The sequence below is a fragment of the Paroedura picta genome, chromosome 8 (assembly GCF_049243985.1).
Source record: "Paroedura picta isolate Pp20150507F chromosome 8, Ppicta_v3.0, whole genome shotgun sequence".
NCBI classification, from domain to species: domain Eukaryota; kingdom Metazoa; phylum Chordata; class Lepidosauria; order Squamata; family Gekkonidae; genus Paroedura; species Paroedura picta.
The window spans coordinates 27,903,571-28,191,928 of record NC_135376.1 but is presented as its reverse complement, the minus strand read 5'-3'; the positions used below and the strand labels follow the sequence as shown (position 1 = coordinate 28,191,928).

Here is a 288,358-nt window from a genome sequence, read left to right as displayed (position 1 = left end):
ATATTAGTTGAAATACTAAGACAGCTGAAGTATATTTATCTCACACACAAAATAGGTATCTCAGCAGCTTCAACAATTTCTTTCCTAAAGCCATCATTAATTATAATGGATAAATCAGGGGGGGGCAGAAGTTGTAGAATGTCTTGGAACCCAGGATATGCATGGAATTTAAGAATTACAAGCCAATTTGCATAATTCCTAATCAATAGCTGTAATTAGTCTTTTCTTGACATTATAGATTTCTTCAAAGGATATAGCATTTTGAATGGATTCAGCTTGTGTTTAACAATCACCATCCATATAGTAAATCCAGTTATGTACAAATTAGACTGAGCCATGTGGACCAGTCTATGAGTAAACCAATAGCAGGATTTCGATAACACAACAAAATGGACAAAAGCCTGAAGGTGTTCAGGGAGATGACAATTCCTCCCCTGTTTTTGGTCATGCTTATGTCTATTGTCAGAAGCAACATATTTAAAGAAAATCTGAATTTTTCCAGTAATAGTGCCAGTCAATAGAACAACATGTAGTAGACATGGAATGATACTATTATGCTAACAGAACTGAGCCAACCACTATATTTTAGCACCGTGAAAATGAGTCAAATTATCATTAAATATTTTAAGAGACTGACAAATAGAATTGAAACATAGGGCCTCTTTGCACGGGGATCTTTGTTGCAAATTGTTTGCGGAATGAAAAATCGCCATTTAAAATAGTGGAATTCGTCGTTATGCATACCTGCCTTTGTAGTGGAATCAGTTGCGTTTTTTAGCGTTTCCCACAGGCTTCCGGTCTCGGCAGAAATTGCTAGAAAGGAAGCGCTATTGCCAAGCTCGTCCCGCCCCTGGCCGTCAAGCAGCCAATGGGCAGCCGTTAGCATGCTCCCAAACAGCCCCTTTCCCTTTAAGGAAGGTTTAAAAAAAAAAAAAAACAGACCCATTGTAACGAATCTGGGTAGATTCGTTGCAACGGAGAGACCCATCCAGCTGCCTGGGGTGTTTGAGCTGTCGTTTGATCGGTTGATCGTTAACACGCTGCCTCAGAGTGAAAAAAAAAAATCCCCCCCCCCTCTCACGGGCCCGATTTTCGGCTGAATGGAATGTGTGAAATGTGTGTGTGAAATGTGTGTGTGAAATGTGTGTGCTTAGTGACTGAAGGGGAGGGACTGAAGCCGGGAAGCCTCTGTTTGAGCTGTCATTTGATCGTGGCCACGCTGCCTCCGAGTGGGAAACCCCCCCCCCTCACGGGCGCGATTTTCAGCCGAAACAGTGTGAAAAATAAAGGGAAAATACATCAGCAAACGGGCTTCTGCGGGCTTCTTGTGACTGTAAACAGCTCTGAGGAGGGACTGCAGCCTGGGAAGCCTCACTGGCTAAACGGAGGCTCGCCGGTGCGTTGATCTCCACTCGCTCGGGGGAAAAAAATGGCGATCGCTTCGCCGGAAGTTTGGAGGACAGGCTCAGGAGGAGGGACTTTGAAGAAACCGCAACAATGGGAACGCACAGGTCTTTTTCGCTACTGTTGCAGATTGGTTGCAGGAGTGTATCGCTTTCCGGAGGGTGAATCCACTTCTTGGGATTCCCCTAAAAGCGCTACAACCATTGTGCTATTTTGAAGCCGTGCAAAAAGCCCCATAGACTTGACAAATGGGAAATTGGTCATTTTTGTTGGACTTTAAGAAAATCCTGATTTATTTCTGGCTTGCGGTTCAGGCAAGAAATGTGTTAAATGCTGAAGCTACAATATAGTTCAGTAAAAAAATTGAGAATAGTTTCCATAATGTCTGGAACTTTCTGAAAGTTCTATTAACCAATTGGTCAGCATGCATGTAACAAGTTGGCCTTGGAAATATTACATAGTGATCTTCACAGAAAGCCTGGAGGAGAGAAACACAGTTGATGCAAGATGATTTTTTCCACCTGCTTATGAGATTTTTGCTAATATGAGACTTTCATTTACAGCGCATATAATCAATTGTATGTCATCTTGTCAATGCAAAAAGAACACAGAAACAACAAAAAGCATAAAGTTTTATCACAGTAGCACAGGAAAGTCTTTAATTCTGAATTTCTCCAGAAAGGATTCTACACTACTTTGTATACTATGTACTGTCTACTCTTGGGACTATGAGCCTGCTATGAAGTTTTTGCATTATTATGTCAAAGTGATAATTTACTTCAGATTTCTGTATGCTTTCAGAATTCTGCAATCCAGAGTTGGATGGTGGGCTTTTGTTCATAAAGTCTTCATGAGTCAGAAATGACTTTATGGAACCTAACAACAACAGGACTTCAAGTACATTTACTTTGGACCCAACCTAGGTATGGTTTTCAATGTCAAAAACAGTACTTTATACTGATGTGATCCGTATAATTTGTTCCCGTTGTACATACCACCTTCCCCAACAACTAACCAAATGTCCAGATAAGTCCCTCCTGACTGTACAGACATTGGGATGATCATGCTGTGCAGTTCCCCACATGTGCTTATTTATTTGCTTTTGAGCAGAGCTCAACACTGGAAATTAATAAGTAAGGAAATTAAGAGCAAAGGGAAAACTCTTCTAATAGACAGAGGAACAGTGACCTTTAAGAAAATAAGATAAATGGACACTTTCATTAGTACATTATTTTTATATATGTACAGTTCCCCAGCTATAGGGATACATTCTTATCTGAATGCACAGGATCTTGCAGTCATAACTCTGCTAAATGGAACAGCTATACTCTTGAGAATTCTCTTAAATTTATGCATGAAGCACAATTATGACCGAGCCCTGACCTTTATGGGAATACAAGGACATAGCCTAGATTCTGTTTTGATAAATATTGAAGCTTTGAAATAAAACTGGATGCAACATTGGTATATAGTAGAAGCTTTATCTTTGTAAATGAAAAAAAATACATATACAAACCATTTTCTTTGTCCTTTGAAGGTGAAAGCCTTCTTGTAAAATAAATTGGCTTAGAACAGATCCCTCCATCCTGCATTTCTGAAGGTAACTTTCATGAATACCTGTAGGATTTTGTTCCAATTTAGCAGCTAGTGAGCATTAAAAAAACTAGGCCTGCTGGGAAGTACAGTCATTTAAAACATGCTATATCCAAAGCCATCATCAATTGGATTCTGACTTCCGTTAAGAAGGCCAGTGTGGTTATGTTAGACTAAAGTCTATAAAACTTGGGTTCAAATCCCTACTTTGCCATGATACTCACTGGGTGACCCTAGGCCAGTCAGTCTCAGCCTACCCTGGTAATGTGGTTGTGATAAAAATTAGCCAGGTAGAATCATGCATGTTTTCATAAATGCCTCAGAGGGTGAGATAAACATGTACCACAGTAAAAATATTAGGCTTCTGCCATCACCGACCACCTCTTCCTATCACTGGTGTACTCCGTTAGAAGATTGCTTAATAAAGGAATGGATTCAAATAAGGAATTCTTGCACTTAACCAGAAGGTTTACCATGCATTTTCTGAGATAGCTCAGAAAAATAAACCTTATGACAGGATGAGCCATGAGGACCTGGCCAATCATTTACCCCTCACTTTACAGCATAAAAGTGGGCCCTGCTCAGGATTGCAGCTTTCAATGAACTGAAGTTTCATTTCCAAGTGTGGCTGTTCTTGATTTAAATGCAATATCTTCAGGAAAATATATTGTGTCCATACCAACATATTGTCCTTCTAGATATAAGAAGAATAGGGTAAATGAAGGATGATCTCTCTCTTTCTCTTTCTCTGATGTTTGCAATAAACTGCCAAATATTTCAACCTAAAATATTTTTGTGTTAAAGTATGTGACTAAGATACAGAATTCAGATTCAGGATTACTTATATGAAAGCAATTTACGCAGTAGCTAAAGCTTTAAATGAAATACAATCTTTAAGTATATTATGGAATGCAGAGTAGTTTTTTTTTAAAACCAAAAACATTCAACAGGAAAAGAGAGCAGCTGAATGATCAAAGCATGAACAATTGGCAGTGTTCTTTCAGTATATCAACTGCTGACATTGACACCCCACCCCCATTTCCAGGGCTATCTAAAAGTATGCAGAGGCATTATCAAATAAATGTGGCAGTGAAAGTCCTTGTAAAAACTGGCCTTCTTTCATACAAAAGCACGAAACTTAACAACCTGGGGGTTTCCCTTTCTATTCATTCACTCTTTTCCCATTTTAAGAAAGGAATTGTATATAACTTCTTTTAATAACAGAGCTTGCAAATACTGAATAAACTTCAGCTGCAGTTGAACAGCTGGAACCAATCAAGATCATATGGGGATTTTAATAAGAAAATAATATTTAGCGAGGAAGTTAGAGTAAAACGGAGACTAATACATTTTATATTTATTTTTAAAGCTGCTTTTCAGACTATCAACTTTTATTACAAACAGTTGCCATAACCCTTTTTGCAGTAAGCAGCAAAGGTCCAAAGCACACAAAATGTAATTATCAGCTCTCTTTCAGTGGAGAAGATAAGTCTATAGCAGATGTGTCATCTGGAACTACCTTATCTACTGAAATGAGTGGAGCAGTTCTGCATCCACAGTAAGTATTAAGTATACATAGGGATTTGGGTTCTCTTTTAAATATTAAAAAGGAAACTTGGGCCCAGTGGAATGAACTACTGAGGAACAAATGTATATAAAGATAATTCCACAACCAACAGTTTAGTTCTAATTTAATCCACAAATACATACATAAATCTAAACCACAGCTTCCAGAAACACTATACCCAGTCAGGACAGATTAGAGCAATTAGTGTAAACTTACCTTATCTTATATTTCTCTTTGTATTTGCAAGTGGAAACCTCAAGGTCACTACAAACCTCAGGTGGCAATCGACAGATTCCATTCCACTGAGGAGTCAATTGGTGTTTATTAGCTCCATTTCTGTCATCCTTTACTGAAAAATCCATCGCTGGACCTGCAGGACCAAGCGAACTACCACCCAGTTTCGCATCTTGCATTTCTGGGCAAGGTAGTTGAAAAGGGTGTGGCAGACCAGCTCCTGGCATACTTGGAAGAAGTTTCAGTGCTTGATCCATACCAGTCAGGCTTCTGTCCTGGCCATAGGATAGAGATGATGCTGGTCACCTTGGTGGATGATCTCTGGCACCAGCTGGATTGGGGTGCTTTGGCCATCCTTGTGATGCTCAGTCTGTCAGCCATGTTTGATGTGGTCAACCATGAGTTGTTGGCCCACTGCCTTGCCAGGATCCGGAGGCCAGCCCTTCAATGGCTGTGCCCTTTTCTCTGGTACCAGTGGGTGACAGTGGGGAATTATCATGCCCTTACTGACTCCCTTGGAGGGGCCCACACAGGGCGTTACTCTCCTCTACATAATTTAACATATTTATATGCCCTCTGGCATAGCTGGTCCGGAGTTAGCTGGTCCGGAGTGTCACCACTATAGAGACCCTGCTCTATTGCCTCATGGATGGCTGCCTGGACTCCTTCCCAGATACATTTGCCAGTTGTTTGGAAGCCATTGCTGGATTGTTAGAGCAGTTGCCTGAAATTCAACCCCTCCAAGACAGAGGTCCTATAGCTGGACAGAAAGGCAGAAGACCAGGAATTGCACCTGCCCACCCTGGCTGGGGTGCAACTTAACATCTCGTCCTCTGCCAGGAATCTGGGGATGATTCTGGATATGCCCCTCTCTTTGGAGGCCCCGGTCACCAGGGTAGCCTGCATGGCATTTTACCACATTCACTAGATGAGGCTATTAGCGCCCTTTCTTCCCCGGACGGTCTAGCCACAGTGACCAATGCAATGGTCACATATAGGCTGGATTTCTGTAACTTGCTCAGTGCAGGCCTAACTTTGTCCTTGACCTGGTAACTCCAGCTGGTGCAGAATGCAGCTGCTAGGGTCCTCACCGGCACACCTTGGCAGCTGGATTGGTTGCCTATGTTGGCATGGATCAGGTTCAAGGTTTTGGTGTTAACCTTTAAGGCCATTTGCAGCTTGGGCCCTGCCTGAGGAACCGCTTGTATCCTTATGCCACCCACAAAGCAAAGCAGCTAATCTACTGGGGATCCCTGGCCCCAAAGATGCATGTCTGGCCTTGACCCCGGCTAGGGTCTTTTCGATCCTGGCCCTGAACTGGTGAAATGAGCTGCTTGTAGTTTTTTGTAAAGTTAATTAAAATTAGGAAACTAAATTATATGCCACTCTCTTCTAGAGCATCTTTGTGAATTAGCTCTTTTTAATTGAAAAAGGCATGTTAAATTGAAGCATTGTATTCCAAGCAAAACAGAAACACACATAAATCATGGAGTCTAAAATTATTTATTTTTAATTCAAACTTTTTTTTATTAAAGTATGAATGCCTTTATGTTGCAGGAATTGTTTACATACACTTGGAAAGCAATAAGCATATTTTCAAGAGGCGTGAGTCCCCCATGATCAATCTACATGCTTTAACACTAATCACACATACTCATACACACACACTCACATACAAAAACACGCGTGATACATATCCACACAGAACAGACTTCTATAGCTATCTGCTTTGATTAGCTCTCTTTTAAGGCTTCTGTAAGGTGCCCTAGTGCCCCTAACATGACCACATTTTATGAACAAGACTGTATAAACGAGCAGCATTACCTGCGAACTATCAATTAGCACTTGGCCTTAAAAAAAAGTTTAAAACTCTTAATTTTTGAATCCTTTCATCTGTGATTAGGAAAGGGTTTAGGAAATATTAGGATGAATTTTACATCAGAACAAGCCATTTGCTTTCAAACTGATCCCAAATAATCCTTGACTTTTCTCTGTTAGATATCCTGTGATCATAATGGTCACTCAACACTGACCCTTGAGAACAAGTGATATCAGGTAACCAAGCCCATAAAGAAGTGATTGCCAACATGATTGCTGTGAAACAAGTACTCTCTCTCGCCACGCCGGGCCTGAGGCCGAACAAGAATCACAGTCCAAATGGAACTAGTCAGAGCCTTTACAAGATCTCTCTCTCTCTCTCTCTCCCAATTAAATTTCCATTTCCCATAGGGGATGCAAAGGTAGTAGGTTCACAACTGGATTTCCATCCCCTCCCTTTTGGTATTCCTGCAGTTTGTATTAAAAACAAACAAACTATGGGTGCTAAGTGGGACATGAATGGCTGCAGGTACATTAAAAAGGTAAATGAATAAAATAAAATAAAGCATATGATTATAATGTGTAAATATAAGCATCTTTAAATATTCAAACTGTGAAATGTGACTTAAGTGGAGACTGTCAGGCTGTTAAATCTAAAAGGCGGCATAGCCATTTCAGCCTGAAGGTGGTCAACAGGATTAGCAGTAGGCCACCAAATCATATTTTCTCTCCAGCAACTGATCTGGATTGCTACTCGGCATCAGCAGTAAACCCTAGCAACAAATCTTAGAGGATGTTATCATTAGAATTACGCAGATGTATTTCAACAGGCAAAAAGAAATAATGATCTCATCTTCAAAATACGAACCTGAATACAAAGGGCCAAAATGGAACTGGGAGGTGAGCAGGAAAGGAGAATAAAATTTAAGAAAAGGAAAAGCTCTCTCACACACATTTTAAAACAGCAGCTTTCACTGTAATGATTCTTTAAAAATATGGATTTGTAGGAGTTTGCTGAGTTGCTCTTTTTTATTTTGAAAAGCTGGATCAGTCAAGTGCTGGGAAGACCTCTCATCCCAAACTGTTGCTTATATATGCTTCTATTCCCATGGCCATTTCTGCTTTTGCTTAATCGTTAATGAGTTCAAATCAGCCATCATCAGATTCTAATTCTTGAGACATTTCCTCGGATGAGCTATTCCGATGGATCCGGCCATCACTCTTCATGCTATGGAAAGTCTTCTTAAAGGCCTCCATCATGGCATGTGCCAACTTCTTGGCCTCTAGCTTGCTCTCACACTCTACAGCATGGCAGTCCATTTGGTAGGACAAGTCATCGTTGATCTCTCGGTATACCCAAGCAAAGATGTTTGGGCTGACATTGTGGTCGGCAGTGCAGTAAGCAATACGTGCAACCTGAAAGGTGTCCATGTGGACAGTAGCTTCTCCTTTGAGGTCCAGATGATGAAGCCAAACTTGGAAGGGGCGGATTTCCAGGAGAGCATTAGCTGGGAAGACGTCCTCTCTGGCAAGTGTGTGTTTCTTCCACAACTCAATGACTGGTTTTTCTGTGCAACCTGATAAAAATTGCATCCCTGTCGTAGAAACTTTACCCAAATATGTAACCTGAAAAGAGAACAAAAGGGGGGAAAGCTTGTCAACTAATACTAGTATTTCAGTTTCAAAATGTGTGATTCATCCACAAAGTATTTTATTTTTATTTAAAACATCTTTATGCTGCCTTTCCCCCCAGTTTAGGGTCCCCAAGGTCACAAACAAACAAAACATTAAAACAAAAATTTAAAAGCTTATATTTGAAACGATAAAAACAATTCAATAAAACACAGTTATTACATACACATAGGCACACACAAGGAGAATTACTGAAAGAATGCTAAACGAAACAGAAAAGTCTTCACCTGCTGGCAGAAGACATTGATAAAGTGGAACCAATGAATCTCCCTGAAAACCATCAATAATTCTTAAAAGCTTCTATAATTTTCAGTAATTATTTTTAGTTAAAGATTTTCCCAAAAACTGTGAATTATTCTTTCAAATTCCAACAGGCTCAAATGTGTCAATCACTGCATCTCAAAATAATTCACACATAGCCCCAAGGCACATCTGTATTAATTTTGAAACAATACATTGACTTTGTTTTAGCTTTCAATTTGACTTATGTACAAATCATACAAGAGTACAAGTCAGAAGCAGCATTGCCTCAAGGCATAATGCATTTTCCAAATTGAAAATATACCTTCTTACTTCCGCTGATTACTTTTATATTATCAACAAAAAAACAATCACTTCTTTACTTGTTAAGTACCTCATTTAACCTCTCCTTTAACTATGCTAAAATAGGATGCCTCAGAAATGCTACATGGTATATTAAAGCATGGGAGCCTAGTGTAGCAAAGAGACTAAAGAAACAAAAAATAAGGAAATCCTCAGTTATTTTCTCTGTTGGCTATAGAAGTACCAACTCTTCTTCGGCTCATCTTCTGCAATAAGAGGATTACAAAATCAATCTAGTTAACAGGGTTTGTGGATACATGCATGTATATATGTCCAAGAGTAGTGCTCCTATGGAAGAGGTGTGTGCTTGTATGAAACAGCTGTCATTTACCTCTCCTTGCTGAAAGTCTGAAATGCCATTGTTTTGTTATGGTTTTGTCAGGAATCAGCCTGAGCCCAGCCTGCAGAGTCCATGTAAAAGACACATCTGTGATCCAACAGTCAGTTGAAATCCAAAGAGAGCTTTATTTAACAGAGTCTACAGAAATGCTAAAGCGAGCCAAGATCTTCCTAAGCAAAAGATCTTGATAGTAACGGCGAACAATAGTCAGTTCAGAATAGTTATAGTGTTCTCTCAATAAGGGAGGGTACATAGGCATTTTGGCAGGAAAGCAAGAGGGCACCTAAGGTGCTAAGGTTCACAGGATTGCCAGATGGCCGGAATCTAATCTCTACAGTTACAGCTTTGTTGAGACTAGGCTGTCCCAGCAAGGTCGCTAAAGGGAGATTGATAACGTAACGGAAGAAAATTTTGAGCCTGAGGACAGATTTACAGATTTACAACCCTTGACCTTGCCAGCCTTCAAGAAACGAAACTAAATGGGCATGAATCGAAGTTCATGACAGGTTTAAACAGAGAACTATTTTCAAATAAAGTGAGTGAGGACATACAAAGTAGACTTGTAGCTCCTGAATACTGCTTGACAGGATACATAAATATTTAGCTTTTGCATTCTTCTTCTTGGATCTATTCTTAAGATGTCCATGTTCTGGTCATGGACAATTGTTGCAGCAAATTATTCTAGATGCCAGGGCATACACTACATGGGCAAGATCTCCCCCTCCAAGAAAAGCTGCAGGTGGCTCACCAACCAAAGCTATTGAAAGACTCTTGCCCACCACTGTCATATGTTATTCAACATGAGGCAGGGATCCAGCAACACCACCAAGCTACACACCTGCTCCTTTAAAAGAAGTAAAAACCCGTATAGAACAAGAGATATTTGCTCAAACTCCGTTAGGGATATTTTAACTCCCTTTGAAGTTCCAAATTCCATTTTGAGTCTCGATATCAGTTGGTTATATTCTATCCATTGCAATGGAATTCCTCCTTCATTCAGAGTTTGAAGGTCTTTTAGTCTGCCTGTGTTAGTTAAGATGTCTATATACTTCAGACAGGATATCCTTGTTTGCTGTTGAGCGGTGAAATAAGCCTCAATTGGTGATTTTATTAGTGAGCATGTTGCCGATAATCTACCCTTATATCTTAGCCAAATCTTCAAGGCACCATCAAACCATAGGCTGTTCTTTATATTCTTCTTTTTGCTTTTTGTTTTCTGACTTGAAGAGAGCCAAAGAGTTTCATGCAAGCTTGATCCCAGTCCAGCCTTATCTAACGCTAAATCTTTGAACATTGGGTTAATCATCCAATCCGCTAGCATAACTAACATCGCAGCATGTGCATATAGTTTAAAACCCCTTAAAAAAAACAAATTTATAAAAAACTCTTGCAATATGAGACTGAAACAGAGTCTATTAAGAACTGCATGATTAAATGGATGATGAACCTCAAAACTCAAATCTCTTTAGAAACTTGGGAAGGGATATGGAATAAGATACCAAAGCTAACTAGGAGTCAGGCTGTTAGGGAGAATTGGTATAAAATGTTTTATCGTTGGTACCTAACAACAAAAGCTTTAGTAAGGATGTCCAATAGGGGTAATAACAAATGTTGGAAGTGTCAGGAGGAGGTGGGATCATTTTTTCACATGTGGTGGAGGTGTCATAGGGTGTATAAGTATTGGTCCAAGGTTCACTTGGAGCTAGAAAAGATGCTAAAAATTAAGTTTGTAATGAAACCTGAGTATTGATTACTAAGTTTCTTTCCGGACAATCTGCCAGTACAGGCAAGAGTATTATTTTTTTATGCTACAACTGCGGCCAGAATACTGTTGGCTAAAAATTGGAAAGTGAAGACGATACCCACGACAGAACTTTGGTTAGAAAAGCTATCTGACTTTGCTAAATTGGCGAGACTGATAGTATTAGTCAATAGCTGACCGGAAAATGAATTCCAGAAGCAATGGAAGCTCTTCGAGGACTATCAAACTAACCAATGACTGAATGGAAGTGAGGGAGGGGGGATGAATCTCTCAAGAGAACCAATTAATCAATGACAATCATATGTGTGTGTATATATATAATCAATAAATATTAACTAAAGAAAGAAAAAGAAAAAAAAACAAGAGATATTCCAGTTTCATTATCAGCAGTAACTTGTTAGCCCTCATCCATCCCAAAACTGCCTCCAGGCACCTATTCAAGTTTTTCATAGCATTCCTGGGATCTTATGAAAGTGCAAGAGGATGATGAGATGCATATTTAGTCCAAATCTCTGTATGGCCCCTCTCAGCAGTTCATGTTAATATTAAAAAGCATGAGGGACCTTAAAGGACCCTGCAGGACAGAGGGGAAGAGCCAAGCATCACTCCCCCAGCACCATACTTTGAAACCAGCTTTCAAGGTAGGCCCTCCACAAAATGGTGTCTCCTAGTTCTATCTCCAAAAGGTGGTCCAGGAGAATACTTTGATGAATGGCATAAAGATCTGATTAGAGGGTCAAGAGAATTAACAGGATCATACACCCCTTTCCTTCTCCCAGCATGGGCCGTCTATCAAGGTGAAGAAGGCCATTTCAGTCCCATAGCCTGGCCGGAAAGCAAACTGGAATGAATCCAAACAATCTGCTTCATTCAGGAATCCCTGAAGCTGTACAGCCAATTCAGAGATGAGAATACAATATAATGGGAAGAGAGGAATATAATCATAATTCCCACTATTCCTGAAACAGTTGTAGGTTTTGTTTAAGTGACACAAACAGTGATCCAAAGGCAGCTATAATTAAAGAATAAACTTACAAGACTATTAGAAATAGATTGTGGTTTATTCTTGCCAGCCAAAAGCAATAAAACTTCCAAATAATGAGTCCCAGTTTATAAATATTCACAGTATGTATAGGGAATATTACAATTCCCGAAGAACGTCATATTTGGTAGAATACTAGGAATCACAACAGACTCATAGTCTTTTATTTCATTTCACTAGACCAGAGATATCAATCTCTACCTTGCTTAAAAGCAGGACTTCACTCTAGCAGACCATTATGCAAATTGGGTTCACATTCATGTTATTCCTTCCCTGTTTTCAAAATTTTCACCTGAACACATACATTGTGTGAACCAAATTAGCTGAACCATACATTAGCTGAACCAAATCAGTGATTCACTGAGGTCAATATTGTCTATTCAGAATGGTAGTGGCTCCCCAGGATACTAGGTGGAGATCTTTCAAATCACTACCTGTGATCCTTTCAACTGAAGATACCAAGGACTGAACTTGGGACTCTCCCCATGTCAAGCAAATGCTCTACCACTGAGCTATAGTTCTCAACAACTACAGTCCACCCAAAACACGGTAAACATAAGCAGTGACTTCAGTAAAATCTTCCGCTAATTTTCTACTGAAGAATTCTAGAGTATTTCAAAAATTCATGCTGGTTATCGAAAAGAAATACAAGCTACAAAAATCCTTCTCTGGAGGAAATAACTTAGCTGACCAATAGCATAGGAGATTCAGCTCTAAGAGATTTTCTATATATATTTTGAAAACATTTATATTTGTAAGTGTGATGAATTAATTTTAAAAGCCAAGTTGGAGTGATCCTGCTGGGAGAAAGACACTTTGATGATGGATTGATGCATTAGCTACCCTTGCTGAGAAGAAACCTGCGCAGAATATAACTGAGCCCCTGGAATAGAACAGTGATGATAAAACAATATTGTCAGGAATATTATTGGGCAGGACGCTGGGTCTAAAATGGTCTCCTAATTCTTTCTGACTCCAACATTTTAACATCCAGCCTGATTAACAGTTTCAGACAACTTGAGAGCATGGGCACTGGTTTATGCCATATAGCTGATCTTAATAAAAGGTATAATGTGTATTTAGTTGTTGGAAAATGATATCTATCTATTAAAAATATTTCCCTTACGATTGCACTATCCTAACAAGAAAAGGAAAATAAAGAAAGTTGCATGGCAGAGAAGGCACCTATGTTGGTTTGAAATTGGAAATGGCTTTTTATGATTACTTTAAGTGAGATCCCCTCTAGGCATTTTCTTTCTTGTGTACAGCAAAGGGTAAAAAAGTGCTTATAGGTGGAGATCAGATGTTGGTATGGAAGAGGAACTACAGTTTTGTTGCCACATAGGAACACTTTCTTATATACCAGGATGTGCATGCAAATCCAACTGAAAGTAAAGCAGAAAGAGGAATAACACTAACTGGCTCTCCAAAATAACTCCAAAATGGTATTACTGTAAAAGGAATGCATATACCAGTTAGTGAAAGCTTTGCCCTTCCTTTTTTGCCATGCAGTAGCCAGAACTGGAGGGATAAGGGTTATATAGGAGCAACAAATATACCGTGGATAAAACAGTGGGTATTACGATGATTTTTATATGTGCTCTGAAAGTCAACTTGTCATAATAAAAATTGAGCTGTGTTTCTCAATGCTACATAGTGACCCATCCCAAAAGCTTTTCACAAGTTAAGGTTACCCTCCAAGTATTGATGTCTGAGGATGGAAAGAGCAAACAGTCCACTACTTAGAACCTATTCAAAATCTTTTTCTTAGATGAGTTTTGGCAAGAGTCCCTTGAGGCCCTGATGAAGGCCTACAATCAAAGCCTATGCTCACTTATCTATTGTGACATCTTGGAAGAAATATACAACAGCAAAACCAGACTCCTTTAGTCCTCAATGCTTCAACCTTTATGAACAAAGACACGACTCAATCTGATTTTTTTGGCTCCACCCTTTCCCAATACACTTTCCTAGATGATTTGCTTTGCACATTAGCCAATATCCTTGATGTGTGAGAATGGGTCTACAAAGGTGATGCTTTGATTGATCACTCTATAATATTGCCATTGAAATCAGCTCCATGATATAATTTTAAAAGATAACAAGGATGGCATTAACATCTTTATGATTTGAAACAATGCCATCAGCTATGTTTTTTGGGCATTATTCTCAAGCACTTTTGGCTCAATGCCATTGGATATGTGGGAATTCAGATCTGGAAGATCTCCCTCACTTTGTTTGAGCCCAGGGATGGCCAGTTCCTATGAGCCCCTGCCAGAACCTGGAGAGGCACAGTTTGGCCACCCAAATTTTAGCCTGTCCTTTGTCTTCAGAACCTAGAGATTCTAATTCTGACAAATTAACTTATCAGATAAGTTTTCACATAGGAGGGCACTTTTTTGCTTTGGCTGCCAGAAAGATCTGAAGTACTTTTAATGAGAATCACCAATATGAAATGTTGATCTTATACATTTTACAGTGATACATTTTGTTTAAATTTGCTGATTTGATATATATTATCCTGAGGCAGACTCTGTTTTAATTCTTGTACTTTTATTAATTAATAATTGTTTTGTATGGGCCCTTGGATACATACAATACATACAGTATCAATACTATTCTATAGTGTGTTTCAAACATTAGTACATTAAGAAAACAGTCATACAAAGTATTAATTCCCATGTTACAGATGTAGTACTGAAGCTCACCTAAGGCCAGTGCTCACCTAAAAGACATGGGTAGGAGCTAGAGACTTACTTTTAAAAAATGAAAGCTAGGAATTCAAATGAATTTTTATACCTATTAATACAGTGATATGATAGAACAAGGGAGATAAAATGGATACCACAGGGACACGGTAAGGAAAAATGGCTGTCATGTTGGCCAGAAAATCTGAATCCTCACTACTACACATAGGAGCTATCCAGATTTTATTGTGATCTATACTAAAACTTTAAAGCAACGTGGGTTTGAAAAAGTTCAGGGAAACCAACGAAGGAAAATGAATGCACGATGATGCTACAGGGCAACAGCAATGAACTTAGGGCAACAACAACGAAGAATTTGGGGCAGATAACTGGTTTGGAAGACACATTGGACATCTGACTCAATAACATCTACTTCTACCCAGGCTATGGGTAGCCAGCTTCCTTTTATGGATCCCACTCAATTCTCACACAGTAAAAGCCACCCTCACTTGAATCTGGCAGGGGATAGTGGGTGGTGGCTGTGATTCTGAGGCTCCATCCTGAACTTTTGCCCTGCTGAGATATTTGAATCAGGGACCGTTCCAAGTCTCTATACAATTATTCTAGCAAAACGTTCATGCAAACTGCAGAAATGCTCTGCTGTAGTTCATACAATCTTCTACACCATACGCTCTGCGAGGGAAAATATATTGGTTGTTCCTGGCCCTAGGGAACCGCACCTAGCCTCAACCAGGGCCATGGCTTTCTCTGTCCTAGCCCCTAACTGGTGGAATTAGCTCCCAGGTGAGCTGCGGGCCCTGCGGGATCTGTTAGCTTTCCGCAGGGCCTGTAAAACAGAGCTCTTTCAGCAGGTCTATGGTTGAGGCTGGGGTCTGCGAAGTAGATTGTTGCCCCCTCTGAGGTCCGAAGTGCACACTGCTCCTTCTCCATTTTTTCCATCGCCTTGGTGGGTGTAGCGGGTGGGTGTAGGATTTTTCTCCGCCATGTTGGGAATTTTTAAAGTCTTTAATGGGAGTGTTAATTGAGTTTTTAAGACTATTGTTACCCGCCACAAGCCAGTATAGTGAGTGGCGGGAAATAAATAAATATAATAATAATAAAAATCATCATCATCATCCCTTCTGGGACACCAAAGTCAGAATATAAAAATACTGAGATTGGCAAAGATAATTCTATAAAAGAACTTTAGATTTAAACTATTTCTGGTTGGTGACCAAAAGTATTTTCAGATGCATTTAAAGAAAAACTATCATTTACTTCAGTTCTAATCTAATCAGTTTCATTTCCATAATTGTTAGGAAGCAATCGCTGAAAAGCTGCGAAACTCTAATGTTCAAGAAAGATCCTGTGGGACAGAAGTCATCAATGCATCTTTTTATAAATTGCCTCTGCTCTGGCTCAGCACTTTATAAGGTAAAGGTAAAGGTATCCCCTGTGCAAGCACCGAGTCATGTCTGACCCTTGGGGTGACGCCCTCTAGCATTTTCTTGGCAGACTCAATACAGGGTGGTTTGTCATCCTCTTCCCCAGTCATTACCGTTTTACCCCCAGCAAGCTGGGTATTCATTTTACCGACTTCAGAAGGATGGAAGGCTGAGTCAACCTTGAGCTGGCTGCTAGGAGAAAACTCCCAGCCTCATGGTCAGAGCTTCAGACAGCATATCGGCTGCCTTACCACCCTGTGCCACAAGAGGCTCCTTCAGCACTCTATATATTATTAAATACACAATATTTAGATCACTGAACTCTGGTATGTAAAAGAACTTTCATCCACAGGTCTATTTCACCAGGGCAAGTGAAATAAAGTCCAGAGCATGAGGAGCATTAAAAGACATAATCAGAACCTTGAAATAAACTTGGAAACAAACTAGCAGCCAATGTAGCTATTTCAAATTGGGGCAGATATGTTCCCAACAGTTAGTCACTGGCAACAGTCAGGCTGCCGGATTCTGGATCAGCTGCCGTTTCCAAGATGTCTTCAAGGGCAGCCCTATGCACCTGTTCAGAATACAGATGGACACATCTGGAGGTTTGAGTAATGAAATGTTGGGTGTTCTATTGATCTAAAGTCAGGTCTCTTCATTCTAGCCCAGCCTTTTTAAACCTTGAGAAACCCCTGAAACATTCTTCAGGCTTCGGGAAACACCAAAAGTGATACAGTCATGCAGAATATGGTTGGTAAGTACAAGCACATCCATGCCCCTCCCCTTACCACCCCCTCCAGGCCCATCACTGGGCATTTGAGGAGGTGGAAAGCTACTCATAGAACTTGTTATAATAGTCTTTGGTTTGCTGCATGGTATTCAGATTAAAAACCATATGTATCAGATTTTCTGCTAAGAAACAGTCTAAATTGAAGTTGCCAGTAGAAAACAATTGGAAATTGATGTCCCTTGATAAAGCTATGCAGTGAAATGCATGGGGATCTATTTAGAATTCTGAATATTAAAAAATCAACTGAAGCTTGAAGACTCCCTAGAAATCTATTTACTATATTGAAATATTTGATGACCCTATTATGTTCCTGGAAGTGACATGTCACCAGACATGACATGTTAACAGTCAGGCCATGTTAACAGTCAGGCTTGAGAAGGACTGGGGGGGAGGAGAGAGGAGGCTGTTTAAGGCAGGAGTAGTTGTGCAGGCTCCACCCCTTTCCAGGTGCAGAAACCATGAGAGAACACACTCATGCTCAGGAAGGGGTAGGGGAGCAATAGAAGGTACCACTTCCCTAGCTTGTGGGTGAGTCCATTAAGGCAACGGGGGAAAGGCTGCGGGCCCCTCTCAAGAGCTCCCATGGACCACTGGTTGGGAATCCCTGCCTTAGACCAAGATGAGATACACAGATAGCAACTGCCAAAAGACATAATCATTACTGAATATTACACATTAGTCGGGGGGGCAGCTTCACATTTACACAAAGGAACTACATTATTGTTTTGAAATATAGCAGAGGCAACGGGGGGGGGAGAAGAATAGTTTTGCTCTGCAATATTTTAAACAGAAAGCATTATGAATATATTCCCAGTGGTGGAAACTCCCGGGTATATTACAGAATATATTCCAGACTTGCAAGGAGAAGCCCCTGGGTGCATTCCCCAAAGCTTTCTATGTGCCAAAGTCGCAGCAGCACAACAGAGACCTGAGACCAGGGAAAGGAAACCTTAGAACCTCTTAGCAAAATTACTAGAAAATATGCTGGACTTCTCTTTGCATGCCATTAAGGCAGCAGTAATGACAGCTCCCAAGAGTACTGAATTTGTCAGTGATGCTTCTCTCCATGGGCCAGGTGATGCTATGTTGTGAGGCATAATCCAAACGTTGAAATGAACTTGGAAACTAATTGTGCACTGTGAAGCTCAACTCACTGGGCCATTTCGCACAGAGCTCAAAGTTGCTATTTGGTTGCCGTTTGTGAAAGCGCTACTTCAAGTAGCGAAATGTAACTAGCCGTGCCCGTAACGCACAGCTGCGGTTTTTGCGGAATTTGGCACTTTCACTTCTCGCCACTTTCGTAACCCACAGGCTTCCGGTTCTCCGTCTTATCGCTACAAAGGAGGTCCCTTTTTAGCGCTTCTGGCCTCCCGTGCCCGTCAATCAAACTGCAGGCACACCTTTGACCTCGACCCTGAAGCCGAACTTGTCGGGGTTCCCTTTTTTTTTAAAAAACCCAGGAAACCCCGTAGCAACGCGTTATCGTCCAATCATTGGCGCCCTTGGAACGTGTTTTCTATTGTTTTCTAGGAACCAGATGCATTGACATGTTTGATTGGTTAATCCCCGCCCACAGTACACGCCCACAGGTTACCTGCTTATATGCACCTGGGCAGACACGCGGTCGGCCTCACTCTTTTGTTTGCGTAGCCTACTGCCCGCAGCACAGGTCAACGTTGCAATGGAGAGGCTTATTTTTCAATTGCTGGCTTACATGCTCGCGGTGGTCCAGCGCATGAATATCGCCTTGTCGCGTCGGACGTCTGCTATCGCGGAGTACCGAGAACGGGTGGCCGGAACGCTGACCAGCAGCAGAAGACGTTCTGTAAGGGTAACCATGGCGGCCAAGAAACGCTGGCAAGCTCTGGCAGAGGTCCGGTTCCCCAGACAGTTCTGGGTGGACGAACGATCCTCTGACTGGTGGGAGAATTTTGTGTGGACTCGCTGGGATGATGACCACTGGATTGCCAACTTCAGGATGTCGAGGGGGACATTTTTTGAACTCGTGGAGGCTCTACGTGGACGCATGGAGAGGCAAGTCACTGGCATGCGGCGCCCCGTTCCAGTTGAAAAAAGGGTGGCTGCCGCATTGTGGTACTTGGCCACCCCTCAGTACTTCCGGACAGTAGCCCAGCAATTCGGACTCGGAGTCACTACGGTTGGCGATATCCTTAAGGAGTTCTGCCTCGCCATGGAGGCGGAATTGTTCAGCAAAGTCGTGTGCCTCGGAGACCGGCTTGGAGCGGTGAGTGTCATTCTATCCCCTTTGCCCTTTAAATTTTTTTTCTTGTTTGACAGGTCAGCAACGAAGACGCGATACACCCCACGCTGACATGCCATGGCTTATATTCTTTTCTTTCCCTTATTCCAGAGTATGGACGGGTTTGCCAGGCTTGGATTCCCGCATTGTTTTGCGGCCGTCGATGGAAGCCACATCCCTATCCGTGCCCCCGGGGGAAGCATAAAAGAGTACGGGAACAGGAAGGACTTTTGCTCTGTTCTCCTGCAAGGAACAGTGGACTTCTCCGGCCGGTTTATCGATGCCGAGGTGGGGTGGAGTGGCAGGAGGCATGATGCCCTTGTTTTCAGGGAATCCAACCTCAGGAAAGCCATGGACGAAGGGGTCTTTGTTCCAGGAAACCCCACCGCCACCATTGAGGGCGTGCGTGTGCCGGCGTTGGTCCTCGGGGACGGAGCCTACCCATTACGACGCTGGCTCATGACTCCCTACAAGCGGCCAAGGACGGACGTGCAGAGCCACTACAACCTCAGTCACTCCCGGGCAAGGAATGTAGTGGAGCGTGCCTTTGGACGTTTGAAGTCACGGTTCCGTTGTTTAATGTCACGACTCCATGTACATATTGACAATGTGACTCCGCTGATAATCGCATGTGTGATTTTGCACAACATATGCGAGGACAAGGGACATAACATCCCCTTCCCTGAGGACGAACCTGAACCTGTAGTCCTTCAGGATACACAGGACATCCCTGAAGCAAGGAGAAAAAGGATATATGCTGAGGGGTGCAAGGTTCGGGACGCCATAGCCACCCACATCTACAGAAACAGGAGGCGTGTTTAATTGTTTTTCCTACTCTGTTGTTGAATAAAGTTTTGTGTTCTTTGTTTAACCTTGTCTTGTGCGGTTTGTGTACTTTGCCAGCAAAAAAACGGGGATTCTCTGGTCCAAAAGCACTTTGACAGCCCTAAATGCTAACTCCCCACTGAAATTGACAAACACAATACGGAAGCGCTGAATGGGGAAAGTTCGGGGAGGCGGGTAGCCAGGAAGTATTGGCGACCCCTGTCAAACCGGAGGATCAATCCACTCATGTTCCAAGGAATAATTTTATTGGTGGGCAGCTTTGATACATTTAAAAAACGGGGTGGTCGATCGGAGCAACGCACGTTCGTTCCCTAACCGTCATTCCGAAGATGCCGAAGCCACGGAAGGGCTCCTTCTGGCAGCGCGCCGAGGCTGAGGCACTTCTGGAGCTTGTGCTACAATCAAAAAGTGTTGGCCGCCTAATGGCCAGCACCCATTGCCACACCAAGGGTGCCTACCTGGTGTTGGCTTCAAAGCTGAGGGAGAGGGGCTATGTCCGGACCTGGGAGCAGGTCCGGACAAAATTCAAGCGCCTTAAGCTGGACTTCCTAAACAGTCTGGAACAGTGGGGGGGGATCCCGCAGCCAAGTGGGAGGACGGTCTTCCACGACCAGATGGTGAAAATATGGGAGAAGGCTGGGAAGCCCCCCCTGGACATGAGGAGGCATATGGGTGAGTGCTGCCCTCGTTGTGTTTTGCCCTTAAACATGCATGGAATGACTAGCTGCCTCTTTCCCCTACTGTCCCCAATGAAATTCGAGAAAGTATTTAGATGCTGTCAACCCCCTCAGACTTAGCCAGCCAGTACTGTAGAACCACTTTGGTTATGCGCTTAGACTCTAACTGTGGTGTGTCCACCAGCTGTGTTTCATCTCTGTTTTGTGTGCTTTTAATTATGATTTGTCTTTTTCTTTGCCCAGCCACACAATCACCATCCAAGCTGGCAACAGCACCTGAGCGTGAGGAGGGGGAGGAAGAGGGACCTTCCACCTCGGGACAGGCTGCAGGTGAGAGTTTTATGTCTGTGAGGGAGACCCATGTGTGTGTACCCACACGGAGCCATATGGGAGCCTGATGTGATGCTTCCTTTTGGAGTGTGATCAAATTCTTTGTTTGATTTCTATAGCTGAAACTGTGGAGGCAAGGCTGCGTGCCATGGAGGCCAGAGTTACTTCCCTGGAGGCTCAAGTGGCGGAGCTGAAAGGGGAGATTGAGCAGCACAGGCAACAGAGGGAGGCGGAAGAGCGTAGGTTATGTTCCCCACTGCCCAACTCTTCTCACACTGTGGCTAAGGCCACTTAAAAGTGTATGCATGTAAACTAAAGAAATTTGAAAATATGTGTGGTACTAATGTGTACTTTTTCTCCCTCCCCACAGTTAAGAAGAAGGAGGACGAAGAGCTCTTCCGGCGCAAAGTTAGGGGGACCGTGGGACGGCTGTGCAGGAGAGTTAGGGCGATGGAAGGGGCTGGGGAGGGGAGCGGTGGGACCTGAGTTTTGTTTCCTGTTTGTGTTTTGGGGTAGGGGTTGGGGGGGGGGCTCCAAGTTTCATTCCCTAATGTTTTTCCCCTGTTAAATGTATACTTTTGTTAAAAAAAATTGGTTTTCCAGGGGGGTGGGGGGTGGTGGTGCTGGTGGGGCTCCAAGTTTCATTCCCTAATGTTTTTCCCCTGTTAAAATGTTTTTTAAAATAAAATGTTATTGCAAATTTTATAACAAGACTCCAGTGTGACTTCTTAAACTCGCACATATTTAACCCCACACCACACTCCTAAAACTCCTTGAACTAACACCCCTCCAACCTCCAACCCACACAGCAGTACCACAATATACACAATCACTAGAGAGGCCGCTTTCAGCCTTGCAGATTCTACAGTAGGGTACACAGAGACAGAGTCAAAAATATAAACTTTATTCAACAAACAACAAAACACAGATAACATGAAATAGAAAAAGTGGGCAAAACTAGGAGGGGGAGTACTTGTCTGCTGGTTTTATTTTTCTCTTTCCGAGAATAGTCCTCCTTCTTGTTTGGGTGGAGGCATTCTGAGAGGGAGTCGGTGGGGTGGGTGCTGGAAGTGGTGGTGTTGGTGTGGGTGGTGGTGGGGGGGCGATTTGTGGAGGGTAGGCCCTTTCCATGACCGCTACAGCCCTCTCCATGAGTCTCCTTATCAGACGCACCTCCTCCACGCCTTCGCGTAGGATTTGGTTTGTCTCTCTAAGGACTGCCCTCAATTTTCTCCCCTCCTGGGCAATGAGTGTGAGCATGGCTTGGTCAGCGGCCGCGGCACGCCGTGACTCCTCATAGCAGTGCTCAAGGAGCCTCTCTCCCACGCTTGTCAAGACGGAGACGCGCCTCAGCCTGCCGCGTTCCCTCGTAAGCCTCTCCTCTGCTGGGAGCGCACCTCTAGGTGGTGGGCTGCCTGGAGCCAGGGGTGGTTCCTCCTCCTCATCTGAAAGAAGCTCTGTTGGCAAAAAATGAGAAACAAAACTGTTAGTAACATCAAAAAAGTCAAAACACACCATGGTGGACATGGTGTTCTTTTTTGTCCCCGTGTTTTCCTGCCAAGAATTTAAACAATCCCCGGCGAGCACATGGCTATTGTTTGTTTGCCCATGGTGTGCTTTTACTTTTGCCTACTTTCACAGCAGGACTCTCAACAATTAAAAGGGAGCACATGGTTAGTGCCTAGCGACATTGTCCTGCAGCTATGGCTCGAAAGGAACAGGTCATGCACGCTCACCATCTTGAATCTGTATCCGCCTGCGCCGGGCAGGAGGTCCAAGCACCCTAGGCTGTTCCTCCTCCTGTGTTCCGGGTATGAAATCTGCAAAAAAAGGAAAAAAAACAGATCTAGGACCAAAGGGTGGCAAAGCCAGCTTCAAAGCCTACACCAGCAACGCAGAGGGACTCTCTTCTTTCTCTTAGCAGTGCTGCTGCCCTGCACAAACAGAAAAGCACAAAGCAGTTAAAACAGCCCCCCCCCCCTATTTTTACTAATACTTACCAATGTTAGTTGATGCCCCCGAATCACTATCCACGTCAGGTGCTGCTGGAGACTCTAGGGGCCCCGTCCCTGGCAACTGTGTCTCTGTGGACAAGAGCAGAAAATAGTGAAAAACGAGCAAGCATACACCATGAACCACAAAGCAAGCTCCCAAAGTTGTGAGCCAAAGTACTGCAGAAGGCCTATGGGCGAGGCATGCTGCAAATATTTTGGGGCTGTTGGTTAAACATGACCGTTTCAAATACTAACCACATCAAGCACTCCACAGCCAACCATCTTAATAAATCTTTTAAAAATTAAATTATAAAATTATAAAATTAAAACCGTTTCAAATAGTAACCACAGCAAGCACTCCACAGCCTACCTTCTTTTAAAATCTTTTAAAAATTAAATTATAAAATTATAAAATTAAAACCGTTTCAAATAGTAACCACAGCAAGCACTCCACAGCCTACCGTCTTATGCGTTGCAACGAGCACACGAGAAAACGATGCCCAAACGTCAGAACACACATTTGCTCAAAAGGAAATATAAAATAAAAAGAAAATCACTTACCGGAGGCAAGGGGCGTTTGCTCAGGAGCCTCCTCTGGCTCCCCAGGAGCGATGGCGATCAGGTCCAGCGTTACCGATTCCGCGGCTCGTTGCTGGACGGGGGGTGGAGGGCGAAAGCTGGAGGAGGTTCCCTCGCCGGGATCCTCCTCAGCGGGTGGTTCCTCGACCGGGGCAGCCGGCTTCCGAACCACCTTAAGGCTCCGGCCGACGCGCTTCGGCCTGCCGGATCCTTCCCCGTCCCCGTACAGCTGGCGCTGCTCCTCGAAGTAGGGGCAGGTTACCTTTTCGTTGCCGGAACCCTTATTATGGTTCACGGCACGCATGTACTCTGCCCTCATTGTCTTGGTCTTCGACCGGCATTCAAGGCCGGTCCTGTTGTGGCCCAGGGCGCGCATCTTAATAGCCACTTGTTCAAAAACCTCCCTATTCCTGTGGGAGGACTGGAACGCGTCCTGGATTTTCTCCTCCGAGAAAATCCCGATCAGGTCCCTGATCTCCGCGTCCCTCCAAGTTGGGCCACGGCCGGTTGCAGGGACGGACGAGGCTTGAGAAGACGATTCCATGTTGCTTTTGCTAGTAGCTGAGCAAAATGGTGGTGGGAGGTGCAGGGTGCAACGGATCATATACCTTCCCGCACACAAAGACAAAGGGACTAGCCGGCTCCTGATTGGTGGAGGGCAGCAGGGGACACGCACATTGGCCACATCAGGTCACATGTCACGTTCAAAACTCCTCGCGCGGGAACAGGATCTGCTCCTAATGGCCAGATTGGCGCCCTTGTTGTTTGACTTAACGCATGCGCGTATTCGTTTACACGCGAGAAGAGCAGTTTGAACATGCAGCGGGAGCCATTTTAGGAAAATGTCCGCCATTACACAAACGCATGCCGGTGTTCAACCGAGAGCAAGTGCGGCAGTACTCGGCAGTTCCCCAATAATATTCACCAGCCACAGCATAAATCAACCAAACATGACATGTAACTGGCGTACGTTCGTTGGCACGCTCAGAGGAATGTTTTTTAAAATGAACGGGGGACGGCGACTCCGCTTGCCGGAGGTCTAGCCGCCAATGGAAGGGGTTGTCCGCACCCAAGCACAAGCACGCACTGGGAACCACACAAAGACCCACTACACATAAGCCGCCCCTCATGATATCACCTCGAATCATGTCTATTGAACCCCTGTAAGCTAAGCAGGAGACTGCGAGCGGCGACCGTTCGTTGGCACGCTCAGAGGAAAATTTTTTAAAATGAACGGGGGACGGCAACTCCGCTTGCCGGAGGTCTAGCCGCCAATGGAAGGGGTTGTCCGCACCCAAGCACAAGCACGCACTGGGAACCACACAAAGACCCACTACACATAAGCCGCCCCTCATGAAATCACCACGAATCATGTCTATTGAACCCCTCTAAGCTAAGCAGGAGACTGCGAGCGGCGAATGTTCGTTGGCACGCTCAGAGGAAAATTTTTTAAAATGCTCCCTGTACGTTGACTCCGCTAGGACTGGCCGATGGTAGACGGGGTTTTAAGCTTTGGGCAAATTTTGGGAACGTGACGGTGTGTGCCACTGTGCTTGTGAAAAACTCTTGTGGTGTCCGGGCAGAATTTCCGAAAGTGATCGTGCTTGAAAGCCAGTCGCTGTCCCGTTGCCTCGTAGATCCCCGCTCGCTCGGAGAAAAAAAAAATGGCGAACAGTTCGCCGGAAGTTTGGAGGACAGGCTCGGGAGGAGGGACTTTGAAGAACCCGCAACAATGGTAACGCACAGGTCTTTAGCGCTACTGTTGCAGATTGGTTGCAGGAGTGTATCGCTATCCGGAGGGTGAATCCAGTTTTCTGGATTCCCCTAGAAGCGCTACAACGAAGCGCTTTTTGCGGGTCGGTTTCAGGATTGTTGCAGATTGTTTACGACGTCGTGCGTTATGGCAAATTAGTAGCGTTTTCAATCAGCAACCATTGTGCTATTTTTAAGCCGTGGGAAATGCCCCACTGATTTCCATATCTTAGGCACAGCTCTTTCTGCACAGGAAAAGGCTGTGAGCATAGCAGCACCTAGAGGTTATTTCCAGCGTTGGGTCTGGAAAGAGAAACAACAAAGAATGTTTTGCAGCATTTGAGACTGGGTTGCACAGCACAGACTGGAATTACAACATGTAGGGCTGCAAGATGTGTCTGACAATCCCTGGGAGGAACATTACAGGAGTGCTGGGATTGTCACTTGCAGAGAAAACGAAAAGTGACATCATTTACCTGGGAGCAATGCTCTATGAGTCACCCAAACTCACCTCTGCCCCATTGTTCCTGCCTGCATATCTCTTGGCATGTTTACTCAGAAGTGCAACTGCAGCACAAGCCTATGTATGTTTATCCACAACTAAGACCCACTTTATTCAATGGGTCTTACTCCCAGTTAAGTATGAACAAAAGTGCAGCCTGTAATGGTCCCTGCACTTCCCTCGTCTGTGAGTATCTGAGAAGCTGTGGGTGAATGTGTGTATGAGAGAGCTTGGGCTCTCCCTAGCCCTTCCCTCTTGCTATCATTCCACCATTTAAACGCTATTAGCAGTTAGTGCCCTGTGTGTTTATGTGTGTATTCGCTGCTATAGACTGCCTTCTTTAGAAGGAGAAGAATAAATTTATGAACATGTTTCCCTAACTCAAGAGTCTTCCAAGCAGGTGAACAAATGGCTCTCAACCCTGCCTGTCCCCTAAAGGAAAACCATCTCCTCTCACACTGAAATCCAAGGAGTTCATTGCTTTGCTTCCAAGAAAGAAGGTGACCTGTCCAGCAGACAGTGTCTCTTGTATACCTGTATTTCCTTAGCACAGCACAGGCTAGTCTACCACCCTGTGTGCACATACTTGGGCATGTGTCCTACTGAATACAGTGTGACTTGCTGTTGAATAAAGATGCTTAGGCGTGCACTGAAAAACTTCTAGAATTGAACATGTTTTGCTGCAGTGGATAATGTTTATTTGGGTAAAAAATTTGTTTGTTTATATTTTGTGTGCTTCATTCTATAGCTAGCGGGTGTTCCTAGTCAGCTCCAAACAGAGCTGGACTGATCCAAAAAAGACTAGCTGATCTATTCAAGTAGGTCTCAGACCTATGCCAATGATCACAGTACTGTTCCTCCAGTGCGGTAAAACTTTGCCTCTGCATTTGTGCTATCAAGAAGAGCCAAAACTGCTAATTTCCTATTACAACGCTTTTTGAAATCCTGTGGCCAGGGAAATGATACTGAATATTTTGTTTTGTTTTGTTTTCTTCTTCTCTTTTCTTCTTTTATAAAGAGATAATTTTGCACATTTGGTCTAGGAGGAAAACGGATGCTCCTAATGTAAAATGCTGCAGTTTTCTATTTATTATTGTTAGATCTATTAAATCCAACATTTTCCTCCAAGGAGCTGGCATACATTATTCTCCCCTCCTCCATTACATTCTCGAAAACAAACCAAACTAAACACTGTGAGATAGGGAATTAATGTTTTCGAGCAGGGATTCCCAACCGGTGGTCCGTGGAGTCCTGAAGGGGGTCCATGGGAGCTCTGGTGTGGTATGGGGGGGTCAGGTTGTCTTTCCAGCTCCTACTCTTCTTTCTGGCTTACATAAGGCAGAGTAAAGGCAGGGGGGGAGAGAAAAAGGAGGGCTAAGGGTGCAGGTACTGATGTCAATTCTGAGGGTGTGGCAGTGGGCACGGCCAGTTGACATCACATCCAGGGCTCCTCACAGTCTGAAAAATTATTTCAGGGGCTCCTCCACAGTCACAAGGTTGAAAAAGGCTGGTTTATAGTAATGAATTCAAAGTTGCTTACAAAAAAAGTTTGAAGCTTTCCCACAATTTAAGAGGGTTTTCTGTTGAAGGATTACTCCTTCAGCTGGAGAGGACCTGAATCCATGCCACTAACACACTTAGTCTAGGTTAGTATAAAGTTTGACTGTGTCAGGTAACATTGTTATTGTTGGAATTGGACTTAACAGAATAGTTGAAAATAATGGTTGGTTACAACGTGCTGTTTATGGACTCTTAAGAAATGGGCAGGTCAGTGTACAATTAGCATTGATGCGAAACGTGGGAAGCTACAAGTTCGGGACCATTCCTTTAGTAAGACTGCCAGCACTGACTTAGCAAATGCCAAAAGACTTCGACAGTGGTGCCTGGGGAAGTAGGAGTTTAGTGAAGACTTGACTTCAGTTCTGGAGTGACATTCAAGATGCATGGGGAAATTCCTAGAGAATCACTATGGAGACCATTTTATGGCCGTATTTTCTCCCCTTTCTCACTTTCTCAAGCACATCAAGATGGGAACTCTTGGTCTACTACTTGATGATACTGGGTGGCCTTAACTAAGAGAAGCACGCATCCCTGTTGATTTTCCTGAAACTCTGTTAAATGTTATGCCATTGCATATAATATCTTTCTGAGATACTTTGCATAGTTGGTATTGAGATGCACCACTTAGTAGGTGCTCCAGTTCTTCCTGGAGAGTAAATCCCAGAAGGCAGTGCTAAGGGAGAATTTCTTTGTTTAGCATACTATACTAATAAGAGCTTCATAAAACTACTGGAAGAGAACATCTTAGTATTAAATAACAATGTCATCAATATGTTGATGACACTCTGCTCTATCTTTCTCATCTGTTTCAAATCAAGCAGCAGTAGTTATGAACAGATGCCTAAAGCTCATTATGAAGGAATGAAAACAAATAAACAAATGGAGGTATGGGATACAGTGGATTGGTTAGCCTATTATAAATGAAATCATGTACTGTGCTTGAAATATCAGTTTTATAGTCTGGAGATTTAAATATGATTCTGGCATCCCATGTAGCGAGCTGTAACTAGAAATGCTATTTAGATTGATATGACAGATTAAATCAATAAATTGAATGGTGCTAAAGTTCCCATAATATATGCCATAGCCCAGGGGTAGTCAGACTGCGGCCCTCCAGATGTCCATGGACTACAATTCTCATGAGCCCCTGCCAGCAAACGCTGGCAGGGGCTCATGGGAATTGTAGTCCATGGACATCTGGAGGGCCACAGTGACTACCCCTGGCATAGCCCATCATTAAATGAGACCTGCCCCCTCCCATTTTATACATATTTTGCAAAAGCCTGATTTTTGATATAGCATGTACTAAAAGTGAAAATCCTTGTGTTGCCCCCCTTCATATAACAATATGTGGCTGCACATTTTGAGATTTACCACAGTTGCCAGCATATCAGAACATGTGGACCTTAACATCTGAAAAGAGCTAACATAAAATATTACAATACAGCAAGACTAGCAGAGTTTTTACAGGTTGGTTTAATGTAGCAAGAAATTAATAACTTATTATTCATATATATCATAGTTACAGTGTTTTACAGACTTTCAGAGGGTAGCCCTATTGGTCTGCATAGGGATGTGTGGTCAAGTATAACCAGATGAAAATGTATCCCCCAATTATTTTTGGATCTTTCAGGATACAAAAAAAAAAAGTTCCTAAAAAGTTCTGTAAATATTTGGGATTAACCGGGAGTATAAAGAGCAGGCATCTGCAAGCTCCCAGTACTGGTCCCCACCCCACACACCCCGTTTTCTAACCTGTGTTTCCATGTCTCCCAAGGCTTGGTATTGTCATGCTATGCTGTTTTAGGTAAGGTTCTGTTGTTCTACGTTCTTTGCTGGAGTTCATTTTTATGTGTCAGTATGTGTGTGGATTCACGTATTTGACCTAAATTGAGATTCATACATTTTACATAGGTGTTCCGTAGTTCCATTTTCTCAACTTTTAAATAGGCTTATCATAGCGAGAGCTTTAATAGCACGTGGAGTTTCTTGAATTTTATGTTTTTCACAGGCATTTGCAGAAAACAGTGGAGGATGCCTGGGGGCACTGTATTCAAAGGCCCCTACAATTGGACCCCTTGTGATTTGAGGGTTTGTTAAAGAAAGGTTTTTAAAGGTATTGGCAATTTTGGTGCCAGTGCCTTTAAAAATACACCATAGTCCCCTAGAAATATTCCCCATAGGGAATAATGGATCCAAATAATATCAGAAACCTACAGGAAAAAGCAGATCCAAGTACCATACCAGTATTTGGAACGTGGGAAGCTAAGCATACTGATATTTGTCACTTTCAATATATCTGTGTCTGAAAAAGACCAATTTTATTAATTAGTCTGTTTATGTTGCTGCACACCCCTGGGGCTGCAGTAGAATAGCTAGATTCAAGTCCAGTAGCACCTTAGAGCCTAACAAAATGTTTAGGGTATTTGAGAGTTAAAGCTCCCTCTGTCAGTGTTATAGGTAAAGGTAAAGGTATCCCCTGTGCAAGCACCGAGTCATGTCTGACCCTTGGGGTGACGCCCTCTAGCGTTTTCATGGCAGACTCAATACGGGGTGGTTTGCCAGTGCCTTCCCCAGTCATGACCGTTTACCCCCCAGCAAGCTGGGTACTCATTTTACCGACCTCGGAAGGATGGAAGGCTGAGTCAACCTTGAGCCGGCTGCTGGGATTGAACTCCCAGCCTTATGGGCAAAGCTTTCAGACGGCTGCCTTACCACTCTGCGCCACAAGAGGCTCTTGATACAAGTGTTATACACTGCTTTTATTAAGGCATTTCATCTTTGCAAGAACATTAAGGAAGATAAAGCAATACAATGGTGGTTGGTTCAAGTTTTCTCCAGTATGAACTGGAGGAGATTTGAACCCACACTTCTCCAAGTCCAGAAATCTAGCCATAAGCTGGTTTTCTGACCTTTTAGTCTATGGATAATCTATAAGCATGGTATATATTTACAATGCAGGTGCGTTGTGGGGGTTTTTCATGCAGTTAATACATCTATAATTAATTTAGAGATAATGGAATTCCCAGGAGCAGATTATAAATTGATCTATCACAGAAGGTCTGATTTATGAAGTAAATAGTTCTACAAAATTGTACTGTAGGTATATTGCCATTAACTTTTAGTATATACTGGGGATTTCAGGGTCTGCAAAGGAGCAGGAAAGGAGGAGTTGTTGAAAAACGATCTATTTGTTTGATGACCAGACTTTAAATTGACACTCCTGGGGGAAAGCTATTATGCTCTCGGGCACCTAAATCTTATGCTATATTTCACATGACAGCTTAGCTTTGGTTGATGTGGAAGAGGTGAGTTATGGCCTTGCAAGTATATGTTTTTCCTGACCTTGTTCCTTGAAATTTAATAGTGACCATGCACAAGTTCTGATACTCTCTTACTTTTGTTTCTCAACAACGAAACAACAACACATGTCAAATCAACCATTATCTTGCTCAATGTTCTCATGGAACTCCTTTTGCTTCAGTAACTTCCATTTACAGGCCCTTGTGATACTTTCTTTGAAGTGTTTTAAACAGATGTTGAGGGTAAGTAATTTTATTATTTAGAGGTACTAATTTTGAGTGTCTGAATTATAACACGTTTCTGAATTTTTAATGAAATGTGTGAATGCTGTTGACTTGAACCAATCATAAGTAGGGTACCATTGTCTTAAAATAAACAAACCGCACAGATACCCATAACAATGTCCCCAGCTGCTCTTATTTTTCTCAGCAGAGCAAAATACCAAGTCAAGATTATGCTCTCATATGTAGGGTCAGATATCAGAAAATATTTATTTGGGGGAGGGCAAAGAGTACTGTGGTGGGGAGCCCATCATTATTTTATTTACTAACTTTCTAGTTGATATTCAAAGTGGATTGCATGGCATAAAACCATGAAATCAAATAACATGAGAGATGTAATAAGCAATTAGGGCTACAAAAGTGCAAAAAAGTAATAGACATGCTATGTCAAGCAATGCAAAAAACAGAACTCCAAACATATTAAAACCATGCTATTAGCAGTTCTGAGTCTGCCACAACACCATTTTTATACATTCATGCCTTAAATCTTTTTGCTCTGCTTTACTATAACATGATGTTACCCTCCTCTGCCCCCAAGGCTTTTAAAATCAGGACTTTTCAGCCTTGCTAACTATAAATTCATCAATATTATTATTATTAGATTAATAGACCTCAGCAAGCAGGCTCCAGCCAGTTTACAAAATATTTAAAACATTCATGGTCAAATTTTTAAATATCCTACAATTAAAACCCTGAACCCAACCCCCCTCTCACCTCACCCATCCAACTCTGCCCCAACCATCTTCGATCTGGTCTACATATTGGCTATTGGCCAGGAATATATGTCCAGCCAAAATAAACAAGAGGAAGCTGGAGAAGAGAGGTAGAAGGCCCACATGATGTTAAGCTGCTCTGGCCTCAGCCATAGGCCTGGTGGAAGAGTGGCATCGTACAGATCCTGGGGAACTGCAATAGCTCCATCAGGGCCCTAATCTCATCAGGGCCCTAATTCAACTCTATACAACTGCATAGAGAATTCACCTTGGGAGTTGACATGATTCATACTTTTACTTCAACTCCTTCCTTTCATATATAGACTTTACACTTGAAAGCAGGGCTGGATACTGGCCTCTGTAAGCCCTGCGGATGAAAAGCTATAATCAGGCCTCCTTTCTCCTTTGGTACAATCCCTTTCTTTTCTATTCACACCCCTTCCAGTTGGCTCCTGCCCTTTGATTCCCTTTGATTCTAAAAAGAGCCTCTTGTGGCTCAGGGTGGTAAGGCAGCCGACATGCTGTCTGAAGCTCTGACCATGAGGGTGGGAGTATGGTCCTAGCAGCCGGCTCAAGGTTGACTCAGCCTTCCATCCTTCCGAGGTCGATAAAATGAGTACCCAACTTGTTGGGGGGTAAACGGTAATGACTGGGGAAAGGAATGGCAAACCACCCCGTATTGAGTCTGCCAAGAAAACGCTAGAGGGCGTCACCCCAAGGATCAGACATGACTTGGTGCTTGCACAGGGGATACCTTTACCTTTTACCTTTATCTTGTGTAAAATTATATAAGATGTAACATTGGAATAACATATTTCTTTTCCCATAACAATATTCCTTTAAATATGAATTACACATGCTATCTGCAAATGAAACTGAAAACCAAATCTTGTAAGTGGCCACGCAGTGGTGCATGTAGAGACGTGAAGGCTTGGGAATTGCCTAGAAAGTTACAAATCTAGGCAGCTTGCTTTTTCAGCAGGAAAATTGTGACTCACTTTTAAACTTTACATATTCTGCTTCATTTGATTCAATTGACAGGACTGCTAAAGCATTCAGTTGATCTTGGGACATTTCTGACATGAGATAATTCTTAATTAACTTCCAGCTTGCTAAAGCTCCTTTCAGCTGACGGAACTGAAACAGGAATTGTCAGAAACAACTTCAAAGCAGCAACCGTATATGGGAATGCAAGGCTCAAGATATGATGAAGCACAAATGCTTTACAATGGATCATTCTACCAAGAAGGTTAAATGATAGTCTATTTTGTTTAAAACCAAATATCCTGTCTTTTACTAGAACAGAGTCTAGTAAATGCATAAAGATCCACCACCAAAAATATGATTTGTCCCAATTCCACTTTCCTGGGTTGCAGTGTGCCAAGTGAGATTCCCCTCATCAATATTTAATCTTAAAAGTGCATTGTGTGGTGTGGCTCTGCTCATAGAAGAAAGAGTATTTTCTTGAATGGATGGCCCTTTTGATTCACAACACCATCTTCCACTGAAATCATCCCCCCACCAAAAACCTGATCAGCATCGGCACTGGGCCAGGGCTACCCCAGGCCTGGCCCACCTCAAGGCCTCAGTTGCCTCAGGGCAAGTGAACACAGATATATCTGTGTTCCCTTTTTTGCCCCAGGTGGCAACGGGGCCTATGTCAGGCCTGGGCTGCCTGGAAGGGAAGAGTTGGGCTGTCCTGGCCTGGCTCCTCTCCACCCGCAGTTGTGGGTATGATGTCCCAAAAGGGACACAAAATGCCCCAGGCAGCTCCACCTGGGGCATTTTTTGATTTTTAAGAATCCCATGTGGGAGCACAAATCTGGAGTGGACAAGGTACACAATGTCAACTGCTCTCCTGTGTGAGACTGGAAAGAGATGGATAACCTGCCTTGGCACAAGCATGAGGAGGTATCCCGGTGAGGAGCCTCCCCATACAGTAAAGGTCTGACAGGTGTCTTACTCTCACCAGGAGTAACTGTCCACTCCATTTATTTCCAGCAGTCCTCCTGAGGATTGGCTGGTGCTCAACAGCAATACTATTTGCACCATCCCAAACAGTTTTCTTCCGGAAGTGCTTCCATTTTATGGGCCACTTCTGGGTCATGGGAACAGAGTAGTGTTTTTCAATAAATATCATGCTTAAAATGGATTTTGAAGTTAATTTCTTTCTTTGCTCTTGACTTACTAGTAACTGACATTCTGAGGCACAGTTTGCAAGCATCAAATAAGTGCAAAACAGTTAAGGAAAATATGAACTACCAATAGAAATAAAATTATGAGCACAATCCCACAAAGCTGATGGATAAATGTATGCTTCTTTGATACCGTACCAATTAATTCTGCTTTTATCATTTAGCAGAAGGACATTTGTTTCCTACAGATAATAATTAATTACAGTCAGTCCAGTTTCATTTGTAATTTTAATCTTGTATTCTGCTGATACTTAGAATTGATTTCAGCACCCCTTGATATTTCTGTGGCTTTGGTCTACTTGCCCTGGGAAAGGTTTAGAGTAAATAACTTACACTCCAATCTTAAAAACAATTCCTGGGAGTAAGCCCCATTGAATACACTTAGTGGGGCTGTGGGCAGACCTGCTAGCACTGCTTGCTTGGATTTAAAAATGGTTGCTAAGAGGCCTGGGGGGGGGAATACCCCATTCTTTTAACAGAGGCTTAATGTATAGAAATGGGCAGCTGAAACTTTTCATGGTATAGAGGTAAATAACATCCCATTAAGCCTCTATTAAAGGACAGAATGTTTTTTCTCCAGGCAATTGGCAATTCTAGACAGAAACAAATTCTCTTAAAGAGTAAACATAGCTGTGGTTTATATTTTAGTGTTTATTCTACAACCACAGAATATGGTAGGAAATACTTCTATTTTGCAGATAAAGGGATACAGTAAAAGATAAAATCTGTCGTATTTTCCAGAAGTTCAAAACTAATTTACCAACAACTGACCTCTGCAATAATGACACCCCCCCCCAGCAGAATCACTAAATGAAGCTCTTAAAAATCACTAAATGAAGCTCTTAAAAATATTTTGGTTTCTGGAGCAATGATGCTCCATTGATCTGGCATCCATGAAGCCCTATCCTTAAGAAATTTTTGGAAGCATCCAGTAGATTTTGTAATCACATTTAATCACAAAATCACATTTAATCACAAAAGCCATTGTCTCTTTCTCCCTGAACTCTCAGCCCACAATCTTCATAGAGTTTCAATAATTTTTTTTAAAAAGGATCTCAAACTGATTCTCGGATTTATACAAGGCTGATGGTTGTCTCTTGATTAAGTATTTTAGGCTTAATATAAAACAGATTTTTATGCTGGATTTCAGAGAATAAGCAATAGTGATTTCAGGAGTCAAGTATTATGTATACTTCAGTGAAGATTTCTGATCCCAGAGCAGCTCACTTTTCAGGAGGTAGTTCCAAGCAACATTAAGAAATGCATTGGCTTCTATGGCATTTCAAAACCTTAAAGTGAGCCATGCAATTTCCTGTTGTTTAAAAGGCTGCTACCGGTTTGCTTGTTTTCGAAATGATTTGAGGGACATTTTAAAATAAACCATTTTCCCCATAGAAACCTACAGAGGTGTTGGAAGTCCCCTCCTCTCCACTGTGGTCTTATTAAATGGCTCTAGCACATAATTTGCCATGCCAACCAGATTTCTGATGTGTGAAGACTGTGGATATCATGGCTGTCACTGATGAAGCAGAAAGTGATTTATTTGCGAGGCATTCAAGTGTGACTCAGGAGACAAAGGCACTTTATAAAAGTGACACCACAGTAATATCCAGGTATTCTCCTTTTGACTCGGTTGCCAAATTTGTCTGGCTTCAAGTCAAAACAGAAAGGGCTGCTGCACCCACAGCACAGAAACAATTCAACTTGTGACATTTATATCTTCTTGGTGATATGAATACAAAATTCTGTCAGAAATATCAACACATTTGTAAAATGTTTTCCATTGCTAGACTTTTCAGAAACAGCAATATATTGGTGATAAAACAGCTTTTGTCAAAGAACCCATATGGCAGCCTAATGACTCGATATTTACTCATTATTTCTTCCCTGTGTTGAAACAAATGCATATACTAGAAATAACTTATGTTTTAAAATTTCAATAGGTAAAACATTAAAAGGCAGAACTGTATATGTTCTTCATACCTGCTAGCACAGTAGTTTCATTTGACACTATCCTGGGTTCTTTTGGAACATGAATATACAAAGAATCACGTGAATACACATAGAATCCCATTTTGCACATTAACATTAAACTATTTCCCATTATAATTAATGGCTTTTGCTGCACTCAGATCCAAAAGGAACCTCAGAAGGTAGGCTGATCACTGAGCACGCAAACAATTACATACAAGGCCAGTATTATGACATCACACAGAAAACACGTTATCCTTACAGTGGCCTTATATGGAAGGGAGAGAATGATCCAAGGTCATTCAACAATCTTTATGGCTGAGTGGGGATTTGAACCCACAAGCTTGTCTACCAATTCTGGCAAAAGGACTGTCATTAATAACATTAAATATCAAGTAATTAGGCTAGCATAAAATAAGCAAAGAATTTGATAGTAATGTTTATGCAAGGCAACAGACATGCAATATTATAGTAGTTTTGGAAAAATGTGCTCGGTTTTTAGCAACATACATTGAGTAGTAAGTAGCTAACAAACCAAAGAAACTGCTAATTATATGGAGTGTTATGTTTTTCTTACAAAAATATTAATCCACTGGCATAAATGTTAGCAGTCCTAGTTTCTGCATTTTACTACTAGGCTTGTATTTAGCTCTGTTCAGTTCTTCATAGCAATTGACAATGTCACTAATTAAGAGAATTTCATGTATCAAATAAGATCAAAATGCAAATAAACTATCAAAAACATGCAGCATTCTAAGGCACATTGTCTAAGACCCAAGGTTGAGCAAGAGAAGAAAGCTGGCTTTAATCTGTTCCAGAAATCCTATATGTACATACCAAGGGATCACTCCTCTTTTGAGCTAACTCCCTTTTCTCTGGGCAGGGATTACTTCTCTTAACTAGGAGTAATTTCCTTTTTTGGCTTGAATGGGAATCATTGTTGATCCACTCATTCTTTTGCCTCCTTCCCAGTTTTCGGTCAGTGCTAAACTGTCTTTTCTTCAACAATCAGTTCCCAACTATTGTTTCTTAACTGACACTCTCCACAGAATTCCAATTTAACAGCCTATCACTCAATGGTTCTCAGATTCTGTTAGAATATTGACCCTTAACAATCTGTCAGAGACTTCACAATTCCTTGTCCTGAAGGTTTGGGACCACACCATTGTGTGGGCTTAAATTGGGGGTGGGGGCTTTCAGATAGCTCTTACTAAACTTTGTTACATCCAGGGACTGGACAAAACACCAATGACATTTTGAGGGGCAGCTAGGAATGCTAGCCTCCAGGTGGAACATGGGGATTTCCTGGAATTTCAGTTCATCTCCATACTACAGAGATTAGTTCCCCTAGAGAAAGTAGATGCTTTGGAGAGTAGACTCAATGGCAATGTTCTCCCTAGACTTCATCAAGTCTCCAGGAGTCTCTCGACCTGAAGCTGGCTACCATACCCCACCCCCCATGGGATAACCTGGCAATCCTAGAGGCAGCCAAGATCATGAGCTAGAAGAGAACCCATGGAAACATACAAGGCATTTTTCCCTCTGAGAATGTTTGTAAAATGAAGTTGATTTTGACTCACGGGGAGGGGATTTATTTGTCATTAATTTCACTGCATCGTACACCACTTTCTAAAAGATTTCTTAATAGTAATTCAGCAGCAGTTGCATTGTATTGAAAATCTGCTCACAGTTAAGAACTTAGCCCTTTCAGAAAATTATTTTAAGGACAAGTTCTTGCTTTTGAAAATGCTATGATTCATCTATTACCCTGCAAGGAACTTGATTCAAAAATAATTGTTTGAAGACTGTTCTGCTTGTACAATCTTAACTATCATGTTTTTTTATGTTGAATTGTGATGGCATATAAGATTTAATGAAACAGAACAAAATGCATTTGGGGTTTATTTAACCCCTCTGCCCATGCAGAGGGTGTCCAGGGTGTCCCCTCTGCCCATGCAAAGGTGTCCAGTGGCTTCAGCTGACATGAGTGATCTGTCCAGCTATTTCTCATATGAATATGCTGGGAACCATGCCTCGGCATTACAAAAGAGACTTGTGCAGATAATGTTCCCAGTAGATGGTGTGTTGTGTTTTAATTTTTTCAAACAGTAAAGGCCAAGAAACCAGACGGTAAATGCATGACAAATGGCACTCATTTGAAACTCGTTAATACCAACAACCTAGGACTGATTGCTTGAAAATTAGTCAGTAACACAGTTTTATAGTTTCAGGTGGCAGCAGTGCCGGTCTGCAGCAGAATAGCTAGATAAGGGTCCAGGAGCACCATAGATATCAACACATTTTTGAGTTATAAGCATTGACTTCTGAAAGCTAATACCCCATCAAAAATTCTCGGTGGTCTCTAAGTCACTAGCAGTTTTATAGTTGCAACCCTGTCAGTATTGGGAGGTATAAGGAGGGAAACACACACAGTGCTTTGTATGTAACAGGCTAAACTAGAAGCATTCTCTCCCAAAATACATTGTCCGGACCAGTGTGTAACTGTGATGGTTCCATTGCTTAGAGAACAATGGTACTTCAAAGAATATCGGCACACAGAAATGTGTTTCTTTAAGGGAAATGAATGCCAGTTCAGCAGAGAGGTGACTGAGAATTATGAGGGACAAAGTAGTTACCAAAAGCCAAAAGATGAGAGAAGGCTTTTGGAGAAAGCAAAGGAATTTTGTCTACTGAAATAGAGCTCTTTTCGTATGCTGTAACTTTAGACTGTACTGGAGACATCTAGTATAAAACCTGGGTACATGAATAGGAAATCAGCTGTTTTAAAACTGTTTTTTGTTGATACTCACAGCAGGCTGTTATGGATAATGTAAGGGGTGAGTAGGGAATGGATTTAAGAGCCTCAAGGCAAAGACAATACCATATCCTTACACTTCAAACTCTGGAGAATTTGTTCATGTAACACAGTGGTCCCCAACCTTTATTAGGCTGGGGACCGGCAGGGCATTGGGTCGCGCCCGCAGGGACCGCGCCCGCGCGGGCCACGCCCATGCTTCGGGCCGCGCCCGCGAGCCGCGCCCGGCCGCGCCCGCGGGCCGCACCCGCGGATCGGGCCGCGCCCGCGAGCCGCGCCCAGCCGCGCCCGCGGATCGGGCCGCACCCGCGAGCCGCGCCCGGCCGCGCCCGCGGGCCGCACCCACGGATCGGGCCGCACCCGCGGGCCGCGCCCGCGGATCGGGCCGAGCGGGCGCGGCCTGCACGGGCGCGGCCCGGCCCTGATTCCCTCCCCGCCCTCCCGCAGTAAGTAGCTTCCCGGGCCGCAAGCTTGCGGCCTGGGAAGTTTTTTACTGAGGGGGGGGCGGGGAGAGGGAGCCGCGGCCCGGCGCCATGGCCTTTGCGGCCCGGCGCCGGGCCGCGGCCCGCAGGTTGGGGACCACTGATGTAACACACTGGCTGTAACAGCCAACATTATACTGAGCTAATTAAATCAAGGCTACAAAGTGCTTTAAGCAGTTTTGGCAGAAAAGTACTTGTATGCCTAGGAAAAAAGCAGAGGAAAACCAACTGGTTAGGCCAATGCTGGATAAATGCAGTCAATAAAGTAGTTTGGACCAATTTGCTTTGGAGAGTAGTTAGTATGGGTAGTTCAATTATCATCCTCTGCTTGAAGAAGTTCCTTAAGAAGAAGAGTTGGTTTTTCTACCCCACTTTTCACTACCTGAAGGAGTCTGAAATCGGTTTACCCTTCCTCTCCCCACAACAGGCACCTGCTTGAGAGAGTTTTGAGCGAACTGTGACTGTGCCTGGGACCGGGTACCTGATGGACTGCCTTCACCCGTTCTGTCCATCACTCCAGTTAAGATTTGCCCCACAAGCCCTGCACTCTGTGCGCTGGCCTTCAGAAGTGAGGAAGGTGACAACCAGATACTGGTTTTTTTTTCAGTAGTGCTATCTTGCTGTGGAATGCTCTGAACCCTAAGGCTCACCCGATGCCTATGTTACTCTCTTTTAATCAGTCGGCACAAATGTTTCTGTTTAACCAGAATTTTTAATTAAGGGGTCCTGCTTAAGATCCCCCCAAAGAAATTAAATTGGCCTGGTGGAATACTCTGCCCAGTGAGATTAGGTCCCTCTGGGACCTTCAGCAATTCTGCAGGGCATGTAAGGCAAAGCTGATCTGCAGAGCCTATGGTTGAGACTTGGAGTAGCATCAGAGGTTTAGCTGCCTAAATCCACCTAATTAATCCTCATTTGAGGAACGATATTCTTACATACTGTTTCTCTTCTCTTTCTTGATAAGGATGTAGCATCAGGCATTAGCACTTTTAAATTCTTTTAGAAAACTGTATTTTTAGGTAATGTATTTTCAGTAATTTTAAAGTTTTAATTTTCAAAATATTTTACATTTGTAAAATTGTAATTGTGAGCTTTACAACTGTAATTGTAATTGTAACCTTCCCTGAGCTTCTGGGGAAGGGTGGGATAGAAATATGATAAATAAAACACCCTATTAATTAGAAATCAAAACAAACAACGGTCTATATCCAATCACACTGTTCTGAAGGTTTAAGGCTAATTTTCTTAAAACAGGGTAGCAATTTACACTGATACCCACCCCACCCCTGCCTTCTGCAATCCACTGATTTCTCCCCTCCAATTTTGTTCCCGGGGCATCAGATCCTTTGGGAAAGCACAGGGGATAAAGTGGAGGTCTGGTGTGGGGCGGGGAACCAGCAGATATCACTACTACTTCTAAAGAAAGCTTAAGTGCCCTTAATGTCTTCAGCAGGGTACATGCTAATGACCATAGTAAACCAAAAAGAAACTTGCTATGTGCTAGTGGAAGCCATTCCATAATTTTAATCACTAGATCCTTTTAAAATCTACTTCCTTTAATCTTTTGCTATACCTATTTGATAACTTTAAAGAAGGCTGGAAAAAAAAGCTTAAGGAATCTTAGCAATATCTAGAAACTTACAAAACAAAGTATTTTGTCTGCAAAAATTGGATTTAGGACAAATTACCACATGCATGATCCTCCATCTATATAGAAGCCAACATGCTGTATCCACCATGCTGCGGTGCCATATGGCACAAAATAAGCAGAGCCAGAGTAAATACATTTGCTTGTCATTAACTCAGCTGTAACAGCTGAATCATCATGCCAGATATATAAAAGGAGAAGATACTCAACATCTCATTCACATGATTTTTAAAACACTCTGGCATGATAGAAGCCTAGCTGGGAAATACAGAAAGAAACAATATTTTTGTTTAATTAAATTCATTTGAAAAGTTGTCACTTGAAGGAGGGTAGGGAATGGTTCCTATTGTCAGTGGAGGATAGGACCCACAGTCATGAGCTTAAACTATATGTATAATGGTACAAATGAGGTATCAGGAAAAAATTCACAGTAGTTCAGTAATCAACATGAACAGTTCCACAGGGCCTCCAAAAATGAGCTCCTCCACCAGGCATTTGGTTGAGGTCGACCTGTACCATCACTTCCCAAGGGCCCTCTTACTCACCCCCCTCCTATGGCACCCACCATAATTCCACCCAACTCACTGGGCTATCAGTATGAGTTAATTTAATATTTCCCACAATTTTTTTCTGTTCCATGTTGCTTATTGTTTAACTTCATTCATTATTGTTAATCTAAGTTACCAGTATTGTTTCTGTTCTGTTTTATGTGAACCGCCCTAAGGAGGTGGTGAGTTTCTCCTTACTGGCATACTTTAAGCAGCAGCTGGACAAATACTTATCATGGATGCTTTAGGCAGATCAGGCATTGAGCAGGGGATTGAGCTAGATGGCTTGTATGGCTCCTTCCAACTCTGATTCTCTGAATTGAATATGATAACTGACCTTTATACAGGAGATATATTCAGAGTAAAAGTCCAGATGGTCAATGGAAAAGGAGGAAGACAAACTGTATCTGATGTAGTAAGACAGGCAGTTAAGACAGGTAGCAGTGGCAATGGTTATGTGTGCTTCTGGTACCCTTTTGTTTATTTGTGTAAGACTTATTGAGAAGTTCTCTCCCTTAAAAGGGACAAAATTGCTAAATGTCACCCAGGTCAAGCATTTCCTGTCATGAGACTCATACAATGGGTCATTCCATCCTATGTTCCTAGCACTGGAGGTCTCTCATAGAAGAAACACTGATTCCCAAAACATGCCATGAGTTACTCTTAAATAATCTATTACCTGATATGGATGCAGAGCATTGTTAACATCATTAAACCGCTAGGGGAGCTGTATAAATAATTGGTTAAGGGCTAAGTGTGTGGGGAGTGGGCAGGGCCTGTCTGGGTGAGGGCCCAATCGGAAGGCGCAAAGCGCCTTCCGATTGGGCCTTCACCAGGACAGGACAGAGTTCCAGCCAGGTACAACAGCGTGAGTACAGAGGGAAGTCTTCCCCCTGGGCCCAGAAGCACACTCAGGGCCTCGAAAAGGCCTCAGTGTGCTTCTGGGCCCAGCGTGAAGGCTCCGCAATAGCTGGGGGGGGGAGGGACCCGGGGGGAAGGCTATGCCACTGCCAGGGCTGGGTGGGGACAAGGAGCCCTCTCAAACCCTTATCTTTCTCTTTCTTTTGTGCCCTCACTCCTCTCCATCTGCTGCTACCTTCCTCCCCTCTCTTCTCCATTCACTCTTCAACTTGGCCACCTCTGGCCCACCTCCTTACCCTACACCTGCCTTCCACCCCCTCTGCATTCTTCACTTCTTTTCTCCCTCCTTGCAGATCTGTCTTCTTCATTCACACAACTCTCTCCTCCCATCCACCCTTTCTAGCACTCCTTGTATTTACAAGTACAATGGGCTTTAAATCTAGTTTTATAATAAATCAGCTGTTCACTGAACAGTCACTGAACTGATGAAGGGGAAGCTACTAAGCTCTTAGTAAACACCATGGTGACAGATGCTAATCCACATCAATGGGGGATTGGAACCATTTTATATCACATCATCATTAGTAAAAACAAGCTCAGGGAACGCAAGTAATACCAATATCCCATTGTGGGACTTTTCAGTTGCAAATGTAAAAACAAACACAGACCAGCCAGCCATCAATTTAACAGAACAGAATCAAATATCATTTGATAGATGCTATCTGCTTCACACAGTAATTTTGTTATGAGCTGGAAAACATTCCTTGTAATGAAAAATAGCTGTTTGCAGCCTGATTCATAGAGTGTGATTGATGATATGTGGTTTAAACATGATTTGACTTTGTGGGCCAAAATGAAGCACAGTGTAAATCTTTATTAGAACTATTATCTAGGAAAGGATATATGTTTTCCCCCATTTCATAGACGTCTGGTTTGAACCAGGGGGAGGGCAGGAGGCAATTTCATACATAAGCCTAAAAGACACATGGCAAAATCCTATATGTGGCTGTAGCAGCATAGAATCATAGAATTGGAAGGGACCATACAGGCCATCTAGTCCAACCCCCTGCTCTATGCAGGATCAGCCCTAAGCATCCTAAAGCAAGAAAAGTATGCATCCAACCTTTGCTTGAAGACTGCCAGTGATCTAGGGTTTACTGGATGGCACATCTGCCCTTGACTCATTTCAGCCTGGTTTCAGGCTTGTGTTTGGTGCCAAGACACAAAGAGTCTCTATGACAGGTAGGATTTATTTAGATCTATTATTTCACCCATGCTCTTTAATATGTATGTATATATAGAAAGCTGCTGAATAAGATTGTTTGGAGCTTTAGGGTTGGCTCTATGTTTCATTATCCCTGCCTCCACTTTGGTTCTATTTGGTGCTTTGAAGCTGTGGCTAGGTGGCTAAAGCAAAACAATCTGAAACTGAATGCAGACAAGACAGGGATAATGCTGGTTGGGAAGGCTGATATTATAGAGGGACTGAATCCACTTCTCCTAGATGGTGTGACAATAGCTTTTTTGCAGTAGGTTAAGAGTTTGGGGATGCTCACAGACCCTGCATTACAGCTTGAAAGCACGTTGCATAGTGGCCAGGAGCACCTTCTACCAGTTGCACTGGATTTGCCAACTCTCTTGTTACCTAAACTCAACTAATTTGGCCACGCTGATTCATGCTTCTGTAACCTCACCATTGCAGAATTTCAACATATGTCTGCAAAGCACTTTGTGTGGCATTGCCCTTGAAAATTGAAATGACAATGGGTTCTAAATGCAGCAGCCTGACTATTGTCAGGGACTAGTCCCCGGGAAGATATGTTGCTGATTTTGAAGAGCCTCTTGTGGCGCAGAGTGGTAAGGCAGCAGTCTGAAAGCTCTGCCCATGAGGCTGGGAGTTCAATCCCAGCAGCCGGCTCAAGGTTGACTCAGCCTTCCATCCTTCCGAGGTCGGTAAAATGAGTACCCAGCTTGCTGGGGGGTAAACGGTAATGACTGGGGAAGGCACTGGCAAACCACCCCGTATTGAGTCTGCCATGAAAATGCTGGAGGGCGTCACCTCAAGGGTCAGACATGACCTGGTGCTTGCACAGGGGATACCTTTACCTTTACCTTAACATAAACAAATACAGCAAAAATAGGAAATTTGTCGAGGAAAATAAATAAGCAAAAAATGATTTTCAAGCAGGTAATGGCAAATAACAGTTTATTCCACTGTAAAACAATTTCTCAAACTCTTTAACTTTTATTAATCAAGTCTCTTTAAATGAATTCTTATCAATGATGAACATGTATCAGAAGAATATACTGTATATACTTGCATGTAAGCCAAGTTTTTCAGAGCTCTGAAAGGACTGCTCAGTCAGAACACCACCATGCGGGTTGTGACGAACCCAAGGTCACCCAGCTGGCTGCATGTGGAAAGGTGGATAGTCAAACCTGGTTCATCAGATTAGAAGCTGATTTGCCAGATTAGAAATTATCGCTTCCAGAGATTAGCTGATTAGGACTCTGGAATTTGTAATCCTTATTCTGAAGCAGAAAAAAATTAATGGAAGAATGGGAGTAGGACATCTCCTGAACTATTGTCTGATTCTGTTCCAGACTAGTGAAGGACACCGGATAATTTGGCAAGTTTGAGATTGTAGCACAGCTACTGCTCAAAGCTCCAAGTAGTAGTCAAAAGAAAACCATTGATATGGTTGGATACTTACAGAGTCAGTGTACATGGCAACTCTCTTCCTCAGGTAAAAGTTCAGAGAATTTATTAAATTAACTGTAGAAGTTTTTTGTGACCCTGAACAACTCTCAACATGTACTTGGAAAAATTCAAGGACTTTTTTGCCACCTAAATTATTTAGACATCTTAGTGTTAAGGAGGTGCTCAATACAATGAGTTTCATAATCAGCTTCAAAGTACTCATTAGGCTGAAATGCACTTTGATCAAGTGAAGAAGTATCAGATAATGGGAAAATACCACAAGGCACATGGAGCAATGAGAAACAATATGGAGAAACAAATGCCATGGAGTGATTAAATCCTTTGCTTGTCTGGATTACAGAAACTCTATTCAACCTTCAATTATGTAAAGTAGCCTGATGTTGATTTAGAGCATATGAAAGATCTTATGCATGAAGTACCTGATGCTACACACCATCTAAAAATGTCAGTTCTGTCATGACAAGCATAACAACACATAGAAACAATGTATGTTGTCATAGAATCATAGAGTTAGAAGGGGCCATACAGGCCATCTAGTCCAACCCCCTGCTCAACGCAGAATCATACCAAACAAAATAGAAGCCATTAATGTATTAAGAGGGATGCCATGACACCTTACCATCCACTTCCTGCTCTCAGAGGTAAAATTTTTCCTCCATTTCCCTCTCCCTCTACTGACTAAGCTGCCCTAATAATGTATTTTCTTCTGATGAACTCTGGCTTTCCCAAACTATCACAGTACAATATTTTGGCTGTTGGCTCAGCTTCTAGCATACTTGAAGGATGCATCAGCACTTGATCCATTCCAGTTTGACTTCTGACCTGGCCATGGGGTGGAGACAGTGTTGGTTGCCCTGACAGATGATCTCTGCTGCCAGCTGGACAGAGGCAGTTCGATGCTTCTCATTTTGCTCGATCTGTCAGCTGCATTTGATATGCTGGCCCACTGCCTACGATATGCTGGCCCACTGCCTCACTGATATGAGGATTCAGGAGACAGCCCATAAATTGCTGGTCTCCTTTCTTCAGCACCAGCAACACAGTGGGTAGAAGTGGGGGAGGAACAATCACATTCTTACAATCTTCCTTGCAGTGTCCCACAGGGCGCAATACTCCCCCCCCACATTATTTAATATCTATATTCCCTATGACTTACCTGGTCCAGAACTATGGGATGGGTTGCCATCAGTATGCTGATGACACCCAATTCTCTTGGTGGACAGCCATCCTGATCTCCCCCCCCCCCTGAGTTATTTGCCAGTTGTTTGGAAGCAGGGACGGTATGGCTCAAGTATAGCCAGCTGAAACCCAACCCTTCCAAGACATAGGTCCTGTAGCTGGCTAGGAAGCGCTGGAGGAAGAAGAGTGCTTGCCCTGCCTGGACAGTGTGCAATTATAGGTCTTACACACAGCCAGGAATCTGGGCATGTTCTTGGATACCTCCTTGTTTATGGGGACCCAGGTTACAAAAGTAGCTCAGCTAGCATTCTTCCATCTACGCCAAGCAGAGCTACTACCTTTCTGGCCCCAGAACACCTGGCTGCAGCGTGATGGTCATCTCCAGGCTAGATTTCTGTAACTTGCTCTATATGGGCCTTCTCTTGTCCTTGACCCAGAAACAACTACAGCTAGTGCAAAATACAGATGTTAGTGTTCTCACCAGAACACTGTGCAGGGTTTCCAGAAGAGCTATGGGCCTTGCAGGAACTAAGGCAGTTTCACAGGGCCTGTAAGACAGAGCTCTTCCGTCAGGCCTTTGATTGAGGCCAGGCTGGAGAGAAATCACTGCCCCTACTCTTTGGAAGCCCCTCATATTCTATCCATCTAGGTAACATCTCCTGATGGACATCTGGGTGACATCCTCTTCTGTTAGGTGTTGGTAGTGGGGGGATTAATTGGGGGGGAGGGTGTAATTTTATTGTTTTAACATATTATGCCTGTTTTTAAACCTGTATTCAAACCATAATGTCAGTTACCACAAGCCAGTTGTGCCAGGAGTGGTAGATTATAAATATAATGAAATAAATAAATAAACAACTTAAACAGCACTAATGGCGTTCTGAAATTCAAAAATAACAAAATATTTTATTTAACATGGAGGGGGAAGTCAGTTGAAATCAGGGGTGGAAAACTTCTGAGGTAACTCAACTTAGATAACTCTGAGGTAAAATCAGTATATGCACAGACTTTAGTTCTTATGGTTCAGGTTAATGAGAGTTAAACTGTTTCACATTGACTGAAATCTTTATGTTGAAAAGCTTTTGTTCCAATGTTTTCCCCAAACACTCTAGTACACTCTGACTCTTTTGGTTTCCAGAAGACTGATACACTTTTTCCAGTTCACAAACTCCTCCTCTGGAAATAACAGTACACATCTTGAGTTTTTAACTAACTCTTGAGGTGTCTAACCACAACAGACCAGAGATCCAGTCATTTTTTAAAGCTAAATCCCTGTTTGACTGGGCATGGAAATTTTCTTCTCACTTCAAGATCAATTCCCTTTCTTTTGCCCAAAAGGAAGTCTTCGCCTACTTTCCAGACTTCCTTGCCAACTTACCCAGTTTTCCCATTGGTGTTATATTTCCATCAGGACTGAATTCCAAAACTGTAAGTACTTGATTTTTCTTAGCTAGGGCTGAAATCAGACTAAACAATCAGCATCCAGTTCAGAAGTCTTTTTCTGCTTAGCTGATGGTAATCAATCAGATCCCTCGGAACAGCCTGCCACTCAAAGCTCTCTGAAGAATTAACTCTTCACAGTTCTTTATCTGTTTACAAACATACTATATCAGACCAAAGGACCTTCTAGTCAAGCATCTTGTTTCTGGCACTCTTACATTATAAGAAGCCCTCAAGTGGAACATAGACAACAAGTATTCCCTGACCATTCTGCAACGAGGGCTAAAACTGAGTAGCCTCCTGCTTGCAAATGCAGGATGGTAAACCACGCATTTGCAGCCCTCCTCACAGGGAGATCTCTCCCACGTTTTCCTTCTGCCCCATCATGGCTTTTTGCCTTCCAATGAGGCGGCAAGAGAAAATAAGCTGAACTTCTCCCCCACAACCTGGCTCCTTGGCTGGTCAATCACAGCAAGCCACCATTCACAGCACAGCAGATACCTTGAGGACTGACCCCCCCCCCCCGTCCCTGAAATTAATTTTTTGAAGGTACTTCCGCATTTCTATGTGGTAATGCCACAGCAGATGCATTTTTAATAATAAACACTCTCATGTTGTTGTGGGGAAACGCCAGAACAATACAGCATTCACCCCCCCCCCCATTTTGGGATTTGTATTTTTGGGGACTCTATTTAGGTCTGGAAGGATTCTTGAGAGGTTGCACATGAGAAACTGGAGCCCAAAAATTCATTTTGTGTAAACAGAAGGCTTTAAAATAAGGGGCATGCATTCCTGGATGATCAGGAGAAAGCTGCTTGATCATCCCCCCTTCCTCTTTCATCCCCCAGCTCAAACCCCCCCCCCCAAAATGGGACTGTGTTTTGCTTGACTGGTCCCAAGAAGACTGTGGACACTTTAAAGATTTTATTTTGACAATGTAGCTTTGCAGTCAGTATGGACCATGCCATTAAAAAAATACTGGGAGCAGGAAATAGAGAGGGGAGGGTGAGTGCGAGGGTGGGACAATGCTGCAGAGATCTCCATAGGGGTTTGTCCCTGGTTGCTCACTGATGGGATGCGAGGTAAAAGTGGTAAATCCACTTTTTGCGATTTCCCTCATCCTGAGGCAAATCTGAGCCAAACTCGAGCAAGCCCCTGGACAGCCTCAGGATGAGGCAATGCCATGTGGAGGGGGCTCTAGAATCCGCCAGCAACCACAGACTGTCCAGGGGCAGATTCCTTGTGTGGAAATGGGAGTTTGTGGCTAACCATCACTGATAACCCTACCCTCCAGTAAATTCACCTAATCTCCATACAAAGGTATATGGGCATTCAAAATCCATACATTAACTGTGTGAAGAACTTTATCTGTTCTTAATCTACTGCCAATCAAGTTCATACAGTCATTAATATTATGGGAAAGAGAGACAGAAGGGAATCCTTGCTATCTACCTTCCGCGTAATATGCATAATTCTATAAACTGTAGTATTTCCCCCAAAAGCTAATCCCCCTCCCCTAAATGTTCAGTTTTTCTTTGTAGGTAAATTACTCAAACACCTTGATTTAATTTTCTGTACATTTACAGCTCAAGGATATATTTTGATGTGGGCTGATCAGGTCTGGATGCAATATTCCTAGGTGACAAGACCATAAAGGCTTTACAATGGTAGCAGTTTTATTTTATTTTCATACCCTGTGCAGCTGTTTGAGAGAAAACAAAACAGCCACCATGTAGCTGAAGTTATTCCGCACTGGCTTCCAGGATGAAGCTTCGTTCTCTTCTAGACAGTATAACCATCTGGGCACAGAGTCAGAAGCAATATTTTGGCATGTCTGCCAAGACTGCACTGTAGAAATGTCAGTCAATGAACTATATTTATTATTACAACAAAGCGTCTCCAACTGCTGGCCAGATTTCTAATTCCATTTCCATAATTTTATTATCTCCAGGAGAACAGTTTTCTCTTGAGGGTAATTCAGCAGATAGCAACATCTGATAAACAACTCCAAATAAATATGACTGCATGCCTTAATCCTGGTCATATTAAAATAATTGTGCTTTCCACTCTGTGACCCTCTACAATTGTGCCTCTTGACCAAGTTTCAAGAACTGACTATCTTGGACCCAATAAGGTAACAGCATCTAATCACAAGTAATTCAACACTACAATATCTCATCACTTACACAATCCAGTTTCCTCATTAATAGGAATTAGGAATGTGCAATTCCTTTTACTGGTATTTTTTGGCTCTGGTCTATTAGACCCGGAAAAACACTGGGATTCCCAAAAAATCCTAATACAAGTATGGTTTTTAGATGTGGAATTTTCCAGAAATATTGATATATTTCAAGTCCAAAAGAACCAAATCGAAAAATGTGGATAAAAAAATACAAGTCCAGTTCTGGGGCTGCAGTCCAGTTTGGCTTCTCCTGCAGCCCAGTTTAAACTGAGCTTCAGGAGAAGGCAGTGTAGAGATGTGCTAGCAGGGAACAACTCACGCGCCGCAAACAGAGCTAAGCTGCCCTCTCTTGCTGCCCAATTTAAACTGGACAGCAAAAGAAGGCAACACACAGCTGCACCTGCAGGGAGGTATTGGCTCCCTGTAGACACAGTGAAGAAGGCAATGCAGAGCTTTAAAGTGACTGCATAAACCTGACAATTAACACAGGAAACCAAGATATGTTTCTCCCATGGGAAGTGAGCAAAATTCTCAAAGCATAGCACAAGACTTCAGCTCTCCAGTGCTTTCTTTTCTAATTTCACATAAGCTTTTAAGTTGAAGAACCTACAATAACACTAAGTATAAGATGCGTTTAATGACAGATTACAAACAAAAGGTTCTTGAAATAGCCTATCATCCAACAGGGATCTCTAAATATTTACAATATATGCTGGTGGACACAGTTCAAGTTTTTATTGCGGTTGCTGCTCTAACGAAGCTCACTGTATTGCCCACACACAATGTGTTGCTTTATTTTTTTGCCTTCCCCTGGCCAAATTTAAGATAAAGACTGACACAGTCAAGTCCAAAAGAACCAAATCGAAAAATGTGGATAAAAAAATACAAGTCCAGTTCTGGGGCTGCAGTCCAGTTTGGCTTCTCCTGCAGCCCAGTCAAGCTCCTACCTACAGTAATCTTGTGATATTTACTAATGCATTCCCCCCCCCCCAAAAAAAAATCCATATGGCAGCAATTTTCCAAGGCAAAAACTGCAAACGAGAATTTCAGTGTGACAACTACTGGTCCAAGCTGCTGCACCAAAAGAAGGAATGAGATTATCTTGCAGCTGAGCAAATGCACGTGCAAATATTGTTTCGCCTCTGGAGACTATTTACAGAGAAGTTTTGTTAGGAGAAGAACAGGAGCCCTGGTAAATTTCTCTAGCACCTTCATCTACACCTAATACTTATACAGCAAAAGTCCTTTGGGTATCAACAAACCATTTCTGAGAAGATCTTACAACTACATATTTTATTAGCTTTATTTTTCTTGAGCAGGTTCTTTCCAGCAGCTTTTATGACACCAAAAACATAATTATTAGGCATCATTTGCCTTTTCTCTCCCATTTCAGAGACTTATGGTGCAATCCCAAGTAGAGCTAAACTCTTCTGACTTCCTTGTGCCAATAATCTTTTGGTATAATCCAGCCACTTTCTAAAAGTATCATCCATACTTACTGCTATTACCCAGTTATGTTGGGATAACGAGGGGGCATTTCCTTAATTTGCTGGGGATAAATGATTCAATACATTCAAAATATATTCGTTCAGCTTCTATACCACGCCTCACTTGGAACTGAACAATTTATTGCTTTACAGAGCTAGTCCAATCTAAATCAATTTAATGAAATTAAGAGCCAGTTTGGTGTAGTGGTTAGGAGTGCGGACTTCTAATCTGGCATGCTGGGTTCGATTCTGCGCTCCCCCACATGCAGCCAGCTGGGTGACCTTGGGCTCGCCATGGCACTGATAAAACTGTTCTGACCGGGCAGTGATATCAGGGCTCTCTCAGCCTCACCCACCCCACAGGGTGTCTGTTGTGGGGAGAGGAATGGGAAGGCGACTGTAAGCCGCTTTGAGCCTCCTTCGGGTAGGGAAATGCAGCATATAAGAACCAACTCTTCTTCTTCTTCTTCTTCTTCTTCTTCTAATGAGCTAGACTTAGATAATATTCTGAAAAGATCAGTGGGTTTTTAAAAAAGGAAAACAAAGAATATAGCTAAATATTCTATCCTTTTTTTTTTTTTTACAAAAAACAATAGTGAATAGTGGATCCTGCCTAGAATTTCTGTGGGTGCAAGTGGAGTGATTTTTTTTTTGCCACTTCTTCCCCCTGTGGGAGACTTCTGATTCACCCTAAAGCTACTGCTGGAGATGCATATGGGAGGCCTGCCAGGAGAAGTGGAAATAGGTGAAAATATCTTCCCTGGTGCCTCCCACACTTCTAGATGGGATCAGGCCCAAGATCTTTTAGCTAGCTAACATGGGACTACAACTTAAACATCTTCTTAAATTTTTACTTTAAAAATTGATGTGTGTGTGTCTGTGTGCACCCAAGAAAGGCGGACACTCCAAAACAGAGAAAAACCAAAGGCAACACAGAGACCGTTTATACACTGGGAACTTCACTGCCCCAGCTCCCATGCAGGAGCTCAAATTGGGTGTGGATGAGATACATGGGGCCAAGTGCTCCCCCATGTGGGTGCAGGAAGAGGTAGGGCAACTTGCCACGACTAAAACTCCAGCCTGCAGCCTGGCATGAAACCTCCAGTGCGTAAACGGTCTAAGAAGCACAATTAGCACTTTTTTTTAAATTTAGAAGTAAAATAAAAACATTTCGAATACATTGATAGATCCATTGCAAGAAAAGCTGCCACTCCAAAACACCAGAGAAGAAGCCAAAGGCAAAGCTAACACATCCTTCTCCAGGGGAATTATGCCTCCTGCTGCTCTTTCTACAGCACTAAAAAAAAATTAGAAGTAACCCGTGATTTAATATATCTCTGAATACTTCAACCCATTTTTTGTAACTCATGTCATGGAGTCAGCAGCTTTTAAGGATTCTCCAGGCCTCCTCTTCATCATGCACAGATTCTGCTAGCAATAATGAAATCATTTCCCAAAACAATGTAACCTTGTGATTATCAGATTACTTCATAGCCTTGCAAACGTATTTGAAATGCAACTTGATTTATACTGACAAAAACGAACTGACGATAGCCTTAAAACAGTTCTGAAATTCAACTACCACTTAGAAGTACCATTTTTAGTTTTTCCCGTTTTCATTTATACATAATTTGCTATTTTTCTACTAAACTTTGATTGAGCATTCCATTGCAATAAACTGAGACTACGGATTTTAACAAACTGGTTCCATGCAGACATAACACTGAACCATAATTAAAGGAATCTTAACTAGTATTAGTGGAATTTTTGATTTAACAAAGCATGGCTTGTAATAACTAAAAACAGAATTGAAAACCTTGATCTGAAATGGCTTTGCAAACATGCTTTGTTGTTATTGAAATAGACGCAGTGTCTGGACTGACATATCATAGTTTTAACTGTTCCTCCCTCTCTGGATGTCACTGCCTGGATGACAGGAGTCTCCAGCTGACAAAGAAAGCAGAGAAGCAATGTTAAATAATGGTTACTCTATGAAGATGAAATTATGGTTTTGATTTGAAACATATTGTTCCAAAAGAGATGGATCTTTATGATTTTCAGCTTCCTTGATAGCCCTGCAAATATCATTCAAATGGAACTAGATTTATATTTTTTGGAAGTGATGCAAAACCATTTTATGTGGGTTGGCTAGTTAAGTCAGAAGGCATTTATTCTGAGGTCATATTACATACATTTTTGGTTGTCAGTTATGTAGGGAAGTGTCTAAATTTGCAAATAAATAAATCATCTTTTAGACATGTCACTTGCCCCAGATTCTCAGTATAGGCTACGAAGTTGTTTAAAAGTCAACACATACATTTACATAAAGATGAGGCACTTTCTGTATAGGGAGGCTTTGTACTCTCTTGCCATATGAAACAAAGAAAAAGGGTTGCCTGCAGGCAAAGTAAAAGGGTTGCACACTTTCACTTAGCAAAAATAGGAAGCATGTGTTTTATTGGAGTAGAGACATTTGCAGATCCAGCTCCCAAGTACATTTTGGAACTCTTTAAGCACAGCTTCTAATTTAAAATCCAAGAGGTATTGTTTTCCACCAGAAAGCCATTTGGTTGACATGTTATGAATAAATACATAAGCATCATATGAACAGAGAAAACACATATGAAACACTTCATAAAGCCAAAGAACTCTTAATATCAACTGTGAAAATAGTTGCTTGAATGACCCACAGACACACAAAAGATATCCAAGATCAAGTCAAACATAATACATAAGGGGATAAATGATATTTTGGAAGAAATGCCAATTAGCACAGTTTATGTTTCAGTGACGCTTGTCCAGTTACCATGTAGTAGAAAGAGGAGGAGGAGGAGTTCTTATATGCTGCTTTCCTCTACCAGGAAAGGGGCTTACAGTTGCCTTCCCTTTCCTCTCCCCATAACAGACATCCTTGTAAGGTAGGTGAGGCTGAGAGAGCCCTGATATCACTGCTCGTCAGAACAGCTTTATCAGTGCTGTGGTGAGCCCAAGGTCACCCAACTGGCTGCATGTGGGGGATCAGGGAATCAAACCCAGCTCGCTGGATTAGAAGTTCGCGCTCCTAACCGCTACACCAAGCTGGCTGTCAGACTCCCAAAGGTTATGATTATCCATATTAGATTACCCATAACCATACATGAGTAAATTATCTACTTCTATATTCAAAATTCATGCTTTCTCCCAATCTCATTGTGTTTGGAATAGCCTTCCTCCTGGTCCAAATAACTGCTACTTCCTATTTAATTCTCTTTTTAGAAGTAACCACAAAAATCAAGGATTTTTTTTTTCTCTTTACCTTTGTTCTTTTTGAATTACTCACACAGTAAGATCCATGAGGCAGGACCATGCCTTTTCAGTACTGCAGTCAGCAGGCAGAACACCTTTTGTACCAAAAACATTTTAATTTTTAAAGTCCTCACCACAGCATTCTACAACAGTACTAAACTGTTCTTAAAAGAGCATGAAATGGATGACAGAGCTTTAAAATGTGAGAAAGTGACAGCACTAGAGGGAGTCCATTACAGAAACCCCACATTCAGTACAAATTGTCCCATGAGGAAAAATTCATGAATTTCCAAAAGGGTCAGAATAAGAAAAGGCAAATTATTGATGAACATGAAACGTAAAAATCAGAGTTCAATACTAGTTTACATTTTATGTAGGAAACTGATACTGGCAAAAACCCTAGCGCTTATCAAATGAAATCATTAAAAGGTTTATTCTCTTGTTATTCAGCAGGCATCCCAATCTTATTCATACTTACTTGGAAGTATTTGATCTTACTTCCAAGTGAGTGTGCTTTGAGTTGCAGGCTAAGTCGGAGAAAGGAAATTAAATATGAAGTAAGCCTTTCAAAACCATAATAATTTAAACCTTTCTGGGGCCCCTAAACTCCTAGAGATTTCTGTGGCCAAAGATCCCTACTGCTACAGCACAAACGTGAGGAATGAAAAAATCTTCACAGGCAGGACCACATTGTTCCTATTTTACAGTCTTTATATTGGTGGTCTGCATGTTTCTGGATTCAATTCAAGAGGCTGTTGCCCACCAAGTTGCCAACCTCCATATGTTGACTGGAGATATTCTGAGATTACAACTGATCTCCAGGTGTCAGAGATAAGTTCCTCTGAAGAAAATGGCTGCTTTGGAAGGTAGACTCAATGGTCCCTTCCCTCCCCAAACTCCATCTCCAAAATATTCAGGTATAAAGAAAAATCTCCACCTCCAGAATCTCCAACCCTGAACTCACAACCCTACTGTAAAGCCTTTAACAACCTGGACTTCACGTATCTGAAGCATCGTCTCCTGGTATGAGTCCAGAAGGCAACTTTAATCAGTGCAACAACATTAATTGGTTATTCCATTCCCTTTGATGGTACATTCTGCTGCTGTCTGGCACAAGGCATTATAGGAGCTGCAATAGCTCTTATGAATGGCACCCCAAAGGAATTGAGGAAATCAACTTTTATAAGGAAATGTAAACCTGAGCCCATGAAAACGAACTGTATATAAATACAAAAATATAAATAGATAGACAGATAAAAAGCATGTGGAATTTATTGATAATGAGAATATTTGAGGATTCACTGCCTTCTGGGACTTCTTGTATCATCAGTACAAATAAATAAAGACCCTGTGGTCTTTTCCAGAGTAACAAAACATCAATTACCAAGATATATTTGTTTCTTCTTACTTTACCTAAAAGGGAGACTTGTTTCCAGGTGTACCAACAATAAAAAGAGGGAGTCAACTTACATTTACATGCATTCTACGTGTATTTTAAAAACCTATGAAACCTTGTATATAGCATTGGGGAGGGTCATTCAACATTCATTTATCCTTTTGGGTAAATAGTAATTCTTATTAAATTAGTATCAAACAAGCAACAAGCACAAATGTAACACTGGAAGCAAAACATAAAACAATTCAATCTTTTAAAATGAAAAACTGGGACAACTGATGAATACATAAAATGGGAAAATTGGTAAAATAAAATTAATAAAGTAAGTGCCCTACCACTATATGGAACATACTGAGAGGTTGTGCTATAATGACTTTAATATCAAAGATTAAAGTTCGAAGAAGAAGAGTTGGTTCTTATATGCCACTTTTCTCTACCCGAAGGAGCCTCAAAGCAGCTTACAATCGCCTTTCCTTTCCTCTCCCCACAACAGACACCATGTGAGGCGGGTGAGGCTGAGAGAGCCCTGATATCACTGCTCGGTCAGAACAGTTTTATCAGTTTTATATGCAAGAGTTCATTGGGTCCTCTATGATAATATTAAGTTATTTTGTTTGTTTGTTTTTGGGGTGGGGGAAATGGATTAGCAAAAGTATTTGAAAAAAAATGCTGAAATATTAATTTGAATAAAAATAATTTTCAGCAATAGAATTCCATGCAGATCCCATCAAACATTTTACTCCCACAGCAATAAATTGAATATATGAGATATCTACTTCCTATTAATCAATATCAATCAATCAGGTCATTCAGACCAAAATTAAAGTACCAATTTGATTAATAGGAAGTTAATCAAGACTATCTATTTCCTATTAATCAAATTAGTACTTGAAAACCCCTTTTCCTTCTGTTGCTCATTCACATAACTGTTGGGGTTTTAAAGAACTATTTTCTTTCTCTACATTTTCTTGTACATTATCCTCCATCAAACCACATGCATAAAAGATTCAAAAGATTGTTGTTGGTTTTTTTTTGCAAGCTTGCCCACTACACTGCTAGCATGTCACACACTTCTAGCAGCTTTTCCTCCTCTTTCCTTTCCCAATGCTGTGTCCCTTCTGCCTTTACACTTCACAGCATTCTGGTTACTGGGGCCTTGGGCCTGGGGCTGAGGAAGGAGAGAAGAAAGAAGATTTTTGTCTTATGCAGTTTGTACTGAAGAAAGAAGACTAAAGACAGCTCCATTATATAACTGTTAATGTTCTAGGTCTCTGGAATATAAATGAACCCTAGATACAACTGGCAAGATCCAAAGTTCTTTGCATTTGATGCAGGACATTCAAATCCATTTGACAGTCTTGAAACTAGGTGAATTATTTTAAGAAAAGCACTACTGTGGTCAGAGATCAAATGATATTTATATTTGATGTGGCTTTCCTTCTCTTTCAAAGCTTTGTACCTTAACACTCTAACCTGCTATGTTCCAAAGCACTTTAAGTGCCTTCCAGAAAAGGAATAAATCTACAGTTTGTTACTAAGTGTTGAGCACCACTTTTCAGCCATGTTTAGACTCACCACTTTATTTCCAGGTACATGGTCTCCAATCAGATCCCCATATTAAACACACATACACCCCAAATTCCCAAAAGCCTGTTCTCAATAGTAACTCCTCTGAAAATATAATACATTCTTCTTGCCTAGTAAGAGAATGCAAGGTGACATGCATCAGAAATGATGACAATAGAAACCAATTTTACTTGTGTTTAATTGCCCTTTTTCATGGGTTCTTGTTTTCCTGTGCATTTTAATTTCTTAAAACATTTTTTTCCTGGATTATGTAGATTAACAAATCTGGGTAAAGGTTATAATAATTAGAAGAAACATAATACTGAGTCTCTTATAACATTTTCATTGGTCTTTCTCCATCCTTCCTTCAAGACCTAAATGGAATCACATCACTGGCAATATCCACCATTTTCACTACTGAACTAGATAGATTCAAATGGGTAGCCGGTCTGAAGTAGCACAATAAAATCAGAGTCCAGTAGCACCTTTCAGACCAACAAAGATTTATTCAGGGCATGAGCTTTTGAGTGCAAGCACTCTTTGTCAGACTATGATCTCCTTACATGACAGGGAATGTGTCATTTAAGGAGTTCATAGTCTGAGGAAGAGTGCTTGCACTCGAAAGCTCATGCCCTGAATAAATCTTTGTTGGTCTGAAAGGTGCTACTGGACTCTGATTTTACTGAACTAGATAAACACTCAACCAAATTCCTTGTATATGATAATCATAAAATCTATACAGACATCTTTACATACAATGACTTTTGGCAGCATTGTACATAACACCTGCTCCTTCATACGGATAAGTTTAAAGAATGGAACTTCTGAAATAAATGCTCTTTAGCAATAATCTAGGATAGCGATCCCCAACCTGTGGGCTGCGGAGCACATGTGGTCCTTCGACTAATTGGAGGTGGGCCCCAAAGGACACCTTCTCCCCCCCCCAGCCCTTTACTTCATCCTCCCCCAGCCCTTTACAACACACTTCATTGTTGTGGCGTGTCTGTATCTTATTTTGAAGGGATGTTCAAACATTACCATAACGATCAGAGAGCATTAGGGCAGTGGTTGCGAGTAGAGGAGTAAACTACCCCCCCCACACCGGGTCTCAGTAAAAGGCATTGAGTGGTCCCCGGTGATAAAAAGGTTGGGGACCACTGATCTAGGAGATCTTAATGACAGACACTAATCTAGTACAAAGTAACAGTGGGAAACTGTCTTTCAGAATTAAAGAACCAAGATTGAATAACCCAGATTTCACAATTACAGCACACTGAATTACAGACAACTTAGTACATCCTGTAAGTAATAATGCAGTATAAAAGAATTTAACAGGCAATTAAAACTTTATTACCTATATAGAAAGTACCCTCTTAGTGAACTCCACTTTACTACATCCCTATTCCCTACAAACAAATGCCCTCTTGAATAGTTTGATTTTTCACATCCTGCAAAATGAAAGAGTAGTGAGAACCTTTCTTGCCACAATAGGCCAGACATTCCAAAAGATGGAGGCCACCACAGAGAAAGTCACAGTGTAGTATGTAGTTGTTGTTACTATTTTGCAGGGTGGCACTTTCAGCTGAGTGAAGCTATCTTGGTGAAACAGTCCTATAGATAGGTGAGTGAAAGGCTTGATAGGTAATATGGCTTCATGGGTAATATCTAGCAACTTGAACTGAATTCAGAAGAAAACTGGAAACCAGTGGAGTAACTGCCATAGGTATAAATATAAATACTCCACCTGACAATAATAAATGAGCCAAGACATTCTGCACCACCTGTGATTTCTGAGTTGACATTAAGGGCAGACCCAAGTATAGCATGTTACAATTGTCTAGAGCCTTAAGGTTACCATGGCATAGATCAATTGGGTCAAGGAAAGGAGCTATCAGCTGGGTTAAGTGAATATAGAGGGAAGCTTTTCTTTTTCTTTTTTCTTTTTTGGACAACAGAGTAATTTTGTCCAGCAATAATGATAAAGAAACCTCAGACTCTTGAGTCAGAAAGGGACAGCTGAGCTCCATCAAATGTCAGAAACCAGACTTCAGCCTTCCATACACATCTAACATCTGTTTTGTCATGACTCAGTTGAACTTGTTCATCTTTCATTATTTAACTACAGTAGCTACACAGTGGCTCAGGACAGCTGAGTGTTGTCAGTGATGGCACACAGTTTCAAAACCACAACTGATCTCTCCCAAATAATTTATATGCAGATTGAACAGCATTGGAGACAAAACTTAGCCTTGTGGGATTCTCACAGGGCTAACCACAGGTCTCCAACAGCAAGTCCCATCTGTAAGAAACAATTTAAACCTGTTCAGAACACAGCCCTTGAAGAGCTGTGAACCCTGCCAGAGCTAATGCAATTTTGCAGGGCCTGTAAGATGGAGCTCTTCCACCAAGATTTGGGTTGAGGCCAGGTTGACATTTAAGGAAGATCATGGGTTCCTCCTCTGTTACTCTCCAATTAAACCACCATGTCCTCAGTTGCCAGTTGCTGGTGGGTATGGGGGGGTTGCTGTTTTAAGTTAAATTTGTAATCAATCTTGTTGTGAGCTGCTGCAAGCTGACTGTGCCAAAAACGGAGGCATACAAATATATAATAAATAAATAATCAACATCTGCTTCCATACAACTTAGAATGACACAGTCCACCATAATACATAGTTACCTTACCAAATTCTAGGCGGCATCCAGCCTGCAATGACGGCATATCTCCAAACCACAAGTTTTTGGGTCTCAGGAAAAGGTTTAATTTATTACTATTCTGTCACACGGAGATTAGTTTGGAGTTTACTTGCTTTTTAAAAGACTAAGTCCTGGAATTACAAAAGTGCTGGCATATGAATATTGAACTTCAAAGCATTTCCCCATTTCAGAGGAGGGAATTTCAATTACATGCATGCATTGCTATGCCTATACCATGTATATGACAGCAAGAAATATCATACGTGCAAGTTACTACTCACAGCACAGATGGTAACATCCAAGCCAAATAGAAGTAACGCTATGGAACAAATGCCAGCATACCAAGTTAAGGTTTGACTATATCCTAGCCTAACTCATCCTAAACCTGAAATGCCAAACCTGAAACAATTAAATAGTTCAGACTTAACTCCAAACCATAGTTTGGCACTGTGTGAAATAGTTTCCTCCATTCACTCACTGAGATTCTGTCCTCTTCATTTTTCTCAGCAAGCCACAGTTATATGCAAGCAGATACAATCTGTACAAACTTTTCTCTTTCATCTGGTGAGCCTATACTGCCCCTCTTTTTTGTTTGTTTTTAATTGTTAATTTTACTCATATGTACTGTGTGTAAATGTTGATTTGTATTCTTTTTCACCACCTCAAGGGCCCAAATTGGGTGAAAGGCAATGTTTAAGCCTTTTTAACAAATAAAGTCAGCATGATATAGTGGTTAAGAGTGGTGGTCTCTAATATGGAGAACTGGATTTGATTCTCCTTCACGTGAAACCAGTTGGGTGACCTTGGATCAGTCACAGTTCTCTTAGAGCTCTCTCTGCCCCATCTACTTCACAGGGTGTCTGTTGTGGGAAGAAGAAAGGAAGGCAATTGTAAGCTGCTTTGACACTCCTTTGGGTAGTAAGAAGCAGGGTTTAAAAGCCCACTCTTATTCTTCTTCTAAATAAGGGGTTTAGGCAACCCAGTTTTGTCTACTTTGCTTAGCAATACAATGCCTCAAACACAGCCAGGCCAGTAATTTCCTGATTTGTGGCCATAACCTGATGACAGGTTTGGAGGCTTGGTATATACTATTTCAAGGAAATTCCGCAAGCATTTCCTATGTGGAGATATTCATGTGAATATTTCACAATGGCCATGTGATGCAGTAAATGTTTTACGAGACAGACATGACAGATTAAAATTAAAAACAGGTTCTCTGTCTGGACTCAGAAGAATAATGACCAGGAAAGAGACACACAGAGACAGAAACCAAGGATTAGTGATAAAAACAGGGTTGGAGGTTAAAGAATCTTCTCTGAAAAACAAATGCTTTTGCTGCTTGAACAGTCAACATTTGAAAATGCAGCTTAACATACATTTTATTAGCATGTGTTTGCCTTAGGCTATTTTATTTTATAATTGCAGCATGAACTACAAATAGAATTCAATTTGCTAATAAAACATCTCTATCTTTAACTTTTAATGTTCTGAATTTAAATATTCCTATCACATGAAAGCAGGCTACAATTCCATACATACAACTCTGGTTTTCTTTATCTATAGTATATTATCATGTACTTAAGCAATGATTCACTATTGTCTTTGAACTTTTGCTTATCAAGTAATGTCAGAACATAGCCTGAAGTTATATTAAAAGGATTACTGGCAGCAGGCTAAGCACATCAATACATACCATCCTTCTTCCTCCCAGGATTGTCTTATAGTGATAGCTTTCAGTTATCAAGAAACTGTGGGAACAGGATAACCTGAAAAAAACAGCATCTACAACTTGGTCACAGTGGCCAGCCAATTACTCTTGAAGGTCAACAACAGGATATATGGGCCAAAGCTTTCCCTGCTGTTGCACCCTGGCCACCAGTATTCAGAGGATTGCTGCCTCTGAATGTGGAGGTTCCCCTTAATCATCATGGCTAGCAGCCAATAATGAATTAGTCATCCACTAATCAGTCTAATCCCATTTTAAAGCTCTCTATGCCTGTGGACATTATATACTCTGGCAGTGAATTCCACATTCTAATTACCCATTCTGTAAATAAGTATTCTCTCTTGTTCATCTTGAATCTACTGGGTATCAACTTCATGGTTATCTCTGTTAGTTCACTTTTTCAAAGAACTAAAAAACAACAACAACAACGGTGAGCAAGGACTTCCCTTTCCAGAGGCCATGCTTATTTACCCTCCCATGCATAATTTTATAGACTTCTATCATGCACTCCAGCTTTATTAGTGATCTTCTCTAAACTGAAAAGTCCCAGACTATCAAAAATGCCATTGCCAAGCTGGAAAAAGTACAGATGACAAGGTGATTAACAAATTGGACCACTTGGTAGACATTCTATACTTGGACTTTCTAAAGACTTTGAAGGTACCTCACCAAAGACTCCTGAGTAAGCTTAGCAGTCTTGGGAAAAAAGGGAAAGTTCTCTTATCAATTAAAAATTGGTTAATGACAGAAAGCAAAGAGTAGGAATCAATGGATAATTCTCACAACAGATGGAATTAAGCAGCAGGGCCCCAAGACTATCAATATTTGGGCCAGTTTGGTGTAGTGGTTAGGACTGCGGACTTCTAATCTGGCATGCTAGGTTTGATCCTGCACTCCCCCACATGCAACCAGCTGGGTGACTTTGGGCTCGCCACTGCACTGATAAAACTATTCTGACCGAGTAATATCAGGGCTCTCTCAACCCCACCCACCTCATAGGGTGTCTGTTGTGGGGAGAGGAAAGGGAAGGTGACTGTAAGCCACTTTGAGCCTCCTTTGGGTAGAGAAAAGCGGCATATAAGAACAAATTCTTCCTCTCTTCTTCTGTTCTATTTCCTTCCTTCATAAATAATCTGAAACTAGGGGTGAGCAGGATATTGAATTGTTTGCAGATGATACAAAATTATTCAAGATGGTAAAAATCAAGGCTGATTGTGAAGAGCTCCAGGATAATCTGTGGAAAATGAAGTTCAGCGTAGGTAAGTACAAGGTAATATACATTGGAAGAAAACAAATCCGAACTTTAAATACATATTAATAGGGTCTGAATATATCGAGTTCTAAAATTGTTGAGCGTGAAAGAGACCTTGGTGTCATAGGGGATAATACAGTGAAAGCATCAACCTAGCATGCTGCAGCAATGAGTAGGGCAAATTCTATGCTGGTCATTATTAGAAAAAGGATTGAAAACAGAATGTAATGCCCCTGTATAAATCTATGGTGTTGCCTCATTTGGAATATTGTATGTAGTCACCAGATAGTCACCATATCTCAATCTCCACGAAAGCAGAAGAACTGTCAGCCCAGAAATTTGAACATTTCATTCAGAAATCTCCCTCTGTTTCTCTAGGTCAGAAGCATTTGCCTATTATTATTATATTTATAATTTAATTACTTCTTGCAGACACACTCTCTATGGTTACTACACAGAATAAACCAAGTATCTGTTTACAGTAATTGCCTTTGTTGGCCAAGTAAAATGAGACCTTTCATTTTACACATCTGTTAGCCATTCTGATTTCATTGGCATGGGAGGCAATAATTCTACAAAGACGTTGGCCAGAGATTTATTGACCCCCAAGTTCAACCTATGTACCCAGTTTCAGGAGAGCCAGGAATCAGCAAGTTATTATAAACACTATGCATTACAATTGTGTTCAAACACCTAAAGGGCACTCCCCCCACACTGAAATACAGAACAATTCACCAGTGTACACAACTATTCAGGCTTTTCCTCCGTATGTGGAAGATGGACTGATTTCATTAAAGGCCATTTGAATCATGATTTAAACCACCGAGAAAAAAGGTCTATTTAAATCGAAATTCCTGTTTTGGAACTTAAATGTGTTTCTTAAAACATTTATAATAACTAATGAATTGTTGCAATAATCCAAATAGTTTACAACTCGGTAGAGCATGAACATAACTTAGGATCATCAATCCAAATCTTCAGCCATGAAAACCTCATGCACCATGAAATTATGCCTGTTTAAAAAGTATTATATTAGTTGTTTTTCTCTTTATACATGTACTAAGTACCAACTGAAGCGCCCAGAACAATTTCTCAAAATAGAAACTAATTTTATAATTAAAGTGTGTGTGTGTGTGTGTGGGGGGGGTATTTTTAAATTCCTCCCAGTATTAATCAGATGATATGCAGTATGATTAGGGTTGCCAAACCAGAGTGTTGGGTGAATCTTAGGCCAATTCCACACAGGGGAAATAGTTGGGCGGGTGCTCCCAGGGCAGCGAGGCTAATCCCAACTTCCACATGATGTCACAGCTAGTGCAGCCCCCTCCCAGGCTTGGAAGAGCCAGGCCTTCCACGTCCAGCTTCTCTCTGCCCACTGCATGCCAGTAGGGACAAAAAATGCCCCAGTTGGGTCCATGGTGTTTTGCGATGGCAAATGGGACATTTTTTTTATTTGCAGAAACGTGGAATTGTGTTGTTACATAATCCCACCCTCCTGCAAATACCTCCCCCCCCCCGCACACAGCAGAACCTTTCTGCCCCGGCTGCGTCATCGGGACACAGAAATCTAGGGTGGACCAGGTTTGCTGTGGTAGCACCACAGGACCAGGTTTGCTGTGCTGGGACACAGGAAGCGGTGGAACATACTGTCCCACTGCAACACACCAGTGGCTGCCCAGAGCAGTGCCACTAGTGTGGAATTGGTCACTTCTCATTTGTTGCTGAACATGTCAGTGCCTCTTAATAGAGGTCACCACTGGCCTCTTAAGTAGTGGCTCTTAAAATGTATATATATAATGGAAGACTTAGACCTCCTGAATGAATCCTGTGAATTTTTACACTGAAGTAAACCCTATTTTCAAAGAGGTTTCTGCCCATAAATATGCCATAAGTAAGCATAGGATTGCAAATCATATTTGTTACTGTAATTATAAGATGCAAACACAACCAAATCCATGTTTGCTAATTAGTTTTCTATGTAGATGTTCTCTGGCTGCTGTACAACTACAAACAGTATGAAGCATATAAAATTACATGGCATAAATTTGCTCACCACACTGCCTTCATCCACAGCTTGCTCAAAAAGCCAAGCATGACATCCTTCTGTGATATGTTCCTTAAGTAGCTTTTGTTCAAAACCACCAAAAACATATTTATATTCTTAGTGTAGTGGTTAAGAATGGTGGCCTCCAATCTAGCAAGCCAGGTTTGATTCCCTGCTCCTCCACATGCAGCCAGCTTGGTGACCTTGGGCTAGTCACAGTCCTATTAGAGCTGTTGCTACAAAGCAGTGCCTCTCAGAGCTCTCTCAGTCCCAACCAGTTCACAGAGTATCTGTTGTAGTGAGAGGATGGGAAGGTGATTGTAAGCCTCTCAAAGACTCCTTTGGGTTGAAAAAAGTGGGGCATAAAAACAACTCTTCTTCATCTTTATACAGCTGTCACTGTATAAACATAAAAGGCTAATGGGGTAAGTGGGTGGAGAGTGGGCGGGGCCCTCACCAGGACAGACAACAGTTTTAGCCAGTCGGGTGAGGGCCCAATCGGCAGCAGTGCCTTCCGATTGGGACCTCACCAGCACAAGCCAGAGCTCTGGCCAGAAGCCAAACCGACTGCCGTTAAGTATGCAGTCACTCTGGCTGCTCGCCTCGGGGAAGCCGCGGTCTCACCAGAGTGGGGGGACTGGGGATGGCTTCCCTGGGGCCCGCCGAGCACACCCACTGCCTCGCTGGCCCACCAGGTGTGCTCGCCGGTCACAGGGGGGGGGGCCTTCAAAGCCCGTTCTTAGGAACGGGATTGAATTCTAGTCTTAACATATTAAGTATAATATACTGGATATACTGGACCTTGTTAGATCTTGGAAGCCAGGCTTGGTTAATATTTGGATATGTATATTTGGATACGTATACTTAGCCCTCCCACATAACTTTAACTATATCCACTAGACACATTTTAAACATACTTTTTCATTTTGTAATCAGCTTTCTATGCACCAAACATTCATACTTGCAATATGCTGCCATCCTTGTCAGCTCGAATATAGAGAAATATACAATAGATAGCAACATAATGATTGCAAGGAATTTGTTTTCAAGATCATGTTACAGAAAAATTGGTTTTACAAAAGTTATTAAGTATTTACCCATCTTTCTAACTGTAATCGGATAAGGCTGTTTGGAGAAAGTCCAGAACAGTGCTCACAAAAGGGAGGCTGTAATACAGTCCTTTGCTAAGTAAGAAGTCTCATCTCACTAGACAAGAGCAAAGCCCCAAACTACTACCTTCAATGCAACAAATATCACTAGGACCTTAATTAACACAATAACATTTATGCAGCATTTTGAATACAGGTGCTTCACTAGGGCCTGCCAGGACATGTTCGTAGATTACCTTTGGCTGCACAGGGGACATCAGGGGATGTACAAGTTCTCTGAATTACTGGCAAAAACCTTTGCTGAATCTTTTTCCGAAAAATTGAATATTTCACCACTACCATTGCTGTGCAATGGTATAGTAACTTTGTAGTTTCACTACTGGCATATGCTTTACACAAAGCTGTCTCTGCAAAAGCCATGGAAGTTGTAGCTGGTATACAATATGGCATGGTAAGGGAAACTAGGTAGCACTACTTTGGCTGCTCTCATTTTGACATCAAGGAAAAACATCCAACCCATATGGTACATCCCAGTCCTTCCAACGTGTATAAATGCAATCTTGAGGAACTGAAGCAAATCTAAGTATCATTCTAGCTCTCAGCATGATGCGGTCAGTATCTAACTTGAGTAATATTTTATGTTCTTCTCTGCGACAGCCAGAATAAGGAATGCTACATACTTGCTGGATAGCAGACATGTGAAAAGTGGTTGCAATACAGCAAGTTGTCTCTTTCTAAAAGGAAACAGCAACACCCTAGAGTAGTGGTCCCCAACCTTTTTCGGGCTAGGGACCGGGGGAGAGGGAGGCCCGGGGACTGGGAGGGGGAGGTGTGGGCGCGGCGAGAGGTGAAGGCACAAACACAAAGGTGGGAGGCGTGGGCGCAAACGCACAGTCGCAAAGCTGCTGCACCTGCACATTGGCGCCCACTCCTCCCCTCTCAGTGCGGCATTCGCCAGCAGGCGTAAATGCGCAGGTGTGGAGCTGCCGCACCTGCAGGTTTGTGCCCGTGCCTCTCCCTGCGCCGCGGGCGGTAGGTGTGCCGGCGCCTCCCCCCCCCGCTGTGGCCCAGTACCGAGGGCCTCACACCTCAGTACTGGGCCGCGGCCCAGGAGTTGGGGAACACGGCCCTAGAGAAGGTAAAGTAAAACGGGCGATACTACATTTTATAAATGGCCACAACAAGATTTGAAAGGTGTCTAGAAACCATTATTAGATATCAATAGTAAAGAATTATGCTGTACCATAGCCCCATCTACTTTTCTCCATTAAACTACATCTCTTTCATTTATTTATTTATTTATTTTTATTTTTTAATTAATTAATTTATTTGTTTATTTATTAGATTTTACTTCTCTCAAAACTAGGATTTCAAAGGTTCTCTGCAATCCTAACACAAACCACAATCTACAGTTTCCGTTATAAGAGTAAACTGTGGCTTGCATTTGAACAGCAATTGTTAATAGGGGATGGCAGAGGAACATGCACAAAGAAGGTCTCATTCATACAGTAGCAGACTGGCAGTTTATGCTCTATTTGAACCAACTCTCTGTTTGTGAAAGACGGGGTATAAGACAATACATCTGTTTGCCTTTGAAGGTGCCACAGAACCATCTCCCCCAGCAAAAAACAAACCCCACAGACTAATGCTGGCATTTTTCCATAATATATTTGTTTACTCTTCCTCAAATGAGGATCCAAAGCAGCTCAAATTGTTCTCCTTTCCTCCATTTTATCTTCAGATCAGTCCTGCAAGGCTGAGTTAAGTCGAGTATGTTTGATTGGCTGAAAGTTACCAAGCCAGCTTCCATGGCAGAGCAGGGAATTGAATGTGGGTCTCCCACTGCTCCTAGTTACTATAAAATTTTGCCAGGATTAAAATACTAAGGAAATATACACAAGGAAGCATGGTACAAAAAACAGGATTACCTTTTAAATTCTGCCAGTTTCTGGTACACAGTTCATTCAGACATAGCCATAAACATTAGCTTTGAAGTTCAAGTCCAGTCTTTTACCCTATATACACTAATTTTTTTTTCTAAAAACAAGAATGGCTAAAAGCACAGACAGACTGCAAGTAAATTTTAACCTTTAGGCAGAGTAGAGATCTGGCAAGCTGAAACCTGGCCTAGTTTCACTGCAAGCAAAAATATTTAGAAAACACAGTTTAAACTAGTTTTCCACAGATGCAGTAAGCAAATCCTTTCTCTGAAGTAATTTGGCTGCAAAAGGTTCAAACCCTGTCTTCTTTAGGATACTCAGGAACAAGTATCCAGCAACTTGCTCAATACTTGGAATAGTTCCACTTGCTTGTGTTTGCCATTAAGAGCTGGAAACATTTTCACTTCCATCTGCCTAACAGATGCTCCAACTAGCATCCTTCAACACAACATTTCATACCAAAACATCTTCAAGATATTTAGCAGGCATCCCAGTCATTAAGTCTGAGAAGGCTACATGGCAAGAAAAAAAAATTCAGACTATATAGGAAAAAACTTGAACAAAGCTGAAGTGTGTCTGTAAACTGCCACTCTCCCTAAAACAGCAGAGAGGCAGCTCAGTTGGGGTTCTTTTGGGACATCCCTTTACACCAAACTGCCCAAAAGAGCTTGCAAAGCCGCTGAAATTGGACAGCCTGGTTTAAACTGTCCAACGGAACCCACCAAGCAGCTAGTCCTGTAAGGAGACTTCCCTCCTTAGGCTCCACTGGGGCTCTCTTCAGCATTTTGGTTGAACAGCCCAAAAGAGCCCCAATAAAGCCAGCGAGGAGAGTATCCCCTGCCTTGGATGCTTTTTGGGCTGTCTTCTGCAGTCCCTTTAGACATCCAGTTTAAAGAGACTGTAGAAGAAAGCCCCAAAACAGCTGAGCAGTGGAAGCAATCTGCTCCAGCTCTTCAACTGTTGTTCAGGTTTGCTGATAATTTCCAAATGTATCTGTGATTTTGAGAAGGATTTTTTTTCAGTTCTCCCAAAAATCCTGGATACATTGGGATACTGAAATATATGCAAAAATAAGTGATAGTATTTTACAGATACCTTTTTAATTCAGATAGACCCAAACCGACACCAATACAGTACAATAATTTGTCATGTATTTACAAGTCTTAATTGTTTGGACATTGTAATTTGGACTTGTGCGTGACTCTTGTATGTCCCAGGCCAAAATTGGCTTAACTAGATGCAAACCATGGTTTGCTGTTACATAAATGAGTCTGGAAGGTTCTCTCACACAGAGACACACAATCCTCCCAACACAAATGACCAGATATTTTTTCTTCTATTCTTAACTAAAATTAAGTTTTACATATGCATTAAGATTAACTGAGCTTCCTCTTAGCAAAGATGTGAAACCAAGATTTGAATCAGTCCCACTTTCTCATTCCAGTCCCTTAACAGTAGTAACCCAAAAGGGCTTGTGGGTTGAATTTCCCTCTCCTGCCCTATCTCTTCTTTTCCTTCCCTGAAAACCCCAACAGCCTCTCCCCCATAGCCTCTCTACGACTACAAGGACATTTGGGGGGTTATAGGATACCAAGCATTTTTTTAAGTTCATCCTTTTTTCTTTTTAAAAAAAATAGGGCATTTTTCAAATTTGTCAAAAGATTCATTTTGGTTTTTCATGATTCCCATCTTTGAATTTAAATACCCTCAGATTTAGACAGCTTGGCTATTAGACTATACAAGTGACAATCCATGATACTCATGGAGGGAGAATCCCCCCCCCCCCAACATGCCAGTTCCATCCTTTGAACTCAGTGGAGAGGATGAGAGACTTGCAGGGGGAAATCCCATTCCCCAATGCTGAGCCTGGCAAGTCTCTAGACCCCACCACTTACCATGGAGCTCAGAACAGTACAAAAACATCATCTCCAAAATATTTGAAAATCCTGACAGCAAACAAGGATTTTTCTTCATCGTAGAAAAATCAGAGGCAGCACTAACTTAGCATGGCCAACCTCAAGATGTGGTGTGGTGGACATCTCCCAAATTACAATTGAAATATCTCAACCTGGAGTTGACAACTCTAAGGGGCTTTACGCACCGGGATCTTTGTTGCAAATTGGTCACTGAATGAAAAATCGCCATTTAAAATAGTGGAATTCGTCGTTATGCATACCTGCCTTTGTAGTGGTATCCAGTTGCGTTTTGTAGCGTTTCCCACAGGCTTCCGGTCTCGGCAGAAATCGCTAGAAAGGAAGTGCTATTGCCGAGCTCATCCCGCCCCTGGCCGTCAAGCAGCCAATGGGCAGCCGTTAGCATGCTCCCAAACAGCCCCTTTCCCTTTAAGAAAGGTTTTTTTAAAAAAAAAAAAAACACACACCCAATGTAACGAATCTGTGTAGATTCGTTGCAACGGAGAGACCCATCCAGCTGCCTGGGGTGTTTGAGCTGTCGTTTGATCGTGGCCACGCTGCCTCCGAGTGAAAAAAAAATCCCCCCTCCCCCCCCTCTCACGGGCCCGATTTTCGGCTGAATGACTGTGTTAAATGTGTGTGCTTAGTGACTGAAGGGGAGGGACTGAAGCCGGGGAAGCCTCTGTTTGAGCTGTCATTTGATCGTGGCCACGCTGCCTCCGAGTGGAAAAAAAAATCCCCCCTCCCCCCCTCTCACGGGCCCGATTTTCAGCTGAATGACTGTGTTAAATGTGTGTGCTTAGTGACTGAAGGGGAGGGACTGAAGCCGGGGAAGCCTCTGTTTGAGCTGTCATTTGATCGTGGCCACGCTGCCTCCGAGTGGAAAAAAAAATCCCCCCTCCCCCCCCCTCTCACGGGCCCGATTTTCGGCTGAATGACTGTGTTAAATGTGTGTGCTTAGTGACTGAAGGGGAGGGACTGAAGCCAGGGAAGCCTCTGTTTGAGCTGTCATTTGATCGTGGCCACGCTGCCTCCGAGTGGAAAAAAAAATCCCCCCCTCCCCCCCTCTCACGGGCCCGATTTTCGGCTGAATGACTGTGTTAAATGTGTGTGCTTAGTGACTGAAGGGGAGGGACTGAAGCCAGGGAAGCCTCTAAACCAAAAGAGGCTCGCTGGTGCGTTTATCCCCGCTCGCTCGGAGAAAAAAAAATGGTGATCGCTTCGCCGGAAGTTTGGAGGACAGGCTCAGGAGGAGGGACTTTGAAGAAACCGCAACAATGTTAATGCACAGGTCTTTTTCGCTAGTGTTGCAGATTGGTTGCAAGAGTGTAGCGCTTTCCGGAGGGTGAATCCACTTTTTGGGATTCCCCTGAAAGCGCTACAAGGAAGCGCTTTTTGCAGATTGGTTTCAGGTGTGTGGCAGATTGTCTACGACGTCGTGCGTTAAGGCAAATCAATAGCGTTTCCAATTGGCAACCATTGTGCGATTTTGAAGGCGTGCAAAAAGCCCCTAAATTTCCTTACTAAATTGCACTAAAAACACAAAAACAATGATATTCAGATCCCTTCAGGGCAACCTCCTGGACCAATTCCATGTTTTGGGAAAATTTATTTTTGAATTCATCTCTAAATGCTAACAAGTCTGAATGTAACAAGTTTATTGAACAAAAGTGGAATGTCAGTGGAATACTGCAAAAACAAGTGGAATACTGCAAAAAACAAACAAACAACCCAGTTCTTAAGATGAAACAATTAGGCAGCTAAAATTTCTTAACATTCTCACTTCTAGCACAGGATCAGCCTGTACAATATTTATTTTGGGAAAGAGACACCTAAACTTTTTTTGCTTCCCTTATTTATGCAGTATAGTATCTGGGGGGGGGCATTTAATTTAAAGATTGTGTTACAGAAAAATGTTATAAATGAGGTGGAAGACAGGGACAAAAATCATGGCTTATACCAAATCAAGCAGTACATTTGTAGAATGGCACATATTAAGGTTTTAAAATTTCCAAGTTCACATTTATGAAGTTCAGACTATCAGGATAGGCTGAGTCATAGCAGGCAAGGTTGGCTTCAGCAAGTATAGAAGGAGAATTGAAACCTAACACCAGCCCTTGCCACACAATTTAAAAAGCAGATTTTCAGTTAGAAATTGCTATGCTCCCGCCCTTGTTTGTCTAGGGAGGGCGGGGGGGGGGGAGAAAAACAAAATACTGTTGCTTGATCAGCTAGCTGCAGCATGACCTGAAGGCAGCATGCTGTCAAGTACAGATGGGAACACCCACAGTAAATCCTCAGTGTTAATGGCACCTCCCAGTGTCCTTCAGCACACCCATGAGCTACTGGCAGATATAGCTTTTGTCTTAGCTGCAGAAACCTCCCAGTTTTTGTGTTGACATAAATTGTACATATGCTGAAATTAAGTTCCCCCTTTTTCTCTCTATCCTGTTCCTCTTATGTGAATAGGGAGGAGTTACCAAACACAGACACCTCATATCAGTGAGCAACAAAAATGTTCTTTGGTTTATTTGATAGTGCAAATGGGCTTTAATGATGAATGAGTCTCTTTTTAAATCTCTAAGTTAAGCTATGGAAATAATTAAATAAATTGCTATACTGCATAAATAAAAAAAGCAGAAAGCATTTGAAAGTAAATGTTGGGTTTAAAGATTGCAATAACAAATGTTAAAACTGATCTGAATGCTATAGACCAGGGGTAGTCAACCTGTGGTCCTCCAGATGTCCATGGACTACAATTCCTATGAGTCCCTGCCAGTGTTTGCTATAGACATCTGGCCCTAGCTAGCCCAATCTTATTAGATCTCAAAAGCTAAACATGGTCAGAGCCCTGGTCAATATTTCTATGGGAGGCCACCAAGGAAATCCAGGGTCTCTCTACTCTATTAGTCTCTTGCCTTGAAAACCATACAGGGGATGCCATAAATTGGCTGTGATTTGATGGCACCACAAACACACACACGCACTATAGAAATCAGTCTCTAGCTAAGCATGGTAAATCACCACGGATTACTGTGAAACAGTATCCTTCACAGACATAAGCAGCACCATCCATCCAGTTCTGAAGGATGTAAATACTATTAGTCTATTCCTGCATCAAGAACATGCTATTTAAAAGCTGATGACACAGACCATTTCCACAATGGGGACCTCGCTGTTTTGGCTCCTGTGCAGGAGCACAAATCCGGGGCGGATGCGGTGCACCGGGCCAAATGCTCCCCCATGCAGCAGCAGGAAGAGCCAGGGCAAGCTGTCCCGGCTCAAACTCCAGCCTGCAGCGCAAAGCCTCTGGTGCAGAAACAGTCACACTCACACACATGTAAAGGACTACAAATTTACCAGAAAGCCAGAGTGGTATGGCAGTTGGAGTTCTGGACAAGGACCCACACAATCCATTATTAAATCAGCATTCTTCTCTGAAGCACCCGCAGCCACGTCTGGCCAGTTGGGAATGGGAGAAGAAGGTGCTGACAGTAGTGTCAGCCTGGCAGGCAGAGATGGTGGTGGGGCTGCAGAATGGTGGGCGGGTGGGCTGTCTGGAGAGCGAGAGGGCAAGCAGACGGACATAGTGCTGGGGAGGGTGACAAACAACATAGCTGGTGAACCCATAATAATGAGACAGTGCTGAAGGGGAAGAAAACAAGAGAATGGGGAAGGGAGTGAAAAAGGATGGAAAGAGTCAGGAAAGGACTGAGAGCAGGGAAAGCAAAAGGAAAGCAGGCGGCTTCTGGTAATCAAGGATTTTTTTTGCCTAAATATGAAGGGCACATACTCAGGATTATTTAGATTGATGATTTATTAGAGATGTATTTTTTTTATTTGCACTTTCCAACACAATCCAAGTTAATGCACTCTTGTGGGTAAAAATCATTTTTTAATGCTGATGCTGAAGAAGCTTTACACCCTAAGATAGAACACAGTGTATATGGTGTGCACAAAGTATTAACACAGTACACAGAAAATGAGGCATTCAATTAGAAATCTGTCGATAACTGAGGCTGCTTTGTTAATTATTCCTGGGCGTTTCCTAAATTAGGATCGTTATGTATTCAATTATGTATACTCTGATGATGATCACCTGAAACTAAATTAACTTCTTTTCTCTATTTAAGTTTACTCTGAAGAAAGTGTGCTCTTCAATTTTCTGTCAGTATGAATGATGCAATAAAATTTATTGCAGGGGTTATTTAATGCTTTCAGACCTTCAGAATGATAAACAACATGTAAAAGAGTTGATCTCATCTGGTGTATTCTAGCACATTTGTTTAATTAGACCGTTCTCTCAGTTATCGGGAACCCTGCATGATTTATCATGCTCTAGGGCAGGGGTAGTCAAACTGCGGCCCTCCAGATGTCCACGGACTACAATTCCCACGAGCCCCTGCCAGTGAATGCTGGCAGGGGCTTGTGGGAATTGTAGTCCATGGACATCTGGAGGGCCGCAGTTTGACTACCCCTGCTCTAGGGTCCAAATGCTCAGCAGACTGTATAGCCACAGAGCTGAAACCAAAGATAGTGGCATATGACAAAGAAAGAATCTTGTGGCATCCTGAAGACTAATATTTACTCCTGCATAAGCTTTCAAGAATTTGTACTGTGACAGATCTCTTAATTTAAAAAAAAAAAATCATACGGCTCTTTGCTGTAACACACTGGTATGATTACATCTTTGGAATGTAAACATAACAGCAAAGGCTCCATAATGCAATCATCTGAACTGAGTCTAGAATATGGTTTCCATGGGCCCTCCATCACAGGCAGATTACTAAAGTAATTCCCCAAAGACAGAATTTCGTATTTGGTCTGAGATGCAGATTTCAGCCACTAAAAAGTAGAGCCATCATAGCTCCTTCTGATAGACAGATCCTTTGAAGTTCTCATGACTTACAGACTTAGGGATTCCAGCCCTACGCAGGCAAATGCCAGGAGATTTGGTGGGTGGTGTCTGGGGAGGGCTGAGTTTCGCGGGATGTGACTTCATATTTATTTATATTAGGATTTATCCATCGCCACTCCTGAAACCAGCCTGGCTCATGGCGGTTTACACAAAAAGAATAAAAACCCATAAAACAGGAATGACAATAATCTTCAATGGTGGGTAAAACAAATCTATATCCCTCCCCTACCCAGCCGGTCCTCCGTCAGGGCCCTCAGCCCTTCCAGGAGCTCATTCTACCAGGTTGGGGCCAGGATTGAAAAAGCCCTGGCCCTGTTCAAGGCTAGTTATGCCTTCTGGGGACAGCCAGCAAATTCATACCTGCAGAGTGAACAGCCCTGTGGGGGGCATAAGGAGCCAAGTGGTCCCTCAGATATGCAGGGCCCAGACTGTTGATGGGCTTAATAGTAAGAACCAGAACCTTGAATCTGATCCAGATCATACCCTCTGTGACCCTTTAGGAATTTCCCTTATCTCTATGAGACTACAGTTTCACACAGGATATGATGCCACTCCGAGGTAGAAGCTTGGAGGATGTGATACTACCCGACTAATGTTCTAGGAATTCCTACAATCTCCATGGTCTGCTAAATATGCTCCGCTAAATATGTTCCTGACAGGGATCACATACAAAATATTTTTACAATATGAGATTTTGAGGACTGTGTCTCAGATCTTATGTAACCAAAGGGTCGATTCTAAATGCAATGATCCTATACCTGGCATTTCTTTGTAAGCTTCAGGGAGACCTTCATCATAAGTTTCTGATACTTCCAAAGCTGGAGGGGAAATTGACCTCACTGAATAAAACCTTTTTTCCTTCTGTCCAGTTAGAGACTTCCTTCTACCACAACCAGAACTAGACTATAACTTTTGTATAGAAATGCAATCTTCTAGGGTTTAGTTGAAAATGTAAGGAGTGGTCAGGCATGTAACTTTCCCTCCTACATCCTTTAGGAAAGTCCTCACTCCTTCAACCAGACCCTCATCAGTATCATATTCCAATAATTTTATACTATGGACACCTTCTGTCAATCAGCCTAAGGTTGCTGGCCCATCCATGGAGATCCCCCTTCTTTATTTCCAAATGTACGTAGCAGCCTTTGCTTTCTTTGTGTGTGTTTTTTAAATTTAAAAATGTTTTATTCAGCTTTGTTTATGTTTACAGTGTAAACTACTTTGTAAAATGTTTCCAGAATGCCCTTCAATCTTTAATAAGATTATCTAATCAGATGTACAACCAAAATTACCCCCTCCCACCAATAAGTACAAATAGTAAAGCCATCATGACCAAAGCAGTATACTAATCCAGTGCAGAGCTTTACACAACAGACTTTGGGGATGTCCAACTCAGAGATTCTGATAAACCTGTAATTCTGACATTTCAGTGGCCACCTTGCAGGAAGGGTCATCCCCTTCCTCGACTGTCAGTTGGAAATCGACTGTCAGTTGGAAATCGACTGTCAGTTGGAAATAATTACAAAGCCTGAAGGAGCACAGACATGATGGATCCAATTCCAGCAGTTTCCATTTCATGAATATCAACTTCAGCACAAGGTCCTGACAGCTATCAACAGCTGATGATTCATTCTTAGATTTATCATACTCCATGTGACCCCTAAGCTTGCTTTGTAGCACTTCTATTTTATGTATGATATATACCTTCTACTACATATAAATATATCTAAATGCAATGCCATTACAAATACTACACAAGGTTATCTAATAAATAAGCCTTCTTATTTATTTCACAAGGGACCAATGTTTTAAAGGATCTGTGAACTATAAGGGGCAACCGTGTTAAATCCACTTTGCAAGAGAAATAAAGGATGGTCCATCTACTAGAGGCAATTCAAATCAAAAGATGCAGTGTCTGTAATAATTATCTGAGAAAACCAATGGACTGCTAGATATGCAGTAACCATAGCAACACAGCTGAGCTATCACTCACAGAAACAACATCCAAGAAGTAACCATCCTCAAGCAGAAGTGGTCACAAAAAGGTGAAAACAATTTTCAAGGACATACAGAAAGCCAATTGGCAAAACCTGCCTACAGTAAACCACCACAATAAATTTCAATTTCGCTGTGTCATCTCGTGCCACAAGTTATTAAGTGGAGGTGATTTTGGACCCTGTCTATTATGCATAGCCTTAATAATAAAAGTCCCAGGTATGTGTTATACACAAACAATTAAACACTGGGAAACCTAATGCCATGTGACTTGCAAATAGTGTCTTCAGGGAAGTCTTCAGCGAAATTCTAACAGTTTGTTTAAGATGTTGCGAAGGTATGAAAATAATTCCTTTTTTATAATTCCATTAAATTCCTTTTTTAATTTCTTCATTGTGCAGCAACATACACAATGCACAATTAATTCCAAATGAAATATGAAGTATTTTGGACAAATCATAGTTTGCCACTATAATTAGCTCTAAGAGATTCAGGTTTGCTCAAATTCTATTGTTTCCTCACCATGGAAAAATAATAATCAAATCACAGGGTTTGCCATTACATCTGGATCTTTTATGTATTAACACTGGCAAGCAAACAAAACAGAACTGTATTTAGTTATTTTCATATTCAATGGTCAGACAAGACAGACAAGTTGTGATGGTCTGACAAACAGTGGGGAGGGAAGCAGATAGGATTCTTTCCATTCTTACCAACCACCTGCCCAAGGAGGCTCTTGTTGAGATTCTATGAGCTAATCCACACATGCTGCAAAATCATGCAAAGGATCTTTTGATAAGACTACACCATTTTAGATTTCAGGTGCAAGTTCTCATGTTTGAAAGGTTTGCAAAAAGACACACATGCGCTATCAAAAAAAATAACATTGTTAGGGAGACATCTGCATTGACATTTTTATTTCTCTGCCGATTTCATGATTTCCAAGGAGTTAAATACAAATTATGCATGTTTGGTGTTAAAAGCTGCAGCAATAATATTACTGAATAATGTAATATGGCCAGCCTAATATATGCCATATATGCCATTAGACATAAATTGTATTTTGATTAAATATGCAAATTAGCAGATGCTCTCTAGCAGAAATAGTTCTCCATATTCAAAGATCTCACAGCATGAGGCTTAATTATAATTCTCAGCCAGCTTACACAGGTCTAAAATGACTCTAATAGCCCTATTTTAGTCTGAGGTTGTAAAACTTGAATCAGTTGTTTCAGAAATGACAAACTCTCCATTGCTAAGTAAAGTTTTATGAGAAAGGTTTTAATTGGGGTTTGTTGGATAATGAAATCTTTCACTACAAAACAACTGCCTACTTTTAAAGCTTTTTGAAGAAATTAAAGATGTATCAAGCTTCCAAGTAAAATTTCATCCATGTGTTTTGTTTTGATACCAAACTCACAGACAATCACCAGATGGCTCTCTTCTACATGCCCCAAAATTTGGTGAGGATTGGATTTACAAGGTCCAAGTTACAGCTACCATGCTGCCAAGAAACTACTTTCTGGAGAAATGACAGGTTATTTTGAACAGATCCTGTGCAAGCCAAAGACATGTCTTTGGATTCTGTTCTGCCTGCCCTCCAAGTTTGGTATGGATTGGATTTAAGGGCTCCATATTATGCAGCCCCAAAGAAGGTGCCCCTAAGGTTAAACTAGATAAATCTTTCAGTAGAAACTGAATGTAAGGGGCATTTTTTCAAGCCAAGCAGAACCAGTTCTATGTACTTAGAAAAAATAATAGTACTGCATATTCAACAGGACTAAGCCAGGAAAGTATTTTTGAAGGAAATGTCAGACACAGGTTCAAAAGTATAATGGAGCCCCTGCAAGTTATACATACCAAATGCACAGGGAATCTAACTTTGCCACCTGCTCCTCTACAATTTTTCAAAGTTGGGGGCAGATTAAATTTCTGGAGTTATGCCCTCCCCCCCCCAAAAAATAGAGGTCTCCCCACTGCTCTCTCTGAAAAAGAACTACATAACAGGAGTCTATGGAATGACTCAGGAACAAGCCAGTGACACATAACCATGAAGATTTGTGTGAATGTTTTTGCTACTGGTTTTTTAAGGTGAGCATTCAAGTAGAAATTTATTTTTCCCCAGAAGATTGTAATGAGTGTTTAGATAATCCAATCCAGAACTCTATGCATGCTGATACACATAATGAACTATCATACAGCATGCAGAAGTATTCAGTTCAATTAAAGGAATATATGTGTTTTTCAAAAAAGAAAAACCCACCAGATATGCTCCCTTTACTAAACGCATATAAATAGTCTTCTAAAGGGTGTGTGTAGATTTATTTAAGTTTTCAAGTTCATGTCATAATGCTGAATGGGACAATCTTGTATAGCAGTGGTCCCCAACCCCCGGTCCAGGGTGGTGGGAAGTCAGGAGCACCGGCTGGAAAGCAAGTGGAGCATGGGCTCAGGTGGCAGTGGCAACATCCCTCAGCAAACCCCCCCCCGGGCCTCAGTAAAATTGTCAAGCGTTGACCGGTCCCCGGTGATAAAAAGGTTGTGGATCACTGCTGTATAGCACTGAGGTTTCCTTATGCAAGATAAGAATGAGGTCAGGGGCAACAACATTCAAGCTTGCACTTTTCTCAATCACTTTATTAAGCACTGAAGAAGCTGAGGTTTATTCCCTGAAGGCTAATGATCAGTGACCTCAATCTCTAATCAAGTTCTCCTTTCTCCAGTCTACTGTACATACCTATCTTATCATTCATTCATAAAAATAATTTCCATTGGTTTCACTGAACAGTCTAAGCATGCAGAGAGTAAATGAACATGTAATACAGCTCTCTCTGGAGAGAACACCCAGCTATTATGCTGCATTCAGCATGAGAGCTATCTACTTGGCTGTTCTCCAACTGATGATTCATCTTCATTCCCGAGCCATGCTCGTTACCGTGCACATCCTAAATGCTAAACTCTGCTGGCTTTTCTAAAGACATAAACACTTAGAGCAGCTAATCATCTAACACAGAGACATCCCCCTTTCTTGAAAAAAAAATGTTTATGCCATTTGCCCTTAAGTACTATGTACTCATCACACCTTAATATCTAGCACATGATCTGGTTAATTGGATCAGTATCTTTATCAAGCCTTGTACTTTCCCCCCTTTTATTGTACTTCAGCAGACCAAATCACATATCAGTATTTTGAGATTTTTTTATATATTCCTGAACCTGCTATCACCAGGAAATTGCAACGATTTTCTTAAAATCTCCACTAGACCTTTAAGAATCATAGATTGTCAGTAGACGATTTGTGTTCTTGGTTCATTCAGCACCATTCAGGACAGTCAGTCTAATCAAATCTCCTGCTGCATAATAGCAAGCCGGGATCTTGTTCTCTTCTAAAAATCCTCATAATGATTGTTTATATGAAAGAGAAGAAGGTCTGTTTCATGATAAGGCCATATACTTTGTTGAAGAAGTTAAGGCTAAAATATTGAAGACACTTTCCTAAGATGAAGCCTCACTGAATAACATGGGACTTACTTCTAAGTAAATCTGCTTAAGAGTAAACCTGAAGTAATGTTTGCCATTCATTTGCCATTCATTGTGTTTTAAAATTGAATGAAAATCTAGGCTTATTGGGTTGGTCATCTCCCTCTCTCTGATGAATCTAATTTGAATACATCTTGGATATTGATGTCAATACCATTTTTATTTTAGAAAACACAAACACTGCAGGAAGCACCCCAGCAGGCTAAATTGTCAATTGGCAATAGTTTTTTAAATGAGCAAGATTTAATAGTGAATGATAGCCCCCTTAATGAAACACACACACATACACACACACAAAAAACACATCCTAATAAAATGTAGCATAGAAGAAAAATAGATATTCAGTGATGATGTTTTTCACATATTGTTTGGGAATATTCCTAAGCTCTTTAACTATGGACAAAGTGGTAGAGTTCAAAGTACCACTATGCAAAATGGCAAAGGGTCTTGAACTAGCTAGCTCCCCCCACTATTTCTACCAAGATTTTAGTCATATTCTAGGAACCAAGGCTCAAGATAAAGTAGAAGATTTTATGTACAGCAATTCATTTTTTTAATTTAATTATTTTTAAGTTAATTGCACTTCACTTTTCAGTTGTAAAAAATTTACATTACCTTATAATTCTTTAATATGCCATCAAAATATAATGAAAGCAACAATAAAAATGCAATGTATAAAAAATCAGTAGTAGGAAAGGCAATAAAAGTCAACTGCTATTAATGGCTCACAACAAACAATACAACACCCGAATGACAGTAAGGAAGATGGCAAGCTATCCCTATGGACAGAATTAAAAGAAATGACAGAATTTATTGCCTTTTCTCCATTAACCAACATCTGAAGATAGATGGAGAATACCCTTGAAAGATCTTCATTTACGGGTGTGCAATTCTTTTACCAGTTTTTTCTGGTTTGGGTTTATTGGACTGAGAAAAGAAATCCGGATTTCTGATTCCAATGCCAGTATTGTATTTGGAGTCAGATTTTTTCCGAAATCCCAGATTTGGGGGAGAGGGGTTTTTAACAGACCCAAGAAGAAAAATGGGAGGGGGGGGGAGAGAAGTAGTGCCAAAGCCATATAAAAAACAGCTGACAAGCAAAGCCAATTGTTATTCCAGCAACCGTTTTGGGGCTTCCCTTTAAACAGGGAACACTCTGCTTCCTTGTGACTCAACTGATCCTCAGACTGGCTTCTGCAGTCCCTTTCAACTTTAAAAGAACTTAAGTAGAAAGCCTGACCAACAACTGAAAGGTGACAGCAATGTGCTCCAGCCTTTCAGCTTTTTTTCAGATCTATCCTGATTTTCTTTTTCAGTTTTCCAGGAAAATCTCAGATATCTTTGGGATGCTGAAATATACTCAACTATTGCTAGAGTATTTTGGAGTGTATATAAATATAATAAGAAATACATAAATGTTTGGCTTAGGTAGATCTGAATGTGCACACCTATCTTCACTCACAAGCAAAGCAGATACCGTAACTGAAGACTATTTAGGGGTTGATAAATCTGAAACACCATCTTCAGGAAGCTATTTGGCTTTCCTGTTCTGGAGGTCTAGTGTATTACCAAAATAGTAAATTAGATATTCTGTGCTCAGGCAAGCAAAAAATATTTAATTTAGCAGTCTTCCAAATGAAACATCACACAGTGAATTTGCAAATGCCATTTCACAAACATATACATGGCCATTTACCTACCAGTTTGTCACTAAGAAAGATCAAATAACACACATTTGAAGCACTGAAAGCGCCCTTTGAATAATCAAAATCCTTCTTCTGCTACTGAAAACCTATGCAGGTATCTGTCCCCGTACAAATGAATATGTCAGTCCATGTGTTGGAAATAAGACAAACACCACTTGTTGTTTTGTGAAGGATAACTACATAAGTTGATTTAAACAAGAACTGATTCTTGTCTCTGACCATACAGCACTGGCTTCACTTTGAGGGATTAATAGAAATGTTCAACTTGTGACATAACCTCATAAATTACAGCCAACCTTCTTAATTTCCCTGCTTCTCCATTCTAGCAATGAGTGGTTCGAAATAGCAACATAATAAGACTTATTTATAAAGCTTCTTTAGTAGTGCCTTCAAATACCATAGTCCTGGATCCATCATGTATCCTCCCTAATATTGAAAGGGGAAGTGATTCAGCAAGCTGAAAAGGCTTTCAGCCCTTTTGGCCTGACAGTGGGGCCCATGGACCTCTTGGCTGTCAGGAATAGCTGCAAATGGTTTATTATAACTGTGTTAGTCAGCTCAGAAGCAAGGTCGTGTATTTTCTCTTCCCTGTCCCCCATGCCTCTCTTCTTGAGCCATTAGATCCATTCCTAAAACCAGTAACCGGCCGCAGTTTCACCATCACATTAAAACCACAGAACCAGAATGGGAAACCACAATAAAATTATGTATTTTATATTCTAACTAGCAAGAAAACCCATTGCAAGCAGGAATGCAATGCAGACTGGGAGGTGCAGATCTGTCTCTGTCTCTGTCTCTGTCTCTGTCTCTGTCTCTGTCTCTGTCTCTGTCTCCCTCTCCCTCTCCCTGTGTGTCTTGGTGTGCCTAGCAGGTAATCAGGGCTGGTTTGTAGGAGGGAAGGAGGGCTGGTGAGCAGTTTGGGGCAGCTTTCTCTGTCTGTCTCTCTCTCCATCCATCGCAGCAGGTGCATCTGTCTCTCTGTCAGCAGCTTGGGGCAGCTCTCTCTGTGTCTCTCTCTGCCTCCTTCGCAGCAGGAGTGATGGGAGGGAATGTTGGGTCTGGCAGGGCTCTGTGTGTCTCTCTCTGTCTCTGGTGCGTCTGAGAGGAACCTGGCTAGTGTCCAGGGAGGGAGGGCAGGATCTGTAGGGGCAGAGCCAATCAGGGTGCAGCCAGTGTTGCTGGATGCACCCTGATAGGCCCTATTCCAACTCAGACAGCCGGACACGTTCCACCCCCCAGGCTATTTCACAAATATACAGAGGAACCATAGATAAGGATGTGCATGATTCAGATACAATTCCAGACTGCGGTTTGCCAAAAAAAGCAATGTAGGAAGCCTTTGGAGTACATGATAGGAAGAGAAAGTGAGAACTCAAGACCTCCTTATGTAATCGCAAACCATGGTATGAAGCAAAATTTGAATTGGCCGGCCATGTGTCCAAGTATTAATTTAGCACAAATGAGTCATTGCGATTAGCAGTTTTTCAGGTGCCCAGGCAAGAAGAGCCTTTTGTTACCATTTTACCCCAGAATGTTAACTGGTGATAGCAGAAATGAAACCGGGGAGTCTCATAATTGCTAGGTGTCTTATATACCTATAGCCACATTCTTATGCATAAACTAATCACTTGAGTTTCTTAAAGTACCTTACATTCTATGCTGTAAAAGTGAAATGAGGTTTCCTATGAAATTTTGAAAATACAAGAAGTACATAGAATTTGGAAGGTCCAGCCTCTTCATCAGAGAAATAAGCCGCATAAAGATTTTTTAAAAACTTTCAAATATGAACATTTCTATTACTCCAGGATTAAAATGAAATATTCAGTTCTCTTAAAGGCAAAATGTTCGTGAAAGGTTTATATCCAGTCAATAATAATATGTGGTACAGGGATTAAAAATTGTAGCTTTCTAAACTATTATTCATAAGGTATTTGGATAAGGTATTTGGATTTTCCATTTCCTTCCAACTGTTTCTTTATTAAAGTGCAAAGATCCCGAAGCTGACACAAATGTTGAATTATTACACACCTTGCACCCAGTGTGCGCCCGTGTCTTCATTAACGGAGTTGTGGTGCACAGCTCAATGGCTTCTGGCTCATGGAAGATCACAGTAGGGAGAGGCTCCTTCCGAAGGGTTAAGACATTTAGCTTAGTCTTCAACATGGTCTGAAAGTGCTAAATGAGAAAAGTGAAAGATCATTAATTTTTCCCTCCTGCAAAAGGTGTGCATTTGAAATTATACCACGAAGGTCAATATTGCTAACTGACATATTCTAATAATTTATGCAGTGACATGGAAATATGACTGGAGGCAATGAAACTGCTTTAGAAGAAAGCAACATACGAAAACAGAGGCCTGGAGTACTCCCAGAATTACAATTGATCTCCAGACCACAGAGATAAATTTCCTAGGAGGGAACTTTACTTTGGACTCTATGGCATGCCATCCTCACTTAGCTCCCTCTTCTTCTCAAACTTCACCCTTCAGGGCTCTGCACACATTTCCAGAAACTTCCCAAGGTAGAATAGGCAGTTCTAGAAACTAAAAGGTGAGAAGAGGTATGCAATTTGGACTTCATTTTTAAACATGTACTCATACACGCAAGTCCTGTTAAACAATTAAACAAGGGTCTTTCTTCAATAATTTAAACTCCATCAGAGTGACCATCAAATTAAACTTTCTGCTTTTCTAACACTGAAAATAAAATTTTCAGTTTTAGAATAAGGGAAGGTGATATGATGTTCCATTCTGAATAAAAGTATCTTGTCAGAATACAGTGAACTATTTCATTTTTCTTATGAGTATTTATTTTACATGATATCCCGCCTTTCAGAAGTGCCACCAAGGCAGCTAACGATGTAAACATACATAATAAAATCACATTTTATAAGTATTATAAAATCAACCTTCTACCTTCCTTCACAAGGATTAATATATTACCCACTGAATGATTTCAACTCACAGGCATCCATAATTGGTGCCTAGTCTTAGCTGACTCCCTAATCATCTCAATGTCAGTTGTCTTGGTTAATTGCTATGTGAGAAACTTGGGCATTTGTGTTGGGAGGGGGAATGAGTTAAAGATAATGTTCTAGTGGCTTCTATCATTAATGGCATCTGGCCAAAAAGATAAAACCTAGGACTAGAGATGACAGCTTCCAGGTGGAAGAGATGCTCAGGAGAAAGGCAAGCATGTAAGTATTTAACATAAGATTTAAAAGTTAATCAAATTTCAGTAGAACCAAGAAAAAATACAGCATGAAACAACAAACTGATGGGGCAGGATAGATCATAAGTGTCCAGTTCATTAGTCCTGTTTAACAACAGATCTCTAATTCAAATTGTAGTTATTCTACTGCATAGGTAAATAAAACTAAGCAGAAATGATTCTGCAAGATTTAGGAAATTTGTCAGGCATTGACACTGGAGCAAAATGTTGCAACTATTCTGGATCTTTTATCAAGAACTCAGAGGGTGGTGGAGGGATGACTGAAGCATAGCATCTAATTCCAGTTGACACAATCTCTCACATAGTTACAAAGCAGGGAATCACATCTTGACACCCAAGATCTGCCTTGCCCATAATACAACATCTACAGTTTATTAATAATTTATCATGTAGGCTTTGTTTTAATTTCTGAGTAGCAAATATGCACCAAGGCACAATAAAGGACACCATCTGTAACAGATGCTGTACAGGGGCTACGGATTGCAAAAGTAGTTAATTTTTAAATGCATGCACAGAGAGTAGTGTTTCATACCAAGCTACTGGCTAGGAGCTTTGTATACTGGCAAATCAAAATGATGGATTCCAAAGCAATGGAATCTTAAAGTCTGTGAGGATTGCACCATAGACACCAAAAAGAACACTTGATTTGTAGAAATGTGAGAGATATGTGGAATTCTTCCCATGTATTTTACAAATGCCAATCTCTTTAGTATCTTTTTCTTTTTATTTAAGGCCCAAGAGTACTGTAAATATCTTTCATCCTAAGCAACTATATTCGTAGTCTGTTTTCAGACAAAAAAGTACTTCTTCTGGTTATCATGATTATAAGCTTACTAGCAAGAAAGCCCATTGCAACCAGGAATGCAATGGGCGCTAGGACTCAGGGGACACTGACAGCCACAGAACTCTCTCTCCCCCCCTCGCATTAGGAGCCATAGGAGGTAATCAGGGCTGTTTGTAGCAGGGAATGATGGTTCGTTTGGGCAGCTTTCTCTGTCTCTGGCGTAAACTGCACAGAGCTTTTATTCCAACCCCAGGTCGATTCAGCCTCTGCCCTCGACACAGAATGCGATTTCCGTTTGGATTTGGGGCGATTTAAAATTTCCTTCTGCAGCAAGAAGGATTGATCCGGAGTGACCCTACCTTTATTGTGCAATATCTTGGAGTGCTTTTAATGCTCAATATATTTTTAAATCACATTGTTTTGAATCTGGGCTCTCCTCCGTGATAGAGGACCTGTGATTGGCTACAGGTGGTCATGTGACAAGCATGCCTTAAAGGAGAAGCCCCTAATTTCTCTCAACTTCTGTCGGCCTTGGATTTTTTTGTGCCTTCTTCGTTCCCCCCCACCTTCAAGAAAAGAAAGGATTTTTTCCTCCCTCCTCTGACTTCTTTGATCTTCTCCCCCCCTTCAAGAAAACAAAGAAAGAGTCTCCATTTGCCTCTCCCCCCTCTTCTGAGCCTCCCTACATGCAGAACACTTTCCTGTGTCAAGGGGGGGGGGGAAGAGGAAGACCCGAGTTCAAAGCGATCTGAATTCAACAGGATTGACAATGGAATAAACAAAGTAAGTGCAGACTCTGCCTCTGTCTCTCTCTCCCTTGCAGCAGGAGCCATAGCAGGTAAGCAGGGCTGGTTTGCAGTTTGGCAGGGCTCTCTGTGTTGTCTGAGAGCAAAGTGGTTAGTGTCCAGGGACGGAGGACGGGAGCTGTAGGTGCACGGCCAATCAGGGTGTGAGCAGCTTTGCTGGCTGTACCCTGATTGTCCCTATTCCAACTTGGACAGCCAGGACACTCTCCACACCCAGGGCTGTTTCACAAATATTAAGAATAACAATGGATAAGGATTATGGTAGATACAAAACACTTTTAAAAAGTGATTTCTTAAATCAATTCCTGCCAGTTATCATAATGCAGAAATATGACATTTTTCAGATATTAGAATACTGAAAAATATAAAATATCAGTGTATGGAAATCAAATGTGACTTTTACTTAAATATTATGTTCTTTCTGAAGTATGCCAAACCAACTTTGTACGATAACACAATAGTACTATTTTTACAGTTTGAAGACTAAGTATCACTTGTTAAGTATTATCTTCCATAGACAAAGACCATTTATTCAGAGTAAAAATCTTGGACTCTGATATTTCATGAAGTACAAAGAATGTCAGCACCAAATCTGTCTGAAAAACTAAGCAGAAAGACCTGGGTGCATAATTACTGATGTGATAATTGACATGTTTAATCAGTTAAGTGAACCATCACTTAGTTGACCATGATGATCAAGTAACAATAAAAAAAAACATTCTGCTGTGGAGAATTTGGTACCACAGTTGTACTTGTAGGATAGAAACATAATTTTTTGGTTTTCTACTGTATAGGTGACAATGTCTCCAGCCATTCAATATCTACAGTTCACTTTCTAGGGAGGAGGGGGGAATACTCAGGGTCAGAAAAATTCAGAAATGTACTTTAGCATGAAAGCCAGGGAGGTGTATTAGACTAATAAAATCCACAACTTTGATCATCCACAGAACCATTTTAAGTGCTCTTAAAAAGACAAAACCCACTGTTCCTGACAACTTGGAGAATGTTTACCTCACACCAGTTTTGTGGGGTAGAAAAAAAATCCCAAAGTACATACATTGGTAATTATTGATTTTAGATGTTTTCTTTTACAATGTATGAAACTTCGTTTGGTTGTGTAATGCCTTAGATACTAAAAATATTATCAGATTTTGTTGTTTCGTTACTTTTAAAAGACAACTTTCTAAAGAAAACTTTCTAAAAAGTCTTTCAATATGCAAAAAGGGAAGGATTAATATATTCAGTTTAAAAATTACACTGTGATTTAAAGCCAAATTTTTTCTGCTTAATCTGAGTATGTTTGGCTTTCTATTAGGATTGGCAGATTCCTACTGGGGGGATAAAACGTCCTCAGGTACCATCACCCACTGCCACTCAACAAGGTGATCCAATGGAATGTCTAGCCAAATGGATTTAGCATTACCAGGATGATGATAGCACAACCTGGAACTAGTGTCATCATACCAGGTGACACTGTAGCATTCTCCTATAGTTAAACTTGAGTTTTGGGCAAAGCTAGAATGGCTCCCTTTCACACATAATGATGTCACTTCCAATATGCACCACAAGTAATGCTATTGAGCTGGGGATGTCAAATCACCCCCTCAGTAGAAGTCTCCACCTCTTTCACAGGTCAAGCCTAGGAACTCTACAAGTTCCTATGGATTTTACCTATTATAAAGGCTGCAAGAGGCTGAAATTAATCTTTACTCCACAACTGAAGCATGAACAACCCCTCTAGTGCTTAACTTTAATTCAGATGAGATATACACATTTGTTTTTGAAAAGTCATATTGTGGGTTGGGGTGTTCGGCCTTCCAAATATATACCAAAAGGCAGCTTTATATATGCTCAGAGAAATATGATCACAAGTCTTTGGCAAGTGCAGCCCATCTAAGAAGCCATAAGGAACCACAAGCAAGCATCTTAGGAGACTGCAAGGACACCCATGAACTCAGGGATGTGCCCAACAACACTGGGGGTATGAATTAACATTACCAGGTAGGAATATTAATTGGGGCAAATATGGTTTTTGTACTCATGGTAAGGTAAAGGTAAAGGTATCCCCTGTGCAAGCACCAAGTCATGTCTGACCCTTGGGGTGACGGTCTCTAGTGTTTCCTTGGCAGACTCAATACAGGGTGGTTTGCCAGTGCCTTCCCCAGTCATGGTAGAACATTTAAAAAAAACAAAAGGCACACAAAACAACTTATCTGCAAAACTATGCAAATGTACTCATGTAGGATCTGCCAGGAAGTGAGACCCATCCTTTATAATTACAGTGAGTATAGAGGGGGAGGAGGTTAGAAGAATCATATAATCTTTGTGGCAGGTGATAAATAATTGACTCAACACTCATATTCTTCTGCCGAAGGAATTATATTCAAGAAAAATCCAGTAGTAAGGAAGAAAATATCCAGAAATTTAAAATGAACTGGAAATGACTACTCTCTTAGCTTGGTTGTCATCTTTTATTTATTTCAAGTATTGTGCCATGAGGTCTCTTGAACATTATGAAGTTTTATTTCGAAAACGTTATGCTGCCTTTCCAGGCAGCAGCCCAGGGTAGCTTACAAAATAAAGCAGAATAAAAGGTATAAACCCTTAAATGTTGTTCATTAAAACGCAGCATTAAAAGACTGGGTAAACAGAAACATTTTGGCCTGCTGCATTGCTTGCTTAAAATAGAGAGTAGTGTACGTGCCAGGTGAACCTCAAGGACTGCCAGCTCTGCGTTGGAAAATTCCTGAAGATTTGATTGTGGAGGCTTAGAGAGTTATTATAATACCAAAAAGTACACCCTCCAGAGTAGCCATTTTCTCTTCTGGAGCCATATCAGTCTTCTGGAGATCAGCTCTAATTAAAGGAGATCTCCAGGCTTAACACTGCATCTGTGTTAAAGTGTACTATTAATTAATGTTTATTTTTTTTGGATTCAAGTGGGTAGCTGTGTTGGTCTGAAGCAGCAGAACTCATTTAGAGTCCAGTAGCACCTTTAAGACCAACTAAGTTTTATTCAAGGTATGAGCTTTTGTATGCATGCAAACTTCCTTAGACATTGTATCTGAGAAAGTGTGCATGCACACGAAAGTTCATACCTTGATTAAAACTTTATTGGTCTTAAAGGTGCCACTGGACTCTAAATTTGTTCTGTTTATTCATAAGCATTGCACCACACTGGGCTCTGATCCACAAAAGCTTATGCCACAATATTTAATATTTGTCTTATTGAAGAAAGAAATAGCAGAACGGATCATATAATGCAAGGAGGCTGTCCTGACACCTTTAAGAATGGAAGGCAGCCAATATAACACCTTTCTTTCCAAAAGGATTGGGGTGAGTAGGGAGGGGAACCAAGAAGTTATAGACCTAACAGCCTGATTAAGCTGATGGAAAGCATTTTTATGATTAGACCTTTATATACTGTACATGATCTGCTGCCAAGTTCTGCATATGAAACTTTTGTATTATAGGAACAGTAGGGAATTACTGAATAGGCTGAGTAAAAACTGTTGCTCATTAATATTATACACTTTACTTTTAACTAGTAAAATAATAAAAGATCTGCAAACCCACAACTACAATGGACTTCAAGGTTTCCTTGGCTGGCTATTTATTGGAGGGCGTGTGCTTGCTTGAAATAGACCTTAATGCCAATTTAGCACAGTAATTCTTAGCATCCTATATAGAATTTGTTTATCAAAATAATTTCTTGTTGCACCAGCAATTGATCTTACAACCTTCAGCATTTGCTGAAACTGTAACAGATTTATTTTTCATCCTCAAATATTATTGACTAGCCTCCTTTAAAAACACAGTAAAGTCAACTGACAGCCTCCCATGCACTGCAACAGATTTTAATACTGCCTGATCTCAAAACTGCCTGAGTAGAATCTCGAGTAGACGGGACAGTTTGATGCCTCTGGATAGTGGCCTGCTCAAATATAGTGAATGTATTAAAACTGGCTCCAGAATGTCTCGTCTTTGGCACTAAAAGAAGAAACTATTTCACAGTTAGCCAATTTACTTCAGAGGACTGCCTGTGCATCTAATATCATTACCCCATGCTCTAATCTAGGCTGCGGAAATGATGTCTAGGTGGTATGCCAAAATTATACATATTTGAAAGCCATTCAAATCTGGACAAATTCCAGGAAACCCTCAGCATAGTGAATACAGAATATTTACAGAACAACTGTCTAGAAAAACAAGATGTACTTTAATTTCATATCTGTATGTAACAAAACCAGTCCAGGACGGAGAAATGCATCTGCTATAGCCATCTATGGACAAGAGAGTTGAATCTTTCTCTGAAGAACCCCAGCACTTTCTCAATGAGGTTGACTTTACATCAAGAGTTACAGCTGCAATAGTGTTTCATGATTATGCCAACCGCATAAGAGGTTTTCTGCATACATTGCTGAAATTACCAATTTCCTGGAATGTGCTGCCCCCATCACTCACTGGCTCACATAACTATGGCTCCCTGAAGAAGGAGAATAATCCTACTTGGGAGACTTCCAAGTTGTTTTAATGAGATTTGCAGTTCATAATCTTTTTAAAAGTTTATGATCATTTATAGTTAATAAACTTGAAAGCAGATATATTTGCCATGATTCTGTGGTGCTGTTGCATTACCAGACTGTAACTAGGCTTCCAGAATTTTAATGTACAGTTTTTGACACTGTTTTAATCGTATGTGTTATGTCAGGGTAGATGTTCAAAGCCAACCCTTCTGGACTTAAGAAATGAATAAAAGAAAACCTGTGCGTCATATGTGAACAGCAGGAACTTAATTTGGATAGATCGTGTAAGAATGGCTGTTTATTAAAATCATAAACTTTGCAGCAACTAGTTCTGAACACCACGCACACACTCACAGACACCCTATGCAGCTTACTTAGTTCAGAGATTCTCTGTTCTGCTTATACTGTCCGTTCAGCAATTCTGCCAGAAACTGGTTTCGCAACAGTACAGGCTTTTTTATTCATAAACAAATCATTAACATTCTTGACATAAATCCATAGTTTGTAGCAATTCCCAGCTATGATAATGTTTTACTAAATTTGTTTGACCTATCACAAATGGCAGTTCCGTCTCATATAGACCCATCATCAAACAATCAGGCCACAAATTAGGCACTGTGAGAAACTGGTTGGTGCGAAGTGCTTACACAAACAACAGCCTCATTATGAAGGGTGCAATCCAATAAGAAGCTCTCCTGCTTAGGCTACCACTTTCCATATCCCCAAGCATGAATTTAAAAATGGGGTCACTTGAGAACTACCAGGTGAATAATAGCCCAGGTGAATAACAGCTGCACACTGATCGACTACCATTCAGTTAGTAAACCCACAAGTGTATATTATGTCATTAAAATGAAGTTGCATTCTTGATTTAACAATCTTTTTCCACAAAGAAGATTGTAGTACGCAGATTTCTTCATTTTTGGAAAAATTACAGCCTGATTTTTGAACAGTTAGCAACAAATGTATTTCAGTAATTATTACTGTTAAATGGAACAGACTAAGACTGACAACCTGAATAACTTCCCCACCCCCCAAAAAAGCACCATGCTAAGATAATGTACTTTTCGCATATCCTAGTTATGGCAATGCCAAGTTTTCAGGATTTATGTTGAAAGTCCATTTCTCAATTAGTTTCTTTTTAAAGCCCTGAACGGTGTTTGTTTTAGAATGCAAGACAAATATACCAAGTAGTTAGATTGCATATTTCAGAACACGGACAATTCTTTGTTGCAATTCTTTGCTGGACATTCTACAAGTTTAAGCCATCTTGGTATAGTAGTTACGAGTACAGCTTCTAATCCAGGGAACCGGGTTTGATTCCCCACTCCTCCACATGCAACCAGCAGGCTGACCTTGCAGCCAGTCTCAGATCTAAGAGCTCTCTCGGCCCCACCTACGTCACAGGGTGCCTGCTTGGGGAGAGGAAGAGAAGGCAATTTTAAGCTGCTTTGAGATTACTTTGGGTAGTGAAAAGTGGGGTATAAAAAACAACTCTTCTAAATTTAGCTCATATCAACAAAATATTATTTGGATTTTATAAAAGCTCTATATGTTAAGTCAGGCTTATTTATTTATGAGGATGAGCTGGAGAAGATGCTGCATGGGTCTCCATTGCATGTTTAGTCTACCTCTACAGGTTTATGGCACTGGGATAGTGTATTTTTAAAAGGCTTTTGGCAAATGCCTCTGTTTGTTCTGTTTGTCTAGCCTACTTGGCCAATTAATCAGCTGCATTTAATTAATTAATCAGCTGTTCCCCTTTAACCGCTATTTTTTTAATGACTTTGGGTTGATATTGTTTATAACTCTTCTATGTTACCCTGGATGTACAGTTTGTGTGGAAGGGTACAATATGAGTTTCAGATAAATAAGTCAATCAAAAACAATTCTTAACTTTAAATTTCTAAGCCTGTTCACCCCCTTCTAAGCCTGTACACCCCTTTATTGGAAAAAGTGTACTTGGATGCTTGAATTCACTGTGTGACTTTGGGAGATGCATTGTGCAAGCGTACAATTTTGGTTCCTAATTGCTCTTTAGGGCAGGGGTAGTCAACCTGTGCTCCTCCATTTGCTGGCAGGGGCTCATGGGAATTGTAGTCCATGAACATCTGGAGGACCACAGGTTGACTACCCCTGCTTTAGGGTTTCGAAAGTGCATGTTGTAATGACACCCAATTCTCTGTTTCTTTAAATAACTCTCCAGGTATTTCCACTCATATAAGAGACAGAGAGAGATTCCTCCAGATTCTCCCCTCATCACAGACAAATGGAGGGGCAGAAGACTGCTGCGGAAGGGGATGGGGGCAGGAAAGTCATAATATATGCATAGGTTCCAACTCCAGGCTTTTAACAAAGGAATTACGGCACAGCTTGTCTGCTTATTCTTTTAACAAATGATAATATATAAAAATTAACTAGTGCGAGGAAAATACCTTGCAAATATTATTTTTCTTCACAGATATATTGATACAAATCTTCAAAAGAAATGGAATGCCAACTCGTCAGTACAAAAATTCTGACTGACTATAGCAGTTTGAAATTAAGTTCGGAAGTACCAGACGTTTGTACAGCAGAAGCCACTTTCACATCTTCTACATTCCTAACATCTGTCACACTAAAAGTAACTAAACAGCACACAGTAACAAAAGCTTGCCAAAGATCATCATCATCATCATCATATTACATAATGTTATAGAGTGAAGAGCTAGTAGAGGTGTATTTTCTTCTTTTAAAAGCAAGAACTGGGTTCTTTGCTTTCAATGCATCTCCTTTCCAATGTATCTCTCCAATGAGCCTCAAACCTAATTCTAGTCATAAATCATTTAAAAAATGATATACATAAACTACAGTTTCTAAATGCATAAGGTGATCCTCAAAATACAAAGTTAAGATGCTATATTCAAGAAGCAACAAAAAATCAAGCAAGTTGCCTTCTTCCTTAATATTTCTGAGCAGTGCGATTCTAAGTATAGCTACCCACTGAAATCAACAAGCTTAGAATGAACCAACTTTGCTTAGTACAGCACTGTAAATTATTTTATACAGCAACACTTTTAAAATGATATATCTGAAAGCACTATAAACCCAAAGCTATTAATTACTATTAAGAGCTTGAGCTACTTGTCACTGTCATCCAACAATGAATGATGGACCTTTAAAGCCAGTCCCAGTTTTCTACATAGATCACAGCATTAATAAGTGCTGGCTAAATAAAACTGTCCATGACTGTCCATCAACTTATACAGCTGGGTGATATCTGTATATTGATTTTGCAGTCAAGAGCCAAGTGAACGGCCCATTTTCTCATGTGCTATACCTATTACGTTGCATTTTCTCTAATTCTTTCTACTGTTCTTAATTAAGAAAAATCCTAATTATTCCCAACAAATGGCATCACAATCTGACTGAGCAATGCAACCATCTTTGAAATTGTGGCAGAAAACAGTATGTACAAGCTCACTGGAAAAGAATGGAAGCATACAGGATCTGAGAAAAGAGGGAATTAATTTACACTCAGAAGTCAGCCAACCCTCCAGTAGCCTGAACAATAGCATACTTGAGAGTACTCTTAAATTCAGGAAATTAAGACCATGTTGTTATTTATATTTGGATTTATTCACCACCACTCCCAAACTCTGCCGGCTCATGGCAGTTTACGTTAAAATGATAAAAACCTAAAAAACAGCAACTTATCCAGTTAAAAAAAAAGAAAAAAAAGATGACTGCTGCTTTACCTATATGCTTCTCTTGCAGACATCTGTTCTGGAACAAAACTCTAATTATTTATATCTGATGATAGAAATAAAGACTAAATTGTTCCATTTATATCCTATCTTAAAATCTATGGGTCGGATACAAATACACTGTTCTGCTAATATAAGTGGAAAGCATGACAGAAGTATTTTCTCTTTAAAAATAAAGGCACTTTTTAAAAACAAAAAATACAGACAGGTGCATGTGTCTGCTTTGGTCTGTTATACATAATACCATGAATCCTATTTAGCCCATTAGGCCAAGCCAGGTGGGCATAAATAGAAGCAAAAATTCCCAGGCACTCACAACTAATGCAGCAATTAGTGGACCTTCAGGAATAGCATGGGAAGAATTGGAAACCTGAAGTGGGAGGTGAAGAATGCATTAATAAGAATTGCCTGCTCACCCCACCACCACTACCACACCATCCTGACCTTAGGCAAGCAAACATGCTTTCTACCATTAAAAAGCAGTTAGGTATCCTGATTAGTATCCTCCTCTGAGTTCCACTTGCCAAATTCTGCTCACATCTGCCTTAAGAGCTCGTTTGACTTATCAATAACTAGTTCAAAACATTTTGAAACAAAGTGTTTCCATTATTCTGTCCAATCTACTCGCTGCCATATCAACCCATTTGCCATACCTTGATATTCCATCCACAGTTCCAAATGCACACAGTTTTCTTTAGTTAAACTGAAAAAGCTTCTTGTTGATATTCTTCTGTGTATCTCTACTGACTTTACACGGTCACTGTTGTTTTCCACCACAAGCAAATCTGAAGTTTCTTCAATATCTTGCCTCACATCTATTTTCCTGGCAAAAGAGTCACCAGTACAGATGCATTCTCTGTTTGTTCCAACACCGTTCTATTTATCTCCACTAGATTCTAGATACTTGTTTTCTATTGAAGCACAAACCCCTTTGGCTACAACAACAACTTTATGCAGACCAGACTTTTCTTCCATATTTCTGTTTCTTATATCATGTCCAACTTCTGTCCTGGCTATCTTTGCTTCAAGCGCTGAATATTTTTGTCCTTGGCTATTTGTAACACACCACCATTGCTGCTTCAGTCTCGGGAACAACAATATTTAATGAATATATTTTCAGATATATTGCTTGGGATTTCTCATGGAGAAAAATAACCCCCTCCTTCCAGGTTCTGTCTTGAAATGCAAAGCATCACAGCTCCTATAATCCAGCTCAATACAAGATTTCTATGCTAACTGATCCTGAAGAGAATCAACACTTTATTTCTGTGCCAAGTGCCTTTTAACTGGCTTCTTACTTCCAGGGCAGTCTGGCTAGCCTCCTGTACAAACACCCTCTTCTGTTTCCACAGATAAAGCCTTTCTTTCTCCAGTCTCAGAGGGCATTAGTGTGATCTTCCTTCCCCTTCAAAACCTCCTCCAGTGCTATCAACAAAAGCTGGAAAGAGGTAGCTTTAGGTCCTTAGCTCTTTGAGTAAATCACTGTAAGGAACAAAAATTGCAATGTGCCAATTTTGCTTTCTCTCAATACAATACATAGGGTCAATCAACAATTAGAGTTAATAAATTCCTCAGGGAAATCTATATATAAAAATGATGGTCAATTTGGTTGCTTTGAAACAACACTCTCCTGTTGCTACCCTATACTTGCATTTTCTTTTCTTTTTTAAAGTATATTCACTTATCTGAAGCCTTCTGTTTCCAAGCACAGGGTGCAATGAAACGTGTAAAGTGTCAAAAATCATGCCTGAAGGCTTGCTAGAGGGATGCCAAAGCAAGGAGGGATCATAGTCGAGAATGAGTTTTCAAGTAAAGAGGAACCACGTTACAAATTATAGAGTCAAACAGGTGGTATCTATTCTGTACTCATGGTCTTCAATTAGAGTTCCCTGGTAATAGTGCCAGAAACAGGTTTGGCATAATAAATATCCATTTATCCATGAAAGCAGAAATGAATTTCTTCCTAGTGGAACTTGACACAGCATAGATGTAGAACTCAAACAGTTAGGTAGGACAGAAGAGGAATGCAGAAGAGGCGCAGCATTCAAACAGGTAGGGCAGAAGAGGAATTTATGTGGATGGCACCCAGCTCTATCGTCTGATGGACAGCAAGCCAGACTTCCCACCGGAAACATTTGCCAGATGTTTGGAAGTAGTTTCTGGATGGCTCAAGCAGAGTCGCCTGAAACTCAATCCCTCTAAAACAGAGGTCCTGTGGCTGGGTAGAAGGGGGCAGGACCAGGAAGCGCATTTACCCATCCTGGATGGGGTACAGCTTACAGCTGTACCTACCACCAGGAACTTAGGGGTGATCCATGCAATGGTCACTTCCAGATTAGACTTCTGTAACTCGCTTGACGTGGGCCTGTCCTTATCTCTGACCCAGAAATTGCAAAGTCCAAAATGTGGCTATCAGGGTCCACACAACGTCATCCTGGAGGGCACATATTCAACCTGTGCTGAGACAGCTGCACTGGTTTCCAGTTAGCTTCTGGATCAAGTTTTGGTTCTTAACTTTAAGGTTATCCACAGCCTGGGCCTGGCTTATCTGAGAGACTGCTTGATTTTTTAATGCTCTGTATCGGTTGGTTGTTCCTGGTCCCACAGAGGCATGCCTGGCCTTGACCAGGGCCTTTTCAGTCCTGGCAGCAACCTGGTGGAATGAACTCTCGGAAGAGCTGAGGGCCCTGACAGAGCTATCACAGTTCTGCAGGGCCTGCAAGACGGAGCTCTTCAACCAGGTGTTCAGTTAAGGCCAGGCCAGGAAGATCTGGTCCTTCCCTTGCATGCGCCTTTTGTGTTGGACATCTGGGCAGGAGTACCCCCTTGGGGTAGTGGCTGGAACGGTACTAGCTGTTGTTGCCGGGTATGGATGGAGGGATGTAAAGAGGATTTCACTGCCAGTATTATATTAAATTGTATTTTTATTGTATTCTGTTCGGTTTTTATAACAATGTAAACCGCCATGAGCTGGTTGACCCGGGAGCAGCAGTTAATAAAAACTAGTATAAATAAATACAGGTAAGCCATATCACCAGATGGCTTTGCCTTGCTCCAATATGACACACGTAAATATGGGGGATGGAAACTAGTTGAGAAACAACTTCTGATGCCCCCACATGGAATTTCCACGCTGTATCCCAGAGGATGACAGAAGGTATATGGGGAGACTCAGAACACAGCCAGCTGAAAGAACACATGACAGACTACATATTGACCACTCCCCCCTGAAAGTGTTTCCCTGTATCCCTGCTGTAGAAAACATAAATTTCTTACTGTCATTAAGACCAGGAAGCCACGTCAGCTGAGAGCTGGCACTGACGTAAGAAATGAGAGGAGAGTTGGGAACCCTCACACCAGGAGACTGATCTGCATCAGTCCAAATGGAACTGAGAAAACGGTATGGGGCTTGAGAAAAGACGGGGCAGGCAGGAGTGAATCCTGCATCATGATCCTGATCCAAATCAGCCCTTTGTGGTACCACCAAATGGAGCTGCTGGGCATTCATAGCTGAGTTATGGCAAGTCCTTGTGCCATGCCTGTGTAAAAGGAAACATGCAGTTTCAACTACTTGCACCCTGTTAGCAATCTTCCAGGCTACAAGAAAGACTTGGGACATACCATATACTCGTGAACTATCCTCTCCTATTTCTCCATTTCCTGATTTTCTCAAACATAATTTGCTATGACATCCCAATCAGATACTCTACAGTTGGCATTAGCACTATTCAGGAATCCTCCAATCATAGCTTGCAATCCTGCTAAATGGGCCTTAGATGTAGTTTGGTTACGGCCAATCACAGTTTGCCCAGTTTAAATAAACAGGCAAATGGGTAAAGAAAAGACTGGGGAAATGCACAGGTCCACAGCAGGTACTTAGACCTAAAGACCATGGACTGGAAAATCACTAACAAGATCTCTCTTTCAAGACAAGGCCTCTGCACCTAACTTTGGTTTGCCAACCTTTCACGCCTGCAAAAGAGCAGTACCAACTAATCCCTGGTAAGGCTATTTTTAAAAGGCTAACTCAGCACCAATAAATATAATAAGATAGGTAAACATCAAGCAAGCATTCATAGCAATATGACAGGATGAAAACTGAGGACTGACATAAATAACTAACTTGTATTTAACTAACAGGCTTTGAGAAATTAAAGACTCATTTATAATACACAAATGTATGCGAACAATAGTTATATCATTTAGGAGCAACCCTAAGCAGATACACACAAAATTCTACTCAAGTCTATCCAATAGGGTTTCCTCCCAAGATGTTTTTTTAATGTATTTATTAGAATTGCAATATTAATAGGCTATAGATACAACCCAATCAACTCCATTTGAAACCCACAGACTCCTATGAACGTAAAGTAAAACAATGTGGTATCGTGAACCATGAACTAGGCCAAGCTTTTTTTTTTTCAATCAAAACATTTTTAAAGCAGCAAAGTGTCCTCTGGGATATCATGTTGTCTCACACGTACGTAAGCAAAACTAACAGAACAAACTCCAAATTCTCAGACTTTGGATATTATTTCAACATCAGCTCTAGCAAATATTGGGCTTCTGCTTGAAGTACCAATACCTTTACTATTAGTTCAATGTGACTCTACTCAAACAGAGTGCCTACCATCCTTAGCAACCTCTCTCAGGATCAAGGGCAGGAAGTCACATTTGCTACCCTTCTTGTCTCCTTTTAAAATATACAGAGAACCATGACCATTTCAGCCTTCTCTTTCACTCCCAGAGATATCTACAGACAGGGTAGCCCCTTTAATAACAAAGCCTCACACACATTGGAGTTGGGGTACAAACTCCATTCCATTCACACAATGCCAATGTTCATTCACATCCTATTCCATAAAATGTGTACAGACCAAGATATTGTGTCTGTGTGCTTCATTCCCTTGGACATGCAGCTCACAGGGCTAACCCAAAATAAGTTAACTTTTATTTAGGGTATGAATATAGCACAGAAGAAAGTAGGGTGTAAATAACTATTTCTTCAACTGGGATCCTTTAGTTGCATTAGGATTATTTTCAGCCTGCTCTAAGCAGCTCTTCTAGAGAGATCCATTCATCCAGACATTTGTCTCTCCCAACATTCTAGTAGCTCTCATTCCCTGAACTAAGGAGAGGCAGAACCTACCCCTTCTGTCACAACCAATTATAAAGCACAAGCCATGCTCAAAGGCTTTCAAAAGTCACATATACAATAAATCTTGTACATATCCAACCTTAGAAAAAACATGCATGATGAAAGAACAAACTCCCATGATGCACAAAGTCTCACCTTGTACAAGAGGAGTATATGTACTAATGCAAGTGGTCATTTGGAATTTCACTTCTTTGATTCTCAAACTGAGTTATGTGCAGCAAATGGCACCTAGACAAACTGCCTGAGCCCCCTTAGTACCCCAGCCCAGCCCAGCTGTTTTCCCCAACCATGTAACTGCAAAGATGACATCTTAAATTCATACCCTGAGAGAACAGTTGTGTGTCCAGCTATACAGAAGGCTTCTAGTTCTAACAATCAGCTCTATGACCACAGAGTTACAGAAGCCAGGTCACTGTGTACTTGAATCTTCCAGCCATGCTCTATTCAGCTCTCTTGGGACGTTGTGTGATAGGACAAAAACATACAAGTGCTCTAGTAAATGTCATGGTTCACTTTTGCAAGAATAGCTTGTCAGACCCAATATGGTTCTTACCTTTGAAACACATCCATTGTTCCTTTTCAAAACAGGGACAAAAAAGGGGGGGAATTCTATTCTTCCATTTACTGTTCAAATGGGAAGAGGAACATATTCCAACTTATTTGAACGGCAGATTACTGCAGAGTTATGACCACATATATAGCCTCATCCTATGCATACTGATTCAGAAAGCAGTACCATCATGTTAACCAAGGCCCACTCTTCAGTGGATGTACATATGCCTCCTAGAATGACACCTGATCTCCTAGAGTTATACCTGATCTCCGGACTACAGAGATCAATTCCCCTGGGAAAAATGGCAGCTTTGGAAGGTAACGTTATACTCCATGATCTCCCTCCCGTCCCCAAACCCCACCCTGGCATGTTCCACCCCTAAATCCCCAAGAATTTCTCAACCAATAGTCAGTAACCCCAGACTACAGTCAGAGACTGAACAGCACAGATTTGGAAAATGGCACAAAACCTTGCTTTCTGTGATCAAAATATTTTCTCACAGACATAAAAACAAGAAAATGAAAGAAAAGTTACCCAAAGTTCAAGTAATGGGGGGATATGCCTTGCTTCAACAACCTACTAACATTTTCCCTTTCTATTGCCTAGTAACATTTCTCAGCACAAACTTGCCATATTTTATTACTTTCATGAATACCACTTGGTTTGTGCACAGTAAGGAAGTTCTTCAGAAAATTTCATGAGAGATTATTATTATAGTCTTAGACAAAATTCACCATACCATGTAACTGCAAAGATGGCATCTTAACTTTTATTGGAAGCAGGTATTTCTTAGAGGCAGACCTAATGTACTGCTTTTCAGCCCTCTCTGTATACATGTGATACCTATTAAAGAGTTTATAAGAAAATAGAGCATGCTGGGAGAAAGCCTTTCCCCTTAGATTTTGTATAGTAGCAGACAACCACCCTAGAGCAATTGAGCAAAAGACATTCCTCAGCAATTTTCATTGCTCGTTATATGGTTCTCTCTCATTGCACACAAGCTATCTTCTGGATAAAATTTCATCCACTAAAAGCAAGGCGGGACTTCTTGTCATGTTTCTGAAAATCATGAGGTTTTTAAAAATGTCTTGTAGCTTTCATAAAGCACAGAGTTTGTTAGAAAAAATGACTACCTAATTATAAACCTAGAGAATAAGATGGAGGGTAGGCAGCACTGGCCTCCCACATATTTGACACATCTACAGTAAACACAGCCAACAAGGGCTGCACTATAGAATATTTTACCCCACTGCAGAATATTTTAACATTTTGAAGGTGGCTGTTGATATAATACCCGAAGCCCGATTGTAATACAAGCTAAAACTAACATCTATTAACAAGAGACTGTTGGCTTTGGTTGAGAGTTTGTATTTTCATCCCATTGCCAAAGTCTACTATGGGTTTTGGACAACTTTCCAACAGAATTTCCCTACAACAGGACATGTGTGCTGGCCTCTTCATTTCTGCTGTCTCTGCTCAGGACTGTTATTCTCCATCCATTGCTAAAGTTAAAGTTTCTATCCTACTTTTTGCTGATGATGCAGTTCTGTTATCAGGAACATCAGAACAGACCTCTCTGATTGAGGCTTTTGTCTCTTATTGTCTGGATGAATGCCTGATAGGGTAACTATTAAGGATTCAAGAAATCTCATGTGCACCAGTAGTTGAAAATTCGTGGTAATTTTCAGGAGTTTGAGCAAAGATGAACTTGGTCAGTGCAAGCTGCTGATGTTAAAAGATTGGCTACAAAGGTATCAGATATTATCTGTCATTTCTTTTATTCATCTGAGTCTCAGTAGATCTCAGCCACCATCAAACTGTTTAACATCAAAGTGGCCTTACAAAGTTTATATAGGGCTGGTATATGGTTTGACAAAATAGGGAAGTCCTTCAATTCAACTCTTCCTAAATTTTCTATGTTCTATCTGTGGAATTCCAAACTGAGCAGTGGGGGTAGCCCTCTGATCTGAATTGGGACATCCATCACTTGAAGCTCAGGCTTGGTTGAAGGCTTTCTCCCTAAATGCTAAAATTATATACGATGTCCAAGAAAGCTACTATAGCTTAGTCAGAGAGAACTCTTATGTTTTCTATTGGGATAAACTTGTCAAGCAACAACTACAGTTGCTCAATCTTTCTTTGGACTCCCTTTACTAAGTTACAAGACAACATAATAATGATTAAGAAACATTTATTTAAATATGATTATAATAGAACAATCTGTAGAGCACAATGCGTTTGTTATACTCAATTTGTTTGTATTCTTCCACCTGGAGACATCCCTGATTACTGCTTATATTTGACTGTTCCTCACTGTAGGTGTACTGTTATGCCTTAATGTTCTACCATCTAAATCAAAGCAAGAACAACAGAAGAACTTGGAATCTGCTGCTGCTGAAATTGTATCCGTATTTCTTAGAAAAATGTACCTGAGTTATGCAGTGACACAGGATTAATGCTGTCCTGGAAAAGCCCTCTTTTAAAATATCTGATGCAATGAAAGTCTAACTGGAAGTCCATGAAACTGTTTAAATCAAGGTGAGTCAGGACCAAAAAGTAGATCATGACTTCATAAGTGGGCTGTAAGTAGGACATGGGGGTGGAGAGGTGTATTACAATCTTTGTTGCCATACATGGGCATCACTTCTAATGTGACCTGTCACACTAAGTTGCTGCTCTTACCCTGAAAGGTTTCCATAGAATTTCTGGCCGAGTGCTAGAACATTGCTTCAGTGCAATGCCAAAACTTCCACATCATGGTGGAAGTAATGTCATTGTGTGGTGATAAAAACTGCCACTCCCATTTTGCCAACCTGCTTTCACCCACCAATCAGATGAGCACTGGTGGACATCAGAAAGAATAACTAGGCATTTGCCTGCTATTAATAGACACCTGGAAAGCTTAGTTGTAAGAGAAGTAGGGGCAGTAGAAACAGGATGAGCTGCAGAAGATGCTGCATGGAGCTCGGCTGCACGTTTAGTCTACCTCTACAGGTTTATGGCACTAGGATAATTTGAATGGTATCATATTATTATTTATTTATTAGATTTTTATATCACTGCTCCCAGCAAGCTGGCTTGTGGCGGTTCACAATATTGTTTTTATATTTTACATTTATTTTACATTTATTTTACATTTTAATTGCAAGCCAATATATATTCTTAATGAAAAATATTTAAACATTTTCTGTGTTAACTGATGAGAGATTGGGTTGTTTTATATGCTAGAGAGTTATATGCTACAAAAGTAGCATGCTTTCCAAGTGGATCCTCAAAAAGATACAGCAAGTAGGAGGTTTGAAAACCACTAGTTTAGATAGAACAACCCCTGACACCAGCCTTTATTTCAGTGAAGTCACATGAATTTACCCCGGGGTAACCAACGTTAAGATTTGAACTGTTCATATGTACACAAGGCTAAAGCATCCCTGAGTGATCACAACATCTTCTATAACTCAGATAACATTTTAATTCAGACAGTAATTGCCTCGGATAGCCTAGTTCCATTCAACATCAGCTCTTCCAATGCCAAACCACAATCAGTCAGTTTATCTTGGAAAGGTTCACATATACCAAAAGCCGCAAACCATAACGGAGAAACAAAAGGTCAGTCTATTACTGTCCAAATAAACAGAACAAACTTTAAAGCAAGTGCAGTTAGAGATTTGCGTGTGTAGCATTGTCTATTATATAGCAAGGTATACTTTCATCCACCCCCACATACCTGTTGGACATAAACAAAGGACAATCTGTATTTGATAAGACAGCTTGCTATGACCTTATCAGAAACCATTTAACTGTTTATTCCATTTTGCAATCTAGCTTTCTCACTCAAGATCTCTGCATGAAAAAAATGTGAAACTTTGCATGTCAATAACACCATATCATCATATCATGCCACATGAAGTGTCAGGTATTAACTGACAACATGCCGGCCCTCTGATTGACCTTCAATAGGAGGGCCAATCAGAAGCTCTTCACTGCCCATCTTCCACCTCCTTTCTACTCTCTTCCATCAATTATAATGTTTAATCTCCATTCTTAAATGTGCACCCTGGAATACCTGCTTCCTAACAAGGTGCACCATCTTGGGGCTGAGCCTTCACCCACAAACAGCACATGTGCCAAACAGTCCATCCCTCCTGACTGGACTCAGTCCTTGTGTGGGTCAGTTGGCCACCAGAGGACCACGCAGAGGAGCCCACACACTGGCAGGGGCTCACCATTGCCCATGAACCCCACCCTGGGGCAAGAACATCACGCAGAACCCAATACTCTGCCCCTGCTGACTAGCCCTGGTCCTTGCCTAGGTCACCTAAGTGCTAGTGGAGCAGGCAGACTAGACTGCAGACCAGCAGAAACTTGCCACTGTCTGCATGCACTGCTCTGGACCTGAGGCCCAATACTCCACACCTGTTTGACTACCCCTGGCATAAGCTTTCTACTTCATCTCAGGAAAAGACAGAAACAGCAGTAGAAAGACTGAATAGCATTTCAAGAACCCTTGAGGATTGATATGGAAATATATGCATCCAACCTTCTTTCCCACACCAAAGTGAGGCCTAAAGCAGGTGATAACATAAGTTAACAATAATGTATTAGAAACACAATATTGAGAAGGGCCATGACTCGGTGACAGAGGATCTGCTTGGAGTGCAGACAGTCCCAGGTTGAATACTAGCCTCTTTAGTTAAAAAGATCAGGCAAACTTCAGCTTGAGACTGTAGAGAGCTATTACCAGTCTACATAGAGTAGACGATACTGACCTTGATGGGCCAAAATGGTCTGATTTAGCACATGGCAGCTTCAAGTGTTCCAGGCCCAACATTGGTCACTCGGGAGGTCAATATGACCATATATAGTCATATTACCCGATAAATGTTTAACACATTTAAACAACATATTAAAAATTATTTAACTCCCACCCATTATGGAAGCCCTTCTAGGGCTGTAAAAAAAGAAAAGAAAAAAACAGGGCTTCACAAAACCTTGGTTTAGAAAGCCTGCTGTAGATCCCCCACCTTCATATTGTCCCACTTCTGCTTTCCTGGGGTGCAGAGGGCAAAATGGGAATCCCCAAAACCAATGTATCACCATAAAAGTATATTTTTCTTCCCCAGAGCATGACATAAGGCCTTACTATCACAAAAAGGTTCATTTTTGGGGGATGGATGGTCCCTTTGATTGACAACACTGTCTTCCACTGAACTTTCCCCCCCCCAAAAGCCACAAACCCTGTTCTGGTTTGGCTCCGCATAACTTGCTATAGGGTCCTAAGGATAGCTATAGACACTCAGACCTGAATGTAATAGGATGCCAATCTTCAAATGGTGCTTGGATATCTCCCAGAATTACAAGTGATCACCAGATTAGCAAGAGAAAATGGCTACTTCAGAGGATAGAATCTACTCAATATATTACCCTAGATTCTATCCTCTGAAGTAGCCATTTGTCCCACTCCCAACTTCCCCAAGTTCTATCCCCAAAATCTCTAGGAATTTCCCAACATGGAATTGGCAACTAAGCAAGAAAGGAAGGAGTTCAGGAAATCTGACAGGACATGCAATGCTCATGCATTATGTTTAAAAAGATGGGGGAGGGACACACAAGATGGCTGCTCTTGGCAGGATATTCAAGAGACACTATTCATTGACCCATTATATGTAAAGAAAACAATCAGTATATAACTCAAAATATAAAATAGCATGACTGCTTAGGATACTAAAAGTACCATCACAAATGCCATTATTAACAGGCAGAACTGGTTTAATTTACAAAAGTGCCATCAATCATTCAACATTAGTAATCCACCCAATAAGCATTCTATTGACCCTAATAGGATTCAGCTTTCATTCAAAATTGAAGCCACATTTAAGAGTGTTACAAAATTTCTACAGATTTGGATCATGTATTCCGAAGGCCACACATAATATTTAATTAAAAAGAAAACCAAAACAATCTATCAGTTTGAGGCCTGTCTCTCCAAAGAGAAGTCAAGGGCTCCATAATTAAAAGAAAAAAATACATCACATTTGGCAAACATCCATGGCAATAGCTACCCACAGTCTGCTTTTGACAGAGCTCAATTAGGACTTTTTAAGAACTAGAACAAAATGAAAATTGGAATACATACAAACATGCTGGGTATGAATATCTCTATATGGGAGGAGAAAGAATAGCAGCTTTCCTCTTAATTTTCTGGTAAAAACAAAATGCTACACACACAAAATGAAGATGAATACTACGTATGCAAGCAAAGAACTGAATATGTTCATGTTTTTAAAGCAGAACTCTTTATAATGGAATGCTGTGATAAGGTTTATACAATGTTGCTAAAATTAAAAGTGTTGCTAAAATCCTTCTGTATAACCCTTAAGGTTATACGGTGGTGCTGCTAACTTTTAATCAGTGCTGCTAACTTTTAATCAGTTCTTCTGTTAGGGAAACAAAGCTACACATAAGTGTACACAAATAAGGGTAGCACATTGTCATTCACACATGGACAACTTGGAGCTAGTGTAAGGTGACCAGACTGTCCCACTTTTGGAGGGATATCTGGGGGTACCTGGCAAATTGTACTTATGTTGAAATTAAAGGATATATATTACAATACTATTTTTGCATTCTATGTGTTCTATGCAACTTTTTGTTGCTCCATATAGACCAAATTTTTAATCAAGAACCCCCCCCCCCCCCCGGTCAATGGTGTCTTGCTTTACCAATGTTAAAATCTGGTCACCATAAGCTAGTGATCCAACTCAATTTATGTAATTTGAAATAACTTCAAGCAAGGCTGGAAAGGGCAAATGTTCAATCTGCATACTGTCAAGCTTTGGGTAAAAAAGACAACTACAAAACAAATGACAACTAGACAAAGAGCCCATACATGACCCAGAGGATGGAAGATCAGATACTAGCTCTATTAAAGAGCCTATGGTAGGTGACCAATGTAAATCTCACTCTTGAATTAAGCCAGTAGAAGCCTCTCAGTATTATGAAATGGAAAAAGATGGGTGTGGTGTCAATCTTAGGGATTGACCAGTATAATGGAAACAAGTATGAATTTATTTTTGAAGATCATTGTGTCAATTAGTTCTTCCTCTAACAATTCCATGTATCCTTTTCATCTGAATTTACATGCATAAAGTACATGCTTGGCTACAATAAATGTACTAGCCTTTAGTATGCCACAGCACTTTTTTGTTCAATTTTGCTACACAAGACCAAAACGGTTACTTAAAAAAATGGAGGACACTTGTGGACATTTATGTCCTGGCTGTTTAAAGTATCGAGCCTACCTGGAAATCAACAGTCTGCTTCTTCATAGCAACAATTCTTATTTTTGTAAGCATGAGGACACCTGGATTTAGGATCCCAGAACCCCCACCTTGGACCCAAGTTGGAACAATGCTAACAATTAAAACTCAGAGGTTGCTGAAGAGAAAAAGGAAGATTTCCAGCTGTGAAGAGACCTGCTTGACTTAAAGTAATTTGCTAAATTACGACTAAGAACTAGACCAGGGGTAGTCAAACTGCAGCCCTCCAGATGTCCATGGACTACAATTCCCAGGAGCCCCTGCCAGCATTCGCTGGCAGGGGCTCCTGGGAATTGTAGTTCATGAACATCTGGAGGGCCGCAGTTTGACTACCCCTGAACTAGACAGAGCAGTTACTGAAAGACCCAACGTATGATTGAGATCTCTCAAAGATGGGCAGAATATTTAAAGTAATCCATAATCCATCACATCAGGAATAAAGACTATGATTAATATTTTTTGTCTGAAGGCTAAAGCAAAAGTATGTCTGGGATAATGGAAATATGTCTTTCCAGATCTCTCCATCATGGTAATATTCACATTTTTCCACAGATTTATTAGCTGTTTATGTGCTGCTGCTTCCACACTGCTTTCCCCCTTCAAATTAGTGCCTCTTTCTGGATATGTCACATGGGCTATCTCAGCCATTCAGGGATTACACGGTAAATTGAATGAAGTCATGTTAGCAAGTCACATCTGGCTGTCTGACAACATAATTGAAGGTAAATTCTGCATCTCTCAATTGGCTTCAAAAAAAGGTAGCCAATTAATTGGCAAACATTTTTATGGGCACTGCAAAAAAAAAAAAAAGACACTAAAGGAAAGGACACTTTTCTGTGCTATCAACACTGCACTTCCAGTTCATCCCTCGTGATGATTTAGATACAACTTCATGGAAGAACAATTGTACACTGTACTGGAACAATTCTAAATATACACAGATCCACATGGAAATCACAAGCTCCAAGCAAATGGACTGGGTAGAATCAAGCACTCTTTAAAGCATTTCCAATATTTCACAACTATCAGTTTCTCTCCCTCTCTCAGGAAGATACAAAACTGAATTCAGAATAATCCCTTTCAATACGATTAAAGAGGCCCAAATCCCTAATCAAATGCATACCATTCTATAGAGTTCACAATTATATAGACTCTACTTAAGTATTCCAAAGTAAAGACTTCAGCATCTCTAGTTTTGTTAAGAGGTCTGATCAAATTTATGGGTTCTCTACATCTGCCAGAAATTTCTCTGAAATAAAGGTAACATACACATATGGATTCAATGTCAAATAACTCTAATTATGGATGAAATATGAAGTAATGCAAACCACATTACTTTCCAGTAATAACATGTTGTCTATTTTTATGTATACAAGCTTGATTGGTTACTGGCACACCCATTTCACATCACAATTCCCTGGTTAAAATCTGTTATCCCTCCTGCCCCCAAATCTGAACACACTATCAGAAACAAGTTATTTGTTTTTGTATATGTATCTACTCATGTATTTACAGAAGAACAATGCAAGATAGCAAAAACAAATGTACCTCATAGAATAGACCACTCACTAAGCTAGAAAATTCCAGAAGGCTTCACGGAATGCCAGAAAAAATTGAATAAGGAACATTCTTGGAGAAACATACTAGAATGGAATAAACACATGCAAGCTAAAAGGATGATGGTTATGCTGAGATATATAAAGTCATTTCCCCTGACATCCCAGGTTTCTGCAGCACTTCACATTTTTCCTTTAAAGTGGTCTTTCTCAACCTCTTTACCATAAAAAATCCCCTGAAACATTATTCAGGCTTCAAGAAACCCCAGGAGTGATGTCAGCAGGCCACACCCTCCCTGCCATGCCCCCCCAAAAGTCACATATCACCAGAAGTGACATCACCTCTCACCAAATGTGACATCACGCTCCGCTGCCCCTCATCCACACGCCTGATGCCAGGAATGGTCCAGCAGCCTACACCACTGGGCAGGAAACAGGGCTGAGGCAGGCCTCCATGGCCTATCCACTTCCAATAAGGCTAACAGGCTGCTGTCTCTGGGGTGGCCGCCTTGGGCTTGGCACTTGCCTCCCTGTCTTCCCCCTTTACCAAGTTGGCTGGCTCATGTGGGATCACCTTGACCCATTATGCACGGGGGTTTTAGCGCACATTCGGGGTGGAATGGCGGCGACTAAAATCACCGATAACGCACGGAGCCGGCTGCAACCGGCCGCAGCTTCGGTGCATGCCGCCGAAAAAGCCGCGTCAGTGAAACGCGGAAGAAAGCGCAGCTTCCGGGTGAAAGGGGCGCAACCAGAAGCGGCGCCCGGATCGCCGCGTGCATAATCGGTTAATCTGGGTTTTGCCGCCATCGCGCCCCGCCCCGTACATAACCGGTATGCGTCGCGTCTTCCCCCTCCGCGTTTTCCATGTGACCCGAAATCGCCGTTTCGGCGGCCGTGCATAATGGGCCCTTGAGCCAGTGCTCTGTTTCCCTTGGTTTGCCCGGAGTAGCCAGCCCCGACCTGGAGAGAAAAGTAGAAATAGGGCTGCAGGGATTGGGATTTGGGCCTCCTTTCTCACACGTTGCGGGGGGGGCAAAGCCACAGTGATCCCCCCCCCATGCAGCCACATATGTGCTGCCCATGCTTCCCTTTCCTCCCCCACAGCAAATGAAGAAAAAAGTAGGATTATGCTTCACAAATAAAAGTTGGCTGGGCTCATCTCAAACAACTTCCCACCTCTGCATGGCTCTTCATTCTTTTAAAATGCAGCCTTGCAATGGGTTGCCTGGGCACACAGTGAGGGCACACAACTCACCTGTCAATCCCTTCCCCTCCTGCAGCTATGCCAGGAAGGAAGCAGCTGCAGTGCTTCCCCTTTAATTCCCCAAAGCAGCTAGAAGAGGCCAGGATTGCACCCAAGAAGGCACAGCACACCTGTCTGTCCTCACCCAAAAGTGGAGCATCTGCAGAGTGGGAGGGGCCAGTGGGAGAGAGTGTTCTGCTTCCCCCCCCCGTACCAGAATGAACTCCCATTCAGAAAGCCAACTTGGTATGGGTGAAATGTCCTGACTGATTTGCCTCTGCCATTAACCAACTTCAATCTTGTTTCTGTCCTATGTTTGCTAATAGGGCTACATCTACACCCCAGGACTTTGTGACAGGTAAATGATGAGTTAACTTTATAGGAATCTTTGTTAACTTCAGCAAAATGATTGAAAGAAGTCAGTTCATTGCTACTTCTAGCTATCTTCCATTTCATTGGCATATTCAACCCTCTAGCTTTCTACCATGAAATTCCTAAACACAATTTGGTCATATTCTTCCCAAAAATCAGGATCTTAAACTCAGTAATGTTGTTCATATTCTTCCTCCTGACCTACTACTTTAGAAATTAAACATACCTATTTTCATGTCCACACTATAAAAGCAACAGGGGTGCTAAGTATGTTCCTTCTTTAACTTACGAGCAGGAAACAGTTAATTTATTTTATTTATTTGCATTTGCAGTTAACATCAATAGCTCTTGCTTTTTTATGATGCCTCTATTTCTCTATGTTCATATTGTCCCAACACATGAAGTCCATTGCATTTGTTTACAATGACACTGCATTGCCCCTGAAATTTACTATGTGAAAGGAAAAACATTGCTTCATAAATCTTGCCAGATCAAACTTCTGGATTTCCTTAGTTACACATTAAATTCTAAATGGACTGTTTGATATTTGATTCTAATGTCAAATGTTTTCCCACAGGATGAAAAAAAAACAGAAAAGTACAAACTTTAAAATTCGGTACTCAAAAAAATATTCACCCATTGACTTTTATAACTAGACAGATCATTAGGTTAGTAAACTAGCATGCTAAAATGGTGTCTAATTTGTCCTCTAGAAGGCTCTTACAAAAGGACCTCTTGACTTTTGTCTTCTTTGATCACATGGTTTGCCCCAAAGTAGCACTTTTTCAGAGCTGTTCAATTTTCGTACAGTATAAACAAGGAAAAATGAACTGCCCAGATTTAAGCATTGCCAGATGAGCCACTCTGAACTCCCAAGATCTTTGTTTTTAAGATTCCTATCCAATTGTAACAAAAAGAGCAAAAGTAGTCTAGGAAATCGGGAAGGTATGCAATAGTAAAATATATCCAGTAAATAGGAATATTGTGTTTTTTTCCCGCATACCAATTTTTAAAGAGCTAATCTTTACCTTGTAATTAGAAAACATTAAGCATTATGAAACTGATATTTACAGTGCACATTGGTATGTGTCATGTGCCATAATTAAAGTTCAGACATCTCACCTGTTTGTACCCACAACAATAACAGAAGTATTGCTCACTCTGACTTCCAGATGGCACAAAACTAGCTATGGCATTGATTCACTGACTACTATCTGACAATGCACCAATACCGCAAACATACTGGAAGTATTGAGTGGATTGGGAAGTTGTGGAAAACAGCAATACTGCCCCAAGAATGTCCCTGGCAGAAAAAAGAACACCAGGTCAGGAATGTGCCAGGGAGCAGGTGATATAAGCACACATGTTGTGGCTTTCCTGATGATGAAGAAGATGAAGAGGAAAAGAGCTGGAAGGAGAATCACAGCAGCTTACAACTGTCTTCCCTTCCTCTCCCCACAACAGACACCCTATGTAGTAGGTGGGACCGAGAGTGCTCTGACAGAACTGTGACTAGCCCATGGTCAGTTGACTGGCTGCATGGGGAGGAGTGGGGACTCAAACCCAGTTCTTCAGATTCCAGCTGCCACTCTTAACCACTGTACCACACTAGCTTTCCAGATAAAGCTCTGACAGAAATGACTACTTCAAAAAGGAAGGTAATATTTTCTCTCACCTAGTTGACAAGTTTGAGGGCACTGTGATTGCTCTCTTGGGCTGATTCTGCACGGCGGTGGCCATGCCAGGCCACTGGTGGTGCAGTGCTGCAAAGCATCAAGCTTATTTGCTGGTTTGCTCTGGTTTGCTGGCCTTGGGGGCACTGTTTGATTCTCCTGCCAGAGCTATTCTCACAGAGCTCTCTCGCCGTGTCCGGCATCAAGAGAGTAAGGGAAAGCAATTGTAACCCACTTTGAGACTCCTTCGGTTAGTGAAAAGCGGGGTACAAAATCCAGCAGCCATTCATCCTCTTGAGTTTTATTTATTTATTTATTATATATTTATATACCGCCCTCCCCTAAGGCTCAGGGCGGTTCACATAAAACAGAACAGAAACCATACAGATAACTTATATTAACAATAATGATTTTTTATGTATTTGTCGGGGGGGGGAGGCTGGATGGGAGAGCCTGTGATGATGGAGCATTTCCCACCCTCGGCTTATATGTGAGTAAATAAGTTTTCCCATATTTTGTGGTGGAATTATGTGCCTCGGCTTATATGCAAGTATATAGGGTTGCTTGCATTTACTACATTTATTTGAGTAAACCTGAGTATGAAAATACTAGAGATGTTATATACTTCTTTCCCTATGTCTGAATGGGCTTTTTAATTGATATAAAACATTAATCTAAGTAAAATTTTAACTGAATAAAATGCATTGCCTGTGTATAGATAGTGACAGAAAAAGTAAATTTTTATATGCTCATGATACATATCTAGAATGAATAAGACTGATGAATTAGCCTTGGATGAGTAAGATCTGAACATCAGCAAGCAGATAGCTGATGTCAGGTGACAGTTTCTCCATGGCTGAACAGATCTGATAACCAATACAAGAATAATCTTCTTGAAGCCAATTAGAGTATGCTGCAGTAAATAATTAGAGGATTGCCACAAACAAATCCCATTATGCCTGCCATTAGTAATTTCTCTCTCTCTCTCTCTCTCTCTCTCTCTCTCTCTCTCTCTCTCTCTCTCTCTCTCATAATGGAAAGCAGAGGAATGTGTAAAACATTTGACACCACTTAGTTAGAAGATGCTTAAAAAGTTAAATTCTTCTATATTTCAAAAATGGAACTTTTCAACAAGTATGTCAAAATCTCAACACCTACTGTCATGATAGTAACAGATCAAATTCTAGCATCTGTTAGCTTTGAATACTCAACCATCTGCTCAAAAGAAAAATGCAAGAAAATGCAGTTAATGTTTATTGTAACATGTGTTTATTTCAACCATTTCCATTCCAATTCTACTGTATCAATTCAAGATATCATAGAACTATTAGGAACTTGTTTCTAAATAGAGGAAATTGATAGTGAACTACTATTATGAATAACTAGGGATCAAGCCAGTTGTACTTGTAAATACAACGGGCGCTAGGTGTGCTTTTGGGGCCGGAGGAAGACTTCCCCCCCAGCAGTGGTGCAGCCTTTCCCCCGGACCCAGAAGCACACCTGTAGCCTCCTCGAAGGCTGGACTCTGAGGCATTGTACGATTTTGAAATCCCGCCTCCAAAACTCGAGGAATATTTCCAACCCAGGGGTAGCCAACCTCCAGGTGGGGCCTGGAGAGCTCTTGGAATTACAACTAACCTGCAGAATATAAATATCAGCCCCCCAGGCAGAAAGGGCTACTTTGCAGGGTTGTTGAAGAGAAGAAACATTTAAGGCCTCCCATACAGGTTGTTGTTGAATTGAAAGACTTGAGGCCTACTGCACAGGGTTGTTGTGCAGATGAAACAGGAGACAAATGAACCTCCGCAACAGCATCCAGTTTTGTCTGCATAATAACGCTGTGCAGTAGGTCTCAAATCTGCAGAGAGTTGCAAAGAAGAAATACACATGGCTTGGCTGTGTCTAACCCCCAGCCAGAGCAGTATTTTAAGTGAGAAGGGACTTTTCTGTGGCCTCCCTGTCAGCTGTTTGGCAGAAGGAGAAATCCCTCCCAAAGGAATGCCCACCCCCATGCCCTGAGGCTCCCCTGCATTGCTCTCGGAAACACCTCAGTCAGGGGCTGTTAAAGGCTCCTTCGCAGCAGGCCTGAAGGGAGGGGGAGGGAGGGAGCGGACTCACCAGCCTCCTGCCAGCTCTGTCAGTGTTCTGAGGCAATTTACAGTTGGACATGGCAGTTAGGACAGCCTTGGGGTGAAAAGGGCTGGCGCATCCTGTCGAAGCCTCTGTTCTCATCCCACTTGGCAGCCCTACTGACCTCCTCTCCCTACAGTGGTCAGGAGCAGACTGGCAGCAATGTCTCCAGATTGCCCGTGGCTGGGCTGACTGGATGGAACTCTGGGTCTGTCCTGGTGAGGGCCCAATCGGAAGGCGCCTTCGTGCCTTCCGATTGGCCCCTCCAATTGTCAATCCGGGGCCAAGGGGCCAATGGCCCGTTTCCTATCCTGCTCAGCCTACTCCCCTTAGCCTTAGTGAATTATTTATACTGCTCCTTGAGCGGTTTACAGATGGCCAGCCTTGTTTCAGTCTCAAGCATTAAGGTTACAAATTCTGCAAATTACTAGTTCTGCAAATTACTAGCACCTGATCACCCAGCACAGTTTCAGCTTCAGAAATACATTGATTTCTGGCCCAAACACTAAGTACCGAAAACCAACAGTAATAAGAAGATACTAACAATGTAACAATGAAGTGTTACACCCTTCTAAATCCACTCAAATCAAACCGGTTTCAGATTGCATGGTTTGAGTAATACACCACCACCATTAACGAGCTACTCACTGTACAAGAGAGCTCAAGAAGAAAACTATCACAGTAGGTTCAAAGCAAGAATGCACCTTTATCTTGTACTACATGATTAGTATTGGCATAACCATCTCCAATTGACATCTGCACATTCTATTGTTATTGGTGTTTCTGATAGTTTTCTTGAGGAAAGGCTGTCAGGAGGAGGGAAAGAAGGATAGCTGAAGATGGGCAGGCAAACGCAGATTGATTGCTGGATGGAAAAGAGAGAGACTACAGGGGCTTTCAGGAAAGTTAAAGAGAACATCATGGTGGAGATGGAACTGAGATGTCCCTCCAAGCCCTTGTGAGTCCCTCATTTGCATTCTTTAAAAAGCCCATGACAAGCACTTTACCTTTAAGGCTTCATATTTAGCTTTCTTCTTATTTACAGGTTGTGCAAGTTAAAAGAAAATATGCTGTGTTATCTTATCACTTACATTTACACATATTTTGCATTACTCTAGCAAAACATTTCTCACTGCAAGCTAAGAGCTGGATAAATATAAATGGCTATCATAGTAGCATCAACTGATTTATTCGAAGACAACATCCACCACATTTCCTGTGAAGACTACAAACATAGCAATACCTGTACCCATTTTAATAAGATACTGAAACTACTTTCACTACTACAGGGACCAGAAGCTGGCTGATTATCAAGTATAATAGCTAGCTGCACTGTTTAGAATAAATCAATGGCCTCACACAAACTTTACACCTTTATTTTTCATCAGAGGACAACAACAAGTATGTCCTCTGGATGCAATGCAACTATTCTGTGTACCTTTATAGACCACAAATTTTTGTACAACAGTGAAGACATTATTACATCTCTTGGCATTGCTGAGCATGGAGGTGAGTATGCAGGCAGAGTACTGCAGCTGATTAATACTGAGAAATATAGAAGTTCTATCTATAATGGTTCATGTACACACACAAGCAATCTAGTGATTGATATGTTCAAGCAAAACAGTTCTATCAATCTGCAGAAGCATCTCTATGCTACAATGTGGATACATGACTAATGCGTGTCTCAGCTCCATTCATGTCATATTTGGCACATTTGCTTGTTGTATCTTGTTTCAATTAGTATTTTTTACACATGTTGACTTCAGTCCAAAGCTCCCGGTTTTGTGTGTATGTTGACAACAATATTTGCAGTGAGACATTGCCCAACTACAGACCCCCCCTCCCCAATATGCTACAACACAAGCAGTCTTCTCTAACTTGATGGACTTAACTAAACTTCCTATGACAAACAAGAAATAATCCATGTTTAAAACAAGTTGCTTTATAAGTCCATCTGACCATATCAGAAGTCAGTAGGTTATTCCTCCACCCCCAAAAAAATTTGGTTGCTTAACTTTATTCTTACATTCAGGCTTGGTGTCAAAACAGGTTTTCTTTGGTCAATTGTCAACTAATGAAAGCTGCCAGGAAGCCCACTCCCAATTGCAACTTCTTCCAATGAAAATGCAAGTCTCCTTCCAACTCCTTCCCTTTCTTTGCTAATGAGAGATTGAGCCTAAGGTGACCAGATTGTCCCACTTTTGGAGGGACATCTGGGGGCACCTGGCAAATTGTACGTATGTTGCAAGTAAATATCTGTACACCACTAAATAAAACTGTAAGCCCTCCTGGGGTGGGCTGTGTCCGGGATGAGGAAGGGTCCGGATTGGACCCTTCCACATGACAGACAATCGGAGGGACCAATTGGCAGGCGCGAAGGGAGCCCCGAGGGAGCCCCCGGTGGCGCACAGGATGGCTGGCGGAGGCTCCCTGCCCGGCGGTCTGACGCGGCGAGAGGCGCGAAGTGCCTCCCGCCGCATCAGGCCGCCGGGCAGGGAGCCCCCGCCAGCCGCCCTGCGTGTCGCCGGCAGGGACTCCCGTGACTGCCGAAAACGGACCTCGAAACGGGAGTCCCGGCAGGAGTCGGTAGGGACTCTGGTAGGGACTCCCGTGACTGCCGAAAACGGACCGCCAAAAACGGACTGCCCAAAACCCCGCCTGGATCGAAGATCCGTGCAGCTGAGGATGCCCCGCCGCCACTGCCCGCCCTCTCTAAGGTAAGCTTCCTTGCTGCGCGCTGCCCTGTCCCTCCCTATCCCCAACATTCTAGCGCCCATTGTATTTTGTTTACAATGGGCTCTTTTACTAGTATATCTATATTACAATACTATTTTTGCGTTCTATGCATTCTATGTAACTTTTTGTTGCTCCATATAGACCAAATTTTTAATCAAGACACCCCCCCCCAGTCAATGGTGTCCCGCTTTACCAATGTTAAAATCTGGTCACCTTATTTGAGCCTCCCTTCCCAGCTTTCCCTTTGCAGTTTGCTTGGTACATAAAGCTCCTGGATGCTTTGAAGCATGTGACCATGACCTTTTTGCACATTAGCCCACTATCTTATGTCAAACAGCCAATAGTTCTTCTCAGCAGCAGCTGAGGCAGAACAACAGGCATACAAGGTGGAATGACAATGTAAGAAAACAAAATTAAAGTTTTTCCCTTCTTCTATCAGTAGAGCTAGTGCCCTTCCTTCTCCTCACTGCAGTCCCCAGCTTATATGATTGTTAGTCTATTAAGATCCCATGATCCTAGGAATCAACACTCCTTGGGTTGGAAGGGAGTACGGGGTGGGGTGTGGAGATGCAGCAAAATAAAAATGTTACTAGTTGGGTGGAAGAGGTAGTTATCTAAAATGAGGCTAGAGTGGTCAAGAGACACCTCCAATAATCATTCATTCACTCACATTCTTCATGCATTTGTTTCAATCTGGGTCTTCCACACATCTAGTTTTCCACATCAATGCTATCAGATCTCCAGATAATTATCAGAATTATGTGTTTTTTGCTGAAAGTTGACAGGAGACACTAATTAAAATTCATAGAACAAATCAAACTTGGCTAAATTAAAACAGCTTGGATATCCACATTTGCCCATCCCCCTTGTTTAAATCCATTGCTTGTTTCCAACTGCAGAAATAATAAAACCTCCAAGGAGCAATATCTGCTAGAGACCAATAACTATGTTTAATATATTCAGCTTTTTCTTTCTAGATATTTGCTTTGGGAACTTTATGAAGTTGATACAGCAAAACTGCACAGTAAGCTTTATTTTGCTTTATTTTTTGTGCATCTCAGGTTGCCATGCATATTTATTTATATTAAAATGTGAATAAAGTATGTGGGGGAGAGACCAGCTCAGAGAAGTAGCCAAAATTAGATCCACTGCAAATTTGATTTGCAGAAGTGTAAACAGACACAATTCTTCCTGTCTAAATCCTTTGCTCTTTTTTCTGATAGCACTTTTTTAAAATGTGTTTGGTTAAGACACAACACATTCCATGACTGACACCACATGGATGAGTCTGAAACAAAACTCACATGTCCCTTTGGTGACTTCCATTCTTCCTCATTCATCTTCTATTAATGTATTGCTATGTTTTCCCTTGGTGTATGGGACAAGAGGCTGTCTTGCCCCTGAGAGGTAAAACAAGCACACAGCTGTTTTGCCACTCAAGCCTATGAGAGTGCTGCTCTAGCAGCTAACCTTTTTCCAGAGAATGATGCAGACAGGAGAAGAATTTGTCTTAGCAAGAGAGTAGATAATTTCATGCACAATTCTGCCTGTTAATATGGCAGAATAGTGTAACTCTACCTCTGGGAGAGGACAGAATTGTAAGGTCTGGGTGATAAGCACACCGGGTAACTACAAGCTTTGAAGAGAATGCACCACATAACGTGTATATAAATGAATCTTCTCCACTGTTCTATTAGACATCCTGCTTCACTGATACCTATCCAATTCTGGCGCAATCCAAAATTTACCTCACAGCAGCAACAGTATTGCGATGTTGCTACTGTAAGAACAACTGTAAGAACATCTTGTAACTTGAAGGGAAGGTTTGAATCTCAAAACTAACTCGTTCCCTCAAAGTCATCAGGAAAGGCACTGTAGGTCCCCTCAGTTTCAAAAACAGAGGCAAACCACACCATGGTAAACCACAGTCTGCAATGTCATCCAAGTCAACAAACCTGAATCTGCCACAAACCAGTGAGGGAAGGAAATGTGACATGCAAGGAAATGCACAAGCCCACACATCATTTCCAGGCTTACTCACAGATTGTCACTGCACCTAAACCAAACTTTCATGTTCTGGAATGCTCCCATGTCTTATAGATTTGAACCAAATATGATTAACTGATCAAGAATTTTAATATGACCAATTGTATGTACCTGTTAACGAATCAGAAAAATCATACAATATTTCAGAACCAAGTGACTTTCTGATGTAGTTTATGTAGCTTATGAACAATATTTGCACACAGAAAGTTCCAGGTTCAGCCTCCATTATAACCACAGCTTAGCAAAGAAATCAAAGACCACCTTTATTGTTTAAAGAAAGAAGAAGAAGAGGAGTTGGTTCTTATATGCCGCTTTTCTCTACCCAAAGGAGGCTCAAAGTGGCTTATAGTCGCCTTCCCTTTCCTCTCCCCACAACAGACACCCTGTGGGGTGGGTGAGGCTGAGAGAGTCCTGATATCACTGCTCGGTCAGAGCAGTTTTCTCAGTGCTGTGGCGAGCCCAAGGTCACCCAGCTGGCTGCATGTGGGGGAGCACAGATTCAAACCTGTATCAGTTCCTAATGCGAGAACGATATGCATTTATTCTGGTGCAAGTGGCACATGCCAATGTAATTCTTTTGACATGAACATTCAATTAAATAGGCAGTTTTCTTGGTGTCACAATTATTTAAATGTCTATAATTGACTTTCACATCCAATTCTGGAGCTGCATACATTGTCATATATACTGTGTATATTTGCAGACACTGCAACTAAGGCATCTGTAATGGCCAACACTATACCAAATGCTAGAAGGAACACATAGATCTGATCTGGTGAGGATGTTTTGAAGTGTTTGTGTCCTTTTAAAACCTTTTAATACATTTAATGCTTTTAAAAATCACATTAAATAATGGACTAACTGTTCCACCTTATTTTTTTCTTTGCTCTGATGTAGTCCTTCTTGTGGAAAAGACTGCGCTCTACATCTAGCTTTCCTGACAATCCTACTGGGATATCTATGGACCATGATTGTGCAACATGTCAGAAGCCTGTAGGTAGTCTCCTGTACTGGAAGAATTTCTCTCTAAGTGCATATGGAACATGGTTTCTTAAAAGGGGAGAGTGAAAAGACCTATAGTGTGATATAAAGTTTCAATTCGATTTTTAAATACAATTTCAACCTTAGAAAATGATCATGTTCTCCATAAACCTCAGTGTCAAGAAAACGCACATTACTAGTGCTGACTTGAACTGTGAACTTAATATGATTCAGTCCAAGAATATTTCAGTATTTCTAATATCGTCAAACGCAAAACAAAGGTAATCAATATGGAGCTTGAACCATATGATGCTCTCAAATACAGAGTTAATCCTCTCATTCAAAAGGTACAAATTCAAACATGATTTCAATGAACTGCAACAAAAAAAGAAGTGGGTGGAAATGGTTCTGATCTGGATTCAAGCATGTCACTGAGAATCTGTCTTACTTCCTCCAGGAGCATCCTCTCGGTTCCACTACATCCAGCCAAAGGATTCAGGTAGTGGGGCTAGAAAAAACCTCTGGTCCTGTCCTGAAACCAGTGCCAGCTAAAAGGATGACAGGATACTAGACAAACTATTCAATATTTAAGTGATGGTGGCAAATGCCATCAAGTCACAGCCTATTTATGGCAACCCCATAGGGCTTTCAAGGCAAGAGACGTTCGGGGATAGTTTGCCATGGTCTGCCTGGCCTTTCTTGGTGGTCCCCCATCTAAATATCCAACCATGCTAAGCCCACAAGGATTTGCGTAAAGAATACAGAAAGCTAAGGCAGATTGACTGCATGTAATACGTAGGGAAATCAACAGTATTAAAACCATGAGACACATCTAAAAGAGTTCACAATATTAATGCAATTGTTACATTATCATAACTGACAGGCAACTATCAACATGTTTAAAATCACAGTACCAGGCAGTCCTACAGCCATAAACTACCAACTCCAATCCAATCTTGGACTGGAGTAAATGGTTTGAAGATTCAGCTGAGAAGGGAAAATATCATTTTGACAGCATGTTTCGCCATAGTGGGGAAAAAAATAATTCCTTTCCTTAAAAAAAGAAAAGAAATTCTTCCAACTGTTGCTCATATCTTTAGTGTGCCAGGAGTTTTACATAACAACCTGACTTCAGAAAACAACATTGCTACAATGACAGTGTACAAAACAGGAGGAACCACAGCCAGGACTGTAATGACTGAACACAGACCTGAAATGTCTTATCTGGAAATACTACAATGATGAACACGTTAGAATTCCTCACCGCATATTAGATAAAGCATGCTGTGCTTGATGAGGTCTATCTGCGCACATGCACACACGTGTGCGCGCACACACATTCACAGGGACACCATGGTCACCCCACAAAGCAAGTCCACTAAGAAATCACTGCTAATGCGATAGGACCTTTCAAAAGACTTTCTCTTGAAGTATCTTCAGCAAGTCAAGATCAGTTTGCACTAGGCTAAAACAAATTAGGATCAAAATACTGAAGCACCTTGCTTGAGCATCATTAAGTTGGCAGTAGTCTTAAGTCCACACTGGGGCCCATAAACTACTAGACCATGGCTTGCGGCCAGTATCAGCCAGCACCTCCCACTCAATAGGGCAGGGGTAGTCAAACTGTGGCCCTCCAGATGTCCATGGACTACAATTCCCAGGAGCCCCTGCCAGCATTCGCTGGCAGGGGCTCCTGGGAATTGTAGTCCATGAACATCTGGAGGGCCACAGTTTGACTACCCCTGCAATAGGGGGTGATGACACATGGCTGCTGACCTCTGTCCTGTTGGCCCTTACAAATCAGGAGTCTGCCTTAGCATCCATGCCTTCCAGAGCGTTTTGTTTCACGGCTTAGAAGTTCTTCAGAGTTTACTCTGAGATTGAATGCAGCTCTGGCCTGCCAAGAAGTTTGTCTGAGGAATTCTGTAAATTTATCTGGCAGCCTTTCTGGCTGACCATCTGGAGAATATTTCAGACTATATATGAGCGGGAGAGAGACCTGCAAAACGAGCGCCCGTGCCCTCCCCTCGCCGACCCCGGAGACCTGGCTACGTGTGGTTAATGATGACTCCTCCGGCGAGCACCAGCCGGCCAGCGGCGTCTGAAATTGAGCAACAGCCCCCCCCCCCCCGTCTAGTCGGGACCGCAAGAGTTTGCAGGCTAGCCGTCAATGACAACTACGCAGCCACCACCTCTCTCCCCTCAGCGCGCTTGAACGGGGCGGGGGGGGGGGGAGGACGGACAAGAAGCGCCGAAACATTTGTCAGCCTCTGCTTTGAGCGAAGCCCCCCTTCCGCGCAAAGCAGAAGACCCGGAGCCCCTGCCCAAGATCTGCAAGTCATCTGCTCTCCCCCCGCCCGGCGCGCGCCTCCTCCGAGAGAGCACATCTGGAGGCAAGATCCCCCCGGCCCGGGATGGAATGCGACTGGAGCCAGAGGAAAGTTGCGAGCAGAGCCTCCCCAGGCCAAGCAGGCGGGAAGGACAGGCAAGTTGATCGCGCCTCCCCCCCCCCCGACACCAATCTTGCAGTCACATGACAGGCATCCTCCTCTCCGCCCCCCCTCCCCCGGCCGCTGCCCCAGCGCTCACCCCTCTTACCTGCAGTCTCTCCGTTGCCGGCTGCCACATATTTCTCCCCCTGGGACCTGGCGGGAAGGAGCGGGACACAGTTGCTGACGAGCGGGGCGGCTGCGCGGCTCTGGCCAGGCTCGCTCACATCTGCGCGGCGTGTGTCGGGTCCGGGCGAGGCGCCAGCGGGCAAACGGGGCGAGAGGCGAGCGCCGCCCAGCCGCCGCGGAGAGAAGCCCGCGAGCCAGACGCTGGAACTTCCTCGCGGGCTCCTGCCCGAGGCGAGCTCCGCCGTCCTTTTGCGCTAGTCTCCACCTAAGGCCCCCGAGCGCGGCAGGAGAGGAGGCGGCCCAGTGTCAAGGCCCGCCTCGTCGGCGCCGGCCCCGCCCTCCAGCCCGCCCCCTCCCTCAAGCTCCGCCTCAGCCGACCCTCCCTCGCACAAGTCGCCCCCTGCGCGCCGAAGGCCGGCTCGGCCGCGCTGCGCAGCTTCCAGCCTTGCGCAATCGCCGGAGCGGCGGCGGATGCTGCGCCCGGCGCGTAATGCCTGCGGACCTCCTGCTTGACAACCCGGCGCGTGAGCGGCGACCCAGGATCGTGTGGCTTGGCTGTGCAGACACGTCGCCATACAACGCCAAGCGCCCATCTCGAGACACCAGGCACGTCGGCCTGTGAGGCGCTTGCTTCGCTCTGCCGATGGAGAACATCGCCGGAGAGGACGGATCGGACGCGGCACGTTGCCTTCGCCTCCCTCCGCGCGCGCTCGGAGACGGCCGCTGTTGGCGAAAGCGCGCGCGGCAAACGCAAGCCGTGGCCGAGGCGTCAGGCTGAGTGGCTTTTCGGTGGGGAGGGAGCTTGGCAGGAGTCGAGACGTTTCACTCTCATCATTCTGAGCTGCCTCCTGGCCTGTGGCGATCTAATACTGGATCGATGCTCTGTGTGCCCCCCCTTCTCTCTCGGATGCCCCGCAGAAGCGTTTGATAGTTGTTTCTTAGCCCTCTCAGCCACCCCCCCCCCCCAAAGTTCTCAGACCGTGGTTGGATGTAAAGCATCTCCTGCTTTGATATACCTGACTCTTTCACCTCTTGGTAGCAAAGGATTTATAGGACCATCTTGTTTGTTGACCTGTGTGTGTTTTTACCCCTTTTCCTTTTTTTTCCCTCTAAGGCCATGGTTTCATCTTTGTTTTCTTTTGGCAGAAAAAGTACTTCAGGGATGTTTTACGTTTTAAATTTCATTTTATAAGTGGAAAGTTTCCCCTTGCCATTTATAAAATGAAACTGAGGGTACTTGTAGTGCATTACTTCAAGACTTGGAGCATTTGGATATGGCATATTTTTTACGACTAATTTTCTCATCGTGTTTGTGGTGCCCTGGATTTTGACAGAATTCACCCTCCTAGAATAGCACTTCACATCACTCATATGCATCCTTTTAGAAAGGCAAACAGAAACAAGTAGCTTTCAGATGCCCAAGGAACAACATAATGCCTTTTCTCTCCTCCATTACACAATTTTTTCTAGTAGGTGAGAGTAACAGAGACATCTGCTGGTAAGTGATGCAGAATCTTTTCCTACTTGGAAGGGGTTTAGCCCAGATCCTAAAATGCAACATTTTCCCCAGACCAGTTTCATAACACCCCTGTATAAATCTATGGTGTGACTTCACTTGGAATACTGTGTGCCATTCTTGGCACTGCACCTCAAAAAAGATATTATAGCATTGGAAAAGGCACAGAAATGGGCACCTAAAAGATTAAGGGGGTGGAAGAACTTTCCTAGGAAGAAAGATGAAAGGAGATAGGGTTCATTAGCTTGGTGAAATGATGACTAAAGGGGGAAATCACAGCTTTACAAAATAGTGCATGGAATAGAGAAGGTAGAAAAATAAGTCCTTTTCTCCCTTTATCACAATTCAAGAACATGTAGACACTCAATGAAATCACTGAGCAGTAGGATTAGAGCAGATAAAAGGAAGTACTTCACTCAAAGAGTAATTAACCGTGCAATTTACTGGCACAAGAAATAGTGCCAGTTAGAAGCACAGACAGCATCAAGAGGGGACTGGATAAACATGAAGTATAAGTCCATTGGTAGTTATTAACCACAAGGTATAAAGGGAGCACTATGGTACAGTGATGCTTTGTATTCTTGGGTGCAACAGTGGGGGTGCTTCTGAAGTTCTGGTTCCACTGATGGACCTCCTGATAGCACTTGGGCTTTGGCCACTGTGTGACAAAATATTGGAGTGGATAGGCCATTGGTCTGATCCAACATGGTATCATGTTCGTATTGTTTCGTATTTCATCCCATGTATGAAACTGCTCTAACAATTGTGATATAGTCACAAACCCATTTTGTGTGTGTCCTGTTGGCTTAAAAATAGTTCTATTTCTTCTTTTAGCCAATAAGAAACTATCTCCATCTGTGTCTATTGAATGGTATCCTGGCTGTCATTTTCTACACAATTACTAGTAACAAAAATGCTCACCGTCTATCATTCATTCTTTGGAATGCCTGTATCAGGCTTTCTCAACCGGGGTTTTATGAAACTCAGGTTTCTTGCTGGGTTTAACCGATGATGTGACAATATACGGTCATGTTTGACCTGTCCCCCCCCCTCCCAAAATGACCAAAGATGGGCCTGGAGGGGGTGGGAAAGGGAGGGACCCTGGGTAGGCAGGTATATAGCTATGCTTCCCAACCATATTCTGCATGGTCACGCCACTTCTGGGGTTTCTTAAAGCCTGAAGAATGTTTAGGAGTTTCTCAATGGTAAAAAAGTTGTATAGTGAGACCTTTCATCTTTCACTATTGCACTCCACTCATTTCAACTTTATTTCCATTTGCAAAACAAGACTGTAGACAACAGACCAAATTATTATTACTTCTTTCATACCATCTGAATTCATTACATGCTAGAGCAGTGGTCCCCAACCTTTCTGAGGCTGGGGACCGGCAGGGCATCGGGCCGCGCTTGCGGGCCATGCCCGCGCATCAGGCCGCGCCCGCACATTGTGCATGCGTGAATGCGCCATGCGCAATGCGCGGGTGCGGCCTGGCCCTGATTCCCTCTCCCCGCCCTCCCGCAGTAAGAAGCTTCCCGGGCCGCAAGCTTGCGGCCTGGGAAGTTTTTTACTACGGGGGGGGGCGGGGAGAGGGAGCCGTGGCCCGGCGCCATGGCCTTCGTGGCCTGGCACCGGGCCGCGGTCCGCAGGTTGGGGACCACTGTGCTAGAGTGTTAACATACAAGAAGATCCCCCCCCAGTAGTTTAGAGTCTGAAACAGCTTATAGGCAGAGATGTTAGGCAGATTGTGAGTGGGTGGGCAGGAAGGAATGTGCCAGTGTTTGTCTCTTGTGGCCCTTCCTTGCATACCTGATTGCCACTGTGGGATGGTAGGTGAATTTCCTCCAGGCCAAGCTGGATTCCGGAGATTTTGGGTGGGTAGATCACTTTGACATGAAATTGGGGTCACTATGACTGGACAGGTAGTTGTGAGTCCCTGCATTGTGCAAGGGGTTGGACTAGATGACCTTAGAGATCTCTTCCAACTATGATTCTATAATAAATTGGATAGCAGGAAATAAACAAGCATGGCAGAAAGAAACAAACATGGGCAGATGAGTTATCCACTGCCCTAAACAAATTTAGAATAAATAATACATAATTTCTTCCATCACCAGTCATTGATTTGTCTCCACTGGTTCCAGCTGCTTAAGACACTGGGGGAGGAGTGCCAGTTTGGTGTAGTGGTTAGGAGTGCGGACTTCTAATCTGGCGAGCCGGGTTCGATTCTGCGCTCCCCCACATGCAGCCAGCTGGGTGACCTTGGGCTCGCCACGGCACTGATAAAATTGTTCTGACCGAGCAGTGATATCAGGGCTCTCTCAGCCTCACCCACCCCACAGGGTGTCTGTTGTGGGGAGAGGAATGTGAAGGCGACTGTAAGCCGCTTTGAGCCTCCTTCGGGTAGGGAAAAGCGGCATATAAGAACCAACTCTTCTTCTTCTTCTTCTTTTGGGTTTTAATTGCCATTTTGATTCTATATATTTTGGGGGGAATTGTTTGCTGTAATATTATGATGTTTTAAATTTTGATTGAGGTTTTATGTAAGGACTAACAAGAAAGCCCATTGCAAGCAGGAAGACAATGAGCGCTAGGACCCAAGGGACACCAGGAGGTGCAGATCTCTCTCTCTGTGTGTCTCTCTCTCCCTCTCACTGCATGTCTCTGTGTGCCTGCAGCAGAAGGAATAGCAGGTAATTAGGGCTAGTTTGTAGGAGAGAAGGAGGGCTGGTGTACAGTTTGGGGCAGCTCTCAGTCTGTCTCTCTCTCTCTCTGTCACAGCAGGGGCGGATCTCTCTGCTGGGTCAGTTCTCTCTGTGTCTCTACCTCCCTCACAGCAGGAGCGATAGGAGGGAATGAGGGCTCGTGTTTGGTCTGGCAGGGTGCTGTGTGTGTGTGTGTGTCTCTGGCGCATCTGAGAGGAACATGGCTAGCGTCCAGGAAGGGAGGGCAGGAGCAGTAGGGGCAGGGCCAATCAGGGTACAGCCAGCATTGCTGGTTACACGCTGATTGGCCCTATTCCAACTTGGACATCCAGACACATTCCACCCCCCAGGCTGTTTCACAAATATATAGAGGAATCATGGATGGATGGATGTTTTATCATATGTGTATTGTGAACCACTGTAAGCCAGCTGTGCTGGTAGCAGTGGTATAAAAATATAATAAATAAATAAATAAATAATTCATAATGTATTTTGGAAAGTAGAATGAATACAAATGCCAGATGATATTAAGATGCAAATGACAATAGCAGATGAATGACAATAGAGGGCATAGATTGGTTGAGGTGTGATATGAGGTGAAGTAGGCATCTGAAGTCACTCTGCTCTCCAAAATATAGGACAGATAAGATCACATTCTAGCTGTATCTGAAGAAGGAAGCAGTGACACAAAAGTCCATACTCAGCCACAATTTTTTTTAGTCTCTAAGGTGCTACTGGACTCTTGCTCTTTTTTACTGCTACAAACAGAAATAAATGGCTCCCCATGTTTATTTATCATAATATATGTTTATATATTTTATTGAACTATTTTATAGCCACAAGTACCATTTTTAATTGTTCAAATGCTTTAACATTTTCATGCTCTCCTCCTTGGGGGCCCTGACTGGGTGGAAAGGCAGCATTAAAATAATTTTTATATATAGTAAAATAAAATAATAATGAAATGTAGCCCAAATTCTATGTAATAAAAATTCTATAGTATAAAAATCTGGATTCTGCCACCTTATAACTTACAGAAATTTTATTATTAATAAAAAAGTAGGTATGCTACGTATCTAGGCCTTAAAGGCAATAGGCTGTTTGACCAGAAAAACACAGCAGTATATCACAATATAATAACAACTATGACTGGACTAGGCCTCTTGTGGCGCAGAGTGGTAAGGCAGCCGTCTGACAGCTTTGCCCATAAGGCTGGGAGTTCAATCCCAGCAGCCGGCTCAAGGTTGACTCAGCCTTCCATCCTTCCGAGGTCGGTAAAATGAGTACCCAGCTTGCTGCTGGGGGGTAAACGGTAATGACTGGGGAAGGCACTGGCAAACCACCCCGTATTGAGTCTGCCAAGAAAACGCTAGAGGGCGTCACCCCAAGGGTCAGACATGACTCGGTGCTTGCACAGGGGATACCTTTACCTTTACCTTTACCTATGACTGGACTTCGTAGATTGTGTTGGGATAGTTTGTTTCCGCCATCTTGTGAGTCTCTATATGTACTGTTACTGTTTTAATGGGGTTTTTATGGGGTAATTGTTTATGGTTTTAATTGTTAGCCGCCTCGAGGCGGCAGAAGTCATGAGAGGCAGGATATAAATGCAAGAATGAATGAATGCAAGAATGAATGAATGAATGAATGAATGAGTTATTATTCAATATTTTTAAAAGAAATGTGTTTAATTGCAACAACTATATATTTACACACATCTAATGTTATACCAAAATCTAGGTTCACTAGCAGAGCCATGAAATGATAGTTGGAAGACTGAACAAGCTTCCTATTAAGATGAGGATCCAGAAATTTTCCTCTCAGATCCAGATAGATCCTCTCAGATCAAAATAGATTACACAGAATAGAAGGATTGCTCAATAGATCATCCATGTAAGACAGTGAGTAGAAGTTAATTCATTCTTGGGGGAAAATCTTCAATAGTATCACAGTGCAATACTATAGAAATAATATGATTATTAGTAGGGATGTAGGAATACATATTTTTTCACTTCTGTTCATTTCTGTACATTCTCAAGCCACTTTTGACTTATTTATTTTCTTTCAACATGTGACAAGCAAAAAATGATTTTCAAGCTGGCAATGGCAAATAACATTTTATTCCACTGTAAAACAATTTCTCAAACTTCCAAATCATCAAAACATACTCCTAGGTATTTTTTCGTTTTCAATATTTTTGTCAGTGATATAAGATACTCTAAAGAGCATTTACACTTTGTGATGCTAATACTTGTAGACCTCTGTATATTGGATACTATAGAACTATTTGGAAAGTGAACCATATACCGTATTTGCCGGCGTATAAGATGACTGGGCATATAAGACGACCCTCCAACATTTCCACTAAAAATATAGAGTTTGTTACATTACATTACAGTACTATAGGCCACTATGGGCAGCTATGTCTATCCTAACCGAAGTGCACCCGGCATATAGGACGACCCCCCTCACTTGGAGGCATGTTTTTCAGGGGGGAAAAGTAGTCTAATACGCCAACAAATACTGTACATATCGCCATAGGATAAGCCGACCCGCATATAAGCTGAGGCACCTAATTACACCACAAAATGCTGGAAAAACTTATTGACTCACATATAAGCCAAGGGTGGTGTTTGAATAGTGGCCTTTTCTCCTTTTCTCCCCTCCCCCATTTTGGGAAGGATTTTTTCCCTTTTCTTCCCACCCTCCTCCTCCTCCCACTTTCCCTCTGACTCCTCTTGCCTTTATTCCTATCTCTAGAGCCATTTCCTCCTTCTGCTCTCTGTTCTCCCTGTGAGGCAGAGGCTTTAGAGCTTCCTGCAACACGTGCTAGCCTCATTAAGGCAGTGAGGGAGAGAGGTGGAGACTGCTCTTTCCCTCTCAGGCTTGCTGCGTCTCTGCTGTTCCTGCGTTTGCTTCTTCAGGCAAGTATACTTGTCTCCCACCCCCACCCTCTAGTCTTATCTGGAAGCTGTTTTTTTAATACTCGCATATAAGCTGAGGAGGACTTTTTCAGCTTTAAAAAAGGGCAGAAAAACTTGGCTTATATGCAAGTATATACAGTATATTCTTCTGATACATGTTCATCATTGATAAGAATTCATTAAAAGAGACTTGATTAATAAAAGTTAAAGAATATGAGAAATTGTTTTACAGTGGAATAAACTGTTATTTGCCATTAACTGCTTGAAAATCATTTTTTGCTTATTTATTTTCCCCTGCAAATTTCCTATTTTTGCTGTATTTGTTTATGTTACATTCCATTTTTCTGCCATCTATACACAACTTAGCCAATAAAGGGGCCAATTTAATGGGAGCATTTAAATGGAAAAGGACAGCAATAGATTCAACCAAAGTGTAATGAGTGTAATGTTCATCTATATTTGTCTGTTTTCCAGTCACCTGGCACAGAAGCTGATTTTAGTCACATATTTTTTAGTAGATCAATAATTTCACATTTGAATTCTTTAAGATTCCTTAGGTGTAATCCTTATGGACCTGCCGAATTATTAATTTCAGTTAGCCTAGCAGTCTTAGACCTTCATTTGTTGTCATCTGGCATAGTCCTTCAGACACCTTTCAGAAAAAAAAAACTGCAGTCAAAACAGATACAACAGATTCAGTTAGGCTGGGTGAGAAAGGGCATGCAAAAAGCCACTTGTACTACATAGATATTAACCAATATAGTGAAACAACCTAACAAACAGCTGCAAACAAATGATGCTATCATCAAACAATCTGATCTCTTTTAGCAACCAGTGAATAAGACATGACTTGAACCAGTGGGTGTTCAAGCATCCCTAATGCAGTGTTTGCATGGCAATGTGTCATTACAACGGCTTACAGTGATTGTATAGATGAGGTGAGACAGAAACTGGATGGAACACTGTCTGGTTATATTTTTACTTACCTACCTAGAGTCACATTTAAACTGGATCAGAATCTTTGAAGTAGAAAAGTGCTTGTTACAGACCTGAAGAATTGTTTGTGATTTGCAAAACTGAAATAGAGCTGCATATCCCAACTATGGAGACATATTTCTGTAGGGTTTGGACAGAATATGCTGTAGAAAGACTGTGGAAGATAGCAGAGTCCTAGTTTGCTCTTATTTCCCAAGAAGATCATAGGCTGAGTTACCATGGTAACCAGGTATCCCTTAATGACCTTTTGTGGTGCCAGAAGAGTTTACATTAGACTATCCATTCAGTTGGAACCATTTTACTGTCTCCAGGAATGCCAGAGGGGTAACTACATTTTAGTTCTCCTGTGAAGTAACCTTGTGAAGCCGAATTCCAGAGCGAGCCAAGCAAAGCTGCAGAACTATACATACTTCCTTAGATATGAATAAATATAAATTGTAGGGACTTATTTAAGGCTGTATATAAATTCTTGGAAGGATTTTTGCATGTTTTGTATGCTGTACTAAGTTTCTCATTAGTATAGAATACTCATTTTCCTTCTGCTGTAATACTGAAATTCATGGGTAACCAATGAAATTGATGGACAATAGGTTCAGGACAGTAGAGTCACTGAAAAGATTATTAGATTAGGAAATCTGCTGTTGGTGATGCCCACTATTTTAGGTGGCTGATTATGCACATTCATATTAAAGGCTAGTCTCAATGAATAAGTGGAACTTCTACATTCAGAGACAGTATTGTTAATGCCACTGCTAGGAGCAACAGCATCCTGAACTGGATGGCCCAGACCAGCCCAATCTTATCAGATTACCAGGGTTGCTCTGCAGAGGCAGGAACGGGCAAACCACCTCTGTTCATCTCTTGCCTTGTAAATCTTACAGGGTCACCATAAGTGGGCTGCAGCTTGATGGCACTTTCCACCAACAGGAACAGGAGGAGGAGGACTTAATATCAGCCTTTCACCGATATCTGGTTGGACACTGTATGGAACCATGTAAACCGGATGCTCAGCTAAGCGGACTGTTGGTCTAAACCAGTTCAGCTGTTCTATGTTCCTAGCACTCAACTCTGAAAACGTTATAATGAAAAAGTACTTGAAATAAGGTTTCCTTTCAGCTGTGCTAGATTAAACTTTTTGGATTCAGCTGTGAGACCAAATCCAATTTTACTAGGCAATATAACAGCATTACCGCAGTAATGAGATTGAAAATCATTCCATAAGCAATGTCCAGCATTGCATGAGCAATTGTAGATACACGTATTACATAGAACAATGGCTTTGAAATAATTTTCTTCTGAAGCAATTAGGATTTTCAAATGAAAAAGGCCTAGAATTTCACTTCATTTTTTGTAGCGATGTCACACGTTGCGAAAGGCCAACTTTAACCACTCAACAATGATATATTCAGTCCTGTATATCTTCTGCAATACTGGCCAGTACTGAAGAACTATGTTTGAAGAAATGAGCATATACTGTTAACCCACACTGGACTCCAGCTTTAGGGCCTCTTTGCCCGACATAATTTGTAACTGTGCATAAATAGGGGGAGTTGCATTTGGTTGCAGTAGGTGAGGCCGAGAGAGTTCTGACAGAATAGATCTGAGAGAACTGCTCTAACAGGACTGTTACTAGGTCCAAAGTCACCCAGCTGGCTGCATGTGGAGGAGTGTGGAATTAAACCTGGCTCCCCAGATTAGAGGCTGCCGCTCTTTACCACTACTGGCTCTGTGATGCTGTGGAGAAGCAGGCAAATCTGAATTGAAATAGTCCTTTTTCAGGGTCTGTGCAATGGGCCTATTAGTGGGTGCTAAATAGGGATTGGGCTTGGGGGTTTGTTTTTTACCCACAGTATCAGCCATGGCTACAATTCATTGGGAAACAGAAAATATTTATTTCCAGAGTTTGACAAGGAACGGGCCTTACCTAATGTTTGTGTAGAAACCAGGGTTATGATATTTTCGCTGTTGGAAGGTAGGAAGCTCCCTTTATGGATCCCGCATAGCCTTCTCCTATAGGCAATTTACTGTACTAACTAGTTGGATCAATTAATCTTGATAGAAAGGAAGCACTGCCTATATTGCATATGATGGTATCAGTAGTGATACTGATGAGATTAAGGGTAATTTGGAGTAAACAGTAGGGTTTATAGGGTTACTTAAGATTCCATCATATTTATATTTATATGCTGCTGCTCCTGGCCTGCCATCTCACAGCATCTAACAATAAAATTACAATAAAAACATACAAAATGCCAATCTACAACCTCTTCCAGAAACTACTCTCCCCCCTCCGGTTTGCCAGCCCATCAATCAAATCTCAAATCAGATCCCGAGTCCCCAGGGGTGAGAGCAATCATTGTCTCACATGTTATATAACAAGTCACTGGGGGGGGGGAATCATGTGAGGATTCAATGTGATGTATGATAAATTAGAGAATAATATATTCTCTCTCTCTCTCTCTCTCCCTCTCTTCTTTCTAACTAAATCTATGGAGACAGTAGAAGTACTGAGGCCATTACCACAAAGATCAGTGACCAGCAAATGATATTGTCTGTAAGAGAGAGGAAAAACTGATGCAGTTCAGAAGCTACATCAAAACAAAAACAACCTGGTCAGGAAAATCCTTCTGATCCCACAGTGGCCATTCTTCCCCCCATGAGCAGCTTTCATGTGTGTTTGTTTTTTAATGATGCTTTGGCCGGAGCGACCACCACAGCACAAAGATCTTCAGTGTGTGGCTGGAGGTAAGCTGCTGCAGGAACAACTGTGGGCTGTTCCCACCATGCAGTGTAAGAATTACAAAGGTGCCTACAGGCTCAAAAGTGTTGGGGATTCCTGCTGTAGCCCTTTCTGCTGCAGAAGGATAAGAGGAAAGTTATTATCTCTGCAATAGAAGGAGCTAGAGACTTAAGTTTTAAAACAATGAAAGCTGGGATTTCACCGATTCTTTTACACTTGTTATAAAAGTAGATCTATCCAATGATATGAACTTGTCAATTTAGGAAATATTGAAAACGCCCACGAGGTTGAGGGAGGAAGGATGGTGCTACTGGGTAAACTGCAGGGAAACCACCATATAGAAAACCCATTGCTGTTGCTGAACTGTGAAGGCAGCTGCAACAGGGGAACTACACAGGACTGGTTCCATGCAGAATTCACCTAAAACGGTGTGCTCAGTTCATGAAAGAACTACTAGTTCACGACTAGCAATTCCATTTTTATTTTATGGGGTTATTTCCCACCTGGATTAAGCTCACCATCTGGAGACGTTCATGGATGATAAGAGATTTCCAGCAGTTTGGGCTGGCTCACCAGTTGCACCTTTTTTTTAAAAATGGAAGCTGCTCAACTCAGTGGTCACATGTCCTTCTTAGCAATCAAGACTAACAGGTAATTGCAATGTGATGATCATGGGGCTGCCTTAAAGTTGGTTCAGAAACTGATACAGAACGTGACTGCTGAAGTCCTGGATGTGATCTACCATCACATTGGAGCAGAACAAGACCCCATAGCAATACCTTCTGGAATCTACTATCTTAAAACCATCAAAATAATTAATGTTTGCCAGTGCAGTTTAGCAAAATTTAAAGCGTCAGCTTAGTTGCCTGGGCAACAGGGATGTTTTCCCTCTCCTTCACAATGAGGACAGTCGGGGTTTTTGCTGGTCCTTAAACGACATAGTCACACAGCCACAGCCACCTGACTATGAGGTACTGTTTCATTGTGATGACTACATGATCCTTGGCAATGAAGACGTTTGTTTTTTAAAAGGGAGGAGCAGGATGGCCAGCAAACGGCTATGATCATGTTGGGGGTGGGGGAATGTGTAAAAGAGCAGAAGTTAAGGTTTTTGTAAACGTTTTGTTCTCCCTACTCCAAAATAGTAACTTTTGCAGGGAAAAAGGAGCTTCATGTAAAGACTGAGTACAGCAGGAGAATAATTGCATTATGAGCCATGAACTCATGTCTTTTGCGTAGAGGTGATTTTTGCAGCAGCCTGAAAGCTGCATCTTCACATCATTCTCAAAGCTGAAAGAAACAGGAGAGAAGAAAGGCAAGATGGAACTTCAGGGTTTGTTTATTCTGCAACAGAATTCACAGGCTGTCTGGCTGCTGTGATATCAAGGATTCTGTTCTTGCTGTGAAAAGAAAAATGCACAATGAAAAAAAGCTACTAATCGCCTTCCAGCTCAGAAAACCAAGAGGATAAAAAGATCTGTCTGAGAACAGCTTTGATCCTGCTCTGAACACATCTAGCTTTTCCAGGATCACAGAAAAACAAGACAATTTCTTACAGAATATTACTGGCCTGCTTTTGAAGCATAGAACCATCCAGATTTTTTCACCTAAATGATGTACATGGGCTGCCTGTTCTGCTCATGTTTTCAAACATCAAAATGTAACCAGATTTCTCATTCTTAGGTTCCCACTGCACATTACATTTTCTTCCATTGTTTTAATCCCCCCCCCCAGTTCAGCTAGGGGGCAAAAGGGATGCCACAGAAGGCGAGAGCCTTTTAACTATGTTTTGACAACTTGGAATCAGGTCATTGTGAAGCAGACTATCTTACGGGCTTGGTGTAAAGCGACTTGCCTGGGAAGAGCCAGAGCCTACAGCAAAAACAATATTTCTCTTCAGTGGGCATTAAGTATTAAGAAATGGTTTTGTGCAAGCAATCTTCTGGGCTTGGAAAGGGTGCCCTCACTGAATAAATGGGCCAGATGCTTATTAAAAAACCCAGCTGTTTTGATTCTGGAAGACACTAAGAGAAAAACAGGTACCACCATGAATTGATTGCAGCATGGATGGCACAGTGTCTGGCATAGGATGTAGGTAGTCAATCTGCTGCCCTTTGGGATATCACCTGTGCCTCTACCTGTGTTCTCCAGTGCTCTCTCTTTCAAAGAAGGATAAGCACTGCTGCAAGAACGTCTCAGGAGAACCCCTGCCCTTTTCCTACTGAAAAAAATCCACCCTTGAATGCTTTTACCCTAGTTAAGACATCCATAAAAAGCTCAGGCGCTTTAGTAGGATAACAGGAGGAAAGGGTTAAAAGCCCCTATCGTCAAAAAGCAATACAAAAAGCTCTTTAAGCTGCCCCCCCCCCAACTTAGCTATACATGGCTATAAATATGGTTTTAAAGTATTTGTTTCAATTCTTACCTGTAATTGTTATGTAATTTCATCTTTTTTAACTGGGAGATTTTTTCCTAGATGGGTGAATTCTCCTCTTGGGTTGCTGTCCAGGTTGTGGTAAGTGTTAAACCTTTAATTTTCTGAGAGATGAATTAGGATCAGATAAAGATTTGGAAGGTCATTTAACATAGGTAATATAAAAGTCTTCGCTAGAAAGCTGAGAAATGGCTGGAGTGCTGGTTTTAATTTAGGAAGATACCATTCTAATGGAGAATGCTCATTTGTATACTTCTAGCAGCTGTAGTAGAATATTGTGACATATTAAAAGAGTTACACTTTGCCTTTGAGTTGTGGACTTTAATCACATGCTTGACTAAACCTCATATAAATGGTATGCTTGAGGTTTTCACTCATTGACTGACTAATGGATGGTGGGACACAGATTCTAGTATACAACAGATTGCATATGGAATCATAAGTAGCTGAGCTTACTCCACTCCCCTCTCCCCCCCCCCCCCCAAACACCTTACCAGCATTTTCTGGATATTTTTCAGCCAGTTCAAGGTTGTTGTTATGTGCGAAGTCGTGTCCGACCCATCGCGACTCCATGGACAATGATCCTCCAGGCCTTCCTGTCCTCTACCATTCCCCCAGTTCAAGGTAGCAAATATTTATTTGGCTAAGCAAAATTGTTGAGCCCCAAAAATGCCCAAACTATTTGAGATTTTTCAGAACTGTCATCTAGCTGCAATTAGAGTCACAAATTGTTCAGAAATGCCAAATTGGGGGATGGGGGTGGTCCAATAAACCTGAATAGAAAAATATGGGATTAAAAACTGTACACCCCTAATATTAAGAAAGGATATTTTCAATATTCTTATTTGAATTTTCCCCTCAAATTTTGGCATTTCTACACAAAGTGTTTTGTTCCAGGACATATAATACCTTGTAAATCTTTTTATAACCATATTCTGGTTTACTGTAGGCTACATTCAGACATCACAAGAAAGCTTTAATTAAACTGTGACTTAATGATGCACACACAGACACACGGTTGGATCCTGTAATCTGTCAGCAAAAGGTGATGATGGTGACACAATTTTTTCTGAATTTCCTTCCTTCTTGACCTCCCAGACTGTTGATTCCTGGATCTGCAAGACCACATAAACTAATAGCCATGAGGAGGGGAAGAGGGTAAGGTATGGAGAAGAAAGGGGATAAATTTCTCCTCTTGCTTTGTCTGTCAGTTTGGTCATAGCATTGAGAGCAACCACTCAGACTTCCACTCCTATCTGTAATATCACTGAATATCACTTGTAAGGATTACCAGATAGTATTTGGGCAAATCAGTACAGTGTTCCTTCTCATTCAAGCACTCCAATACCTCTGTTAGAGATGAACAGACATTATTTTTATCAGATGTAAAAAGTGTTCCAAGTGTGTGAAGGTCAGTGCAGTGCTATGGGATTCAGTGATGTCAATGCTGTTTCACATGATGCCCCTTAGACACATGGCTTGGAGTCAAGTGAACTCATGGGCAAGCAAATATTTATTCCCCATCTTCTTATTTCATCTAATCACAAAGCAAGATCTCCTACTACCTTGAACTGATCACATTTATTCAATATTCTCTGAAATAAGCAAGAATTTAGAAGTACATAAGCAATCACCAGGGCGGGGGGAGACATACACACATAAATAAGATGCACAATGGGAAATACACAATATTGAAGCAAAATAATACTATATATAAACATTTGGGAGACAAATAGTTCAAAGTATAATTTTTTAAACTCACACTTAAAAAAACCCTTGACTTTTGATATATATCTCCAATATTAAGGCCTGATCCTAAACACCATGAAATCAATGGAAATATAATCCATTTACATCAAAGTCAGCAGGATCCACCCGCTCCCCTTGTCTGCCTGAATAGGCACTTCAATTATGTATTAATTTACAAATCTTACCTTGAATACTATTACAAAAATGTCAAACATCAACTCAAGAGTATGTTTCAGCAGGAACATAACAGAGAAGTAGGTTAGTTATCCATGCACAAAATAGGGAGAAAGCTAATTCATTCAGTTTAGGAATAATAAATTTTACTAGATTCCTTTCACAACACAAACATTTCAGACTTCATTTTCTGTAATGGATAAGATTTACATTTTTTCCTAAATCTACTGAGAATGCTGGCACTGTTATGTCAAAGAGAAACTTGTCATTGCTTAACACTTTGCATTCTGTTTGTAACAACCACAGAAGCTCATCTGAGTTTGGTAGAAGTACACACTGTTGTTAAGATTAGAATTTCTAAAGCTGAAAGTACATTAAAAGGTAAACCATGAACTTCACAAATTCGGTTTTTTAAAATATTTTTCCCAAACTAAAAGCTGCATAAGATTTGTTCTTAAATAATCTACAGAAAATTCTGGAGCAGCTGGCAATTTAATTTCTTACACTTTCTTTATCTTAAAAATATTTGAATTAATTCAGTAGCCCATTACTTTTGAAAAATAATCCCCCCAAACCCCAAACACCTGAAGTGGTTACAAATCTTTTGTTTTAATCAGTGTGACCAAAGGTTTGTCATCGGGGCTGTAATCTTCATAAGTTATTGGGGTGGCATCATACATCGCAGGCCGAGATTTCTTTCCAAACCTGAAGACAAAAACAAAAAAGGATATTTTGAACAAAACAGGAAACTCATAGTGACCCACTTACTTGCTGTTATCTCATGACAAATGAACAGTAAAACCAACACCCCTATCAGACATTGTTTCAATGGCTAAAATTGCCACTCCCCGTATCTACTTACATAATAGTAGTTTTGGTGAAAAGGGGGCAGCTGTTGGAGGACAGAAAGCTTTGATTGTGATGTGTGTGTGTGTGTTTTTTTTTTTTTACAAAAGGTGGGTAATGAGTTTGAGATTTGGTAAAGGAGATCCATTGAACACCTAGTGCAGAGTAGTGGTGATGGTGTCTCCCAAGCCCAATCCCCAGAACTTCGCCAAAGAAGGGCAGACGTTTAAAAAAGAATATCAAGGGAAGGGTAAACTGAATCAAAAGAAGAGGGACTGTATATGTCTTTTCTAAACGAGCGAGTCCTTGGTGCCAGAGTAGCTCACTGGCATCTCATTGGGGAAAAGGAGTGTATATTTTTTTTCAAGGTGATTATCTCTCACTCCCTTACTCTAGAGTAGGCACCTCTTTATCACCTGCACCTGGGGCGGACCACTTATCACCCTCCCCTTGGTACATCACTGCATATATTGGTGATTCCCAGCCCACGGGAAAGTCACACCTGGCCTTGACTAGGGTCAGGGCCTTCTCAGCCTTGACCTGATGAAACAAGTTCCCAGAAGAGTTGAGGGCCCTGCAGGAGCTTCCACAGTTCCGCAGGGCCTGCAAGATGGAGCGCTTCTGCAAAGTCTTTGGTTGAGGCCAGGGTGCAGAAGATCTGGGTCCCCCTCTACCTTATTCTATACTTCGATTGTTGGTACCCTGAGAGTGATCCCTGATGTGCTGGAGGGAAGAAGAGAGGAGGTTGGATTTCTTACTATTTATTCTTGCTGTTGGATTATGTTAGTGTTTTAATGTTTTATCTGTGGGGGATCTTTTATGTTGTAACCTACCACGAGCCAAGTAGCTTGATAGTGGGTAATAAATCAAATAATAATAATAATAATATTCCCTGACTTGCACTGATATTGAAAAAGAATCAACACAGGACATATTCCCATGTCTCTACTAGCAAACCTGTATTTTGAGGCCACCATTTTACTCTATAGGTGTAGGCTCACATGAGATCAAACTATTCCATTAAAAACATCTTTTTACATACAAAATTAGAAGTTGAGAATAAGAGGTCAATTACTCCTTCCCGAAATGCTGATTTTCTAAGAGCAGGGAACCTTTTTGGTGGGGAAACTTTCTGTTAAGTGAGCCTTCACCCAGATAATCTACTGGGACAGTGAAAATATACATTTTATTATTTGCCGTTTTTAAGAAGTATACTTAATACCTTCCCCCCTTCCTCTTTACACCAACTGACCTGGCATGTCGGATAGAGGCGATGGCACTACTGAATTCACTGTCAATGCTCCGGCAGTTGTAGAATTCCTCATATGCCGGCCTAGAAGAACCCTGATATTCAATTCGGCTGATGCGACAGATTCCCACAATTAGGATGATCAGCATCAGGACAAATGCTACACACAAAGCTCCAATTATGATGTACAGTGAATGCCGTGGCATGTTTGTCAAGCTCTCTGCCATGTGCCCAGACTTCCACTGGAGATCTAAAAGGAAGGGGGAAAACATTTGTATTCATTATTTTTAAGCATTCTCACTTCCAGCATTCCTGATTGTCCTTTTGGTGGAGCTGCATTCAGCAGAAAACCAGAAGGCATACTACTGCAAAACAAATGCATCTTTGTTCCCTTTTATACTACTAAACTTCTTATTTGAATCCTAATAGTAAAGAGAAGGGTAAATTAAGGGCCACCTTGTCATATTTCCCCCACAATGAAGAGTAGCACCTCCTCCTAGGCTTTCTCCCACTTCTGGTGCCCAGCCCCTGGTCCAGCTATACTGCTTATATCCAGGTAAGTTAGGAACCCAAAGGTTGAGCTGCAAAATAATTTTTAACATTTTCAAATTTTCAAATATTTATTACATATTAAAAACAGTCATAATTTTTAAACCCCACATTTCTAACTACACATGGAATAGACCAACACAGAATGACTAAATGTGTTTTGACCCTGAGGGGTCTTCCTCAGTAAGTATTCTTAGATATAGTTATGAGTCTCATAGATAATTGTATCTAAGAATACTCAAAATGCTGGAGAAGAAGGGGGGCTTCCATATTGATTTGGAGAGGCTCAGTACTAGGGATGAGAACAAACCAAAAAATTCCAGTTCAATTTGAGGTTTGGGGTGTTCCCAAATTGAACCCCTGAACCCAACCAAACCAAAGGCTCTGAAATGAGCCTGCCAATTCAGGCTGGCCCATTTTGCTTCTCCCCACTAAGAAGCTGGGGGAAGCAAAGTGGACCACCGACATGGCTGCCAGTCATTTCAGGCTAACAGCAAACAGGAGCATCTGCCCTACTGTAAGGTTAGAATGACTGCAAACAACTTCAGTGTTTTGCTTCCCCGAGACTTTTAAACCTAATAGCTGACTGATGTACCCATCAAGCCATTAGATTTAAATTGCTGACAGTCTGTTTCGTTTCCCCCCGGTTTAAATGGCCTGAACCAGACTAAAGCTCCAGGAAATGTTTGGGGGTGCATGAATTGGCCAAATTTGTGAGGAACTTATGGTTTTGAACTGGTTCATGCGCATCCCTCATCATTACTGTTACTCAGCAATTTATCTTTGCTAGATCATAACTATTTCCTGGCTGTCTGGGAAAATGTTCCATGATCGGAAACACTTGCACATAAACTGGTATCTAATGGTTATATTCTTAGCATAGACTTCAATGTTCTTGTTTTACTTTTAAACCTCAATAATACCTTTATTTTGCTAAAATGACAATTTGTCTTTTAATTTCTTTGCTGCAGTCCCCTTCTGCAGTGATCTTGGAGCGATCACTATCCATAAAACGCACTTATTTTCCACTTTTTCTTGATAAAAAAAATCTTGCCAGAAATCCCCCAGTAGAACAAGGGAAGAAACATCATGCCCCACAGAAAACAGTCTAGCAAATTATCATGACCAGTATGCTAAAATGTCAATAAAACTCCAATACGTACGTATTTCACAATTTGCTCCGGCCCAACCACGTGGGCAATGGCAAGTATACCCATTGGGCTGGTCTATACACATTCCACCGTGATGACAGGGGTTACTTTCACAGTCATTTATATTGACATCACATTCATCACCTTAAAAAAACATGAAGGTAGTTTTATATTCCACAAATAGAATTCTAAGAGCAACTTTCATCCCTTTCTATTTCAGGCATCAAATAATCTATATGCTATTAGCAACACAATGAAACTAAAATCACTAAAGCACATTAGCACTCATATTACCCATACAGCAGATAATCAGCACACATAAAGACCAACATATATTATTCTGGAAGCTGCTGCTGCTGCTACAACATGTAATTCTTATTTGTTTTATAGAAGAATGAAAAAAAGGCATCCAAGGTTTGCATATGAGTGAAACTGTATGTCAAAGGTACCAGAGAACAAAGTGTGTGTGGGGGGGCATGTTTAGATTGCATGGTATGTATGATTAGACTTTATAGTGCTTGTTTTGTTTTATCTATTAACTTCATTTAGATCCTGCCTGCCTCCTCAATGGGTCTGTTTGGACTGTATTTTACAATTTTTTGTAAGTCACTTTGGGCACCCATTAGAGAGAAAAGCAGGGTAAAAATGTCTAAATGAAATAAATACAGTCTGATGTAAGAAAACCTAACTGTGCTACAAAGCCATCACATTTTGATGACTGAAAAGGAGCCTGGAGGAAAAAAAACAGCCCCCGGACAAAGTCAACAGAACTTAAATGTTTTCCATTTAAACTTTGTGATATATTCTACTAAGGTTTCTAAGGCTGTTACCACATCTGGGCCTTTTTCAGGTCAAGTGGGGCTCATGCAATCAATCATAGCAGGGCAACAATATACCTTGTACTGAACAATCATGCAAACATTTTTCAAGTTTAAGAACATTTCTTAAGGATGACACTCTGATGGGATTTTGCACTGTGACATTCAATCTGCCTCTCCATCCCAAATAGCAACTGGTATTCTAGTTCAGGGGTAGTCAATCTGTGGCCCTCCAGATGTTCATGGACTACAATTCCCATGAGCCCCTGCCAGCATTCGCTGGCAGGGGCTCATGGGAATTGTAGTCCATGAACATCTGGAGGACCACAGATTGACTACCCCTGTTCTAGTTTATGGCTTCCATGAACTAGAATTATCAATTTGTTATTAAGCTTTGCAAGAGCAGTGGTTCCCACTTGCCAATGCTTTGGTCATTTTTTAACTATAACGATTGTGTGAGCAACTAGAATTCATTCAGAAACATGATGTTCAGTCATCTAAATATAAATTTATATTTTAAAAGAGAAGCAAAATCAGAACAGTGTGGGAGAGAAATGGGTCAGATAGAAGCCACTCTTGCTGTACTCTTTAAAATATGTTAACTACAATAATATAGTTGTGATTGTGGAAAATTCACAGGAGTCTTCATCTGCAATAAAAATCACATATAATACAAAACAAAAGATGAAAAGCATTGATTTTATAGGAGGAAAAGAGCAGGGAATTGTATACATTATACATTCATCACAAAGACAACATGAATGAGAGGTTATAGGAAAGCTTCCTAATCTGTACTGAGAAATCATAAGGCATTCTTTAGCCCATAACACATCTAATTCTTTAGCCCATAATGCATCTAATTCACCATGGTAGTAAAAGTATCACAGTACAGGATTTATTCCTTATTATTGAATCTAGATGAAGAATTTATGATATGGACATTCATATCCTATTGTACTCTGCAATACATTTAGAATCTTTTAAAATAATAGTAAGATGTAATATACAAAGAACTGTACTACTACTACTACTACTACCACCACTACCACCACCAAGATTTATACACCTTACTAGGCTTGGGGCAGTGACTGGTAGTGATTGGTAGCAATTGTTTTCCATTATTTCTCTATGATTTTTTCTGTGTTTAAACCCTGCAGGTCCTGTTCTTAGCATGTTATGCTGTAAGCCATACACTGTGGCTTATTCTTTCTTCCTCATTAAAACTAACCCTCAAGGAGAAAAATGGTAAAGGGTTTGAAAAACCATTATGTTAAGATCCTATTATGTTATCTTCTGATAATAATATTGAACAATATGTTTTCAGACACCACTTTAGGGCTTCTATGCTTTAGTCGCCTTTATTAACTCAGGGCTAAGGATACCCCATGGATGTCTTTCTTCATATTAGTATGCTTTCCTATTTGGAAAGAGTTTCCTCTTACTGAAGAGCCAAACTAGCTAACTTTGGGTCAAAGTTACATTACTATTTTAAAGGACTTGGCTCTGGGCTTCCCAAATCGAACTTATGTTCCGCACAGCCATAGAGCAACTGTGGAAACTGCCTTCTTAAAATAATAAATCAGTGACAGCCTGACTCTCACAAGGTATGTGGAACACCTGCTCAGGGGCTCCTTGGTCCCTCCCTCCATTCTCTCAGACACACATGCACAAACTACTTTCTCCCCCCCCCATTCCTTCCTGTCCTTGCCCCCATTTCCTCACTTGCCCAGACCCCCTCCCTGGCTCCTCCCCCTCTCTAAGACACATACACAGACACACACAAACTCCTTATCCCCATTCATTCCACACCTTCACCACCCCCCTCCCCCTCTCTAAGACACATACACAGACACACACAAACTCCTTATCCCCACTCATTCACCACCTTTACCTCTGGCTTACCTGACCTTCTTCCTGATCCCTCACTCCTTCCTCAGACACATATCCAGACTCCCTTCTCCCTCCCACCTCACCCCAGCCAGACCCCCTCCTCCCCCACCCAGATTCCCTCCTCCCTCCAAGCTCCTCCCCAGACTCACCTTTGCAGCAGCACTGGCTTTGGGCAGCCTCCACACTGCCCTGTGACTGCCCAGGTCTTGGGAGGGGCCAGCGCCAGCCTGGGAGGCCTCCGCGCTTCCCCATGACCATACAGGCCTTGGGCAGGACCAGCACCAGGCTGCCAGGTCTACATGTTGACCTGTGACCACCCAGGCCTTGGGTGGGGCCAGCGCTGGCCTGCCAGGCCTCTGCACTGCCCTATGACAACTCAGGCCTCAAGCAGTGCCAGCGCTGGCCTGGGCAGCCTCTGCGCTGGCCTGTGACTGCACAAGCCTCAAGTAGGTCCAGCGCAGGGCAACCAGGCCTCCACACTACCCCACAACTGCACAGGCCTCAGGCGACACCAGTGCTAATCCACCAGGCCTCTGTGCAGCCCAGCAACTGCACTTGCCTCAGGTGGGGCCAGCACTGGCCTGGGCAGCCTCCACACTGCGACGCAACATGCAAGCCTTGGGTGGGACCAGTGCTGGGCCACCAGGCCTCTGCGCTGCTGTGCAACCATCCAGGCCTCTTCAGGCAGCACCGCAGTGGCACAGCCTCCTCCCCACGATGGGTCACTCTGCTCCAGCCAGATTCCTGCCATGCCACCCAGCAGCTGTCTCAATCTCTTCTGCCACACTCCCTGGGGTGGGACTATGGATGTCACGCCCATAGTGATATCCATTTCAGGTGGGACACTAGAAGATGTGTTACACATCAAAAATCAAATCCCCAGTGTTTCAATAGATACACCCAGTCATTTTTCCATGCAAGAACCAGTGCTGCATGGAGTCATTTCCATGATTTTGCTGCTCCATGTGCACAGATTCTCTATATGGAGAAGCAAAATTGGTGAAATAACCTCCTGTCCCATCACAGTTTTTGTGCAAGAAAATGGCTTGGTGAAGGCAGGAGCCCTCTCCCCACATCAGACACCCTGTGAGGTGGGTGAGGCTGAGAGAGCCTTGATAGCACTGCTTGGTCAGAGCAGTTTTCTCAGTGCTGTGGCGAGCCCAAAGTCACCCAGCTGGCTGCATGTGCGGGAGTGCAGAATCAAACCTGGTTCTCCAGATTAGAAGTCTGCGCTCCTAACCACTACACCAAACTAGTATGGGCCTTTGAGAGTGTATTGACTAAGTGGCTCAGAGTCTGGATATCCTTCTGGTTGGACTAGATGACCCATGAGGTCCCTTCCAACTCTATTACTCTATGATTCTGGCCCAGTCAATTCACATAGCTGGTAGGTCTTCCTCCCTTTGAAAAGAAGCAATTATCCCACAGAATGTAGTTATCATTACTTGTCTTCATTCCAGAAGGTGACTTTCTCATCATATGAGAAATCAGTGTCATGCAAATATTTATTTTCTGCTTTCAACAAAGTTGCTTATTTGCACTTATCTTGTTCCTGCTGCAAATTAAGTTGCATTCTTGATGTGACAGCCGCCACCCTTAAATTCCAAATTCCTTTCCCTTAGAAGCATGGCTTCTCCCAGAAGAGAAGAGAAGGCATATTGCTTGTAAAGGCTTTTGTGGGAACAAATATTTGGACTTTTTGATGAATATTATGGACTAGATTAGGTATTACCCAAACACAGGCATTTAAAAATGAATAACTATTTAAGTAATTTGTTATGAACAAGAAGCTCTAGTAGCAGTACATTTGTTCAGTCAAGCATCACTTCTAGAAGACAGAACATTTTCTATGTGCATCTACTATAGTAAACTATTCAACCAAAAAAAATTAATGTGGATACTGATAGTATGACTCATTTGATAAAACACTTTTAACTGCTTTGTACTATACTTATTAGAACTAAAACAAACATCATTTGTACCATTTTTTAAATTTAGAATGAAATATCTCATACAAAAATTACTCCGTTCTTCAGTTACTCAGTACACTGTGCAGGTAAAGGTAAAGGTAAAGGTATCCCCTGTGCAAGCACCGAGTCATGTCTGACCCTTGGGGTGACGCCCTCTAGCGTTTTCATGGCAGACTCAATACGGGGTGGTTTGCCAGTGCCTTCCCCAGTCGTGACCGTTTACCCCCCAGCAAGCTGGGTACTCATTTTACCGACCTCGGAAGGATGGAAGGCTGAGTCAACCTTGAGCCGGCTGCTGGGATTGAACTCCCAACCTCATGGGCAAAGCTTTCAGACAGCTGCCTTACCACTCTGCGCCACAAGAGGCTCACTGTGCAGGTAGAATTGCATATACTTGACAACGGGGTTTTTGTTTGTTTGTTTTGGTATACTCAGGTGAATAACTATCCATATTACAGCAGTTAAAAATTACTTGCCTGTAAATCCAGGGGCACAGATACATGTAGCATTTAGCCCTTCGTTGTCACAAGTACCACCATTCTGACAGCTGATGTTCACACAAGGATCTTTGTACAATTCACAATGCCTGCCTGAGAATGGTAAGAGAAAACAGATATTGTTGACATTGGCCTTTCACGCATGGGTGTTTTTTCATACTTTTGCAATGCATATCTATCATTTTTTTCCTGTTATGCATTTTCCGTTGCACCTCCATCGGGTTTTATTTTTTGCTTTGCATTGATTTTCCTCCCTTCAGCACTCAGTTCACTTCCCGGTTGTAGCTTCCCTGGGGTTTCCAAGTGCTTTTGTAGCAGTTTTCCCCTTACTTCTCTCTCAAGCTGAATTTAACTCAAAAGCATAAAGATTTCATTGGACTTCCCCTCTGCCCTTTTGAACCCCTTGGAGATCACTCTTCCACCACCCACGTTGAGGTTGTTCCTCGCACTCCACAACTTCTGCTATTCTTCCTCCCTTCATCATCATCATTGGTAATAAAGCTTGACTGTTGCCTATCCATTTAAATGTTGTGAGTCACCCTGGGAAGGGCAGAATAGAAATGTGATAGACAATTTTTTAAATGTAAATGAGATTAGTCTAGTGACACTATTCTTTTTTTTGCTGAACTTAGGCTGCTGGGAAAAAATTAGTGAGAAGGAAAGATTTAAACATGAAAGTGCTATTTAAAGTTAAAGAAGACTCATGCCCTCAGAAGGAGCTGGGGTGGTCAGCTAGCAAGTGCCTCTAGCTTTGAGCAAGGAGGATTAGAAGTTTGCAACTCTCCTCTCTTGCTTGAGCATCAGGGTGCTTGTTGTGTCTAGAACAGGCTTTCTCAACAAGGGCTTCATGACAGCCCTGAAAGGGTTTCCTGAATGGGTGAGAGTTAAATATATTTTAAAATATTTATCATGTGATTTGTTTAGTTATCGGGTGATTATTTATTTATTCATTCATTCATTCACTCACTTATTTAGGGATTTATATACTGCCCCCTCTCAGTAAAACTGTCTTGGGGAAGTTTACACATATAGACTCAATAGATCAATACCATAACAATCACTTAAAATGCTAAAACTATTTAAAACCATTTAAACTATTCAAAACCATAATGACCATATGGCCATGTCAGCCTGGCAAATGATGGGCCTGATGCAGTGGGAAGGGGAGGAGCCCAGGGTGTTCATGTACATGGCTACACTTCCCAACTATATTCTGCATGACTGCATCACTTCTGGGTTTCTCAATGGTAAGAAAAATTGAGATAGGCTGGTCTAGAAGATCTTTCCTGCACTGCGAGCCAAGGAAAGGGGTGCAGAGGCTGGCCAAGAGCAGTCACCGCTGCTATCAAGCCTGCCTCCTGCACCACCAGCATCAGTTGCCTTGTGCTGCTGCAAGTCAGCAGCCCATCATGTATTGTGTTTGTGGTGCCCTCTCCTACTGTGCATTCTTGGTTAGTTGGTTTGAATACCATGATGGGGAGGGGGCACCATCAGCACCATACATGCAAGGCTAATGGTTTGTAGCAGCAGCAGTACAAGGAAGCTGAAGGCATAGTCTCAGTGGTGACTCCACTCAGCTCACCTCCATGCCCCTTCCCCAAGCTCATAGCCAAACACCATCCTTTGGAAGGCTTGGCAATTCCAGGGAGGAACATCTGGACATGATGAGCATCCCAATCTTTCAACAGGGAATGGAGCACTCTCTCCACCAGGACTTCATGCAGGATTGGCTGTAGGGGAGAAGGAGGTGGTCTTCTTGCCCAGCTCAACCTGGCTACTGCACTGGCTCTGTCTCTCACTCACTTGCTCACTTACTCTTCCCCAAAAGCTGGGACTTGTTAACTTCCAAGCCTCCTTGCTGAAGAAAGAGGTACTTATTTTGCATCATCTCTGCCCAGTCCCAGTCTTGGAATGGCTGAGAGCTGAACCCAGTGATACCCACTTGGTGTAGTGGCTAGGAACACAGACTTCTAATCTGGCAAGCCAAGTTTGATTGCGCTCCCCCACATGCAACCAGTTGGGTGACCTTGGGCTCGCCACAGCACTGATAAAACTGTTCTGACCAAGCAGGAACATCAGGGCCCTCTCAGCCTCATCTCCCTCACAGGGTGTCTGTTGTGGGGAGAGGAAAGGGAAGGTGAATGTAAGCCACTTTGAGACTCCTTCGGATAGAGAAAAGCAGTATATAAGAACCAATTGTTCTTCTTCCTCTTCTTCTTCCTCTTTAGAGCAATCCTATCTAACTTCCATGGATTTAGCCCTGCCCTAGATGGCCCATGCTAGTTTGATCTCAGAATTTAAGCAGGGCTGGCCCTGCTAAGTATTTTGATGGCAGACCTCAAAAGAAGTCCAGGGTTGTGATGCAGAGGCAGGCAATGGCAACACACCTCTGTTCATCTGTCTTGAAAACCTCATGTGAGGTCACCCTAAATCAGTCATGACTTAATGGCACTTTATACCACCCATTTTGTTTATATTTGCCCTTGTGACCTTTTAATGCTGCCACTAAATGAAAAAAACAAAGAACATTTGGTTGGAATAAGGTTACTGATCTTGCATGTATGCTGGATTCATGTCACACCCACACAGATCCCACAGGATAGTCAGTGCAGCCATAACCAATGTCCTGGGGACAATTAAATGCATCCACTTTGCCCACCTCTTCAGGCAGTCAGTGGGCATTCCTTGTGTTGCTAGCCCATGCAGATTAAGAGAACCCAAAATGACAACCCAAGGGTATAATTACCACTGGCTGCAAACTAGATATGTTTGCCCACAATGTCTAGACCTATCTTCTGGACATTTCTTGTAACAATCCTGATGAAAAGGAATACCCTATCCATCATGATCCGAGCAATTTCAAAGTTTTCTATAAATTCTGTAAGGAGATAAATGATGCATGCATATAGGTTGAGACCCCACAGAAGGTCTCCACGTGCACAACAATCCTGGCACAAGCAGAACTGCTCAAATTGTTCCTCACTCTCTACTAGCACAAAGAGAAAGCATTTGAATCCCCATCATTCTTTTAGTGGGTACAAGAGAGTGCAAGATATTTCTTCTGATACTATGCCAAAAAGAAATTAAATAAAATGATGCAAATAATCTCTTGTACATTTTATCATTCCACATGCACATGATTATTTTGTTTAAAATGTTGGTGAAATGTTAAGCATTACTACAATCTTTGCACCATTCTCTGTGCAAGCAGAACTGTAGGATGTACATTTTAGTTTCCACTCCTGCATCACTGGATCCAAGCCAACTATGTGTAAATCAACTATTTATGACATGCCCCTGAAGAAGAAAACTATACTGCTACCCACCCCCATCATTCAATCAATTCTTATGTTTTTAAAATAGATTTTCCTTTGAATGCTATGGGCATTTCACCTGTATGTTTGAGACTATAACTCTTTTTATTCCCCTTCAGAGTTAAATTGACTAGATCAGAAGTAGATTTTTATTCTAGTCTATTTAAATTTATTGCTCCATCAAATTGTATGAGATTACTGGCAGTGGCTGTAATTAGATGAAAAGCCCCACCCCGCTGCATTTGTTAAGTATCAAGCAACAATTGCTGGTTCATGCCTTAAGGCGGCCCTCCAGATGTCCATGGACTACAATTTCCAGAAGCCCCTGCCAGCATTTGCTGGCAGGGGCTCCTGGGAATTGTAGTCCATGGACATCTGGAGGGCTGCAGTTTGACTACCCCTGCCTTAAGCCATGGTGCTCATAAAGGGGAAATGCTGCCTGCGGAAGTCATTGTCTGCACAGAGCCAGGCTCAGTCAAAAGGAGAAAAGCTGTCAGAGAAGCCATGCACTATAGGTGGCGTTCCCAGATTACACACCAGAGTTCACAATTTATTTTTAAGAGACCTCTGCCTAATTTTTCATCAAAACTGCCTCAATAAATAAACCACGTATTAGAGAGAATCACGTTAGCTGGGTTTATGGTTAAGGCACAAACTGATCAGTGCTACAGAAATACATCTCTTACCTTCATATTCAGCAAGACACACACATTCATAGCTATTGACAAAGTCTCTGCAGGTTGCACCGTTTTGACAAGGAGCTGAAAGACATTCATTATATTCCTCCTCACAGTAGAGTCCATGGTAACCTGAAACATACCATAAGGAAAATGGAGGAGGGGGAGGAAAAGTGTTCTTCAACAAATAGCAATAGAATTAGTATAACAGACAGAGCAGAAATAACTTGGATGCAACTGACAATAATAAACACCTTAAAGGAACTTTGCTTTTAAATGTACAGAAAAGAGTTGGGAGCTGGCTTCTACGGAAAATAAAGGCCTTTTGCCTATTTCACGCGTAACTGCCCACTATAGGTTAGAAACAAACTGACTACATAGAATTTATTTTTGCACTGCAATATTATGTGTACCCAGTATGAGTACCCAGTTTGCTGGGGGGTAAACGGTAATGACTGGGGAAGGCACTGCCATGAAAACGCTAGAGGGCGTCACCCCAAGGGTCAGACATGACCCGGTGCTTTACCTTTTAGTATGTGTACTACTGAGAGGAAATATTAGTCAGATTACTGATGCATAATGCAGCATATAAAATGGGATGGGACCTGATGCTCATAGTTCAATACAAAAAGGGCAACTCACTAATGAACTAAATAATGTTCATAATCATGGTGAGAAGTCAAGGGAAGCTAGTACGAAGTAGATGCCAACATGGCAGCTTTAAGATATTGTAGGTAGCTGGTACAGCGGAGTGTGGTGTTACTGGTACAGTAGGAAGTAATGTTACTTCACAGAAAAACCAACAATAAGTACAAATTTGATCCAGCAAATCTTAGAGCTGCTTCTATTGTGTCCAATTATTCCACTAAGAATTATTTTTTACAGAATATGATGCTGATTACTCATTCACATGACTTCTATTACAAGGCCATTGTATTTTTCATCGTGCATAGCAATTTGTTCTGATTTGTTTGTTTGTAAAGAAAAGAGGAGTTACTTGTTCCTTTTATTCTCTCTGTGCTTCTAGAAAAATCTTTACACATTTGAGCTATGTCAACTAACACACAGCAGCTGTACAACCTTTATTCCTTTCCAAAAAGTTAGTGAGGATCTCTTTAGAGGTTCCATTTAAGTAGATATTGTGCTGTAGCAATGGTTACGAAACTTTAGCTATTATTGTACTTCACAAGATGCCAGCTGAACATCCCCTACTTCACTGAACTAGAGAAGCCTTTTACCTTACATCCTAGATCACTTGAAACAACCCAAGAACACACAACAGATGACAATCTATTTTCTGAATGCTTAGCCATATAAAATAGATGGAAATCTTGCTTGGAGGGAAAGAGTCTACTCAGCTGTGGTAACCGGACTTCAGAACAACCCCTTCCTGAGGTGCATCTTCCTGAGGTGCATGAAGACTGCTTTATTTCAGAGGTCATTTGGTGATAAGAAGATGAATTGATTCTCTGACAGGGCACTGATGTCTTTATTGCTGATTACTGGCTTTTATTACTATTGCAATGCTATTGTACAATCTGACAATTAAAACTATAAAACAAAAACCACAGAAACTAGTTCATTTTTAAAAAGTCATGCATGAATTACCCCAAAATATGCAAATATATGACGTATATAATTGACAAAGCTTTCCTCCACAGTAAATATTCCTTGCTGGGAGCAAATTTCTTGAACTGCTTGTTAACCAAATAACTGCTTTAACAATCAGCATCAATTTGCTACTGTAGACAGCCACTATGCTGTACCCTCTTTCTCCACTAGAGGGTAGCTCCCACCTATCATACGTTTAAAACTCGAGTATCTTCACCCCACTAGCTTCAAAAATGTCAGCTCCAGATTTCCTAATGCAAACGTGCTAATTATATGTATGGCCTTTAAAAAGGACATTGCCCAAGAATATATTTAATTAACATTTTAGTTTTTATATTCATTAACTGTGTTCATTTTAAAAACATGCAAGGGATGATGCAACCTTGTCCTTGCATATAGCTGTGCATATGTGCAGCTCTTCATACACATGCACAATTCAATGTGCAGGAGGAGAGATCTTTGCATATGCTGGATGAATGCAGATAGTGATCAAAGACTAGGCAAGACATAGTTAACTAATGATAATAAAATCCCTTAAACAAATCTACTTTCATTATTATTATTATTATCATTATTATTATTATTATTATTACTGATCTTTATTACTTTTATTATTATTATCTACTGACCTAAATGGGGAGAGAGACAACAAGGAGGTAGATTTTACTGTACAGTTGGTGAAATTCTTTCAACACTCTTGTATTACTGAAGTTCTGGAACCATTTAGTTAACAAGATCAATGAAAAAGCAAATATTATCACAGCTTTTGTGCTTTATCAGCAGCTAAATTCCAATGGGTGAGATCAAACAGAGCAATCAATCTCAATATGCAGCTCCTAAATTGCTGGCTCAACACAGACCATCCATCACTATGGTTCCACATATTTCACTTAAGAGCTCCTTCAAAAGACAATTCTGTAGGTTTTATAGTGGAAAGATGAAGTTCTTACTGATACAATGATTTCTCTGATTAGCCCAATTTCTGAAGACGCATTTGAAATTACTGTTCTTCTAGGCTCTATGTGTAATATTGTCAAAGGTGATATTTTCAGTCATTCTGAAATCATGTTTGAGAACTTACATTTTTCACAGATCCCAAAATAATACACCTATTTCTGGAATACTACACCTATTATTCCAGAGATTATCCAAATCATGAAAATGTATATTAAAAAAAACTTTTTCTCCCTATTGTGCATACTGGACAGTGACCATGCTTTTGCAGTAATCTCTGAAGTGTGCTCATGGCACTTAAGAAGGCTGTAGCTGCCAGGGAGTATTTTTTAATACTCCCTGGCAGCTACAGCCTTCTTAACTTAGCTTTCTTAACCAGGGTTTCATGAAACCCTGGGGTTTCTTTGTAGCTCTGGAAGGGTTTCTTGAATGGGTGGGATTTAATTAAGTTATATAGTGAGTCAAGCATTTCTTCAGGCAGTCCAAGAGCATCAGCAAAAAAAGCAGGTTGTAGGGTGTGCCCACAAACAGGCTTCCAAGCCTCAAGTTAATAGAGGCTGTCAGCACCTTCTCAGTCCTCACTCTGTGATGACTCACAGTCTTCTGTAGTCAGCAACTGTCTTGCTAAAATGCTGTTGCGTCTTTTAGACTGGAGCTCTCTTCCATAGTTAGAATTGCTTAATTAGCTCAGTTGGGCTGACAAGGCAGGAGCTGCAGCTGGAGGCTGGGAAGAGGAATGAGAAGCTCATGCAACAACTTTGGAATCTAAGGACTGGTTTGTCTGCAGTTCTCTCCTTATGGTCAGAGCTCGTTGCCTGTTAAACATCTAGCTGGACTAAGCTCTCATCCAGCTGAAGCTCAAGCGAAGCTGGAAGCTTCTGGCAAGGCTTTCCGTCTGAGGAGTCCTCCCTAACAGGACCAGGACTCACAACACTTCCCCATGGCCCTATATGAGGCCATCAAAGGGCTCTTTACTTTCCCCTACCCTCCCTCTCCTCAGAGGGGCTGGGGGTATCAAACAGCCTTTCTCACCCACCCTGGCCATTGGGAGATGTGGGGGGTAGGAATGAGGCAGCCCCCCCCACACACCTTCCCTGCCTGGCCTGCCCTTTAGAAGATGTGGGGGTGGGGTAAGGAGGCAGCCCACCCACCCCAAAGCCTTCCCTACCTGGCCTGGCTCAGCCTTTGGGAGATGTAGATGGGTGTGGGGAGAACCAAGGAAGATCACAGTGCAGGTGTATATGCTAGTGCCCATTGTATTCCTGGGTGCAACAGGCTTTGTTTCTAGTAAATAAATATTTTCATGGCCAATAGGCAGGTTTTAAGGAGTATACAGGTGCAGTCAGTCTGTCATTTGAGCCCTCTCCCCACCTGTAACCTGCAATGGTATAGCTCTCAAACAATTTTAGCACCTCAACTCTTGTTTGTTATAACCAGGCCTAAGTCTAAGGGCTATTTTAACTCTCTCCTCTCCCTTGTGAATATCAACAGATGCTTTGGCAGACTGTTTCTTTTCACATGGACTTCAGCAGCTGCCATAAAGACCTGTTTAATCCACATTCCCAGCTCCATCAGCACCAGCTGCACAGAGTCTATCGAAGAAACAACTATGGTGTATTAGGGAAGAACTCTGTGGTAAAGCCACCCTCAAGTAGGTTAAATTCCTCTGCCTGTGCCTCAGTTTGCATGGGAGCAAGTCAGTGAATTGGCTGGACCCAGTTAAAACTATGCCCCCGGTAATGATTTAGTTGCTGTCTGCAGATAATAGTTAACAGAAACATAATTTGAAAAAGCCCAGAATCTTAACACCCAGCTTCTTCTGACTGCATACGCACAAACACAGGCAAAGAAAAATCAGATGGAAGCATGCTTCCCTCTTCTTGTCCCTGCCTCCCCAAAGTCTACAACTCCAATCTAACTCCTAGAAATGAGAAATATTTCATATAAATAGAATACATACTAATTGGTTTTTAGGAAATGGCCTCATAAATATTTCAAAGCACAAGAGAAGAAATCCACAGAAATATGATATGCATGGTTCACTTTGTGCTGGTGGTAAGCAGAAGTCCAAATGGCCTCGAGAACTCTAAGGTGACAGGTTTCCAAACCAACCGAAAAATTCCACAGCGCTTGTGGCTTCCTACCATGTCTCCAAACCAAACAGTCTATACATGTACCAATTTATAACCCTATGTCCCCTGTCACCTTATCAGCAGCTAAGAGATATACTGAGGGTGTGTATATTATTGACAGTTGCTTTTAACGTTCAAAGATCAGAAGATGCCTCAAAACACAGAGAGTCTTAGAAAACATAGTACCATTGGGAAGCTCTGAAGTGATTCCTTTGCTGGCCTTGATATTGTATGTCACATAAAGAAAACACACACCATGCCATTCATTTGCATTGTCTGCTGCCTACATCAGACTCATTGATAGGTAATGCAGCGTACACATAAGGATGGTTCTCTAGCTTTCTGTCCCTAGCTCCTCATGCCTGCCTTGTCTAAGGTGACCAGATTTCAACATTGATAAAGCAGGACACCATTGACCGGGGAGGGGATGGGGTTGTTGATTAAAATTTGGTCCATATGGAGCAACACAATTTTTCATAGAACGCATAGAATGCAAAAATAGTATTGCAATATATATTTTTTAATTTCAACATAAGTACAATTTGCCAGGTGCCCCCAGATTTCCCTCCAAAAGTGGGACAATCTGGTCACCCTAGCCTTGTTTCTTAGCCACGAGTGAGGCTTTTTGATGACCCATCAAAACAAACAAACAAAAAACAACAACACCCAATCCCTACCCCCCCCCCCGAAACGGCTATGGTGTTTTAAAATGGGAAGACCTGGAAGCTGACAATTGTGTGATAGTGTACCTGCACCCTGCAAAATGCTGCATTTGGGAGGCTAAAGCAGCCTAAATAATAATTAATAAGTGCTGACTTTCTCTTGATTTGACTTATTTATAGAAATGTCACAGAAACATATATGTTCTGAGGCTGGAATACAACACCTGTCAAATCATAGTGCTCATTCTCAATGCATGGAGGAGCATTACAGCTCTGAGCTCTTCTCTGGCTCAGATTTGTTCATTTATTAAAATACTTATACCTCACTTTTCCTTGTGGTTCAATATGGCTTACATATTGAACATTTTCAGTTAAAACCAAAATAAAATAACAAACCCAAAATCTTTTCCTTCCCTTTACAAGCCTGGGTTGGGTAGGATCATCGTACCATACAAGAAGAAAAGAATTTGTTTTTCATACCCTGCTTTTTACTACCCAAAGAAGTCTCAAAGCAGCTTACAATTGCCTACCCTTCCTCTCTCCACAACAGAGACCCTGTGCAGTAGGTGGGTCTGAGAGAACTGCTCTGCAAGAACAGCTGTAAAAGAACTGTGACTAGTCCAAGGTTACCCAGCTGGTTGCATCTGGAGAAGTGGAGAATCAAACGTTGTTCTCCAGATTGCAGACTACTGCTATTAACCACTACACCATGCTACCGCTGCATGCATGTTTGCTCAAAGGCGTTGTAATTGGAGTAACTTGGCTGATAGGGAAGGCATCCAAGGGTAAAGCTGGAGTGCAGCAGACAAGAGGAACTGTAGGAGGGTAAAGCTGAAGAAAGGAATGGTGGGAATGGTTTGGCAGGATAAACAGGATTAAGATGACCTGCCCTAGTTGGGGATACCACTTCCAAAGGAATTAACTGTTTTTAAGTTTGAATTTTATATGTTCTAACTTCCATCATGGAATATAGGTGAAAACACCCTAACATGAAAGGTGGTAAAAAGTCTACTGGGGGTAGATAATACATGGGTATTATCAAACGAGTGTCTTTTTAAAGGAAAAACAATGTAACAGGTTAAAGGTAGTAAAAACAAGATGAACCTTCCCAAATATTCCATGTCTAGGAATAAATACATTGGATTCACTAGAGCTATTCTAAATTACTCCATTCCCTGAAAACGATTATGTATCAAAGCAGATGAATATCCAAGAAAATGAAGCTGCTTTTGGAGAACTAGTTCTTTTCAACCAAGACTCCAGATTCTAGCTCAGTAAGACTGTTTACGCACTGGGAACTTCACTGCCCCAGCTCCCATGCAGGAACACAAATTGGGGGCGGATGAGGCACACTGGGCCAAATGTTCCCTCTTCTGGGTGCAGGAAGAGGTGGGGGAACCTGCCATGACTAAAACTCCAACCTGCAGCCCGGCATGAAACATCCAGTGCGTCAACGGTCTAAGAGTTTAAAAGCCACACCAAACTAGGTCAAATTCTATTCTATTGCTTAAGCCTGTCAGAAATCTATTTCAACACAAACTAATCCATCTTGTTTTGCTTTCCATTTATTTACTCCAATAGGCCTTAATGACCAGACAACAAAAGTATCACAAACCTAAAAAAGTAAAAGAAGAGGAAAGAAAGCATTTGATCAGTAGTTCTGCAAAGATCACAAAACTATGGTCTTCCATATCTTTCAAAAACAGAAAAAGGAAAGCAAATGGTTCCAGTTTAGAAAACAGACCTTTACAAAAATGAAAAAGGCTCCAATCTCTAATATTCTATGAGTTATAGTTTTTGTTCAGCTCACCACATGGGTTGGCACACCCAGCCTTCACTGCAACTCTAAGAACTATGCAAAATTTTAAACTTATTATTTATTTAATCTACTTGACCAATAAGGCACAAAACAATGAACGTATAACTCATCTCATTGTAAAATGGGTTTCATAAACAACATGAAGCATTTGCCATTAAACTTCCTGTCTAGTGACTGGTAATAACGGGTCAAACATCTTCATGAGTCTATTGCCTACAATTTCCCCCAATTGCATTCTATGCACTTAAAAAAAATATTTCTATATATTTTGTGTATAAAAGTGCACCATACATTTTTATTTAATGCAGTAGTTATTTATAAGATATAATCACTCCCTTTCTCTCAAGCCCAGCTATATTTAATGAAACAGATGGGGATTTGAAAAAGTTCCGATGTTTAAGAAAAGTCCTAAAACAAGATATAATTTTCTGGGCGAATAAATTTTACTCCCACAGCTAGTTCTTGGAGCCTACTTCAGCACACATATGCAGCAGTTTTGGAAGGATGTTCTGACTTTTAAAAGTTCACTCTAGAATACGTGTCTTAAATTTCATGTGTTCTTGTAAAAGTCTTTTGCTATGATGGCAACATCCAATGTTCTGAGAGCTGTTTTAGAATCCAGGAGGTCTTGGCCCAACTTCGACTAGAAGAGCTGATCACAAAAATATTGCACATCATTAAAATAGCAATGAATCATAAGAAGAATTAAATCAATGCCCAAATGGGAAGCATTTCTGTGTCAATGGCTGCTGGCAAGCACTATACTGCCAAAACTAGCTGCCGTACTTGTCTTTAATTTAAAATCTTTAATTTAAAGTAGCAATAAACACTATTCATGCATTCAACAATATCTCTCAGCAATTAAATACACACAATTAAATACATACAATGCCATGACACCCATCTACTGCCCATTTACTCACAGCTGAATGTATTTATGTTTTTATTGAATCTTTTTATATATACATGTCTTAATGTTGAAATATTTTAATGTTTTGTTGTTGTGGGCCCTATTTGGGTAGAAAACCAGCATAGAAACATATGGTGATTTTTCTCCCCCTGGAAGGTCACCAGATCCCATCATATTGCATAATCAGCTCTACTTGTGAAGTAGTAAAAAGCTTTCTGAGCACTTGGAACAAGATTTTCATGATCTAGACCAAAGACATGGGAGGAAGAACTTGGCATGGTCCTTTTCTTTAAGAAAATATGTATAATTACTGAAATGCAAATGGAAGGGGACCAGTCCTGACCTGATTTTCTGACAATATTTTGCTCAGTGTGTTTATGTGGTCAACAGGTATGCCTTTAGAAAACGCAAGCCTCCCCCTCCCCCTACTAAAAGTGCAATCTTAAACCAAATTACACTCTTCTAAGCATGAGAAGCTTCCAAACAATGTGCAGACAAAGTGCTATTTTTAGAAAATTTAATTTTTGGTCATGGAAAATTTTACAATCAACTCATTTCAGGGAGGGAAAAGTCTGCCATTACATGTTTTCAGATATAAAATATGGATTATTGCTTGGTATCCTGAAGACTTAGCAGATGGCAGCAAATACTTTTTTTTTACAATCACAACAGTCACTTGTTTTGCAAGAAATACTTTTATATTCAGATTTATGTATCTGTTTGCTTCACAGGCAGAAAATTGGTGTCTTTTTAGCAAGCGCTTGAGGTAGCTCAATCAAGTTTCTGTGTTTCAATGTCATTATCACAAGAAGAAAATGAGCAACTAGGCAAATGAGGTCTTTTTTTCTAATAAAGTCATGAATCATGTATATTCAATATCATGGCTCCAGTGCGGCTATATGCACAGACCCCTCTTCAGAAAGCAGCAGCTGCACAACTCAGACATTTAGGGAGCATAATAGGGAATTAAATCCTGCCTTCTCCTACCAAACAACCGATAGGTGTAAAAAGCACTTCTAGATAAGGCACTAGCCCCAGAACATGGAATGAGGACAGCACCTAGGCCAAGCACTGCATTCTGCAGGTACATGGCCCCCAGCTGAATCAGGCAAAGTGAGTCTAGCTGTAAACAACTAGCATCCGTGTTAGCATCTGTAATTTTTGAAGCAAAAAAACAATCCAGCATCATTATACATCTTAAGCTCGTAGTTTATGATTATTTATATAATCGTTTGTGGCCACCCATGCTTAAATATCACTCTGTGTGTGTGTGTGTGAAGTGTTGTCAAGTAATAGCTTACTTATGGCAACCCCACCAAGGGGTTTTCAAAGCAAATGAGAAGCAAAGGTGGTTTGCAATTGACTTCCATTGCAGTCTTCCTCGCAGGATGCCCCTACAAGTACTCGCTAGGGCTGACCTGCTTCAGTTCCGAGATCCAATGAGATCAGACTATGCATTGCCACCTGCTTCCCAAATATCACTGACCTTGGATAAAACACACACGTTACAAGCGGCTTAGTTTTCTGTCAGTACAATTAAAATAATACCAGCAATCACCAGATTGATTCCAATGAGTAGTCCAAATACAAATTCAGGGAATGATTGTTTCTATTAAAATAAGCTATTTGGAAGTTTTTCATGTCCGTACTTTAATTTTATACCATCAGAACATTTGGTGCATCGCTCTAAAGTTTGTATTTTAAAGCTTTATTGTTAAAATGTGACATGAAATATAAGACAAGCCATATGGAAAATGGTTTGTATGAGGTATGTTTTTTTTTCTGAAATTGAATGTGTCATTGCCTATAATTATTGTCAGAGTGCTTCTACCAGACAATAAAATTGAAGTAATTTTAATCCACATGATTCTAGAAGTCAAGGGGATTTGCAAAGATGTGGAAGGGCTGGACCTACCTGGGATACAGAGGCATTTGTAACTTGTTCCAACACTACGGCAAATACCATGTGCACAAGGATTCAAAGCACAGAAGTCAATCAGCTGGGCACAAGTAGGGCCGGTAAATCCTGGACTGCAACTGCAAGAATACGAAGCCCGGTCTGTATAACAGGTCCCATTATTTTTGCAAGGAGATGAAGCACAGGGATCAATTTTCTCTTCACACGATGATCCTGAGTACCCTAAAAAGACAAAGTATATTGAACTTAATTGCATGGATCTGTGCTACCAAATGTTTAACACACCACAGATTTTTAGAAGCAGGTTTGATGTGTGGGATTACCTCAGATTCCTAGAATCAAAGAGTTGGAAGGAACCTCCAGGGCATCTAGTCCAACCCCCTGAACAATGCAGGGACTCACAAGTACCTGCCTACCCACAGTGACCCCAATTTCATGCCCAAGTGATCCCTCCACCAAAAATCTCCAGAATCCAACCTGACCTGGAGGAAATTGACCTACCATCCCATCCCACAGTAGTGATCAGCAATTCCCTGGGTATGCAAAGAAGGGCCACAAGAGACAAACACTGGCATATCCCTTCCTGCCCACCCACTCACAATCTGCCTAAGTTCATAAAATCAGCATTTCTGTCAGATGTATATTCAAAGATTTAAAATGCGAGGCAGAAGCCTAGGGAGGAGGGAGCATTTGTGGATATTGTGTCCCCCCCCCCACACACACACACACATTGCTCGGTTGATGGAAAGGGGGCCCTGCTATGGTACACGGTAAGCCTCAAGGGAAATTGGCTAGGAATGGGTAAATCTCTACTTCAGGTCAGTAAATGGAAGGCATAGATTGGTACCTTTAGGGGCTTTCACATGAAGGATGGCTTTTCAAAGGTGTATGCAGAATTTTATAATTTGTGGCACTGGCATCATTTTGTTCAGGCAACTATATAATAATGCAGCAACTCAGATGTTTCTCACCGTTTATAATTCTTGAGAAAAGCCTCAAGTCATTATACTTTTGAACCAGAGGAAGTTTCTTTGCCCTCTGGAAGGACACAGCTGGCTGCAGCTAGATATGGCTTCTTCTCCTGGCCGCCTATGAACCTCTCTTTAGAAATCAGCAGTTCTCTCTGCTTATCTTTTCTGTCCAGTGCTTTAAGGGATGAGGAATTGCATTTCTGTCACTCATGAGGAATCTAGACTCAGGATGGGGATTCCTTAAAAAGGAACTATGAATCTCCTCAGTAGCAGTACCAATGGTAATGAGGATGGGCTCATTATCAACAGCTCTAATCAGAAAAAGCACCTCAGGCTACTTATTCATTAGCATTGATTTTTTATTTAAACAATTGGTCTGCACAACTGCCAGCCATCTTCCATATCTTACATGGCAAGTCAAATTCAGCAGGCCTCCCATGGGTGTTTATCAGGTGATGGATATCAGGTGAGTCTGATTTCATCCATGTTTGCAACCATTCATTCCCCAGATTGAAATTTCGTGATTGCAGGATTACTTGGCTCTTATTGCTAGGTGTTGGAACTTTAGTCTGAATAGGCCCATGGCAGCCATGTCTTTCTGCATGGGTAGCTCTCTGCTTTCAGTGATCTTTCTATATTCAAGAGGAACAGCATCTTGCCTTCAGAGATGCAAGGGAACAATGTGGTGCAATGTAGGTAGCCAATAGGTTGGAGTTGGTCTAATCTGCTGACAGTTCCCATTGTTATATTGTGGATGTGGGAGCTGTTGAGCCACACTGAAGCACCACATTCTGCAGAGCAGAACATTTAAATGGAGCATTTAAATGTTGGAGCAGATGCACCGCAAGTAGTACCACATAATTATTTGTAGAATGTTATTTCATGTCCATATTTCCACTGCTGCATTGGTAAGATGCTGTTTATATATCAAAGTCCCATCCAGGGTAGTGCCAAGGTATTTATGTGTATGGTTGTATGTCAGTCAGGTGCCATTAGGTTCACAGATGGCAAGATTATTATTGAGATGGGAACAAGGGCATTCTGGTTTTCCTGTACTTGGGATGGCCAAAATTTTGTGGTCCCTAGTCAGTATTTCTTCAGTCCTTTCAATCAATTTGTTCCCTACTGCAATTGTCATGTCATAGTCATAAGCAAACCTCCTGGGTATTGTCTCGGGAACATCAGACATGTATCAACTGAAAAAGACTGCAGCAAGGCTGCAGCCTGGAGCAGATCGTTATTCAGTTTCTTCTGCTTGCTAAATGACTGACCCATAATAACTTGGAAAGTTCTATCACTCAGCATGTTATTTAGGAATTTTAAAATATTGTTCAGCAGACCATCCCTCCAGATTGTGTCGTAAGTAGCAGTCAGATGGATGAAAATTGATGATACCTTGATTCTAATACCCTGCCTCAATGAAAGTTGTTAAACTGAAAACTTGGTCTTCACAATTACAATGAGGTCTAAATCCTGCTTGATCTATAGAGAGATGTTCATTAGTTGTAGCTGATTCTGTTCAGGATTAGCCACTCAAGATGCACAGGGAAAAAAAAGTTGTAAACTTTTGGTTTACAACTTACTTTGGTTTGCCAGGTTTCAGACTAGCAACTAGCTTTGCTTTCTTGAATTCCTTTGGGAGTCTTCCTGTTTTCATGATGTCAGTGAGAAACTTTGTGAGCCACTTCAACATGCCATGGTTGATCAGGAACTCATGGATGCAGTCAAAGCTTGGTGCCTTTCTGCTCTTGATATCCTCCAGTGCCTTGGAAATCTCATCAGCACCAAAATCCCCTGATAGCTCGCAATCTTCAGGACAGTGAGTTTTAAAATCTGGGGCTTGTATTTTTATCCTGATTGTAAAATCTCAGGCCTTTGGAACTCTGGATAGGGAAACCAGCCAGACAGCTATTCTAGATATTCATTAGCAAATCCATAAATAGGCATATCATGGAGGGTATGAATTCAAGTGGGCTCATTCCTATCAGCTGATTTGCTACAGTCATTTAAAGATGATAAAGGCAAGGCCTCCTTTAAGACAAGATGTTTCCTGATGAAGTACTCAAATATGAAGGTGATTGTAGTCAGCCATGTTGAAGCAGAGCAATTACAAGCACCCACCCTTTGGGGGCAGTATTGACGTTCTGCCATTGGCTCATTACTTATACATTATCTATTTGGCCAATTCCGCACAACTTTTACATTATGTATTTATAACATTTGTACCTCCTTGGCCCATTCTGCATGAAAGTGGCCATACCAGGCTGCTGCCGTTGTGTTGCTGTGGAGCTTCATGCTCCACAATATTCTGTGTCCCCACAGGGGAAACATTTCAGTGCTGGATCTGCTCCAGTGCTGAAATATGCCCCACAGGAGACCATTTCAGTGGAACACCTGGTACCCAGTTGAAGTTTGTCTCTCCAGGAAACACAGCAGTAGCAGAATGGTTCCACTGTATGGGGTTCTGTGCAAGGGGGTTATTTTGCAGGAAGGTGGAATTGCATGGAAGGTGCAATCCCACCTTCCTGCAGAATTTTAAAAAATGCCCCAGTCTGCCCTGAAGCATGGCAAAGCACTGTAAATCCAATCAGGGCATTTTTACCCCCTCTGGGTCACTGTAGGGCAGAAAAGAGCCGGGTCTCCCTGTTCACATGGGCCTGCTGCATGACAGGCCCTGTTGCCCCTGCAGCGGCTAAGAAAACATGGATTCTCCTGTGTTCCCTTAGCCCAGGGCAACTGAGGGCCTGATCTGCAGCAAATACAGAAGGGGGCCTGCCCAGCAGCTGTGTCATATGTAAGCTGCTTGAGTCCCAAATCATACCAATGTGGTAACAGCAATACCGGCGCCCAGTTGAGTTCCAGGTTTGGTTCAAGGTTTTGGTTCTAACCTTTAAGGCCATACACAGTCTGGGACCTGCATATCTAAGGGACTGCCTGTCTGAATAAGCCCCCCCAAAGAACACTTTGGTTGGATATGGCCAACCGACTGGTAGTCCCCAGCCCCAAAGAAGTGCAACTGGCCTCGACTAGGGTCAGGTTCTTTTTGGCCCTGGTGGAATGAACTCCCAGGGAACATCAGGGCCCTGATGGAGCTGACATGGTTCTGGGGCATACAAGACAGAGACAGTTTGGTGTAATGGTTAGGACTGCGGACTTCTAATCTGGCCAGGTTCAATTCTGCATTCCCCCAGTGCAACCAGCCTCACCCACCTCACAGGGTGTCTGTTGTGGGGATTGGAAAGGGAAGGCAACTGTAAGCCGCTTTGAGACTCCTTCGGGTAGAGAAAAGTGGCATATAAAAATCAACTCTTTTTCTTCTCTTCTGCCAGGCATGTGATTGAAGCCAGTACACATGGAATAAAACTAGAACGTCATGTGGACCTCCCCAGCTGGGTTCTCTTCCTACTCTCCTTATCTAAGGATACCTGACAATGATTCTGTTAAACTAACTGAATAATCAGGCTGCTAACTTTTATTGTGTTTTTATTGTATTTATATATTGTATGGTTTTATTATATACACTGTTGTAAGCTGCCCCAAGATGACTGGTTCAATAGGAGAGGCCTAGAAATAAAAATAAACGAAATGCAGAATTATCCTGGTCTATGAAAATGGATGGAGTAGCTTTATATGATTAAAATGTAGTCTGGCTAAAAGGGGAATGTTAATGCAAACTATGTGTGGGATAAATAGGCAGTTCAATGTGTTATGTGGTCACTGGATTGATGTTTTTAAAGAGGAATCTCAGATGGATTCAGATAAACATCTTAGCCCAACATAACATTGGTCTCTGTAGTCAAAACACTGGAAATAAAATGGAACTAGTTTATGTGAAAAAGAATCCAAGGCAAGATGCACAGCCAATGCTTGCTTGAAAACCTAGATTCATATTATTCATATAAACAGTTGCAATCATTGGATCTTTTAATACAAAAGAAATTCTACTTTACTCTCAAAAAATTGTGAATGCAAAAGTCAAAATACTTGGAAAATATGCTTGCTACCCCCTGCAAAACTTGCTTCATTTTGTTGCTTTGCTCAGTACCATGGTCTTTATTGATTAGGTAAAGGTAAAGGTATCCCCTGTGCAAGCACCGAGTCATGTCTGACCCTTGGGGTGACGCCCTCTAGCGTTTTCATGGCAGACTCAATACGGGGTGGTTTGCCAGTGCCTTCCCCAGTCATTACCATTTACCCCCCAGCAGCAAGCTGGGTACTCATTTTACCGACCTCGGAAGGATGGAAGGCTGAGTCAATCTTGAGCCGGCTGCTGGGATTGAACTCCCAGCCTCATGGGCAAAGCTTTCAGACGGCTGCCTTACCACTCTGCACCACAAGAGGCTCTATTGATTACTTTTGCCATATGAGTACACTGTGTCTTGAATGTAGCAAACACATTAGAGTGGCTTGTAGTGCCAAGAACAAGGAGGAATGCACTGAGGTATGGAATCTGTACACCTAGCATAGTCTCACTCATGAAACAAACTGCTCACTGAACAGAAAACATCAAAATTTTCCATAGGGAAAAATAATCTACCATTATCTCAGCAGTTCCAAAAAGAGTTGACAGCAATCTGGAGGAAAATGACCAACTGATATAATGGAGGTTTAATGTGTAGAAATGGACAGCGGAAGCTTTTCCATGGAATGGAGGTAAATTTCATCTGTTAAACAATATCCCATGAAACAGCTTTTAAAGAGCACTTTTCTCCAGGCAGCTGGAAATCCTACTTCCAAATGGTCCACCTAGTCCAGCATCCTGCCTCACAGGCATAGAGGCCAAGGCATTCTCCTGATGTTGTCTCTGGCTCTGGGATTCACAGGTTTAGTGCATTTTCTGATTGTGAGGACTGTTTGCAGATGGTTTAGTGCATCTGAATGAATCAGAATCACGCAGACGTGGAAGAGACCACAAAGAGCCATCCAGTCCAGCCCCTACTCCTTCATGGGGACTTAAAAATCACATATTCCTGATAAGTGCTCATCCAATCTCCTCCTAAAAACTTCCAATGAATGAAACTCCACCACCCTCCGAGGTAACATATGAACACCCCTCACCATCAGAAAATGCTTTCTAATATTGAAATGGAACTTCATCCTTCTTTGTTCAGGGTCTCATATGTTCAATCTCTAGGTTCTGCTTACGCAACAAAAACTGGCTTACATTTTCCCTCCAATTCTATCAGACCCAATTCCAGGCTTTAGGGGTATCTGAGAAATTTCTGTTTAGAGGGAAAATCTATAGCAAGGCTCCAGGCTTTTGAATGGGGCAGAGGCTGCTGCAAATCATGGACCTGGGAAAGAGAAGGCAGTATATAATCACTGGCACAAGGACCCTTTATGTACCTTGACTGGAATACTATATATAACTGGAGAGGTGGAACAAAACGAGTGATGACTAACTGTTGGTGTATCAAGGGGAGGAGATCAGTCTTCTAGCATCTAAGAGACATGCCCCTTCCCTAAATGGGAAGTATAAGGGCGCCATAAAGGCCCATTATGCATGGCCACCGAAACGGCAGTTTCGGGTCACATGGAAAACGCGGAGGGGGAAGAAGCGAAGCAAACCGCTTATGCATGGGAGGGGACGCAACGGCAGCAAAAGCCAGAGTAACCGATTATGCACGCAGCGACCCCGTCGCCGCTTCTGGTTGCGCCCCAGTCACCCGGAAGCTGCGTTTTCTTCCGTGTTTCGCTAACGTGGCTTTTTCGGCAGCATGCACCGAATCTGCGGCTGGTTGCAGCCGGTACTGTGCGTTATCGGTGATTTTAGTCGCCGCCATTCCACCCCGAATGTGCGCTATTCCCCCCATGCATAATGGGCCAAAGAGTCCCACACTATCTAGGAATAACCCCTTACTCAACTGAGCACAAGATTATTCAATCACAGATAATCATAATTTGCAGTCTTATCTGTCATGAGTCAGCAAGCTGCCTCTTTCTCTGAGAATGAGAAGATAGAGAAATCAGGAGCTGCATCAGTGGCATGCCTGTCTGAGCAACTGGATTTAGAGGCAGAACTAGCAAAAGAAGCCTCATGGAGGAGACAAAGGGATAGAAATTAGTTTGTTTCTCACCTTGGAGGGTCTCCTGAGCCAGCGGAGCATTAAAGAAGAAAGGTAAGATTTACAGCTCAGGAGCAACACAGGAGTGCTAGACTATTAGCAAAGCACTGCTGAGTTGATGCAGGACCAAGGATTCCATGAATGAACAACACCTGGGTTTTGGTAATTAAGGTGATAAAAGCAGAGGCATAGGCAGAGCCAATCTGTGGAAGCAATATTTGCTACCATTGTTCTGTCTTTCAAGGTTTTTGATAAATAGAGTTTTCTGCCTTGTATGCTAATCTTGTGCATGTGTTTCAGAGAGAGAGGCCTGTACCCTGCCTTGCTTGTGGACCTTAAACCATGATCCTCCCTGCTTCCTTGATCTTGGACAGAACACCTGTCTCCCAGACTTGCTGTGGACTGGTTCACCAACTCTGCTTTGTTTATTACCTTGCAATTGCCTCTGGGCCTGCTGGAATCTCTTGGGCAGAGTAAAAGTATCTGACCTGAATACAACAGTTAATTTATTACCATTGCCTACTTGCATTCTGAAGAACATGTTGTCAATATTGGCAATATGCAATAGGTGTAATAGCCTTGAATGCAACAATGTCAGTCTTACCAGACTCATATACAACCACACAGCAAGCGCATCATCTGTAGCCATATGATCAATAATTTTTACTAATTAGAAATTTGAAGATGCAAGGAAAGGAGTAACAAAAAATTACCTTACCACATGGCTGGAGATGGCATGCAACAGGCATCAAGTATTTTGATCTGACTTGTGGCGAGTTTATAAGTGATGGCTACATAGTTAAAGGTAACTTAAAGATAAAAGTAAAGGTATCCCCTGTGCAAGCACCAAATCATGTCTGACCCCAGTCACTCAAATGAAAATAAAAGCTGCTATAACGGTCAAGGTAGCAGGTTAGACAATTTTTGAAGCATATATAGTTAAAGAGTGACCTTGACAATAATTTGATCATAAATATAATTTGATCATTAATAGGGAAAAGCATTTCATAAAGGATCAAACCTAATTAAATACTTAGGCCTCTACAGTCTACAATTCTAAGACAGAACATTGTTAATTTACCCAGAAACTTTCTTGTCTGCTTTATGTAACAGTTTATTTATTATGACAGCAAATCTGACAAAATGTAACAGGTCATTACAGAGCATCAACACTTTCTGAAATCTTTGAGGTCAAATACAGCTTAGAGGTCAAACACAAAACAGTATACCTCAAACATGAAATATGAAGTGAAATGAAAGAAGCTCCTTCTCTTAATATATTCCAGAGCTGAAATGTGACCTCCCATAGGAATTAATGAAATCTTTAAGCATGAGTAGCTAAGTTTGAAACATCCTGTGGAATTATTGTTATCATTATTTTACCAGTGGCCTCGGATGTTCTCTCCATTTTAATTGCTCAAGAGCCTCACCTTTCTTTCCTCCTGTCATGTATATGCTTGAGCTACAGTCCCTAATTAGCTCTTTTCTTTTTTAAATTAATGGCCATAAGCACCCACCTTATGCTACTGAGCAATCAGAGGTTCTAAGGACAGCAGTACAGAATTTGGATCCCTGGGAGCACACTGGAAACTTGCACCAGTTTTGTAATATTTGTTTCCTTTACAAACCTACAAGTGGAACATAAACAAGTGGGCAGCCCTTTAGCCAGCAGCCCTGTGCAACGCTCCAAGCCAGTAGTAGCTATAGCCATTTCTAAGGCTGAAACTACAGTTTCAGCTTTTTCTTCCCCCTCTGTTTAAAATTAAACCGCAAAACTGCCTGTTCCTCTCTCACTCCCTGCACAGCAGTCATTGCAGGCCTCACTCTCACAAGTAAATTGCTAATTCGGTGGCAGTGGCGGGGGAGGGGGCAATGAGAACCATCTATTGCCATTATTGCGATTATGTTCCCGACTGCTCATCTGGCACCATTTTAGACAGATGACAGACTCGAATTCATAACATTTCTCTTCTCTTTTTCCTTTCTCATGAAGTTATCTATTGCTATTGTCTCTCGCTCATTATGTTTTATGGTTCTATACATTACTTCTCCCGGGCTCTAAGTGCTTTAGCTTTAAACTGTATTCTGGCCTATGGCCTACCTTTCCCAGTGTGCTGAATTAGCAATTTGAAACGCAAACCCGCCTCTCAGCATGCAATTACAATTAAGTGCAATGGGGAGAAAATGCAACAAACTGAGAATTTAGCCATAGGAAAACTGACACGGAAACTAAAGATTTCAGGGCAATCTCAGAATGGTATTATGTACAGCTTAACACTCTTGAACTTCCAAAGCAGATGTTTCCCAAGCATTTGCAAAGGGCCTAACTTCATACCCATCCACCTCAGCCTTATCCTCAAAATAAAGGAAGCAAACAGATTGGGCATGTGTGCAAGAGGAAAATCCCTGTTATTGGTGGCAAGGTAGTATTCAATTCATTTAATGCAATTAAATTTTATCTTGATCTATACATTGTGATTTTCTTTCTTCCTCTATAAATTTTTCTTTAGTTGATATGTTCCCACCGGATCATATCAAATATCCTGGAGCCCTTTCTTCAGAAGACACCCCTCCCCCACGTTCCAAATGAATAAGACAAAGAGGTTTGATTTTACACTCCCTTAAGTAAGGTGCTCCCAGTCATTCTCACTAGATCAATGATTCTCGACCAAGGGTCTGAAGACCCCTGAGAATTCACAGAAGGTCCAGAGGGGGTTCCCCCACCATTTCCCCCCTGCTTTAATGGACTCGGCCACAAGCTACAGAACTGGCTACTTCCATTGTTAAGAGATCTGGAAGTTGTTCCTCTGATACAGCCTACCCAATCTGATGTTGGATAAAGTCAGATGATTTTTAAGGCTGGCGACATCTAACCATTATGCTTTGTTTTTATGTTAAGAAATAGCCTACCTGGTGCACGGAATCATAGAATCCAAGGTAATCTAGTCCAACCCCTTGCAGAATGCAGGAAATTCACAACTAATAACTAACAACAAAAGATGTACCATATATACTCGCATATAAGTCTGTTTTTTCAACCCTTTTTTAAAGCTGAAAAAGTCCCCCTTGGCTTAGATGTGGGTATTTAAAAAAAGCTGCCAGACAAGAAAGGAGGGCGGGGGTGGGAGACGAGTATACTTAACAGAAGAAGCAGATTCAGGAAGAGATGCAGCAAGCCTGGGAGAGCCAGTGGGAGGGGAGGGAAGAGAAATCTCCGCCTCCCCCCCTCACAGCCTTAAGGAGGCGAGCACGAGGCTAGCACACGCTGCTGCTGCAGGAAGCTAAAGCCTCTGTCTCAGAGGGAGAGCAGAGAACAGAAGGAGGAAACACCCCTAGAGGAATAGAACACCCAGCTAAGAAGAAGGATTGGATATAAAAAGGCAAGAGGGGTCAGAGGGAAAGAGGGAAGAGGAGGAGAAAGAAGGAGGAGGGGGATGGGAAGAAAAGGGGGAAAGATCCTGCCCAAAAGGGAAGGGAGGGGGAAAACCACTATCCAAAAACCAGCCTTGGCTTATATGCAAGTCAATAAGGTTTTCCAGCATTTTGTGGTGAAATTAGGTGACTCGGTTTATATGCCGGTCGGCTTATATGCGAGTATATACGGTAAACCATTCCACTTTTCCATTGCAGAGGTTATGGCAACATGACAAAGCTCCTCAGCCTTAGATTCCTGCATGGATATCTGTACCTTGTATTGCTGGACAGCTCTTTCTGCATTTTCCTGCCAAAGTAACACCTGTTTAACACCTATTTGGCCAACTTAACAAACCACTGAAATTAACCAAGGCCTGGATGCCCAAAAACTGTCATAGCCAATTCCAACGCTACCATGACACATTCACTTTAATAATGAATTACCCCAAATGTTTCACTATTCCATATACATACTGCTCAAATATTTATCCAATTTCCTGTTTTTAAAAAGATGTATTTGGCTAGAATAGGATTTGGACAGAATTCCTTGGAAAGCTAATTTAGATTTGGCTAAGTCCCAATGTCTGATTGTCTCAGAGAGTAGCATTTACTATTTTTATAACTTTGGGGGTGGGGGTGCTCTTAATATGAGATCCAACTGCTGACATAGTCTGTGGGTCTCAGCATAGCTTTTAAATGGGTCACTCGTTTTAGTGATTTACTCCAAGGAGAAATTTTAAAAGCCCAGGTTCAAAGCTATTAAAAGCACACATGAATTGTTAAGCAAGTATACTCAAGGCAATAAAGGTTAGAAGAAAGAAAGAAAGAAAGAAAGAAAGAAAGAAAGAAAGAAAGAAAGAAAGAAAGAAAGAAAGAAAGAAAGAAAGAAAGAAAGAAAGAAAGAAAGAAAGAAAGAAAGAAAGAAAGAAAGAAAGAAATGTAATTTATTAAGGTTAATACTCAAAGTCACCAGAAGCAGTATCATGTATATAGAGTATAAATAAAGTTAGTATCTAAGTATGAAAAAACAAAATTGAAATGAAATGTAGATTGTTTGGATATGCTATATGGCCCTGTTCAGCACAAGAGCAGAACCACTTAGAGAATGCACAAGACTTTTAATAAAAACATCATCACTGAAACCTTTACTGCTTACCTTCTGGACACTGGCAACTGAATCCATTGACACTGGAAAAACAGGATCCTCCATTTTTGCATGGCTGTTGATGGCAGTAATCAATATCTGACTGACACTGATCTCCTGTATATCCTTCATCATGATGATTGTTTTTTAAAAAAAGGAGAGAGATGGGTTGGCTTTTATTAATAAATAGCAATAACATATTTCCTGGAGTTCTCATAATGTGCAGTGGTTTATTCTAATCAACATTGTCAATCTGGAGTCTGGACTCTTGTGTAAAATCAAAATAATAAGCAACCGGGATATTGCCAAACTGTATTTTGCCAGATGCAACATTCTGAACCCCCTAATATGCATAGAGTTAAGGCAGAAATTTGCACAAGCACCTGGGTAGTTGCAAACAACATTTAAATGTACTTGCAGCAAGTCCAAAAACTGTCATGAGAAGTCTCTAAACAATGAACTACATCAGTGGAAATCGCATTTGGGATATAGTAATAAATACTGACCCATCTAGTTTCATGATTTGTTGGAACACATTACCCAAAAGCAGAGAAAGTGGCCATTCTAGGTGACATGCTCATTCGTTTTCTGTTTTTTTCAAAGAAAGTATACGTGTCTCTGTGACAAGATATACAAACTCCTATCATGCAATAACAGACAAATAAGGAGATTTCTCTCTGCCATGACAACCAAAGGTGCTCTTGGCAATGTTTATACTCAATTACTATAAAGGCCAAACCACATCTATGTTGGGGGTCCACATTTGGAACCCCAAACATGTATCTTCATTCATTCATTCATTCATTCATTCATTCATTCATTCATTCATTATAAAATTATAACATTTGTTATAAAATTTGTTATAAAATTATCAATAAAATATATTTATTTATTATAAAATTTGTCCTTTGATCTCGGATTTACAAGGAAGAATATTATATATCTGCCGTTGTACACTACAAGAATGTTTTAGACATTTCTAAGAGGAGAAATTCTCCTGTTTTTCACTATACCAAAGAGTCCCAAAACAGCTTACAAACCCCTTTCCCTTCCTCTCCCCGCAACAGACATCCTGTGAGGCAGGTGGGGCTGACAGATCTCTAAGAGAACTGCTCTGCAAGAACAGCTCTCAGAGAACTGTGATGAGCCCAAACTCACCCCACTCTCTGCATGTGGAGTGGGGAATCAAACCCAATTCTCCAGATTAGAGCCCACCATGCTTTAACCACTACACCACACTGGTTTTCAGTACAGTATCAGAGCAAGGGTTAGTTAAAGATTACCTGTACTGTTTTAAAGGTATCTGTCAGGACGGATATTTTCAGCAAGGAAAAAGCCTACACTGAATTTAAAATTACTGTAAGTTTTGCAAAACTTGTAAAACCAGAAATAAACTTGTTAAGACATACATATGAAAAATACTTAGAATCATAAAAAAGTTTAATTATTATGTAACACATCCACGTGGATTAGGCTATTACTACAAAATATGCATTTAAGTTAAAGTTGACACATTAACAGTATATGTATAAACTTCTGCCATAGCAATTGATTGGTGTAGAGATATAATAGTTTCTATGCTGCAATAACTTTAGAGGAGGTGATCTATAATGCATGTGCTGGACACATATATATATATACAATTTTCATTGCCTTGTCCCTCTCAATATGGACTCTCTATCATACTTTCATTCATATTATGTTCAACACCATTACAATACTTTTAAATTCAAAACATACTGCATTTTTTATTTTAAAAGGCATCACAGAATGTGCCATGTTGATGTAAAATGAACAAAGCTCATTCAATAGTGACACTGATGTTTATTAAATATAATTTGTTTCAACAGAGATTTGGAGCATCTTTTTTATAGCAATCATATCTCAGTTTTGACAATTTAATGCTAGCTCTGTAGAAATAAGTGTGTTCATACCTGTACAGTACATATAGTTATATTAAGAAAATAAGAATCATCATCTCTGGGGCATCAACAACAAATACTGTGTATTACGAATTAACATTCTCTGAAGTTAACATTCTTTCAAATGTAGAAAAACAATTCACTATGTAATTGTTTGTTCTTTAATGTTATAAAGCAAAGAATTAGATAGCACTTCTAAGGCAACATGTGTTCCAACAACTTTCAAGGCAAGACATGTTTCAGAGTGTGTACCCTTGGCTGTGGACCTCCATGATTTGTGACTCACCTAAGTATATTAATTACAACAAGCTTTTGTATAAATGATTGTTTTGGTAGTGTTTTAAACAAGCAACTACCATTTTCAATCCCAACTCACACTGATTATTCTCTAATGATTTTAAACACCAAAATTTTACAGAATAACCCAACTGTGTATACAAGCTAAGAATTATTATGAATGCAAAGGCAAATGTACACATGAAGATGCTTGATATGGAGTCAGGCCATAGATCTATCAAGGCCAGTACTGTCTACTCAGAATGGCAAAATCTTGTTGTGGTGTTAGGTAGAGAGGTCTTTTACTGCACCTGCTGTGCAATTCTTATAAATGAGAGATGTTGGGGACTGAACCTAGGACCATTTGGGGCAAAGCAAATGCTCTACCACTAAGCCTTTAAAGAAAAGTCCCAATTTATTTACCTGCAGGAGTCTCAAAGGGAATCAAACCCAGTTCTCCAGGGTAGAGGCCACTGTTTTTAACCATCATACCAAGAGGAAAGCCAAATACTAACTTAAACTGATTGGAGATTATTGCTAATTTTATTCCAGATTTTAGATATTATTAAGACCCATCTATAAATTCTTTCCATCTCATAAGTCTAGCATAATGGCCTTGATGATATAGCTCATTCTGTCAGGTTTCCTCTGAACCTTAACTTGGCAATTCATGACACATTCAAGGCATTCTATTTCAAGTTCAGTTACAGACTACATTAGCTTCTTAAACTTACATTTCAGAGCCAGCTTAATGTAGTAGTTAAGAACAGTGACCTTGGGTCAGTCACTTTTCTTCAGGTAGTAAAAAGTGGGATACAGAAAACTAGCTCTTCTTCTTTAATAGAATTTAAAACATAACTGCATTTACATATCTTTCTTGTAAAGGAAATAGCTGGACACATTTTCATACCTATATTAAATAGAATAAATAAAGATACATGTACACAGAGAGGTCACATCTTCTTTCCTTCAGTGCTTAGGTATTATTTAAATCTGCAGAGTGCCTACAAATCATTTATTCTTTTGATGTATAAAGTGGGGTTTTTAAAGTGTTGATAGAAGAGAATGAAATGCATCATGGACATCATCAGACATCATGGACAAGGACATTCTATACATAAAAGGCAATTCAGCACTTCCACCCGATTTCACTGAACTTCTCAAGTGCCTGTTCTGTCTGGTTCAATGTGGTCAGGAGAGTTCAACAGTCTTCTTCAACTCCACCATTCCGCAGGGCCTGCAAAAGGGAGCTCCTCCACCAGGTATTCGCTTGAGGCTGACTAACATCTGCTGGTCCGCCCCAGCCCCTCAGACGCCCCTTCCATGACTAAACAATTTGATCTTCCCAGGGATATGTCAGTGTTGTTGTTCATGCTATGTTATATTATGATTGTTACCTGACAGATTGTTATAATGTTCTATGTAAATTGCCCAGAGCCATAGGGAAGGGCAGTATAAAAATCCAAAATAAATAAACAAACAGAGAGAGACAGACAGAAGAGAGAGGAAATTGCACAGCACTTTCCCCTTAGCACTACTGCACTGACATATATGTGTCATGTTCAGAATGGACTCTGTAGTGAGCAGTCCCCTCCTCTTCCACCTCTCCAGACTTGTCTGATCCTTCACCCTTACCAGCTAATCTCGCTCTGCCTTTTGTCTTACTCACATCCTGCTTTGTGGACAGCCTTTATTTGTGTTTTCTTATAATATTGTGCAGTGTGAACCTATGCGTAGGAATCAAACAAAATTTCAGGGCTTTACATGTTACATAAAACAGCCCAAACATATCCTGTGTGCTGAAAAAAAAAATCCTGCAGGAGGCAGAATGGGACCCTGTATCCCCACTTGGGTAACCTGGATTAAAAGGCTCACTGGAATTAGTCTTTATTAAAAAATTATGGCTAATAACCGTCATAGACATGCACACTATGTTCCTTTACTAGGTCTCTCGTCCTCAGTCTCAAAAAATGCAGGATAATTTTGTGCAAAGCAACACCTTAAATAAGCTTTTTTACCATTGAGAAACCCCTGAAACATTCTTCAGACTTCGAGAACCCCCAGAAGTGGTGTGATCATGCAGAATATAGTTTGGAAGTATAGCTGTGTACATGCCCACCCAGGGCTCCTTCCCTTCCCACTCCCTCTAGGCCCATCATTGACCATTTAGGAAAGGTGGGGGGTCAACATGACTATATATGGTCATATCAACTAATAATTGTTTAACACATTTTAAAAATACATACAAAAATTAACTCCCATCTGTTCAGGAAACCCTTCCAGAGCCATCAAGAAACCCAAGGGTTTCACATAACCCTGGTTGAGAAAGCCTGCTTTAGGTGCTTAGCACAAAATCAAAACCATTATTCAAAACATAACATAAAACTTACCAGCGAGGCAAGAACAGGTGAAATTGTTACCATCATGTTTTTCTGTGACATCTGTGCATGTTCCATTGTTCTGGCAGGGACTACTTTGACAGGCATCAAATTCTTCACAGAAAACTCCCAAGTATTGATCTTCGCAGCCACAGAAAAATGTTGCCTAAAACAAATACATGCCACTTTATTATGAAACTTCGAAGCTTCTTTCTAAATCTTGATCTTTACCAAGAAGAGTTTTCACTATCCTTTTTAGCTAGGGAAAGAATATTTACAGTAAACGGAAACTCTTAAAAAAGAGAAAATAGGGAAAGGAATCCTTAAACAAAAATGTAGTTTCTACTAATTTAGCCTAAAGTGTGTTTTTCAGTATATTATCTTATGTTGATTTTTTTGAAAAGCACTCTTGATATTCTCACAATAACTAACATGTAAAAGTATTTTGAAATAGCAAGATTTTTTTTAAAGAAAAGAGAATTGGGACCATAATTAAACTATATATCCTGATACTATGTATTTTCCTTAGATTTAATCCCTGCTAAATTCAATTGTTAATCCCCACTACGTCTAATCCTAAAAAAGTAGGGATAAGAGTGTAGTCCAAGTTAATAATCTTTCTGATGGTAGGAAGACACCACTTCCACTTCAACATTAAGTATATTACACCAGACATTTTCTTTTTATGCTTTGTTTCTTCTTAAGAATGAGAGATCGGAAAGAAATAGACAGATATCATTAAAATATTATAGTTAGGCCCATTTTAAGGTTGAACATAAGGTGGATCCTAAATCAGAAAGACTATCGCTCTAAGTGAACAAAAAGAATATTATAAATGCTTACTAAATATAGCTGATCCACAGTACTAATCTAGTGAATAATCCTTTGGTTGACATTGAAGACAAATTAGCTAGTAGTTACCCATCAACTGGAAAGGAAACAGGCTGCAGTTTTCATTCCATATAAAATTGGTATGATGTGGGAGTCTGTGCCAATTTCACACAAAGCTACTCAGACTTGTATATGCCTCCCAATGTATCTCATTGCCCCAATGCTACTCAAAGGCATTCTTAACAACTTTATAAGAAGTTTCATACAGACTCATGATTTTCAGTACACTATGATCCCAATCAAAAATATAAATGTATTATGCTTCCAAAAGAGTCCTTTTTCTTCAGATACTGCTGAAGGGTACTGCAGGGGTTCTTTATTTTGCAGCAAGGTGGAATGCAATCCCACCTTCCTGCAAAATAAAAATAAATGCCCCAGACCGCCCCACAGTGCAACAAAGTGCCGGAAAGCCAACTGGGCCATTTTTTGCCCTCTCTGGGCCTGCCACAGGACAGGCCATTTTGGCCCCTTCAGTGGGCTAAGGGAACTCAGAAGAATCGGCATTCCCTTAGTCCAGCGTTTCTGGGGCCTGATCCACACCAGCCCAGGAGGGCAGCAGCCTGGCAGCAAAGTCATATAAAAGCAGGGATTTGCCCTGTTTCCATACAAAATTAGCTTGTTTGCTGGGATTGAGGGAAGGAAATATATTGCTGTGGGAGGGGGGGGGATCAGAGATGTCCACAGATCTTTGTGAGCTGCTAGACAAACATGGGCTTTCAAGAACATGTCCTAACACTAATCTCATATAAGGCATATAGCCTTAAAAATCTTTAGCAAGTGATTCTTTTCTAGCTAGTGGGCTATTTTAAATGCAGTGCATGATGCCTACTCTTTAGTAACATAGTGATCATTTCACAGCTCCTGCAAATGTAGAGGAAAGCTTACACAATAACTCTTTCTGTTGTCCTAGAAACTGCAGTAATAAAAGTTTATCTTCTCTGTAGTACCTTGATCAAATTTTCTATAAACTGGCCTTACTAGCAAAAAAAAATCCCATTGATTTATTATATTTTGGAACAATAGTATTGTTTATATGTTATTGTTAAAATCATTTTCATTAGCAAGATATACTGACTGATAGGGTGCCTGATGCAAAGGAACATGACCTCTTTGCAGAACAATCTCAGAACATATTCCTGAACATATAAATAAGCCAATCATCAACATTTCTTGAGCCTCTTGTGGCGCAGAGTGGTAAGAAATTCTGTCTGAAGCTATGTCCATGAGGTTGGGAGTTCGATCCCAGCAGCTGGCTCAAGGTTGACTCAGCCTTCCATCCTTCCGAGGTTGGTAAATGAGTACCCAGCTTTCCAGGGGGTAAAACGATAATGACTGAGGAAGGCACTGGCAAACCACCCCGTATTGAGTCTGCCATGAAAACGCTAGAGGGCGTCACCCCAAGGGTCAGACATGACCCAGTATTTGCACAGGGGATATCTTTACCTTATGCCAACATTTCTTGCCATTTATTCTTTCAAAACTAGCAATGTTTTCCAGTTTTGATTATATTTATTGAGTCAGTGGTATCCTGGCAGAGAGCTTTAGAATTATAGAATCATAGAATCATAGAGTTGGAAGGGGCCATACAGGACATCTAGTCCAACCCCCTACTCAACACAGGATCAGCCCAAAGCATCCTAAAGCATCCAAGAAAAGTGTGTATCCAACCTTTGCTTGAAGACTGCCAGTGAGGGGGAGCTTACCACCTCCTTAGGCAGCCTATTCCACTGCTGAACTACTCTGACTGTGAATTTTTTTTCCTGATATCTAGCCTATATCGTTGTACTTGTAGTTTAAATCCATTACTGCAGTCCTTTCCTCTACAGCCAACGGGAACAGCATCCTGCCCTGGATAAACCAGCCCTGTTCTAACCATGAAATCGGAGCTCTGGGGCTGTCACTCGCTTGTTGCTGGGATTAGTGCCTTGAGGTGGCAATGGACCTTTTCACTCCATTAAGTAGTAACAGCGCTAGTGGAATTAGAGGAATGAGAAAGAGGCATAATCTCCTTCCCCCTTCAGATACCTCTCATCAGAGAAAAACTGAAAGCAACAGAGTATAACTCTTTTTGCTATTTTCAATTTCACAGACTCCAACAGGGCTTAGAGGAATTATAATCTTACGCTGCATTCCCTCCTTCATTTGAAGGGGTAGCATGTTGGTGTAGAGGGCATAGGAGGAGGAGAAGAAGAAGAGTTGGTTCTTATATGCCGCTTTCCCCTACCTGAAGGAGGCTCAGAGCGGCTTACAGTAGCCTTCCCATTCCTCTCCCCAGAACAAACACCCTGTGGGGTGAGAGCGCACTGATATCACTGCTTGGTCAGAACAGTTTTATCAGTGCTGTGGCGAGCCCAAGGTCACCCAGCTGGCTGCATGTGGGGGAGCGCAGAATCGAACCTGGCATGCCAGATTAGAAGTCTGCACTCCTAACCACTACACAAAACTGGCTCTTAACCAAAATCCTGAGTTAGGCCAACAAGAGAGAAAGTACTATTACTCTGTGGATGCAATTTTAGTTAACTATAAATTTTACTACATTTAAGTGAAATTAATGAATGTATATTACTAGTTCAATGGGACTTGTTCGCAGGAAAGTGTGTGCAGAATTAGAGTCTTAGGTGGCCCAAGTGTCATTGATTCCAGTAGGGCTTAAATTCACCTAATTGGGTACTAGATTATCAGTGAGTTCATGTCTGAGCATTGGCCAGAATTTGCTGGAAATAATGTGTACTCCCATCCAGTTAGTCATCCTAGGCCCTCCTTCCTTTCCTTTTTTCTATCAAGCATAGGAATTCATTCTAATTAAAGATAAGAATGTTGAGAAATATCAATTACACCATTACAAAGAGGGCAACAAAAATCAGTACATCAATCTCAATTAAAATGTGAGCCAATAATGCACTCAGCAAGGGTAGAGTTTATGTCACAAAATGATGTATGGCAACAATATACTATAAATTGCACAGAATAATATATTGAAAAAATATATTGACAATGAGGCCTGTCTCAACATTTCCAGCATAAAATTTCAGACAGATAATAACACGCCAACAAGTTATTATGAAGAGATGATTAGGTACCATTAGCAGTTATTAGGTATGCTACTGTCATTTTTCTTACATCCAGAGTTACGTTTTTAGTGACATGTACTCATTTATTTGAATGGTGCAGAATGAAGACTGCACATTGACATAACCCTTGTTTAAATGCTACCTTTAAAACTTCCAGGAAATATTCAAATAACTTTTTAAAGACATTTTTACTTACTACTTTTCTTCATAAGAGTTAAAACAAACACAATATTTTAAGTGTGATGGCAGGAGATTTTACTTTCAAATCGCATCCGTCAAATGTCTGTTTGCACCCCTCTGCTTGCAGCAAAGAAATGGGCAAAGGAATGTCTGTAGCCATTATTAACTAAACTGATATCACTGTCACTGGAAAATCCATAGTTCAAGCATTTTTGTTATGTTTCTAATTCTACGGGATTGGATCCAAAGTCATCTGAGTGGAGCAAAGCTTGTGTGATGGGGTTCCCCCAGCCCTGCAGCTATTTAAGATTGCTGAAATTCAACTCCTGGAGACCTACTTGTTATCAGAGAGAATGCATGGAGTGTTTTATCCAAGGAGGTGTAAAAGCAGCCACAGTACAGTTCTTATCTCAGAGAGGAAGTGGGAGAAATGAAAGCAGAAAGGATAGCAAGGAAGTTGGAGAGAGATATTACCTATCCTCTCCTGCTTGGAGATGTTACCTAGTTAAGCTCTCCTAAGCCATCACTTTAGCCTCAGTTTTACCTTCTGCCACTTAGTCAGCTGAACTTCCTCATCTGGTCCAGTCCTATGCCCAGACGTATTCCTCCCCACCATAACAAGAGAGTACCTTTTTGTAAGTATCATTCCCTTACCATTCCAGAACTCCAAGGTCATATTCAATCTGCAGTATCATGATACATATAAGAGCTAGCATGGTGTAATGGTTAAGTGTGGCAGACTCTAATCTGGAAAGCTGGATTTGATTCCCCACTCCTCCGCATGAAACCTGCTGGATGACCTGATCCAGTCACAGTTCATTCAGAACTCTCAGCTCCAGCTGCCTCACAAGGTGCCTGTTGTAGGGAAGGCAATTGTTTTAAGACAGCTTAGGGTAGAGAAAAGTTTCTTCCTTTCATCCCCTCCTCTTACTCTCCCATGCCTTCCCACTGCCTCTCCTCCTTCCTGCCCCAGCATTCAGCTTTCCTCAAACTTTATTCCACCTACTTTTCCTCCTTTTGGTTCTGCTTGAGGGGATCTCCATGCTTGAGGCTTACTGAGACATCACACATGAATCCCCACAATGCTAAGTCTCATTCCTTGCCTGGCCAAGGGAAAGCATATCTAGGGCCATTCTGCACCAGGATCTATGTTGCAAATTGGTTGCGGAAGGAAAAAACGCCATTTTAAATAGTGGAATTCGTTGTTATGCATACCTGCCTTTGTAGTGGAATCCAGTTGCGTTTCTATCGTTTCCCACAGGTTTCCGGTCTCGGCAAAAATCACTAGCCAGGAAGCGATATTGCCGAGCTTTGTCCCGCCCCTGGCCGTCAAGCAGCCAATGGGCGGCCATCATCACGCTCCCAAAAAGCCCCTTTCCCTTTAAGGAAGGTTTAAAAAAACCCACACATGTTGCAACGAATCTGCGTTGATTCGTTGCAACGGAGAGACCCGTCTAGCTAGCAGGTGGTGTTTGAGCTGCCGTTTCATCGTTGCCACGCTCCCCCCGTGTGGCACGGGCGCGATTTTTGGCTGAAAATAGAGTGAAAAATAAAGGGAAAATAAACCAGAAAACAGGGCTGTGTCTTGCTTGGTGCTTGGTGACTTAAAACAGTTCTGGGGAGGGACTGCAGCCAGGGAAGCCTCGCTGGGTAAACAAAGGCTCGCCAGTGCGTTGATCTCCGCTCGCTTCGAGAAAAAAAAAAGGCGATCGCTTCGCCGGAAGATCAGACGAGAGAGCCAGGGGGAGGGACTTTGCAGAAACCGCAACAATGGTAATGCACAGAACTTTCCCGCTAGTGTTGCAGATTGGTTGCAAGAGTGTAGTGCTTTCCGGAGGGTGAATCCACTTTTTGGGATTTCCCTGAAAGCGCTACAACAAAGCGCTTTTTGCGGATCGGTTTCAGGAGTGTTGCAGATTGTCAACGACGTTGTGCATAACAGCAAATCAGTAGCGATTTCAATTTGCAACCATTGTGCAATTTTGAACGTGTGCGGAATGGCCCCTAGTGTAAATAGGTCAGCTTCTTATTGCCTATTCTTATTCCCCAGTGTTCTGTGCTATGTAAGTGAAGGATTTATTAATCCCCTTAGTGTATTCCTCAGGTCTTGTGTTTTCTGTGCTTGTCTTTCTCATCCTTTCTTTTTCTGCCAATATAGATCTAGTTCAGTTCAAGGTTGCCATCAATATCTTCCCTCCTCAGTTCCATCTGAAATGTTACTCCCAAGATTCTGCTTCTGATTACATAGACTTGGGATCTCTTGCCTTGAGATTAGGAGTTGCACCTATAAAAGCCACATATGTAATTCCCCCTCAAATTCCTCCCTTCATATTCTGTCCAGTCTCCCTCTCTTAAGCTCCTGAGCTCTATCCTTTCCCTTCTCTCACAGTTTATCTAAGAATAGAAGCTTAAATAACCAGAAGGCCTGTTTTTCCTCCCACATATATGCAGTATCTCAGATGCAAGAGCTACGGAAAACTACATGCCCTAGGATCTATGCAGGTTAGAACCTCAGTTAACATTCTGAGGTAAACAGTATTTGATAATGCATGCCAGCATCATGAGCTTTTAACATTCTGAACTGGGGAACAGCAAACTTCAGCAATATCACTAACACCATCCTATGGTATATTGCCAACATTCTTACTTATTTCCCTTTCATATTCCAGACCTTAAACCAGAAAGCTATACTATATGAATGCAATTGCACAGACACCTTTGTGGCTTAGATGGTACAACATTAACTGCAACAACATCCTAACTTCAAAAAGAAGCATGGAGCAAATGATTAGTCTGACTGTCTCCCAGTGGTTTCTTAGCACAGGTGGCCTTAAAATTATTTTATTACTGTTCCTAGATTAAATAATGTTGCAGTCTTTATGGAATGGCAAAGTGAAATGAGTTGAAAATAGTGTATTATTGTGCATTTGGAGGTCTTTGAACCTAAACTGTAAAGACCTTAAGCGTATAGTTAATCAAGTCTTCATGCTGACAGCAGAAGCACTGATTGCTAACACTAACACTTGTTTACAGTGAAATTCCTTTTGGATCTCTTTTTAACTGAACATATTTGAATGCTGGAAGGTTACACTGTACAAAAAGAAAAGATTATGAATAAAATCAAAGAACAAACTTCAAAGATCATACTGGAAAGTTAAAGGGAAAGTTAAATTTTGCTATGCAAAAAAAGGAGGGCATTTAAATTGTAGGAAGCTTATGCTATGACTGATTCATTCAATATACAATCTTTAGTAGCTGATTGCAGCATCTGTAGGAAAATTAGTAAGCCATTTCTGGGCAACTCTCATCTAAGGTGAAGAAAAAGTGGCAAAAAGATCTCATGCCTAATTAAGCTTGAATATCCCACAAACTGGCTGATTAAACGTTACCCTTTACAGTAGCTGTAATTCATATTTTCCTGGCTTAAATTCCAGATCTGCAAATAACTGATTACAGAATCTTACCAAACAGATTTGTTGAGGAAATTTTTAAGAAAGAGGGCAAAGAACAATATGTCGGCTGAGTAAATGTTCAGCATAAATTGAGGGTAATTATTATTTAATGGGATTCTGAGGGAATGGGACTTGGAAGCTCCAACCTCTGTTCACATGGGAGGAAGAAAATTATGCAACCACCCTCACCTTTTCCACATGAGCAATTTTCAGGGGCTCTGTGCTTGTCTGGTTGCGGGGTTAATTCCCACTTCCTGATAACATAGGCTCTTTCCCTTGGCTATCACATGGTTGCTGAGAGTCTGGCCATTAGCTACCCTGTGATTAGGGAACACGGATAAATTCACAGTCCCTTTCTTTGCTGCAGGGGACAACAAGCTGAAAGTTGCAGCAGGGCTGTCAGGAAGGGAAAACTCAGCCTGTCCCTTTCCCCACTCTCCAAACCACTCACCCATCCACAAGCGTCACTCCATCCTCCGTCCCCCACCCCCTATTTTCAAAGGACTTTTCAAAACCTGCTTCTGCAGGTGCCTGGAGCTGTGCTGCAGAGGCAATCTTTAAAAAAATAAATAAAAGGCTGGAATTACATTGCAACACAATTCCACTGTAATGAAATTATACCCAGTCCACTTCACGTTTGCATGTTACAGTCATGCTTAGGTGGAAGGGTGACCAGAGCTGAGGGGGAGAGACACTGAAAGGGAGCCCATCTCTAATCTCAGGAGACTGAAAGATGCTTGTTCAATAGGAGGTTGACGTGTTCTATGCAGAGGTCAAACTCGTTCTTCCCCCACTCCAACTTTGTATTTTCCAACATAAGATGTGCCTGCAACCAAGTTTGCTGAGACCCCCTTCTCTGCCTCAGAACTGTGATACCACTACACAAGCTCAAAAGGCAGCCCCACTGCTTTCCCTAGGCTCCACAGTGCAAACTCTCAGTCCATCAATATAAGTTTTGAACTTTGGCATTAGTATTGGGGTGCATTTATGGAAATTACCACCCACACATTTAAACAAATCTGTTCAAATGTTTGAAAAATGAAGTATTTAAAGAAAAACAATAGTTAAATCCAGATAACAAACATAATTCCATGGTGTTTTCATGCAGTGACTTAGTAAGGTCTTTAATAGTAGATTTGTTTAGCTACAGTTGTCCTGATAAAAAGTTTGGGACCTGAGTGGTAACTGTGGAGCCTAAGTGAAGCATATGTGTGAGTACTGGAAAGAGGGATATATTGGGGGGAACAAGGCCCATGTAAAACAAAATTTGAGTCCAGTGGCACAAAAAAGATACCAACTGTATGCATAAAACTTTGTTGGTCTTATAGGTGCCACAGGACTCAAATTTTGTTCTGCTGTTTCAGATGAACACAATTCAAGGTCCATGTAAGTTACACATGCAAGCTTGCACAAACCTAAGCCATTATTATTTTCCTTTTTTTTAAGGTTCTCCTAACAAATCTTTAAAAGGTAAGTATGTTTGGAAAGTTGGATGTTTCATTGGCCAGTGAAACTGCAGATCCATGCAGCCTGCCTTGGTGGTCAGCCATTTTTATACACAAAATGCAGCCAAGTCCAAGGGAAGCGACTGCAGTGAGAGAAATCAGGCAAAATCCTTCTCATAGCAGTACTACCAGAGAAGAACTTGCTCCATTGTCAGCATAAAATACAAAAGAAGGACAATGTCACCTGATTTCCTCTCCTCTCCAAAGCCCACATCCCTTGCTGTAGTGCATTTTTAAGAAGGTTTTTCAGTGCTTAGCAGTGGAATTTGAGATTGTGCAGAATCCTGCTGAGGGAAAGTTAAGGTAGGGAGGGTCCCGGCCACCGTTCTTTCCATGAGTTTTCCCCACAGAATCAAACTCAAAGACTCTACCACATTTATCCCTGGAAAGTACGGGAATATTTGCATGAAGAAAAAAGGGGGGAGGGGCAGCACATCCCCTCATATTTAATGTTTAATTTTTCTCCATAGGGCTTCATAACACTGTACATGTGCATTAGCATCAGTCATGTCCTATTTAGTTCCACAGATTTAAAGCACCTTGTCAGATTCGACGCATCATTCTATAAAGCTACCATGCATACTTTTATGTCTGATCATGGCTCTAAATGTTATACGATATGCATTTTAAAGAGAGAGTGACATTCTATTCTTGCTTGTAATTCCCAAATGTGTTCCATGATGAGATGCTTTGTTATTTTCTGTGTAACACTGAATAAACCACCATGAAGAACATGGAGCAATGTGCCCAGTGGATCTGAAAATCACTGATATACTCTATAAAGCCACTCCAGGGTCAAGCCATGCTCAAGTTGCAAATTCTCCTTTTCTACAACAGAATCAGGTTTCTTAACTAATGTTCTATCATTGGTGTTCACTGGCATATGCCCTTGGGCAGTCATCAAAAACTCAAGTAATTGTAAGGGGCAGTCTGCCAATATCCTAAAAAAACACATTAAAATCAATTCATCTCCTCATACCTTCATTCATCCTAGAATTCTAGATTTATGGAGCCTTTCCAAACAGAACATCCCAGCCAGCTCTTATTCTTCTTTCCCACTTCTCCAACAAGACAGATTTGCAAGAATTAAAGTTGACAAGAAGGTATAATTTATTATACACATATATACTTTACTATGGTGTAATTATTATGATGTTCTACTGTTTTCAAAACAGATTTTATATTACATCAGATGGAAATGGTTGTAAGTTATTAATGTGAATAGTAAAGGAGACCTCTTCAACAGCACAACAGTAATAGCACAACAGAAAGATTTTTCTCAGAATAACTACACCAGAGATCCCAGTTCATAGGAAATTTCACCAGTCCAGAAATTTTGGGTTATGTACCTGAATGGCACTACAGATTTCATGATAAAATATTGCAAAATTTTAGTTCTGTGGTCAGTTCCAATTTACATTTATTCAAACCTGGAAACAGTAAATTAGATAGTTATGTGAAAGCTGAGAAGGGGAGGAAAGGATGAAAGAGATGAGCCAAAGCATCTTTCCAGTTAATGTACATGGCTCCTTTGCAAATGAGCGGGTTAAGAACATAATCAATGGAATAATGGATAAAAAGATAAAGGTATCCCCTGTGCAAGCACCGAATCATGTCTGACACTTGGGGTGATGCCCTCTAGCGTTTTCGTGGCAGACTCAATACAGGGTGGTTTGCCAGTGCCTTCCCCAGTCATTATCGTTTTACCCCCCAGAAAACTGGGTACTCATTTTACCAAACTCAGAAGGACCGAAGGCTGAGTCAACCTTGAGCCAGCTGCTGGGATCAAACTCCCAGCCTCATGGTCAGAGCTTCAGACAGCATGTCAGCTGCCTTACCACCCTGCACCACAAGAGGCTCTAATAGTAAGTAACAAATCACCAAACCAATTATTGCTAAAATTTAGTTCTGTGATCAGGTTCAAATATTTCAAAAATTTACTTTTTAGATTAAACATACCTGAAAGGATATCCTAAGCAAATATCCTTCTAAGCAAACTGACTTCGAAGCCAACTGTTAGGTAGCAAATTTCCTGGTAAATTCTGTGCAGACAATTTGCCTTAACCTTCTGTGCTCTTTACCCAAGTGCTTGTGAGCTCATCCCAGCCCGTGAGCTTAGTACAGTTGGCCCAAATCAATACTTGGATGGCGGATTACCAAGAACAACTGGGGTTGCTATGCAGAGAAAGACAGTGGCTAATCACCTCGGCCCATGTCTTGCACTGAACACCCCATGAATGAGTCAGCTGTAACTCGATAGCACATTCTTCTTCTTAGTAGATTTTTGTTCTAATCATTAGTGTTGATACTGAAGGTCAAAGGATTTCTGAACATCTAACAGTTTCTGTGCCAAGGTCAATGCAAAGACCACTTTAGTCTGCATTCTCCTACTGTACCGTAAATGCTGCTTGAACTATTCTAGGTGACAGCAACTGCAAGGAAAGCACCTTTTTCCCTTCCTGAGAATATCTGATAGTACTTGTATCTATCTGACTTGATTAAGCTTCATCTCTCTCAGTTCTTTGCTTTGAACTGTGAAATGTCTGGGCTGAGCAAGTTACAAAATAACAGGAGCAAAACTACAACATCTACATACAATTCAAGGAACTAAATATTTGTGTCAAACAATCATGTTTCCTGCATGCAGTGAACATGATGAAGAATAAAGTGAATATGTAATCGCCTAATTAAAATGACAAAATCAATTGGTCTTCAGGCTCAGGAAAATGAAGTGAAAATATGTGCTGGAATCAGAAGCACAAAATCACACAGGAATTCAAAACTCATCCACTACAACCTTTACAACAGTGGTCCCCAACCTGCGGGCCGCGGCCCGCTGCCAGGCCGCGAAGGCCATGGCGCCAGGCCGCGGCTCACTCTCCCTGCCCCCCCCCCGCAGTAAAAAACTTCCCAGGCCGCAAGCTTGCGGCCCGGGAAGCTTCTTACTGCGGGAGGGCGGGGAAAGGGAATCGGGGCCGATGTGCGGGCGCAGCTCGCGGGGCACGGCCCAATGTGCGGGTGCGGCCCAATGCGCGGGCGCGGCTCACAGGCGCGGCCCGATGTGGGGGGTGCGGCCCAATGCGTGGCCGTGGCCCGCGTGGGCGCGGGCCGCACCCCAATGCCCTGCCGGTCCCCAACCTCAGAAAGGTTGGGGACCACTGCTTTACAAGGCACAGATTCTTTACTCTCAATTGAACAGAATCATCCATGTTTTTTTTTCATTTTATAAACACTATTGGAAGTAGAATTCTCAAGGCACATGGTTCCATTATTCAAAGCTTTTAAAATTACGAATCCAAACGTACTATGCTATGTCAGGAAGTAATTGGATTCTTTTTTATTAAGAATTTTTAAAATGGCACTAAAAATTCAGAACAAGTAGAAATCCCCATCTTTTCCCAGGCTCCAGTGCTATGCATATTTTACAAGGAAATGAGTCCCACTGAACTAAGAAGGCAAATGTACATAGACTTGGATTCCTGCTTTATTATTTCAAAAACCTGTATATTGTATTCCTTACAGTAAATTCATGTGTTTTCTGACATTTCACTTCCAAATGTAGTCTTCTTCCATCAGAAACAGAATAGATTCACTGTCCATTTTGATGGCTAGTAAGTTCACGGCCCTTACTCCACAAAGCAACAAAAAAGGCTCTCAAGGATGCTGTTGCTAAATAAGCAACTAAAATGGGAGTGTTGACAGAAGGAATTGTTTGGCCAAACAGAGCTCCTCTTACAGGGAAGGGATCCCAAGCTGTGAATCACTTTAAAGAGAAGTTCTAGCACTACAACTGGAGTAGAAGCAAACTGAAACCAAAACCAAGCCATTTCAATACTGGCATAATACAAATTAATTATACATTGGTTTAGAAAATTGATATTCCACCTCTTCAGAAACCTACTTTTAGGTGGCTCACACCATGTGAATGAAGTTTCCAAGCCACATTCAGTGGCAGGTCTATACAGAATGCACTGTAGCTATCTGGTATAAGAGGTTACAGAACCATAGATAGCACAACTAGTTCAGCTACTATGGGATGCAGTTCCTGAAGATCAAGGATAACACTTGCAACAGTCCAGCTATTTTTGTCAGAAAGGCTGCGTCCAGTGGAACAACCCAAGCGGTCACCTTGGGTACCAAGTTGGCGGTGGTGGCACAGGAGAGTAAGCTGCAGTTGTTAACTCCCAGCATGCCCAGCACTGATGAGCTGCACAAACCTTCTGCACACATCCTCCCAACTCATGCTAGCACCTTCTTGAGCCCCTTGGAGCCAGGGTGAAACACAGAGTGAAACATGGGGTGATACACTCGTGCAGGTGTCACTACTGCCCAACACCAACAAACTGCAGACACCTTTGACATCCCCTTGAACAGTGGTCCCCAACCTTTTCAAGGCTGGGGACCGGCAGGGGAACTGCCCGCCCGTGCATGCCGTGCATGCGTGGCCTGGCCGCGCATACGCACATGCGCCATGCGTGGCCAAAATCGCGCATGCACTGCACTTTCGCGCATGCACGCAAGTGCCGCGCATGCACGATTTCAGTCACGCATGGCGCATGTGCGCAAGCGCTGCCCTGATTCCCTCTCCCCCCTCTCCCACAGTAAGAAGCTTCCCGGGCCACAAGCTTGCGGCCTGGAAAGTTTCTTACTGCAGGGGGGGCGGGGAGAGGGAGCTGCGGCCCGGCACCATGGCCTTCACGGCCCGGCACCAGGCCGCGGCCCGCGGGTTGGGGACCACTGCCCTTGAAGACAGAGCAGGATACATAGAGGAAATACATGCAGTCCTTCCAATAATACTGCCACCTCACTGCTGTCAAGAACTGCTGGGAGTACACAAGAGTATGATCATCTAGCCCCCATGCTGCTACTCCCTACTTCGACAGCAATTGTATGAACATGCAGTACTCTGCTCCTTGTGCCAGGCTTCTATTGTTTCATCAACAATGCAAAGACTGGAATGTTTTGTCTGATTACTTTGTTGTCTATTTACTATGTAGTAACCGGTTGACTTTTTGACTACTTATTAAATGTGTATAACATTTGCATATATATGTTTTGCTGCCTGTTTTACAGAGGACATTTTGCAGATACAATGATATCACAATTAAAGCTTATATTTTTTCTTATTACTGTTGGTTTTGTACTATACAATGTAAACTTAATCCTTTTATGGTTATTTAATTTTTTATGACACATGGGTAACTGCCACTGTTTTACTACTTTACTCACAGAGTTTTCTTCTTTTAATTCCACCGACTACCTCTGTGTCATCTTGTTGCTTATTATTTTTTACCCCTGATTCCAAGACAGCAGCTGTATGAACATGCAATATGCATATCCTTGTGCCATGGTTCCATTGTTTCAGGCAGAATAATGAATTGAGCAACCAAAACAAGAACCTGTGTTGGCTCTAAACATCAACCTGATAAAGTTCATGCAGAGAAACTTGTGTAAAATATCTTTTCATTTATTCTGATAAACCTTGTGAAAGACAGAGTTTCCGGAGTGGGTCTCTGTTTCAAATTCTTCTACAGACAAGGTCAAATATTATGAGTTGTTCCACAAAAGTAATCTTTACCAATATACATGACCTTAGGAGTCTTACTTGCTGCAGCATGCACCTGTGCATGAATGAAAGTGGTAAGGGGGGAGGAAGGAAGAGAAGGGAGTCTGTGGGCCTTTTCGCACGGGGATCTTTGTTGCAAATTGTTTGCGGAATGAAAAATTGCCATTTAAAATAGTGGAATTCGTCGTTATGCATACCTGCCTTTGTAGTGGAATCAGTTGCGTTTTTTAGCGTTTCCCACAGGCTTCCGGTCTCGGCAGAAATCGCTAGAAAGGAAGCGCTATTGCCAAGCTCGTCCCGCCCCTGGCCGTCAAGCAGCCAATGGGCAGCCGTTAGCATGCTCCCAAACAGCCCCTTTCCCTTTAAGAAAGGTTTAAAAAAAAAAAAACAGACCCATAGCAACGAATCTAGGTAGATTCGTTGCAACGGAGAGACCCATCCAGCTGCCTAATGTGAGCTGTCGTTTAATTGTATGATCGTTGGCACGCTGCCTCGAGTGATAAACCCCCCCCCCTCTCACGGGCCCGATTTTCGGCTGAATTAATGTGTAAAAAATAAAGGGACTTTATTTCAGCAAACGGGCTTTTATGTGGTTTGTGCTTAGTGACTAAAGGTGAAGGACTGAAGCCAGGGAAGCCTCTAAACAGAAAGAGGCTCGCTGGTGCGTTTATCCCCGCTCGCTCGGAGAAAAAAAAATGGCGATCGCTTCGCCGGAAGTTTGGAGGACAGGCTCAGGAGGAGGGACTTTGAAGAACCAGCAACAATGGTAACGCACAGGTCCTTAGCGCTACTGTTGCAGATTGGTTGCAGGAGTGTATCGCTATCCAGAGGGTGAATCCACTTTTCTGGATTCCCCTGAAAGCGCTACAACGAAACGCTTTTTGCGGGTCGGTTTCAGGATTGTTGCAGATTGTCTACGACGTCGTGGGTTATGGCAAATTAGTAGCGTTTCCAATTAGTAACCATTGTGCTATTTTGAAGCCATGCGAAATGGCCCTGAGTGTTTGCACGGGAGGGAGAGGACCCTAACCAAGTAGCCCGAGAGCAAGTATGTGTCCCACATACTCTCTGAGAGTCAGACTGTCAGTAGAATTTTTCCCTGAGTTTCACTACTGTCAAACTTAAGTAACGAGAAGGGTTCCATAACACTGTTTGAAACAGCTTGCAGCTGCCTTTTCTTGCTTTACGCAACCCACTTCTCTGCTGAGCTAATGGAAAATAATGATTCTATTTTCTCTTTGCCTAAGCTTTAATTTCCACTCAATCCCTCACAGGTTTAAATCTGGAACTAGGTCAGCAAAGCATTCTGTACAATTCTTGTTCCATCCGATTTGTAATACTGACCTATCCAGATCTAATCAATGCTTCTTTAATGGTGATGAAGAATATGGTGTTCCTTCTGAGCTACTGACTGATGGAACTGATTCTAAATGACAGAATTATTTTTTTTTCTGTAAACTGTATGGAAGTGATTCAGAGTAGAGAGCAGAAGAACAGATAGGCGAGTTCATTTTTCAGGAGAAAATAAGTAAACATGACCTTTTAAACCAGGGATCCCAAACATGGTCACAATAGGAGCCAAGGTACTCACCAACACCTTTTCTGGCACCTGCAAAGTATTTTAGGATGTGGGTGGGGCCAGATAGGGCTTTTGTCCAGCAAGGCTTCTGACTGATGGCTGGAGATTTGGTTAGCTGTGCAGATTTGTTAAAATGTCAATTTGATGGCAGCTGCCACTACAGCACAAGGAATTGCATTGTGCTACAGAAGTAAAGCTGTGGCGATCATTTTGTGGCATCTTAGATGCCAGCCATTTTGTGACACCCATTCTCTTGCTGCACCCACCATACTATGACAGAATTCAAAATGTGCCCACAGGCTCAAGAAGGCTAGGAACCTGTGTTGCCAAAAGAGCTGCAGGCCCTTGGGAACGGAACCATAACAAAACTATTGAGCCAGCTGTTGAATGCACTTGCATTGATTTGTTTACAGCTGCCCTCTATTTTGTTTAATTTGGACAGCATCATGCAGTGGTTAGACAAAAGAAACTCAGGTTTAATTCCCCACTCTGCCAGAAAAAGTGACCTTGGCCCAGACAGTGTCTTGGCATATCTTACGGCACAGTATAGTTGTTATGAGAATAAAATGGAGCAGAAGAGAACTACATTTAAGGTCACTTGAATGGCCATTAGGGTGAAAAAGTTGGGTATATACATATATGTATATGAAGGTAAAGGTAAAGGTATCCCCTGTGCAAGCACTGGGTCATGTCTGACCCTTGGGGTGAAACCCTCTAGCATTTTCATGGCAGACTCAATACAGGGTGGTTTGCCAGTGCCTTCCCCAGTCATTACCGTTTACCACCCAGCAAGCTGGGTACTCATTTTACCAACTTTGGAAGGATGGAAGGCTGAGTCAACCTTGAGCCAGCTGCTAGGATTGAACTCCCAGCCTCACGGGCAGAGTTTCATACTTCATGTCTGCTGCCTTACCACTTGCGCCACAGGAGGCTCTACATATATATATATATACATGTACACCCTTAGCCGGTTCCAAATCTCCAGCTGGCTGCTGATCTTTCATGCTACTCTGAGAAAGAGTATCTAGCATGTCCCCCCCTGCATTTTTCCCCATTTGTAAGGCCAGCATTGGTAACTTTAGTTGACACTCAAAATAGTTTGCCCCCATTCTTTTAGAATTCAGCCGCTACACGAGTCATTACATGGAGGTTGCCTAGGGTCAGCTTCAAGGCTTGAGGACAATTTGCACAGTTTCTGAAATCAGTCTATGGATGACAGTGTGCTTTTATTCAGTAGGGGAAATAACACTTGACTAAATGACATCTGGTCTTCAGGAACTGCTATAGTCCACTTTGGTCTGCTGAAGGAGATCTACAGTGTATCTTAGTTTTTATGGAGATAAGCAATGGCATGCACACCAGCTGCATTCCCCAACTGGTAGCTGTAGGCAGCATAAAAGGCACATGTCTTCCACTGCCTTTAGCTATTTTTCCTCTGCAGTAGACTCAACAGACCGGCTGTATCTGTTCCTTCCTCTCAGTCAGGCTATCAATCATAATTCAGTATCTCTGCCATTTTTACGCCACATTGGTGGAAGCTGTAAACAACAATTTTAACCTCTTTACAACCTTCTCTCCCTCTGTACTCCCTAGAGGGGACATAATGACTCCTCTTACCTCAGATGGTTTTGTGATGCACCTTCCTTTCCCTGAACACTGAAGGTCAACTGACTGGCTTCCTGTCGGCAAGCACCTGCTGAGTTTCACTATCACAGTCAAACGCAAAGCCACAATGCATTTGGCAACAGAATCATTCACAAAACCTGAAGAAAAAAGATGAAGTACAATATGGTTAGTTTTATATTCATTAAAAAGGAACCCTTTATTGTAAAATCACTGATGTGACAGAATGAGACATACAGATTTTAGCAATCAGTGGATTTGACGTACCCCTTCAGATCCTACAATTATTTCAAAGTCGTTTGGACCATATGTCAAATTCATTTAAAAACTGAGGAGAGTTTTAGAAGTTGTTTGTGCTATGGTACATGGGTCTGGTGCTCAATGGAAGAAAAAGGCCAGTGAGTCTGCAAAGATCATGGGATAACTTCAAGTGGTAGCTAGCCACAGCCTGGGATGGATTTATAGCCAACTCCTTATTTATATATTATTCATAAGAATCAAGGATCCATATGGGTCATTAATACTGATGATGGATGATGAATGTAGTTACAAGTCATCTCACGGCAGGAAAGAGCCACTTAAAAATAACTGATTAGAAACAAATAACAGCTGATGCAAGGACAGAATATCTAAATATATGATTTGACAATAACATATGCAACAGCATAAATGTTTAGGTGATGGGATCTCCTCTGACAGTAGGCAAGATGTAGGAAATCAGCTTCTTCCTTGTGCAGAACACAATTTCTTCCTCTTTTTACTTTATGTACATCATATATGGAAATGAAATGAAAAAATGTTCACTTTCTCATACTGTTTTTGCTCACCTGAAGCTATAACCTATTTGCTTTACAACTGCTGACATTACTTAATATGACTGAAATACATACATAAGGATTTCTTTCAGTCAAAACAGCAAGTGTTTGGAGAAAGAGATTCCATTTTATGTAAATTAATCCAATTATGAAAAGGAGCAGGGAATTGAGACAAAAAAACAGTATTGAGCTTTTGCCTGTTTCTAAAAGCAATCTGAATGAGGAAAACCTAACATTGTCTTTTCAATTTAAATCCTAATGTTCTTTTCCCATATAAAGTTAATAATGTTTGCATGGTTAATGGAGCTAATCCAAAATTCTATAAACTTAGACATTTGCAATGGAAAGTGCAGTTTAGTGGTCACCTGCAGCTCTTCACTCAAAGAAGTTCAATCCATCACCAACAACTTACAACCTCTAGTAAATAATGCCAGTTGTCTTTCACAAGTACTGGGCGGGGGGGGGGGGGCAAACCTTTTCTTTCCCCCAAAAAAGATTGACAGTGAGGGGGCCAGACACACTTCCCTGGGGAAGTTATTTCATGATTATGGGGTTGTCATCAAAAAGGGCCTCTTGAGTCCCCACCAGATGAGCTTCTTTGAATGATGGAACAGTCTGGAGAGCCTTTCTCTGCAATCTTAATTGCAGGAACACAGGACTAATTTGTAATTCAGATACTCCACTAACAAGCCAGATAGGCTTTTGAAGGATAAAATCAACATCTTGAATTGAGCTTCCAAGGAGACCCATAGCCAGTGCACTTGTTATAATATCAGGGTCTTATGCCTCTGAAAGCTGGTCTTGATCAGCAGTGCAACTACAACTTTCTGCACTAGCTACAACTTCCAAAGAGTAACCCTAAATTAAGCATATTGGAATAATCCAGTCTAGATGTAAGTAAGGCATAGATCACTGGCTAGATCTGCTGACCCAGTAACAGAAGCAGTTGATGCACCATTTGTAGCTACAGGGCAGAGCAGTAATCCCCAACATTATCTTCTGAAACTGCCCCCCTGGATAGGACTCATACCACCCTAACATGGTTCCACTTACTCCCACTGTTGAGAGGCAGCTCAGTAGTATACTATATTCAATAGTATTGATGACCACTGAGAGATCCAGCAAAACTATCAGGGCCACATTGACCCTGTCAAGTTCTCGAAAGAGATCATTCACCAAAGCGACAAAAGCAGACTCTGTTCCAAATCCTGGTCTGACAACCAATTGAGATGGACCCAGAAAACTGGTCTTTTTTCGAGAGCTCCTTGAGATGAGAAACAACAACCCACTCCAGCACTTGCCCAAGAACAGAATCACAGAATCACAGAATCATAGAGTTGGAAGGAACCTCCTGGGTCATCTAGTCCAGTGGTCCCTAACCTTTTTATCACCAGGGACCGGTCAACGCTTGGCAATTTTACTGAGGCCTGGGGGGGGGGCTTGTCTTTTGCCTAGGGAAATCGCCACCTGAGCCCCTGCTTCACTTGCTTTCCCGCTGGCGTCCCTGACTTCCTGCCACCCGCTGGGTGACGCTGCCAGTAGCAGCTGCGCAGTGCCACACCAAGGGAGAGCCCCAGCCATGGTGGCCGCTGGTGATCACCAAAGGTGAGCCGGCAGCAGAGTGGCAGAGCAGCCCCCGAGGCGGCAGCCAGGGAGGAGGACCAGGAGGAGCCGCGGTCCAGTACCAACTGATCCACAGACTGGTACCGGTTCCCGGACCGGGAATTACAGACCACTGATCTAGTCCAACCCCCTGCACAATGCAGGAACTCACAAATATCTGCCCACCCATGGTGACCAGAAACTGGCTGGAAATTTTCCAACTTAGCAAGGCTCATGGAAGTTTTTTTTTCAAAACAGTTCAAATCACTGCTTCCTCAAGCAACTTCTGCTCTCAAGGAAGGATTTACCACTCCCACTTACGAACTTAGACAACTTTCATCAGCCAGGAAGGACAAGGGCAAGAATATAGATGATAGATCTCACCTGTCCAAGGATCTTGTCCAAATCTTTGGATATTTATAATCCTCAATATGTCATGTGATCTGGATAACTGAATTATTGTCTTCTATAAGCCTGCATTAATTTTCCTCAGGACTTCAACTTCAGGACTTTAAAACACAAGAAAAAAATGTCTCCCCCTCCTCAATTTTGCTAGTTTGTGTTTAAACAATTAATTTGTCAGGCAAACTGGCCTGAAAATAAGCAACTGATGTCTCCTGAGAATAAAATAGTAATAATAAAACCCCCTTGTATAAACAGGAAAAGTGCACAGTGAAAATTAGCTTCCAGCTTCAATATGAAATATGATTACCTATTACAGTCAGAAATGACATATCTGGACAAGACTGGATTTTTTCATTATACTTTAAAAATTATCTTCAGGTTCACTTTTCTGAAGCAGACAATTTACATGCTCTTCAGGAGAGCTCCTGAAGGAATTTTAAATCAGCTTCCTTTTTTTGTGTTTCATCCCGTTAAAACGAAGCCTTTGGCAAGCCGTTAAAATTTATTCTCACCAGAATTTCACATTTGCCTGCCATTTTTTTATTCCCTTGGTTAATTTGACTAAAACATGCCTATTGCTTCTGAACTGCATTAGCAAACTGCTATCTATTTTTAGCTTCAAGGTAGAAAAATCATTTTAGAAACATATTTACACTTCCCTTTTTCTGTAGGAACATAATGCTGCTAGTTTTAAAATGAAAGGTAATTCGGTTGAGTTTAACTCAGTGATCTGTCCAATGCAGTTTAAATATAATGAAATCAAACACATTCATGTCAAAGAACTATGAGCTGACATAACAATATAGGGGCAATGAAATAATACTTTTATTAGCAGATAATTTGAGTAAGGACATTCTTTTTGGATGGGTTTCCTTTTTAGCTTTTCTGTAGTCTTGAGGGTAGAGCTGATTATGTCGAATTTGCTTGGTATTGGTCTTCTCTAACACCAGATTGGAAGAAATAAATAAATTCATATGGAACTACAAGAGACCTAGGATTGCTTTTAAGATTTTACAAGATGACAAATCTAAGGGAGGTTTGGGTGTAGCTAATCTAAAACTATCATTCTACAGCAGCACTGACGTGGATTACAGAATGGATTAACAGCCCTTAAAACCAGATATTTTCTTTCATTTGTCTCTTTGGTATATACCCTGGTTGGTCCTCATGTATAACTTCTGTTATGCATTTCATAAGTCTTTTAGCTTTTAGTAAATATTTTGTAGTCAACATTCAGCAAGGAAATTGGCTTATAGCATTGTGGTATTAACATATCAGTTCCTTCTTTGGGAATTAATAATATATACGCTTGTTGCCAGGATTCTGGATATGTTTCAGTATCTCCATTGATTATTTCATTTATTGTTTGTTGCAGGAGTATGGATACTTCCAGCTTCATCTTTTTATAAAATTCAGCTGCTAATCCAGCTGGACCTGCTTCTTTACCTGGTTTCAAAGATGACATAGCCTCATCAATTTCTTGAATCGTAATAAACTGGTTTAAAATTTTTTGGTGCTCTTGGGTAAAAATTTTTTAGGGGTATCCCATGGATAATCGTGTATCTTGGATTCCTCAGATCATGGGGCTTCATAAAATTACTTGAAATAATTCAGAAAGCATTGCCGTATCCTCTCCTCAGGGCAGTATTCTTGGTTTTCGACTCTTATTAGGGAGATGGTCTTTTTGGCTGCTTCTTTCCATAGTCTGTATGCCAGAAGTTTTGCCCGACTTATCCACAAATACAAATTTTTGTTTCAAAATATAGATTTTTTCCCCTTATTTCTTTAGTCTCAAGGATGTCTCTTTGGGTTCTGAAGTTTCTAATTGATTTTAATAGGTTTTTAGATGGGCTTTTCTGGTGTTTGTTCTCCAGGGTTTGCAATTGATTTACAATATTTCATAGTTCTCTCCTCTTCTTTTTTACAGAAGTGTCCTAACTGATTAATCTTCCTCTTACAAAGGCCTTGCCTGCTTCCCAGATGGTGAAATGTTTCATACCTTCTGTTTGGTTGAGTTGGAAAAATTCCCTTAATTCGGCCTGAGAGGTTTCTAACCTTCTAGTATCTTCTAAGATATAATCACTCAGACAGCATCTCCTCCTGCCTTTCCTTTGTCTATACATTGCTACTTGCAAAGGTGCATGATATTTCAGTATCTGTCACTTGAGGTGTTAAGCTCTGAGAGATCCAGCATTGGTCAATTCTCAAATATGACTTACAATAGAGTTTAGATCTCAATTTCTTTTTGTTAACTAGCCACCTTCTGTTTTCTCTTTTCTGTTGCTGCCCAAACAAAGCAGTATTTCTTGAAACTGGTAATGACAAAACTCGTAGACTCTGCGCTTCGTGTATGGTGACCAGATTGTCCCATTTTTGGAGAGACATCTGGGGGTACCTGGCAAATTGTACTTATGTTGAAATTAATATATATATATATTACAATACTATTTTTGCATTCTATGCATTCTATGAAACTTTTTGTTGGCCCATATAGACCAAATTTTTAATCAAGAACCGCCCCTTCCCTGGTCAATGGTATCCCGCTTTACCAATATTAAAATCTGGTCACCTTAGCTTAGTGCACACTTAACATTTTCAGGTGAAAGACAGTTCTGTTCTCCTGAAAGCAAAAAAGATGCTGAAGAGGCAGGAGAGAATATTCTTGTAGGAAAATCCCAGAATTGAAAACGTGAAACACTCCCCTCCTCTACTATTCTTCTATTCCCAAGGTCACAGTAACACAGAGGAAGAAGAGTTAGTTTTTATGCCCCACTGTTCAATACCCAAAGGAGTCTCAAAGTGGCTTACAATCACCTAACCTTCCTCTCTCCACAACCTGTGAGGTAGGTGGGGCTGAGAATGCTCCGAGAGAACCGTGACTGGCCCAAGGTCACCCAGCAGGCTGCAGGTAGAGGAGTGGGGAATCAAACCCGATTAGAGGCCACCGCTCTTAACCACTACACCACGCATGCTCTCCCACAAATGACTACATGTCCCATCTAGTGTATATTCACATCTCCATATTTAGAACTGGAACAACAGCTTTAGAAGCATCCTCTTGAAATTTCCAATGTGATAATTAAATTAAACCATATTTGCTTTACAATGTAATATGCTTTATATGTGGATTAATTACTCCCTCTGAATTTGGGCACAAAGAGAAATGTCTGCTACAGAGCTTACCTCTGACGTATATTGAATAATATATGTTGCAGCTGCTGTAACATGAACAATGCAATAAAATCAGAATATCTTTATTTTCATTTTATGTTTTATTTCTGTGCCTGGCTTGCTAAATACGTCAAGTCAACTATTTAAATAGCTTTTGAATACTTTAATCGAATTTGACATATTCATGTAATTCATATTTTTTGTGTGCTACTTTTACTACTTACTTAAAGATAATTTGCTGCGAAATTGGCTTAGTGCCCAGAGCAAATTATTTATGGCTGTTAGCACAAGATTATTTGTACAGTTAAGGAAGTTAAACATGAACTGCAAAAGAATCACAATTCTTACGAGCACATTATATAAAGGCCTTCACACCTTCTATTTGTTGTGTGCTTGTCTCCATGCTCTTTTGTGGCTCTTCTACTTTAGATGTAAGTTCTTCTTTAAATTCAACCACTTCTTTTTAAACTTCTGCCACTTCTTTCTTTACCTCCACTACTTCCTTCTTTACTTCAATGAAACCTTTGTTTAGTTCTGCTTTGGTTTGCCAGAATTCCAATGTTAGTGTACCTAGGCCTTCTAGAATTTTTTTTAATTTGAACTTGTATTGGGTCTCCCATATCTTCACCACTATCCTCCTTATTAGTGGGGTTTTTTTGCTTTCCCAGTCGCCATATATAAAGGCCCCAATGTGACTGCTCTGGAATTGCCCTGTTTGAAGAGGAAGGGGATTAGATAGTCACCAATTTCCCTTTTTCAAGATGGTTGTTAATATAATTGGCAAATCAATCCTAAGAAAACTTCTCTTTAAGTAAGCCTCGATGAATAGACCTTAGTAGAATTCAGAGTAGACCTGCTTAAAATTTCTCCTTAAGCATTTAAGAGTTCTCGTGTCCTTATAGACTCCCTTGCGGGGTCCCCCAGGGCGCGGTTCTCTCCCCCACCTTGTTCAACATCTTTATGCACCCTCTGGCCCAGCTGGTGCGGAGCTTCGGGCTGGGTTGCCATCAGTATGCTGATGACACCCAGCTCTATCTCCTAATGGACGGCCACCCGAACTCCCCCTCCCCGAAACCATTTGCCAGATGTTTGGAAGCAGTGACAGAATGGTTCGAGCAGAGTTGCCTGAAACTCAACCCCTCCAAGACGGAGGCTCTGTGGCTGGGAAGAAGGGGGCAGGAACAGGAAGCGCATTTACCCACCTTGGCGGGAGCGCAACTTACCATCGCGCACCAAGCCAGGAATTTGGGGGTGACCATCGACACCTCCCTGACTATGGAGGCGCAGGTCAAGAGAGTAGCGGGCCAGGCATTCTTCCACCTTTGCCAGGCCCGGCTACTAGCGCCCTACTTGTCCCCTGACCATCTGGCCACAGTGATCCATGCAACAGTCATCTCCAGATTAGATTTCTGTAACTTGCTCTATGCGGGCCTGCCCTTGTCCTTGATCCGGAAACTTCAGCTAGTGCAAAATGCAGCTGCAAGGGTCCTCACTGGCACACCTTGGAGGGCCCACATACAGCTGGTGCTGAGGCAGCTGCACTGGTTGCCAATTGCTGTCCGGATCCGGTTCAAGGTTCTGGTTCTAACCTTTAAGGCTTTATGCGGGTTGGGACCCACATACCTGAGGGACCGCCTGTCACCCTATGTGCCCCGCGGGGCTCTATGCTCTGCGGGAGAAAACCTACTGATCATTCCCCGCCCCAGAGAAGCACGCCTAGCCTCAACCAGGGCCAGGGCTTTCTCTGTCCTGGCCCCTACCTGGTGGAATGAGCTCCCGGGTGAGCTGTGGGCCCTGCGGGAGCTGTCAGCATTCCGCAGGGCCTGTAAAATGGAGCTCTTCCGCCAGGTCTATGGTTGAGGCTGGGATTAGCAAAAAAGAACATTGCCCCCCTGGGGGTTTGAAGTAGTCATCATTACCCTCCATCCCCCAATGCCCTTGTTCGGGTAGGGGAGAGTGGTATTTTCTGCCGTGTTGGGTATTTTAATAGTCTTTTAACGGGGGGTTTAATGGGGGATTTTAGGACTATTGTTACCCGCCACAAGCCTGTAGGGAGTGGCGGGAAATAAATCAAATCATCATCATCATCATCATCATCATCATCATCAGTTTAGTTATCCATTGGTCAGTGTGTTATGTAGCACCATTTGTCTACCTAAATAGTAATATTGCTGACCTCCATGCCAGTCACAAAAGAACTAAAATCAGGCCACCCGCAGACAAGATTTCTACATACTTATGGGGACTCCCAAGTATTCAGAAAAATTAACCAAAAGGACAAATCAAAGAATTTTAAAAATGAACCTGATGAGGACTGAATGAAAGCCCAATTAGACCTTTCAGTTATTGTGAGTCTGTCATGGGGGCTTGCAGACACATTTAGGCTTGGGAACTCCTTTTCCAACTGCCACAGCAACCCTATGTGGCCCAGAACTGCAACAGACATTACTTGCTCCATTGGAGGAGCTCCACCTGCACTGAGGGGCTTCACATGCACCCTCAGTGTCACAGTTCCAGGCTGACTTAGGCCTCGCAATTTTAAAAGGAGTTCCCAAGGGGAACACCACAGTTCACTGTGTTTGTGTGTTTCTGTGGAAAACACAGATGCCATAACATTTGGCAAGGTTCAAGGGTGGCTAAAGAAATGGGAAAGTTAGCTTGTTTAGGTCTCTGAAATTATTCCCCCATCCAGGAATTCCTCATGGGGCTATTACCTTAGCCAGTACATATATGAATATACTGTGTCTTGTGGCATCTTAAAAATAAATAAGAAGAAAGGAGAGTATTTCAGATGTTACAAAACTCTTAGATTAACAAATCTCCTTTGGACCGATTATGCATGGCAGCAGCCATGCTGGGCTACCTATGGTTCCCATGATTCCCATGTAAATACAGGGGATGATTTCCCCGGCACACACAGTCCATCCCGGAGTTGTGCAAACAGGGGGCATGGTCTCACTTCCACATGGGTTGAATTATGTGACAATGCAATTACACCGTCGTGGGAGGTTTAAAAATGCCCCGTTTGGCTCTGCAGTGTTGTAAAGCTGACCAGTGTTTTTTATGTCCCTGCTGGCACACTGTAAGCACGGGTCTTTCCCTGTGTGCATGGCTGCCAATGGCAGCTGTGGCAAAAAAGGGAACACAGTGTTCCCTTGCCATAGGGTATTGGAGGCCCTAAAACAGACCTGGAAGGAGGCAGGGCCAGTGTTGACATTGTGTACAAGTGGGAATCTGCCCTGCTGCCATGCGAGTGCCAGCCCAACCTTCTCCCCTCCCCCCAACCAGGCATAATCAGTTTCTCTGGGAATGTATATATACCTATGCAAATTAAGGGCCATCGTGTCTAGAATTCTATCCTTGACAACTTGTTCCTCTGACAGGAAACTTCTCACACGGTGAAAAACATACCCTTGTTCTGAGAGCACAGTTCCAGATTTAGTTCCAGATTATTTGGCTCTAAATACTTAACAATCAATTTTCCTAGTATGAAATCTTCTGGGCCAGAAAAAAAGCAGTAAAGCTTCAGGTGAGGATAGCTGTATTTATAGGCACAGATAAGTTGCACAATCAAATCAGAAGTTGTTCCTTGGTAACACCAAGATAATATGCATTATTTCTAGTATACATATTGTTTGTTCACTGAATCACTAGATTGGCAAATTAGTACATTGGCTCAGACTCCTGCTGAATTCCTTTCAGTGGAGTCTAAGCATCTTAAAGAAAATGTTAATTTCATTAATTAGATATCAAGAGGTAATATATAAAAGCAAATGATTTACTTCCCTGGATCATTTGGTTTTAGAGCATCAGAATTATTTGGAAAGACATGCAAGAAATAATTTACCAAGCTAAGAGTACAATCCTGTTCAGAGTTACTCAGTCTAAACTCATTGAAATCAATGTTCAAATAACCTAAATTTTGCAGCACTGCGTCAGAATCAGGCTGCTGTATGCTGAAGATCAAAGAAAAATATGCACTGATCTTGTAGAACGTGCTCATTTTAATGAGAGAAAAGATTAAAAGAAACTAATAAAATATTATTTGACAGAATTAATTAATGTAGAAATTCACAAAACGCTTTTCAAAACTCATTCATTCAGGCAGGAAGATACCTCCATTGCACTTTTTACATTTCTCAGGCAAATGAAAACATGATTTCAACAACTTGACCCAAAACAGCAAAGTAATTTTGTAATGTATAGGTGGTTAAAATCTAGTTTAGTTTGCCCTTTCTTCCTCTCCCTTTGCTGAGATATAAATAATTCTGGTAACATCTTATATCATGTGAGGGTAGAAAGAGAGACTGCAAACCATGACAGAACAGGGGATCAGACGGAAGGTGAAGAACTATAGCATAAACAGTGGAATGGAACCTAGATGAGTAAGCCCCACCTTGACAGTCACTGGTGCACGTAACACTGAGAAACATTTCCTATATTAGTTTTTTTCTTGATATTGAGCAAAAAGTCATGTCTTCCTTTAAGATTTAAGCAATGTGGGTTTTTTTTAAAGTAACACTGCTACAAGCAAGGGGTCCTGACTCACCTATGGCATCATTTGCAGTACTGTACAAGGGGAGAGGCCGTGGAGGCAGTGGTGGCCAGATCCAGAAAGGATGGCTGGCCACATAGGAAGCTGAGGGACCAGGTGGCTGCAATGGTGTGAAAGTTCAGGCTCACCCCTCTCCAGGATGGTCTGAAATTGGGCCATGGAGAGTGGGACAAAATTCCTTATCATAGCCATCCTCTGGTCAGATTGGTAGGAGCAGCATTATTGGAATGGGGCCATCTGCCCAGAAAGAGTTGATGTTGCAGTGGTGGTGGTAGGGAGGAGGAGGAGGAGGAAGAGGAAGACAGTTGGTTCTTATATGCTGCTTTTCTCTACATGGAGTCTCAAAGCATCTTATAATCCCTTTACCTTTCTTCTCCCCACAACAGACACCCTGTAGGTGAGGCTGAGAGAGCCCTGATATTACTGCTCAGTCAGAACAACTTTATCAGTGCTGTGCTGAGCCCAAGGTTACCCAGCTGGCTTCATGTGGGGGAGCAGGGACTCAAACCCGACTCGCCTGATTAGAAGTCGACACTCATAACCACTACACCAAGCTGGTGTAGGATGATCAGCAGACTGGGTAAGATTATGGAAGACATGTGGAGTCAAAGAATCTGACATCTAGAAATTGTACACTGCTTGGGGGTCCTGCATCAGATGGCATTCACCTGTCAACCTGGAGGATGGACAAATAGCTACATGGGATTCAGCAAGGCCTGTGGACCTGGCTGCAGCTGTAGCAACATTGATGGAAACCAGGCCTGGGGACGCCCAGCTCTTGTGGCAGTATCAGCACAGGGATGGATCCATTTTAGTGAAACTGGCCTGTGTGCCCATTTACCCTGTGCGTGGAGATCACCTTAAGACATCTTGGGGTGAGGGTTTTCAAGGGGCATGTCCAGCTTGGGGGCTGACAAGAGGTGATCCTCATGCCTAGATGGTGGGGGAGACCACTCAGCGGCAATCATCCTTGTGGAATCCAACACCTGTCATTCCACAGTTCCCTCCCCCCCATCAGGTAAGCTGGGGTGGGCCAGGTACATGAACTGGCAGATGGGTCAGTTGATGCTAGGATCTAGTTGTCCCATTCTTTGTCAAGACTTCTCACAGCTGTAGCCAATGAAGTTGTGGCCATTTTACTCCCAAACGTTTTTGAGTGGCTGGGTTATTTGGGTGGGTTGCCAAAAAGGGTCCCTTTGCCTTTGCTGTCCTCCCCTACCCCCCTTAGACACTGGGGCTGCAACTTTGATACGCAGATTCCAAATACAAATTGAGAGAGAGAGATAAGCATATGTATCCTATTTTTGCATCTTCTAGTAATCCAATGGTCCTAGTCTGACTGTAAGCAGATCATATGTCAAGGGTCTAGGTCTAAAACAACAACCTAACAATTCCGATAGCCTTATACAGATGCTTGCATATATTACATAGAATTTGTAGCTATGAGAAAAGTTTCCTATATTGCTTCTAGCCAAGGAGACACATAGTTAGACTCATAACAGTCAAAGATGTGAAGCATAAAAAAATATTGATGAGTGTGATAAAGCTCTCTTGATAGTACAGAAGAAGCTCCACTCATTTCATTTATCTTCTGTTTTTCTCCATGATAAATACAAAGATTATTATACATATGGTTGAGGCCCAAGATAACACCTGAATTTACACAAAGCAAGAAGATAGTTGTACTCCCAAGATTAAGGTGACCAGATATCTGGCCCTACAAGGCAGCCTTCCCCCCCCCTCCTCCCTCCCCCGACTCTTAGAAGTGTGGCGGTGGAGCGATGCTGACAATGGCAGCTGGCCCTCCCTCCTCCCTCCCTGCCCCCTCCCCTCTCCCTCCCTGATTGGCCTTAGGGCGGCAGCGGCCTGGGTCAAGGGAAGACTCAAGGCCTGCTCCTGGAGGAGGCAGGGAGGCCTGGAGGAAAAGGCCGCCCGGAGGAAAAGGCACCAGCAGAGCTGGCCGGGAAGCCCCACCCTGGAGCCTGGGCGCCTGCACGGGGGCCTCCTGAGCCCAGGCTGTTTAGTGGGCTGCCTGCTGCATGGGCAAAAATTTTTTTTTACAAATTTAAATTTTTTTTTTAAATGTGAATGCTGCGGGACATTTTGAAAATGCCACGTGACACAGGGCAAATGCCCCAAATGCGGGACTGCCCCGCTAAAGCCGGGAAGGATGGTCAGCTTACCCAAGATTCAGCTGGAGTAACAATAACCCAAGGGTGCACACAGCTCCCAGCAAATACAAAGATTTTCACATTACCATTTTAAACTGGATGTTATTCATTGTTGGCCCAATTTCAAGAAACGTCATGGGGGGTTTCATACAGTGAATTTCCTTCCATTAATGAGCCATCTGAAGTGCTGTGGTCACTTCAAACAGTGTCACCTTTTGCTTCCTGCCCTTTTACACTATGTTATCTTCCTCAGAGGGATTTTTTTAATTTTCTAAGTTGAGCACAATAACACTAAACCAATTCAGCATTTCAGTGCTATAGTAACACCATTAAGATGCCTTGACTCCATGGACTCCATCTCAATGGTGCCACTGAAGTGCTAAATTGGTTGAGCAGTACAGCGCTCAACTTAGAACATTATAAATTAGTCTGTGGAAGATTGCACAGCAAAATCGGGTGGGGAAAAAGAGGTATTTTAAACAGCACATCACTGTGTTTCAGAAGCACAACAAAGGGGTAAAATGCAGTTACCCTCAGAAGCAGCCTAACCATGCTTTGCTAACTCAATGCAAGCCAGTTTGTATAAATAGATAAATAAATTCTGCTACCAGTCAGTTACTAAAACAGTTCTGTCTGTAATGACAGAAAACATTCATTAGCAAAAAGTTATCATTCAGATATAACAAAGTAAATAAAACTGTTTTGTCTTCGCCACTCACAAGGATCTCCTAAAGCAGACAAGTTCCAGACAAGTTTGTAATGTATGAGAGAGAACAAAACAGAAGACTGAGCAGCACAGGAGACACCCAGCCAGACTGGATGACAAGCCTGAAAGGCACAACAGCGAACTCAGAAAGATTTTGAGCTAGCCAAGCACTGAAAGCTTTCAGACAACAGTTCAAAGCACTGCAGCTCATCCAAGGTGCTCTTGGCACAATACTATGTTCTCCTACCTAGCAAAAAAATGAACAGTGACATCGCTCTCTAACTAATGAAATGTTTCCCTTAACATGGCTCCTGGCTTATGCCACTTGAACTAGCTACTTCTGCTCTAAATCTTGGTTATGAAACTAAAACTACTTTTAAAATATCTCCTCTGCATCCCAGAACATCTTTCCTATCCCTTATTTGGAAAAACTGCCAATACAGGAACGTCTTCCACTGCACTTCCAACACGCAGTTTCTTGTTTGTCAAGCTCACATGAATTCCCTGCTTCTTTTCAAGCCTATAAAAATCAAATCCTTTGTTTCCTATTACTCCCCTAATTCTGAAGTTGGAATAATTCCTCCATCTGTGCTCAGTAAGCAGATCCAGAGATATTCTGCTCTGCTCCATATTTCTGCAGAAATATTCTGCTCTGCTTCAAGTTCCCTTGCTCTACTCAGCCATGTGTTCAGTGGCTAATTCTACATTCTACTTCATTTTAGAAATCTCTGCTTTGATTTCTTGGGAAGAAATGGAATTCTCGAACTCACCAACCAACTTCAAATATCTCAGTTTGTGCATGTCTGAAGACTAGCAATACTTGCCATCTCAGGCAGCTTTACCACCCTAATGATCTGTTCTCCTACTCTGTTTTCTCTCTTGCCCCAGCTCTCTCTCAAGTTTACACATTGCACAAATGTTTGTAAGTAGTGGTAACAGTTACATTTATTGTGGGCTTTCAAGTATTTTGTGCTTTCTGAATTTTTAGCATTTTTCTATGAGTGCATTTTAATACTGCTATCAGGGTTTTCAAGTTCATCCAGATTTCAGTTCTTTTTTCAAACTTGTCTAAAAGGTGTTCAAATAAATGTGATGTATCTCATTTACAAAAATCTTCAAATAAATTCTGATCAATGTTAGTACATAACCCACCAAATTCTACTAATTATATCCTTAGTTTATTAGCCCCATATAATAAAGTACTTTGTTGTGTCTTTGAAATTGCTGGTTCTGCATTCAACTGGCAACCTATAATCTAGAACTTAACCCAAACTCACCAATGAAATAGTTGTTTCCTAATTCAAGCATTTCTTCTGTCAGGACAAGTCCTCCCATTGCTTGGAGAAGAGTAACACTTGTGGCATCTATCAGCGAACACTGTTTAAACCTTTCTGTTGTGACTTTCCATAACAAAATAAGGGAAGCCGTAGCATCTTGCCTTATACTAAAAGACAAAAAAAGTTTTAAATAGCAACATCAAAAAGATCATTTTAAAAATATATATATCAAGAAGTACAAAAAGTGAATATATGTAGCACAGCTTCAAATCCAAGACAAGTGTAAAGCAAATAAGCTCTTATTTTAATGCAATGTGTTTTCCCCATAACTGAACACTTAAAGAGGTTAGAGTGAAGTCTAACAGCTTCACTCAGTTAAAGACAATTCAGGCAGGTCTTGGGGTTATAACTGCAAACCCATAAAAAGTCACAAAGGCAAGGATTTTACCCTCCATTCAAGCCAGATGTCACTAGTGACACAGGTTCTGTCTAATCTGTTATGGTTCGATGAAATGTTCACCCCCCAAAATTAAATGGCAAGGACAAAATGATAGCAATACATTGCTGCCAAACTAGAACTTCTGTGACAAGACTGAAATATCAATGTCACTTATTCAGAGTTTGGGGAAAGGATAAGCTATCTACTGTTGGTAGATAGTCAGATGCACTGGGCTGGTAAGAGAGCTTGAAAGCTTAGTAAATAAGAATCCAAGAACTAAAGAAGATAAGAGACTGAGAGGCTATGAACTTGAGGCTGGCTGAGAATTAGGAAATGGGCACAAAAGCAAGAAGCAGAGGACTCAAAAAGCAACAGAGATAGGAGAAACTAGAAAGCTGTGAGACTGCCAGGAGTCCGTAGACAAGGAAGACGGATTTTGAGGCAGGAGGACTGTGGAAAAGGGAGCCAAAAGAAAAGGAGAAATGGCTAAAATGTTGTCAGCTACTGAATTAAATACTGTCTTACCAAAATAAAATCTATAGCTATATTTCAGTAGCTGCAGTGCATATCCAGCATATTTTTAATATGTTAATTTATGAAGGCAGTGTATAGCTCACCTTTCTCACAGAACACAAGGCAGATCCCAAAACACAGGAAACAGTTCAATCAGCCAGCACAATGCAAGACAACCAGGATTGCAGAAATTGGGGAACAGTGCAACCAGGCAACTGCCTTAGGCATCACATGCCATAAACAATTCTGAGTGTAGATTACGGAGGTATAGGACAGGAGAGTGAAAGGAAGATGATACATACAAAAATCACTGCAGTGGACAACTATCTTGTTCCTTTATACAAGCACCTTCCTGGGCTGTGCCAACTATACTGCAATTCTGATTCTTGAATGCCCTCTTGAACACTTCTGTATGGCCATGGAACAGCAGCAGCTATGCTGTGCTGACCCATGGCAACATGGGTTCATTCTAAGCCCTAGATCCAAATCAGGCTACCAAGACCTAGGCTGTGCTGCAGGAGGAACACTGCTGCTTACCAAAAAGATAAGGTTTGTTGTTCCATTTTGTGAACACACATGACACTGCTTTACACATTTTCTATATGGCCTACTCTAAGTAGTAGTGACACCCTGGAATCTTGAGTTCTTTTGTATCTTCTACTACTTGATCCCTTTAAACTGATTCTTCTAAACCCTAGAAAGCCACCCAAGCCAATGGTTTTTGTGTGAGGTATTAAATGTATAGCGTTAGATATGGATCTAATTTTGAAATTTCACTGAAATCTCATGGAGGTGGGAGAAAAGGAAGAAGGTATGGAGGAGTGGATTTGCTATGAAATATAGACACAATCTGACATAAACTGCTATGAAAAAAGGCTGCAAGGAGCCAAGTGATGTGCCTGGTTTTCCTGGCCCCAATGACTAACTCTGCAATTGTCATTTAAGATAATAAGAACTGGGGAAGCCAAAGTATTTTAATAATATCTTTGTACAATGAAGGAGAATTTCTTACTTTATTGATGTATTATTTGGAACTTCAAATGATATAAGGCGACCCCCACCAGAATTATTGGAGCTGGCATTTCCACAAGCCACATCGGGAATTATCTGGGAGGGAAATATAATGAACATGTTATGACATTTCATGTAAAAGCAGGGAAAGTGATATACTTTTTAAAGACCCTGAAATAAAAATATCTGCCAGGGGAAAATGTAGGGTTCTCTTACAGAATAGAGTTTGCCTTTAAAAGATATCAGTCAACGCATTGTGGAATTTCATAATGTGATATGCCAGATAAATCCGTGTGACTGCAAAGTGAACCTTTAAATATCAGGTAATATAAACACTTGAGACATCTGAAAGTGTAGCAGGAAGAACTGATAGTAAGCTTAACTGAGACACACTATCACAGTTTCAGCAAACCACTGATAATAACTCTGCCACCTGATCCCTACAACAAAGAAGCCTGTTATTTTTTTTCTCACTGACAGATACAAAATAAACTGAGCCATCACTACCTGTCAAGGAAAGAAATCCATGATTCTTATAGCATCTCTTGTAAAATAATTTCAGTCATAAAATAGTCAGTATCAGAAATGTATTATGTTGATCGTTAGGAGGGCTGATATAGAGTCTCTAGTTTCTTCTTAAGAGCCTCTTGTGGCGCAGAGTGGTAAAGCAGCCAATATGCTGTTTGAAGCTCTGCCCATGAGGCTGCGAGTTCAATCCCAGCAGCCGGCTCAAGGTCGACTCAGCCTTCCATCCTTCTGAAGTTGGTAAAATGAGTACCCAGCTTGCTGGGGGGTAAACGGTAATGACTGGGGAAGTCACTAGCAAACCACCCCATACTGAGTCTGCCAAGAAAACGCTGGAGGGCCTCACCCCAAGGGTCAGACATGACCCGGTGCTTGCACAGGGGATACCTTTACCTTTACCTTTAGTTTCTTCTTCCATTATGCATAGAGCACGACTGAAGGCTTCTAAGCAGGGAAAGCCTTGAATCAAAACCAGTTGACCATGACGTCTGAATGGAGGTATCAGAGTGAACTGGGATTGGTCCTCCCCCGCCCACCCTGCTCCAATCTGAGACTCAAAACTCAGTCAGAATCCTGGTAAAGGGAGAATGGATTCTCCTCGATTCCTGCATATAGACACCATTATAAACATGTCATAAAACTGATTATTTCTTCCAACTGACTTCATGGGTCATATTCTGTGAATGTTCATATAACAGCTCACTTATAGGTAATAGCAGGTCCTATGTTACTCTAAAAGGCCTTCAACGCAGCTGCACTGCAGGCATTTTAAAATGGCACAGAAATTTATATCATGAACATTCTTCTTACCTCTACTTCATTCCATTTCAGGTCCACAACTTTTTGTCCCTCTTTTGGCTCCCACGTAGGCAGTGTCACTGTGGCTTGTGATCGTGGCAAGACCATGTCAGGTTCTGTGGTGGCCAGTGCTGGCCTGTTCTGGCTTGGCACCTTCGATTCTGTCCATCCTATTGTGGGAGGACTATAAACTGAATGTTCGCAGTTTGTACCTTCATAGCCTTCATCACATACACACAGATAGCCGTCACTGTTACTACTGCAGTTGCCATGGTGGCAAGGACTGCTGGTACATGAATCTGAAACAAACTGAACAGAAAACAATACAATTGACCAATTAATACCATGAAATAGGATTTGCTTTTTGCCATGATGACGAACAGACTAAAATTCATGCATAGCCTAGGTAATTTCAAAGGCTTTACATAAGCAATTACATATGGTTCATTGTTCACATTTCAATTAAAGGATTCCCAGGTTTTCCAGATTAATCAAGGAAGCAGAAAGGATAAAGAGAATCTGGTGACAGTGGGCACTTAAAAGCTTAACACAACCTTTCTCAACTTTTTCACTATCAAGAAAACCCTGAAACATTCTTCAGGCTTCGAGAAATCCCAGAAGTGGTGTGATCCTCCATAATATGATTGGGAAGCATAGCTGTGCATCTACCTACCTGGAGCCCCTCCCCTTCCCACCTCCTCCAGGCCCATCACTGGCCATTTTGGGTGGAAGGAGCTGGTCAACATAACCATATATGTTCATATCACTCAATAAATGTTTAACAAATTTTAAAAATATATACAAAATTAATTAACTCCTGCCCACTCGATTAACCCTTCCAGGACTATCAAGAAACCCTAATAAAATAAAACCCTAATTGAGACAGCCTGGCTTAATAGAATAATCTTGTGATAGTATCTTCTTGGAATGCCCTAGAAATCCATGCTATTTGGGGGGAAATTATGTGTTGAAAGTATAATGTGCTGTTTTATGCGAAACTAAGATAAGGTCAGAGAGATCTTGCTCTTTTCACTGAGTTAAACAGAAGATTTGTGTAACATCAGTATTCTTGATATGACGCTAGCCAGTCATTGATATTCTGCTCTCAGTAATCACTAATTAATTAACGGCTTCAACTAAAATTGGATGAACAACTTGGTTTCTTCCATATTTCAGTTCAAGAACACTATTTTTTAAACCTGCACAGATAAAATCACTTATTAAATTTAGCATTTTTTTATTTTTACTGAAAGTAATGGTACAGTTTTAGAATTGATGTCATACCCCAAAACTAGCAGTCACAGTTAAGGATAGCTTCACAAATTCCAGCTCCAAAATAGCGAAACATTCAATATGATAGTCAGGGGCTATAACTTGGTTACACTCAAAGTCAAAAGGGAAATTATATGTCAACTATCACAAAAAGCATCAAATATCATGTGGCCGTAGCCAGGTTTGCCTGTCCAAAACACTCTCTTGTGGAAAGATTTACTTGCTTACACTGGTTTTCTTGTGTTTCCATGGCCAAACAGCAGCTGCAAGGACTTGCTTTCTCAATCAAGATTCTAGTTGTAATACAGAACCTTTTGGCTGAATTTTGCATCACTTTTTAGTTAAAGTAGCTTTGCCTTGTGCCTTTGCGCTTATTCTCATATCTAATGTGCATCTGAACCATATTTATATCTGCAATCTCTAAATTATTACAGTCACTCTTCATTACAGCCCGCAGGCCATTAAGAAACAAAACAAAAACAACTTCCCATTAATATAAAGTTAATTACCTACATGTAATCTCAGCATACATCATTCATCCTAGTATCGTCATAGAAAATGAGGCCATTGTTTCAGATACAGCTTTTGTCTATTCCAACCATAAAGGAGACATATTTTGTACAATTTAGGAAATAGGATAATCCTAAAATGTACAACCTTGAACAAGGACATCATCTTCTATATCCTAGGAGCAGCAGCAAAATCTAAGGACTACTACAAGCCTTCTGTTCATGAAAAAAATGCTGTGTCATAAAATGATATAGCATGATTTAGTCCCTTGTGGATCCATGATGAATTTGAACAAGAGATTCCTAGTTGCAGATGTATGTTCTATAGGCCTGTGGAAAGTGGACTTTACACATTGCTAGGAACCAGCAATAACAAAAAAATTAGCCTGACTCTCACAAGGTATGTGAAACACTTACCTGCTCTGGGCTCCTTGGTCCCTCCCCACTTCTCTTTCTCTCTCTCTTACACACACTCCTTCTCTCCATTCCACCTTGCCCTTGCTCCCCATACCTGTTGCTTCCCTGACCTCCTCCCTGGTCCCTCCCCCCATCTCTCAGACACCAACACGCACACAAGCAAACAATCTCCTTTCTCCCCATTGACCCTTCCCTTGCCCCTCTTACTGTTTACTCCCCTCTTACCATTCACTTCCCTGACCTACTCCCTGGTCCCTCGTCCCTCCCACAGACATACAACCAGGCTCCCTTTTTCCTCCCACCTCCCCTCCTCACCTCTTGCAGCAGTGCTGGCCAGGCTTGCTGCTGTACCTCCCAGGTCTGCAGAGGCTGCACAGCCACTGCCTCCATCCACAGAGGCTTCGTGGACATTGCCTGGGCCTGTGGAAGCTGCACGGCCTCAGCTGCAGCCTTGACCTCCTCCACCAGTCACCCCCCTGCCTCTTCTAGTACGTTCTCTGTGGCAGAACTAGATGTCATGTCCATATTAACATCCATTTAGGGAAGCATGCTAGAAGATGAGTTCCACATCAATAAGTTCCCAGATGGATCATCCCTCATGGTAGAACAATTTGGTTAAAAAATAAGATAAACATATAAACACATGCAGTTATGGGAAAAAAGAGTTGGTTTTTATACCCCAGTTTTCACTGCCCAAAGGAGTCCCAAAATGGCTCACCATCACCTTCCCTTCCTCTCCCCACAACAGACACCCCGTAAAGTAGGTGAGGCTGAGAGAGCTCTGACAGAACTGCAGAATAGCAGTATCAGGGCTGTGACAAGCCCAAGGTCACCCAGCTGGTTGCATGTGGAGGAGAGGAGAATCAAATCTGGCTTGCCAGGTTAGAAGCCACTGTTCCTAAGTACTACACCATGCTGGTTCTGGAAACTCTAGGGTTTCATAAGAGCAAGTGGTTGCAGCATGTGCTCTATTGTTATCTGCTTCTGTATTTATCCATGGAACATCTGACTGTCAGCTTGCATCTATAGAAATACTGGTACAAGTCAGCAGATGCAGAACTTAGCTGACAAAGCATGAGCTGACAATGAAAAAAATCATAATTCACACCAATTTGTATGTGGTTTTCAGACAAAAGTACTCCAAGGTGACTTTAATACTGCATTTAAAGGACCCCCTTCCCCCCCGAAGTCAGAGAAAACAAAGAAAAAAAGATTTTAAAGCATCACTATAATACCTATAGCAAATTGCTCTATTCACACTGTACTTTCTCACATAATGGTGTTTCCAGAATGTGAGAAAGACTATTTTGGTCCATACCTACTGCAGTTTCTCTGCTTGGATATGACTTTTAAGCTATTAGTCTTCAACAGAGAAGCCACAGTGGACCATTTCTAAAGCAGACCACATCAGAGGGGCAACACCATTTTTAATTTGTTTCTTTTAAAATAAGGAGAAAGAACATGAAGGAAGGTAAACATGAGGGAAGGTAAACTCATCTTTTTTTTTTAATGCACAAAATAGAAAACCACATGAATCCAATGAAGGTACCTTGTACTGATTCAGACCTCTGATCTACCAAGGTCAGAACTGCATATAGTCACAGTGGCAGTGGCTCCCCAGGAACTTAGGCTGAGGTCCTTCACATCACTCGTTATGTAACCTTTTAACCTGGGGTTGCATGAAAACACTGAAGAATGGCCCTTCCTGTCCTTAACTGGTATCTTTTCTATGAGAACATTCATTCATTTTTAGCCCGCCTCTCTCAAACGATTCAAGGCAGGTTACAGCATACATAAAAAAACAATAAAATCTACCCCATAAAACCACATAATTCCATAACCCCAACAACAAGATGGCTAAAAAAACCTTCTCCCTACGCACAGCCAACCTGCCAAGGGAGATCGCTAGATGGTACAGACTCAGATGTGCAGCCGTGTTGGTATGAAGTAACACAATAAAATCAGAGTCCAGTAGCACCTTTAAGACCAACAAAGGTTTATTCAGAAAGTGAGCTTTCGAGTGCAAGCACTCTTCTGAATAAATCTTTGTTGGTCTTAAAGGTGCTACTGGACTCTGATTTTATTGTGCTGCTTCAGACCGACCCGGCTACTCATTTGAACCTGTAGTTAAGCCTGTAGTTAAGCCTGTATTAAACAAAAAAACTTTGCTGGCAAGAGAGGTTTGGCAAATTATAGAACTGTGCTTAACTTCCTTTTATAAATAACATCACGGAGCAAATGATGGCACAGCAACTTAGTCTACTTGGAAAGCAAATCTATCCTTATTCATTCAGGCTTCGGGCCTGCTTTGAGGACTGAGACAGCTTTGGTTGTTTTGGTGGATTCTCAATTAACAAATGAACAGCAGCGTAAATGCTTCTTGAGCAGTCTTTTTGACACTGAAGATCATTATGACTGAAACAACTGGAAACTCTAGAGAAACTGGGGCTCTGACTAGCTCTCCAATGATTTGGGTTATTTCTATCTGCAGGAGCATAAAGAGCTATGATGGTAGTACTTAGAAGTAGCAGTGGTAGTAGTGGAACTTATCCTGAGCAATGGTATGAAGGGTATGGAGCAATTAATCTGATTATCATTTTCAATTTAATGCTTCCAGTGTAACTTATTTATAAAGTGAATTGGTTGTTTTCTGCCTAAAAGGCACTCAAGACAATGTATAAGCAGCCAAAACTATAAAACCAAATGACAACCAGAATAAAAATATCCTATTTATATAAAAGTCAGTTCTAAACATTATGAAGTACTCCCAGTATTCAAACATACTATAGAATGGACAAGAGAACCTTCTGCAATATGAGATGCAGTTGTTGGAGAACCACCTTCACTAGGTAGCTCTAATTCTCACCAATACAGACCAGCTAGTGATGTGCAATACATTACTATGTACATATGACACTTAAAGAGACTCCTGCAGTATGTTGGCCTATTTCTACACTTCCTCTTGTAATAAGAATGGGTTCACTGAAAATATGGTAGTAGCACATGCCCAGGAGAGAAGGGGTATACCTTGCTTCACTGAAAAAATACCTTGAAATGGATCTGAAATATGGCAGAAAAAACACTTCATGCAAGCCTATCCCTATCAAACTCTTAAATAAAACAAATCCACTTTTAAGAGGGTGCAGCAATGCTGCATTCCACGCTTATTTAGCAATGTCTGTGTGGGTAAAGTCCTAGGAACAATTCAAATATTCCACCAAACTCTATAGAACTTATAAGGAAACTTTTCTCTCTACAATGATTCTTAAAAACAGTGCATCCTCCTAATTCCCCCTTCCAAAAATGCCAAATTTTTGCACATTTCATGTCAGCAAATGATCTTTACTCTATTCAGCACCTTCTGTTCGATCTCTTACACACAACAGCTTTGTTTGATTCTGCTATGCCAACTGTGGTAACGGTAGCTTTTGTGGGTGGAAAGTACTAATCAACATTGTAGAACTGGCATGTTAGTTTGTACGACAGTACAATGCGACTGGTTATATGATCTCATACTGTTGTGGTAATTGTTAAACCAATTCTAAATGGTATGTGCTATACTATAAAAGCTATCTGTTTTAAGTAACAGTCATTGATTCATTAGTCATCTGCTAAGAAAAAGATAGGCAATCATGCACAAGAGAAGAAGAACTAGGCCTTTGCATGCTCTCAAGATGTACTTAAAAGTATATGAATGTCTCCAAATACTTAACAGCATTTTTAAATGGTTCCCTTATGTATGTTTCCATTTTTGCCTCTCAGATATTTACCACATTTGTGTGTTCCTACAGAAACAGTTTTCTTGTAAGACTGTTAATCTTAACATCCGGGTTGTGAACCGTAAAACAGAAAAAAAAGTTCTGCATATAGATAACATTTTCCCCTAAGAATTTCTACATTGCTATGGTTGGTTAAGAAATATGAAAAACCTATAATGGAAGACTCATTTTAAAATTATCCTTCTATTGCATATAATCACCTTAATGTACCAACTGACTTGGCATTGCTGCTTGGCTGTGAATAATAGTTCCTTAATTCCACTTCCTTAAACAGTCTCCTTTATTTCCATTCAAATACTTGTTATGCTGCCTTGACTGAATTATCATTTCCATAGTTCTCACCTTGATGCCACTTGCCCTGATGAATGTTGGCTTCTCCAGTACTAGTAACTCATATATATAATCTTCTATCATGCATTATTTAAAGAATTTACAGGGTTTTAGCAAAAGAATTCATGACATCAGTTGTACCATTTTTCTCTCCACTATATTGGTAAAACCAGCTTCACTGAGTTGTAGTGACTAGTTCTTACAACATATGACAATCATTGCCACAACCCTCCAACAATATTTGAACTCAGATATTGCATGTCAGGATTGATGCTGTGGTTATTTCTCATGCTCGCTTTTCCCATTCCTATTGTATTTATATGTTTAGTGTACTTAGTGTACTTTCTTATCCTGCTTTTCTCCTCAATGGGTACCCAAAGTGTGCACATAAACAAACAAAAATCAAAAAGGTACTCAAAACTTCCTGAGCTAGGCCAATTTCACTGAGTTGCTCTATCAAGGCCACCAGCCATGGGTAAAAGCCCTTTGGCTTGTGCCTCCAGTCTCATCCAGGCATTAAGTACCTGCAATAGGAGGAAAACAGATGCACAATCAGTTTGTATCTTACAAACAGATGGCAGCCATTTTTGTATAATTCCTCCCTTTCTAACTCCCCTTCTAACTAGCTTGGTGTGAGATCCAGTTTGGTGTAGTGGTTAGGAGTGCGGACTTCTAATCTGGCGAGCCTGGTTTGATTCTGAACTCACCCACAAGAAGCCAGCTGAGTGACCTTGGGCTCGCCACAGCACTGATAAAGCTGTTCTGACTGAGCAGTAATATCAGGGCTCTCTCAGCCTCAACGGGGTGTCTGTTGTGGGGAGAGGAAAGGGAATGCGACTGTAAGCCACTTTGATACTCCTTTGGGTAGAGAAAAGAATGGCTACCAGTTGAATTCCGGATCAGACTAAAGGTTCTGGTAATTACCTTCAAGGCCATACGCGGTCAGGGCCCAGTGTACCTGAGGGACTGCCTCCCCGCCTATGCCCCCAAAAGAGCTCTACGCTCTACTGCCTCCAATCAGCTAAGGATCCCTGGCCCTAAAGAAGTCCGTCTGGTCTCGACCAGGGCCAGAGCATTCTCTGTTCTGGCCCCTACCTGGTGGAACGAGCTCCCAGAAGAGATCAGGGCCCTGACGGAGCTTAAACAGTTCCGCAGGGCCTGCAAAAAGGAGCTCCTCCATCAGGCATTTGGCCGAGACCAGACGTAATCTACAGCGACCAAGGGCCCCTGCTCCCCCCACCCCCCCTCAGAATTCAATCAATAAGCCACCCCCCTCAGAATCCCATCAACAAGCCCGGGACCTGTTTGTATCACAACTGTTTACTGTTATCCGGGGAGGGCGGTATAGAAGTATGATAGATAGATAGATAGATAGATAGATAGATAGATAGATAGATAGATAGATAGATAGATAGATAGATAGATAGATAGATAGATAGATAGATAGATAGATAGATAGATAGATAGATAGATAGATAGATAGATAGATAGATAGATAGATAGATAGATAGATAGATAGATAGATAGATAGATAGATAGATAGATAGATAGATAGATAGATAGATAGATAGATAAGAACCAGCTCTTCTTCTTCATGTGAACTCTAGTTCCTCAGAATCTGCTGATCTATCCCTCCAGAGCTAACTTTTCAGAGGAAGGCAAAAAAAAAAAAAAAAAACCCAAAGCAAACCAGACTTCTAAAATATGAAGCAAGAACATTTTAAGATTATAAAGACAGCAGTCCATCACATTCAGAATTTTTGTTTTAAAAAGAGTTTTGAATAGAACCATTAAAAGATAGGTTTAACCAGTTTCCAGAAGAAAACAGTTTTATGAGTCAGCTCTGAATCTGTGGATGAACAGGGATTTAATAATTAAGTTCCTGTGTAAATATTCTTTCTACTGTTCCTCCTGTAGACTACCCCAGGTGTATTTGTACACAAGAGATGCATTAATTTGCAAGCATATGTACATGACAGATAAGTTGCAGAATAAGCATTAATGGAGCCATTCCCCCCCCCCCTTTTTTTTTGCTGTCCATTCTTTTGTCTCCTTCTACTTTTATCTGATTGAGCAAGGTTCCTGACAGTCTGGCCCTGTAATGTGTTCTGACCTTTTAAGAGTTCTTTTTCAGTATCCATTGCAGCTTGAGACTTTTGATGTGTTCCTAGGCTTATACTTAATTCTACCTCAGTGTCTGTCACAAAGTTAGCTTCAATAGCTATGTGTACCCTCTTTATTTCTTGGCTTCTCCCTTCAGCTTCTTTCATTACTCCTATCTCCCGTTCTGCTGCTTTCTTATGTTCCCTCGGGAGAACATGTTGGAACAGTGATCTCTTTGTTTAAGTCTATTTGTTGTTTGTTAGGTCTAGTGAAAGGTTTGAGACATAGTTAGGAAAGGCCATGAGTTAACTTTAGGGTTAGGTATGAATCATAGAATCATAGAGTTGGAAGGGGCCATACAGGCCATCTATTCCAACCCCCTGCTCATCACAGGATCAGCCCAAAGCATCCTAAAGCCCAAAGCATCCTATGCTTAGGTATAATTTGCATTGAGGAGTGGTCGGCATAAGCAGTAGTGTTAGGCCTGGCGAAGAGTTAGAGACATGGTTAGGAAAGACTATAGGAGCAGTACAGCCAGGGAACAGTAAAACACATGGTTAGGAAAAGAACAGTAAAACACATAGGATGTGTAAATATTTTCTTGACATTGTTTTGCATGTAAAAATATGGAATTGATATTAGGAATTTATATTAGGCTATATAATTGGGGTAGAGTTACGGACAGCTTAAGTATGGTTCAGGCTGGGAATTGATAAGGTTTAAAAGGAGCAATAGGGCTAGGGAAGAGTAAGAGACATGGTTACGAAAGACCTTGGGATGTATAATATTTTACATTATTTTACATGTGAATATGTTAAAAATGGGGATTCATATTTGGGTTAATTTTAGAGTTAGGGTTAGCTTAGGTATGGGTTGCACTGGGGAGTGGTTTGTCTTAGAGGGAGTATTTGGTCTACTGAAGTGTTTGAGACATGGTTAGGAAAGGCCATTTTTTACAGGGATTCATATTAGGTTATCTATTCAGGTTAGGGTTGGGGTTAGCTTGGGTATCATTCAGGGTTAATTAGGGCTAGAGAAGAGTAAGAAACATGGTTAGGAATGGAAGTATGTATTATTTTACATGTAAAATATGTTAAAATGGGGGTTCATATTGGAGTTAATATTAGGATTAGGGTTACGGTTACCTTAGGTATTGTTTGCATTGGGAAGTGGTATGTCTTAGAGGGAGTGTTAGGTCTAGTGAAGAGTTTGAGACATGTTTAGGAAAGGCCATGGGAAGCTTTACTATTTTTACATTATTTTACACGTAAAACATATGGATTCATGTTAGGGAAAATTTTGTTGTTATAGTTAGGTTTGGCTTAGGGATACTTTCAGTTGGGGAATAGTAATGTTTAGTGGGAATGTTACAGCTAGGAAGAACCAGGACGCCACCAACACTATGATAACATCAAAGTTCACAAGGCTGCATCACTCTACATCAAAGCTTTCTCAACCAGGGTTTCATGAAACCCTGGGTTTTCTTGATTGCCCTGGATGGGTTTCCCGAATGGGTGGGAGTTAGTTAATTTTCTATGTATTTTTACATAATGGGTGGGAGTTAGTTAATTTTCTATGTATTTTTACAAAATGGCCAATGATGGGCCTAGCGGGGGTGGAAAGGGAAGGGGCCCCATATGGGAAAGTACACAGCTGTGCTTCCCAACTATATTTTGCACAGTCACACCACTTCTAGAGTTTCTTGAAGCCTGAAGAATGTTTCAGGGTTTTCTTCAAGGCTGCTCTACGTGTATATACACCCTGTAATAAGAACATAGGATGCAGCTCTGATGGATCATACCCTATGGTCCATTTAGTCCAGTGTTCTGTTTCACCTGGAGGGAACCAATAAATTGGGCCAAGTCCTCCACCTCCCCCCAATACTGTCTCCAAGCACTGGGTTTCAGAGGTTCACTCTATACACTAACTTTATTTTAATAATACTCTTGCATGTATTGTGACTTTGTTATTTGAAAGCTTAGTATTTTTACTCAAGCTCCACAGAAATAGAAAGATGGCAAATTTGGCACTGTCTAACTCATGAGAAATGCATTACAATAACTCTCTCTCAGAGAAATACAATACAGCACATCTTGTATAATAAATGTCTCTCTGGAGTCATACGATTTCAAAAATAACTGCAGACTTGGACACCTTGAAGCTATTTATATTACATGATAAAGCTTCTCGTGCTAGCAGCTATCTATGTGTATTACACTAATATTTTTTCTTAGCACTGGCCAGCTACTTGAAACAATCAAAATCAAACATATTTTAAAGAACTGAATAGGCCAAATAGCAGTGATACATAAACATTTTTCTTAATCTCATAAAGAAATTATGCTCAAATTGAAATACAAGTTTAATTTATACATAAGACTGTATTATCTTTAAAAGGAAAATACTAAGAGACTGAAAGGCTGAGACAATTTGCGCCCAGCAAACACACAACACAGTCTCACTTGCAAGCATTTGAGCAGTTCATCACCAGATTTCCTATAGGGATCTCTGGAAAAGGGAGCTTAAGACTCCCCCTGTAATTCGTGGTCCAGCTGATTCTCATTCTTCCCCTGATTATTTTACTGATTCCTGGACTGCTCATATGCAATTTGTTTGTTTTTTCACTCAAGCATCTCTTACAACAGTGACTTTACCTACTGTAGCTTCTCTCTCTTCTACTTCATCTACTGCTCCAATCACCCCAAGTCTCTGAACCAGGAGGCTACATTTCCCCAATGACTACAACCTCAAGACACTGGTTTAAAACCAACTCAGCCAGTGATGCAGTTAAGTAACGTTGGGCTCTGAATTAATGATATTTTAGTAGGAATTTCAATAGTTATGTATACTTCCAATACTTTGGAGGGTCACTGAATTTGTGAGATGTTCACCCCGAAGTCTAGCCCTAACACCACCATGGAACACAAAGATTCTGAGGATTTGAGCAAAAAAACCCTATAGAGGTATCATCAGCATATTGATGACTCCCAGTTCTCAAAGCTACAGAAAATCTCTCTCAGGGACCTAACATAAATATTAAAGAGTATTGACAATAAAATTGATCTCTGCAGCACTATGCAGATAAAGTATGAAAGTGCTGATTCTCCAGCAAAAACTCTTGATATCTGTCAAGAGAAAAACAAGCCAAAACTCTGTTACCCAAAGAGGCAGTCTTCTAATTACCTGGGAGAAATTAGCTTTTAAGAAGACAAAACGAGAGGCGGTAACTGAGATCTTGACCCACAGTTACTGGGATTGTTCCCTTAGAGAATTCTCAAAATAAAACAGTCAGATGTTTGACCAGAAAGACTATTAAGGAGGCACAAAACACACTGAAAAGCACACCCCAAGGCTAGTTTTTAAAAAATGTAGGGAGAAGAAGGAAGTGTTTTGGAAAGAATATAGTACTAGACTTGATGAGATGAGGCAGCAACAAAACGACCTGTATTTCATGGGAAGAAGAAGAGGCAGGCCAACACACAAGGGGTCACATGGAGAGTCCCCTTGATGTAGGATAAAATGCTACCTGGGGCAATCTGTTGTGCTAGTCCCTAGAAACAGGTTTGGGGAGCAGTGTAATGTACTGTCTGAATAGGATAAGCAAATGAGGATGGAGCCTGATGGGATTAGTTAGTACATTGTTGGAACCCTGTTGTCCTAAATTAATTTATATTTTTATTTATCCCCACCACTCCCGAAACCACTCTGGCTCATGGTGGTTTACAATAAAATAATAAAATACAATATAACATAATAAAAATAAAATATGACCTCTCAAGTGTAACAATAACCAAGATGGTGGGAAAGCAATCTAAGACCCCACCCCCTCTCCAATCCATCCCCAATAGCCACCATCATCCTCAGGAGAGAGACTATGCCCAGATATCAAAGGCAGTGTTCCCGCAGGGCCTATATATGGAGGAACCTGACCTTCTTGACCTGGCCTCAACCAAATGCCTGGCAGAAGAGCTCTGTCTTACAGGCCCTGTGGAACAATGACAGATTTGTCAGGGCATTCAGCTCTTCCAGGAGCTCATTGCACCAAGTTGGGGCTAGGACTGAAATGTCCCTAGCCCTTGTTGAGGCCAGTCGAGCCTCCTGGGGCCAAGGACCACCAGCAGATTCATACATGCAGAGCAAAGAGCCCTATGGGGGGGGGGAGCATAAGGAGACAAGCGGTCCTCCAGATAAGCAGGGCCCAGGCCATGGATGGCCTTAAAGGTAAGAACCAAAACCCTGAACCTGATTTGGAAGCCAATTGGTAACCAATGCAGCTGCCTCAGAATAGGCTGAACATGGGTCCTCCAAGATGATCTCTTGAGGATGCTCGCAGCCACATTTTGCACCAACTGTAATTTCCAGGTCAGAGACAAGGGAAAGCCGGCATAGACTGAGTTACAGAAGGCTAACCTGGAAGTGACCGTTGCATGGATCACTGTGACCTTGATTCAGCTGGTTCTGGAGAATGTCCATCAGGAAGACCAGTACAGTCTCCATCCCATGGCCAGGATGGAAGCCCGACTGGTATGGGTCAAGGGGCAAAGTTTCCTCCAAGATAGCCAGGAGCTGGCCCGCAGCAGCCCTCTCAACGACCTTGCCCAGAAACACAAGATGTGAGATTGGACGGTAGCTGATGGGGTCCTGTGGATTCAGCAATGTTTTTTTTCAAGAGCGGGAGAACCAATGCCTCCTTCATTCCTTTGTGGAACTCTCCCGATGTCAGAGAGAGGTTAACAATATCCCTCAAAGGGCCTCCTATCTGTCACTCAATTTGAGCAGCCATGACAAACAGGGATCCAGATGGCAAGTGGTTGACCCCAGCAGCTTGTCCACGGTTAAAGAGAACCATCTAAAGCCATCAAACATCACCTCCCGTGATAGCCACAGAGCTTCCAGTTCACATTCTGTATCAAATGTGGCAGGAAGGTCCTGGTGGAGCGACAAGACTTTATCTGCAAAAAAGCTAGTTAATGCCTCATAGCTCAAATCCAATTTACTACTATTTTGGCACCCTGCTCAAGAGCAGTAAGAGATCAAACAAAATAATTGTGCCAAGTGAGAGCTAGTGGATGCGATTTTGGTGGCAAAAATTGCATTTTCACCACTTTCACCACCATCTCATGTGCCTTCATAAGCATGCAGTAAGATGTTCTTGCCGCCTCATCACAAGTTTTCCGCCACACTCACTCTAGCCATCTCACTTTCCTGTTCCTTCCACAAAGGTCCAGGGAGTACCAAGGAGCCTGCTTGGGATGAGGGTAAAGAGGGCGATGAGGAGTGATCTTGTTGATAGCAGCCATTAGGCAGGACAGCCAGTCCTCCACCAATGCCGCCAACAAGTCACCAGAGGGCACAGGGTCCCGTAGAGCATTCAAGAATCCCTCGGATTCAATAAGTCTCCATAGGCGGACTAAAATACACCCATCACACAATTGGAGAGGGGGTGGAAACCTCAGCCAGGTCTTCAGGGTGTGGTGGTCTGACCATGGGACAAAGTTACTCACCACCAGATCCACCTCTACCCCCCACCAAAGATCAAATCGAAGATATGGCCAGCCTGATAGGTGGGGCTGACAACAAATTGCAAGAACAGCAGAGTCGCCATGGTCCACACCAGGTCCAGGCAAAGTCCCGGGGACGGTGAGTCCACATAGACATTGAGGTCCCCCAGGATTATACGCATGGTAAAATGCAGTGCCCAGGCTGCTGCTGCTGCCAACAAGCCCAACAGGGCTTCTGGTGGTGCAGTTCTAGATGGGATACTAGTCTCCCTAAAGGAATAGCTTCCCAGCCTAGGAGTGCTCCTTACTGTGTGAGAAATGGATGCTCAAAAATTGCTAGCAACTCTTTTCCAGCTTAGAGAGGTGTATCAGGTGTGACTACTCATGGAATTGGTAACATTTGCCCCAGTTCAGCAGAAGAACCTCTGCTTTGCATGCAGAAGGTCCTAGGTTCAATCCTGCAAATCATCAGTGAAAAGGATTCGGTAGGAGATGATGTGAAAGATGTCCACCAGAGAGCCAACACCAGTCTGAGCAGACAGTGCTGACCTTGATGGACCAAGGATTCAATATAGGCAGCTTCATGTGATAAGGTAAAGGTAAAGGTATCCCCAGTGCAAGCACCGGGTCATGTCTGACCCTTGGGGTGATGCCCTCCAGCGTTTTCATGGCAGACTCAATATGGGGTGGTTTGCCATTCCCTTCCCCAGTCATTAACGTTTTACCCCGCAGCAAGCTGAGTACTCATTTTACCGACCTCAGAAGGATAGAAGGCTGAGTCAACCTTGAACCGGCTGCTGGGATTGAACTCCCAGCCTCATGGGCAGACAGCTTCAGACAGCATTTCTACTGCCTTACCACCCTGCGCAACAAGAGGCTCACATGAGGCTTCATGTGATACATAGGCAATAAATCAATAGTGACTAGTGTCACATTGTTTCTTTTTTCACAAATGTCTTTGTTCGTTTTGGTAATCTTGAATTAAAATTAAAATAATCTAAAAAGAAAAACAAATGGTATCACATGGAATATTAATACTGAGGGATAAAATAGATCATCATTATTATAAATCAAAATAAGAAGGAGCACAATTAAACTAATCAGCTTGTCCAGCTTTAGAGGCACTGTTTCTCTAGTTCTTTTGTCTGGAAGAATTAATGAGGATACTAAGAAACAGTGAAGCTACAGCTGGAGAAATAAGAGCACGGATAGATTTTGATTTGAAAGAGCAGAAGTACAAGTCTGCACATTAGATACAAAATAAACAACCATTTCAAATGCTAATAGTCCAGTCCTACAAATGCTTTCTCAGAAGTGATTTCCACTGAGTTAATTGGGCCTTAGGTTCAAACTAGATATTCTTCAAAAGTTGGGCCCAGCCGGAAGGCTGTTTCCCTGCAGTCATACTGGAGCTGTAAAGAATGGCAAGAGAGAGCCCTTTTGGGCTTGGAATGCCGCCACAAGGAGCAGAAAGGCTTCTATCTCCCCACCCCAATGGAAATAACCACAGGGTTGTTTCCCTGTTTTTGTTGTTTTCTCTGGCTGCTACAGATAGGGTTGCCAACATACACATGAGATCTGGAGTTCTCATGATATTATAGCTACAGTGATCTGTTCCCCTAGAGCAGGCTTTCTTTAGCGGGGGTTTCATGAAACCCTAGGGTTTCTCAACAGCCCCAGAAGAGATTTGCTGCTTGGATAGGAGTGGTAAAAAAGTTGAGAAAGACTGACCTAGGGAAAATGGCCAGAGGACAGACTCCATAGTTACTACAGATTTTAGGTGTAATACCTCCCCAAATTTCTCCTCCACGCTTTTCCTCCAGGTCTTCAGAAATTTCCCAGGCCATAGATGGTGATCCCAGGTGCAGAAGCAGTCCTCTCCCACAGAGACATCCTCCTCTCACTCTAGACACTTCCATTTGCAGAATTTCAGTGTCATTCAATGAGCACCAGTGTATCTAAGGAAGAGATGATGAGAGCTCTGCAGTGGAGGACTGCTTCCACAGTACCTGAAGAAGAGAGCATACACACCAAAGGCCTAAAATAACAGTAAATGCCATTACACAACAGAAACATAGGATTATTTGATTTCTTGATAACATTACTGGTAGAATAATAGCTTTTAACTGCATAGCCCAGTCAAGTGGCATGAAGGGGTAGTCTGTATATACATACTGGGGTTTACTTCTACTTGATTTATAAAGTAATACCAATATGCATACCATGGGACCTTGAAAGACTCCTCGCATTCTTAATCAAACTGCATCTCAAGATACCCAGTCAGATTCTTCCCAATATATCAATACCTCCCCAAAATCAGACTAATATAATGCACATGTACCAAATAATTCAAAGATTTGTGTGTAGGATGGTTTTCTTGCAACGGAAGAATAAAAAATATTGCAACTTATAGAAACTGATAAAATTTAAGTAAAGAGCATCACTATGGTAACTCAAAATAAAAACATGAAAACTGACAAAAGTTTAATGAATATCAGACAATATGAGAGTTAGTAGATAAAAATATAATTAATCAAAGGGACTGTGGTCTACTACTGTGTATAACTTGCTGAAAGAAGGATCCTAATATGCATTTTTTGCATCTTGTAATGTGTCATTTACACTTTATTTAAATTCTGCTTTAGACTTCTGGTTGGTTCTATAACCATAATATCAGCCCTGTATTAAGCATCAAAGCAAAATAAGCACATACTTAGGTCACCAAAGAAAGGGGGGCATCAGACAGTTTTCCCCCGGCTATCATGCCCTTAATTGTTTCACTGCCACACTTGACTTTGGTTAATTTTTTTGTAATTGTCCTTATCTGCCATGTTGAACTTTATATTGTTTTTAAAACCTTTTCTTTGCCATGGTGAATGACTATCATTTAAAAGTTGGGTTTGAAGATGTTCTTAGATATCACATTTGTTTCTGTCTCATGGCATGAGAGCTTAACTTCTATTGAGTGTAAACAGCCAGCTGGGTCTGGTTACCATTTAACTCATCAGCTGATTTGTGTAATAATAGACCTTTAAGCTCTCTATTTTACTACTGATTTTTCAGATAAACAAGGTAAGTTTTAATGATGAGGGGCACCATTGTTGAGTTGTGCTTAGGGCATCAACTGGCCTAAATCCAGCCCTGCCTAATGCTATTGCTTTGTTTACTGAATATCTCATCCTATTGATGGACTTATTCTGTGTAATCCACCTTGAGTCCAAGTCCAATTTAGGAAGAAAATATTTGGATATATTCTGTTCTTGGTTTCAACAAAAACATCAAAGAACATAACACAATTTTCCTGTTCTATATAGTCCAATGTATTCTTCTATCCAGAACTTATCACTGTAAGAATAAACCAGAAGTAAATTTTATTTATTGGTCCACCTCTCAGCTGTGCATGAAATCACTGGCTAATATTAACATATTTTAAGCTAACACTTGCTTAGTTACATTTATCTCCTTTAATCTGTATCCATATATGGTCTACCTATGTGACCAGTGTATCAATTACATGTGTTTGAGTTTGAATGAAGCAACACATAAGGATCAGAATGTGAGGGTGGCTTATTTATTTGAAAGGTATGTGAGCCACTTTCCAGAGCCACCTTCCAGAACTGTTTAAAGAGGCTTATGACAAGAACAGAAAAACAGAATTAAGCAAACAGTAAAAATAATACAAGAAACAATAACCATAAAAAATAGTTTTAAAATATGCCAATAAAAGCAGCCAATGAAAGCAAGCCAGGAAAGTAAGCCAGGAAAGTAAAATACATATAACAGAAGATGTTGATAAAACAGGAGATAGATCCTGTTAGTTAAAAGCCTGGGTAAAGAGAAATATTTTGCTTCAGTGCCTAAATGAGAACAAAGTAGGTGGTGGGAAAGAAGTGGAGTGCATTGTGGGATACTAACAATGAGGTCCCACCACCTGCCTTACTACTGCACATAGGGCACAAGGAGCACGGTTGGAGAACTAGATCTCAAGCAGCAGGTGATTTTAGAGGCCAAAATGATTTAGATTTCTTTGGTCTGTGTATTGAAGACTGTTAAGATAGTTTTACAAACTGCAAAATAGTTAACCTAAGCCCTTTCCCTCCAGTGGGGAATCTATCCAAGTCAACACCGGGCATGCATAACCTTTAAAGGATCATATGATGTTATCTGCGAATGTTTATATGCCTTCAGCAAAGCTAAAAACCACCCTGTATTTCCAGACTCCTGTGTATTGCTCTGCACCTGCATTCAGGCTCATAGTTATTAATGCAAATGCATTTTCAAAATACTCATGCTGAGCTTCACAAAAGCAAAAACCACTATAGCTATTCAGAGAATCAGAATTTGAACAAATCTGGATTCTGAAGGCACCCCATACAACTCTGCTGAGATGTCTGTTCTCCCAAGACAAACAACTAAGAAGCCTCCGCTGAGATAATCTGAAGGAAAGATTCCTTCATTCCTTTAAGCCTCAGGCCAAAACATCTCTTTTTACCCAGGCTTTCAACTGGGGATCCATCTTTTTAGCTATTGTATAGTTTGCCCTGTGCTTGAAATAGTGTTGCCAGGTAATGCCTAGCAACTGACCAGAATGTTATGGGATAGGGAGCATCCCAAGAGAAACATTAAAAATTTAAAATAAGGGCTCATATATTCACAGGAAGTTTTTATCACGGAGTTCTGGAAATTCTTAGAGTTACATATAAGTAACAGAGGGTAGTTCTAAGAATCATTAGAAACTATGTGTTAGATTGTGTAGCTCTAGGAATTGCCAGGAACTCTGTGGTAATAACCTCTTGTAAGTAGATGAGGTCTTATTTTTCAATTTTTCTACTGCCTAGGGCGGGGGAATTCCCTGTTCCCAGTGGGGTCTCTGTATTTTCCCAATACCACTTTAGACTGCTGTTTATTTTATGCTGTTATATGTCCTGGCTTGTTTCTAGTAAACTGTTTGTATTGGTGTGACTTGTTTTATTGGTTCAACTTGTTTTTAATTATATTTTTTGGTATTGTGCTACTGTTTTAGTTGAGACATACAAGAAAAAAAATAATTAATTGCACACAGAAACACACAGATCACAATTATGCTTTTGATTTGATTAAAATGTTTGATGCTTTTACACCCAACTGCAGGACCATAAGGCAATGAACATTCAAAACATTTACAACAGCAGGAGATCGGCTAATGAAGGAATGCCAAACAAAACAAAAAAAGTCTACCCAAAGCAGAAAATAACAATAAAGGAAGACAGATGAATCTCTCTGTGGAATGAATTTCAAAGTTTCAGCACCACAGCTAAGGCAGCTTTTTTCCCCAATTTGCTACCAGTCTAATCTCAGATAGCAGGGCATGACTGCAGTGGTTGGGTAGATGGTCCTTAAGGCATGTTGGCTGCAAACTGTATGGTGCTTGAAAGGTCATAAATAGCCAATTGAATTGGTCCCCAGAGCAAATTGAGAACCAGTGTAGAAAGAACAAGACTGAAGAGATATAGTACCTATGTCACTTGTTACTCAAACTGGAATACTAGTTTCCGTGCTGTAACATACAAAAGCATCCCTCTTGCTTACTGGGGGAAAAAACATGCATTTTGGGCAATACAGAGGCAGAGGATCTCTTGGAGGTGCCGGGAGACCCGGCTGTCATGGACCAGGAGCTGCCTGATCCCCCAGCGGATGAGCAGCTTGGGACCAGTCAGGCTGAGACCCAGCTCTACTACGTAAAGCCCCTGGGCAACATGGCCACCAACTCCAAAGACTCACTGGGGGAACTATGCTCCTTGCTCCAGACCCCTGGCTTCATTTCCTGACTATGCTCATGGCTCCAGACCCTTGGCTTCAATTCCTGACTACACTTCCGGCTTATGACTTTGGTTTGGTTCCTAACTTACTTCCCAGCTCTTGACCCCTGTCCAGCTTGACTTCACTCCCTGCCCCACCAACTGTCTCTCATGGCTCCTGACCTCCCAGAATGAGCTCTGGACTCTATCCTGCTGCCTGCTTTAGTACAACCACGCAGCCAAGTAGGTGCAGCCTGGCAGGGCAGCATGGGGGGGGGGTATTTTACAAAGAAAAAGAGTCCAAATTAATTAACTAATTAAAATATAGAAAAGGTAGTAATGAAAATTACAGAAGGGGAAAAGCAATGTAAGTAACATATCCAGCCTACCTGCAGGAGAAATAAACCTATGAAAAGATAATAAAGCATAGGACCCTGTCCTGAAGAGAGGGAATTGTGAGGGGAGTGGTCCTTACCAGTGAAGAAGCAGCATTGAGATCTGAAACTAACCAGGCAGGGGAGGGAAATATGGGCTTGAAGAGTGGAGAGTTCAGATTAGAGAGGAGAGGAGCCAACCATGAGGCGACAGTAACAGATGCAGAGATTAGGGCTGAGGGATAACTTTGTATGTCTTTGTCCTAGGATGAGAAGGGGAAGGAGTACTTGCATTTGTATGTAGCAATAATAAAAATGTAATCTTTTGAGGATACAGAAACCTGAAAAGAAATCCTATGTCTATTTTGTGTTGGGGAGTTTTCCCTCTTTGCATTGAAAGTGTAAAAAAAGTTTCCTTGGGGAGATTTCCTCCATTGTCATTATGAATGGCCTGCTACTATTACTTTAATTCAGGATCTTTCTACCATGGGCCCATGGTCATATGTGTACATGTACAATAAGTGATTCACACCAAACAGAAAAGTGGATCCCCTGGGGTAAGGGTTTTGGGGGCATCGCACTCCAATCAACATTCTGGCTATCCCATGTAGAGATCAAAACCAAAAAAGGAACACAAAACAACCTTTACAGGTAGGAACTCAGAAGTTGAGCTGTACAATAAAATAATGTAAAAATGATAATTATTTATTGTAGTGCACAATTAAAATCAGAATAAAAACTACACAAAAATTATGGTTCCAACCATAGCTTTTTTTTCTGACGTACATGAGATACACTCTCAGCACAGAATTATATAATAGCGAAGAGTGGTGAGCCTAGGCATATGCTATAGGAGGTGGTCTCCAAAAAGTCAAAAATTTACATATATTGGTTGGAGCCATAATTTACAGATCCCATTCAACCACTCAGCTACACTTTATAATAAGTTCAGACATTTTATATAGAGTGTATTTTTACAATTCTGACCACTGAGGAAGACCCAGTAGGGTTGAAATGCGTTTGGTCTTATGTGCAGTTAGTTCTGTATAGTTTTTGTGTAGTTTTTATTGTGATTTTAATTGTGCACTACAATAAATAATTATCATTTTTACATTATTTTATTGTACAGCTCAATGTCTGAGTCTCTACCCCATGTAGAGAGCAATGCAGTATTCTAATCTAGTTGTTACCAAGGCATTCACCACAGGGGCAAGATCCTTCCTGCCTAGAAAATGCTCAGAAGCCAAAACCCGTAAAAGACAACACTGGCCACTAATGCCACCTGTTCAATGAACACACCTGATCTTTTTCAGAGAGAACGCAACCCTATCCAGAACAAGAGATCCCAATTCTTGAGTAAAAAAAAAAAGTTAAAATAATACCCAGAGCCAAAAAAATGACATTACATTTCATTAACACCAGCTTTCTTTTTTATGCCATTTGTGAAAGTCTGTAATCAAAGAGGACAAATAATTAGGATGTACTCACCCTAATTTGCATCGTGGCTATTAGAATATAAGATTGCTATATATATTTTTATGTATATTCAGTATTCCACACAATATTTCTTCCACGCACTTCCCTAAGACTACAATCTTGAAAGCCTTTAGCCTACAACAACACAGCTTTTGAGGGTCCAAAGGTAAGGGGGGAAATTATACAAAATTTGCTGCACTGTTTCCTTTTCATTCTTCTCCAATCTATTCTCTTCAGAAGCAAAAGTATTTAAGAATTAATATCCAGTTCCTCCTCCTCCTTCACTAGACTGGTTAATTAAAAAAAAATAGAGTAAAAATGTGAGTCTGGCCTTAGGATACATTTTTGAGAATTTAAATGCTACACTGTACCCAGTTTCGTGTGTGCTGTTCCTGGATACACAACAAGCACCCAGCTTGCATGCTGGTTCATCTCTCTTCACAGATTTGACCATGTTGCATAAGGTAGCTATTGCTCTTTTCCTGACCAAAAATATAAATCCTATTTTGTGCATCATCTCAACCTTTTTCTTTCTTCTTGTATGCTTGCTTAGTATAAATAGCAGGAAAGCGTGTTAGGAACTTTATTTTAGTTTTTCAATAAAATCTTTTTTTGGTAAATTTCAAAATTTGTCTCTGCCTGAGATTTTTGGCTAGGATACTCCTCTTGTATACATAGGGGGGGAAATCTCATTTATTATTCCTCACACTCAGCAACTCTCTTAGAATAGCTCATTCCTCCATCATATATTCAGGAGACAAGTTATTTTAGGTAACAGCCAGTGGGGACTTGACAACCCTCATTTGGGAAGAAGTAGTTCTTGGACAAGTTGTCTCTGTCTTTATTAAGAGATGTTTCTATTCCATGTTAAAAGTGACAGACAGGAATCGGAAAGAACCAGACACAAATTCCTACTCTTCCATGGAAGATTGCTGTTTGATCTAGAACCACTTATTCTTAGCCTAAATTAACACACAAGATTGTAGTTGTAAAAATAAAATGGAAGAACTGAGAGCAGTGTTATAATCATCTTTTATAATCATCTTTAGTTTCCTTTACAAAATAAGTTGATTATAAATACTTTTATATATGTATTCTGGTAACAGTATTACTGAAGAATTTCAGCCACATCTTCATTTTCCTGCATGTTATTCAATGTCGTACATATTATCATATGTCACCACACAACATGCCAAGCTAATCATTACGCAGAAATTGTTTGCAAAAAAAATCTGCCTCTCCATGATCTCAGGTCACCATGTTTAACAAAAATTACCTTAGATAGAGATGAAGCTGCTGAATTAAACATCATTGATATATTCGATACATATCTTATCCAAATAGAGGCTGATTCACTGTTTCATTACAAATGACCGGATCATGTACTATGTCTTTGTTAATGGAATGTGTCTCCTCTTAAAAAAAAAAAAACCTTCACTATATTAACAGTATTACCATTCACAAGGCTGATTTGGACTATTGTCAGTGTTCAACATGGATATCTAAAGTTTGGAAATTTGACAAATATTTCCTGATAAATTTTGATAATGTTTTTTATATATGGCACCTGGATCTGAAAAAACAGGCTTCAGCCCAAGGTAGCTCAAGTCAAAATAATGGCAAAACAATTATAGAAATCATAAGTTTTTAAGATTCCATGTCTTCTTATTTTATTACAATTTACAAAAGATTAAATATGGCTACTTTCCAGGAATCTGACAACCCCAGAATTAGCATTTTAGTTATATGCATCACTGAATAATCATTACATCTAATTGTGCCTGGCCTTGGCCAGTGCCTTTTCAGTCCTGGCCCCTACCATGGAGTGTCGAACAAAAGAACCACATAAATGGACCAGGGACAGAAAGGATGATTTTTCAACAATCCTTAGGAAAGCCCCAGTTTAGCAGACCTAAACCTCTGTTAGTGTCAGTATGGGGTGGAGGGAGAAAGAGAGTTTAAAGGTAAAGAATAAGACAGAGGGAAAGTGAAGCAGGGGGAGAGGAACAGAAAAGATGTAAAGCTGATCATGGAAGAAGGGAACTGAAATAAAGGTGAGTGAGTGAGACAGAGGCTTGAAGGGAGGGAGGGAGGGAAGGGGGGAGAGAGAGAGAGAGAGAGAGAGAGAGAGAGAGAAAGAAAGAAAGAAAGAAAGAAAGAAAGAAAGAAAGAAAGAAAGAAAGAAAGAAAGAAAGAAAGAAAGAAAGAAAGAAAGAAAGAAAGAAAGAATCAGACACCATACGCATAGCTGTGGAAATCACACAGTGAGGTAGAAATATTATAGAGGATTAGAGGACAAGGCAAGAATGGAAGGGCATCACTTATTTCAAAACAAAGTAGCAATTCAAAGGAGAGAGGCACACAGCATGATAACTTTGTATGTTTCTTCAGCATTCCAGTGCTCTTCAGCCATTTTGTCAGTACACGTGTGGTGTAACTGAGGGGCTATGAAAGCTAAGTGCTGTCTGCAATACATATGGCAAAGTCTTGTACTGATGTCATCATATGGCTTAACTGAGCCAAAGTCTTGTAACAAGAATGTGTATGATTTTCCTCTGGGCCAGCACTTCCATCTGAAAATCTGAACAATATCAGTACTTGGGCTCCAAACCCACAAAAAAGTATAAACATACACTTGTGCTTATTTCCAATTACATTATTCATGTAATGGACAATAAATATATGTAGACATTTGGAAATATTGGGTTGGATGATAGAAGAGGTGGCCATTTTTGCCAATTCTCTTGCTGCAAACTTTCAACTGCCCCCTCATGTTGTTCCTGGGGGGGCATTCCCCATCCCCCAGGAACAACATTGCCAGGAGCGTTTCAGACCACAGTTTGAAGGGGAGGCAAAAATTACACTCTCCAAATTTCTGGCAGTAGCCAAGCCAACGAGACTGAAATTACCAAGCATTGTATAATTACACACTGCTGAATTAATATTGCCGATACAATACTGCCCCAGATATCTCTATTCTCCCCAAGGGCGCATCCAGAAAAGAAGGCAGGCACTAACTTGGATCAAAGAATCTATTATAGCTCATGGAGACAGGATGTAAAACAATAATGGTGTTTCTGTGGCATCCTTGCTACATGAGCTTAACAAGCGACATTGTAATATGTTTTCAAGGTCATTATTTTCATTTTCTGTTCTATTTTGGCTTATAAGTCATTCAGAATGTTAAGAATCGTTGTTGTTTCGATTTACTGGCCATCCCTCCCTGGTAACAGGCTCGGGGTGGCTGAATAATAAAAGCATATACAAAATAGATATAAAAATGTTTTCAAACAGCAATTTAAAATTTAAACTCAGAATTCTATAGAGTGCTCTGACTCTGGCCGCATAGGTCTGAGAGATTCTGGCATAATGTTATATACAGTCTTCATACAGTAAGGGAGGTAGAAATTCCATTTATCTCCCTTTTTGCAATTCTTTCATTTTCTGATCCCTTCTTGCCCCCTTCCTTTTCTGTCACTTTTGTTGTCATTGCTATTTAGTTTTAAAGGTCAAAGACTTCAAAGCCTATTCTAATACAGAAAGACTTTCACATATAAAAACTATTATTTGCATTAAAAATATTTATTCCACCCCCAATATTTTGATAAAAGAAACAAAATTCCTCTCCATGTTCCATACTTGATGTACTTGCCATACCCACACAGTCAAGTTATATTTATGAATTCTATATTTTAAATACTATTTGAATGTTGAGTAATTCTTTGCTTTTGCCTTGAGTACTCTATATCGGTTGGCCAGGCTACATAGAATTGTTTTACATAAATACATTTTTCTCGACATACACAAAAAAAAATGTCACAGTGCTAAAGTGAATGTCCACATTTACATTCTGTAATGAGGTATAACCAGATTCAATTACTTCAAAACCTTTGGCCATATCTAATTATTAACAGAGGAACTAAAGAGCCTGTAGAGGAACTAAAGAGCCTGTTGATGCGGGTAAAGGAGGAGAGTGCAAAAGTTGCCTTGAAACTCAACATCAAGAAAACAAAGATCATGGCATCCGGCCCTCTCAATTCCTGGCAAATAGATGGGGAAGAAATGGAGATAGTGACAGATTTTATTTTCTTTTTTTTTTTTTATAATAATTTTATTGTTTATTATTATATGAAGCATTTACAGAAAAGTTGTAAAGAGAAAGCGACCAGTTGATATGGTTTGCCATCTCTTTTAACATAGATATTTAGTTCTCATCACATATTATTCCTAGTCTAGAAGTTTTTACCATTTTTCTTAGCCAAGTGATTGTTAGTACATATGAGATCTATTATAGGAATACATTCTGTTATTATCTTAAATGATATTAGGTCAGTCTCCTTCATAAGTTGGCCCTAACCCAAGAATTACTACTGTTGTCTTGTTAATGCCTATAAAATATGGTTTGTCATCCTCTTTTGGCATACATATTAACATACATATTCAATTCCCATCGCATATTAATCCTGATCTAGGAGTTATTACCATCTTTCTTAACAGAGTAGTTGTTGATACATAGGAAGGTATAATCTATTATAAGGATATATTCTATTATTGTCTTAAGTGATATAAAGTCAGTTCCCTTCATATATTAGACCTGTCCTAAAGGTTGCTACTGCTTTTTTTTTTTCTCACAAGAAGCCAGGAGAATACTCCATTGTTCAGCTCATCTTTCAGGTGGTCGCAGAAAATGAAATTGTATTTTTTTCCATAGTAGAGTGTTTCTGATTGTCCTTCTGTCAGGGCCAGAGAAATCTCTTGCTTGATTCTTGCTTGTAATCGCCTTTGAGAGGGCTCTGAATCCTTTGTCAATCTGGATCTCTTCCTCTGGTCGCACAGAAGTATCTCCTGATAGCTTCCTAGTTGCTGTCGCTTTTGAATAGACTCTTTTTATTTTGCTGATCCAAGTCATTTCCTGCTCTGAATAGACTTCCAGGTTTTTGGTGCTTTCCTTCCATGAATCTGTTTTCCCAGGTTCTTTAAAGATACTTTGGGTTTTTACATCTCTGGCACTCTCTCCCTCCAGTTGATTAACTTCCAGACATTGAAGTTTCACTTGATTTACTGTTAGCTGAGCTGCGTCATCAGCTGGTCTCTCCGGATCTTGGGCTCCATCCAAAAGCTCCCCCTTAGTCCCACGAATTTCCTTTTCCAGCTTATTGACTGCTTTCAGTATCTCTGAGTTTCCTTTGCATAACAAATGAAAAAGCTGTGCCTTAGTTAATTCTTCCATAGTTCTAGTCAGTCACAAACTATAAACAGAAAGTCTCGTGAGGTCTCGCGGGAGAACGAGCGATCCCAAATTATCAGTTTGTCGATCTCCGTATCAAGTCAAATTCTCCCACTGAACGTTCACCCATAAATCTTCAAGGCACTCTCTTTGTTTGGTTAATGGGTGTAATTAGCTGGGAGTCTCTCACTCGGGAAAAGAAGGAATTCGCTTGTAAATTGGTTGAGGGGGGGGAGGGAAGAGCTTGTGAGAGGAGAGAGAGAAAAGCCAGAAAGCTTTCAATTCTTACTGTTGTAAGCTTCTGTCAGCTTCTGCTCCTATCGATCTGGTAAATGATGATCTGGGAAGAATGTGAGGTCGGCTGGTCGTTTCAAGCTTGTAAAGTTGTTTGCGACTAAGACGCCATCTTGACCTTGAGCTCAAGCCGCTATTAATCCAGGGAGGTCTTGCTTCTCCCTACGGATCTGTAGGACCCTCAGGTCACCGTTCCCGGTTCCTGGGGCGACCGGTGAGCAGATTTGCGTATCTGTTCAGGTCAGCCAGGTGCATAAGCCCCTGACCCTCGGCATGGCTTAAGAGCTGAACTGAAGTCCAGCTTTCTTTATGGCGCCCCTGGTGGTTCTCCTTCAGATTTTATTTTCCTGGTCTCCAAGATCACTGCAGATGGGGACTGCAGCAAAGAAATTAAAAGACGCTTGCTCCTGGGGAGGAAAGCTATGGCAAATCTAGACAGCATCCTAAAAAGCAGAGACATCACCCTGCCAACAAAAGTGCGTTTAGTCAAGGCTATGGTCTTCCCAGTTGCAATGTATGGCTGCGAAAGTTGGACCATAAGGAAGGCCGAGCATCAGAGAATTGAGGCTTTTGAACTCTGGTGCTGGAGAAGACTCTTGCGAGTCCCTTGGACTGCAAGGTGAACAAACCGGTCAGTCCTAGAGGAGATCAATTCTGACTGCTCTTTAGAAGGCCAGATCCTGAAGATGAAACTCAAATACTTTGGCCACCTCATGAGAAGGAAGGACTCCCTGGAGAAGAGCCTAATGCTGGGAGCGATCGAGGGCAAAAGAAGAAGGGGACGTCAGAGAATGAGGTGGCTGGATGGAGTCACTGAAGCAGTAGGTGCAAACTTAAATGGACTCCGGGGAATGGTAGAGGACAGGAAGGCCTGGAGGATCATTGTCCATGGGGTCACGATGGGTCGGACACGACTTTGCACATAACAACAATAACAACAATTATTAACAGAAGTATGCAAAAAATGGTATTTCTGAGGTTCAGCTATATTGAACCTGGAAAACATCAGTAATTGCAAATATTCCTGAACCCTAATACTAGTATGGTATTTGGATTCTGTAAATATTTAGGAATGTCAATTTTTTCCAGTTCCATTATCCTCTATGGGGACCATTATAGCCAATGGTCCCACCATAGGGTATAATGGAGAATTGATCTGAAGATATCTGGGAATTCTGTGGGCTGTTATTTTGAGGTAGAATCACCAAATTTTCTATATATAGCTGAATTAATGCCAAAAAATAATAAGTTTTTTTTTCAGGCATCTTTTTTACTTCCATTGGCCAAATGCACATCCCAAATTCATAATTAGCAAGATCTGTGCCAGCTAATCTTATATAAAATGAATTTTAAGCACACAGAAAACTGTTAAAAGGATGTTTCAATAATGTTACATCTGAGTACTTTCTCCTAGCAGTTTTCAGTTTTCTTGAACCAATATTAGATTTCTCAAAAATCATACCTTAGATATGATTCCCCAACATGGCCCCCTCCACTACTTCCCTTTGCACACACCAAGTTTTTGTAAGGCAGAACCTATCAAGCTGCCCTCATTTGAATCGGAGGTTTTCCCACTGCAATAGCAGCTGCAGCCATTGGAAGATTAGGAGGACTGGCAACCACCAGGACTTTTTTTCATTTTTATTCCCTTCAAGCCTTTCTATCTCAGTCACACTGTGCTTTGCTTCATTTCTTTTTTTGCTCCCCAATATTTCTCTCCTTTCTTTTCTTTTCCTCAGGCTTGTCCTTCCGTTCTTTTTATCTGCCTTCTCCTTCCCTCTCTTGGGCTTTTCTTAATTTTAAAAAAAAAAATATCCTCTATAAGAAACAATCTTTTATAATTTTTTATGAAATAGTGTTTTCTCAAACAGCTCTCTCCCAATAAAATGAAAGGCTTATGAACATGGAAAGCCAGAGAGAAATTTAAAAAGGCATTAATGCCACTAAGCAGAACGTTTGGCAGTCAGAGCAGAAAAAATAAAACCTGGATAGAGTAGTCATCTTATCTTACTTAGTATAAAGCTGCTTCATGGAATATAACCATGAATGGTGTAAGAGTGTTGTAGCAATGATTGGGGAAGCTGGCTAGGTCCAACCCTATATTTTACTGGTTCTTCACATGAAAACATAAAGGCATGTCTAGTCACTGAGAAATTCAATTCTTGGTATAAACAAAATTTCTCATTTTCTGTGCCACATAAGGCTTTTTCATTAATTAGCAGTGAACTACTTCTAGAACACTGTGTCTACTTACATTGCAGTCCAAACCTACAATCATAGATAATAATTCTTTCTACAGAACTAGTAGCATCTAATAAGACTTTAGCTGATCACTGAAAAATGGGGCACTCGCATTTCAGAACATGTTAAATACATATATATATGGATATGCTAATCCACCCCATGTTTATAAAGCTATTTCCATTCTGAGGATTTTAGTATAATGCCAGATATCATCCCTCCAAGGGCTGAAGTTTGATCTGCATTTTCTGGAAAAGATATACAGTCACGGGGGGGGGAGAGCTCCCTACTGACTCTGCTTTTGAACATGAGCTGCTGTATAGTGTTTATCTCAGCAAGGACAGCAGCATTCATTTTCATTCATATTGTGTGAATAATGTATGCCTGGGGCCCATGTCATGCCTTTAAGAACGCTTCACATTTTTTCATGTATGTGAAAATGGAATGATCCAGCTGTGGCATGTACTAACAGGACAAAGGAGTGACCAGATGCCATTTAACTTGAGAAATAATTACATGAAGTATTTCTAACCGGACACCAAAAATATACGTTACCAATTATTCTTCCCCTGCTGAAAAAAAAAAAAAGGCTCAGCATGTTTGCAAAATTTGATCCTGGCTACTTACCTCTGGTCTGGCTTTTGTTCTTAAGGTTACAGTGACCTATATAGAAATGACACATTCTCATTATCAGAATTCTGCAGCACCCAGAACTAGCAGTAAATTGATTAACTGAAATCACAACTATAGCAGCACCCTACAGTTTCAAAGCTAAACAGAAATGTGTTCTTTTGTACTAAAGGCGAAAGATTTATGCGATCTGAAGAGAAACCAGAGTTTCTCTTTTTCATATTGTTTTTCATATTGTTTTTAATTATGTTTTGTAATGGCCTTTGGCTACACACAATGAATGTTATCGTATAGTATCGTACTAAAGGCAAGAATGGGGTGTCCTTTCAAAGGCTTTATAAAGAGGGTTTGGTAAGACAGGGAAATCCTTTTGTACATGCAGGAACTATATTGATGAACTTCAAAATTGCTTTTTTGTAAATTTCCCTTACCCTATCCAAGGAACTATGTAAATTATTCAGGTTCCCACACAGTCACTCAATGCATAGGACAACTCACATTGTCTCTTGCCTAGGGGACACACAGGCCCACCATGAGTAGGTGGGGCCTCTAATTTGCTAGACCCCAAGTCACGAGCAAAACCTCTTTACGAGATCCAATGAGATTTTGAGAAACTTTCAGAGTGGGCATTCTCTTTATAGAGATTCATCTAAACTCTGCAGATTATCGGAACGTGTTATCTGGTTGGGAACTCTATAACTCTTTAACATGCAGCCACCTTCATATTCTGCCCTATCTCTTCAGTCACCAACTGCTGCCTAGTTGTTTGCTTCAGTGTAGCTGCATACATTCTACAGCAGGCTTATTGCTAGTCAACAAAGGCAGATGGTAGTTATGTGATGGAATGATGCTCCCTCTTTGGAATATCTTGCTATAATCAAGGAAATAGTACTCAAGTTCTAAGACTTTTCAAAGGAGACCTTGGCAGCTAAGATAATGAAAGAGAAATTTAGTGTGATATTACTATATTTCAGAATGTGTGTACACTCAAACTAAAGGAAGATCTCAAATACAAGCACATCTTTGAAGTACCAAATAAATAAATATGTCACAAACATTTGAATGGTTAGACACATTACTGAGATTGCATAATACATTATTGCTCAGAATAGCCAGTAGCCAAACATAAAATGCCAAACATCTATTTTTATCGCTGGTAATTTGGACTGCACTGTTAGTAAACATTTTAATGTGAATAGCCTGGTTTTCAGATAAGTGGGTTTATAGGGGGGGTTGGGTGTGTGTGCAATATTTTGTACTTTTTCACTACCCAATCAGCTGCCGTTCTAAAACCATTTTCCCATCCATTAGGGTTATTCTACTAGTCACTTTATCACTGATCATATAATAAGAATTATATCAGGGCACAAGTAACTAATAAAAACTGACAAGAGGAAATAAAGTTAATACATAAGACGTGTCATGTTGTGAAATAGTTAGAGTTTCAAACTAGGATTTTGGAGACCAATTTTGAATGCCTACTCAGAGCATGAGAAAGGGAGGTTATCTTTAAGTACACAAACGAGAGCAAATGAAGTTAGAATCATAGAATTGGAAGGGACCTCCAGGGCCATCTAATCCAACCCCCTGCACAATGCAGGAACTCACAACTACCTGCCTACCCACAGAGATCCCAATTTCATGCCAAAATGATTCCCCCACACACACCAAAAGTCTCCAGAATCTAGCCTGGTCTGGAGGAAATTCAACCCACAAAGGGAGCCTTCTAGATCCATAACAGAGAGGAATCTGTCCTTGAGACTATAGCCACTCTCATTTAATTATATTTATTACTCCAGGAATCTCCATTCACCACTATAAATGTTTCTGTCATTCCAGTTGTCAACCCCATAATGAGGGAATAATAATTTATGCAGCGGAACTTCACACAAAGGTTCTCCTGTTTTTCTACCAATCACTACTCAGTAAGAACCAATATCCATCTATGAAACTTGCAGAGCGCCTTGATAGTCCTGACATATTTTCCATTTACCTAAGAATTTCTTATTAACTTTCAAAAGATTTCAGGCTATTCATAAACCATTCTCCTGTGGAATAGATTTGAACGACTAGTAATTATTAGCGGAGTCAAACTTATTTATTTTCTCTTTGTTAGCTGGGACATTCCAGTTAAGGCTGACACACCACACTTAAAGAATATATAACATTGCTCTAATGTAACATTTCTAATATATTGCAATTTAAACCATTAGTTCTAACAATGAGGATTTGTTTTTTACTTCACATTTTTTTTCCTACAGGATACAGTAAGTACTATTCATGATATGATCTAGAAGGACTGGCAGAGATAAAATCGTCTTCTCTCTTGGTTTCCCCTTCTCTCAAGAAAAAAGAGTCAAGGTCAACCAGGCAGCACACTCAGGACATATACATTGAAATATTTTCACTGTAACTTTTAAATAACATTGTATAACTTTTCCTTTGTAATTACTGACTTAGCAGTTTCTAAAAAAAACCATCTGAAGCAGTACGACCAATTTGAGGGTGGAGGAGAGGGCTTCTGCCAGCTTTATCCCCCAAGGAGCAGTTTGGTCTCAGTCTTTTAAAAATATAATGCTCTTATATTAACGTGTGCATAGGATTGGCAGAATGGTGAGATATAAATGCTCCAAACTACGAATTTGTGGGATTCATTTTTCACAACACTCAGAATGGTTTTCTATCCTTTTCCTATCTAACCTCACTTGTGAACTTCACATGAGTAAGTAACTGGCTGGCCAATTACTAGGACATATCTCAAATTCTTCTCTCTCTCTCTCTCTCTCTCTCTCTCTCTCTCAGAGCTGTTTTTAAACCCCCTTTTTACTACCTAAAGAAGTCTCAAAGTGATTTACAATTGCCTACCCTTCCTCTCCTCACAACCCTATAAGGTAGGTGATGCTGAGACCATTTCCACATGAGGAATTTGCCCCTGCCTAGCCTCTGATTGTTTATGGGTTTTAATGATGCTTCCTCATGATGTTGGCAGCAACCCATAGCTCTCCACTGGGTGGCGGGAGTTTACATCCCCTTTACCCCATAACGAGAGAAAGTGGTAGCATCTTCCCCTTTTTATGTCGTGGCACTCAGTGAGGCACAAAGATGGGCAAGTCTGCCTGAAAAAAGAAACATGCAACATCATCGCTAGTGTTTTGCTCACCCTTGCACCTGCCCTCCCCCTCCATTCCTGGATGGCAAAAAAAATTAATGGCGCAGTCCACGTTGCTATGAGACCACAACGCAACATGCCCATATATCAGTAGAAATAAAATGTACTGTTGTGTTCTAATCAGTGTGCACTGTCATATTGGGAGTGGGCAGCAACCCTCTCTAAAACACATTCATGTTTTTTGTTTTCTGGCGGTAGCGCATGAACGGGAAAAGGGAGGTGTGTGATGAAGCAGACCTCTCCCCATTAGCAAGGCATCCATGTTTTGTATTTTTAATCTTTATTGTGAACACACAATCATCAGGGTCTAATTACACACAATCATCAGGGTCTAATTACTGTGGCCAGCCTATAAGAAATCTACCCGAACATAAATCAAGACTAGGGTTGGGCGCTTTGGTGTCCGAAGCGGCCGTTTGCACCTGAAGCAGCCAGCGCTGTGGTGTGGAGGGGAGGTGTGGGTGTTGGTGTGCCTGCATGTGTGTGCCCACCAGCACACCGACGTCTGCACCTCCCTGCTGCCCTGTGCCGCAGCACTGACTGCTTTGGGTGCAAATGGCCACTTCAGACACCAAAGCACCCAACCCTAATTCGAAACCATTATACAAACAATCCCAAAAAGAAATCTTGAAAAATGTTTTGCCGTTGAGGCATGATCCCGTAGCAATGCAGACGTTTGTGTGTGTTTTTTTAATTAATTTTGGGACTCTGAAGGGGGAGGTAGTTAGAGTCCCCAAACCACTACTGTGAAGGGATTGGTGACAACCTGAGGAGCAGGGGGGGGAGAACCTGTTGGTTGTTCATGTTTCTGTCTTCTCCGCAATCTCGTCAGGAAGAGAAATACCACAATGAGATGGCAGGATAACGCAGGAGGGGACTCCCATCAGGAAGCGGCCAAATGTGCAGTTTACAATTGCGCGTTTATAAGCAGGAGGTGGCATGCATTGTCCACCTCCGTGTGGAAATGATCTGAGAGACCTCAGAGAACTGTGACTGGCCCAAGGTCACCCAGCAGATGGCATAATTCATCAAGTGAGTTAAATTGGTAAGGTGGAATTCTGATGCTGCACAATTGATCCTAATATACTCTTATGCAAAGAGCCTACATTTAAAAAAAGCATGAAGTACGACTGCAAATATTGAATAGCCATTGATACCATAAAATTTATGAAGAAGCTGTACATGTTTGCAAGATGTACACAGACATATATGCACTGGGCACAATTCTAAAACCAGCCTTTAAGGAAGCTGATGGGTGTGAAATCCCTGACACTTTCATGATAATATTTTGTTTTGACATCATCATCAAGCTACTTTTCCTTCTTTCTTCCTTTTCTTTTGGATCCATTTTCTTCAATTATAGTGCAATTCTTAGACTTACTAGTCAAAAACAGCAGAACCAATAATCATAAAAGTTTCAGTAATTACTACTTTCCCTCTACTCTTTGAAGTAGACAATATATGTTCCCTGATGTACAATGTATCCATCAGGGGAATTCTGTACTGCATAATGGGAATAATTGTAAAATGTGAGCATGTTGGATCATATTTAAGCCAGGAGTAACAAAGAACACTACAACAGAAAGTATGAATGGTTTGAATGTTACCAAAATAAGAAGGCAAGTGGTACTAAGATACCAAAAGTATGAAAGCATCAGGACTGAAAAATAAAGTATCCAAAATCAAATTGAAACATCTGTGTATTTGTTTTCCGAATAAGAACAAGCCAAAATGGGATTCTGTAATATTAATCTCCATTTTCAGTACTTCCTCAGTGGCATGTCCCTTTGTAGATTGGTAATGACGTTTCATGATGTATTCAATTTCCTCAAAGATAATCCTTAACAATTTCTTAAAGTATCAATTGACTAATAGTTCACGTTGTATTGGAGGCTAACACACGCATACAAAAATGTAACCTCCCAAAATCTTTCTCCTGGCAATCAACATGCACTCATCGTTTTGTACTTGGGGGAGGAGGAAGAATCAGAAAAAAACAGCCTTTCTCCAGCAAGAAAAGTACCATTTCATTAGCATATGTTCTGTTGTGTTTACAGAGATGCTTTGGATCCAACCCTGTTTGTGTAATGAGAGATTACAGAAAACACACAATCAATCATTCAAAGTAGAGAATTGCAGAACCATCGTGAGATCTTGCAATTTCTCCTCATTATTAGTCTTTGATACAAAATTACTCAGAATGATGAAAACCAAAACATATCGCGAAGAGGATCTTTTCAAAATGGTCACCATGTAGCAAATTAAGTTCAACGTAGATAAGTGCAAAGTGCATCAAAAAATTTAAAATCCTAACTTTAAACATATGCTGATGGGATTTGAATTGAGGAAGGGATGTTGGGGGTTGCAGTGGGTCGCTCAATAAAATTTTTGACATGCATCATGTTAACAATGAGAAAGGCTAAATCCATGCTCAGGATTATTAGGAAAACAATTAAATGACCAATATTGTAATGCCCTTTTAGATATCTCATACCATAGAATGTAGAATTTTGGTTGCCAGTCAGAGCAGATTGTACTGACCCAGAAGCCAATGGTGTGACTCATGGGTTCAACTTAGACAAAACACAACTAAGTAGGTACATGATCAAAGGCTACTAATGAAGCTCATGGGCAATAGATTCAAGACAGACAAAAGTAACTCATTTAATAAATAATTAAATTACTGCATTCATTGCCTGATAATGTAGTGATAGCCACCAGTGTAGGTGACTTTAAATTGGAGGTTAGACTGATTCAGGGATAAATCCATCAGCCATGATGACTAAAGAAAGCTTCCACCCCAGAGACAGGAGCAGATTGGCTATTAGGGCTACCAGAAAAGATTCCAGTGGGGCAATGGCCTGGCCCCTTGCAAGGACCACTCCAGATACAAGCAAGGCATGGCCACTGCTCTGTGCTAGGTATTAAAAGAGATATACAGGGTTGATGGGGCCAAGGCCCTTACCCCATAATACTTGTCCCTCCCAGTCTGCCCCATACAAAGACAGAAAACCTGAAGTATCAGGGAAAGGGTTGGCCTCTATGCCCAGTTTGTTGGTTGTCCAGCGCAACATTTTAGCCATTTTGTGAAAAAAGATGTTGTACTGAATGGGCCTCTGGTCTAATCTAATGGTACCATTTCTGTTCTTAAGTAAACCTAGAAACTATTTTGCAACTATGATTTAGCCTATTTAAGTCTGCCTAAAATCTCATGTATCCTGAACTGAGCTCCATGAAAATTATGTCATGCCATAAACTTTTCTCCCCTTCTCACTTTTAATTATTTTCTACCAAATATCTAATAAGAAAAAATGGTTCTAGGAAGCTTAACACTTGCGCACTATTTTGTGATGTTTTAGGTGGTCCTACTGAAATTAACGCGCTTATGTTGCATACAGACATTGTACACTGCCCTTTTAGGGCATAAAACCCTTATTACAAAAAGATGCAACTATGAATACAACATGGCTTGACATTCTAACAATTTCCCCAAAGTGCTGTGAGAATAAATTCCAAACCAGCATGACTTGAATAAGTCAGTTACAAACTATGTTGGTTTAATTTAAGAAAACATTATTGCTCTAGGGCAAAGAGATTTTTTTCCCAGAGTAAAGGGAAGGGGAAAAAAAGGCATCACAGTCAAATTATTCTATTTACTGATACAATAGATGAAAATGCTGTAGTTTGTCATGCTCAGCAAATAGTTACCAGAATTGGCTATTAACATTTATTGACAATAAGCGCTTAAAGTTACAAGTGGAATACCCTGTTCTTGATCTCCAGATGATACCTCTAGTTAGTACAAAGAAACTAGAAAAATGGATTCTAATTACAGCACTCTTTATGATTGTACAAATGCAGATGGATTCTTACTTATTAACGAGAGAATCAGCATGCTTTTCAGTAACATCTTCCCCACTGGAATGTTGTCAGCAGCACTGATGCCAACAACGGCTGCTGATAATGACTTACTATAAATATTTTTTAAGAAGCAAATCACTAACATCTAATCCCACCACTCACAGCTCAAGATGATGGTGTTTCTCCACTTGACACCTGGATACAATATTGCCCTACATAAAATAAATTTAGGAGTTCCACATTCTTGCTGCTCAGTCCCTGACCAATACTTTCCCAAGGAGGTTATATATACAAATAAGCATCTTTCACCCCAATTATTCATCTATCAATTAGCAGCACTGTGGAATCTTATAAGAATAAAGTCATTTCTGGAATCTCTGAAAAAATACAGTAACAAGACTCAATCATTAAGTGGATAGGACTAATAGATTAGAGAAAGGAGGGGAAAGGTCAAAATAGCTACTCTGCATCTTCAAAAATCCTTTAGATTTTTAATCTGCAGCCTTATTAATTGACTAGGGGCCAAGCCCGTTCCATTCAGGAATACAACAGGCACTAGATTAGTCTCCCTCCACCCAGGACCTGGAAAAGCTGTAAACTGGAGGCCCTTGGGTAGGGAATTCACCAGCAGGTCAGTTCTCACACAGCAGGGATCTGCAGCCTCGGAGCCTTGGAAGGAAATGGAAGAAGGAGGGGGTGGTCAGGGATGGGGGACAGAAGGCGATTGGCTTGTTGCAAGCAAGCTGGTTGAAGGAGAAGGCACTCAGGGGCAGGACGGCCGCACTGAGTGGCACTTAAGCCATGAGACACGCTCCTCCTCCAAGGCCTTACCAGAAATATATTATGTGGAACAGATTTTGAAAAATCTGTACATTTAAAAAGTCAGCAACATACTTCTTTAACAGACATCATGCACTAACCATTTCTTTAGGTGCCTTGAGCATTGTGGAAAGGAGAGTTGTAAATACTTAAAAATAATTAAATAAAGAGCAAGACATTTTGGGAAGTATGACATATTTCAGATCCCTTTTGAAGCTGCATCACAGAATTGTAGTTACAGAAGTATAAAGTAAACCATGTATACTTTTTACCATCACTTATAAAGATCATATATGTATCTAGCCTACATCATATTTATATGCTGAAAACCTACTAATGTTAATTGGAGTAGATCTTTGTGGATCTTCATGCACAACAGCGTAAAAGAAATACATATGTTGTCCTTACAGCTATATATACTATGCAAATAACATTTCTGCATAAAGGAGCTCTAAGTACTAGTGCTCTATCTTTATCTGGTACTATTAGCAGCTCTGCACTATGATTTTGGTACCTCCATAAAAGCATCATTGTATTCACATGTACAGAATATCAGCCAGACATAAAGCATTTATTTTATCATGATGAAGTAGTCATGATGGTCCATCTCCATGTAGTACTTTCCTAACAGCAATGTTATTTAAGTCTCCATTCCAGGTCAATACACACACATGACTGGATAAACAGCTTCTCCCACCAGCCATCTGGCAGGAAAGGGGGCTGATGAATGCTACTGTTCTTGCCATCCTGAGATCAGGAGAGTGTTCACTGACACAAACTTTACAACTGATAGCATACCATTAAATTTTCTCCATTTCATCTGTGCCAAGAACCAGTAACAGACAATGGCTTATATCTCAATAAAATCAGAGTCCAGTAGCACCTTTAAGACCAACAAAGATTTATTCAAGGCATGAGCTTTCAAGTGCAAGCACTCTTCCTCAGACTAAGAACTGACCATCATATCAGTAGGAATATATAAGCAAAAGTTGATCTTGTTACATTAGTAAACTGTGTCACAGCATCCACACACAGCCACATGGTAACTCTCTGCCAAACCAGCCAATCAAACCCCTCGAACCCATTTGTAGTTCACAAGGACATATTAGAAATAAAACTGTCAAAGCCAGTGATCCATGGCTCACACCCTACTATTTACTGCCGGGCCCCATCTATCTCCATACCAGTGTGAAACTTTCTTACAAGTAGAAGCTAAGCTGGCAGCTATCTTGTCCTGGGACCAGAAAGTAGAATTTAAAATTATATTACATATAACCAACAGTCACTTAATCCCAATTAAAATAAACTATGAGGAATGTGGGTACACAAGTTACATAAGGTTAGCATGCATAGTGAGATTCAAAATTATATCTGTTATATCATATCATATATGATATACACCAGTTTGGTGTAGTGGTTAGGAGTGTGGATTTCTAAGATAGCAAGCCGGGTTCGATTCTGCACTCCCCCACATGCAGCCAGCTGGGTGATCTTGGGCTCGCCACAGCACTGATAAAACTGTTCTGACCGAGCAGTGATATCAGGGCTCTCTCAGCCTCACCCACCTCACAGGCTATCTGTTGTGGGGAGAGGAATGGGAAGGCGACTGTAAGCCGCTTTGAGCCTCCTTCGGGTAGGGAAAAGCGGCATATAAGAACCAACTCCTCCTCCTCCTCCTCCTCCTCCTCCTCCTCTTCTTCTTCTTCTTCTTCTATTGTGATATGTTACTATTTTTAAGGAGTCTATTGTTTTCTTTTTACTGACTGTTCTCCCAATCCTAACCACATTTACTCAGAATACAGTCCTATTGTCTTCAACACAACTTACTTCCAAGTAAGAATGACAAGACAGTTCTCGTATCCTGTCTTATATAAGTGTGACTTTTCTAAATGTACCAGTTGACTAATAAGGTGACACTGCGAACAAAAAACTCCTTGCCACCATTGGCAATTTACACCGAGATCCTTTGAAATCAGTTATACTTTAACCAATTTATTGAAGGTAAAAAACCCACCTATTATTAACCAAGCTCAGTGCAGTCACCTTTCATACAAGGCTTTTCACTTTAAATTTTATTTCTATAACCTTAGGAAAGGCAACCAGCTGCAGAAATAATCAAGTCATTTTGGAGCTGAGGATACAAGCTGCTCCAGGCTTCCTGCCAGCTATTTAAGTATTTTGTCTTGTTGCATTTTCCCTCAGTTCTATATAGAACACCTGAGGTTCTGGTAACTCTCCACACTATCTGTTTATTCAGCTAATTAACTTATGGACTCTCTAGTCATCATTTTTCTGGTGTACAATTTATCCAGCTTAAAATATTCTCCAGTAAGCAGAACACATTTTCTAGAACTCAGGCCTGTTCATCTGGCGCTGAGCCTGCAAATCAGCAACATCACCTGAAAGAGTGAGGCCAGCATGGCATTTGCTGAGCAATCTGAGGCTTGTAGTCCTGAAAATGCTTCAGCTGTGCCCAGTGTATTATAAAGGACTAATCCATCCTATTTCCCATGGAACCATTATGAAATGCCAAATTTCAAATTCATTATAAATCATCCACAAGCTGCTGTAACAATCTACATCTCCATAACTCTTTCCAAAAACCTAATCAAGTGGTGAGAAACCAAAGTTTGAAACATTGATTTTGTTAGCAAAATGCCATCCAGTATTCATCCTCAAACATTTAGTCTTTTTTTCCCCAAAACATCCCACAAAAATGCAGTGGTTCCTTGGTATTTTCTTAAAAGAGACTCCAACCAATAGGCTTCTTAGTTCACTGCTTTTTGTATACAATTGGAAGCATGAAGTAGGTATGTTTTCTTCTGTGACTCTTCAAGAAACAAGCCTAGCCATGTAGACTGTATTCCCTGTGATGGTTTCCCTCCTCTCTCTCCAGGATTCTGAATCAAAGGGGAAACAAGAAGTATCAAAGAACCCTGAATCTCCTGAACTTCAGCTGGCTTGATATGCCAAACAAAAATTCATTTTATCCAGAATTTTTTTAACATCCATCATGGTCTCACCTTGCAAAAGCATCAAAAATTTTTTTAAAAAAATAAGCAATAGATTCTGTTGTTATAGGAGACTAAAAGAGGTCAGCTCGAATATATGCTACCTTCTTAAAGTGTTGTGGAATCTTAAAGATGAAGAAATGTATTGGGGCATAGGCTTTCATGGACTAGAGCCCCTTAAGAGGTACAGTATGACCTCAGGTGGAAGAAAGATAAAGGCAATGAAAACAAATTGAAATTTGTTGTAAACTAGGATTCCATCCATGTAAAAGGGAAAGAATGTGACACAAGTCGAACAGCAAGTCACACACATCTTGGCATAATTATTGTGATGTGTGAATGCAACCAGAGATAAGGCAACAAAGGACAGAAGCTTATATTGGGTATAAGGGAAAGCCAGTGTCAAGAAGAAACAAAGGTACAGTGACGAGCCTTAGAAATTAATCACCATAATACTTATGTATATAAACTGAATCTTTTAAGTAGCCCTTTATACAGAGATCCTATAACATATGTGGTATCTTAAACCTTTGAATTTTTCTGCTATGAACAGTGCTGGGAGCATTTCACTGCTTCTTCAGCAGACATTTCTCCAAGCTCAAATTATTCAAGAGATGGATGAAACAGCACCATTATCTGAATTTATATCATCTCCACATTTCTGTGAATATCGCAAAACCTATAACCAAAAAATATTATGAGGGCAGCATATATGATGACAGAAATACTTAAAGGACAAGTAAAATGATAATTATCTCTTTTCAAATCAATATTCATTAAATGTGCTAATATTAAAGTATTAAAATGTGTCTGAGAGTACCTAGATCTGTCTGAAGATTTGCTGTCCCCACAGGGTAGTTTTAAAAAAATAGAAGGTTAAAGAACTCAGTCCTCCTGTCGCTTAGCAACAAGCAACTTATTAAAATAAAATAAAGGACAGAGAGTCCATAATATTGGAGCATGCCTCAGATCTGAATTTTTAACTTGGTTTAGAGTACTGGTGTGGTTTAAAGTAAAGAAAGTCAACCATTGTGATGAAATTCACTTGCCAAAATCCTACAAAACTTCCAACACAGTATCAGAAGAGGACCTGTATTAACTGCTGTTGCAGCAAAAGGTATAAGATATTAGTGCCTTAAAGGTTAATTAATTTGTCTGAGAAGGTTTTCACAGGTTTCATAAGCACAAGAAGTAAAGGAAGACAAGCTCTCCTCTTTGCTGTAACCAGGATCATTATAGCCTGTCTTTTCACTGAATATTTTAAGTAAATTTGACACCGGCATGAAGTGAGGAACTCAACATTAACAGACTCTTTTTCAGAGACACTGTAATTCAATGTTCTATGTAATACCCCACAACGTTTCATGTAAACCACCCTGAGCCATCTGGGAGGGTAGTATAAAAAATCTAAATAAACAAATAAATAAATCTTACATATGGGAGGAAATAAAAAATTCAAAAAAGGTGATTGGTTAGCTAATAGTTCTTGCAGCAATGCCAGATTATTTAAAAAACCCTCCTGCATTTAAAAAAAAATCCATTAATTGCAGGAATCTATACATGTTTTGTGCAATTAAGGAATCCAAGGAACCCATGGTAAATTAACAACCCGTTCTGCAGACTTACCCATCTACAGCATATGTTATAGAAGTAGTATATGTTTACTGGATAATCTGCACACTGGAGTCTATATCCATCCATATAAGGGCATTAAAAATGTGTACAGTCTGGCAGCATAAGAACAGAACTTTAAGCATTGCCAAGGTATAGATAGAATCATCTATCCATCAGTACGATGGATAGGTCCATCAGTGGCTATTAGGTATAGTGACTAGGGAACTTCCATATTCAAAGACACTAAACCTCTGAATACCAGTACTAGGGGGCAGGAGGGGAAGAGGAATGGCGTAGTCTGGTCTCATTAGATCTCAGAAGCTACGCAGGGTCTATACTTGGAAGAGAGACCACCTAGGAAGACTCTGCAGAAGAAGGCAATGGCAAACCGTTTCTGCTTCTCACTTGCCTTGAAATTTCTTTATTAAGGTTACCATAAATCAGCTGTGACAACATCAGGGGAAGACCCTGGCCTCTAGGCCAAGTCCATGGCTCTCCAGATAAACCGGCTGTCTAGTGTGTGATACTGCAGTAGGTTAACCACTGCTATCTTCTACTAGGACTGTTCTTATGTTTTCCTTAGAGACTACCATGAGGACAGGGAGCATTTGCATAACATTCTTGTAGCCCTGTAGAAATAAAACAGTCTCTGTATCTCATTCCTGTATCTTTAAAGAAGAGAGATGTAAAGTATTTTTGACAGCTCTGGCAAAAGGTGCAAACTCTCCCATGTGTTCATTTGCTTCAGCTGTTATCAATCATGCCAACTCACCCATCTTAATTGTTTATTCAGCCACATCAATAAACACTTTGATTGATGAAGCTGACCGCTCCCTAGGCATCCCTAGTTTCTACTCTTGGTACCTCAGTTTCCACCTACAGGGTCACTCTGTTGGTTGAAACGCTCATCCAATAATAATTCTCTTTTAGTTAATTTAGACCAGAACAGTCAGCCTTTAGGGGCTGCTTGACCCTAGTTAGATTTCTTCATTTTACTTGTGAGTCACCACTGTGTAATGCTATTGTCACTCTAGTAAAGGTATCCCCTGTGCAAGCACTGGGTCATGTCTGACCTTGGGGTGACGCCCTCTAGCAATTTCATGGCAGACTCAGTAAGGGGTGGTTGGCCAGTGCCTTCCCCAGGCATTACCATTTACCCCCCAGCAAGCTGGGTACTCATTTTACTGACCTCAGAAGAATGGAAGGCTGAGTCAACCTTGAGCCGGCTGCTGGAATTGAACTCCCAACCTCATGGACAGACAGCTTCATACAGCCTTTCTGCTGCCTTACCACCCTGTGCCACAAGAGGCTCTTATTTTCACTCTATGCCTTTGTAAATGTGGCTTTTACTTCTATAAAATACTGTTATCCTGAAACCTGGGACTGTGTTCCCACCCCCATCCTGGCAGTAAACAGGCATCCCCTTCTCTCTCTCCCTGCTGTGGTGTTATTTCAGTGGGTTTCCACTTCTCACCTGGAGGCTGGAACCCAGAATTGATGGGGTAGCCAACCACAGCTTGCCCCTGCAGCTCTGGCATGCATCCATTTTCTCCAGGGGAACTGCTCTGTGTGAAGATGAGCTGTAATACCTGTTTATTTTCATAATCGCCTGCCTGGAGGGTGGCACCTAAATGCTAGCCTTGAGTAAGAGACTCCCCTGCTTTGTTAAAGTGCACATTTCCATTAAAGTCAATGGGGATTTTCACTTTCTGACTTCTCTGTGGCCGGGGGGGGGGGAGGGGGGCTGAGGGTTTGAGTTAAAGGCTCCAAACGTTTGGTGTAGCTTCAGGACCCTTTTCTCTAAAAAAAAATCCCTAAGTTTCAAGAGGATTGGACTAGGGGGTCCAATTCTAGGAGTACCCAAAGAGATTGTCTCCTTCCAGCCACATGATATCATAGGGTGCTAAGACTGAAACAGAGAATATTTTCTCCATCATAATGGCAGAAACTGTTCAGAGAGCTCCAAAACAATTTGGCTAGCCCCGAATCTGAAACAGCTGTTCTAGGTGGTTTTAAACTGTCTAAATTGGGTCCCTCTGAACTTGAAACAGTCTAAATTTTTGGGGGGGGTTCACATGCCTATTCTGTTCACCATAATAGTGGTGATAAGGTGTTTTGTCTGTCACGGCATCCTTAAGTTGTTAATAATTTCAGGCATCCTGAAGGGATTTGACTCTCTTACTTCTCCCTTTTAACTTCTTTACAATTAATCCGCTCATTTTAGTGAAGCTCCACCTTAAAATCAAAAGTTATTATTTTGGACTTCATGGAAAACTTTCAGCTGACCTTAACACAGCTTCAGCATTTATGTCTTGCACCAGGTCTTGAGCTCTGCTCAAAATCACAGTTGCTATACCTTTTTTCAGCTCTGTAACCAACTGCTCCAATGCAGCCTACAAAGCTTGTTTCTGTAGCATGACTGAATAATATGTTTGTGCGATCAATCACTAAGTATTACAACATTCCTTTATTTAGTCACCTCTTCTTGCACTCTCTATCTTGAGATCTGCCTCTCAGTTTTGATCAGAGGCGTGATAGGACATCCCCATTTTAAGTAACCCTTAGGACCCAGTGCCTATAAGAGATTCCATGTGGGGACTTTCTTTCACTAATACCTTCTAGGTTCTGTGCTCTTTGATATACCAAGCAACATCATCCTAACATGTCCCTCCTTGTCCTATCAATAGTGTTTATAGCCAGGGATAATGTTATTCCACTGCTTTTCCCTACTCTATCAGCTCCATTATATTATTATTCCATACCAGGCGAGTAGTCCCCGGCCACAAAGAAACCCAGCTGGCCTCAACCAGAGCGAGGGCCTTCTTGGCCTTGGGTCCTGCCTGGTGGAATGAGCTCCCAGAAAACATCAGAGCCTTGTCAGAGCTCAGAGTTCCACAAGACCTGAAAAACAGAGCTCTTCCACCAGGCCTATGGCAAGTAAAAAAAAACAACAACATTGCACTGGCCTCCCTCCGCTATTTGCACTACCGCCCTGGGGTTGGGTTCTATAACAATGGGCAGAGTTTTTAGAAATGTTTTAAAATGCTGAACTATGATTTTAATTGCATTGTATTTACATATGTTACTCAACACCCTGAATCTGCTTTGGCAGAGTTGGCAGTTCATAAATCCAAAGAAATTGGATTTGGCAGTTCATAAATCCAAAGAAATAAAATAAGAAATAAAACCAAGAACTCTAGGTCCCTGATCTTGGCTTAGAGACTTATAGCATTGACATACATGACATACATGACTTATAGCATTGACATACATGCACCTATACCTCACTTCTCGCAGGATACTCATCCCCCCTGTCCTTTGTTTCCTCACATGACCCTACTTTAATGCCTTACTCTCATCTCAATTTCTAGCCTTCTCAGAACAATATTTTCTTTCAAATTTACCAGAGGAACCCTTTGGGATGAGTAATTAAAAGCTCCTCTGGCTCATATGACACAGGCAAGGAAGCTCCTGTGCCTTGGGAACAATGGTATTGTACAATTCTGGATCATGTGTGGTCAAAAAGATTGAAATACCATGATGAGTGTCATCATAGACACAGACCAGTCTTTCCCAACCAAGGTTATGTGTAACCCTAGAGTTATGCAAGAGACCTGGAAGGGTTAAGCTGATTAAATTTTTAAAAATATATCTGATTGTTTTAATTTATCGTGGTGGTTTTGCCATATATGGTTAATGATGGACCTGAAGGGGAAGGTACCTGGCCATCCAAATCTTTGCTGGCTCAAGCTTCTTGCACGTGGTAACAGCTGGAGTCCAACAAGGTAATTTTCCCTTGGCCACTGGCATGGGTGTAGAGGGAAGGGTTGCCTGATCCAGATTGGGAAACTCCTGGAGATTTAGGGATGGCATTTAGGGCAGCGATCCCCAACCCCCAGTCTGTAGATCAGTCGGTACTGGGCCGTGGCTCCATGCTATTTGCTAAAAGCGGCCATTAAGGTCTGAACAGCCATCCCTTAAGACTACCCCCCCCGGGGTCTCAGTAAAATTGTCAAGCGTTGACAGGTCCCCGGTGATAAAAAGGTTGGGGACCACTGATTTAGGGTTTACAGTTACAAGTGATCTCCAAATCACATAGATCATTTCCCGAGAACTGCTGCTTTACATAGTGGGCTTTATGACAGCTGAGATGAATGCTTTTTTGTTTTGCTCAGGCAAGATACTGCACACACAAAAATGAAACTAACTCCATATATAACAAGTATTTTATGAGTGATGCCATGCACACTGTAAATATATGACTTCCAGGAGTGTGGCAGGGAGGTGTGGCCAACTGACATCACTTATGAGGTTACTCAGAGTTATTCAACAATCAAAAGGTTGAAAAACGCTGACAAAGACCCTCTAATCCTCTCCCCCTAGCCGGTGTGATTATAAACAGCTACACATTTTCCATTTCTTTTATTATTATTATCATTATTATTATTATTATTATTACTACTACTACTACTACTTGTTTGATTAAAGTGTTCCCCTCAAGCATTTGTACATGCATCTACAAAATAATCTGACTGGTCTAACACTGTTTTACAAGTAAATGAGCAGAATTTCATTTTACATTTGGAGCTGGAATTTCACAGGGGAATAACATTCAATTTATAAGACCCCCTTCAATGTTTAGACATATACTTTGTATTCTAAAGCAGGTGACTGTGAATTTCATGATACCAGTCAATTAAGATCTAGAAAAATTAAGTGTAGCATTAATAACTATGGCAACAAATCATGCACAACAAATCATGCTAACACTGTAAAATATCCTGTGGCAAAATATTTCTTGTGTTAATTCAACATTCCATTTTTTTAGAAAGATTGCTGTGCTTCCAGAATACTTAGAGCAGACTTTTAAATAATCTCATGCAGAGATTAAGAATTGCCACCAGGCAACTAAGCAAAGATGCTTTCATAAATCAGAAGAGAGCTAGGGCTGAAGACCTATGCATGCTGATCCAGCAGTAAATGCCACAGAATAAAACAATACTTACTTCTAAGTAAACAAGCATAGGATTGAACTGAGGTTCTCTGTTTTTCAGGCCAATAGTGTGACACATGTAAATTAACCTAAATACTTGTGGGAAGAAGACTAGTAAGAATACATAAGGCTATTAAATTGCCAACTTCTTTTCAAGGCTCACTAACAAGTACATATTCCAAATATCTACAGAAGGAAATGCTGCTGTTTTAACATTAGAATTTCTGTAACCTTAATAACTAGGCATAGTAGGTTTATTTACAGTGCAATTCTAAGCAGAGTTAGACCCTTTTAAGTTCACTGAAATCAATGGGTTCAAGAAAGGTGTAATTCTGCTTAGGACAGTACACTGAGGCAGGTGTAATTTCAAACCCCATAATTATTGATATTCTGTCTTCAACGCATCTAAAAGCACACAAGCCCTAATGTCGCAATGTTGGTCATCTTTAGTCTGTAACTGCTATAAAAGTTTTCTTTCCCCACTTAAAAAAAAGGAAATCAAAGAAGCATTCAGCCATGAAGCTAGCTAACACTAGTAATTTCCCCAAAGAAACATATAAAGACAACAGTGCAAGGTATCTATTATTCATTTGTCAAGTTCAGTAGGAAAAAAATGTAAAGGGAATTGTACAGAGAAACCCAATTGTTTTCATTACACTTTATTGCCACATCGATCCATCTGAGACATGGAAAGAAATATCCTGTTTTTAAAATTATACATACTGCTGAAGGGGATGATAGCATATTTGTGGGAGGATTAACTGTGATACCCAGTTCTTAAGGGGCAGCTTGCTCATTAAAATTCATTAATAACCAAACAATGGTTTTCCTCTAGAATACAACATAATTTTCATTCCATATTTTATTTACAAATAAAGATGATATATTCACCAGGCTTAGTTAAGAGATACAATGAATTATTAAATAAAGCAATAAAAACAGAACAATTTAGAATATATATCTATTTCTATATACTATATATATATATATATATATATATATATATATATATATATATATATATATATATATATATATATATATATATATATATATATATATATATATATATATATATATATATATATATATATATATATATATATATATATATATATATATATATATATATATATATAAGGTAAAGGTAAAGGTAAAGGTAAAGGTAAAGGTAAAGGTAAAGGTAAAGGTATTCCCTGTGCAAGCAACAGGTTATGTCTGACCCTTGGGGTAACACCCTCTAGCGTTTTCATGGCAGACTCAATACGGGGTGGTTTGCCAGTGCCTTCCCCAATCATTACTGTTTACCCCCCAGCAAGCTGGGTACTCATTTTACCGACCTCGGAAGGATGGAAGGCTGAGTCAACCTTGAGCCGGCTGCTGGGATCGAACTCCCAACCTCATGAGCAGACAGCTTCAGACAGCATGTCGCTGCCTTACCACTCTGCGCTAGGGTTGTGCGATTCGGCCGCCAAAGCGGCCGTTCCATCCGGGCGCAGCCAGCGCCATGCCGCGGGGGGGGAGGGCGGTGCCGGCAGCGGCGTGACAGCGGGCGCAACCACGCAGGCGCGGACTTCCGCGCCTGCGTGGTTGCGCCCGCTGTCACGCCGCTGCTGGCACCGCCCTCCCCCCTCGCGGCGCTGCGCTGGCTGCGCCCGGACGGAACGGCCGCTTCGGCGGCCGAATCGCACAACCCTACTCTGCGCCACAAGAGGCTCTGTAACAATATTAGATTTCTCAAAAATCATACCTTAGATATGATTCCCCAACATGGTTGCTCAGATTGAATTCCCAGCCTCATGGGCAGAGCTTCAGACTGCATATCTGCTGCCTTGCCACTCTGCGCCACAAGAGGCTCTAACTATATATACACATATATACATATATGGATGATGTTACACTTATAGAACACTATCTTCCATTTAAAAGTATATTAATAAACAAAAGATGCATAGTTGAGTGAGCAGCAGATCCTGGTCTGTAGCTCAGGTGTCTGGTCATCAGTCAAGGGACAGAGATCTCTCAAATGAGGACTGTCTTCCTTTGATTATCTTTTTCAGAACACCTTCCCCAAACATATGATCATTTTTCCACCTGCATCTAAGACAGGATCACAATATACCATTTGTAGACCTCATGCAATTTATATCAAAACTTCATGCAATCCTGACAGGCACTCATAATCTGCTCCTCTCATGCAAAACATCTAATGGAGCTGGGACAATGAAATTCTCTGGCATTTGCTATGTCTTGACTCTTTGAAGATGCACCAATTTAAGTAGAAAAAGTACCTCTCAGAAGAACCAAAGTGCTGCAATTATCATCACAAAATGCAGTGTCCAAGGGAATATTTGGAAAGCCACCCCCACTCCCAAGAAATCTTTACTGAGCCCAAAGCATGTAGAAGACAATTTTGGGGGTGGGGGAGAAATCAGAATGCCACCTCTCAGCTGAGTGGAGAAGTGCCATTCTCATCCCCTTGAAACTGACATGGAGCAGAGCCAGGTGCCTTCATGGGACAGTGCACTTAGCTGCAGATAAGATCCTTTGGCTACAGCCATAATCCAAAACCTTGGTGTAAACTGCACGGAGCTTTTATTCCAACCCCAGATCGATTCAGTCCCTGTCCTCTACACAGAATGCGATTTCCGTTTGGATTTGGGGCGATTTAAAATTTCCTTCTGCAGCAAGGATTGATCCGGAGTGACCCGACCTTTATTGTGCGATATCTTAGAGTGCTTTTAACCCTCAATATTTAAAGGCTGTTTTGAATCTGGGCTCTCCTCTGTGGTAGAGGACCCGTGATTGGCCACAGGTGGTCATGTGACAAACTTGCCTTAAAGGAGAAGCCCCTAATTTCTCTCAACTTCTGTCGGTCCTGGATTTTTTCTCCCTTCTCTGCCTTTTTCGATCCTCTCCCCCACCCCCTCCAAGAAAAGAAAGAGGCTCCCTGCTTGGTTTCTCCCCCCCCCCTTCAAGAAAAGAAAGAAAGAGGCTTGGCTCCCCCCCTTCTGAACTACCCTAACCACGTGCAGAACACTATCCTGTTTCAATGGGGGGGAGGAAGATCCGAGTTCAAAGCGATCTGAATTCAACAGGATTGACAATGGAATAAACAAAGTAAGTGTAGACTCTGCCCTAGACTCAGATGTGTGGCTAGCTCAGCTGCATTAGCAAACAGCCAACCAAGAGGCAAATGGCTTGAACAGCTGCTGAAGGCCAGTTTATTGATCACTTGAAATTACAAGCTCCTCAAGGCAGAAATTTATACTTTTCTTTGTAACTGTGTAAAACAGAATGCAAGCTGATTTTAGTATAGCAGTAAACTATGAGGAGGCAACCATTTTGAAGTTGCCTTCGCCAAAAACAGTATGTTCACATATGACTAACAATATCACTCTGCCCTTTTCTATTTCTGAACATTTCTAATGCTTTTCAGTATTGGGAACTGTTTTTGCTATTATTTTGTCATTTTAAATTCTTGATAATATTTCAAAAAGTAATAACTCTTACTGCAACATACATATTATTTTGGCAACAATTAAGAATATAATGATTCTGATGATAATGTATTAAAGAATTCAGTGTTTTCAATGTTACAACATTCATCTTAATAGTCAAAAAATTTGGCAATTCCACCTATTGTTATGCTAAGAGAAAATCTCCTTCGAATCATAGAATTGGAAGGGACCTCCTGGGTCATCTAGTCCAACCCCCTGCACTGTGCAGGACACTCACAACCCTATCGCTCATCCACTGTAACCTGCCACCTCCTTGGACCTTCACAGAATCAACCTCTCTGTCAGATGGCTATCCAGCCTCTGTTTAAAAATTTCCAAAGATGGAGAACCCACCACCTCCTGAGTAAGCCAGTTCCGCTGAGAAACCGCTCTGTCAGGAACATCTTCCGGATGTTTAAATGGAATTTCTTTTGAATTAATTTCATCCCATTCGTTCTGGTCTGTCCCTCTGGGGCAAGAGAGAACAATTCTGCTCCATCCTCTATATGGCACCCTTTTAAGTACTTGAAGATGGTTATGAGATCCCCTCTCAGTCATCTCCTCTCCTTAAGTCTTTCTGACCCGGGGACTCTACCCAACATAACATTAAGCCTGTTAACATTTGCTTTCCTGAAGTCCAGTCTATACGTCCAACTACACAAAGGCTTTCTCTTTCCCACAATTTTAAATTCCAAAATCACATGGTCACTACTACCAAGTGTGCCCAGTACTTCCGCCAATCTACCAGTTCTTACCTACTTCTGCCTCATCTAACAGTTCCTTCTAAATAATAAACTTTGTTGTTTACTACATGATTTATTTTTTATCTTCATTAATTTTTTTCTAACTTTCAAATTTCAAAAATTAGATATATGTGCAATGATTGCGTAGGGTGCAGCAGTTTCCAACTCTTTCTCAATTATTGGGTATGCTTGCAATTTTTGTTATCAAAAAAAGAAATTTTGTCATCAATTTTTGTTATAAAAAAAGTATTTATAACTTCTACATTCCATTTTTTTGTTGTTAGGTGCGAAGTCGTGTCCGACTATCGCGACCCCATGGACAATGATCCTCCAGGCCTTCCTGTCCTCTCCTATTCATATGCCAAATATACAGAGCTCTCAATTCTGTGACCACTAATAGTGTGGAGATCCCTGGCCCACACAACAGTCAGCCCTGGCCCATGGCTGGTGGAATGAGCTCCTGAAAGAGCTGAGGACTCTGATGGAAATAACGTGGTTGCACAGGGCATGTAAGGCAGAGCTGTTCCACCAGGCATTTGGTTGAGGCCAGGTGGAAAGAAGGAAGATCTTAGCTCCTCCTCCAATGTGCCCCCTGGATTTAGGGCAGTTGGGGAGGTGGGGTTGGGGGAGATGATTGGCACAGAGATGTAGGTAGGTTTTTAAAAATCATTTTATTGTTTACTTTACTGTTGTACTGTATTTTTATACTGTATTTAGACTGTATTTTTATACTGCCAGGCCAAGAGCAGTGGCCTAGAAATGGAATAACTAACTAAAAATAAATAGACACTATATATATAAGGCAGAAAGAGGATATATGAATGCATCCATAGGCATTCACATGTGTGAGCAACTATTTAGTTATGCACCAGAGAGCTAAACAGGTTTTTGCCTGCTGTCTGCCAGATGATCCATTTACGGATCTTGGCTGCTCGTACAGCTAGCTACACATAGGCTTAGAATTTTAACTGTATGAAAGAAAGGTTGATGCCACAAAGTGAAACCTGAAGGGCAGCTTATGTACAAATTTTAAAATGATAATGTTTTGCATGGTCATTCACTGTGGACCACTGAAGCTCTTCACAAGTTTACTATGATACAGAAAGCCTGGAGGAAAATATGCAAGAGATATAGCAGCAATATTACTTCTTCTTTAAATTCTCATTTTCCTCAGCATCAGCCTTGCATTACGTTAAGCCTGAGGCATTGGGTAGCAATTCCTAATCTTTTAAATTATGTGTAACAGAAGACAGAGAGCCAGTGCAGACATGACACTCATAATCCTTTAACATGATAAAGTGATCAAGAGAAGGCTCTCCTTCTCCCCCTCCCAAACACCACCCCTTATTTTAACTAGGATATAATGACTATTCACACTAACTATTCTTCATTACGAACTAGGATTTGGAAAGCAAGGTCATTTCAAGAAATATTTCAAGAAACTTATTTCAATAAATAAAATTCAATTTGTGATTGACAAGAACAATGTAAAACTGTGTGAGGATGTGGGAATAAGGGAAAATGCACTCTTTTTGAGGGAAGAATGTAATTTAGTCTCTGAAGGATGGCATCCATATCCTCCCCAGTGATAATATAAATAATACAGTCCAAATTTCAAGCTTCAGTATGTAATGGTGAAAAATAGTTTTCTATTAAAATGTACAATTTAGACCAGGGGTGGGCAAACTGTGGCCCTCAAGATGTCCATGGACTGCAATTCCCATGAGCCCCTGCTAACAAAGGTTTACTTGGCCAGTTTCTTTGCTATTGAAACAAAATCCTGCTTGCTGAAGAGAGCACTTGGCACAAGTTTACCCTGATCTGTACCTTTATTAGCACTGAAAAGTGAACTCATCACAAAGAACAAATTGGATTCTATTTCTCTCCGAGCACCAGCTGCAATCTCATTTACAGAGCTCTCATCATTTACAGTATTAATCCATGCTAATGCTTTTGAGGGTCTTCAATGAAAGGATAGTAATCACTCCTCCCCCCATGACTTAATTTTTTATTTGTTGTCTTCCCTTGCACTAAGTAGGATGTCACTCTGCAAGAATCAGCCCTTATAGCAGAAACAGCAGATGCAAGGGTAGACAATGTGTTGCATTTTGATTATGACAGCAAGGAATCAATGAGATATCATGGAAATCTTTAATACTGTCAGTAACATCCTAGCTTCTTTAAAGTCTCCTATCTACTTTCAGAGAACTAGTGGGATAACACATGGAAAGCCAGCTGTACAGAAAAGGTCTCGATCAGGCTACCTGGTCAATGACACTACAGTAAACAACAATATAATACCATTTAATGTCAGAGCTTTTCAGTGGTGGTACCTTGCTTTTGGTGGTACCTTCACAAGACTCACCTGACACCAGCCTAACTTTCCATTGTACTCCACCACCAAACCCTCTTCCCTGCTGCTCCTCTTCTCTCCCCATCCCGCTTGTCTGCTTGACTGCCACTCAGCCCTTTCCTTCCCCATTCACATTGGCCTCCAGGCTTATCCCTCCCCAAGCATTTCTTACACTGCTGGGCTGCCACCAGGCTGCCAGGATAGGGCCTCACTGCAGCCACTGGCAGCATGGTGGCAATGGCATAAGAAGTGCTCAGGGAGAGATAGGGCCTCGCTGCAGCAGGTGGCGTGCTGGCATAAGAAGTGCTTGGGAGGGAGGGGGAGGCAGCAGTCCAAGGCGAATGGAGAAGGCAAGGGCTGAGCAGCAGGTGGGTGGACCAGTGGGTGGGGAGGAGAAGAGGAGCAGAAGGGATGGGAGTGTGACACACAAGAGGAGGAAGGGGAGGAGGCACTTGTGCAGCGAGGCAGTGGTGGCAGCAGCGGCTTGGGTAGCAGAAGTTACTTAGGACCATGAAAGAACCTTATTTTCAATGATGGAAATTCACAATTTATCATTACTGGAAAATATCAAATCCAGGAGGCCTTTTCAAATAAATGCTAATAAATATTTATTTCATTATCCCTAACTTTTTCTTTTATTATAATATTCTGAGATGAAAATAGACAGCAGAAGTAAACCCAACTTGTTCAGAGTTAATCCACTGAATATTTGGCTTTTGCAGTCTGAAGACAAAACAAGTCTCATTCGGATTGTGCCTGAACTCAGGTCCTTTGAAAGCTTTACAATATTGTTTACTATATATATGTGTGTGTGTGTGTGTGTGTGTGTGTGTGTGTGTGTGTGTATGTATTTCTATGTTTTTGCACATTACATACATTTTCATTTAGTCTATTTTTATGGAACTCTTTTAAAGGTGAATTTGTCAAGAAGAAGAAATGGTAGGGTAAGAACTATGAACATGTGATGAACAGTCCCTGCAAGATACCTCAGGACAGCCATTAAGTCATTGTTTCGCCTCAGGCAATTTATTCTCAGCTTCAGGGCCAAGCTAGATTCCAAGGAGGACAATTTGTGCCTGAATCTCCTGTGTCTTTTAAAAGATGGTATGATAGCAGTACATTTCCCAGTGCAGGGCAGAACGACTAAGGTTCAGAAACTGGGGAAGACATTAAATCTACTACCACCACTTACCACAATATGAAACTGATCCAGATTTTTCTCACCTTACCATGCAACATTTAGAGAGGAGGGGAAGAGAAAGAGATCCTGTTCATATCTCAAACATTGCAGCCCACAGTATTATTCCCAGCTGCACTATAGGGATAACATCAACCTCCTTACAATAGTGTTACAGTGATTACTGAAATAAGCATTATGAATGAATAGAGCCATGCAAGATTTTGGAGAGCTCCGTGTGTGTGTGTATATGCTGAGTCTGGAGAGAGGCAACAAAAGGGAGAAACTCAAAGCATGATATTTAACATTTTTATCCTAGCTTTTCTTCCAAAGAGCTCATGGGAGTATATATTATTTCCCTCTCCCCCATTTTGTCCTCGCAACAATGTTCCCAGGAAGGTTAAACAGAGGGAAATGCTTGTAGCTGGATGTGAACACATAAAGCTGCCTCATTCTGAGTCAGGCCACTAGTCTGTCTAGGTGAGTACTGTGTGATTAACAATGACTATCCAATATCTCAGATATCTTTCATATCACCTATTATTTGATCCTTGTAACTGGAAATACCAGGGACTGAAACTGGGGCTTTCCACATCCATTCTGTCACTGTCATAGCTTTGCTTAACAAATCTAAATGACTGTTGTTTACAATGTATATAAATATAACAAGTAGTTGTCTTTTATTAGCAGTCTGGAAAAGATCTGATTAGTCCAGGAATCACTTGATTGTTACAAGAAATGCCGTAGTAGATCAGATTTTATAGTTGGGTAGTAGAAAATAAAGTGCTGTTATAATGTGTGGACCAATGACAATTCCCACAACTAAGTACTTCCCCAGTGTAGCTACCTCAGATCTACTTAATAACTATCATGACCAGAGGAAAAGTGAAAAGCTCAAAATTTAGATGGGAGTTTACAGATCCCAGGCACCTTTTGGTTTGTAAATGATGCAGCAACATGATGCACCCACAAGGATTATAATAATTCAGAGGGAGAGATGGTTTAACTCTTTCCCATCTACTATTTACCCTAAACTGCTAGTCACCTCACAGAGACACTCTGTACATAGCATGTGTGTGTGTGTGTTCTCAAATGGTCATTTCAGTTTGGGAAAATGTAATAAGGGAGACTGAGTTAAACTGGTTGTCCCATAGCCCAGATCCAAATGGGGCCCCCACAATGTTGCTTTTTGAACCCGGTTTTTTATTACCCAAAGAAGTCTCAAAGCAGCTTACAATTGCTTACTCTTCCTCTCCCCACAACTGACACTCTGTGAGGTAGGTGAGGCTGAGAGAGCTCTGAAAATTGTGCTTGGCCCAAGGTCACCCAGCTGACTGTATGTAGAGGAGTAAGGAATCAAACCTGGTCCTCCAAACCCATTCTAAACCACCCCACCAAGCTGGGAGATCCCAACATAGAGCTCTCATTACCAGTTAGTTTGCCCAAGAGAGAGAGAAAGCAGAACATCCCACCATGAACAGATTAAGAGGCCATGCAACGGCATATGTTTAAGTAAATTGATTAATTTACAACAAGCACAGAAGGCACCTGCTTTTATGCTTCTGAATCCCCTGGAATATCTATCCTTACTGCTATTACTGCACATCACCTCTAGCACCTTTCTTCAAAAATGAGAAAGTGCTAAACATAATTATCCCTATACCTTTCCTGATACAATTCAAGGCACTTGTTTTGATCCATGAAGCTTTGATATCTTCTCCCCCAAGTTGTTTCCTGATTTCTCTATAATCCATTGGAAGTACAATTTCAAGCATCCATTTCTGCAGTGAGTGCACAATAACAATATGAAGGGAAGTGGTTCTGATAGTTGCTCTATAATTATGACACTCTCTTTCCTAGTGACTCATGACAACCCAAGCCCAAAACAATCCCTAGAAGTATGGCAAAACCTTCTAATTTTGACACTCTAGGTTTGGTATAGCAAAAATAAAGAAATATTAATGCTATTTATATGCACATTTATGCAACCTACTTTAGAGTCTATTTCTTACTCTGGTTTTCAGGATCCCAAGACCCAGGTGGATTTTCTCTTACACATGCACACATGCAGCTGCATATTCATCTGTGGTGGGACAGAGATTTATTTCTGCTATAAACACATCTGGGGACATGTTAAGAGAGAAAAGAATATTAGCAGTAATGCTAGATGATCATTTATTTAAACCAACAAGTTGTTACATAGGTACTATCTAAATGGTGCATTTAAAATTTAATCAGCCACAGAACACAATTTCATCCTTCAACTACATGAAACATTATGAATTGAGTATCAAAATTTAAAGACGTTAAAGGAGTTTGTAACAAATGCTGTCACAAACATATTGCCCATAGAAGAGATACTTCAAAAAGCCTTTTTACAATTATCATGTATGATGCTGATGGAGAATTTGCACAAGCTTTACATGCCTCCCAAGGTCTACAATGTTCCCATTTCTGACTCCTCAGAATCTAGACAAGACTTAAAATGGGGTTACATTCTTCCAACTACATTGTCCAGCCTTCCTGCTAGTCTCCTATCCTTCCCAACCAACAAACCTTCCTTTTATGCAGGGGGGGGGTGGAGATGTAAACTGGCAGGGGAAGAAGACTAGTTGAAAGTGCAATTCCCGATCACACTTAGCCACCCATTCCTGATTGATTACTTTTCCAGTTAGATTAGGAAGACTAAGAAAACTATTGGTCAGTAAATTTCCTTTTGTTTATGTTGCTTAATGCACCTGAATCTGTTCTTATAGTACCCTGAGACTGTGCTTTGTAGAAGTAAAATTGTTTAATTAAAGACAGTCTACACATGCCCTTACTCATCTACCTTGTCTACTACGCATGTTATATTCCTGTGGTGCCAGCCTTGGGTAACCCATAAGGGGGAGTGGGGCTAGCATTTACCCAAGATGGTGGCAGCGACAAAAAAGAAAGGGCAACTGTGGTTATTCTGCCCCACACAAGACCAGGGCAGGAATAAATGGATTGAAATAGCACAAGCTGTTTCCCACTGTTAGCTGCTCAGGAAGGAGGGAGAACTGTTGAGGGACTAGGGCAGACATGGGTATTTGCTTGTGTGTGGTGGTGGTTAGAGCCTGTATCTGAAGTGCCCACCAATGTCCTTACGTTTTGTTGAACAGGGACATTCACAGAAATTTGGTTTGAGGTTCAGCCAAGGAAGGGAATGAAGCCCATAAGTACTGCCTATTACTTTTTATTACAGTTCTATGAAACCTGAAAACCACTATATCATCTAAACAATAGAACTACACATAACAAGTCGATCTGATTCCCAGAGATATTGAAAGCAAAAGAGAGCTGCTTTTCCAGCAGCTAGAGGCTATTACAAGTTTTTTAGCTCTTAACAGTACCATGAAGTAACTAGAAAAGAAACAAAAGAGAGCTCAAATATCCTATAGAACCACTGCAGGTGTACTAAAAACATATTTTAACAATAATTTATTACATCTAGATTCTATTTTTACACAGGGATCCTATTGGTTTCCCTTTTAAGGGACTGAAAAACTACATTGGCTTCAGTTCAGCAATATTCCCAAGCCAAGACAGACATTTTTCACCTTAGAAGTACAAGAGGGTGTACATGAAGCATACAACTGATTTATTTCAGTCAAATCACAGTATTGTCCGACAGAATAGCAATCTGACATGTCACCAGCAGAAGTGATTGTGGCAACACAGAGTACAGCTTTTCAAATAACTTTCCTTGAACCTCGAACCGCAAGGGAGTGGCGGGATATAAATCTAATAATAATAAAAATCTAATAATAATAACCATGGCTGCTACATGAACACTTAAAATAATAAGTACACTATTCTCTCGATTTATGAATGATGAAGCAACAGTGAAACATTTGGCTCTCAAAGATGATTAAAACTGAAGCAGCAGCTCCAATTATTACTTAAGTGATGGACAGCTGCTATAAGGAAGCAGAGATACAGTAAGTCATTGGAAGGACACTGCAGTTATTAATGAGCCTTGAGAGAACGTATCTCAGTCTAAGAATTTACCACTGTTCTCTGGTATGCAGAGGACATTTGCAGCTGCACAGTCCTATTGTTGCTTTGCACCAGGAAATAATACAAATAAGCATCAATGAGGTGAAATAGGTAGTTGTCACTATGTCCAAGTATATATTCGAGAAAAAGAAGGCCAAGGTAGAAACTGTTAATTACTATCAAAGCCCAGAAGACATAGCAAAGTACAGGTGACAAAAGCCATTGATTCAAAAATAGTTGCAACCTTTTCTTTTGAAGTGCGCCATTTAATGTACGTACTTTTCATTTCCTGAACAGCTCAGTAAGCATCTTGTTCAAGGAGCCCATCATATAAATACATTAGTTATATTTATGATCAATCTTCCTGCTCATAAAAGAGAGCTGTACTTGTTCTGTTTTTACCAGAGGGTATGATTTCCTTCCTATTTTGCATTAAATCTCCACAGACCTTTAGGGACAATTATTTGAGTTAGCAAGCTCAATACTAAATAAAGTTATTTTCTATCTGATGTGCTGCCGGAAATAATTTGACAGCGGCGAACTCAGTGTCCCCTACCTCTGTCTTGGAATGTCTATAGCCGGCAGCTTTTCAAGTAATGAGAGCTGGCAAGCTCCATAATACAATGATTCTTAGATGCTCACTATAAAAACCAGCGAGTGTCAAGAATCCCAAGCTAGGATTGCCAAGTTGGGCTTGTTTGCTGCTTTCTAAATATTTCCCTATGTTTATGCCATGAAAGGCATATTTGTTAAAAACAAATGGATCTGGGATTAAACTGGCAATCTCATTGTCAATTAAAAGAAAGGATGTCCTTCCTACAAAATGTTTCCAACCTGAAGAGTTTATCTAGATTCGGAATAAGACTATATTTGAAAAGCCGTGCCTTGCCTATACCTGCTTCAGTTTTTATCCTATTTAATATGATGATGAGTATAAAGAAATCTACTTCTCCAGCAAAGGTTTTACCAAAACTGAACAGAGTTCCACTATAGCAGTGGTCCCCAACCTGCGGTCCGCGGCCCGGTGCCGGGCCACGAAGGCCAGGGCGCCGGGCCGTGGTTCCCTCTCCCCGCCCCCTCCCCGCAGTAAAAAACTTCCCAGGCCGCAAGCTTGCGGCCCGGGAAGCTTCTTACTGCGGGAGGGGGGGGAGAGGGAATCAGGGCCGCACCGACCGAAATCGCGCATGCGCGGCACTTTTGCGCATGTGCGAAAGTGCTGCGCATGCACAATTCGGCCGCGCAGCGCGCATGTGCGCGGGCGGGGCAGTTGCCCTGCCGGTCCCCAGGCGAAAAAAGGTTGGGGACCACTGCACTATAATATTCCTTCTAGTAAGTCTTATTTTAATGCCTCTATTAATTCAGCTCATTCTTTGACTCTTGGATACTGTGCTCATATATATGCACATGATCCTTTGTTCCAATATCTTTCCTTGTGCTGAAATAAATGAGGCTAACTGGTCCATGGTCTCATTCAGCAGCTATTATTGTATCCTCTGTTTCCAATACTCTCTTGGTTGTTCATGTGGGATGTACAGTTTTACTACTCATCACAACAACAACAACCATAATTTAAGATGGTCAGAGTTTTCAGCTTCCTTGCCTCTTCCCTTCAGAATTTCTTCTAACCAGACCTTCCATATCAGTTCCCTGTTGGAATTTGCTTGATAAAATTTAATCACCTTGACTTCATTATTCTTCCAAACCTTCATGCTTATAATAAAATCCACTTTGAGCCTTCTTACAATGCTAGTGGTTTTCAGCATATCCATTTACATGACCCATAGTGTAAGGAGGAATGCAGTAAGAAGAAGAAGAAGAGTTGGTTCTTTTCCCTACCCGGAGGAGCCTCAAAGCAGCTTACAGTCGCCTTCCCATTCCTCTCCCCACAACAGACACCCTGTGGGGTGGGTGAGGCTGAGAGAGCGCTGATATCACTGCTCGGTCAGAACAGTTTTATCAGTGCTGTGGTGAGCCCAAGGTCACCCAGCTGGTTGCATGTGGGGGAGCGCAGAATCGAACCCGGCATGCCAGATTAGAAGTCCGCACTCCTAACCACTGCAGTAACCACTGCAATCAACTTCACTGGACTTCCCAGCCCAAAATCCGAAGAGTTCCCAATTTCAGTTGACTGGACTGATGGCATTCAGTGAGAAATGTAGTTGAGTTCATAATCCATTCTCAATTTCCAGCAGCACAGTGCGTCCAGCAATATGTAGATAAATATGAATAATCCAGCAAGCTCTGTCTTTTGAGATTAAAACGCTAGACTTTTGGAATATCAATTTGCAGAAAATTCTGCATAAGAATATCAAAATAGTGCAAGTATTTGAATTCAGTCTGACCTTGGAGTACAAATGGGAATGAAACCCAATATCTACCAGAACTTAAATATGGATATATAATGAAAAATGTATTCATCTTAAAAAACCCATCAGAAATCATTTCTGTATATGGGATAAAGAATCACTTGGATCAAGGCAAATAATATAACAAAAAGAAAAATGAGTGATAGGAAAAGTGGCTTGTATTATTAATAAACTCCCAGAATTTGAATGATAAAAGCACTTGTGGAAGGCTACAATTAAGACAAGGGCCACGGTGGTGGGGAAGAGGTAACTCCCACACCACTCCAGGCTCCAAAAGGGAAATAAGGCAGAGAGAGACTGGTGAGGATTTGAACCTGGGCCCCCCTAGTCCTAGCCCAGCATTCTAACCACTACATCACACTGACAGTTGAGAAGTCTGTGATCCGGTAACATCTAAGCTCTATTTTTGCTCTTCCCAGCTATTGTACCTGGCTATGATAGTTCAGTGGGTACAAGAGGTAAACAATACATTACCTGTGAGGAGATGCAGTTTGGCCACTGAAAGACTTACTCTGGAAGAAGGCATCCCTGGATTTAAATGGCCTAAATTACCATCCTGGGGCCAACATTCCATTCCTGAGTAACATGCTTGAATGGGCACTGGATATGCAGCTGCAATCAGTCTTGCTGAAACAGATTTAGATCCATTTCAATCCAGACTCAAGTTTTTCTTCAGGACAGAAATGGTACTGGTAACCATAAGTGATGATGATCTTTGCCATAAAGGCAGCCCTGGAAGCGCATCCCTGTAGTTTTTCCTATACACGTCAGTGTCTTTTAGTACTATTGACCACAGTAGCCTTCTGGAGAATGCAATGCTGGAAGACTGTTGCTCAGAGCAGTATAATTTACATTGCAGGCTCATCTTGTTCTCCTGTGCTGTTTAATAAAGCTGGGAGAGATCATCCGGAGTTGCAATGAGAAGCCACAAACTTGCAAATACCAGTCCTATTTCTCCATAGCAACTGGGTGTGATTGGTCTGTGGAAGCTCTGAACAGGTGCCTAGAGAAGCTAGAGAGATAGATGATGGCCAGTAAAATGAAACTCAGTCCTCACAAGACCAAAATGCTACCCATTGGTTGCTGGGTTTTACCTTCAAAGCCCTAACCATCTTGAGATAGGTAATCTGGAGGACTGCCTCCACCTGTACTGCTCAGTCTACCAGTTAAGATCCTCCTCCCAAGCCCTGCTCTCTGTCCTGCCTGCTGGTGACAACTACAGACAGGCCTTTTTCAGTGGTGGTGCCCTGCTCTTGGCATGCCCTTCTTCTTGAAGCTTGTCTGGTGTCTTCAGTCCTACATTCTTCAAAAGCCTCTAGCTCAGTGGTTTTCTACCTTTCTAATGCCACAACCCTTTAATACAGTTCCTCATGTTGTGGTGACCCCCAGCCATAAAATTATGCAAGTGTTCTTTCACAGAAATTAACCCAAAACTGACCAATGGTGTGAAGATCCATTATTCATGATTGTATATAAATTGTTTTTTTCCCCGGGGTTTCTCAGTTCAGTTCTGCCTCTTGTCCCATCATGCCGATCTCGCTCTTTTCCATTGCTCCACACACACAAATGCTCTATCTCAATCTACCTTGCAAGGCTGTTGTGTGGATAGTGATCCCACCACCAAGCTGCTTACCCTGTCCCAACCCCTATGAAAGGGTCATTTGACCCCCCAAAGGGGTCCCGACCCCCAGGTTGAGAACCACTGCTCTAGCTGAAGTTAGATTTATGGCCTGATTAAATATTGGTAATTTTTGTTGTGTTTATATTTGACTCAAAAGAATGGTTAGAATAGAACAGCCTGGAAGGGATAAGGATAGCAGGATAAAAAGAAAACTGGAATAGGAGAAAGGACACAGCTCTTGAGAACAGGATAACAGTTTCAGGGAACTGTAGAATCTAAAGGTATTATTAAATAAACAAAAACAATAACAGTCTTGAAATGAAAAGGAAAAATAGCCTAAGGAGTTTCAAAAGTATTAAAAGAAACCAGAGTGTGATCATGGGGACAAACAACAGCAAGACAGGAAAGGGGAGGGGATCAAGACCTTATATAGGAGAAGAACTGAAAGAGACAATAACAATGAAGGAACTGGGAAGGGGTGCTAACAATATTAACTAGAGCCTAGTAAAGGCTTGAGGAAAGAGATGAAAATTGGGAGAAGACAATGGAAGTAGGGAATTTGTCAGAAAGAAAAAGCATAGGAATTAAAAAGAAAAGGTAAAGGTAAAGGTTGCTGGATTTCAGATAAAGCAAGAGAGGTACATTTCAGAGAGTAGCTATATTGGTCTGCAGTAGAAGAGCTAGATAGGAGATCATTGGCACCTTAAAGGTAAAGGTATCCCCTGTGCAAGCACTGAGTCATGTCTGACCCTTGGGGTGATGCCCTCCAGCGTTTTCATGGCAGACTCAATACAGGATGGCCTTGCCAGTGCCTTCCCCAGTCATTACTGTTTTACCGCCCAGCAAGCTGGGTACTCATTTAACGACCTCAGAATGATGGAAGGCTGAGTCAACCTAGAGCCGGCTGCTGAGATCAAACTCCCAACCTCATGGCTTCAGACAGAATTTCTGCTGCCTTACCATTCTGCGCCACAAGAGGCTCGATTGGCACCTTAGAGATCAACAAAATTTTCAGGGTGTAAGTTTTCATGTGTCAAAGTTCCCTTTGTTAGCTTATACCCCCCAAAAGCTGGCTGGTCTCTCACGTGGTACGGGACTTAAATCTAGCAAATAAATAAAACATAGTTTAGAAACTTGTAGGGAACCAACTACGCATGTCTTAACCCCAAGTCACTCATATTCTTATGTTCAGAAACAGAGCTGGTAGTCAGTAGGAGAAAACCAAGGCTGACTGAGAAGGGGGAAACACATGAGTGGAAAGACTACAGCAGCCTTTCTCAATTTATTTACCATTGAAACAACCCTGGAACATTTTTCAGGCTTCAAGAAATCCCAGCAGTGGTGTAATCATGCAGAATACGGTTGGGAAGCATAGCTGTGTAGCACCCACCAGGGGCCTCTTTCCCTTCCCACTTCCTCTAGGTCCCATTGGCCATTTGGGGAGAGGAGGTGACATGACCATACATGGTTATATCACCTGATAAATTCTTAACAAATTTAAAATAGATATAAAGCATTAACTAACCCTCACCCATTCAGGAAACCCTTGCAGGGCTGTCAAGAAATACCAGGGCTTGATGGAACCCTGGTTGAGAAAGCCTGGCCTACGGAGAAATGCTCAAGGAATCTTTTCTCCCCCCTCCCCCAACTTCTTTCCCTTCTAGTATTTCTGGGTTATCACAAAGCTTTTATCAGTGCTCTTCAGCAACTGTCAGCACAAGAAGGTAAACCACAGTGCTTGAAACTCTTGAAGGATTCCTTGAAGCTAAACAATTTGCATTGTTTAATGACCTGCAAATTATGCAAAGCAGCCTTTTCAAATGAATTCAATAAGTTGTTGTACTCTGAAAAGAAAGAGTCCTTTCTAAATCTTCACAATGTACTTTGCTATTCAGCCAGCTTAAACATCTTAAGTGTTGCATCTTCACCCTAAAGCCATGCCACTAATACTTTTTTCCTCATACATTTAATAAACCATTAATATGAATTGATACCCCTTCTGTTTATGGGACAGGGTACATTAATTATCATACTATAAATATTATTTCCAGGTACGTTTAAAGCACTGGGTATTGATCCCAATACATTATGTTGTTTACTCTTAACCACAACAGTGAAACACATTCTTGTAAGCAGGCTTCACAAAATTACTTCTTTTTACTGTCTTGTTAATAGTATGGTTTAGACCCAACTTCTAAATTTTTGTTTTCTACCAATGACAATTTGGTAGTCCTGATTAAGTGTGGCAGCAGCAAATCCATCCTTTGAGTGATGGATCCAGATGCCAAAACCAGCACACCACTAGCAATATTCCAAAAGGACTGTTTCAGTCACATGCCAAATTAACTTCAGTAGACTGCTTAAATGCTTTCATTACCTCCACATCAGTCTAAATGACAATAAGAAAGATCACAGAATGAAAATATTCCCAAGAATATCAATGCAAACGATAATGGATCTTCAAAAGGCATCTAAAAGCAGATGCCTTTAAAATCTAGGCGGTACGCACTTCCATCTGGATAGCTCATACTAGCCTGCTTTTGTCAGATCTCAGAAGCTAAGCAGGGTTGTTCCTGATCAGTATTTGAATGAGAGACTACCAAGGAAATACAGAGTCACTGTGCAGGAACAATGGCAAACCACCTGTGAATGGATCTTGCCTTGAAACATCTCCGCAGTTGGCTGCAACTTGATAGCAAAACAAACAAAAACAAAAAACAAACAACAGAACCCAGGTCTTGAACCAGGAACTTCATTATCCCAGGCTATGGCCCAGCTCTATGAACTGGTTGGGCCTCATATAACCAGGTAATATGAATTCTTAAGACTGGCCACAGCTCTAATAGCCAGTTCAAATCTCACCTTCTCCTTTTTCCTGGCTTGAATCTCTTCAGTAATTTAACCATCCTTTTCTTCCAGATTCTTCAGGCTCCCAACTATGCTTGTGCACCAGGGGCCCAATCCAGACCGATTCAGCTTCGGTGCCCATTAAAGTCAATGGACTTTAACTATCGAACCACGTGGTCCACATCGAGAGGTTCCGAAAGAGGGTGCCCCCATTCACTCCATTCTGTCCAATGGGACGGACTCCAATCATTGTGAAATTTGGCGGGGTCAGGGAAGAGTTTCCTGGAGCTACCCTGAAAATCTGAAGACTGGAACTGGAACCCCCACCCCCCAGGCCCTGGGAAAAGCAGGAACTCCAGAATTCCCATTAAAGTCAATGACGTCATTGACTTTAATGGATGCTGAAACCAAATCAGTCCAGATCGGGCCCCTGGGGCACAAGCCTACTCCCTACTACTTCCAGCTTCTCTGCATCACTTAAGGCTTAAGATTTCAATTTAATTAAATTGACAAATTCTGTAGCTGTGCACACAATTCCAGCCACAAGTGTAGATGGCTCTAAAGTGGAATTAGGCAAACTCATGGTGGAAAGGGTCCATCAATGGCAAGTTATGACGATGATGATCATCATGTTATCCGTTCAGTTGTGTCCGACCCTCAGCGATTCTATAGGAAAGTCTTCGCCATGCGCCCCTGTGAAGGGGTTAAGGCAAGTTAAGTGAACCTTCATACACAGAGGCAGCAAACCTCCATTAGGAGGCACCATTAGGAGAAAACCTTGGCTTCTATGTCCTGTTTGTTGGTTCTATGAAACACTATGCTGGACTAGATGGGTCACTGGTCTGATCCGGCATAGCTCCTTTCATGTATTCCACTATAATAGCCCATGATCCTTACTATGGGCCTGCTATTCAGCTTGTGCCAATACACTTAACCGACCACATTACTTCATGACTCACTTAGCAATGTGTTGTGTTCACAGCAGCAGAACATTAACTTCATCCTTCAGTAGTGTTTGCTTAATGCTACATCAAATGCCAATACCCAGTGGTTGAATCAAGTCTAAAAATTGGTGATGTCAAAAATATTTTGGCTGAAATCTTGACAGATGGTTTGGAAAAGTAAAGCTGTTTTAAAAAATTTGTACATTATGTTGGTATTTGATTCTTGGATGCAAAACGTGCAAGGCAGAACACACAGTTTGCCACAAAGAAATCATGCACCATCTGTCAGTGAAAACAGTCCAGAGAAACGAGGGCTCCAAGGAACAATAACTGCCACATATGGGGAAACACAAGAATTCATGGCAGCACTGGGCAATCATCAATTAGTTTTACTTTCAAATAGCACTGAATGGAATGAGTGGCCAAAAGACTACATTCTAAAATATGTGGCAGAAATACAGAAAGCTGCAGAAATTCACTTTTTAAAAAATCAGTCCAGGAGGCAAGTTCAACATCAGTCCAGGAGGCTTGTACCAACATCAGACCACAGAAGGCAGAGTCAAGCATTCAATCCAAACAACATTGAGGATGTCCACTAATTTCACAGCCTACTCTTCTGTACAAAAACCAAAGAAAACAACAGATGGAGCAACACATGAAATCCAATTGAAGAATTTCAGTACTTCTGAACCAAGTTTTCTTGGTGGGAGGAGAGTTTTAAATCAGAGGTTATAAAAGCACTCCTTTGAAAATTACGATAAATGCCACAGTTACACAGTCTTACCTCAACACACTGAACAAAATCAAGTTCCACCACAACAAATGGCACCTTACCTAATGGTCAAGGTCCATTCTACATCTCAGTTTCTAGCACACAAAAATATTTATATCTGCCCTTCTCAATCTCATGAGAATATCTTCAAAATCGGCATTCTTAGGATTCTATGAGCTACTGATCAACCACAATAGTTCACTGAAATCAGGCATTAGAGAAATCTAGTGTTGCCAACCTCCAAGTATTGTCTGGAGATCTCTTGGGATTTCAACTGAACTGTAGCTTCCCCTGGAGAAAACGACCATTTTTGAAGATGGAGACTATGGCATTAGGTCATGAAGTCCCTCCCTCCCCTGAACTCTGCTCCCCCCAGACTCCATCCCCAAAATTTCCAGTAATTTCTCAACCTGGAGCAGGCAACCCTATAAAGTTCTGACTCTCCCATGTGACTCCTAAGGCACCCATAGAAGCCCTGCAGAGGCCACCACTAAAAGGCATGCCTGTGCCACTCCCCATTGCCTAAGAAGTGAAGATGCTACCACTACAGATACCAAAACATGATCATAGATATTCTGTTTAAATTTAACAGAAAGAATAAGGAAGTCACTGTCCTGCTGCTTGTATTAATCTCTCTCTAAAACTGGTGGGTTTTGCCTGCAGTTAAAAGGAAGATTTAAAAAAATCAGGGCAAGCAAACCTAGGAAGAACAAGCAAGGCAAACACCCAAAGAGGAATATATTCTATCAAGTTGAAATAAGATTGTTGCAGAGACCCACAAATGCCCTCCCAATACATTTCTACAGAATACATGAAGAGTGGGGAAATGCATATAACTGCTTCATAAAAAAGGTATAGGAGGTTACACTCAGGAATGTATGCTGGCCTCATAATAAAGGTGAATATAAGCAGTTGACATATCGAGTTAGACTGGTAGTCTCCCTAGGCCAGTATGACCTGCTTAGATTATCAGTGACTGTCCAAGGTTTCAAGGAGAGGTTTGCTACAAAAATCCTTTAAAATGCCAATGCCAGGGTTTGAATCAAGAGATTATGGAATGCAAACTATGTAACTATAGGCATCCTCTATCTGCCAAGTTGATGTGAGACACAACAGAAAAACTGATGTGAAAAACAACAGGTTTAGGCTTAATCAACTTGCATGCTTCTCAGTTTGCAAAATGAACATGTAACATTTTGGGAGGCATACAAATCATTTCTGGCTTCTATAAACAATAAATGTTTTGCAGGCAGTTTTATGGCCAGTTCTACCACAGCCTTTTTCTTTCTCACATGTGCCTTTAGACAAGAAGAAGACTTTCAAGTACTTTTGTGACATTTTGAAGTATCAACACAAGAACATATGAAGATCCCTGCTTGATAAGCCCAATGGTTTAGCATCAAGTCTCACACCGAGGTCAACCAGTTCTTCTAGATGGCCAACAACAGGGCACAGGGGCTGAGGCCTTCCCCAACAACAGGGCATAGAAGCCTTCCCCTAGTCATTTCCCTGATGTTGCCTCCTGGCAATGGAATTCAGAGGTTTACTGCCTTTGAGTGTAGAGGTTCCTGTCAGTCATCATGATATAGAATATACAACAGTGGGGAAGATGGTAGGGTTTTGGTGCATCACAATTATCACCCTCAACACATGTATTTTAGGCTACAGGTATTCTTGCCAGCATACTAGTAAAGAGACCATTATTAAATTCACACCCTTAATGATAGAGATCAACAAATAATACACATCTTTTTCTGCTTTAGATCACTGTGTAATTCATTTCTTCAGACTTTAAAAAATTCAGGTGACAAGACAGTCTTGGTAGAAGAAAGGTGCAATTTTATGTATTATGAGCATATGGAGTGTATTAGTAGACTTTTTTCTACTACCAATGATGGAGCTGTGAGCTTAGTAGGGCTGCAGTAGCTAATACATCACTACGAGAATTAGGAACAGTTGCCAACTGTGATCAAGTAACAGTCCAACTGAAGGATGTTTCATCTTGACTACCAAATTTCTGAATAAAACTGAAATGATAGGCACTTTGGCCCATTATGCACGGAGGGGAAGGTCCACATTCGGGGTGGAATGGCATCGCCTAAAATCACTGATAATGCACAGCGCCGGCTGCAACCGGCCACAGATTCGGTGCATGCTGCCGAAAAAGGAGCGTTAGCAAAACGCGGAAGAAAGCGGAGCTTCCGGGCAACCGGGGTGCAACCAGAAGCGGCACCGTGGTTGCCGCATGCATGATTGGTTACTCTGGGTTTTGCCACCGTTGCGTCCTGTCCCATGCGTAAGCGGTTTGCTTCACGTCTTTCCCCTCCGCGTTTTCCATGTGACCTGAAATCGCTGTTTCGGCATCCGTGCATAATAGGCCCTTCGCACACAGTAAATAACACACTTTCAATGCACTTTGCAGCCAGATTTTACTGTGGGAAATGGCAAAATCCACTTGCAAATGGTTGCTGAACTGGATTGAAGCTGCATTATTTAGCAGGTGTGAAAGTGCCCATTACGTCTTCCTCAGATCCACAATTCTATATATAAATACATCAAAGAAAATCACACTCAAATTCTCTCAATTTTTTTTTAACACAGTGAGAAAAAAGTATGTACTTCAACAGTCCTACAGGTGTTAACTAGCTATTAAAATATGGCTGAAACAACTTCCTCTGAGCTTGCCTCATTTTTTTCAATAGAAATCTTTTTGATTTGTTTATTTATGGATGATCGATTTGATTTCTATACAACTCCTCCCTGCAAGCGGGCTTGGAGCAGTTTACAATAAATAATAATAACAATAAAATCAATTCCATCCCACCCCCACAAACCCTTTTAGTTATTATTTCAGTAGTGCAGCAATATTTCAAAAATAAGGTGCTTGAATCCTTAGATTTATATCTTAGTAACTACAGAACAAGAGAAAAGAAAACCCCTGTCTGTCTGTCTATTCCTAAGCATTTATCTAAAGATTGATAGTTTGGACATTCAATTTATCAGGACATTTACTGTTTGATGCATCCATTATATATGATATATTGAGCATAATCCAGCAAAAGTTCAACATAGTCACTCCTATTCAGCAAGAGAGACCTGGATACATCTGACTGGAGGTATTGCCTCATTTGCATTGTGATGCTCATCCAAAGTCTGTTGAAAGAGGCTGTGTATATTGCCTGACCAGAAATAGGTAAGTGCATCCAGGACCACCAATTAGGAGCTTGGCTCTAGTGAAGCATTTCTATGGATAGAAGGACTCCCCCTCTCCAGCTGCAGCCCAGAATGTGTCATCCCCCAGACCGGGCATTTGGAGATGGGCATTTTGGGATACAGCAGGCAGGAGAGGTGAGACAGTCATGCTCTGTGAGTGGGACACCATGGAATTTAAATACACTTCACACTGGCTGAATCAAGGCCATTATGCAGAAGCAAGTTCCACCAATTAACACAAAGTGTGGCAAAGCAAGCACTGGAGCATAAGAAATGGTACTTTAGATTGGAGGGAATACTAGGGCATTCAGATTTATGTGAATCTAAGAGGGAGGGGGATGGGAGTATATCATTCAATGGATGAAAGGTTAATAGCCATAGTTAATTATGAGGAAAGGCTATGTTAAATTAGTATGCTCTCTGTTGAATTCATCTATGCTAATCACCAGATCTGTTGTCTCTACATTGCACGCATTAATACTTGTTTGTCCAATACATTTGGTTTCCGCAGGCCTCTTTACCAAGCTACCTTCATCTACAGTCCTCATAAATAAAACTAAATACTGTTCTACAGATCTCTAAGCTAGTCAAGGGTCTATGTATATCCATCCAAACCCATAATGGCTATACTGACTATTTGCAAGTTGCTAGGGAACTCATTTCATTCCTACTCACCCAAATTTTCAGCATGACTCCTCTCCATAACCTTATTACATTTATGTTAACATTTAAAACAACCATGTACAACAACCTACAAACAGCCTAAAACAACCTATAAAGGCAGCAGCAACTTTCTTCCAGCAGACAACAAAGCATTCAAAAAGTCAGCTCCCAAGCTTGTTAAATATTTATTCCATTTAATATTCCATTTAATCCACTGAAATCTCTTTGATTCCACACAATCTGCAGTTGACATGCATTTTTTAAAATCACAATAAACACTTCCAGTTGAATACACAATTTATTTCTTGAAGATCTGCATTCCACTAATCACTCCTTGCCCCTCCCACTTACTCTCAAGTAAAAACCTTTCATTATGAGCACAAAGATGCATAAGCTTTGGGGTTCCTGAAAAGAACACTCTCTGTAACCCTTTTTTCTGCCATTTTTCACAGAGGCTACAGCACCAGTACGGGTTGTAGAATTTTCGGACCATTAAAGATCAGCCATAAGATGGAAAAACTGAACACAGTCGAATCGTTCTATTGGGTAATAACCCAACTCCATGCATGTTTATTTAGAAGTAAAGTCCCTCTTCTAAGTACGCATGCAGAGGAGGACAACCTAAATCCTGTCGCACATCAGCCCAGCTATTTGCTTTTCCTTTTTAAATTTTTCAGAGAAGGAAATCACAACTCCATTTTAAAAGTCTATGTGAAATTAGCTCCTTTCTTCACCAAAAGTGGAATACTGATCTTTTCCAGCACTAACACAAAGAAAAATGGAACGAACACACACATTTGAAGCTGTTTCTGGAATTCATGTTCATCTTCTTCCTACACATTAAAGATTTTTTTTAATTCACCAATACAACCCAATGCCATGACATGTGACCAGACCCAGGAGCTAACCCGAAGTCAAATGACCTCACCTAGGACAATAACCATCAACATATCAGTTTGAACGCTAGACATTTATTTAAAGCCAACATGTGCCTGCATTGTTCTGAGGAGGAGAGCAGAGAAGGGATGGAATAAAAAACGGAGGTTTAACCTTGAGCAGAACAGAAATAGATCGCTACTTCAATCCAATCCGATTCAACCCCCAATATGCATTATTGTCACTGAATCCTGGAAGCAGGAGGCTGGCTGTTCCACAGGGGGACAAGTCCACCCGCGCGAGGCCTCTGTGGCCACCCCACACGGAAAGAAAAGGCTAGCCCGGCCAAGGCGCCCAGCGCGCCCTTCGTCTCTAAGGTCGTACCCGGTTGCCCTCGTTATCGCTGCCTGCCGCCAGACGCACGGATTCGCGCGCGCGTGTCTTACGGACGATCCTCGCGAAAGGGACCGAGGGCAGCTGCAGATCCATGCATCCCGTTGTATAAGGCCGAGAGGCGGTCTGCTGGGGAAGGCGGGCAGCAGGACGAAGAGAGACCCGCGGCCAAATCGGCGGGGCCATATGGGGGCTGTTACCACACACACACTCTCTCTCTCTCCCCGGACAGCGGCCCCGAGATCCCCCGTAGGAGGCGCGGGAGGGACAGCGAGCCCACCAAATCCATGAGCAGATGGGGGGGGGCGGTGGTGGCCAAGGGAAAAGCTGCCCCAGCGCCTGAGCAGAAGGACAGCCTCCGGAGAGGCTCAAGGGCGGGCGGGCTGACGACCGCGGCTCTCCGTCGTCGGCGCCTTACCTGGCAGGAGGTGCCGGTGACGCCGGGGGGGCAGACGCAGCTGTAGGCAGGCTGCAGGAAAAGCGGCGGCGCGCGGCGCGGGGAGCAGGTGCCGTTGTTCTTGCAGGGCTGGCTGAGGCAGGGGTCCGACGGCCGGCCGAGGGACTTGACGGTGGGCGACGGCCCGGCAAGGCAGGAGCGGCGCTGGACCAGGCTGAGGAGCAGCAGGAGGAGCGAGACGGCGCGGGGCATGATGGCGCGGGCGGCCCCCGACCGGGAGCCCGGGAAGCTGGAGCGGGCAAGGAGCGGAGACGGCAGCCGCTCAGCAGCGACCCGGCTCCGGCAACCTGCGGGTGGAGACTGGCGAGGGAGTGGCCGGCATGGCGAAACGTCAGCGCCGGCCGCCGCCAGGGGGCGCGCGCCCCGCTACCGCTGCCGCGCCCTGGAGAGGCGAGAGGAGCAGCCGGCAAGGGCAGGGCGCCGGACACGCCGAGGGCGGAACAAAAGGGCCAGATGCGGGGACCGGCGCTGGGGGAGAGCCCGCCGCGGCTTACAACGCCGGCTCCCTGCACGCGGCTCGCGGAGTGAGGCGGCGGGGAGGGATGGGCCGCTTCTGGCCGCAAGTGGGAGGAGTAGACCGGTTTTGTCAAGGGAAAAACAAGCCCCTAAATGAAAGCCCCGGAGGAGCGCAGTCCCGTCCGTGCGGGGGGCATGGAACAGTCCAAGAGGCTCGGTTTCAATGCCTTGTCACTGGCCATCCGAAGCGGTGCAATCTAGAACTCTGTCCGTGCTCAGGCTGCATTTGCGCAGGGAAAGAAACGCTAAATGGCACGTGATGGGCACACCGGCCTGTCGTCAAGCCCAGCTGGCCTTCCCATTAGGACATGGGCTACGAGGGCCGAAAAAAAAAAGAATGACGCAAAACTCCTAGATGAGAGGACAAGGTGAAATCCTGAAGCATCCAGGCTTGGGCTATTCCGAGG

The 288,358-nt window shown here is 41.4% G+C and overlaps 3 protein-coding genes across 4 annotated transcripts; all 3 read right to left on the bottom strand.

Annotated features, from left to right (window-relative positions):
• Positions 1–6,285: 6,285 nt before the first annotated feature.
• Positions 6,286–124,174, bottom strand: PID1 (phosphotyrosine interaction domain containing 1). Its single transcript, XM_077348825.1, has 3 exons — positions 123,846–124,174; positions 84,414–84,560; positions 6,286–8,242 (listed from the first exon to the last, which is right to left on the bottom strand). The coding sequence occupies exons 1-3, from the start codon at positions 123,873–123,875 to the stop codon at positions 7,766–7,768; spliced, it is 654 nt and encodes a 217-aa protein (XP_077204940.1). The 5' UTR covers positions 123,876–124,174; the 3' UTR covers positions 6,286–7,765.
• On the bottom strand, positions 22,047–28,565 carry LOC143843164 (uncharacterized). Its single transcript, XM_077348824.1, has 4 exons — positions 23,646–28,565; positions 23,091–23,174; positions 22,827–22,910; positions 22,047–22,547 (listed from the first exon to the last, which is right to left on the bottom strand). The coding sequence occupies exons 1-4, from the start codon at positions 24,265–24,267 to the stop codon at positions 22,048–22,050; spliced, it is 1,290 nt and encodes a 429-aa protein (XP_077204939.1). The 5' UTR covers positions 24,268–28,565; the 3' UTR covers position 22,047.
• A 14,566-nt stretch (positions 124,175–138,740) lies between the features above and the next one.
• Positions 138,741–288,143, bottom strand: DNER (delta/notch like EGF repeat containing). Of its 2 annotated transcripts, none has more exons than XM_077348830.1 (13): positions 287,397–288,143; positions 214,106–214,402; positions 212,772–212,866; positions 210,808–210,974; positions 196,100–196,245; positions 178,251–178,404; positions 173,675–173,788; positions 162,066–162,290; positions 152,072–152,194; positions 148,051–148,164; positions 142,909–143,040; positions 141,200–141,446; positions 138,741–139,806 (listed from the first exon to the last, which is right to left on the bottom strand). In XM_077348830.1, exons 1-13 carry the CDS (start codon positions 287,625–287,627, stop codon positions 139,695–139,697), a joined length of 2,157 nt encoding a protein of 718 aa, XP_077204945.1. In that variant the 5' UTR covers positions 287,628–288,143; the 3' UTR covers positions 138,741–139,694. The 2 variants fall into 2 exon arrangements, with proteins under 2 accessions (XP_077204945.1, XP_077204946.1); XM_077348831.1 differs by lacking the exon at positions 287,397–288,143 and adding an exon at positions 286,970–287,089.
• Positions 288,144–288,358: the final 215 nt, after the last annotated feature.

Coding starts and splice junctions, on each gene's coding strand:
- DNER (XM_077348830.1), bottom strand. CDS start 287,627: ATGCCCCGCGCCGTCTCGCTCCTCCTGCTGCTCCTCAGCCTGGTCCAG. Junction 162,291..173,674: donor CAGTTGCCAGTGTCCAGAAG/GTAAGCAGTAAA, acceptor TTGTCTTTTTAG/GGTACTCAGGATCATCGTGT. Junction 148,165..152,071: donor GTGTCTTGCTGAATATGAAG/GTAAGAGATGTA, acceptor TACCATTCTCAG/GCAGGCATTGTGAATTGTAC.
- PID1 (XM_077348825.1), bottom strand. CDS start 123,875: ATGTGGCAGCCGGCAACGGAGAGACTGCAG. Junction 84,561..123,845: donor CGGCAACGGAGAGACTGCAG/GTAAGAGGGGTG, acceptor TTTCTCATTTAG/CACTTTCAGACCATGTTGAA. Junction 8,243..84,413: donor GGGCGCACACTGGGTGCAAG/GTGTGTAATAAT, acceptor TTCTCTTTTCAG/GTTACATATTTGGGTAAAGT.
- LOC143843164 (XM_077348824.1), bottom strand. CDS start 24,267: ATGATCCGTTGCACCCTGCACCTCCCACCACCATTTTGCTCAGCTACT. Junction 23,175..23,645: donor GCAAACGCCCCTTGCCTCCG/GTAAGTGATTTT, acceptor TCTTGTCCACAG/AGACACAGTTGCCAGGGACG. Junction 22,548..22,826: donor GCGGATACAGATTCAAGATG/GTGAGCGTGCAT, acceptor TTTTGCCAACAG/AGCTTCTTTCAGATGAGGAG.